The sequence below is a fragment of the Dendrobates tinctorius genome, unplaced genomic scaffold, assembly GCF_039654945.1.
Source record: "Dendrobates tinctorius isolate UK_male_01 unplaced genomic scaffold, ASM3965494v1 ptg000026l, whole genome shotgun sequence".
Lineage (NCBI taxonomy): Eukaryota > Metazoa > Chordata > Amphibia > Anura > Dendrobatidae > Dendrobates > Dendrobates tinctorius.
The window spans coordinates 3,478,521-3,766,878 of NW_027361694.1; the positions used below are offsets into that span (position 1 = coordinate 3,478,521).

General features: G+C 43.3%; 1 long non-coding RNA gene across 1 annotated transcript; it reads right to left on the reverse strand.

Moving 5' to 3' along the window:
• Positions 1–100,588: 100,588 nt before the first annotated feature.
• Positions 100,589–209,770, reverse strand: LOC141084641 (uncharacterized). The gene is made up of 4 exons (XR_012231067.1): positions 209,688–209,770; positions 209,498–209,579; positions 129,577–129,679; positions 100,589–101,336 (listed from the first exon to the last, which is right to left on the reverse strand). It is a non-coding gene; the product is annotated as an uncharacterized lncRNA (long non-coding RNA).
• Positions 209,771–288,358: the final 78,588 nt, after the last annotated feature.

Sequence of the window (288,358 nt, forward strand, 5' to 3'; positions counted from 1 at the left end):
GTAAGTAGGATGTGTGCTGGAAGCTGTTGGCTGCAGCTGGCACTGTGCACTATTACAGCAGCGGTACAGGCTTTAGCCACAGTCGCCGGATCCTGCCCCTGTGACCCGCTGCTCCACCGCTCCCCCTTTCTCGCCAGCCCTCTGGGACAATTGACTCGTGTATAAGCCGAGGGGACATTTTCAGCACAAAAAAATGCTGAAAAACATGGCTTATACATGAGTATATATGGTATATATTTAGTACCTTTGTTTATAAAAGTGTACTGTAGTTGGCTTTTATTAGAGGTAGTCCATTGTTACAAAATGCACACCCACAAAATTAGCAGTAAAAGGTTTAAACCATAAAAAAATACAAACCCTATGATTAGCTGCCTAATTACCATCCTTTTAGCACTGCTATTCTAGCAAAGATACCACACATCCACATGATCATTGTAGCCAGTCAAACATGCAAGCATCACTCCTGAGGCCAGTGATTGGCTTCAGTGGACAAGTGGATGTATGGTATGTTAGAGTGGAGTAAGATGATTCAAATAATCTTGGCCCAGCTGCTATTCTGTAGCCCATAGCCATTGTACCACAGCCCTGCAATCCCCTTTCTACTTGAAGGAAGCCTGAACACCTTTTCTTATTAATAGGGTCTGCAACGGCATTGTTCCAGTGCAACGTACTGTACATATGACATTGTGCCAGGCCTACTAATCAGAAAAGGTGCTGGGGAAGTAGGAGGAGGATCATAGACCTCTCGTGTGGCAACAATAGACTACCAATATGGTCACTGGACCAGGGTCTTGCAGATCTTTTTGTTCATCTCTATTTCGCATGATCACTGCAACAAAGTTAGCAATTATCAGCTAGGACCACTGTATTGGAGGTGTTCGTTCCAGAAGATAATTCACAAGTGCTTCGTAAGATATTTGCTTCATCCCTTTCTGTCTGAAAAAATGATGTCAAAGACAACTCCACTAAAGGGGTTTTCCATTACAGGAACAACCCTTTCTCAATCAATGCGCTTTCCCCACATAAAATAACACCTATGCTCATCACTGGTGGCAGCGTGGTTCCTGTGACCTTGACATCTGGTCTTCCAGGGGTCACATGACATTGTTATGTCATGTGAGCCCTGCAGCCAATCAGTGGCCTATTCCTTCTCACTCACTTTGGACTAAACGGAAGAAGTGAAGGCTCTGGGTTTCAGCTATGTCCAAAGTGAGAGGAAATAGTACACTGATTGGTTGCAGGGCTCAGGTGACATAACAATGTCACGCAACCCCTGGGAGACCAGGTGCCAACGTTACAGGAACAGCACTGCCATCAGAGGTGAGTAAAGTGTTATTATTTTATTTGGGTAAAACATATTAAGATGATTGAGAAGAGGTCATCCAGTTGTGGAAAACACCTTTAAATTAATGCTACACTTGCCAATACTCCCAAAATAAACAGGGGTGCCCTTGTAAAAGAGGAGATCTTGGTGCTTAGGGCAGCACTAACTATAAATACAGCCCTGAGTATATGATTGATATGCCTTAGAAAATATTTCCCATTCTTTTCAAATAAAAAATCACATATATTCATATATATATTTTATGGTAAAATCAAATGTCAAAACAGTATGTTCACAGAAAGCTGGAGAAAGAAACACATCTATTCTTGACCTTTTGACCTTTTTTTATCCTTGGTACTATGTGACAGATTTCAGATATAATATGTAATATATTGACATATAATTCACAATAATAGATTTGTGGCTTTCCTTATTTATGAGCATGAATTTGATTATGCAGGTTGTTTGCCTACATAATCAGTTTTCTTAAACTTATGCATTTGTGACTGGCTGGCAGCAATGCTTCATTTGTGATCCGATCATTCATGCTTATTAAACCTAAGTTATAATTTTGGATTATAAAGACAAAGGCCTTAATTAATGATGGGTGTACCCACAAACTGATAGCAGGTTGGAATTTCATGTGGTGACTTATTACTTCTCTGATGGCTTTATTCCATATAACTGTCATCATTGAATCTTTGATTATAGTATTTCTTAACAAGTCATTAAAGGTTTGGTAATGTTTATCTGGCTGGCTATCTTCTATAAATAATAAATTGTATACCAGATCTTAGCCAAAACATTAGTTTAAAAGTTCATGAAGAAAACTTTATACACTAATATACCTGCTTTGTCAATACCCATTATTGATCCCAGAAAACCCACACACCTGCAGCCAAAGCCATCCCAATGTGATGTCATTATTCATGATCAGGGCCAGTTTTCCATTTTACAGCACAATTGTTTTAACTTTTTCTCAAAGAACCCATTGACAAAGGTTTTTAGCATATGCAGGGCCATATTTATAACTAGTTACAGGACGGCACGTGCCTAGGGTGGCAGGGAGGAGGGGGCAGCACTTTATAGGTAATAGATCATTACAAAACATGCAAAAAGCCCCTATGGATGTCAGTGGGAATATGGTTGCAGAAGATTAGAGAAATAGGGAGCACTACTTAAGGGTATATAGAAAATAGAATCTAATACGTACAGGGGTGCTGCACAATGCACAGAGAGTAGCATGCAATGAAAAAGAGGAAAAGATCCATGCATATATAGGCACACACCCAAAAGTAGACATATATACATACAAATATGTGTGTAGATATATTGACATTTTATTAGTAGACAAAAAGACCACGATAAAATCATTTAAAAAAGACAAAACACATCACTATAAGTTCCATGGAACAATAATATGTCAAAATACAATACCACATAGAAAAAGATATATACATGTGGGAAAGCAGTCCATAGAAAATAGCAGTGTATGTAAACAGTCTCCTAATGCATGAGTATAATGCTGACCTGGGCATCTCCAGGGGGCTATGAGAAAAGGAACCCTGTATAAAGCGTCTACTTTTGGGTGTGCACCTATATATGCATGGATCTTTTTCATTGGGAATATGGTTGCTACTTTCCCTTTTCACAATAGGAGTGGTGGGCTTTCCATTTTCTTTTTCCCATGCACCGGTATGTATCATGCTGATGACATACAGATGTCATCAGTGCGTTATCAGTGTGACCGTGCGCGGCACTGATTTTGTCCTTGCTGTGAAAAAAAACTGACATGTCTGCAGATTTTCCACACAGATTCACTGTCCGTGTGAAAAACTTGATATGTACGCACCACTATTGAATACAATGAGTGTGTTTATGTCTGTATTTGCGGTCCTTAAAAAATGGACTGCATATATACATAAAAAATAGACGTGTGAAGGAGGCCTAAGACGCAAGTAGAAGGCCATATTGTAAAAAATTCCAAAATGCATGCAAGCTAAAGAAAGAATTTTAGATCCTAATGTTTGATTTTTCTGTTAACTTTCAGCTACCATGACACGCAGGTGAGGATGAAATAACACAGATGACAAATTCTAAATAATTTTATGTTTAAAAGGAAAAGCTGCAAAGAACATGTGTTCAGAATAAACATGTTCAGGCAGATGTTTGCTAACCTCATATCCACTGCACACCAGGGTATTTAGTACAGTTAGAGTTATTAAATCAATAGTAATAGTAAATGCAGAATCTCCAACTAGAGACACATTGTACCTCATAGTAAATTTAGTTTGATAAGATTTGCGTTTATTTATCGTCAATTTGACAAAAAATTTAAAAAATTGCAATTTTCACATTCTTATTTTTTGTGTCCATATAACAAATAGTTTTAACAAATTGGTTAATAAATAAAAATCCCATGTGTCTAGTTTACATCACTTTTGAAATGACCTTTTATTTTAAAAATATGTTAAATGTTTTGTACCAATGTTTCATTTTTTTTCAACAAAACATACACAATCTATTTTTTACAAACCTGTTTAACTTTGAAGTGACTTTGAGTGGCCTCTGTCAGAAATTTCCCAAAAGTGATACCATTAAGAATACTGCACCCCTTGAAGTATTCAAAACTGCATTCAGAAAGTTTCAGAAGCTGACATACCATCAGTGCAACCTGTGCAGCCGTGTAGGGGCCCAAGAATTAAGGGGTCTCATTTCCACCTACAAACCAGCACAAAAAGAGGTGCCATATAATGTGCTATTGAACTGCAAAGGGCCCACATACTGTTCTTATACAAGGGCTCACTTTTGTCTGTGTCCACCCCTGGGAACTTTGTTAATCCTTCAGTTGCTTAAAAATAATAAATGCCAAATGGACTGAAAAGTGAAAAATTTGAAAAATTAAATTTTTTATGACAAAATATTACCGCAATTTTTGTATTTTCACAAGCTGCAATTAGATAAAATGCACCCAAAAATTTGTTGGACAATTTCTACTAAAAGCATTGTTACCCCAAGTGCAATTGGAATTGACTGTTAGGATATAAGGTATGGCACAACAGGGAAGGAGTGCTATTTGACTTTTACTTTTTGAGCATGATTTTGGCAGAACTAGATTATAGATGTCGTGCTGTATTTGCATCAGGGGCAGACACTGACAGCTTGGGACCCCTGTGTAAGAACTGTGTCTGGGCCCCCTCCTTTCATGGCGGCGTAAAAGCTACATGTGTGTGTGTGTGTATATATATATATATATATTATATAGCCACACACACATACATGTATATATATTACATAGTCTCCTTTATTATGCATATTGCCGTCCCCTATTATACAGTACCCTCTCTTGTCATGTACAGTACCGTCCCTTACATATTGGATTATATAGAGCCCTGTTTTTTATTACATACTGTCCTGTCTTGTTAGCTGTATAATGCAGTGATGGCTGATAGAGCATGGGAAAGCTTCCTTTCTAATGGAGGAGCTCATGGACTGGTAGTTTGGTCACCTGCTCCTCGATCAGCAGTCATTTTATATCTAAAAAGTGAGGGGACTATGTAATAAAAGACGGTGCTGTGAATAACAAAATTAACATGAATACGCTATGTAAGAGACAGCACTATACATAACAGCAGAGGAAGCTATATAATAAGGGACGGCACCATATATAACTAGAGTGGATGGTACGTAATAAGGGACGGTGTTATGCATAATAAAAGAGGAAACTATGTAACTAAAGATGGTGTTATACAGAATTAGTGAGTACACTATATACTAAGGGACTGTGTTATACATAATAAGTATGTACACTATATACTAAGGGATTGTGTTAGACATAATAAGTGATAATAATGTCTTCCTCCACCTCCCCCTATTCCTAAGGCCATTATAAGTCCCCCTTCCTCCCATCCCAATCCCCCACACCCCTCATTGTCCTCTTCCCCTCGCATCCCATTATTGTCCTCTCCCCCACCCCATCATTGCCCCCTTCACCACCTCCATCATTTTCTTCTCCCCCACCACTATCTTTGCTTTCTCCCCCACCACCCCATCATTGCCCATTCCACCACCTCCATCATTTCCTCCTCCTCCACCACCCCCATTACTGCCCTTTCCACCACCACCATCATTGCATTCTCCCCCACCACATCATCATTTCTTTTTTCCCCACCACCCCATCATTGACCTCTCCATCACCCCCATCAGTGCCTTATCCCCATCATGGCCTTCTCCCATTACCCCAACATGGCATTCTCCTCATCACCCCATCATGGCCCTCTCCCCATCTTGGTCTTCTCCCCATCACCCCATCATGGCCTCCTCCCCATCACCCCATCATGGCCTCCTCCCCATCACCCCATCATGGCCTTCTCCCATAACCCCATCACTCCCATCATGGCTTTCTCCCCATCACCCCATCATGGCCTTCTCCCATCACCCCATCATGGCATTCTCCCCATCACCCCATCACGGCCTTCTCCCCATCATGGTCTTCTCCCCATCACCCCATCACAGCTTTCTCCCCATCACCCCATCATGGCCTTCTCCCAATCACCCCATCATAGCCTCCTCCCCATCAAGGCCTCCTCCCCATCACCCCATCATGGCCTTTTCCCATAACCCCATCATGGCCTTCTCCCCATCACTCCCATCATGGCCTTCTCCCCATCACTTCCATCATTGCATTCTCCATCACCCCATCATTAGCCCTCTCCCCATCACTCCCCTCTCCCCATCAACCCATCATGGCCTTCTCCATCACTCCCATCATTGCCTTCTCCCATCACCCCATCATGGCCTTCTCCCATCACCCCATCATGGCCTTTTCTCATCACCCCAGGGCCCAGGCATCATGGCCTTCTCTCCCCATCACTGCCTTCTCCTCATGCCCCCATCATTGACGGTTGACACCCTTCTCCTCCAGGGCCAAGCAGCTCACCTACACACACACAGACACACACAGACATACATACATACACACACACTGACTGACACATGCACATACTGACTGACACACCCACACCCAAACTCATACACACACACACATTCACTAACACACACAAATACTGACTGACACACACACTCTCACACACACTCACACAGACACCATGCCATCTCTCTCCGCTCTCACCTGTCTGCAGCATCGCCCGCGGCCACGCTTCCTCACTCTGCTACAGCAGCGGCTGCTGAATGATGATGCCATTCAGTGGCTTGCTCCTCTGTGTCAGAGACGGTGGGCAGGGAGCACGATGGATACTTGCAGCTCCGCTCCTGCAATTTTCTCTTGCAGGCAGCGGAGCTGCTTGGATCACTCCCTGCCCCTCGCTGCAAGACTCCTGTACATGAGGGCAATCTGGCCAGGGGCCCCCGGAGCCTCGGGCCCAGAGAAAATGGCCAGATTGCCCTCCTCATTACCCGCCCTGCAGGGGCCCCCTGGAGCCTCTGGGCCCCGGTGCATGCGCCGTGAGCGCTGCCCGGGAACTTACATCTGGTGATGATGTTAGGATATCGCACCTGCGAGGAGAGGAGGCCCCAGATCCTGCCCCGCAGTGTGTTATGATGTATTCACACTGCAGGGCTGGGAATCTGGCACCTTCTCAGTGAGGATCTCTGCGCCTGTCCCCATCTCCATCCGCCTCTTTCCGACGTATTATGGTGGTGCACGTCTTAGCCCTGCCCATCGATGCCCCTGTTACATTGTGGGGAGCCGATGGGTTGCCATGACAACCCAAGGACTGCAGGAGACCCTTGTGGTTGTCATTGCTGAACTACTATGAGCGCTGCCTGGTGGTTGGCACTCATAGTAGATGAGCACTTTTGTTACACATAACAGGGCTACATGTTACATTGCCCTGCTAGGTGTCACACAAGCTTTCAGAAGATCACAGACTATTGAAGTAAGTAAAAAGGTAAAAAAAAGCTTTTGAAAATATTTAAAAAATTAAAAAAATATAAAAGTTCAAATCACCCCCCTTTAGCCCCATTCAAACTAAAACAATTAAAAAAAATAAAAAAAATACATATATCTGGCATCACCACATTCAGAAAACCTGATCTATCAAGATATAAAAAGAATTAATCCGCTCGGTAAATGACATAACGAGGAAAAAAATTAAAATGACAGAATTACTTTTTTTTGTTGCTGCTACATGGCAAAAAAAATGCAATAACTGGTCATCTAAACATCAGCTCAGAGCACAAAAAATAAGTACTCACCCTGACCCAGTTCTCGAAAAATTGAGACACTACGGGTCTTGGAAAATGGCGACTAAAAAAGAACTATAAAAAAGAACCTATATTTGTTTGGTATCTACATGGAGAATCATACTGGCTGGTCAGTTTTAGCATTTAGTACACATGGTTAAAAAAAAAAAACTATTGTGGAATTGAACTTTTTATGCAATTTCACCGCACTTTGAATTTTTTTCACGTTTTTCAGTACACGATATGGTAAAATAGTTCAAAAGAAAAACTTGACCAGCAAAAAGCAAGCCATCATATGGCCATAATGACGAAAAAAAATATGGCTCTTGTAAGACGGGGAGCAAAATACGGAAACTCAAAATCGGAAACACTCCTGGCCTTTAAGGGGTTAATTCAGAATACTACATCGTGTCATTTGCTAGTTCTCTAAACCAAACAATCTCTAAACCCATAATATTAATTGAGGGCACAATGTTATTTTCTGCTATGCTTGTACTATTTCATTTTACTGTACATCTAGACATTCTCTTTTGCTAATACAACTGATCTCTTGGGAGCACTGGGAAGTAGCCAAAATTTATTGCTTCTCCCAGTTCTAGTCTTCCTCACCCAGTTCAAATCTCCCGCTCCCAGTTCTTATCTGTTATGGACTGGGTGAACTAAATCTCATCATAATTTTTTTTTCGGTCATAAATGCATATGTTTATTAAAACAAAGGAACGTTAAAAATTGACGACATCTAGTTTTCTCTTATTAGTGAAATAGCTAGAACTCATTTAATTATGAAAGCATCCATTCTGAATCGTCTCTCTCGTGATTGTATTTTTAAGACAATTGGATAAGGTTTCAGTGGAGAATGATTTTTTTTTTATTGAGGCAGGTTAGCGCTGCAGACATATGTTTAGTTACTCAAAGGTAAAAGACTCATTGAAGATTAATGTCTCAGGTAACCTTATGATTGCTAATGTGAATACCAGTGAGAGTGCGTCTGATCGCTGTCATTTAGAAGGTCCTGACCAGCTGACATGCTGCATCATGATGCTTAAGTGCTACATGAAACTTAACCTAAAGCAGACATTTATGTGGTTCTCATTTATCGGGCGGTTTTAGTAAAGATTATTTGTTGTTTTTATCTATTAAATATAATCCTCTTTGACAAAATTATGTCAGAAATTAAATTCTTGGCTGCCCGCAAAGCAGACTAGATGTTTTATTCTACTGAGTATCAGCAATACAAATAACAGTGAGTAAGACTGCGATGATTGAAACTACATATAATAATATGCCCAGAACTGAAACTACAATGCTGAGCCCTGCCGTAATGTTTTACAATCCTGTCTGAAACAGAGGGCAGAACAGGACAAGTGGGTGAGGTGTGAGAAAGCGTAGGACACATAGTGGAATTCAGACTACTGAAATTAGAGGCACACGCCCTAGGTAATACACCCATGATACTCATGACATATCTTTATCAGTCAGTTAACCAAGATCAGCTGTTTATACAGCGTGTGAGTATGTTTCCTGAATGACCTGTATGAAAATGGACTACCTATTTGCCTTTGTTGCTCATTCTTTCCTGCTGTCGTCACAGGTAGAGGTTGACACCTGCCATAACACAGGAATGATACCACACATTACCATTCACATTCTTCTCTAACCTGTTCTGCTGGTTACATAAACTGATTATTTCACAAATCCTTGAGTTTTCACTTTATTAATAATCTGGGTGTAAACATATACTGTAGTTCTTAACATGTGCATTCTCCATTTGTGTTATGGTCAAAGTTTTTGCACCTGAATTTTGGTGTTAAAAGTTTTGCAAAGTCGCACAATGTTGACTCAAGGCTACACTAAAATTTTGGCATTCTCATGTCATTTTCACCAATCTCCAACAAAGCTGGCAAAGTTGGGTGGGACCGCCGCCCACAGGGAATGAAGTACTATTTGTGGCAAGGAGCACACAGAGGCACATGCTTCTTGTCAAACATGGTCCTCTTAATGAATCAGGATCTTCACGCTCCACTCTGCCTCCTCATTAAGACCAACATGAAGATCACCTGTCTTGAAAAATGGGGCCAAAGTTTTTTTTTTTACATTTTATATCACACAGACAATATCCATTAAACGTGAATATTTATTGAGAATATGAACACGTTTAGCTGGTATTTGTTTCTCATTGTAACCAATGACCTATAAAGCATTTTGTTAATGAAAAACCAAGAATATTAATTCTAAAAGCTATTTAATGCTTAAAAAAATCTAGAAAAAAAACAGATGTTCACATTCTGCTAACCTTGCAAGCAGTTGTACAGAGGCCACATGTAATGAGGACTTATGATTGTCATGTACAAATTTATGCCAATTTCACATATCTGACCTTCACTCTAATGTCCAAACCGGCTGCAGGTTTCTGGCCACATTTGTCTTTGCGGGTGTTAATCTCAGGTCAGGGAACTAGTAGTCCATCCAAACAATCTGGTTCATAGTCGGCTTGTGAATATAGGATTTGTGAGACTGGCCTTGCTATTTAAAAGCTAGATGTAATAAGAAATTTGTTGGGACAGGGTCCAATAAAATATAAACAGTACTGCAGTATCATGTACTAGCAAAGCTGAACTACAACACTCAATATTACGTCTATAAAGTGCCATCCTGAAAAGTATTCTTTCCTACAAATAGGCTCCTTTTATTATATGTGCAAGAATAACTTTTTGGTTGCCATAGATCAGTATGGTTATAAGTACAATTTTATTTTTAATTTCAGCAAATTCTGAATTGCCTTAAGCCAGAACAATTAAAGTAAATGTTTACAATACATATTATTTAAATCAAGTTTTTATTAATACATTCTTTAAATGTATGGTAGCATTTAATAATTAGTTTTCAATTTTACAGTAGAAAAATAGGAGGTGCAGGCAGGAGATGATTGTGTAGGGTCAGGAAAATAGCGCTACTGAGTATACGACATGATGTATAGGGAGTAGAAATGTGTAGAAGACACAACTGACATGCAGGCAAGTCAATTAAATTGCAAATATTAGCATCTGCATCAACCATAGGTAAATGAAAGTTGGCACCGATACATGCCTGATTCATTCCGGCTTCTGCCCCTTACATTTGACAGAAACTGCACTCATCAAAATGACCAATGACCTTCTGACAGCAAAATGTAACTGTGACCACTCTGCTCATTCTTCTCGACCTCTCTGCAGCTTTCGACACTGTTGACCTACTCTCTATGCTCCAGTCAATAGGCATTAAGGACACTGCTCTCTCCTGGTTCTCTTCCTATCTTTCTGACCGCTCCGTCATTGTATCGTTCACTAGCACCACTTCATCTCCTCTTCCTCTCACTGCTGGGGTCACTCAGAGCTCAGTCCATGGCCCCCTTCTCTTCTCTCTCTGCAGGGCCCCAATTGGACAGACCATCAGTAGATTTGGCTTTCAGTACTATCTTTATGCTGATGAAACACAACTATACATATCATCCCCTGACCTTACCCCCACTGTACTACAGAATGCAAGTGACTGTCTGTCCGCTGTCTCCAACATGCCCTCCACTCTATATCTGAAACTCAACCTTTCCAAAACTGAACATCTTCTGCTCCTGCCATCTACTAACCGCCCTAAATCTGACATTTCCATCTCCGTGGGTGGCACCATAAAACACCCCTGCAGCAGGCACACTTTCTAGGTATTATGTTTGACACCAATCTTTCCTTCACTTCCCATATACAATCTTTTGCCTGCTCTTGCCACTTACACCTAAAGAACATCTCTGGAATCCGCCCTTTTCTCACCATGGAAACAACAAAAGCCCTCACTGTCTCCCTGATCCCCTCCTGCCTGGACTATTGTAGTGCTCTATTATTTGGCCTCCCCCTCACTTGACTTTCCCCTCTCCATTCCATCCTTAATGCAGCAACCAGGTATCCATCCACAGACAGCTGTAGGATCACGAAACAATCACCGACCTCAGGGAGACCAGTCAAAGAAAACACTGCAGCAGCCAGAAAAGGTGCTCAATCAGTGAAATCCTAGGTGCATTGCTCCCTGGGAAATACGAATATGCAAATAAAGTCCAGGGAGCCTCATTTAAGAGTCACAAACTCCCAGGGAGCAATGCACCTAGGATTTCACTGATTGAGCGCCTTTGAGCGCTTTTGCCGGCTGCCGCAGTGTTTTCTTTGACTGGTCTCCCTGAGGTTGGTGATTGTTTCGTTATGTTGGTCTACTAGGCATTGCTCCCACCTAGCCAGAATCCAACTCCACAGTGATGAGGGGCAACACCCCGAAACAGCTGTCTGTGGATGGATACCTGGCCTTGGTATTTCAATTGTCATATCTGTAAACTCGTAAAGAGCTGGATATAAACTTAAAAGGCCACTTAATATGGTGGTAATGGTGGTTTCCAAAAGGAGCCACTCCTTGGCTGGGTCCTTCCCTGGAGGAAGAGCTGGCTAGTCCCATGTTTGTGACTCTTAAATGAGGCTCCACGGACTTTATTTGCATATTGATATGCTAGTCAGCATGCCTGAGGGGACCACTGGTTCACTTTGTGCACCGCAATATGATGGCTGGTTGTCATCGCTAACATAATCATTGTCGTCATGTCATCTTCACTCTTGTCCCCTGCCTGTACCAATTCAATAACCCCTCCACATTAAACTTAATGCATGCCTTTTTCATTCTCCACATTCTACTGCATGTCACATGGATATTGAGTGTCTGTGCAAGGGCCCAATTCTGTGCAGTGTTCTACCAGAAAAAGTCACCCCAGATGCAGGCACCAAAAATTAGGTATCTTTGAGGCAGGTCACACTTGATTCTTTTGCAAATATCAGTACAATCAAGGTGATTTGGCATTGAGTGTAGTGAAATTGAACTTGTGGGAATTCATGGAGCCTGGTCACACAAAAGGATAACTACTTGTGAATGCAGACTAGTACCAGAAAGAAGTTCACAAGGAGAAGGACAGCTTGAGCTTTGCTTGTTTTATTGGTTAGTTTGCTTTTCAACACAAGCAGGTGAGTTAATTTCATCTGCTTATGGAGTGACATAGTAACATAGTAACATAGTTAGTAAGGCTGAAAAAAGACATTAGTCCATCCAGTTCAGCCTATAAAATTCTGTCAGATTAAATCCCCAGATCTACGTCCTTCTAAAGAACCTAACAATAACTGTAAGATACAATATTGTTACGCTTAAGGAAGACATCCAGGCCTTTCTTGAACCCTTCTACTGAGTTCGCCATCACCACCTCCTCAGGCAGGGAATTCCAGATTTTCACTGCCCTAACAGTAAAGAATCCTCTTCTATGTTGGTGAACAAACCTTTTCTCCTCCAGATGCAGAGAATGCCCCCTTGTGACCGTCACCTTCCTTGGTATAAACAGATCCTCGGAGAGATATTTGTATTGTCCCCTTATATACTTATACATGACTATTAGATCACCCCTCAGTCGTCTTTTTTCTAGACTAAATAATCCTAATTTTGCTAATCTCTCTGGGTATTGTAGTTCCCCCATCCCTGTTATTATTTTTGTTGCCCTCCTTTGTACCCGCTCTAGTTCCATTATATCCTTCCTGAGCACCGGTGCCCAAAACTGTACACAGTACTCCATGTGCGGTCTAACCAGAGATTTGCACAGAGGCAGTATAATGCTCTCATCATGATATTGATTCATTCTTCCCATGTGTATAACCTTACATTTATCATTGTTAAACTGCATCTGCCACCTTTCAGCCCAAGTTCCCAACTTATCCAGATCCACCTGTAGCAGAATACTATCTTCTCTTGTATTGACTGCTTTACATAGTTTTGTATCATCTGCAAATATTGATATTTTACTGTGCAAACCTTCTACCAGATCGTTATTAAGTATGTTGAAGAGAATAGGTCCCAACACCGACCCCTGCGGTACCCCACTAGTCACAGCGACCCAGTTAGAGAATAAACCATTTATAACCACCCTCTGCTTTCTATCACTAAGCCAGTTACTTACCCATTTACACACATTTTCCCCCAGACCCAGCATTCTCATTTTGTGTACCAATCTCTTGTGTGGCACGGTATCAAACGCTTTGGAAATATCAAGATATACCACATCCAATGACTCACCTTGGTCAAGTTTATAGCTTACCTCTTCATAAAATCTCATTAGATTGGTATGCCAGGAGTGATTCCTCATAAACCCATGCTGATATGGCGTTAAACAGTTATTCTCATTGAGATAATCCAGAATAACATCCCTCAGAAACCCTTCAAATATTTTACCAACAATAGAAGTTAGACTTACTGGCCTATAATTTCCAGGTTCACTTTTAGAGCCCTTTTTGAATTTTGGTACCACATTTGCTATGCGCCAGTCCTGTGGAACAGACCCCATTACTATAAAGTCTCTAAATATAAGAAATAATGGTTTGTCCATTACATTACTTAGTTCTCTTAGTACTCGTGGGTGTATGCCATCCGGACCCGGAGATTTATCTATTTTAATCTTATTTAGCCGGTTTTGCACCTCTTCTTGGGTTAGATTGGTGACCCTTAATATAGGGTTTTCTTTGTCTCTCGTCATTTCACCTAGCATTTCATTTTCCACCATGAATACCATGGAGAAGGTGTTTAATATATTCGCTTTTTCCTCATATTCTACAGCCATACTTTCCTCACAATTTTTTAACGGGCCTACACTTTCACTTTTGATTCTTTTACTATTGATATAGTTGAAGAACAGCTTGGGATTAGTTTTACTCTCCTTAGCAATGTGCTTCTCTGTTTCCTTTTTCGCAGCTTTAATTATTTTTTTAGATAAGGAATTTTTCTCCTTATAGTTTTTTAGAGCTTCAACGATACCATCCTGCTTTTGTAGTATAAATGCTTTCTTTTTACTGTTAATTGCCCCTCTTACTTTTTTGTTTAGCCACATTGGGTTTTTCCTATTTCTTGTCCTTTTATTCCCACAAGGTATAAACCGCTTACAGTGCCTATTAAGGATGTTCTTAAACATTTCCCATTTATTTATTTATTTTCTGTATTCTTATTTCTGAGGACATTGTCCCAGTCAACCAGATTAAGGGCATCTCTAAGCTGGTCAAACTTTGCCTTCCTAAAGTTCAGTGTTTTTTTGACTCCCTGACATGTCCCCCTAGCGAAAGACAAGTGAAACTGTACAATATTGTGGTCGCTATTTCCTAGATGCTCAACAACCTGCAGATTCAACATGAATGTGGTGTGAAGCCATCTAGAATGTAGATGGCTCATTTTCCAGTAGCACAGTCTGCACACTGCAATAAATTGGTCCTCTGCAGATGTGCAAAAGAATCCCTACACTCAAGATGCCCATGCATAAGAATTGCTACCACCAAGGCCAGCAACAGAGGTTTCAGGTGATGTTAAACCTCCTTTACCAATATCAATTATGATATCACCTACTCCTGGGCATATCTTTACCCAGAACATGCTTTGGCTGAATATTGGCTCTGCTATTTTGTGCCCACTTCATTATTCTCGGCACCCCCAATGGTTCTTAACTAGCATCAGAATGATCTGATATGGAAAATTACCTTAGCTGCTTGCCATACACTATGTTTTCAACTTGAAATTTTCCCTAGGTAAGAGTGCTTATATCACTGAGATGTGCATTTACCATCACAGTTGGAAGATCAGCAGCAAAGCTTGGCATTAAAATCACAAAATGGTATATACCATCTCCTCTGGCCCCATGTCATCAGAGAACATAGACTGACTATTCATCGCTTTTAATAAACTCAACCAGAAATTGTTCTGGTGAAGTATCACCCTTACCACTCATGGTGTTTTGGGTTGTGGACTGAGATAGAACAGAAACAGGTGTTGTTTAGGGAACGCAAATTCCACTATAAACAATATTCAGTATAATAGCAGCAGAAGAGGTCGACTAATCATAACACTGATTCAAGTTGATGGAGTCACTGTTTCATGCCAGATCATCCTGTTGGTTACTGAGAGGAGTGATGTAACAAATTAAAGCTGTGCTCTGAAATGCTATAATAAGTAAATATTGAGTATATGAAATTGAAACTGTATTACTGCTGTAGAAAACATGTTAAAAAATAAAGGTAAGTAGCGCACAACTGTAGGCTTTTAGCACAAGAGAGGCATCATTTTAGGATTAGGGGCCGAGCAAAGTGGTACGCCTTGTCGCTGGCTGTTGGGCTCATATGACTTGGCCAATTTATGAGCTATGTTTCTTCATTTTTAACATGTTTCCCACAGCAGTAATGCAGTTCCAAATTCATATATTCAATGTTTACATACTATAGCTTTTCAGAGTGCAACTTTAATTTGTTAGTTATATAGCATGGCTCGCTCAGCTTGCACTTAGTCACACTTGTCTTTTCTTCTGCTTGGAAGTGCCGGTCATTTATTGATATTTGATAGAAGTGATGTGACATATATTTCATAACACCCTCTACTTCCTCCTCATCAATTTGTTTGCAAGAGGCAAAGGAGGCCAAGTGTGACCTAAATTTTTTAATTATACTACCAAGAGAGCTGCTGACAGCAGGGCCAGTAACGCTGCTACTACTGGCGCAAACATTTATAGCCATGGTAGGGTTTTTTCTTTAAGGTACTACATACATTGCCAGTCTCACTTTTTTGCTAAACATACGTTTTTGATACAAGAATAATGTTTACATGACTTACAAAAAAATGTTATCACATTTATCTAACCCCCAAAATATGGAAGCAGCTAAAAATAATAGGTAGAGTGTACAAGATGGCCAAAAAGACTAACACAATCACCAGTTTCAGGTTGGCTCTAGTTTGATATCAGGATGGTGAGCGGACTTCAAACTATGTCCTACGAGGAATGGTTAAAGGATCTGGGAAAAAAGAAGGCTAAGAGGAGACTTAATAGCTGTCAACAAATATATGAAGAGATGTCACAGTTTAGAGGGATCATTTTTTTCTCATTTGCACATGGAAACATGAGAAGCAATGGAAAGAAACTGAAAGGGATATAGAATAGATTTTAGAAAAAAACATTTTGACAGTAAGGGTGACCAATTAGTGTAACAAACTGGCATGAGAGGTGGTGATTCCGCAAAATTAATGAGCATGCGTATTTTTCCGTGATGCGATTCCGCTGCGGGAAAATCTGCAGCAATAGCACAGCATTGCGAAATCCGATATGAATGGGAGGCTGCTTTTTTGCTCATCGGCTGCAAAACCGCGCTTTAAAAACCGCCGCGAAAAAAACGTGACGTGTGAACGCAGCCTAAATGTTCCAAAACAGATTTGTACTTTTATATATTTAAACTTAGTGTAATAACTTGTTTGCATATTTTTGCACAAAGCATGCTAATTCCCCCTGCCCAAACAGGATGACATTACAACATATGCAATGAGGTAGAAATACAGCATAAAAATGCTGCAACATCTCACAGTATAAGGATCTCTTTACATGTCTATTTTTTATGTCTGGTTGCAGTCCATTTTTTAACAGCAGCAAATATGGATACACACTCATTGTATTCAATGGTGGTGCACTTATGTCAGTTTTTCACACGGACTCGGTGTCCCTATGAAAAACATGCAGACATGTTCTTTTTTCACGCACTATGGATGAAATGCATGTTGTACACGTCACATCCTTGTATTATCAATGTGACATGTAGCAGTGACTGAGAAAAAGCACTACAGTTATCACTGTTCCCAGGGGTCAGAAGCTGAATTAAAGTCCTCATTGTCGCCTGGTCTGTCTGCGATCAGCAAGACCAGGTGACGTTAATTGGAGTTGGAGTCAGCACCCGCTGTGTGTCTGTATACTGTATTAAATAAATGACTTAAAAGAAAAACATGACGTGGGGTCACCCTTCACTTTCCTAACCAGCTGAGAGAAAGACGATAGCTGGGGGTTGATGATAATATTCTGTGAAGGAGCCAATAGCTATAAAGGTTCCCAGCATATTAAAGGGAATCTATCACCCCATTTTAGCCCTATCAGCTGCCGTTGGTGATAAAGTATGCCTGCGCAGGAGCCGAGGGAGAAATAAAGAAGAGGACGTCATCGCATGAAGATGGGAGGCACCGGACCGCGACACCCATCGGACCTGACCGGATGCCCGGGTGAGTATAATCTAACTCTTTTTTTCTTATCTTTCAGGTTACATCGGGGGCTGTAGATAAGTCCCTGATGACGGTGCCGGCAGCTGATAGGGCTAAAATAGGGTGACAGATTCCCTTTAATAACAGCTCACAGCTGTTTTATAAGCCTTTACTGGTTATAATAGGGGAGACCCCCAAGAAAAATGATGTGGAGTCTCCCCTATATTTACTAATCAGCAAATGCTAACCATACTGATGTGGGATGATATTAATACTGTAGGCTGGGATGGGGCCATGGATATTTATCCCCTCCCAGACTAAGAACACCAGCTCTCAAACACACCAAAAATGGTGCATCCAATAGATGCCTCAATTATGGTGCTTATCCTCCAATTTTCCTACTTGCCCTGGTGCGGTGGAAAGTGAGGTAAAAGTTGTGGGGTTGATGTCAGCTGTTTTATGTCCACTGAAATGAAGCCCAAGGGTTAGTAATGTAGAGGTGTCTTTAAAAGACCCCTATTACTAATACCATAGTGAAATTTAATGAAGACACAGAGTAAAGTCATTTAATTGAAAGAAACTCTCCCGGACCTACTTTTGCCCATTTATTCAACAAAAAATAAAAATAAAAAAGCAAAGTTACACTCACCTTTCCATGATAATCCATAATACACATCATTTTTCGGCGGATCCCCCATTAATAACCAGTAAAGGCTATGCAAACAGCAGTGAGCTGTTATAATACACTGGGTACTTTTATGGCTATTGGCCCATTCCCAGAATATTAACATCAGCCCCCAGCTGTTGGCTTTCCCTCAGCTGGTTAGGGAAGTGAAGGGGGACCCCAGGCCATTTTTTATTTCTATTTATTTAATGTACGATATACACACACAGCAGGTGCTTACTCCAACTCCCATCAGCATCACCTGGTCATGCTGATCGCAAGGAGACCAAGTGACAATGATGAGAGCTGCATTCAGTACCTGGCTCTTGGGAACAGCCCTAACTGTACTACTTGTCCCAGGCGCTAGTATGTGATACACTGATGCAGCACACAGACTGCACATTGATGCCACACGTATGTCACACGTAAGTTACACATGGGCACATGGACAGCACGATACTGGATTTTCCAGTACCGGTAATATCAGGATACCTGAAGGACGCCTAATTGTGGGGTGTACAGATACCAAATCAGAATATTAGAACAGCTATTCAAAACAGTAAAAGGGAGATAAACATTTTTAAAGTAAAAAAAATATTATCCCCAAACAACAAAACACAGCCTAGAATGCTATGCTGGTTATTAAGTACACACATGGAAAGGAACTTGCAGCAGCAGCCAGAAGTATTGTTGTGATGCGTATGTTTGTTAAATTGTATTAGTACAACAGTTGTGCAAAAAACAGCAACCTTTTTTGTTTTTTCTCATAGATACTTTTTTTTCCATTTTACTCCTTAAAAAAATTCTGTAATCCTTTAAAACCATGTTGTTATTTAGGTACACACACCCAAATTAACTTGCAGCAATAGCAAGCAGTTAGAGATGAGTGAACCTGAACTGAATATCTGGTGCTGAACTCGAAACACGGACTTCTACCAGAAGTCCATTTTAATGTTTGAAGTTTGAATGCAGAGAGAGAGAGAGTGATTTTGGGTCCCCATTGACTTTTGTGAGGTTCAGGTTTTGGGTTCAAGTTTGGTTAGAGTTCTGATACCCAAACAAAACTCGAACCTGACAAATGCAAACATCAAAGCATCTGCTCATCCCTACTAGCACCTCCCCTTGAGAAAGCAAAAGTGAAACACATGTCCAGGCAGTGTGGGGCGTTAGATCTCCATACACCATGGGTAAGTTGGATATTATATTATTTATTTTCAGCTTCTAGTGACATGAGTACATTTTTTACCATTTTCTTGGATTTAATTTATGTTCTTTCAACTTCTGACCTTTCTACTGTGAATTTGCAAAACCTACTTGGTTTGCAGCTTCTATTTACATGAGTACATCTATGGCCATTGTCTCTGATTTTCTCTTTTCACTTTCTGATCTCCTTACCATGAATCAGTAAGATGTATGTGTTTGAGTAGAGCTTCTATTGATTTATACTTGTCACATATTACCTATGTATTTACCAGTTGTACTTGGTAACATATGTTCCCATGGATGTCACTCTATATGTATGGGTCCCCTCTTCTCTTTGTTCCTCCCTTCACAGAAGAACTTTTATTCACTGTGACGTGATTTTTTTTTAGCATGTTTTTCAAATAAACTGGCTTTTATTCTATCTGGTGGTTTTTGGCTACTCCATTTTTTGTTTTTGTCTGCTAGCAGTTCCGGTATGCACTCTTATATCCTGCACTATATTCACTGAAGGGCAGAGTTTCTAGATGCAAGCAAAATATTCAGGATTGAGAGTCCTCAGTGGTTGATACCTTTTAATGGCTAACTGAAAAGATGGTAACACATTGCAAGCTTTCGAGACTACTCATGTCTCTTCATCAGGCTAACTAATACAAAATCTGAAGTCACATATTTATGCACAATACAGCCTAGAAAAAATGCAATAGATAAGACAAGTGACGTGAAGCAGAACTATCAATATGGGAGAGGGAGAAACATAAATATAAACATTGGACCAGTTCATAGATAAGGAGTCCGGATGTTTTATGGTCCTCTGATTGGGGTCTAGTTCTGTGTTGTGATGCCCCCACACGGTTTTAAAAGGAAATTCCTTAATTGATGTAAAAAGACATAAATCCATGCGACACATTCATTCCAGGACTGAGAGTGTCAAAGTTCGTCATAAATTTGTACTCCCAAACTTGTCTCTCTCTCTGAGAATTGAAGTTACCTTTCAATACCAGTAATTTCATATCCACGCTGCTGTGATCAGGGATACAGAAATGTTTTGCCACAGGTAGATCCATTCTTTTTTCTCTTATTGTGTGACGATGAGCATTCATCCTTGTTCTAAGCTTTTGCCCTGTCTCCCCCACATACAGACCCGCAATTGGACATTTAGTACAAATAATTAAGTACACCACATTAGATGTAATGCAGGTGAAAGTACCTAGGATCTTGTAGTCCTAATGTGAGTTGGGGATCTTTATCTTGTCCGTGGTCATTATAAATGGACAGGTTTTACATTTTTTCTGGTTGCAAGGAAAGGTTCCTGCAGCTGTTGGAGAGGACAGGGAGCTTCTGACAATGATGCTTCTTAAATTTGGGGGCTGCCTAAAACACAGCAGTGGGGGGTCTGGAAAAATGGATTTTAATCGGGCATCTTTTTGTAGTAAAGGTTGTAATTTCCGTGCAGCTCCCCTTAGCACCTCCAGATTTGGATTGTAGGTGACTACTAGAGGCACTCGGTTATTTTCTTCTTTAGCTTTGTAATTTAGCAGGTGATTCCTTGACAATCTGGTGGCTCTTGTAATTTGGTTTTCAATTGTTCTTGGATGGTAACCCTGATTCAAAAAGGTCTTTTTGAGGTGACCAAGGTGTTTATCTCTATCCATGGGGTTGGAACATATACGATTGTATCTGATGGCTTGGCTATAGATAATAGAGTTCTTTATGTGTTTTGGATGGAAACTGTCCCATTTAAGGTATGTTGGACGGTCGATTGGCTTCTGATACAGGGATGTCTCTATTTCATTGTTTTTTAGCTTAATGATGGTGTCCAAAAAATTAACATCAGTACTGGAGAAGTTGAGTGTTAAATTGATGGTGGGATGAAATTGATTAAACTGTTCGTGGAACATCTTTAGCTGTTGCTCAGACTCCGTCCAGATGATTAAAATATCATCAATGAAGCGGTAGTAGGCCAGGGGCCTGATAGGGCATGAGGACAAAAAGTCGCTTTCAAGCTTTGCCATGAAAAGATTTGTATACTGTGGAGCCATTTTACTTCCCATAGCTGTGCCAGTCTCCTGTAGATAGATCCTGTTGTCAAATTCAAAGTAATTGTGGGTGAGGATGAATTTTATAAGTTTCACCACAGCATCAGCATCAGTCCCTGTGTTTTCCATGAAGAATTTGCAGGCATTTAAACCATCTTGGTGTGGGATATTAGAGTACAAATATTCCACATCCATGATGGCCAGGATGGTTCCTTCTGGTAGAGGACCTATTGCTGCTAGTTTATTCAATAGGTCAGTTGTGTCCTGAATATAGCTGGATGTATCATTCACCAGTGGTTTAAGAATACCCTCTACCCATCCAGATACCTGCTCAGTGAGGGTGCCCACACATGAAATAATTGATCTTCCTGGATTTCCAGATTTGTGGATTTTGGGAAGCATGTAGAATGTCCCTATTCTTGGAGTCTCTGGTATCAGGTCATCGCCAGCTCTTAGATGCAAGCAGACCTTCAAGTTTGCCGCTCAAGAACAGTGAACTGTGGTGCCTGTTCTAGGCTGGAAGATGCAGTGTGGGGAAAACTGGTCTATGGGTAGAAAGCAGCAGGAGTGGCCAGAGAGATGAGTAGCTGGTAAAATATTAAAAAATAAATAAATAAATGTCACCTCAGCACTCATCTTTACAGCTACCCTTGCTGCTTCCTGAACACTGCATGATCCTCCACGCATCCATTGCACTGCATCTCTGGCTGCTTTTCATTCAAGGCTGGGACTTTCAGCCGCGAGAAGCCTCTGCAGTTCGCTGAGGATGCTACAGGGCCTTCTTATGGCTAGAAGTCCTTGCCTAGAATGAACATCTGCTTGCAGTGGGAAGCCACGGCCTAGATTCAATTTTGGGCTGGAGATGTGGCAAAATGGTGGCTCAAGGGACACAAATGAGAAAAGGGAGCAACAAGAAGTGCAAAGGTGAGTGGTGAGGTAAGTATGCTTTTTTCAGCTAGATTGCAGCCACCGAATGCTGGATTCCCCAGAATGCCTATTTTTATCAAATTCAAGTTAAATTCAATTCCACTTTAAAAAATTTGCCCATTTTTAATGTCTACCTTAAATTTCCACATGTTAAGGTTCCTACTATAGAGCTTATTTCAGAAGCTGTCATTCACAGCACAAAGTTGCAAAAAAGGTAAAACATCTGCAATTGGAAATTTGTGCTATACAGTGGGGAAAAAAGTATTTAGTCAGCCACCAAATGTGCAAGTTCTCCCACTTAAAAAGATGAGAGAGGCCTGTAATTGACATCATAGGTCGACTACAACTATGAGTCAAAATGAGAAAACAAATCCAGAAAATCACCTTGTCTGATTTGGCAAGATTTATTTGTGGTGGAAAAAAATAAGTATTTGGTCACCTAAAACCATGCAACATTTCTGGTTCTCACAGACCTGTAAGGCAAGCAGCTTGGTGTGATGAAATCAACTGTGGGAGCAATAATAAGAAAATGTAAGACATACAAGACCACTGATAATCTCCCTCGATCTAGGGCTCCACACAAAATCTCACCTCATGAGGTCAAAATAATCACAAGAACAGTGAGAAAGAATCCCAGAACCACAAGGGGGACCTAGTGAATGACCTGCATAGAGCTGGGACCACCATAACAAAGGCAACCATCAGTAACACACTATGCCACCAGGAACTCAGATCCTGCAGTGCCAGACATGCCCCCCTGCATAAGCCAGTACATGTCTGGGTCCATCTGAAGTTTGCTAGAGAGCATTTGGATTATCCAGAAGAGTATTGGGAAAATGTCATATGGTCTGATGAAACCAAAGTAGAACTGTTTGTTAGAAACAAAATTTGTCATGTTTGGAGGAGAAAGAATGCTTAGTTGCAGCCAAAAAAAATCATACCTACTGTGAAGCATGGGGGTGGCAACATCAAGCTTTTGGGCTATTTCTCTGCAAAGGGATCAGGACGACTGATCCGTGTACATAAAAGAATGAATGGGGCCATGTATCATGAGATTTTGAGTGCAAACCTCCTTTCATCAGCAAGGGCATTGAAGATGAAATGTGGATGGGCTTTCATAGAATCATAGAATCGTAGAGTTGGAAGGGACCTCCTGGGCCATCTGGTCCAACCCCCTGCTCAAAGCAGGATTCGCTAAATCATCCCAGTCAGATGTCTGTCCAGCCTCTGTTTGAAGACTTCCATCGAAGGAGAACTCACCACTTCTCGTGGCAGCCTGTTCCACTCATTGATCACTCTGTCAAAAAGTTTTTTCTAATATCTAATCTGTGTCTCCTCCCATTCAGTTTTATCCCATTGTTTCTAGTCTTTCCTTGTGCAAATGAGAATAAAGTTGATCCTTCTACAATGTGACAGCCCTTTAGATATTTGTAGACAGCTATTAAGTCTCCTCTCAGTCTTCTCTTTTGCAAACTAAACAATCCCAAATCCTGCAACCTTTCCTCATAACACAGGGTTTGCAGACCGGTCACCATTCTGGTTGCTCTTTTCTGAACTTGCTCCAGTTTGTTGATGTCTTTTTTAAAATGTGGTGCCCAAAACTGGACACAATATTCCAGATGAGGTCTGGCCAAAGAGGAGTAGAGGGAAATAATGACTTCACGTGATCTAGACTGTATGCTTCTGTTAATACATCCTAGAATTGCATTTGCCTTTTTTGCTGCTACATCACACTGTTGACTCATATTCAGTCTGTGATCTATTAGTATACCCAAGTCTTTTTCACATGTGCTGTTGCTTAGGCCTATTCCTCCCATTCTGTATATGCTTTTTTCATTTTTATTGCCCAGATGTAGTACTTTGCTTTTTTCCCTGTTAAAAACCATTCTGTTAGTTGCTGCCCACTTCTCCAGTTTATTTATATCTTTTTGAATCCTCGCTCTCTCTTCTCTTGTATTAGCTATCCCTCCTAGCTTTGTGTCATCAGCAAATTTAATCAGTTTACCCTCAATTCCTTCATCTAAATCGTTGATAAAGATGTTGAACAATGCAGGGCCCAGGACAGCATGATAATCATCCCAAGCACACCGTCAGGGTAATGAAGGAGTGGCTTCATAAGAAGCATATGAAGGTCCTGGAGTGGCCAACCTGTCTCCAGATCCCAACCTCATAGAAAACCTTTGGAGGGATTTAAAAGTCCGTGTTGCCTAGCGACAGGCCCAAAACATCACTGATCTAGAGTAGATCTGCATGGAGGAATGGGCCAACATGCCACCAACAGTGTGTTCCAACCTTGTGAAGACTTACAGAAAAATTTGACCTCTGTCATTGCCTTCAAAGGATATATAACAAAATATTGTGATGAACTTTTGTCAATGACCAAATACTTATTTTCCACCATAATTTGCAAAATAAATCTTGCCAAATCAGACAAGGTGATTTTCTGGATTTGTTTTCTCATTCTCATTTTGACTCTCATGGTTGTGGTCTACCTATGATGTCAATTACAGGCCTCTCTCATCTTTTAAGTGGGAGAATTTGCACAATTGGTGGCTGACAATAGTTTTTCCCAACTGTATGTGTAATTAATGGAAGCAAAACTTAAGTAAATTATTTAAGGATATTACTATTTTGCATTATATTAATATAATCTTTATGATTTCATATAGAATACGGATACATACTGTATACTTAAGGGTATGCCACTAGTGCTTTAAGGGTACGTTTTTCATTTAGATTGTGTTTTTCTATTTTATCCAATTGCTTTTGTCAGACTTCAATGCTTTAACCCTCATTTCTTACTTTGTTATTTACAGAGCTTTAATTAGTTGCTGAACATTTGAATGTTATCTAACTATATCTTTCATAAAATAGTTCAATATTACAGTAGATATGCAATGAAAATCACTTCTATTGCAAGATGTAATGATTTAGCCACTCAAAACACAAGCACCTGGATTGCATGTTTTTCTCCCTTCCATTTAGAGCTCCTAAATCCTATTTATGAATGTCTACTTGGAGAATTGTAAATTGAGAATTAAAACACAAGGTGAACAGGAAGTGGTGTCAGCAGCAATTCTTATTTTCACAGGAAATACTTGTTAGCTAAAATAATCTCCATAGTACAGTTTGTTTTTAAGGTCAGGGTACAAGATTATAAGGATGTAAAGATGGAGAACATTAAACACAAAGTGGAAGGCTAGATATTTTCATAGAAAAAGTTGACTTCCACAATGATTTAAGTATTTCTTATAATACCCATTTTATTGTTTACAGCTGAAAAAAAGATAAAATGATTAAGACAATGCAATACAATTTTTGTGTAATAATAAATGGCTCTAAAGAAGGAATTATATTAGTGCTTAGTAGCTTGGTAGGTGACCACACACGTAACTCACCAGCAGAAGGAATTTGTTAAATATATTTATAAGAATTTCTAAAAGGATTTTCATGTTAATCCAGTGGATTTTAGAACTGTCCCAGGGAAAATATATCCCTTATGCTTTATGCATAAAAAAATATTATGATTCTATCAAAACTCTGTAGGGAACTGGAATACAGCATTGATTGCCACTGAATGCTTTTATATAGGTGCATACTTCCCTGGATGCCATAGTATGTAACTATTCTTCACATAATATGACTCTCATGGCTTCACAGTAGGAGCCATGGAGACTTTTTGTACCTAAAGCTGGAGTCACACATAGCGACTCACCAGCGATCTCGACAACGATATCAACGTGTCAGGATCGCTGGTGAGTCGCTATGTGATCGCTGGTGAGCTGTCACACAGACAGCTTCACCAGCGATCAGCACAGCGACACCGAGCATGCGGCGTCGCTGTGTTCATTAGTTACCAGTGCGCTGATGCAGGGAGCTTGTAACTAACGTACACATCGGGTATCCAAGGGACGTGCATCCCTTAGATACCCAATGTGTACGTTAGTGACCAGCTTCCTACATCAGCGCGCTGGTAACTAACGTACACATTGGGTATCTAAGGCAGGGGTCCTCAACCACCGGTCGGCGGCCCAGCACCGGGTCTTTGCAGTGCCATTGCTGGTCCGCAGACACAAGGGGAGCCGGCGGCAGTGCCGCAGCTGATACTCACCTAGCGGTCCCTGTCAGCGCGGTGGCTTCATCCAGCGCTGAGCGGTCAAGTGTACCGCTCATTTAAGGTCATGAATATGGACGCCACTCATCTCCCACAGGCATGGCGTCCATATTCATAAACCTTAATGAGCGGTAGCACGTGACCGCTCCGCACAGGAGCTGAAGCGCCGCGAGATGCAGGGAGGGAAGTTCAGCGACGGGAAGGAAGGTCAGCGATGTGAGGGTAAGTATGATGGGGGAGGATGGGGGAGCCGAGAGGAGCCATATATACAAGGGAGGGAGAGTGGGAGCGGAGCCATATATACAAAGGAGGGAGAGTGGGAGCGGAGCAATATATACAAAGGAGGGAGAGTGGGAGTGGAGCCATATATACAAGGGAGGGAGAGTGGGAGCAGAGCCATATATATATAAGGGAGAGAGAGTGGGAGCGGAGCCGTATATATATATAAGGGACGGAGAGTGGGAGCGGAGCCATATATACAAGGGAGGGAGAGTGGGAGCAGAGCCATATATACGAGGGAGAGTGGGAGCGGAGCCGTATATATATATATAAGGGAGAGAGAGTGGGAGCGGAGCCGTATATATATAAGGGAGAGAGAGTGGGAGCGGAGCCGTATATATATAAGGGAGGGAGAGTGGGAGCGGAGCCATATATACAATGGAGGGAGAGTGGGAGCGGAGCCATATATACAGGGGAGGGAGAGTGGGAGCGGAGCAATATATACAAAGAAGGGAGAATGGGAGCGGAGCCATATATACGAGGGAGAGTGGGAGCAGAGCCATATATACAAGGGAGAGAGAGTGGGAGCGGAGCCGTATATATATAAGGGAGGGAGAGTGGGAGCAGATGTATGCATGGCATAGATGAAGGAATTGAGGGTAAACTGATTAAATTTGCTGATGACACAAAGCTAGGAGGGATAGCTTATACGAGAGAAGAGAGAGAGAGGATTCAAAAAGATTTAAATAAACTGGAGAAGTGGGCAGCAACTAACAGAATGGTTTTTAACAGGGAGAAATGCAAAGTACTACATCTGGGCAATAAAAATGAAAAAAGCATATATAGAATGGGAGGAATAGGCCTAAGCAACAGCACATGTGAAAAAGACTTGGGTATACTAATAGATCACAGACTGAATATGAGTCAACAGTGTGATGCAGCAGCAAAAAAGGCAAATGCAATTCTAGGATGTATTAACAGAAGCATACAGTCTAGATCACGTGAAGTCATTATTTCCCTCTACTCCTCTTTGGTCAGACCTCATCTGGAATATTGTGTCCAGTTTTGGGCACCACATTTTAAAAAAGACATCAACAAACTGGAGCAAGTTCAGAAAAGAGCAACCAGAATGGTGACCGGTCTGCAAACCCTGTCTTATGAGGAAAGGTTGCAGGATTTGGGAATGTTTAGTTTGCAAAAGAGAAGACTGAGAGGAGACTTAATAGCTGTCTACAAATATCTAAAGGGCTGTCACATTGTAGAAGGATCAACTTTATTCTCATTTGCACAAGGAAAGACTAGAAGCAATGGGATGAAACTGAATGGGAGGAGACACAGATTAGATATTAGAAAAAACTTTTTCACAGTTAGAGTGATCAATGAGTGGAACAGGCTGCCACGAGAAGTGGTGAGTTCTCCTTCAATGGAAGTCTTCAAACAGAGGCTGGACAGACATCTGACTGGGATGATTTAGCGAATCCTGCTTTGAGCAGGGGGTTGGACCAGATGGCCCAGGAGGTCCCTTCCAACTCTACGATTCTATGATTCTATGATTCTATGATTCTATGCAGGGGAGGGAGAGTGGGAGCGGAGCCATAAATACAAGGAAGGGAGAGTGGAAGCGGAGCCATATATAAGGGAGGGAGAGTGGGAGCAGAGCCATATATACAAGGGAGGGAGAGTGGGAGCAGAGCCATATATACAAGGGAGGGAGAGTGGGAGCGGAGCCATATATACAAGGGAGGGAGAGTGGGAGCAGAGCCATATATACAAGGGAGGGAGAGAGGAAGCAAAGCCATATATACAAGGGAGGGAGAGTGGGAGCGGAGCCATATATACAAGGGAGGGAGAGTGGAAGCAGAGCCATATATACAAGGGAGGGAGAGTGGGAGCGGAGCCATATATATAAGGGAGAGTGGGAGCGGAGCCGTATATATATATATATATATATAAGGGAGGGAGAGTGGGAGCGGAGCCATGTATAAAGAATGGGAGAGTGGGAAAAGAGCCATGTATACAGGATGGGAGTGTGGGAGCGGAGCCATGTATGCAAGGATGGGAGCAGAGCCATGTATACAAGGATGGGACAGGGGAGCCATGCATACAACAGGGGGGAGCCACACAGAGCTGGACAGGATGGGGGGGAACAACACATACATTTCCTGATGATTAGAAAATAATCAGCATGTACAGTACTCCAGTACAATTTTTCTTAAGTGCTCAATGCTCCATTTCCTTGTAGGTTCCAATCATCATTAGCAGTGACGGTCATCAGTAGAAGTAGCCCGTTGCTCCCACTGAAACAGAGAAACAAGCCAGGTACTCCCACTCATTCAAAACCTATGGTGAGTTGAATCACATTATAAATGTTATAATTAAATGATAAGTATGCACTGCTAAACTACAACTGCGTCCATAGCCCCTCCCTCTTATGACCAAAGCCCCGTCACACCTCCATCCCCGCCCTGCCGGGCCATGGAAGAATGGTCTTGCTTGAAGCTGGTCCCTGGTGCAAAAAAGGTTGGGGACCACTGATCTAAGGGATGATCTAAGGGAGAGTGGGAGCAGAGCCATATATACAAGGGAGGGAGAGTGGGAGCAGAGCCATATATACAAGGGAGGGAGAGTGGGAGCGGAGCCATAAATACAAGGGAGGGAGAGTGGGAGCAGAGCCATATATACAAGGGAGGGAGAGAGGAAGCAAAGCCATATATACAAGGGAGGGGGAGTGGGAGCGGAGCCATATATACAAGGGAGGGAGAGTGGAAGCAGAGCCATATATACAAGGGAGGGAGAGTGGGAGCGGAGCCATATATATAAGGGAGAGTGGGAGCGGAGCCGTATATATATATATAAGGGAGGGAGAGTGGGAGCGGAGCCATGTATACAGAATGGGAGAGTGGGAAAAGAGCCATGTATACAGGATGGGAGTGTGGGAGCGGAGCCATGTATGCAAGGATGGGAGCAGAGCCATGTATACAAGGATGGGACAGGGGAGCCATGCATACAACAGGGGGAGCCACACAGAGCTGGACAGGATGGGGGGGAACAACACATACATTTCCTGATGATTAGAAAATAATCAGCATGTACAGTACTCCAGTACAATTTTTCTTAAGTGCTCAATGCTCCATTTCCTTGTAGGTTCCAATCATCATTAGCAGTGACGGTCATCAGTAGAAGTAGCCCGGTGCTCCCACTGAAACAGAGAAACAAGCCAGGTACTCCCACTCATTCAAAACCTATGGTGAGTTGAGTCACATTATAAATGTTATAATTAAATGATAAGTATGCACTGCTAAACTACAACCGCGTCCATAGCCCCTCCCCCTTATGACCAAAGCCCCGTCACACCTCCATCCCCGCCCTGCCGGGCCATGGAAGAATGGTCTTGCTTGAAGCTGGTCCCTGGTGCAAAAAAGGTTGGGGACCACTGATCTAAGGGATGCACATCCCTTGGATACCTGATGTGTACGTTAGTTACAGCAGATCGCTGGTCTCCCACCTGTCACACGCAGCGATGCATGCTGGCCAGGGGGAGACTAGCGACAAAAGAAATGTCCAGCGGTTTCCTACAGCGATCAGCGATACCGGCAGGGGGGCCGGTCGCTGATCGCTGTCACACACAGCGATCTCGCTGGTGAGATCGCTGTTGTGTCACAAAACTTGTGACTCAGCAGCGATCTCGCTAGCGAGATCACTATGTGTGATGGGGCCCTTAGTACATCCTCTTGACACCACGCTGTCGTGTATGAAACATTTAACAGATTTTCCACAACCTAACTAACCATTGAAGATGAACAAAAGGTGTTGATGGGACAATATTCTTTCCCTCACTTCTTCTCCTTTTATTGACTGATAGCACACATTTAATGTGAGAGGGGGGTTACACAAACTTTGCTTTTTCCAAATAAATGTGAGTTTCTAGAAGTCATCTTATTCCATTATGATAAATATTGATTACCAAGATACCTATTACTACTAGATAAGAGGCAAATGCAGATATACGAGCATGTTTTGATTAGGAAGTTTTTGTTTTAAAATTCTCCAAATATAAAATCTACTTTGTCATTAAGAGGCTTGAACAATTACATTTCAGATTGCCTGCATCCTACTTTTTTGCAGATTTTTACACAGACTCCAGGACATTTGAAATAACCCACATGTAGAGTTTTTTTTTTTTATCTTTTACATGCTTCCCAGTTTGTCTTCTAAATAGAGAGTTTTTGTCTAGAGGCTTCTGAATGTCGGAAACAGAAATAATACACTCCAGGTTTTTTGCTTATTATTTCATCCAACGCCTTTAAATGGTATTTTTTTTGCCTGCTTCATATTAACAAAAGGTTAATATGCCTGTGGTGTGATTGGCAGTACAATAAGGACACGCAAAGTTGTATCTGGTTTTGTTATTATATACACATATCGCAATGTGATAAAAGTGCTAGAAATACTACAATGTTTAAGCCTTTCAATAGTTTAAAGCCCTCGTTACACACTGCGATATCGCTAGCAATATCGCTGTAATGTCACCGATTTTGTGACGTTGCAGCGATATTGCTAGCGATATCGCTGCATGTGATACTTAACTCTGACCGGCTCCCCCTGGTTATCGCTGATCACGCGAGAAGCTCCTGGACCATTCCTCGTCGGTCACTTCCTGCGGCGCTTCCTGTGGCACCGACGAGCGACGCGTGGAGCCGGGCGGAAGGACGTGGGATCGCCATGTCTGACAGGTAAGTAGCGATCCCCGTCCCCAGCGATGTCGCTGGTGAGATCTGCCTGTGTGGCAGCTCACTAGCGACCACCTAGCGATGCACCAGTGATCCTGACCGCGTCATATCGCTAGTCGGGATCGCTGGTGCATCGCTAGGTGTAACGGTACCCTAATTCTTTACAAAATGTTCTTATCCAGGTATATCTTTAGATGCAAATTATACTTTAGCATGTAAACTGTGTCTAACAGCACCAATTCAAATAGTTACATAATGAGAAAAACATTTGATAAGTAAAATTTATTTAATTGGAAGTGTAAATGAAGATGTCTAGCCCATGTGTAAGGTAAATTATTGTTGCATTCATGAGATAGCAACTCCACTGCCTTTACCACAGCTGCAGAGCCCTTGTCTTCTGTTCTTCCATCACTCCATTTTCCATTCTGACATTTAGGTTAATCTGAAAATTGTTACTGTCCTCATGTGGTTGCATTGGTGGGACTCGTGTCATAAAATCATAGGACTTAGATTGATCTGAGCACCAGATTAGCAGAAGACCAGCCTGGTGCAGGGCTACAATTTTGTTGCTTGTCTTTCAACAGCTCTTTGGTCTTCACCATAGTGGACTTTCGAATGTGACTGTTTAATGTTGTGGGCAGGTGTCTTTTATACTGATAACAAGTTCAAACAGGTGCCATTACTACAGGTAATGAGTGAAGGACAGAGGAGCCTCTTAAAGAAGAAGTTACAGGTCTGTGAGAGCCAAAAATTACATGTTTTCAGGTAACCAAATATTTATTTTCCACCATAATTTGCTAAATAAATCTTGTCAGACAAGGTGATTTTCTGGATTTGTTTTCTCATTTTGACTCTCATAGTTGTGGTCTACCTATGATTTCAATTACAGGCCTCTCTCATCTTTTTAAGTAGGAGAACTTGCACAATTGGTAGCTGAGTAAATACTTTTTTCCCCCACTGTAAATAAAACTTCTCCATTTGTACAAGGTCTCAGCGACGCAGCATGAGACATCAGACATTTGTGTCATTTCAACCACTATATATTTGAGGGGTAAAGCCCCCTTCACACAGAGCAAGATCGCTAGCGATATCGCTAAAGTGTCACCGATTTGTGACGCAATAGTATTATCGCTAGCGATCTCGCTACATGTGACACTTACCTCCGACCCGGCTCCTCGCTGGATATCGCTGATCGCGCGAGAATGTGATGGTCCATTTCTTGTTGTAGGCTTCCTGCTGGCGCCGATGAGCGACTCCATGGACGTGGGCGGAAGACATCACCCTCGCTGCGTGTGACAGGTAAGTGACGACCGCCAACCGCTGCTGCATCGCTGGTGAGATCTGCCTGTTTGGCAGCTCACTTGCGACCATTTAGCAATGCACCAGCGATCCTGACCAGATCGTATCGCTGTCAGGATTGCTGGTGCATCGCTAAATGTAGTGGGACCTTTAGTCCCAAAAAATGAAATTACTACCTATCTGTTAGACAAGGATTAAGTTGCTAACTGCTTGAGGAATGACTACTGAGACTACTAACAATCCTGAGAATGGGATTCTGGAAACCTGAGAACAGGACTTTACAGCGCTGCCTCAATTGGAGTGAATCTGTGCATGAATGAGCTGCACGCTTTTCATTTTCTTTGGAATTGTGGAGTACAACGCTTCACTATTTCTGTCGGTCTCATTGATTATGAAAGGAGTGGAATCTGCACATGCATGTGTCTACTCTATTCATGGGGGGACTGTAGGGTCCTATTTTCAGAGTTCTATATTCCCATACTTGAGATCCGTGGGGATATCAGTGGTCAGACTCCTAGCAATGAGACATTTATTTCTATATTCCTATTATTCCTATGTAGGAGATGACTTGATTTTCTTAGTAACAACCCTTTAAGTGAAATTTTGGCATATTAGCTAACTTTTAAAAAAGATCAAAGACACAAAAATATCAAAATGTAAAGCTTTTTGCATACTTTCAGTTATTGAAAACAGAATCCTTCTTTTCCTTTATAATTTTTCAATTAGAAGGAACCTGACATAGTGACAGCTAAAAGTAGCACAACTGCACCATCCTTGATTGACCAGCCCATGAAGACATATCATAATTTTGACTTAAAATTCAAGTAGAGTTAACAATATTTAATTACATCCCGACTGCTTAGTTCATAGACTTGATCATAAGAACAAGAAAAAAAAGCCCAAAAAGTAAATCCAAAATTTAATGACAAACGTAAACACTTCATGAATGTTACAAGTAGAATTCCAAACATGGTCATGAAAGACATAATAAAATATACTGCATCATAATAACTTTTATCTCAGCATAGGACCAGGGGTGAGCTGCTGCCTTCAGCCCTGTTATACACATGCTATACCTATATTACTTCGCTAAAGGAGATGTGTTTCTTTAAAAATAGGAAAAAAAGAACATTATACTAATTTATAGAATGCTCTGTTTTAGAGCAATTTCTGGGGATTTGATAGAGCTAAACTAAAGGTACTGTCACACTAAGCGATATCGCTAGCAATATCGCTATAACTTGTGACGTTATAGCGATATTGCTAGCAATATCGCTGTGTGTGATACTTACCTACAACCCGCTCCCCAGCTGGTTATTGCTGATCGTGCGAGAACATACAGGACTGTTTCTCGTCGTCAGCTTCCTGCAGCGCTTCCTGCTGTGACGACGAGCGACGCGTGGAGCCGGGCGGGAGGACGCAGGATCGCCTGGTGTGACAGGTAAATAGCAACCCCCGTCCCCAGCGATGTTGCAAGTGAGATCTGCCTGTGTGGCAGCTCACTAGCGACCAATTAGCGATGTACCAGTGATCCTGACCGCGTCATATCGCTGGTCGGGATCGCTGGTACATCGCTAAGTGTGACAGCACCTTTAGATGTAGAGATCTATCCTTATTAATGAATCTTTTGTAGTGTGGGATGAAAATTGCAATACTGAGGGGATGCCCACGCAAATGCTGAAAAAACATGCAAACTTCAAGCAGATATTGTCAATTGTAGGATTTGAACCCAGGAATATAACTCAGTGTGCTTTCAGGACAACCACACAGTTGTATGCCATATGCATAAGCCCGAGGTTATAAAGTTAATTTTGACAAGTTAAGCTAAGGATAAAAAAATCTGTTCATTTGTGCATTCAGGACAAAAGTATCATGGTAAAATAAAGTTAATACTAATAAAGAGATATAAATAATATATTATACAATTGAAAGAACTATTCTTTCAAAGTTGAATCAATTAAAGCTAAATTTGTGAGATATCTTGAGTTTCCTCTCATGGAATGCTCTCATCTAACTATTCCCTATTCACTATGGTTTTATCAATAGACGGCGAAGAATTTAGGGATTTTAAACTGATCCCTATTTCCTCCCCTGTTTTTCTTCCATATTTCTTTCCCTCATGTTTCATCAACGATGAGAAATGACCACATGGAAAGGACACATGGCTTAATGTTAAAGAAAGGAAATGAAAATGAGACTTTCCTCATTTTCAGATTAAGCTATACCGGGGAAGAATTTCCCATTGCCCCCTTCTTGGCTCTAAATCTTAAACTAATAGATTAGTATGAAATTCTAATAGGTCTGAGCACATTTTGCATAATTAGTTATTTGATAAAATCATAGTCCAGACAAGGAAATGTGGAGTGCCCTACTTCAGGAGATATTAATGGAACAGTTAATAATTTCTTTGAGATGCTTACCTTAAGACTAATTTTTTGAAAATTCTAAATATTGTAATGAATTATTGGGCTTGTGAAACTATGTGTGATCTGTGGAACTTATCTGACTGCCATTGTGGAGTCAGAAATAATTTTACTCTCATGAAGTAACATTGAGGCTTATCACCCTGGAACTTTTGTTTTGCCATCATAAGGGTCAAATAGCGACAGTAATAGATTGAACTGTGACTGTGTTTTTCAACTGTGACTGTGTTTTTCAAAATTCAAACCTCTAGCTTCTGTATTTTCTTAATACTGTTCTATCGCAGGTAAATGTTTTTATGTGTTAAATTATAAATGTAGCCTATAGGAGTTATTATTACTCTTTATCTTAAAGCATTACCTGTCCTTTAATATAAAATCTATAGAAAGGCATGGTCTTGCAGCCCTAATCACCCAGAAAAAGTTAAAAATGCTTTTGAAAAATTGTAGTCAGCTCACCTGTCCTACAGTATTCCCTATGTTCACTGCTCGCACGGAATGGGTTGAGCAGCCAGTCTTGAAGCAAACAAAGTGTAAATTGAATCCAGCGAGCAGTATTATCCACTTACAATATAGCTTTTTATGAGCCATTTAAAAAACAGGAACAAATAAATGCAATGGTGTTCCACAAAAAATGTAAAAATGTAGCACATGACAGCAGTATACACATAATGCAGTGTTATATCCAATGCATTTCAACTATTGTCTTACTCATGGTGTAAAGAAAAAACTATTAAGAGGTTTAAATACTCTACCACGTCGAGAATCTCAGCTGATTAATCAGGAAGACAACCTGCCGGCTAATTGAGAAACAGCTGCCTATAACACTGAAAAGACAAATGACATATCATGAAAAACACAAGGTTAAAAAGGCAATATAGTATACATATAAAAACTATCACAATCAACCATTTTTCTCCATTATGAAGAAAAAAACATATATAATGGTCTGGTTATTAATATTGTAATATCAGGTCTTGTCTATGGTTCAAACCATGCGGTATCTTCGTCTCCAATGTGAAGATCCAAAATGATTCTTGATTGAGTAGTTTTCTTTTATAACCTGCCCCCATGCATGGTCTGCACACCTTTTCAATACCACAAAAAACAAGACCCTTTGTATCACCTTTATGGACATTAGAACAATGCTTGGAAACAGCAGAGGAGGACAGAGCCTGGGGATTAGCAGCATCAGACAAATGTCTTCCATTTCTTACTTTCAAAGGACAAGTAGTACATCCTACATATTGTAAACTACAAATAGTGCATTTTTATAGGGTAAACCACAAATATGTCATTACAATTAATAAAGTCTCTAATAGCGAATGTCATAAAATTGACTCGGGACTGATATTTTTCAGTTTTCAAGACATGCTGACATGCCAGACAATGTCTAGCCAAACACCAGAAAAAACCCTTATAATTCCAACCAAGTTTTTTTTCCATTTTGAATGTGAATGGGATTGAGACCTAGTATACAGGCTAGGCATAATAAAGACCCCAATGTGGGTGCTTTTCTTGCCATGTATCCTATATCACTATTGACCTCCTGTTTTAACTCAATATGTTTACTTAATAACAGATTTATTTTTATAATATATATAATGTCATTAAATTGTGGACTATACTCTGTTGTAAATGTAATATTTGTTGAAGTTTTTTTCACAATTTTTATTTCTATTTTTATGCAAAAGTGTCTCTTGGTCAATGCCACCAATCCTTGCTTTTGCTTTAGTTAAAGTCCACTCAGAATATCCTTTCTCCCATAGTCTATCACATGGATTATTGCTCTCTCGCTGAAAAGTAATAGAATCTGACCAATTATGCTTGATTCTAGTCAATTCCCCAAATGGAATATTATATTTGACATGATGCAGATGACAAGAATTAACCTCTATTATACTATTGCTGGCTGTTGGTTTCCTGAATGGGGCAGTATGAACTTTGTCACTATCATTTTCCGCCATCAATTATACATCCAAAAAATTAATTATACTATTATCAAAACAAGTAAAAGATCTGGTAGGTCTGCACCACATAATTCAACGATTTTATAAAAACTGCAGAATGAAGTCCAGTAAATGACACTTCAGTGGAATGAGAGTGTCTGTCCCTACATCATGCTGCTTTCAGAAGAGGCAGCAAAAATCTGGTGACAGATCCACTTTAAGATTTCCCTTTGCTGGAACTATAGGGTCTGCGTCATTCCCTATTCTGCTGTCAATCACTAAACTCAGACTTGCACATAAAGCTGCCAGATTGCAAAGCTTGATTCATCACTCTACAGAACACATTTCGACTGCTTCAAAGTCCAATGGTGAGGTGTTTTACTCTCCTCCACCCAACTTTTGGCAGTGTTCTAAGGGATGTAAGACTTGAATAATGCTGCCAGCCATGGAAACCTATCACATAGAGCTTCTGATGCAGAGTTCCCTGCTGATGCTAATGCAAGAGGAGGTTTGGAACTGTGCAGTTATTGTTAGTAGAGAGCTGGTGACTTGTATGTGCTATATGCTTTAATGCTTGATAAGTTGACATGATCTGCCACTTTCTGAGTTTCTGGGGTCCCTAAGCTTTTCTACTTTTCAATACCACCCCTCAGATTTGGTTATGGAATATTTAGAAGGGAATAAATTACACATACTGACTTGCTACAACTGTGGTATCCTGTTACAGCACCATACTCGAATTCAGTAAGCTCTTTAGAACAACCAATTTTTTTCACAATTGTTAGTAAAGTCAGACTGAATGACTAGATGATGAATTTCATACATCTGTGGCAATGGTAGTGAACAAAAAAAATTGAACTTATTGGCTTAGACTTGTTCCAATACATCTGTCCTCATGGTGATTCTTCACTGCATGGCACTTATTGAAGTTGATATAATCAATTGTCAAAACCAGGATATTACTTAGGCATTCACTTATTTGAACAGACATATTTGACAATTTAAAAGGTGAGTGCAAATGATTCACTGTGCATGAGCCTAATGTGAGCATCAATTCTGATCAACATCTAATTGGACTCCAATCAATGTTCAGCAAGATTCAAAGAAAACCCAATTAAGTGTTTAGCTATGGAGAGCTGTTCTCACTATGGGAAACAAATCCAAACCCAGCTAATTTGACTGTCTTAGATTTATTTTTACTTACATATACTGTATAATGTACACATAGTTAGCAAAATCAGCATGACAGTGTAATATCTTTCCAAAGTAGAGAGACATGATATAAATTCACTTGGATATAAAAAATGAATGTGAAGTGCATTAATATTTTAAAGGTGAAACTCAATAAACAGTAAGGGTGAAAAAATCTATCTACTTAGAGAACTTTCGAAAGGACTGGAATTAGATTTCATTAATTACTCAAATAAGCTGATCTGGAGTCAAGTAGACTTAAGAACTATTTAAAAATTAATTTCTGGTTTTGTAAACCTTTGGATAAAGGAGCTGTAATAAGTTGTAGCGATATTTTAATTTAAGCAACCACAATTTACATCCAGAGACAAAAAGTAATTTTGTCAGTTTTTACTTAGCTTTCCAGGAATTGACACTTTGCTATTATTTTCTCAGCATGTTGTAATAGAAACAAAGACCAAAATCAGCATCAAGAGCAAGATCAAGACCAGTGTTGATCACATTGATCTTGGTGGTGTGATGGAGTGAGATGCTTGCCTCTGAGTGAAACAGGACTATATTAAAACTTGCGTGCACCTCTGTAAGCATCACCATAAATCTTACTCCTGTTCTGACTGTCAAGGACTGGGATAAGATTTGTGACATAAGGCATGTCATGGTTCATCAAACCTTGTCCTGCCCTGTTTTGCCAATGCCCTTACCATGTTGGTTGATTTGCCCAAAAGGGGGTCAAAAAATTGCAATAGTTGCAAAATTTGTGTTGCTTTGAAGGACTTTTCAAAGTTTTTCGTAGCATAATCACTTTGATGAATAGGAGCCATTGTGACGTATTTCTATCACATTAAGAGAAGCAATTTTAAAAGAGATCACTAATATGGCTACACTTCAGGTTATCAATTTTGTAAAGCTAGCACATACTGTAATGGGTTGTTTTTTTCATCTTTTTGCAGCCCTTGGAAACTTGGACAGCATCACAGAAAATGGCAAATTTAATGGCAGCTTTTTCATTATCGCTAAAAGCCTAGATAAAATAGGAAAGCATCACTGCACACTATGACACTATGGCCCCAGGTCATGAAGGCATTTATCTTGGTTTTCTAGAGTAAAACATCCTTCATTTGTCACAAAATGTTTTATGCAACTTGTAAATTTCACACGATTCACGGGCAGCTTTGTCACAATGAGTGGAGCATGGGCTGGATGGGGTGTGGCTAAGCCCGTCCATCTATTTCATTATAATTTATGGTGTAAATTTTGTTAGTAATGTGCTACATTCCCTGACTGGAGTACATTTTTAATATAAATGCACACCAATTAAAAGATATGCATAATTAATTATGTGGCATGTGCCTCATTATGAATTAAGCACATCATACTCCAGTGAGCCTCTTCATTAAGACTGGCATGTGCAAAGCTTGTCTTAATAAATTTAGCTCTATTTCTATAAAAATATGGTCTTCTTACCTGTCATTCCCTAATTGTTGCTGGGGACTGTTGTTCATTACTTCCTGGGGACAGTAATCATTTATGACATTTCTATTTTCATTGATTACTATCCATACACCTGCAATATTGAGCAAAAGCATGATAAACTGGCTGAAATTATAGCTTTATCAGTTTGGCCGAATAAGTGTCTATTAATTGTATTGCAATGGCTATAGCTAGGGGACATTGGCACAAAAATATTTTGTGTATTATGTTTGTAGTGTGGGGAGATAGCAAACTTGATGGTGTGCATACAACATTATACACCACTGTCTTGTGGTTATTGAGCTTTATTATAAGCTGTATTACTCAATCTTAACGTCAACTATCGTTTTACTGTCGCCTGTTTGTTCTTAATGGGAATCTGTCACCCTATTTTTCGCCTATCAGCTGCCGGCACCGCCATCAGGGGCATTCTGTAATGCTGTGGATAAGTCCCCAATGTAACCAGAAAGATAAGAAAAATGAGTCAGATTATACTCACCCAGGGGCGTTCCTGGTCCGATGGGTGTCGCTGTCCGGTCCAGTGCCTCCCTTCTTCTAACGGTGATGTCCTCTTCTTTCCTTCCTGTTGTGGCTCCTGCACAGGCCCTGTTGAGGCAGAGCAGAGTCTTGCAGTGCACAGGCACTAGGAAAGGTCCGGCGCTTGAGCACTTCAGTATTCTGCTCTGCCCTCAACGGGGTAGAGCAGTGCGCCTGCGCAGGAGCCACAACAGGCAGAAAAGAAGAAGATGTCACCATTAGAAGATGGGAGGCGCCGTATCGGACTGTAGGATAGGTCATAAGTATTCAGACCCTTTGCTCAGACACTCATATTTACTGTAAGTCACATGGTGTCCATTTCCATGTGGTCCTCCTTGAGATGGTTCTATTCCTTCAATGGAATCCAGTTGTGTTTAATTAAACTGATAGTACTTGATTTGTAAAGACACACACTTGTCTATGTAAGACCTCACAGCTCACAGTGCATGTCAGACCAAATGAGAATCATGAGGTTAAAGGAACTGGCCAAGGAGATCCTTGACAGAATTGTGGCAAGGCCCAGATCTGATCAAGGCTACAAAAGAATTTCTGCAGTACTGCAGGTTCCTGAGAGCACAGTGGCATCCATAATCCTTAATTGTAAGAAATTTGGGACCACCAAAATTCTTCCTAGACCTGGACGTCCAGCCAAACTGAGCAATCGTGGTAGAAGAGCCTAGGTGAGGGAGGTAAAGAAGAGCCCCTAAGATCACTGTGGCTGAGCTCCACAGATGCAGTAGGGAGATGGGAGAAAGTTCCACAAAGTCAACTATCATTGCAGCCCTCCACCAGTTGGGCCATTATGGCAGAGTGGCCTGATGGAAGCTTCTTCTCAGTGCCAGACATATGAAAACTCACAAAAAGTTTGCTAAAAAAGAAATGAAGGACTTCCAGACTATGAGAAATAAGATTCTCTGGTGTGATGAGATGAAGACAGAACTTTTTGGTGATAATTCTAAGCGGTATGTGCGGAGAAAACTAGGCACTGCTCATTAGCTGACCAATACAATCACAACAGTGAAATATGGTGGTGGCAGCATCATGCTATGGGGTTTTTTTTCAGCTGCAGGGACAGGATGACATGTTGCAATTGAAAGAATCACAAATTATTATTATTATTATTTTATTCATTTTTATAGTGTCATTTATTCCATGGCACTTTACATGTGAAAAAGTGGCATACATAGCCAAGTACAATAAATATGAGCAATACAAGGCACACACAAGTACAGAGGAAAAGAGAACCCTTCCTGTGAGGGCTCACAGTCTACAGGGAATGGGTGAGGATACACTTGGAGAGGGTAGAGCAGGTCGTGCGGCAGTTCATTAAACTGAAGATCACTGCAGGTTGTAGGCTTGTCAGAAGAGGTGGGTCTTCAGGTTCCTTTTGAAAGTTTCCATGGTAGGCGAAAGTCTTATGTGTTGGGGTAGAGAGAACACGGCCAAGTACAGAGATATCCTGGATAAAAACCTCTTCCAGATTGCTCTGGACCTCAGACTTGGCTGAAGACAAACAGCTAAAATAACAAAGGAGTGGTTTCAGAACAACTCGGAGACCATTCTTGACTGGCCCATCCAGAGCCCTGACCTAAACCCAATTGAGCATCTAAGTAGAGACCTGAAAATGGCTGTCGACCAGCATTCACCATCCAACCTGATAGAACTGGAGAGGATCTGCAAGGAAGAATGGCAGTGGATCCCCAAATCCAGATGTGAAAAACTTTTTGCATCATTCCCAAGAAGACTCATGGCTGTACAAGCTCAAAAGGGTGCTTCTAAATAATTCTTAGCAAAGGGTCTGAATACTTATAATCATGTGATATTTCAGCTTTTATTTTTTAATAAATTTGCAAAAATCTCTACATTTCTGTTTTTTCAGTCAAGATGAGGTGCAGTGTGTACATTAATGATAAAAAATGAACTTTTTTGAATTTACCAAATGACTGCGATGAAACAAAGAGTGAAAAATTGAAAAGGGTCTGAATACTTTCTGTACCTACTGTACGTCCCTGCTGGGGTGCAGAGTCAAGCATTATGAACCTGACATGGGGGCAGCACAGCTAAAGAATTATTATTCAAGTTCCACCAATGTTCCTCTGATGAGTTGTGAAATGAAGCTACTCTCAGGTGCCAGTTCCACAGAGGTCTTTCTGATACACTCAAGGACACTCTGCATCTGTATACTCCACCTTGCTCCTTGGGGGAGGCCATGACTTAGGCCATTCGCATGGATTGAAGAATTCAGAAGAGGCATGGTGAGTGAAAGAGAGTTTTGGTCATTCTTTCTGAGTCCATCTACTTACCTGAGGTGGAACCTATGTAGGCTGGAGCTGCCATACCTCAGGTCATTGAGAGCAGATGTCAGCGTGATCTCGGACTCTGAATCTATTATGGTCACTCTGGACATTTTCTTAAGTTCTGTGTGGTAAGACTGCAAGCAAAACAAGTCATACAAGCTGATGTGTGGTCTAAGTCTGGGTAATTGTAGAGGAGGTCACCCAGACTTCCAAGTAACCTTTCACTCCTCAGACAAAATACTGTTTAACATGAAGATAATTTATAAGAACCAAAGGTCATCTGCGTTGGCTTTCATTGATTGTGGGTCTGCTGCCAATTTCATTGATTCTGGACTGATTCAGAAATTAGACTAAGAAACAGTTAGTTTGGAAAGATACATTCAAATTTTTTCTATTGATAAGACACGATAACTCCAGAATCTTGTCCAGCTGGTAACGGTGGAAATCACATTAGAGTGGGAGCACTTCACTCTGAGTCCATCTCCTGCTATTTGTTGGACAATTTACCTGCTTTGTTGGTATTGGGGTTTCCATGTTTATGCATTCACAATACGGTCATTGATTGGTGTCAGAAGAATATTGTTAAATGGAACCCAAATTGTTATAAGAAATGTCTTAGTGTCTTTGGTCTTTACAAATTTGACCCACTAGTCTGGATTGTCTGTGGTGGGTACATGAAGGACTTTGGAGATGTGTTCTCGGAAAAAGAGGCAGAGATACTGCCCCCACATTAGCCTTATAAATTTGCAATTGATCTTGTCCTTATTGTAAAATCTAGGGTTATGTCTTTTGCAGGAGTTTCATGATTCCTTCTTGAGTGGGTTACTGCTATAGAGTGAGCAGGTTCTGGAAAGTGTTTTGTAAGAAATTTGGGATTGATTTGTCATTTTCCTCTGCTTATCACTCTGAAACCAATAGAAAGAGAGGGTGAATCAATTGTTGGAACAATGTTTAAGATGTTTTGATGCGACCCAGCAGGAGGACTGGTCTTTTTTTTTCCTCTTGCTGAGTTATCCTTTAACAGTTGGGTCAATTAGTCCACATGAACCTCACCATTTTTTGCAATTATGGTTTTCAACCACATTTTGGTGAGTTCTGGTTGTACTGGAGTAGAGGTGGTCATAAAAAAAACTTGGGGATGTCTGGAGAGAGGTTCAAAGGAATATTGGGGTGGCTCAACTTCATCAAAATTGAAACACCGATAGGAAATGTTAAGCGAGTCGTGTCTTCAAGTTAAAATAAGGTTTTGGTATCTTACAAAAATTTTAAGATGAAAATTCCATCTGTGAAGTTATGTCCTAAATTTATTGGCCTGTATGAGATTCTTAAGGTTGTCAATCTGATTGCCTTCAGACTAAAACTTCCCCAGTTTTTCTTTGTCCCTAATGTGTTCCACAGTTCCCTGTTAAAAAATGCCCTTTCTGCGTTGTCTGTCTCACCACTGCCTTCTCCAGTTCCTGTCAATGGATATTTAGAATATGAGGTGCAGAGGATCATGGATTCTCGATGGGTCCAGGATTTCCTACAGTACATAGTTCACTGGTGGGGATATGGACTTGAGGAGAGATCCTGGGTTGTCTTGGTCATTCTGTAAAGACCAATTATTTGGTCAGGGTCTTCCATATTAAGTTTCCAAAGATGCCTGGGGGTCAGGTGGCTAGGCCTTGAGTAGGGGGTACTGTCATGATTCCTCCCCTCAACATGTCATGGGAAGAGTGAATGACAGCTCAGTCATCCATTATGGTACAGAGGCGTGCTGAGCTGTCAGTGTGTTGATTGACAGCTCACTCATTTAATCAGGTGCAGGGATGTGCTGAGCTGCTGGTGTGTTGATCAAAAGCTCAGTCGTCCAATCAGAGATTGGGAGGTCCTGAGTTTCTTGCAGGTTCTCCCTGTTTCTAAATAAATCCTTGCTACTTAGCTGAGCTGTCAGCCCAGATCTCTGCCAATTGTTTCATTCGCTCTGTGGTGCTATTTGCCAGGTTCAGTGCTCTGTCTATTGATTTATTGCTGCCTGGCTTTGTTCCTGGTTATGACTATCCGCTTGCTCAACTAATTTGCTCTGATATGCTTTTCCCCTGGTATTCTGACTTTGGACCATGACCTGACTTTGCCTTTGCTATTTTGCCTATGACATGTTCTCTTGGTATCTGACCCCAAAACATTTGAGCATCCTGCCTAATGGCCATTTTTTCTTTTATTTATTTATTTGTTAAATTTTCAAGAGTCGGCTGGTGAATATGCTCAACAGCATCACCTGTTCTCACTGCTATCAGCGAGACCAGGCGTACGATGATGAGAATGGGACTCTCATCATCCGATGCCTGTGACTGGCAGTTACCTTGAAGCAAGGGAAGGGGTTACCTCATACCGTTAACGTGTACCCAGGTTCCACCGCCGGGTGCCCCAATTCTCACACCGTTAACATGCACCCGGCTTCCGTTGCCGTGTGCCCCCAATCTCATCGCCAAGTGATACAATGATACCGACTTCCATCGTCGGGTATCCCCAAAACTTTCCACCAGACCATCACCAAGACTAACCACACAAAAGGGGATCCATGCAATGCATGAATCTCCCCACTTCCAAATTTTAAACCAACTTCGAGGTCCCACCAACGCCATACCGAGAGCACCTCAAGTGCTTGAGACCCCACCTCCGGCTATGCTATGGCCCTTTGTAACCCTTCTTGCAGGCCCATAATCCACAAGTCCGTCCCCTCTACATTCAAGTGTACCTCGTCTGTCAACCAAAAATCCTTCTCCAAAAAGTCTAGATCTTTATGGCGTACTGCCACACCTCCATTGCACACAACAAATTTGGACACAGCTTTGTTTACCTTAATGCGGGCCTTATTATTGCTTTGAACTGACCGTGCCCCCTGCCAACATTTCCTGGGCACTATGTCAGACCACACTACTTTTATATTTGGGTAAGTAATGCTTAGCTGCCTTAGATCCTTTTTGATGTTGCTAGTCAGACCCCTTCCCGAGCGTTTTGTGAGATCTTTGCCCCCAACATGCAAAGCTAAGATATTCGGTGGCCCATGGAGGTAAACCACCCGCTGTAAACCGCCAGTCTGTCTGTCAACTCGTCGTGCTCCCCAATAAACGTAAGAATGTCCTATAATCCAGATTAGAGTTGGAACATGTCCTGTAATGAAACAAACATAAGTTAATGAACGTTTTTGTTGCTTGAAGGGTTGGCTCCTTCATATCCTTGAGGTCGTATGTAAGACCGGTATTGTTGTGACTCCCACCGACTAATTCTTTTTAGATTTTCCGGATTCAAACCTCCTACTGCCGCCTCCATTGCAGCTCCAATGTGAAAAGAATGGTCTGCATAAAAGCCCGGTTCAATGCCAGCCACCTCCAAACACTTCCTAAATACTGTGATGAACTGATACCTAGACAAGAATGACCAGTCTTCATGGGAGGTCATACATAGGATCGGTACCATTGTGACTCCCACCGGTCAATTACATTATGATTCCTGGACTTAAACATCCTCTCACTGCCTCCGTACAGCCCCAATTTGAAACGAATGAATTTTCTAATTGTGCGGCTCCATAACCGCTTTCATCAATCACTTTCGAAACACCTGATGAACTGATATTTTGACATGAAGGACCTATCCTCATGACATAACAGGGGTCCTCCGTGCCTGGGCCTGGAGGCCATGAAAATACCAAAACATAGCCACGGGCACCTAATAGAACCCTGCACCTTTCCCAACATAACCTTCTTTCCTTTTGCCCTTTGATCAGTCTTCGACTTTCCATTCCCAAATTCTAACCCTGTCTGTGTGGCTATAATATCTCCAGCTAGACTACCCATGGCTGTCTGACTAAAAATTTGTTGTCAAATCAGTTCTATTCCGAAGTCGGTGGGGGGTAGCAACAGAATGCATAACTGTATAATGCTTCATAGAAAAAACGAAAGTCCAGCTCAAGGAATAAAATCCAGAATTTTCTTTATTTATTTCATTAAAATACAAGCATGGCTGCTATAGTCATCATTGCGGTTTTTACCCTGACATGGGATAGCTGCACAAAGAGTGCCCAGGAGGTTCTGTATGTGTTTCGAGCGGTATACGCTCTTAGACTCAGAATAACCCCAAAGAGCTAACACAGCAGAATATCAAGAAAGTGCCCATGTGCAGATAATTAATCATTTAAAATAGACACAGAGAAAAAAAACAGGAATGTGTCCAAAAAGGACAAAAACACAAATATAAGTGAAATATACATAACATTAAATTAATATATTATGACAGCAATAAAACAACAAAAAATCTTTATATGAACATGATTAATAGTAAAGCATAAACTCTTTTCTCAAATTCATACCCATCAGTGTTCGTGTATCAAGAAGGTAAATCCAAAATGCCTCTCTGTCTCTTAGCAATTTTTCTCTATTTCCACCTCTGGATCTTTTTTTGATTTATTCTATAGCATAAATTTTAATAAAAGAAAGATCCCTATTGTGAATAGACACAAATGCTTCGATACATTATTATTTATTATTATGCATTTATATAGCGCCATTTATTCCATGGCGCTTTACATGTGAAAAAGGGAAACACAGACAAGTGTAATAAATACAAGAGTAATATAAAAGTGTAAGACAAGGGACAAGGGACACACATGTACATAAGGAGAGGGGACCCTGCCTGCGAGGGCTCACAGTCTACAGGGATGGGTGAGGATACAGTAGGAGATGGTATAGCAGGTCGTGAGGTGGTTTAGTAGACCAAGGATCATTGCAGGCTGTAGGCTTGTCGGAACAGGTGGGTCTTCACGTTCTTGAAGGTTTCCGTTGATGGTGAGAGTCTGATGTGTTGCGGTAGGGAGTTCCAGAGTATGGGGGAATCACGGGAGAAGTCTTGTATGCGGTTGTGGGAAGAAGAGATAAGGGGGGAGTAGAGAAGGAGATCTTGGGACGATCGAAGGTTGCGTGCGGGAAGGTACCTAGAGACCATGTCACAGATGTATGGAGGAGACAGGTTGTGGATGGCTTTGCATGTCATGGTTATGGTTTTGAATTGGATCCTCTGGGCAATAGGAAGCCAGTGAAGGGCCTGGCATAGGGGGGAGGCTGGGGAATAGCAGGGAGACAGGTGGATTAGTCGGGCAGCAGAGTGTAGGATGGACTGGAGCGGTGCTGCAGTGCTAGAGGGGAGGCCAGAGAGTAGGAGGTTGCAGTAGTCAAGGCGGGAGATGATAAGAGCATGAACTAGTGTTTTTGTGGTTTCGTGGTTGAAGAATGAGTGGATCCGGGAAATATTTTTGAGTTTGAGGCGGCAGGAGGAGGCAAGGGCTTGGATATGTGGTTTGAAAGAGAGCGCAGAGTCGAGGATCACCCCAAGACACCGGGCATGCGGGACTGGGGAAAGAGAGCAGCCGTTGACATTGATGGATAGGTCTGGTGGAGGGGTAGAGTGAGATGGGGGAAAGATGATGAATTCTGTTTTTCCATGTTCAGTTTGAGAAAGCGAGCAGAGAAGAAGGCTGAGGTAGCAGACAGACATTGCGGGATGTCAGTCAGTAAGGAGGTGAGGCCGGGTATATATATATATTATGGGTTGTGCGCTGAACAATATCATGCAGGTGCTCACGAATCCTATCCTTTAATCTACGAATGGTCGAACCCACATATTTTAAATTACAAAGTGTACATTCCACAATATAAACAGCAAAGTTTGAATTACAGTTCACAAAATTCTTAATTTTGTATTCTTTATTGTTTGAGGAATCAAAAAAGGATAACCAATTTTTATTTTTATTTTTATTTGTACTATATAAACTAGGAGACAAAAAATTCCCCAAAGTTGGTGCTCTCCTAGAGACAATCCTGATCCCATTTTTTTATAGCTTGTCCATAACATCATCATTACGGAGTAAATGTAAATTATTATTAATTATTTTACTGATTTCTTTAAAATATGGACTATAAGTAAGAACCAGTGTGGGACTATCGTTCTGTTGAGTTCTATTTTTATTATAACATTTTGGTTTAAGTAATGTTTCCCTTGTTTTATTTTTTACGATATTAGCTGCTCTATTTATTGTCCAATTTGGATAGCCACGTTTATTTAAACGACTTTTTATAGAAAAAGTTCACTATCAAAGGACGAAGTTTCACTACAGTTTCTCTTCGCTCTAATTAATTCACCCACAGGAATCACTTTGATTGTATGAGCGGGGTGAAAGAAGTGTGCATGCAAGATTGTATTGCCAGCAACCTTCTTTGCAATATGTGGAGGAAGAAATGCACTGTTGCGGTATACCAATTAAACGGAGATCTAAAAAACCAAATTGTAGACCTATCAAAACTGTGTGTGAATTTCAAATTAAATTGATTAACTTTAATGTAATCAATAAAAAGGGGAATAAGACAAACATCACCATTCCATATAATGAGCAGATCGTCTATGTATCTTATATACCATTCGATGTTTTCCAAAAAAGGATTATTTACATCAAAGATGAACAGCTCCTCCCACCATGCCATCACCAAGTTAGCGACCGAAGGGGAAAACTTAGCCCCCCGTCGACACACCACTATTCTGTAGATAGAATTTTTCATTAAATAGGAAGTAATTGCGGGACAACAAAAATTGTAACACCGCAGCAATGTAGTTCTGTAGTTCCATGCAATATGAACTATATTTGCATAGGTGATATCATACTGCTGACATTGCAATATTGTGAGGAATGCATGTGTATAGCGAAACTATGTCACATGTAAGCCATGTCCAATTAGTGTGCCAAGAAACATTGTGAAAAATACTAAGACATCTTTTGTATCTTTTGCAAACCCTGAAATACGATGCACTAAAGGCTGGAGAACCGAGTCCAACCACTGACCCAAACATTCATTCATTGAACCTATGCCTGCCACTATTGGGCGCATGGGAGGGGGAAATACATTCTTATGAGTTTTCGGTAGTGCATGCAGAATTGTAATGACAGGATTGTCAATCAAAAGATATTCTGACTATATTTTGGTAAAGAAACCTTGTTTAACCCCATCATCAATGATTAATTTACATTTGCTGAAAAAAGGAACGGTAGGATCTCCTTGTAAAACAGTGTAAATGGTATCCCTAAGGTACTGTCACACTTAGCGATGCACCAGCGATCCCGACCAGCGATATGGCGAGGTCAGGATCGCTGGTACATCGCTAAGTGGTTGCTAGTGAGCTGCCACACAGGCAGATATCACCAGCGACATCGCAGGGGTCGGGGGTCACTACTTACCTGTCAGACGAGGCGATTCTGACGTCCTCCCGCCCGCGTCCACGTGTCGCTCGTCTCCACAGCAGGAAGCCCAGCAGGAAGCTGACGATGAGAAACGGTCCAGGACATTCTTGCGCGATCAGCGATAACCAGCGGGAGAGCCGGTCGGAGGTAAGTATCAGACATAGCGATATCGCTAGCAGTATCGCTATAACGTCAAGAAAACCTGTGACATTATAGTGATATTGCTAGTCATATTGCTTAGTGTGACAGGCCCTTTAGAGATAATCACGTTCACTACTGTAAGATAATCACATGAATTCATAGTCACAACCGAGCCCCCTTTATCAGACATTTTAATTATGATATCAGTTAGATTTCAAATTTTTCAAAGCTTTTCTCTCAGCAAATGTAAGATTAAATCCAGCCAAATCATTGTCAGAACTATTTGATAGTTTTTTAATATCATTCTCAACACATTCCTGAAATTTTTCCATCTCATTAGTTCTAGCCTGTACTGGATATCGCAAAGAGGTTGCTGGCAATACAATCTTGCATGCACATTCCTTTCACCCTGCTCATGCAATCAAAGCGATTCCTGTGGGTGAATTAATTAAAGCGAAGAGAAACTGTAGTGAAACTTCGTCCTTTGATAGGGAATTTTTTTCTATAAAAAGTCATTTAAATAAACGTGGCTATCCAAATTGGACAATAAATAGAGCAGCTAATATCGTAAAAAATAAAACAAGGGAAACATTACTTAAACCAAAATGTTATACTAAAAATAGAACTCATCAGAATGGTAGTCCCACACTGGTTCTTACTTATAGTCCATATTTTAAAGAAATCAGTAAAATAATTAATAATAATTTACATTTTACTCCGTAATGACGATGTTATGGACAAGCTATTAAAAAATGGGATCAGGATTGTCTCTAGGAGAGCACCAACTTTGGGGAATTTTTTGTCTCCTAGTTAATATAGTAAAAATAAAAATAAAAATTGGTTATCCTTTTTTGATTCCTCAAACAATAAAGAATACAAAATTAAGAATTTTTTGAACTGTAATTCAAACTTTGTTGTTTATATTGTGGAATGTACACATTGTAATTTAAAATATGTGGGTTCGACCCTTCGTAGATTAAAGGATAGGATTCGTGAGCACCTGCATGATATTGTTCAGCCCACAACCCGTAATATATCCATTGTATCGAAGCATTTTGTATCTATTCACAATAGGGATCTTTCTTTTATTAAGATTTATGCTATAGAACAAATCAAAAAAAGATCCAGAGGTGGAAATAGAGAAAAATTACTTAGAGACAGAGAGGCATTTTGGATTTACCTTCTTGATACACGAACACCGATGGGTATGAATTTGAGAAAAGAGTTTATGCTTTACTATTAATCATGTTCATATAAAGATTTCTTGTTGTTTTATTGCTGTCGTAATATATTAATTTAATGTTATGTATATTTCACTTATATTTGTGTTTTTGTCCTTTTTGGACACATTCCTGTTTTTTTTTTTTTTTGTGTCTATTTTAAACTATTAATTATGTGCACCTGTGCACCTTCTTGATATTCTGCTGTGTTAGCTCTTTGGGGTTATTCTGAGTCTAAGAGCATATACTGCTCGAAACGCATACAGAACCTCCTGGGCACTCTCTGTGCTGCTATCCCATGTCAGGGTAAAAACCACAATGATGATTATAGCAGCCATGCTTGTATTTTAATGAAATAAATAAAGAAAATTCTCGATTTTATTCCTTGAGCTGGACTTTCCTTTTTTCTGTGAAGCATTTCAAGACGTCCTAGTGGAGACGTGTTCTTGCTCGGATCTTGCTGCAGCATCAATGAGGGGTGAGCTGAACTAAATCTCCTTTTTTCAATGTGCATAATTGTATAATGACATGCGTCATCCTTCAAAACTATTATGCTGCCTGTATTGTAGCCAGCTGACCAATTTCCAGGTTTTGGTTCTAGAAACACCAATTTGTAAAATAGTTGGGTCTAGAAACACCCATATGTACAATAGTTGGGCAGTAATAACACAGGTCAACGAAAAAAAATTTTTTTTCTGGTGTCCAAAATATTTTAATGAATTTGGGGTATTTTTGGGGTGCTGATTCTGAATATGTCATCAGTTTTGCCAGATTGGCTCAAGTTTTTGAGATTTTTGGTATCTTATTTATAGCACTTGTTGGTAAATGCGACGCATCATCTCATTAATTTCTTTGGATTAGTACTTGAACTGAGCAGTTCTCAATATAGTTTTGTGTTAATTAGTGTTCTAAAAGTTTGTTCATAGCTTGATTTTTGCACTAACTTTATGTTGTTGTCTGTTTTCCAGTGAAAAGCATGAACTCATCATGAAGAAGTTGTCTTAACGATCCAGACTCATTCTGTTACATTTGTGGTGAATATACACTGCCAAAACATAGAAGAAACATAACACACTTCGTAAAAAAAGTGTATTTTGCCTATTTTGGGGTTATGCTTGGGGACCAAGACAAGTTTTGGGCACCACACATAGTGTGCAAAGCATGTATCGAATTATTACGAAAATGGAGCAAAGGACAAAGAAAAAGCTTCAAATTTGGTGTTCCAATGGTGTGGAGAGAGCCAAAAAATCATCATGATGACTGTTATTTCTGTGCAGTGCAAGTGCAAGGATTCAATAAGCATAAGAAACGAAAATGGGAGTAACATGGAATCTGCAAGAAGGCCTGTCCCTCATTGTGAAGATGTGCCTGTACCTGTGTTTACCATAAATAACAGTCATCATGATGATTTTTTGGCTCTCTCCACACCATTGGAACACCAAATTTGAAGCTTTTTCTTTGTCCTTTGCTCCATTTTCGTAATAATTCGATACATGCTTTGCACACTATGTGTGGTGCCCAAAACTTGTCTTGGTCCCCAAGCATAACCCCAAAATAGGCAAAATACACTTTTTTTACGAAGTGTGTTATGTTTCTTCTATGTTTTGGCAGTGTATATTCACCACAAATGTAACAGAATGAGTCTGGATCGTTAAGACAACTTCTTCATGATGAGTTCATGCTTTTCACTGGAAAACAGACAACAACATAAAGTTAGTGCAAAAATCAAGCTATGAACAAACTTTTAGAACACTAATTAACACAAAACTATATTGAGAACTGCTCAGTTCAAGTACTAATCCAAAGAAATTAATGAGATGATGCGTCGCATTTACCAACAAGTGCTATAAATAAGATACCAAAAATCTCAAAAACTTGAGCCAATCTGGCAAAACTGATGACATATTCAGAATCAGCACCCCAAAAATACCCTAAATTCGATGAAATATCTTTGGCACCAAAAATGCTGTTGACCAGTGTAATTTTTAAATCTACCTACTACTATTCCTGGAAAAGTGCTGAGTATATATAGGGGAAGATATGATAAATATAGAATAATTAAAAGCTGTACCCAATGTAACATGAACCTCCTTCTAACCGACTATTAACTAACCTTCATAATGCCTTGACATAGTAATTGAAATAAACCTATGTTACTTGTATTTCATGTAATGCTGTACCCGCACTTGCTGGGTCCAGGTCATCGGGGCTAGGCATATCGCCATACCTTTTAATGTATTTATTTACATTACCCTTAGCTGCTCCCTGTTAATGAAAAGGAAACTGGGAAGAGGTATATTCCATTTTGTGTTAATGTACTTGATCACTTCTTTCTTTAGTTACTCCCCCTGACTGACGGTCCTCAGATTAGGTATAGTGCTCTTCAGGTCCAGATGTCCATGGCCGAAGAGTACAAATCCCCCCCTTGCTCCGTCCTTTTGTCCCTGGAACCCCCACCTCTGCCTATGTCATTTCCTCCCTCTAATCGTCCCATCCCCATTGGCTACCCTCAGTCAGCCTCCCCTATTCTCCCCCTCCCCTATACTTTTTCCCCCACTCCATCAATAGGTCACTTCCTCCCTTCCAGAGTCATGCCCTCCTCCCCCTATGTGTCGTGTCTGGCGGCTACTATACTAATGGCAAGGAACTTATAAAACAGCTACCAAAATTGCAAGTATGGTACTTTAAAAACAAAAACATGCCAAAAAAGGAATTGTCTGTGTATGCTGTGGCCAGCAAGGTGCACTTTTGAACCTTAATGTGTATCTGAGCAGTATATCTAAAGTCACTAAGGCAGAAGTCCCTGAAGTAGTTCACACAGACAGAAAATACAATCTAATGTTTACATCTGTGTCTTATCCATGAGCATGACTAGAAAATGATAAAAAGTTTATCCTACAAATTCACAAGATAAATTTGGAGCAAAGGATATCACTAAACATGTACCAGAAGATGTACAAGAGATAAATAAGTAGTGAAACACTACAGTGCATCACAGCTATCGTAAATGGTATATGTCTTCACCCTTCTTTTTTAAAAGATGAATGAAGCAAAACTTCTGAATTATATTTTATCACATCTTACTCACCAGTATTGAATGAAACAAGATGCTTGTGTAATCTGATTGCTACTTTTAGACTTTCACTCTTCTAAACTGTCAGCATCGTGATTGGGCAAATTTTCGCATTTGTGCTTTTGGTTTTTCCTCACCTTCTTCCAAGAATCATTTTTTTAAATAATTTTTTTCTACATACAGTAGTCATATGAGGGCTTATTTTTTGCAAGAGAAATTATAGTTTAAAATGGCACCATTTGCTTTATCACATAATGTAATAAAAAAAACAGGAAAAATGTAATTTTGCTATTTTTTTGGTTTCATTTTTACGTTGTTCATTGTGCAACAAAAATTGACTTGGTATGGTAACATGATTCCTCAGGTCAGTAAGATTACAATGATGCCAAACATTTATACTTTTTATATAATTTAACAGTTAAAATCATTCAAAGCCCTGAAAATTTTTTATTTTACCTTGGAGCAATGACTTGTTTTTTTTGCTTAACGATATAACAGTACCATTTTGGAGCATGTATGACATTGTTTATTGCATGTTTAGAGAGAGAGAGAGAGAAAGGTGCAGTGATCCCAAATATGCTTATTTATTTCTTTATTTTTGGATTGGAAGTGGGCTTGAATCAAACTTTTATTTTTTTTAAATATCGTAGCACCTTTTTTTAAAACTAATTTTGTTCATTCCTCTATGGGACTTGAACTCAGTTGTACTAAGTACAGTATGTACTATGCAATACTTACGATGATTTACAGTGGTAATCAACTGGTTAAACAGCAGCAATTAGAACTACTGGATTTATAGAAAGAGCTCAGCTGCTTCCGGAACATTGTAAAAACTTTGTGAATTAGTGAACTGAGGTTCTTTTGTTGCTTGTCAGATTGGGGCCTTGGAGGTGACGCTTGCGCTGACCAAGCAATTATTACATTTCCTACTGCATAAATGGTTAAGATGAAGAATATCTTTTAAAGATCATTTCAATTAGAATCTGAAAATTCACAAACATGTAAAAAATGTCCGAGTCCTATTCAAAACACAGATGATTTTTTTCTCATTCCACATCCATATACAATCTTTTTTTTACAGCAGCAATTATTAATAATTTACAGGCCAAGTTACAGTTTGTTGTGTTAAACAATTGCAATGTACTGGTAGAAACGGATGCTGTGCGATGGCGCTGAATAGAATTAATTTTTTTTTGCCCATCCAAAGACTTAAATGGGTCAGTCCCACCAGACACATATTGCGATTTTTTTTTAAATGACCATTCGTTCCATGAAAAAAATTACTCATTGAATAACATTCATCTGAGTGCTAAATGTGCTGTCTACTTTTATCATGAACAGCACTTGGACTGAAGATACAGTTGTGCGAAGTGGGCCTATACTGTATGTAATCACTTTGAGATATTCGAGATATTCTCTTATCTAATTTATTTTCTTTCAGAAGGTGTGTGCCCTCTCCTGACATGTCAGTTTTAATATTACCTATATACTTAATAGAAAAACTAGGCACCATTTTTACTTCTCTGTTTTGCGTTTTCCCTCTATTACTCCTTCTGCAAATGTATGTACACATTAAAAAATGGATGCTAGCAGGTGAGGGGTGTCAACTGTTAAGACTCTTTGCTAGTCGTCGGATTCCTGTCGCTGCACAGCAGGAATCCCGAGCCTTGCATTCAGCAGTCTCCCATTCCTCTCCGGCCACAGAGGAGGCTGCTCAGCAGACTTGTCGATCCAGGCGCTCTGCTCAGTCCAGCTCTGCAGGATTGGTTGCTGCTGCCACCTCTGGTCCAGCTATAGCAACACATGCTGGTCAGCAGCAAGCTACTCCAGTGACTAAGTCCTCCTTTCGGTCCACTGAGCATGCCCGTGGGATGATCCCTCATTTGAGATCGGAGGTCACATGCTCAGGTCCTTCACCAGCTTGGATTGGACCATCAGGAAGGTCAGGAAGGTCCCGGAAGGACGCCACTATAAAAGGTTTGCATGGCCGCCCGGCCATGCGCTAGTATAGACTGCATTACCAGACTATGAGGAGTGAGTGTTGTATGCATGTATGAATGACTCATTAAGAAACCCCTACCCTTGGTATGCATGTGTTATGCAGCCTAGCCTGTTAAGCACCCAGGCCTAGGTGTAAGTAGAGGCAGAGTCTGACACTGGCATCAGTGTCCACCTGTGGCTCTGTATGCCACAGTGCACGTGCTCGACACTACACCATAGTCAGCATCTATAGTGGCATCCGCAGGTGTGACGCCACACGCTCAGAAGGTCTAGAGGGACTCTGACCCCGTGTCCTTGGGGCAAAGTTCTGTGACCGCATTCTCTGCGCTCCATGGCCGGGCTCTGTGAGCTAAACAGGCTCCTGCATTTATGTTCTGCGGTAGTGCGGCTCTGTGAGGTAACAGAGTTCACCCTGTACACACCGGGTGACATTAACCCGCGTGTGTTCTTCCTTTATACCGCCATATAGCATCCGCCATTACCTAGCAGCAGTATACCACCACTGCACGTTGGACCCCGGGTTGCTATCACACTTTCTCATATTTTATATTTAGTGCGATCCGCATTCCTAACACTCTTATGGTAACACTAGCTGTTAAATTATTCTGGAGGAATTAAGGAGAAACAGCACAATGTATTTATTATGCATTGCTTATATCACACCATCATATTCTGCATCATTATACATACATTATCATTGCTGTTCCCAATGGGCCTCACAATCAGTATGTCTTTGGCATGTGGGAGCAAACCAGAGAACCCGGAGAAAACCAGCACATCACGGGGAGAACATACAAATTTTTTGCAGATGTTGACCTTGGTGGGTTTTGAACAGAGGATCCCAGCAGTGTAAGGCTACCACTGAGCCACCATGATGTCCAATAAAAGGTTCTAAGAAAATATGCCCCAGTATTATATTGAATAGGAAATTAAAGTATTCTTTAAAATAGAAATGTAAGGAGAGGAGAGAGATCCTCTAAAATTCTGTTCATCCATTTCTGAGTTACAGCTTTTTCTTTTGTCAAAATTTTCTACTTTAACAGGAATTGGCAGGCATTTCAGTGACAATTAGTTGCTTTTTTCCCAAACACTTAGAACACATTACTATTTGCTTACCACTATATCACTACATTGCTAGGAAGATAATAGCAATTTATAAGCCTAGCAAACACAGGTGACATTTACTTTTATCACTTTTGTAGAACAGAAAAAGTTATAAGCCAAAAAATGCCATTCTCTGTTTTGTGCTGTCACAGAAAACAAGGATCAGATCCAATAGATGTTACCTGTGCAATCTTATCTTTTTCCCAGAGATAATCAGTGCTAAAGGAATCTGGCAGCCATTTAACTTCCCGTATTTTGAAATAATAAGTCTATTTTGTCAAGTTGAACAGATATTTTGATGGGGGAACTTGAGTTGGCTAAGGCCTCTTTCACACTTCAGTTTTTTGCATCAGTTCAAATCCGCCAAAAAGTCAGACAAGCGGATCCGTTGTCAACTGATGGCACAGGATCCGTTTTCAGACGGATCCTGAAAATGAGGAAATTTAAAGGAATCGCTGGCTGGGAAGGAGAGAGAGAGAGAGAGAGAGAATTTTTTTTTTTCTTTTCATCCAGCACCCAGAAAGAATTTCGGGTTAAATGAGTGTCTGGAGGATCCGCCAGAGAAAAAAACGTTGTAAGCTCCGTTTTGAAATCTTTGAGGATGGTGACGGACAGCAACTTTTGGCGGATCCTCAAAAAAAACGGATGCAACAGACGGCAATCCGTCACAATCCGCCATTAATGGAAGTCAATGGGGGAAAAAAACGGATCCTCAAAAAAAAATTGAGGATCCGTTTTTTTCAAAACCTGGCGGATTGTGACTGATTGTAAAAAACTGAAGTGTGAAAGAGGCCTAAGTGATTGCTAGTTTGGCGGACATCTAATGCCAATGGCCGGCTTTACAATAAACTTCAAATTGATTAGAAAAAGAGACTATAGGATTATCTTCTTGTTAAAGGGGATGTCTCATACAGTTAATTCTTTTCCAGGTCAGATGAATTTTATAGAAGGATTTCCCTCCTTTTTGGATTTTCTCCTATGAGACAGAACAGTGAGTTGCTTATAAAGTCTTATCTGAGTATCCTACATAAGCCAGGTATTACATGATTAGCAATTCAATTACATAATGCAATGTAATGTCATATTACAAACGTCTGATCACTGCTATGACATACAAAAAGCTTGACCCATGATGATCAACAGATTTTCTATTTTTCAGGTTGGCTTCTACTTAAAAAGTTAATAGGTTGGATTCACTAAGACTGGCATAGTGCACGCCAGTCTTAATGAAGTGCTCACTGGAGTACACTTACCTTATTCATTAGACAGCACCGTTCACCACTTAATGAATTAGGTTCTTATGGTATCCAGCATGTCTCATTGCTAGAAATGCCTGGGGCTTCATTTGTCTTGTAAGTTACCCTGCTGTAGTGCCCATATTAGCATAGCTGGTTGGGACTGGCGTACAGATGCCAAAAGTCACATTATCTTTGCGCAATTGTTAAGGTGCAGAAAAACATTGCTACTTATTAATGTGTTTACGCTGGATTTCTGATGTAAGCACCTTGATGATTCTCGTCCAATGTGTTTATGACTCAGCCCATCTAAAAATTCAAAAATTAAAGCAAATATATTCGAGATGAGAGAGTATATTCACATGGGATTGATTTCTACTCATATTTTACAGAAACTTTGCATTTGTCAAAATGTGTTTATTTTAGTAATTTACTTTTGTATGGTTTCAGCAAAATGTCTTTTGATGGCAGACATTTTTCTAAAACGCAAAGAGGCAACAAAAGGTTAAAAAAAAAATCCTTACAGTCAACTTAGCACTCACCTTTCACAAGTTCATGATGTCACAATGTGATCTGTGACCTTGTTCACTCATGCACAGAACTGTCTCTGGCCTCATTACAGCTTACTGTGAGAGTCCAGGGAATTTGAGCGCTGGCAGCAGCAAACAGAAGATGTGAAGAGGACCAAATGATTGACAGTGGGGTGCGGAGAGGCCAGAGAGATGATCAGTAAGTTGAGTATTAAGTTTTTCTATTTTTTCCTTTTACACATTACATTTATTATACTCTGGAATATGGAAACCATGATAAGAGACATTAACCCTTCCCAATGCAGCCAATTTCCGGTTTTTATCATTTTAGCAGTAAAAAAAAAAATCAAAAGTTTGTAAAAAATTTGGGGTTTTGTCACCATTTTAGAAGACCTTTAATGTTTTCATTTTTTGGTTGATGGAGCTGTTTATGGGTGTAATTTTTGTGAAGCAAGAAAACATTTTAATCAATACAATTTTGGTGTAGATGTGACAATTTGATCGCTTATCACTTCATAATTTGTGCTTTGCATCGACGAAAAAAAACATAATTTTGCCATTCTTTATTTTTTTCTACTTATGTTGTTTACTGATTGGGTTAATTATTTTGATCTATTTATAGATTGGACTTTTCTGAATACGATACCACATATGTGTATTTTGCTATTATTATCTTTATTTTTAACTAGCTGAAGAGCTTGGCTTTGCTCGGGCATAGTAACTAACTGTGGTTAGTTATAACAAATTAGAATGATTATATCTATGTATATAAAACTGAGTGCATAGCCCCGCCCACTCCACATAGCCACACACTCTAAAATCCCACATCATCCCGTCAGCCAGAGCCACAGGACTGCTACCACTATTATCCCACATCATCCCGTCAGCCAGAGCCACCGGACTACTACCACTAATATCCCATATTATCCTATCAGAAAGAGCCACCGGACTACTACCCCTAATATTCCACATCATCCTGTCACCCACAGCCACTGGACTACTACCATTAATATCCCACATCATCCCATCAGAGCCACCGGACTACTACTCCTATTATCCCACATCATCCCAAGCCACCGGACTACTACTCCTATCATCCCACATCATCCTATCATCCAAAGCCACCGGACTACTACCCTGTTAGGCATCGGGTTCCTGCCACTGCACAGCAGGAATCCAGAGCCTTGCACCCAACTGTCTCCCATTCTTCTTCGGCCGCAGTGGAGCCTGCTCAGCAGACTCGTCAGTCCTGGCGATCTGCCCAGGCCAACTCCATGGGTTTGCTTGCTGCTGCCACCTCTGGCACAGCTATGACAATGCATGCTGCTTAGCAGCAAGATTCTCCAGGGACTAAGTCCTCATGTCGGGCCACAGAGCATGCCCGTGGAGTGATCTCCCATTGGAGATTGATGGTCACATGCTCAGGTCCTGCTCATGTTTGGATTGGCCCATGTGAGTAGCCAGGAAGGTCCCAGACGCCCGTGGCTATAAAAGGTTCGCATGGCCGCTCGCCCATGCGCTAGTATAGACTGTATTTACAGACTATGTGGAGTGAGTGATGTATGCACGTATGAATGTCTCTGGTGAATGACTCATTAAGAAACCCCTACCCTTGGTACACATGTGTTGTGCAGCCTAGCCTGCTAGCGCCCAGGCTTAGGCATAGGTAGGTCTGAGGTTGAGTCAGGCATCTGGCCTCTCCAGGGACTCAGCACGCCTCAGTGCACGTGCTTCATAGCCAGCGTCTATAGCGGCGCTCGCGGCAGTGATGCCATGCGTTCAGTGGGCCTAGAAGGACTCTAACCCCGTGTCCTTGGGGTAGAGTTCTGTGGCCGCACACTGTGCGCTCTTTTTGCCGAGCTCTGTGAGTTATCAGGCTCCGGCATCTACTTTCAGCGGTGGTGTGGCTCTGTGCAGTAACAGAGTTTGCCCTGTTCACATTGGGTGATGTAACCCATGTGTGACTGGTTTCACACCACTTAATTCTTCCGCCATTACTTAGCAACAGTGTACCACTTCTGCACGGTGGACCCCGGACTGTGAACGCACCTACTATTATTTTATAATTTGGTGCGTTCCGCCAGCCCTAACATACCCCTAATATCCCACATCATCTTGTCAGCCAGAGCCACCAGAATACTACCACTGATATCCCATATCATCCCATGAGCCAGAGCCACCGGACTACTACCCCTAATATCCCACATCATCACGTCAGAGCTGCCGGACTACTACTCCTAACATTCCACATCATCCCATCAGAGCCAGAGGACTAGTGTTAGGGACGGCGGAATGCACTAAATAATAAATAATAATAAGTGCGTTCACCGCCCGGGGTCCACCGTACAGAAGATGTTACACTGCTGCTATGTATTGGCCGACGCGCTATATGGCGGTATAACACACGCGGGTTGAACATCACCCAGGTGCACTGGATGATCTCTGTTCCTTCACAGAGTCATCGAGGTGTTAAACACAAAGGCTGAGCCTGTTGATGTCACAGGACTCAGAGGAATGCACGCACGGTATATGGTCACAGGACTTGGCCCAAGACACAGAGTCCACGTCCGTCTAGACCTACCGTGCGTTTGGTGATGCAACCATGGACACCAAGAGGAGCTGCAGACTGCAGCGTGACGACAGACACTGCCGCTATACGACAATGCCCGGTAGCCGGCGCACTGCCAGATGCTAGCACTGTGGAGGATGAGTATTGTGGCCTGTAGCTTGCCACTGACTGGCGCTGACTCTAACACTAGTTCCCTATACATACTCGTAATATCAGAGGGAGGGGAATCTTAATGAGTCATTTGCAAGTCCATACATCCTTCAACATTCACACAGTTAGCAACTAGAGTCTATACTAGTGCATGGTCGAGTGGCCATGTGAACCTTTCATAGCCGGGACCTTCCGGAAGCTTCCAGATCTCTGAGATGGACCAATCAGATCTGGAGAAGGACCGATGCAAGTGACTCCCAATTTCCAATGAGAGGTTGTCTCGTGAGCATGCTCAGTGGAGCGACGGAAGGACTTAGCCTCTGGAGTTACTTGCTGCTGATCAGCCTGCGCAGCTATTGCTGGTCCAGAGGTGGCAGCAACAGCCAGACCCACAGAGCTGGTCTGAGCAGAGCATTGGGAATGACAGGGCTGCTGAGCATGCTCCTCTGCGGTCGATGGAGCATGGGAGACTGCAGAATGTGAGGCTCTGGATCCCTGCTGTGCAGTTGCAGGAACCCGACGCCTAACATTAGTACCCCTAATATCCCACATCATCCTGTCAGATCCACATTGTCAGGTTGGTGCTGTTACACTTAATAAAATGTTACCTGGGTTGGAGAAATCCATCTTGTGTTTCTTTTTTTAATCTGTGTTTGAATTTTTAAGTTAATGAGGATGCTTCATGCCAGACAAAGAGAAGTTACTGATTCTGTGCTCCCACTGCAGTCTGTGTCAGAGGGTGGTCTGTGTCAGCACGGTAATGAATTGCATTATTTCCAGCTTAAAAGAGGGACAATAACACCATAGAAAAGAAAAGAATAATAGCCCTCAGTTACCATTACTGTCTACATAGCAACTAATCACAGCTCAGCTTTCATCTTTTAAACAGCTTTGGTGAAATGAAAGATGCTTAGTGATTAGTTGCTATAGGCAACACAGGCAGTGTACATGTTGTGGTCAAGAAGATGTGCCTATGAAATATATATATTAGATATGTATTATATATATACAAATATATATATATATATCAGATTAAATATTATATATATATTAGATATTTATTATACGGGGCTTTGCATGTGGAGTGAGTGTGGCTAGGTGGAGTGGGCGGTGCTATTTGGTATATATATATATATATATATATATATATATCAGATTAAATATTATATATATTAGATATTTATTATACGGGGCTTTGCATGTGGAGTGAGTGTGGCTAGTTGGAGTGGGGGTGGCTTGATACACATACACACATACATACACTCAGTTTAATATATAGATGGGGAAAACTAAGGTGATTTGAACTTTCCTAGAGTTTTTTTCACATTTTTTTAAAACTTTTTTTTTTAGCTTTACTGTGCTTGTTAGTCCCCTCATATGAATTACACCCGCTACCAACTTGCATGTCGATAAGGGGTTAAATTTGTGATCTAAAAATTTTTCTGCGAACTGAAGTTCTTTGGAAAATTCACACAAACAGGTGAATTTGAATTTTACCTGACCCACTCATTTCTAATGTTTACCATTTGACAATGCTTAAGAATGATAATTTGTACACACAATCTTATGGACAAATATTGACCTATGCAATGTGCCGTTTACAGTATTCTTTTCACCGTTGTAATGGAAGCTGCAATTATCTAATTTGCTTTCAACAACCTATGTGCAATGGTTTTTTTAAATTATTATTACCGGTCATGGTTTCCAAAAAATATCATGGTCTTACATGAATCAAATTACTGCAGTAAAGACAAACAAAATTTCTCAATAAGCATTTTAACCTTTTCCGAAACCACTTAAAAAATATTGCAGGATCTATTTTCTTGTCATAAACAAAGCAAATTTCTTAAATTTCTTCCCTTAAAAGTGTCATGTTTTAAGTATGCTTTATGAATTAGGTCTGCACGGCATATGTAAATACATTAATCCCCATAAGCAATTTCAGTTCCCTTTAACAGTGCACATCTCCTGTGTAGCATATTAAGTTAACGATTCACATAAAATTGACTGTACTTATGAGTTCTGAATACTTTTTATAGTTGATTTGGGAAAAAGTGCAATATTATGCTGTGTAGTATACTTAGCCAATAAAATTTTATACATTCAATAGATCTAGCAAGTTTACCATGTTAACTTATTTCTTCATAATGGCTGCTCTTCTGCCCCCTTAAGCTGTGAAAATGCAAATATGGTACATCTTTAAGTAGAAGCCATTTCAATTTTATTAGTACTTTTACACTGTAATGTGCCTTTTGAAAGGAAAGCTGCTCAAGGAAGACTGACAGATGTTTATATTTTTAATTATATTTTCGTCCTGAAGGAAGACAAAGGGAAGAAACAGGCCTTCGGTACTGTATATTTTTACAAGTGCATAAAACTTGACATGGAGACTTTTGTGACGTTCGCTTTGCTGCTGGGTGATGAAAACAACAAAATGTACCAGACATAGTAAGAAATAAAACTGTGCATACAATTTACATCTAAATGATAAATAAACAATCACAGAAAATTGAAGTAAAAATATAGTCAATTTTTTTTTTATATTCCTTATTTTCCTTGTGCAATCAACATAGCTTGTTTTCCAAAGGGCTTTTTCACAACATTTTAACCTATTTTAATCTGATAAATTACATAAACTGGGGTTGTTGAATTAAAAAGTATCTATCACCTGTTTTGGATTGTTAAGAAAACTTTGGCAGCCACAGATGATTTTACTAATTAATAATAATAATTAGAAACAAAGCTCAGAAGTATTCATAATGCAATTTTTTTTAATGGACACAACTTTTTAGCCCTAAAAGTTGGGTCTGAACTTAGGATTTAGGAGATCTGGTCATGCATAGCGGAATCAGATAACCATCAGCGGCCCCCTTAACTGGAAAAGCAAGAGATCTTGCCTATTGTGTCTCCATTCAATGTCAGCAAGCAGTTAATCCTGAATGCTATCTATGTGTTTTCAACTCTGCAAGCTTATATCTGGTAACCAGCTTTTCCAATCTCTGCTCTGAATCCACTCCTGTGTCTCCATTCAATGTCAGCAAGCAGTTAATCCTGAATGCTATCTATGTGTTTTCAACTCTGCAAGCTTATATCTGGTAACCAGCTTTTCCAATCTCTGCTCAGAATCCACTCCTGTGTCTCCATTCAATGTCAGCAAGCAGTTAATCCTGAATGCTATCTATGTGTTTTCAACTCTGCAAGCTTATATCTGGTATATAGTTATTTCAACTTACTCTGCTTGTCTCCTTATGTTGTGAGGTCAAGAAACTTTTCAAAGTGCTTTATGATCCATGTAGTGCTGGACATGTGTTTATTTGACCACAACATTTTATTGGGTCCTGGTGTCTCAATTTAGTGTGATTGATTAACGAGAAGAGAGAGCCCAAAAAAAAAAAAAAAAAAACTTAGCCGTAACCTCCTATATATTCAGACCTAGCTAGGGGGAGCATTTATGCAGGGGTGGCATTTATGCACATGTAATCGAAGTACATGTATCAAAGTACTTCTGGCAGTTATAACATGGCAGTTAGACAGGGCAGGAGACAGGTAAGACATTTATATACATCTACTCCCTGTACATTAGGAGTACAACAAATATATACCATATGCATTTGTGTCATTTATATCCTGGCCGCTACATTCACACACATCCACCGCCCTGGCATTAATTCTCCACACTCCATCCATATTGGCCCCTCACTCCTTTCCTCTCCTATGTATAGCACTCATGCTCTTTTCACATTGTTAAATTGCACAGATCCAGCCAGTCCCACCATTCAACACCAGAGACGCTCTCACAAATCACTTAACCATCTGCTCACTCTTTCTATCCTCCTTCTCCTAGTCGCAGGAGACATTGCTCCCAACCCTGGTCCCCCATGTTATAGTAAGTCAAACCCCCCCACTGCTACACTCAGAAACCCCTCTAATCTTATTAATATTCCCTGCATGCCATCTGTCTCTCTTAATTGTGCACTTTGGAATTCTCGCTCAGTGTGTAACAAACTCTCCTTCATTCATGACTTCTTCCTTTCTAATTCTCTTAACCTTCTGGCTCTTACTGAAACCTGGATCCAGCAGTCAGATACTACCGCTGCTGCTGCTCTTTCATACGGGGGGCTACACTTCTCTCATACCCCAAGATCAGACAATAGAGCTGGTGGAGGCGTTGGTCTGCTCCTATCACCAAAATGTACCTTTCAGGTTATCCCTCAAGTACCCTCACTTGTCTTCCCTTCTTTTGAGGTCCATGCCGTCAGACTCTACACCCCCTTCTCCATGCGAGTGGCGGTGGTATATCGTCCTCCCGGCCCCTCCCATCAGTTCCTGGATCATTTTGCCACTTGGCTTCCACATTTTCTCTCCTGTGACATCCCTACCCTCCTCATGGGAGATTTCAACATCCCCATTGCTCTTCCCCTCTCCCCATCTGCTACTCACCTTTTATCTCTAACCTCCTCATTTGGCCTTTCGCAGCTTACTAATTCTCCAACGCATGAAGACGGAAACTCCCTCGACTTGGTCTTCTCTCGGCTTTGCGCAGTGGATGATTTTGCAAACTCCCCTCTCCCGCTCTCTGACCACAATCTTCTTTCATTCTCTATAAAGAACTGCCAGGCTGCTCAGGTCACCCCCACTGTCCAGACTTATAGAAACACACAGGCCATTAACACCCAGAAACTTCTGAAGAACTTGCAGTCTTCATTGGCCCCTATCTCCTCCCTCTCATGTCCTGATTCTGCATTGAAGCATTACAATGAAACACTTCAAACTGCCCTGGATGAATTTGCACCCCCTATAAATAGAACACCACAACGCAGACGGCGACAACCCTGGCACACGGTGCAAACACGTTTCCTGCAGCGGTGCTCCAGGTGCGCCGAACGTCTGTGGAGAAAATCCAATCTACACGAAGATTTCATCCATTTTAAGTTTATGCTTAGAACATACAACACTGCCCTTCACCTCTCCAAACAAACCTATTTCAACACCCTCATCATCTCACTGTCCAATAACCCGAAACGTCTCTTTGACACTTTTCATTCTCTACTCAATCCAAGAGTACAGGCCCCAACCACTGAGCTCCGAGTTGACGATCTGGCCAATTACTTCAAAGAAAAAATTGACCAGATCCGACAGGAAATTATCTCCAAATCCCCTCATACCATGCACTGTCCTCCCTCCCCCACTGCATCTAACTCACTCTCTGATTTTGAACCAGTCACAGAAGAAGAAGTAAGCAGGCTCCTTGCATCTTCTCGCCCAACTACTTGCACCAGTGACCCATTTCCGTCACATCTCCTCCAGTCCCTTTCCCCTGCTGTCACCCCTCACCTAACTAAAATATTTAACCTCTCTCTCTCTTCTGGTATTTTTCCCTCCTCATTTAAGCATGCCATCATACATCCACTACTTAAAAAACCATCCCTCGACCAAAACTGTGCCGCTAACTATAGACCTGTCTCTAATCTTCCCTTCATCTCTAAACTCCTGGAACGCCTGGTCCACTCCCGTCTTATCCGCTATCTCTCAGAAAACTCTGTTCTCGACCCTCTCCAATCCGGTTTCCGCTCTTTACACTCCACTGAAACTGCCCTCACTAAAGTCTCTAATGATCTGCTAACAGCTAAATCAAATGGTCATTACTCCATGCTAATTCTCTTGGATCTCTCTGCAGCATTCGACACTGTGGATCATCAGCTCCTCCTCACTATGCTCCATTCCATTGGCCTCAAGGACACCGTTCTCTCCTGGTTCTCCTCCTATCTCTCCGACCGCTCCTTTACTGTTTCTTTTGCCGGTTCCTCCTCCTCTCACCTTCCCCTTACTGTTGGGGTTCCTCAAGGATCGGTTCTAGGCCCCCTCCTCTTCTCCTTGTACACTGCCCCTATTGGTCACACAATCAGTAGATTTGGTTTCCAGTACCATCTCTATGCTGATGACACCCAATTATACGCTTCTTCTCCTGACATCACGCCAGCCTTTCTAGAAAACACTGGCGATTGTCTAAACGCTGTGTCTAATATCATGTCCTCACTATATCTGAAACTGAACCTGTCAAAGACTGAACTCCTTGTGTTTCCTCCCGCTACTAATGTACCTACACCCGACATTGCCATTTCCGTCTGTGGTTCCACTATTACTCCCCAGCAACATGCCCGCTGTCTTGGGGTCATACTTGATTCCGAGCTTTCCTTTGCCCCCCACATTCGATCACTGGCTCGCTCTTGTCATCTGCACCTCAAAAACATTTCTAGAATTCGACCTTTTCTTACTTTTGACTCTGCAAAAACTCTTACTGTTTCTCTTATTCATTCTCGTCTCGACTATTGTAACTCTCTTCTAATCGGTCTCCCTCTTACAAAACTCTCCCCTCTCCAATCTGTCTTGAATGCTGCAGCCAGGATCATATTCCTCACCAATCGTTACACCGATGCCTCTACCTTGTGCCAGTCATTACACTGGCTACCCATCCACTCCAGAATTCAGTATAAACTTATTACCCTCACCCACAAAGCCCTCCATGGCTCAGCACCACCTTACATCTCCTCCCTTGTTTCAGTATACCACCCTACCCGCGCCCTCCGTTCTGCTGATGACCTGAGGTTAGTATCCTCAATAGTCAGAACCTCCCACTCCCGTCTCCAAGACTTTACACGTGCCACGCCATTTCTTTGGAATGCACTTCCCAGGTCAATACGATTAGTCCCCAATCCCCACAATTTTAAGCGTGTCCTGAAAACGCATTTATTCAGACTGGCCTATCGCCTCAACACATTAACCTAACCTATCCCTGTGTGGCAGAGCCAAAAATTTTACCATAACCAAGTTCCCAGCATCATGTTCCCACATGCTTTATGCATCCATTAGCCCTCTGTGTCTGTACTGTTACACACTTAACATTATGGCTGGTCCATACAATCAGGGCAACTGTTACCACCCACCTTTCGTGTCTCCCTCTTTCCTCATAGACTGTAAGCTTGCGAGCAGGGCCCTCATTCCTCTTGGTATTTGCTATAATCTACTGTATGCGATTATTCTTATGCTGTAATGTCTATTGTCTGTACAAATCCCCTCTGAAATGTAAAGTGCTGCGGAATATGTCGGCGCTATAAAAATAAAATTTATTATTATTATTATTATTATTATTATTATTCAAAGAGGATGTTTCATCAAATTTTTCACATTGAATTGGACACATGTAGGGAAGGTGACCTGACGGACGGACGGACTAGTCAGAGTGAAGAAAGATAGGTTTGCACAGTGTAGGTAGGAGACAGTGATTACAGTGGGGAAACAACTAGAAAAGTGTAGTGGACGTGCAGTACCTTGGGATGACCATTAGATGGCAGGGTGGAGTGTGAGCAAAGGACTTTACAGCAGCTTAGGGCTTTAGAAACCGTTGGTCATGGGGGGCGTGGTGACAGTTAGTGACAGTTTCAAGGAACCGGGGAAGTTATAAATTCTGAGGGAGGGTTCCAGAAGATTCCAGTCCCCAGGGGGAGCCCAGGTGACAGGAGGACCACGCCAGTCTGTGTTCCCTGAGGAGAATCCGACCAAGGGGACTGAGGAGAGGAAACGTCAGGGGGGTGGTCCTGACAGGAAAGGACCGCAGCAGAGACAAGGCTCTGGGTGGAAGACACCGTATGTGTTACGACGAAACTGACCAGTAAAGTGCTGATGGTGTACGGGCCTAAGGCGGCCACAGTAACCGAGCTGTCAGGATTGTCACAATGTGAGACGGGACGTACGTATAAATACGTCCCTAGTGTAACGTACGGTGTTGAAGCGGCCCTGGACACGGAGGGCAGAGAGAGAGATATCGCGGTGTACCGCGAGGACCGTCAGTCGGACGGTGAGCAATAAACTTGGACCTGTTGCACCCAGAATCTGCCTCATCGTGTCTCTGTTATCATCTCTGCGCGGTAAGAAGTGGGACCACCCCCTATCATCCCCCAGCTCGGCACCCCACCACCGACACTACATTTGGCGTAGTCGGCAGGATCGCCGCCGCTAATACGCTATCTTCTGCGGCAGGCCTGCAACTGAAGGACTGAGGAAAACTTGGACTGCTCTATTTCGGATTATAAACACCTGTGGACTAAAAATTACTGACCTGTGGATTACAAATTGGGACGCTGTGTCGGATCTGTGTTGCTTGCAGAGGATCCAAGGCAGTAGCTGATTCTGCCCAAGATGGCGGTATTACTTCAGCGCAGAGGAGAGGTCCGGGTGTTTGCAGTTGTTCAGAATGGACTGGGACCCCCTCCAACGTACCCCAAAAGGAAGCAATATATGCCCGGAGACCGACGTTTCCATATATTGGACCCTGGCAGATGGATGGAAAGGTCTGCCAACGCCCCACCCAGCAGGAGGAGTGGCACAGAAGAAAAACTTGGCTGTGGCTGTCTGACGCCATTCGAGTGCTGCCCAACGGACGGTATGAGATGCTGCGGGTGTCGGGGCATCGGCCGCCTAGAGTGGCAATGGCGGCGAGAGATGGAGCTGCATCAGAAGTCATCTTCAGATTTACGGGCAGGCAGCGGGATGCTGAGCCGGGGAGCGGAGCCTGAGGGGAGTCAGCGAGAACGGCTGCCACCAATACCAGCAGAGGACTTCTCAGCGGAGCCCCCGAGTCCGGAGGGAAGGCCCGCAGGACAGTGGAGCAAGGAACGGAGGCTGCGGGGGAAACTGCGTGATGATGAAACGGAGGCCGCAGCGCCGGGGAAGGTGAGAGTACCCCCGGCCCTACCAGTGCCTCCGCAAGCGGCCCCCACCATTCTGCTGCAGCACGCGGCCCCCTGCGCACCGGAAGGCCTAGTTACCACGGGCCCCGTGGTGTATGCAGAGCTGAGCGAGGTCCCCGCTCATGTCCCCGAACTACCCCGCCCGGAGTCACCAGTGCAGAGCTCACCCAAAGAAGATGCTGCTGCGCTTTCCCTGCTAATAGCAGCTGCATTGTTGAAATCGGCCGTTACTCCGACTCCGTTGGAAGTAGTGGATGCGGCCTGTCCTGAGGCCGCGGTTATGCCGCTGCTGGAGTCGGCTGCGACCGATTTAGCGGGCCCTGTGATTCCAGCCCCCGAGGACCCGGTTCTCCCCATTTGCCACCTGACCCCAGCGGCTGCTGGGCCGCAGAAATCTTCGGCCGTTTCTGTCTTGCGGTCTTTTTCAGCGGAGTCCCGCCCACCGGACTCCAGGGCCCGTGCTGTTCCCTCCGTGTGGGAAGCGGAGGTGATCAGGAAGAAAAAGGCCCGGGAGCAGGAAGTGTGGAACCTGCTCCACACTCAAGGAGAGGCCGTCATGGAAAAGAAGAGGACTTGAATGGACACCCTCAGTATCCCCGTGGAGCCCTCACCTCTGTCCATTGAGAGTGGTATAGACTGTCAGGAGTTCGATGCACCGTTGTGCAGATTATAAGGACAGTTGCATTTAGAAAAAAGTTTTGTTGTTGTTTAACTGATGCAACTATTTTCTCTCTCTCTCTCTTTCTTTCTTCTTTCTATGTTCTTTATATACGAAAATATGTTTACCTGACAGAACGGGGATATGGAAAGCGGAGGAGTGTCCAGGTCCAAGGAAGGGGGGAGGAGGAAAGAAGACATGCAATGTTATGTTGTTATATGTTGGTTTTAAAATGAGCAAAAGAAAACGGAAAAAAAAAAAATTATAAAAAAATGGGGTACTTGTGCTATTATAAAGTTGTATGATGTATAATATGCAAAGTAAAATGCAACAGGTCTGGGTAAGGGAAGGTCTGCGGGACCAAAGGAAAGTGTGAGATCTGGTAGGGATCTAAGAGTTGAGGAGGTCTGGGAGACCGGGACGCCGACCATGACATGTAATTGAAAGAAGGAAAATGAGTTGGAAGACGTGAGAAAGACAGCCATCCTAGGTCAGGTCCCCAACACCACGGACACCCCTGAAGAAGGAAAGGCGGGCGCCGGCAATGATCTGGTAGGTGAGTGGCCTCGATCATGGAGTACCGGATAGTGAAAGGTAACATTAGGGGAGAGTAGGGGAAAGATACACGCCGTATAGAGAATACGGGTGTACCTTGCCCAATTTGAAAGACGTTGTCATGTGGCGTGCGCGCTGGTGAGTAGCAGTAGGCTGCTCAGAGCATAGTGCTCCCAGTATAGTTCGGCCCCCGCAGATAGTGGGCTTGGCTCAACTTCTGGTCCGACAACAGAATGTAGGTGTAGATTCAGAACGACGAAGGCAGGGATGACGATTGTCGAGGACGACAATGGACAAAGGAAGGAGGAGTGTAGGGAAGGTGACCTGACGGACGGACGGACTAGTCAGAGTGAAGAAAGATAGGTTTGCACAGTGTAGGTAGGAGACAGTGATTACAGTGGGGAAACAACTAGAAAAGTGTAGTGGACGTGCAGTACCTTGGGATGACCATTAGATGGCAGGGTGGAGTGTGAGCAAAGGACTTTACAGCAGCTTAGGGCTTTAGAAACCGTTGGTCATGGGGGGCGTGGTGACAGTTAGTGACAGTTTCAAGGAACCGGGGAAGTTATAAATTCTGAGGGAGGGTTCCAGAAGATTCCAGTCCCCAGGGGGAGCCCAGGTGACAGGAGGACCACGCCAGTCTGTGTTCCCTGAGGAGAATCCGACCAAGGGGACTGAGGAGAGGAAACGTCAGGGGGGTGGTCCTGACAGGAAAGGACCGCAGCAGAGACAAGGCTCTGGGTGGAAGACACCGTATGTGTTACGACGAAACTGACCAGTAAAGTGCTGATGGTGTACGGGCCTAAGGCGGCCACAGTAACCGAGCTGTCAGGATTGTCACAATGTGAGACGGGACGTACGTATAAATACGTCCCTAGTGTAACGTACGGTGTTGAAGCGGCCCTGGACACGGAGGGCAGAGAGAGAGATATCGCGGTGTACCGCGAGGACCGTCAGTCGGACGGTGAGCAATAAACTTGGACCTGTTGCACCCAGAATCTGCCTCATCGTGTCTCTGTTATCATCTCTGCGCGGTAAGAAGTGGGACCACCCCCTATCATCCCCCAGCTCGGCACCCCACCACCGACACTACACACACTATGGTGTAGTGGCCAGAAATTGGAATAAAGCAATTACTTTTATAATTAAGCCTCTCCATTGCGGAGATATTAACAAACAATTGGCACATAATTAGCTGACCTTTTGTACTGCAAGTGAATGTTATCAGATTGGAAATCATACAGAGAGCAAAAGTACAAGCGATCTCGCCCCGTCACACACAGCGAGATCGCTAGCGAAATCGCTGATTTTGTGATGCCACAGCGATTTTGCTAGTGATCTCGCTGTGTGTGGCACGTATCAGCGACCGCCCCACCGGGTATCGCTGATCGTGCAGGATCTTCCTGAGTTGTTTTTTGATCGTTCGTCTCCCGCTGGCCAGCATGCATCGCTGCGTGTGGCAGCGGGAGAGCAATGATCAGAGACGCTGGGAGCTGGTATCCAACATAAACAGCGGGTAACTAAGAGCCGCGCGGCTCTTAGTTACCCGCTGTTTACCTTGGAAACCAGCGTGCATGCTGGTTTCCAGGCTAAACAGCAGGTATCTAAGAGCCGTGCAGCTCTTAGATACCCTCTGTTTACATTGGATACCAGCTTGCTCGTAGGTCCTGATCGCTGGTGGGTCTGTCTATATGACAGCTCACCAGCGATCAGCTAACTATGTACCAGCGATATCATCCATGTCGGATAGTTGGTGGCATCGCTGGGACATTGACCACTCAGGCTTAATACTTTAATACCACCGATATGAATTAAAATGGCTGCTACTAAGGGTCCTTATTCCCTCACTGCTGTTTTAAAATGGCGATCGGAAATATGGGTATAGCGCATCAGAAATTCTCTGAGGTTTCAGCTACAAGGTGTAGCTGAGACCCTGAATAACATGATCAGGGCCGGTGCTCCATACTCAAGTTTGCACTGGGTCGCTTGAGCACCTGCGATACTTGATGCATACCCAAGCACCCCAATTCAAACTCAAGTAGCACTTGCGCTCAACACTAATGACAACATGTACTGTCAGTGACCGGCTACTTCATCCTAAATGTGAGAGGGAGCGCAATCGAAAGTCCTTCCTTCCTGCTGCAGTTAGGCTGTATAACCAGCACTGTCCAAAACGGAGAATGACCCAAACAGAGAACTGATAGATCCAAAGTTGTGACCGTCCGGTTACATTTTTTTTTTTTTTCGTATATGTAGCCTACCTACTGTCAATGTAATGCCTTTATGCATCTGTACTTGTTCCTGCCTTGCTGCTGTAATGCTCTGAATTTCCCCATGGTGGGATGATTAAAGGATTATCTCTCTTATCTCTCTCTTATATCCAATATGACGACCTAATGTTATCAAATTCTGTGTAGTAACTTTCATTTTGGTTAAACATCCTCACCACACCTCTAAATAAAATTACTTGTGTAGTTTCCAAAATGCGGCCAATTGTGGAGAGTTTCCACTGTTTAGGCACATCATGGGCTCTCCAAACACGACATGGTGTCTGCTGTCGATTCCAGCCATTTTTGCGTTCAAAAAGTCAAACAGAGCTCCATCCCTTCTGATCCCTTTCGTGTGCCCAAATAGTAATTTTCCCCCACATATGGAGTATTACCACACTCAGGAGTTATTGCACAACAAATTTTGTGCTCCATTTTCTCCTGTTACCCTTGTGAAAGTAATTTTGTTTTAGGCTAAAGCTAATTTTTTGTGAAAAAAAGTAAAATGTTCTTTTTTTTCTTTCCACATTTCATTAATTCCTGTGAAAAACTTGACGGGTTAATGAACTTCTTGAATGTGGTTTTGAGTATTTTGAATGCAGTTTTTAGAATGTTGTAATTTTGGGGTATTTTCTGTCATACTGACCCCTCAAAGTCTCTTCAAATGTGATGTGGTCCTCAGATTTAGCCAAAAGGTTCACCTTCTAACAAGACAATGACCCTAAGCGCACAGCTTAAATAACAAAGGAGTGGCTTCAGAACAACTCTGTGACCATTCTTGCCTGGTCCAGTCAACGCCCTGACCTAAACCCAATTGAGCATCTCTGGAGAGACCTGAAAATGGCTGTCCACCAACGTTCACCATCCAGCCTGATGGAACTGGAGAGGATCTGCAAGGAAGAATGGCCGAAGATCCCCAAATCCAGGTGTGAAAAACTTGTTGCATCATTTCCAAGAAGACTCATGACTGTACTAGCTCAAATGGGTCCTTCTACTCAATACTGAGCAAAGGGTCTGAATACTTATGACCATGTGATATTTCAGTTTTTCTATTTTATTAAATTTGTAAACATTTCTACATTTCTGGTTTTTGTCAGTCGAGATGGGGTGCAGAGTGTACATTAATGAGAAAAAAAGAACTTCTTTGAATTTACCAAATGGTTGCAATGAAACAAAGAGTAAAAAATTTTAAGGGGTCAGAATACTTTCCATACTCACTGTTTACTTATTATTTAATAAACTACTATGCTTATCATAGTTATATGTCTTTGCTGCCTCCAAGGAAGGAATATAACGCACATGCTGTACTTAATCCATTCTTAATTCACTATCCATATTTGTTTCTAACTTCCAGTCTATGCCTTTCACAGTTTACTAACTCTCCTATATATGATGATAGTAATCCACTGGACCTGGTCTGCTTCAGAGATTGCTTAGTGAAATAGTGAAATATTGAACATCTCTTTTATCCAGTATCTTTCCCTCTTCCTTCAAACATGCCATCATAGCCATGTTCCTAAAAAAACATTGCTGTTCTGGTAACTGCAGACCTGTCTCTAACCTTTATTTCAGCTCTAAACTCCTGGAATGCTTGGTTTACTCTCGTCTAATTGACTGTATTTGAGATAACTCTTTTCTTGACCATTTACTATACAGTTTCTAGTCTTAGGGTACCATTACACCTAGCGATGCACCAGCGATCCCGACTAGCGATATGACGCGGTCAGGATCGCTGGTGCATCGCTAGGTGGTCACTAGTGAGCTGCCACACAGGCAGATCTCACCAGCGACATAGCAGGGGTCGGGGGTCACTGCTTACCTGTCAGACGCGGCGATCCTGCTTCCTCCCGCCCGCATCCACGCATCGCTCGTCGTCACAGCAGGAAGCGCCGCAGGAAGTGACCAACGAGGAATGATCCAGCAGCTTCTCGCGCGATCAGCAATAACCAGCGGGGGAGCCGGTCGGAGGTAAGTATCACATGCAGCGATATCGCTGGCAATATCGCTGCAACGTCACAAAATCGGTGACTTTACAGCGATATTGCTAGCGATATCGCAGTGTGTAACGGGGGCTTAAGCATTTTACAGAAACTGTCCTTAGTAAAGTCTCTAACAATCTACTAACAGCTAATGGACAATACTGCTCTCATCAGGCTCTCCTAGAATTTTCTGCAGCATTTGACATTGTGGATCACCAATTCCTCCTCACTATTCTCTGCTTTATCAATTTAAAGAATACTCCTTGTTCCTTGGTTCTCTTTCTAACTCACTGACCACTCATTCAGTGTATAATTTTACTAGTTCATATTCTCCTCCTCTTTTCCTTTCTGTTAGGGTTCCAAAGGGGTTCAGTCCTAGGCCCATTCTTCTTTTCAATATACATCGACACTTTTGGACAAACCACGACTTGATTTGGCTTTCAGTACTATCTCTGTGCTGATAACACCCAATTATACACATCTTCTAATATTACCCATGCATTACTAAAAAAAATTCCAGTGACTGTCTGTCTGCTCTTTAACATTATGTCACCCCTAAATCTAAAACTGAGTCTTTCCAAAACTGAACTCCTTGTGTTGTCTTCCTCTACTAGCCTACCTCAAAAGGATATGACAGTTTCTATGGATGGCTCCACCATAACTCCCTAACAGCACTCTCACTGCCTTACAATTATATCAGATCTTTCCTTTACTCCCTACATCCAATCATTTGCTCACTCATGTCAACTCCACTTCAAAAAAATCACAAAATTTAAGCTTATCTCACCTTAGACTGCAATAACTCTTAGGGCCCCGTCACACATAGCGACGCACCAGCGATCCCGACAATGATATGACCTTGTCAAGATCGCTGGTGTGTCGCTACATGATCGCTAGTGAGCTGCCAAACAGGCAGCTTCTCCAGTGATCAGTACCAGCGACACATGAGTAACAAGCGACGCATGTCGCTTAGTTACCCACTGTGTACCTTAGTTACCAGCACGCTGGTGCAGGGAGCTGGTAACCAAGGTACACATCAGGTTTCGAAGTGGCGCGCGGCACTTAGAAACTCGATGTGTACCTTGGTTACCAGCTCCCTGCACCAGTGCACTGGTAACTAAGGTACACATCAGGCTCCTAAGTGCTGCACGCCGCTTAGAAGCCCGATGTTTACCTTAGTTACGAGCGCCAGCTCGTTGATCACTGGTCTCCCGCCTGCCACACGCAGCAATGTGTGCTGGCCAGCGGGAGACCAACGATCAAAAAAAGTCCTGGCCATTCCAGGACGATAAGCGATACCCCACAGGGGGGCCGGTCACTGGTAAGTGTCACACACAGCGATCTCGCTCGTGAGATCGCTGTTGCGTCACAAAACTTGTGACTCAGCAGCGATCTCGCTAGCGAGTTCGCTGTGTGTGACAGGGTTTTACTCTTGATTTTATTTATTCTTGACTGGACTATTGCATCACTCTACTAATCAGTATCCCTCTTACTAAACTCTCCATTCTTCAATCTATCCTAAACACAGCAGCCAGGGTCATATTTCTGTCCATCTGCTGCACTAAGACTCTACCCTCTGCTAGTCACTGCACTGATTACTCACCCACTACAAATGGCAATATAAACTTATCATTCTCCCCACAATGCTTTCCCCAGTTCTGCACCACTATACCTCCCTCATCCCTGTTTGCCACCCTATCTGCTTTCTCCTTTCCACTGACCTAAGACTGACATCCTCTATAAGCGGTACCTCCCACTCACATCTACAAATCTTCTCTTGTGGTGTGCCAGTTCTCTGGAATGCACTACCCCAGACAATTGGGTTAATTCCCAGTATCCATAGTTTTAAGTGTGTACTAAAAACATTTTTTCGCTGGTCTAACTCCTGCTATAACTATTCCCCGTTCTCCTTTCCTAACTTTCCTTCAGAATCATCTGGTTTTTTTCACCCTCCATACATTCATTAGCACACAGTATCTGTAATTTTACAGATACTAACTGATAACTGGTTCATGCAGATTTATGTAAATACCCCTATTTATTATATTGATGACTGGGCCATACATGACAAGCACTTTTTTATCTTTTGTGTCACCTCTATTTCTTCATATACTTTCCTCCCCTTAGTATTTGTTGAATCATATGTTACTCATATGTGCAAAACTGTAAAGTGCTGCGGAATATGTTAGCGCTATATAAAAATAAAGATTATTTATTATTTACTTTGTAATATCTTACAATGCTTGTGCATGTATCCTCTGAATTGTAAAGTGCTGCAAAATATGCTGGCATGATAGAAATAAAAAATAATAATATTTTTATCTGTTAAGATGGCTCTTGCTACCATGGAACCTAACACTTTTTTAACTTGAAACATTTTACTCTGAATTATTGGCTCTGTCATGGAAATCTTATTAATTAAAAAAAGCTTAAATATTTATATGTAGCAGAATAATGCCTCCAAACATACAGCCAATGTTATTAAGAACTATTTTCAGAGAAAAGAAAATTAAGTAGTCCTGAAAGTTAAGTTATGTCCCCACAGAGCCTTGATTTCAATATCATCAAGTCTGTGTGGGATGACATGAAGAGTAATAAGGATTTGTGCAAGCCTATATCCAAAGAAGATCTGAAGTTAGTTTTCCAAGATGTTTGGATCAACCCCCTGCTGAAATCTCGCAAAAAACTATTTAAGTGTACCTAGAAGAACTGATGCTTGATGCTGTTTTAAAGAAAAAAGCATGGTCACAGCAAATATTGAATTGTTTCAGATTTCTCTTTTCTTAATTTACTCTGCATCTCATTATCTGATAAAACAAAACATTAACACTTCTATTTTTAAAAAATGTACATTGCAGCACTGTTTAAATATTTGCCTAAAACTATTGCACAGCACTATGTATATATAGTAAATATATATAGTGTGCATAAGCAATATATTTATATAGGACTCTTTGTCATCCTTTCCTCTTGATGACATTGGTTGTATGCTTCGGGTCGTTGTCCTGCTGCATTACAAATTTGGAGCCTGTCAGATGCCACTCTGATGGTATTGTATAATGGGTAAGTATCTGCCTGTATTTCTCAGCATTGATATTTTCCAAATCCCCAACTCTATTTGGTGAAACGTTGTCCTAAACTAACAAGGGGCTTCACTGCTGACTGCATATATTCATGATTTTACAGTCCTTCAGCCCTTGAGCAAGCAAAATGCCTTTTCACAGCCATATATTTCACATTTTCACTCATTAGTCTGGCAGTATCTGCTGCCGTTTTTCTGAATACCTATTATTTTATGTTTACCCTAGTTGAGTCATTTGGCCTTGTTTCCATGGTGAAGGTATATCACTTTGGCCACAATTCCTTTATCAAGACCACTTCTGGCCAGAATTCAGTGAACATTATTTGGATGTTGCTTGGTACCACCAGCTTATTCCAGTTTTGTGTTGATGGCACTGCTGGATATTGTCTGATTTCAAAGAGAAGTGAGCATAATGTTTCTTTCATTTGCTGCATTAAGTTTCATTGACTGAACATGTCAACATTTCTCAACACTGCCCATTTCCTGGTACTTTATTCAAAGAGCTTGAACAGCACATCCTTAAACCCCTGTCTGCTTTAGAATGTTTGCCTGGGAGAGACTTCACTGACCCAGGATAAATGCCATTAGGGTCCCGTTACACTAAGCGATGCACCAGCGATCACGACAACGATATGACCCGGTCAGGATCGCTGGTGCATCGCTAAGTGGTCGCTAGTGAGCTGCCAAACAGGCAGATCTCACCAGCGACATAGCAGCGGTCGGTGGTCGCTACTTACCTGTCAGACGCGGCGATGAAGACGTCCTCCCACCCACGTCCACGTGTCGCTCGTCGCCACAGCAGGAAGCCCAGCAGGAAGCAGACGATGAGAAATGGCCCAGGACGTTCTCGCGCGATTAGCGAAAACCAGCGGGGGAGCCGGTCGGAGGTAAGTATCACATGTAGCGATATCGCTAACAATATCGCTGCTGCGTCACAAAACCAGTGACGGTATAGCGATATTGCTAGCGATATCGCTGTGTGTAATGGGCCCTTTAGTCTTATTGCTTTACCCAGCCTTGGTGCATGACATGAGATATGAACAGTGTCAAACTGAGGCTTCCTTGGGCCTACCAGAGAAAATCTTTCTTGGGGCCCACTATGTAGCTGCATAGAAATAAATACATGACCACTAATTGTGTGGTAAAACACGCTAATATCAGGGTACAATATAAAATCATAGAATCACAGAATGGTAGAGTTGTAAGGGACCTTCTGGGTCATCTGGTCCAACCCCCTGCTCAAAGTAGGAATCACTAAATCATCCCAGACAGATGTCTATACAGCCTCTGATTGAAGACTTCAATGGAAGGAGAACTCACCACCTCTCGTGGCATCCTGCTCCACTCATTGATCACCCTAGCTGTCAAAAAGTTTTTTCTAATATCTAGTCTGTGTCTACTCCCATTCAGTTTCATCCCATTGCTTCTATTCTTTCCTTGTGCAAATGAGAATTAAGGTGATCCTTCCACAATGTGACAGCCCTTGAGATATTTGTAGACAGCTATTAAGACTCCTCTCAGTCTTATTTTTTTCAAGCTAAACATTCCCAAATCCTGTAACCATTCCTCATAGGACATGGTTTGCAGACTGGTCACCATTCTGGTCGCTCTTCTCTGAACTTGCTCCAGTTTGTTGATGTCTTTTTAAAAATGTGCTGCCCAAAACTGGACACAGTATTCCAGATGAGGTCTGACCAAAGAGGAGTAGAGGGCAATAATGACTTCATGTGATCTAGACTGTATGCTTCTATTAATACATCCCAGAATTGCATTTGCCTTTTATGATGCTGCATCACACTGTTGGCTCAGGTAGTACAAATCTTAGTTATGTAGCAGGGGTTGGGGTAGCCACCTCATAGAATATAAAGGACCCCCTCATAAAATATAATGCAACCCTCATATAGTATAATGCAGCCCCCTCATTGAATATAATATAGTTCCCCTCAAGGAATATAATGTAGTCCCCTCATAGGCTATAATTCTGCCCCCTCAGAGTATAATGCAACCCCCTCATAAGGTATAATGTAGCTTCCTCATATAGTATAATGCAGTCCCCCCACAGAATATAATGTAGCCCTCTCATAGGGTATAATGCAACCCCCTCAACAGAATATAATGCAGTGCCCCTCATAGGGTTATAATGCAGCACCCTCAAAGGGTATAATGCATCCCCCCTCATAAGGTGTAATGCAGCCCCCCTCATAGGGTATAATGCAGCCTTCCCCCACAGAATATAATGCAGCCCCACCCAGAATATAATGTAGACCCTCATAGAGTATAATGCAGCTGCACATGGAATATAATGAAGCCACCTTCCCTTAGAACATAATCTAGCCCCACAAGTCCTACAGTCTTATGGCCACCAAGATTCACTCACTGATATATATATATATATATATATATATATATATATATATATATATATACAGTATATATAAACAAACACAATACTCACCTCTCCTCCTCATTCCCACACTGATTCTGGCTCTGCTCCAGTATCAGAATCTGCACTGCCATCTGCCCGACACATAGCGGGTACGCAATGAAGTGATGTCATCATGCACCTGCTCTGTCAGAGGCAGATGGGAATGATGGGAGAGGGGTGTTATCTGATGCTCTCTCCTCCATTATTGCTTTCAACAGTATTGGCTGGCATTTGGCTCCCCTATCTAACGGGCCCCATAGCAGCTGTGTGGGCTGGGGGCCCTGGTCTGCCGGCCCTGATAGCGGGCAGTGTTAGCTGCAGGCTTCTGCTAACACTGCCCGCTAATAAAGTGAAATGAATATTCACTCCTCTCCATGCCCATGGGGGCGTGGGGAAGAGTGAATATTAATTTCTCTTTTGCAGTGGGCACAGGCTTTAGCCGCATCAGCTGGCATCTACCTCCTATCACCTGCTGCTGCTCTGCTGGGACTGGGCTGGCCCCTCACTCCCGGGGCCCCATAGCAGCTGCATGGTGTGCTGCTATTAGTGACACACAATAGGCTGGGGGCCCCTGGAACAGCTGAGGCCCTAGGAAGCTGGCGGCCCTGTATGCCAGCAGTTGTCAGTGCCTGGGCTCACTGGAGAATCCTCTGGTTTTAAGCCTCCTACACAGCTGTTTCTGTTTCAGTTAATGACTGCTTTAAATAGTAAACTGATTATCTTTATTACCTGTTTACTATTGTTTGGTATAACTTGTCACTTATAAACCTTACTATAATTCTACAATATCTCTGATTTTATGGAAGTGTACCTGGAAGAATTGAAGCTTTCATGTTGTTTTGAAGTCAAAGTGTAGTCACGCAAAATATTGATTTGAATTATAGTTCACTTTTGTTCAATCACTTTGTATTTTGCTAATTGATAAAAATAAATTATGTTTATGTAAAACGTATTACTTTGCAAAATAGTGTCTACATGATTGGGGCCTCCTGATTCTTCTACTTAGCGCAGGTTTCATGAGAGAGGTCTGATATACTGTATTTTATCATGGACAATTCTATTTTCCCAGGGTAGTTTTGGGATTTTCCCTTTCCTCACTGAAATACACAAATACACTTATTGGTAGAGTTGGGCGCATCATTCTTAAATTCAAATTTGCCTGCTTTGCTAAGTTTTCCTCCAAAAATAGATTTGTGATGAATACATTTTGTGTGAATTATAACGTTGAAAATCTTCTTATTACCAGGAAAATACGTGTCTCTTAGGACTAATGTATATTGAACCCTTCTGAGAACTTTAAAGGCGTTGTCCACTACTAAGAGAAACCCTTTTTAATCTAAATGTTTGGCTTTGCTAAAACAAAAAAGGCTATACTCACCTCACATGCCATTGCCGTCCGGTGTAGGTACTCGTGGTCCGTGGGTTCTCATTCAGTTGTTATGACACATGAGCCTGGCACCCAATCAGTGAAGGTGTCACTGTCTCCACCTTCATTCAAATTGAACAGCTAGATGAAGTGAGGGCTCTGCTGGTCTCTGACTTCCTCTTAATGTTTAATTTGTTCAAAGTTGATGACAGTAACAGCAGCACTGCTTGTGTGCCAGGATCACATCTCACAACAACCACTCGAGAGCCCTGGGACCGTGAGTGCCGACACTGTTGAAACAGCGCAGGCATGGAAGGTGAGTATAGGCTTTTTTATTTTATCCGAGCCAAACATGTAGCTCAAGAAGGTGTTGTCCTAGTAGTGAACAACTCTTTTAACACAAGTATGACTTTTTATTATACAGGGACACCACTTGCCTATGTATCCCTTGAATCTTTGGATTATTATTCACAGACTGAAGGTACACTCATATGTATAATAAGCTTCAGCACTGCAACAGTAAAGGCCCCGTTACATTTAGCGATGCACCAGCGATCCCGGCAATGATACGACCCGGTCAGGGTCGCTGGTGCATCGCTAAATGGTCACTAGTGAGCTGCCTAACAGGCAGATCTCACTAGCGATGCAGCAGCGGTCGGCACTCAATACTTATCTGTCAGACGCGGCGATGAAGACTTCTTCTGCCCGCGTCCATGGCTCGCTCGTCGGCACCAGCAGGAAGCCGAAGACGGGAAAACGGCCCAGGACGATCTCGCGCGATCACCGATAACCAGCGGGGGAGCCGATCGGAGGTGTGTCACATGTAGCGATATTGCTAGTGATATCGCTGCTGCGTCACAAAATCGGTGACGGTTTATCGATATCGCTAGCGATATCGCTATGTGTAAAAGGCCCTTAAACTACAATGAGATAGGACATTTTGTTGTCCCTCTGTGTAATGATATTTGAACCTCTATCCAAGCACTGTCACAGCCTAAAATGGCACTTGGCGGGTTTTCAGCTTTTATAATACCAGTGCTAACTCTCTTCATTGTCTGTACTAGACCATGTAGGGCATTATTTGAAAGCCCGCCTGGCTATGCCTGATGTCATTAGCCCACCCTGTGACTCTTCATCTGTGTGCAAAATGGTGTCAGATTTTTTTTGGTGATCCTCAGGTATCAAATTGCAAATTGTTCGAATTTATAGGAACCTGTGAATTTCAGGAAATTTGAATCAAATTAGACATTTCATGGATAAATCTGCTCCTTTACTAGTAAATTTGTGAATTAATAAAATGATATATTAAACAAAATTCAAAGGTCAGCATAAAACATCTAACCACCACTTTGTGATTGTGTCCTAGTTTCAGCAATAGTATGTGTAAAACCAGTCAATGTGTTAACAGATGAACCAAGGTGAGGCTCATCCTGTCTTCTCCACCCTATAATTAAGATAAAAAATGATGTGCTATTTACATTTATTAACATTAAAATGAAAATGCAATGTTCTGAAACTTACTGGGATGTCTGTATTAGGCTTCTCTAAAGAATGAATGGAACTAAAAATGCTGACACTCTTATGACATAGACACATTGAGAAAAACACAGGAACACTGATAAAACTTTGTCTGCTTCAAAGTGAGAGATTATTCAGTTCTGATGATGACCCCTCTTCAGACTGAAGAGAGACAACTGCTAATCAATGAGTGGATTGTGAATGCAATAGAAGCAGGAAAAGATAACTACAGTTTATTGTCAGCACACAGAGGTGATAAATAAGTTGAGCTTTTTATAACACTAACCAATTTGGGTATGTGCATAATGAAGAGCTGTTTTGTTATAGCCTCTGTAGAAGTTTAATGGAAAGCACTGAATCAAGCAATCAGTAGATTTGGTTTCCAGTACCATCTCTATGCTGATGACACTCAATTATACACTTCTTCTCCTGATATCACGCCTGCCTTTTTGGAAAACACCTGTGATTGTCTTAGGGTACCGTTACACTTAAAGATGCACCAGCGATCCCGACAACGATACGACCTTGTCAGGATCGCTGGTGCATCACTACATGATCGCTGGTGAGCTGCCAAGCAGTCAGCTTCACAAGCGATCAGCCCCAGCGAGGACGCTGGTATCTAAGGTGAATATCGGGTTACTAAGCGGCGTGCGTCACTTAGTTACACAATGTGTACCTTAGAAATCTGCGTGCTCGTGCCGGGAGCTGCGAGCACGCAAGTTTCTAAGGTGCACATCGAGTAACTAAGTGACGCGCACAGCTTAGCAACCTGATATTTACCTTAGATACAAGCTCCCAGAGCCTGCTTAGAGCACTGGGAGCCTCGCTGATCGTTGGCTCCCGCTGCCACACACAGCGATGCGCGCTGACCAGCGGGAGAACAACGATCAAAAAATGGCCCAGGACGATCCTGAACAATCAGTGATACCCAGCGGGGGGGCCGGTTGCTGATCCCGTCACACACAGCGATCTCGCTGGCGAGATCGCTGTGGCGTCACAAAGTCAACGATCTCACTAGTGAGATCGCTGTGTGTGACGGGGCCTTTACTGCTGTCTCTAACATCATGTCCTCCCTCTATCTGAAACTGAACCGGTCAAAAACTGAACTCCTCATGTTTCCTCCCTCTACTAACCTACAAATATCCGACATTGCCATTTCCGTGTGTGGTTCCACCATTACTCCCCAGCAACATGCCCGCTGTCATGGGGTCATACTTGATTCCAAGCTTTCATTCACCACCCATATCTGATCACTGGCTCGCTCTTGTTATCTGCACCTCAAAAACATTTCTAGAATTCGACCCTTTCTTACTTTTGACTCTGCAAAAACTCTTACTGTTTCTTTTATTCATTCTCATCTGGACTATTGTAACTCTCTACTAATCGGTCTCCCTCTTACCAAACTCTCCCCTCTCCAATCCATCCTGAATGCTGTAGCAAGGATCATATTCCTCACCAATCGCTATACTGATGCCTCTACCTTGTGCCAGTCCTTACACTGGCTACCCATCTACTCCAGAATTCAGTATAAACTTATTACTCTCACCCACAAAGCACTCCATGGCTCAGCACCATCCTACATCTCCTCTCTCGTCTCAGCCTACCACCCTATCCATGCCCTCTGTTCTGCTAATGACCTGAGGTCAACATCCTCATTAATCAGAACCTCCCACTCCCGTCTCCAAGACTTTTCACATGCCACGCTGATTCTTTGGAATGCACTACCCAGGCTAATACGATTAATCCCCAATCCCCACAGTTTTAAGCGTGCCTTAAAAAAAAAATTGTTCAGGCTGGCCTATCGCCTCAACGCACTAACCTAAATATTCCTGTGTGGCTCATTTCAAAATTTTTTACCATATACTGGTTCCTCGCATCATGTTCTCACATGCTTTTTACATTTAATAGCCCTCTGTGTCTGTACTGTTGCATATTTAGACTGTTAACTGGTTCATGCAGCAACAGGAACACCCGATTCTTACACTAGGGATGGTCCAAACACTAAAAACAATAAAAGCAATTGTTACCATCCACCTTTCGTGTCTCCCCTTTTCCCTTATAGATTGTAGGCTTGCGAGCAGGGCCCTCATTCCTATTGGTATCTGTTTTGATCCATGTGTTTATTGGTATGCTGTAATGTCTATTGTCTGTAGAAGTCCCCTCTATAATGTAAAGTGCTGCGGAATATGTTGGCGCTATAGAAATAAAATTATTATTATTATTATCTTACACAGATCGTTGCGCCACTCTGTTGGCTGTAGGAACTTGAGTGCATTTTCACTGCACAATTATCATGATCCGATGAGCATTCACATAATTATATTTGTGTAGTCTAAACAGGTGGATGATCACCTAAAATGATCGTTCATTGGGTGAAATGCTCTTTTGGTTAGAAAGATAATTGTTTCTCAGCAGCACATCATCCTGCATAAATAGGTCCTTTCTTGCTGCGAATAATTGCAGCCTTTGCGCACTTGACAATCTATCACAAGTTGTTCATAGTGAAAAACTTTCAGCAAAAACATCACAAATTCTATTAATTGTGGATTTCACAATGCTATTCAAATGAGAAGATACAAATCCTAGTAAAAAAAAGCAAAATTAATGTTCATGTCATTAAAATAATTATTCTTAACATAAACATTGCCCTCAATGTAGCCCATGTTAGCCCACCTATTCTCAGCAGCACAAAGTGAGCCTTTAGTTAGCTCTTTTCCACCAGTTAATGGTACTTAAATACATAATGTTGCTATAGTAAGTTATACATCTTCAGCAACTATTCACACAAGGTAGGTTTCAACATTAGAGAGTATAGGTACTGTCAAAATGGAGTACACCTTGCCACGGTGAGACAGCTTTATGCTTTTTTTCATCAAAAACAGTGTTTACTAAATATCCTTTGTTAATTTTTTAATGCACTTGCTTTTTAACTTACTTATTTTCATTAGGGTATATGCACACATTGTATTTTCTTTCGTTTTGCTTGTTTCTATGGCCAGTGTGAACATGCCTTTACATCATGTATATTATTCAAGTCATACTCCGGCTCAGTTTTATGCTGTTTTTTTTTTGTTTGTTTTTTTTTTTTTTATTTTCCGCAAGTTGTACATACATGAAGCAAATAGCAAAAACTAAAAATATGACATTTAGCATTTATATATTCCAGCAATTGTATGTATTCTTAGTTCCCCTTCTCAAAGGAATATAATCATGCTGAAAGCAGTTTAAAAAGATAGAAGCTGTTTTCAAAAACCTCATCATTTCATAATTCTTTCAGCAAATGTTCAGCTTCTATTTATTTTCCAATTGCAGTAGGCTGGTGAATAATACATGGCACCTGTCCTATATCTAAAGAACATATCTCCCTGAAGGCGAAAGTTAGTGAGCTGCAGTGGTGTATGCGAAAACAGATATGAGCACATTTTTTAACAAGTATGGCCCAGCTTATACATATACCATGATTTCATGTAAATTAGCATTCTCTGTATGCACAATATATCGGTTGACTTACTATTAGATCACACAATAGTATGGCCAACATTTCACATAAGTAGTTATCTAGAGAACAAAATTACTTTTTAAAAGGAACCCAGCCTGGCAGGTAACTAATGAAGACATGAGTTCAACAAATTGATTCAATAGTACTCACCTGTTATCACTGGGGAAGCTAAAATCGTCCTTAAAAGCATTGTCCAACAAACAATGTACATTTAATCAATAAATCTTGGAATACAAATAAGTTCCACAACTGGATGTGTTAAAAATGTTAATAGTCCATCTTTTAAATGTGCCCCTGCTTTGCACTGGCAATGGCTGTTTCTGGCCATCCAAGGACATAGTCTGATCATGCCACATCTCCTGGCTAGGGGTGGACATAAAAGAGAGTATGCAGACAGGACAGCATGGAATCACAGCTGATTCTTTCTGTGAGTTAAAGCATAAACATTAAATACTGAGACACATGGAGTCAAATTTTTTATTTCATCATACAACATATTTTTTAGACATAGGCAATAATAAGTATCAGTGCAAAGACAAAATACTGTAGATTAATAATTATGGACTTGGGTTTTAAGGGTCTAGAGTCAACACTCAAAATAGTGTCAAAATAGGGAGAAGTATTGTTCCTGGGTATATTTGATACAAGTCTATCCGAAATTGTAAGTATGTAAGTATTCTTTTAAGGGGTCAAGTAACCTGCAGAATAGAACTAGTGCCAAAACTATCAATAATTATAGTGAGATTCTCATTTCTGCAAATGTATGTATAATTACTGTATTATTAGTCCTGAGTCACACAGGGATCTATATGGGTAAGAATAACGCCTAGACTGATTAGTCTCTAAATGTGTCCTTTAAGGTGATTGTTTTAATACTTACATTTGCAGAATGGAGAATGTTTTAACTCACAGAAATAATCTGCTTCAATCTCTTGCTGTCCTGTCTGTATACTCTTTTGTGTCCACTTCTGGACAGGAGCTGTAGTAAAGCCCCTGTCTCACATAGCGAGATTGCTGTTGCATCACCGATTTTGTGGTGCAACAGCGATCTCGCCTGCGATCTGGCTACATGTGACACATAGCGGCGATTGGGCCCCTGCTGCGATGTCACTGATCGTGCTTGAATGTCCTGGGCCATTTTTTGATCGCTGGTGTCCCGCTGGCCAGCATGCATCGCTGTGCTTGACAGGGACAACGATGAATGACCTCAATACTACAGGTCTGAGAGACAGGGTCCCAACGACTGTCGTATCATTCCGTATCGTCCTGCTTCGCTGGTGAGATCTGACTGTTTAACATCTCACCAGCGACCACGTAACGACGCACCAGCGATCCCTACAAGGTCGCATCGTTGTTGGGATCGCTGGTGCGTCGCCAAGTGTTTAGACAATGTTCCTTCATGATCACACACAGCCATTACACAGTTCATAGCAGGGGTACATTTATAAAGATTAACTCAGCACAGGAACATTTTTTAACACATGAAATTGTGGAACATACTTTTATTCCAGTATCTATTAATTAAACTTGTCTTTGTGTTTGGGACAATCCATTTAAGGAACACATAAACATTCAATAGCTATTTCTCTTAGCCCCTCATACACATGAAAGCAGAGCTGAGAGTTTGCATGTTGTCTATGAAAGAGCTGCTGTCAGACTTCTCTAGTGGTGGCTTTTCTCAAAGGAAGACAAAAGTATTGGCCAGTAAAATTCACCAGGCCAGATCCATTCATCACTGCAACATCATCTTTCAGAATTTGAAAGGCCCATGTACATTATAATGTAGGCCGATCCTTCTGATAGTGGCAGGTTTGGCCAACTTTAGTCTAAGATGTATGGGGCCTTATATAATTAAATTAGATATCCCAATGATGTAGTTCATGAACAACATGAACAAATTTTGCATAACATTGCAGCTTTTTATCAAGATAGCCCCAAGACCCAAGATTATGCTGTATGCCCCTTTAGAACATTGTGAGACAATTCTGTTAAATGCAAAAATAAGCCAGATATTACCCATAATTAAACAATTGGTCACGTGTCATAAAATATAAAACATATGTCTTAACATAGATCCCTAGAGAGGACTTATCTAATTGTACTAACATGATTTATTAGTATAAAATAAGAAATAGAAGTCTTCTTTTCATATCCAAAACCCTAGCAAACAAACAAACACCCATTTGGAAGTTATTTTTGTTTGAAACAAATGGTAATTATGCTGAGAGAATATGTTTTGAAAGGTTCATTCATCAACCTAATAGCTAAAGTAGGGAAACAGAAATCACAACAAGAATGGTGACAATGAAAATATATATATTTCTTGCAAGACACCACTAGGTACCATTCTTTCCATCTGCATGTGTCAGCTAATTAGTTATTTTATACAAAACAACAATGAAGTGAGGGGAACTCACAGGGACAAACAAGTTTCCAGCTGTTTGTCTTTCATTCTGTAAATTGGCTGTGATGATGTATGGATGACAAACAAAGCAACATGATTTATATTGCACGTTTTCTGACATGGGATGTTGATTGACACTTGATGGCTGGTGCAGAATTTCAAAGCTAAATATGTCCAAAAAACAGGAGGACAAGCACTTATGCCTTCAAGATTCTTTAGAAAGTTGCTTTTTTTATTATGAACGAAACCAATACAAATGATATTCTAACTATAATAAACTATTTAATTGGAGAAAGGTTGAACGTGATGGACCTTGGTAACCAGTTATATGTAACTATATAGTTAAAAAATTGTCACCAACTCCGCTTGAAACCTCTTGAGCTGCCTTGAGGTCCATTTTCGCTGCAAGATTATTGTGTACAAGTTTCGAGCAATACTCCTTTCATAATAATCTTGTAGTCTAAACAGGCGGCTAATCAACTCATGAACAAGTTCAATCATTGGGTGAAATGCTGCACAAAAGATCAGTTTTCTCAGCAGCATCTTTGCCTGTGTAAACATGATTCATACTACCTCGATCAATTACAGCTACGGATAGAAGTTCGGGTTCAGGTACCCTACCCCAGCTTTATTACAAAGTTCAGTTCTGGTACTGGAACTTTTCTAGAACTTGAACAAGAACCCAAAACGCATTGCAAACAATGAAGATCTGAACTTTTGAACAGGAAATTGTTCTCTCTCTCTTTGTCTCTGCAAACATTGCAATGGACTTCCGAAAAAAGTCCGTGAGACACTAAATGTACGTACGAACCCTGAACATATGAGTTCAGATTTGCTCATCTCTGGATACAGCCCATGTGCACTGAATAATCTTATGCAGATTGTCCAGTGACAATCTAAAGCTGAATGCACCTCTATAAACAGGTAGTTAATTGACCACCAATCATCAAACAAGCAGCAGATATTTGGTCATGTAGTGTCCCAGATTGGCACTTGTAAATGAACCAAAAGACAATAAATATCAAATTGATGACAAAAATCAACGTGTTTAGATAACCTATTTTCTGTTAATCTAATCAGATTTGTAGGTGTCTTTTGTCATTTTTCAGGTAGGATTTAAAACAAACAATAGATTACAGAAGCTGTTGGCCTGCACACAGTTGCTCTATGGTTCAGCATTGTAATGCCTTTGTAATACACTCTTCTTGTATTAATTTTTCTCTTTTAGATTTCATATGTAGAGGTGATAACTATTATTGCTTTTTTCTGTGGATATATATTTTTTTGCAAATGGATGCCAATAAATGCAATATACTTATAAGGAAATAAAACAAAATAAAAAACTTCATTCTGCAATATTTTTGTAAGGTAATAAAACCTAATTACAAAATACTAATACAGTCTAAGTACAAAAAGATACCAATTGCACATAAATTCCAGGAAAATTCTTAAAAATGTTACACATTTTTCCACTCTCCATAATAACATTTGATTTTTGCTTAATATTTGAGAAGTAGGATGCGCTTGTAAAGATTCTTGTAATTATCTTTAATATGTAGGTCACCCTAAATGCTAGTTAAATCACAAGAGCTTAGTGCAACTCTATGAGAGCCAGATCGAAGCTCTCATAGAGATGTATTGAAAAGTGACCTCCAGAGCGCTCTATGAAACTCTGGAGCTGCACGTTGGTCAATTTTTGATGAAGACAAATAGGAGTGAAGCTAAAAAAGAATGAAGGTGGCATGGGGAAATACATTTAAGGCATCACTCCAGTGATGTAATTAAAAAACCTGCTGGAGTGGTGCTTTAATGATTCATTATCATATTCCAATGTGTCTGTAAAATATCTGTATACATTTTTGAAATGTAGCCTAGATAAAAAACAAGTTGTCAACTACGTATGTACAAGAGATGTCGCTACTGTGAGCCAGGTGTAACACTTTGGAACATGGCGACCTAGTCCTGCACAAATGACATCCACATAGAAATTAGATTTTTGTCAAAATCTGATCAACCAAAAGAAACCACACTTAAGCCCCCGACCCTGGACCATTCCTCGTTGGCCACTTCCTGCTGGGCTTCCTGTGGCGCCAACGAGCGAGGCGTGGAGGCGGGCAGGAGGACGTCAGGATCGCCTCGTCTGACAGGTAAGTAGCGACCCCCGACCCCTGCTATGTCGCTGGTGAGATCTGTCTGTGTGGCAGCTCACTAGTGACCACTTAGCGATGCACCAGCGTTCCATATCGTTGTCGAGATCGCTTGTGCATCGCTAAGTGCAACGGTACCCTTATTTTAAATTTTAGCCCCTATACCCTCAAGGGTGGTTTGCATTTTAACAACCAGGCTAATTTTCACAATTCTGACCACTGTCCCTTTATGAGGTAAAAACTCTAGAACACTTCCATGGATCCTAGTGATCTGACCTTGTTTTCTCATGACATATTGTACTTCATGATAGTAGTAAAATTTCTTTGATATTACTTGCGTTTACTTGTGGAAAAAAATGGAAGTTTGGTGAAAACTTTGAAAATTTAGCAATTTTCCAGCTTTGAATTTTTATGCCGTTAAAACAGAGAAATATGTCACACAAAGTAGTTAAAAAATAACATTTCCCACATGTCTATTTTTTTGAGGGATTTATATGATAGAAAATGTCCAAAAGTGACACCATTCTAAAAATTGTACCCCTGAAGGTGCTCAAAACCACATTCAAGAAGTTTATTAACCCTTCAGGTGCTTCACAGGAATTTTTGGAATGTTTAAAAAAATGAACATTTTATTTTAACTTTTTTCACAAAAAATATATTTCAGACCCAATTTTTTTTATTTTACCAAGGGCAACAGGAGAAACTGGAACCCAATAGTTGTTGTACAATTTGTCCTGAGAACACTGATACCCCATATATGCAGCTAAACCACTGTTTGTGTGCATGGCAGAGCTCGGAATGGACAGAGCGCCGTTTGACTTTTCAATGCAAAATTGTCTGGAATTGAGATTGGATGCTATGTCGCGTTTGGGGAGCCCCTGATGTGCCTAAACAGTGAAAACTCCCAACAAATGACACCATTTTGGAAACTAGACCCCCCAAGGGACTCATCTAGATGTGTGGTGAGCACTTTGAGCCCCCAAGAGCTTCACAGAAGTTTATAATGTAGAGCTGTAAAAATAAAAAATCTTTTTCATAAAATTATCTTTTCGCCCACAATTTTTTTTCCCAATGGTAACAGAAGAACTTGGGTCCCAAAAGTTGTTGTGCAATTTGCTCTGAGTATGCTGATACCCCATATGTACTGTTTGGGTGCATGGCAGAGCTCGGAAGGGAATGAGCACCGTTTGACTTTTTCAATGCAGAATTGGCTGGAATTGAGATCAGACGCATGTCGCATTTGGAGAGCCGCTGAGGTGCCTAAACAGTGGAAACCCCCAATTCTAACTCCAGCCCTAACCTCAACACATCCCTTACCCTAATCCCTACCCTAACCATAACCCTAACCACAAACCTAACCTTAACACACCCCTATCCCTAATCCCAACCCTAACCCTAATCCCAACCCTAATCCTAATCCCAATCCTAGCCCTAATTCCAACCCTAACCGTAATCCCAACCCTAACCTTAACTTTAGCCCCAACCCTAAACCTAACTTTAACCCCAACCCAAGTTTAGCCCCAACTCTATCCCTAACTTAAGCCCCAACCCTAAGCCTAAACCCAGCCCCTACCCTAACCCTAACTACAATGGGAAAATGAAAATAAATGCATTTTTTTATTTTCTTACTTTTCCCTAACTAAGGGGGTGACAAAGGAGGGTTTCATTTACTATGTATAGCGAGTTTTTATAGCGGGTTTTTATATTTGGCAGCTGTCACACACTAAAAGATGCTTTTTATTGCAAAAAATAGTTTTTGCATCACCACATTTTGAAAGCTATAATTTTTCCATATTTTGGCCCACAGAGTCATGTGAGGTTTTGTTTTTTGCGGGTCGAGATGACATTTTTATTGGTACCATTTTCGGGCACATGACATTTTTTGATCAATTTTTGTGAGGCAGAATGAGCAAAAACCAGCAATTCATGATTTTCTTTTCTGGGGGGGCTGTTATGATTGAGTCACCGTAGGAGGCAAAAACAGAAATACTAGCTAAGTCCAGAAAACCAGAGAAGTTGGCAGCTATCGGATTGCAGACCCCTGAACCTATCAACACAACTAGCATTAGCCGTGGGGGGTTCCTATGATGCCCTAGACTAACACAGACAGAAAGATAGACTTAGCAAAGACGGGGCCCAATCTAGCTAGATAGAAAAGGACAGGAAGGCTGCTGTCTGCAATCCGTGAAAAACCCTATGAAAATAAGAGCCAACAGACTGACAGTGAAAAAGGCCCTGAAGACGCTAGGCTTCAAAAAAGCTATGTCAGTACTCAGGAATATTCTGAAGACAGAGCTACAGGCAAAAGGAGATTCAGCTCACCCCAGCAGGGAATGGCAGAATCCAGAAAAGCAAGGAAAACAAAAACAAAACACTAATGCAAACAGGCAAAGCAGAAAAACTTAGCTTAGAGGAGCAGGAATCAGACTGGTGTCCTAGAAGTCCACAGAGAAATCACCCGCAGGGCAGAAGGGCGTCGGCAGCCTTATATCCAGTCCGTGACTCCACTCAGCCAGTCATCCTCATCAGGTTCAGGTGCCTGATAATCAAGCTCATTACCTTCCTTCACCAGAATAGGGAGTTCACCAGACCTCAGTGACGAAGGGGAAAATGAACTCACAACAGGGGGCATTTACACCATTCCGCATGTGGTAAAATTGATAAAGCAGTTTTATTATTTGGGTCAGTATGATTACAGCAATACTTCATTTATATTTTTTATGTTTTGGCACTTTTATACAATAAAAACTATTTTATATAAAAAATAATTATTTTTGCATCTCTTTATTCTGAGAGCTATAACTTTTTTTAATTTTTCACCGATGATGCTGCATGAGGGCTTGCTGTTTGCGTGACAAGATGACGTTTTCAGCGGTGTTAGGTTTATTTATATCCTCTGTTTTCATCGCTTGTTATTCCACTTTTTGTTAGGCGTTATTATGATAAAGCATTGTTTTTTGGCTTTTTTAATGGTTTTTGACTAAAGGGGTTAACTAGTGGTACAGTTTTATAGGTTGGGTCGTTACAGATGCAGGGATATCAAATATATGTACGTTTATTGTTTAGATTTTTTTAAATTCAAAAATGTATTTATTGCTGGAGTAAATATTGATTTTTTTTATTATTTTTTATTATTTTTTTAAATATTTTTACAATTATTTTAGTTTTCTTTTTTTATTTCATTCTTACTTTTACACCTTGTCCCACTATGGGAAACTCATCTTGTGTAGGCTAATCGCTTCTATAGACTACAGATCTGCAGGCTATAGAAGTTGTCAGCGCTGCATGCATTTTACACTGACTTGTCAGACTTCCTGACATGCACTGCACATGACAGGAAGTCTCTCAGGCCTGGAGATCTGGATGTCATCATGACATCGGGTCTCCATGGCAGCGATCGGGATACCGTGTCACACCGCGGGGTCTCTGCATGCTCACGGAACGCTGCGATCACATTTGATCACAGTGTTCTGGGGGTTAAAGTGCCGGGGGCAGTCCGTGACCACTCCTGGTACTTAGTGCCGGGTGTCAGCTGAGAGAATCAGCTGACTCCCGGCCGCGATCAGCCACGCTCCCGCCGTGAGCATGGCTTATCGCCATGATGTACTATCCCGTCCACGGAAATTAAGTCCCAGGGGACATGGATGGGATAGTACATCATCTGGCTGAAAAGGGTTTAAGACCATTATTAGCATAACTTATAAAACATGAATCTTGGAATAATCGTTGGAAGCTTATTTAAGATTTTTAACACTTACATTTTCTGATTTATAGAACATATTTCCGTCACTAAAGCAACCACAAAAGCTTTATATTTGTCACATTAATCATATCATCTGTTTATCTTTATAGCATTTTTTGGTATTGGATTCATGGTCTCCCCATTACTAATCAGTAATGTTAGTTGCTTAAACCTTTATTCTTTGTTCATACCATTGGATTGCTAGCTACATAGAGAGGATTTGACATAAAAATTTTAAAGGCATTTAGTATCATAGAAACTTATACTATATATTGCTTTTTTGATCAGGGAACAAGGAGATATGATTACACCTGAGTCATTACCTTTCAGAAGTATGGCATTCCTTTTACTGCTATTATTAGAGTTTATGGAGGTTGCACGCTGTGGGTGTTACTTTGTGATATGCTTATTCATGCTGGTGATGATAAAGTGTGTGACAAAACGCGAAAAAATGTGACAGTAGACAAATGTGGGATCTTCTCTGCTTAAATTACTTTGAAGTAAGATCTTCAGATCACACATGCACTTTACAGATTTTGCTTGGCTCTACTATAACAACAGTTTCACCTGGTGACGTTACTGCTGTTTGGGAAGGATTGGGTAACATGTCTGCTGACTCACATGGTGCTGTGGAAGATAGTTTTTATGTGACTTGGAAAGGCACCTGTGAGGAAACATTTCTCTTGAACTCTTTTAGGTTCTTTTTATCTGTCATAACACAATAACCCCACCCTGAGTTGAAAGAAAACCTCATTAACAGACCAAAGGCCATTTCTGGTGATCCCATGGGGAGCCTGATGAAAAAAGGATCTGCAGCACTAATTTATGTTTTAACAAACTTTTTTTTTCCCCAAAGTATCAACGAGTAGCAGTGAATTGAAATGATGGTATCTAGGCTTGCCACATGCTCTCAGGCACTGCAGGGAACCTCAGCCCAAAACACTGCTGTCAGGAGCAAAGCTGTGAAAACAAACCTTTTCCAGTTTAGTTGCGTGTACTGCTGCACAGGTCATGCCATGTCTCATAATTTATTCTCTACACTGCTCTTCTAAAACATTGAAGATTTCTTTTAGTATCTTTTCGATTTCCTCCAGCACAGAGACATGATTTCCTCTCAGTATTAGCATTTTCATTTACATTAATTTACACTAATACACTATTACAATATCACTTAAAACGTCCCATAAAACAAATCTAAATCTCATACCTTTTTATAAAGATCATCAGATGTTAATTGCAATATGCAAAGTTTACCTTGATGGGTTGGAACCAATGAGACATCATCACATAATTGCAGTAATAGGAGTACATACACTGCTCAAAAAATAAAGGGAACATTTAAACAACAGAATATAACTCCAAGTAAATAAAACTTCTGTGAAATCAAACTGTCCATTTAGGACAATTGATTTCACATGCTGTTGTGCAAATGGAATAGACAACAGATGGAAATTATTGGCAATTATCAAGACACCCTCAATAAAGGAGTGGTTCTGCAGGAGAGGACCACAGACCATACCTCAGTACCAATGCTTGCTTACTGATGTTTTAGTCACTTTTGAATGTTGTTTGTGCTTTCACACTCGTGGTAGCATGAGATGGACTCTACAACCCACACAAGTGGCTCAGGTAGTGCAGCTCATCCAGGATGGCACATCAATGTGAGCTGTGGCAAGAAGGTATGCTGTGTCTGTGAGCGTAGTGTCCAGAGGCTGGAGGCGCTACCAGGAGACAGGCCAGCACACAAGGAGATATGGAGGGGGCCATAGGAGGGCAACAACCCAGCAGCAGGACTGCTACCTCTGCCTTTGTGCAAGGAAGAACAGGAGGAGCACTGCCAGAGCTCTGCAAAATGACTTCCAGCAGGCCACAAATGTGCATGTGTCTGCACAAATGGTTAGAAACCGACTACACATGTAAAGATATGATAAAAATAATTTCTACATCTTCTCCATTGCCAGCATCGGCAGTAATCAGACTGCACTCAGATGATATCCGAGTGCAGTTTGATGTTTCACATTCACCCTTAGACTTGTATGGGTGAGCGCGATTGGATACTCGGTTGCAATGATAGTATACTGCAATTATTTTCTCATGTTGAATTGCCATGAAAAAATAATCGCTGATCTGCACTGCCCCATAGTATATTATTGGTTCAAGTACTGTGCAATAAAACATCATGTAGCCCTCGGCAGTGTTAGACACTTGTGTGAGCGAGATCTATCCATAAAAATTAGATGCCACTTTGATGGACAGTTTGGCTTCCGATTTTTTTTCTCACAATGTACTGATTTCAGAGTTAAATCACAGCATGCTGCAATTATTTTCTCACACCCTATACAGCTGACAAAAAAAAATAAAAATTCAGATCTTCACTGCTTCATTGAATAACATTGGTCCAAGTGCTATCCTTTTTTCTGTCAGATTGCCCTCCTCTGAGTTATAGGCTCCTGTGATTGAGCCCTAAGAAGTAGCCAGAAATCTCAAAAATGCCTTACCAGAGTGATAAAGAGCAATTTTAACCACTTAGATAGCAAATAGGTGGTTGCGATTGGCCACTGGGCTTTTGGCTGTTTTGTAGAGGTTAGGCCACAATCAGAAGTTCAATTATTTTACATTGATATTTGTAAGCTAAAATCAGGATTGGAAGAGTTAGGCTGAGTTCATACGTGACGTTCTTTTCGCGTTTCCGCGGCGGTTTTAACCGCGCGATTTTGCAGCGAAAACGCGAAAAATAAGCATCCCATGCAATCCTATGGGATTCCGCAATGCTGTGCTAATGCTGCGGTTTTTACCGCGGCGGAATCGCTTCGCGGTAAAAACCGCAGCATGCTCATTAATTTTGCGGAATTGCGGCGATCCCGCACCCATAGGAATGCATTGTTCCGCTTACTTCCCGCATGTGGAAAGTAAGCAGAACATTTGCGGATGGTACCCACGGTCCGGAGGAGAGGAGACTGTCCTCTGGGCTTTGGGTACCATATCCCTGTAAAAAATAGAATTTAAAATAAAAAATATTGTTATTCTTACCTTCCGACGTCCCGCGCTGCCTTCCCGCTTCTCTCCACGCTCTCGTTCCCAGTAATCCTTTGCGAAAATGCCCGCGATGGCGTCCGTTCTCGTGGGATCGCGAAGTCTCGCGGTCATTCACGCGACATCATCGCGAATGACCGCGAGACATCGCGATCCCGCGAGAACAGACGTCATCGCGGGCATTTTCGCAAAGGATTACTGGGAACGGCTGCGCAGGACGTCGGAAGGTAAGAATAACATCATTTTTTATTTTTTTTTGCATTTTATCTTTTACTACTGATGCTGCATAGGCGGCCTCAGTAGTAAAAAGTTGGTCACACTTGTCAAACACTATGTTTGTCGAGTGTGACCAACCTGTCAATCAGTTCTCCAAGCGATGCTACAGATCGCTTGGAAAATGCTAGCATTTTGCAAGCTAATTGCGCTTGCAAATCGCTAGTTTTTCCGCAGGAAAATCGCGGGAATTTAAAATGCGATTTTCCCGCAGAATGGAATTCCGGAATTCTCACGGTAATTTCCGCGAGAGTTCCGGTAAGTGTGAACTTAGCCTTAGAGGAAAAGTGTAGTAGAAACAAGTCACTGAACATGTGAATGTGGCTTTGGGGTCCTGGGTTCAAAACCCACCAAGTACGACATCTGTAAGGAGTTTGTATGTTCTCTCTGTGTTTGTGTGGGTTTCCTCTAGGCACTCCGGTTTCCTCCCACACTCCAAAGACACACTGATAGGGAATTTAGATTGTGAGCCTCATTAGGGACGATAATGTGTATGTAAAGCACTGCAGAATAAGGTAGTGCTATGTAAGCAAAGCATAATAAATAAATCTATTATTATTACTTAATCCAATTTCCCCCTGGCACAATTTTTTCAGGGATCTAGGGAAAACCTCTTAAGGCACATTGATATTTATTCTTATATGTAAACCTCCACCGGCAGCTTACACAGCAAAAATAATATACTGAATGTACAAAATTTTGGCTGGTTTCCTCCTGCGCAGAAGCAATAAAACTTCAGGTCTTCTATAGGTTTCCTATGGCTTAAGATTCCCACAGTATATTTAAGAAAACAATGTAACTGAAAGCATTAAATTGGCAGAACAGAAACATGAACAAAATCCAATTCCCATCACCGCGCTGAATTGTTTAATCAGAATAAGTAAGTCAAATGCGCAGTTAAATGAAAGTTGTTTTAATAAAGGGGAAGGCTCAAAGCACCAGCGCTGAGATATGACTGCGCTACGTGACCATAAATTGAAAATTTTGACCCGAAGATTTTGTCAATGTGTTGTAATTGCTAAACAGAGACAGGGATTCATTTCAAAGTAATTAACAGCACCCAGAGGGACAGGAATAGTGATGACAGGTAATAAATGGTTTAATATTTCACTTAAATGGCCCATCCGTACACCAGTGGATGTTCATTATACTAATGTCAATTCATGTTTCCTTTCACAACCTGACAATTCATTATCACAATCTTTTACCAATAGCTATAGTCAATACAGAGGAGGATTTTACCCTTTTTTACTACTATTATGGGGTGTCTTGATTTTATGATTGGGTTGCTGGTATTTTTACAAATGATGTGACGTTTCTCAGAACGAGTTGATCAGCCCGTATTATGTAGATTTCTGATGATCGTCGTATTATTCCTCAGCCAGCATTGCAGGCTTTTTAGTAGTCTCATTGCTAAGCATTATTCTATTCAATTCTGTGGGATTTTTTTCTTTTATTTCCACCAGTGTATCCGTATTGTTTCCTGAGAGCGCACAAGGCGAACTGACAATAGAAAGGGATCATTTTAGGGCTGATCATATGTGTGTGGCGTCTTTTATGTTCCTGAATGACTCCTGATGTGAGGAATTATTCAGCTGCTCCCAGGGATCTTGACTCTACTGAAAGTGCTGTGAAGTGTATTGCGAGGTTTGGTGGCAGGCAGCTCATCGTATTGATCCTAGAAAGCAGAGCAAACAAAAGTATTGTGTTGAATACATTTCTGAATGCTACAGAGGCTTTTTTTTTTAAAACACATGTGAAATGCCAATAGCTGATACAGGATAATGCAGCAATTTAATGAAAAGTTGATCCTTTAAATACCACCACAATTTGTAACAAAGTCAGTGACTCACAAGGAAAGTAGAATATTTCACAAGTTTATACCTGAAATGACACTGGTTTTATTCAGAGGCTTAGAATTTAATGAAACAATATATTTATACTGTGGCAGAAGTGGCTCCAGTATATTGTATTCAATGTAAAGCTTTAAATAAACCTCTCAGTCAACTGAATGTAAAGGGCCTGTCACACTAAATGATATCGCTAGCAATATCGCTATAACATCACTGGTTTTCGTGACGTTATAGCGATATTGCTAGCGATATCGCTATGTCTGATACTTGCCTCTGACCGCTCCCCCGCTGGTTATCGCTGATCGCGTGAGAACATCCTGGACTGTTTCTCGTCATCAGCTTCCTGCTGGGCTTCCTGTGGCGCTGACGAGCGATGCGTGGACGCGGGCGGGAGGACGTCAGGATCACCTCGTCTGACAGGTAAGTAACGACCCCCGACCCCTGCGATTTTGCTGGTGAGATCTGCCTGTGTGGCAGCTCACTAGCGACCACTTAGCGATGCACCAGCGATCCTGACTGCGCCATATCACTGGTCGGGATCGCTGGTGCATCGCTAAGTGTGACAGTACCTTTATTGATACGTTGTAGACATCAAATTTTTATCCAAATTCTTTCCCATTTAATTGTGATAATACTCCAGTCATTTAGCAGGTTTGCCCATAAGTAGGGATTGGTGGATCAATACGTCTATGGCTGCTGGATAGGAGGCTTGTGATGCAACAGCGATCTCACCAGCGAGATCGCTGTGTGTGACACTTACCAGCGACCGGCCCCCCTGCTGGGTATCGCTGATCATCCTGGAATGGCCAGGACATTTTTTTGATCGCTGGTCTCCCACTGGCCAACACGCGTCACAGCGTGTGACAGGCGGGAGACCAGCGATCAGCGAGCTGGCGCTGGTAACTAAGGTAAACATCGGGTTTCTAAGTGGCGCGCAGCGCTTAGAAACCCGATGTGTACCTTAGTTACCAGTGCGCTGGTGCATGGAACTGGTAACCAAGGTACACATCGGGTTTCTAAGTGCTGCATGCAGCTTTGAAGCCCGATGTGTACCTTGGTTACCAGCTCCCTGCACCAGAGAGCTGGTAACTAAGGTACACAGTGGGTAACTAAGTGATGTGCGTCGCTTGTTACCCACGTGTCGCTGGTGCTGATCGCTGGTGAAGCTGCCTGTTTGGCAGCTCACCAGCCATCATGTAGTGACACACCAGTGATCCTGACAAGGTCATATCGTTGTTGGAATCGCTGGTGCATCGCTATGTGTGACAGGGCCCTAAATCACAGCATCCCACAAAAACGGCACGACAGAAACAACAGTCGCCACATAGTACTACAAAAGATGAATTGATCTAAGAAACTCATCTTCCATGTGTTCTCAGGGAAAAAACTGAAAACAAAATAGGCTAAATCCTTTCTGTAATCTCCAGCTCATTTAAAAACACGTGAGACAAATGGATGTAGTTCTAGTATAAAGAAAAAATATTGAGGCTACAGGCCATACAATATACCATAACCGGGGAACAAACAACTGGGTTGCACATCCAAATATTTTAATCTAGTTTAAGCAACCAACATTTTCAAAACTGACCATGAGGTTTTTAGTAAACTTTTTTTTATCATAGTGTACAAGCCTAGTTAAAGGTGTAGAACTGCCTAGTGACCTCTAGTGCTTTGACACTGTGCCAGTAGAAAAAGCGACCCAAGTGCCCCACGGCAAAGGCAAAGCCCTAACAGCTCTGGGTCACTCCAACCCAAAGATCAGCTGTGGCCTGCTGTTAGGATTGGTGGAATGCACCAATAAGAAATTGTAATAAGGTGCATTCGCAACCCAGGGTTCACCGTGCGGTGATGGAGAAACCACAGCTAGCAAAATGGCAGGGCAAGACTGTGAGAAAACCCTTAAAGCACACTGAGTTAAATGTCACTCAGTGTCCACAGAGCGCAAAGTAACAAGCTCTGTTACACCACAGAGCGGTACTATGAAGCAAAGCAAAAAGGACTATACCATTAGACTGCACAAGCATATAGAAAAACACTAATTGGGGTCCCTATAACTTAACCTCCGGGGAAGACTAAGCTGGTGGTTGACCCTGCTCTGACACACGGTGTTCTTTAGCACGCACACCTACGGACGCTCGGTGCAGATGCTAAGTTCAAGTGGGAGTTCCCACCCTACACTGCCTGTCTAGACAAACACTCGCAGTGCTATTAGCGGCACATATCCACAGTGCACACAGGGTGGTAAAGTAGCCACTAACACACCAAACACATATGATACTAGTGCACAGGCGTGTGCTCCAGATGACATTTTATACAAACAGTTCAAGTCCAGAGAGACAGGACCTTGCCTGTGGACCAAACAGAAGCTGCAACATAACTAGAGCAGGTGATGTCCGAGCACCAATGAGAAGCCACCACATTCCAGACATGCTCAGTATGATGAAATCTGGACTTGGGCTCCAGAGTACAATGCTGCATGTGTAAAGCAGTAGTCACCATAGGCTTGGCTGGAGAGCCAGCAGCAACTACACATGCAGCATGAGCCAGGGAAAGGCGCTGGAACCAAAGTCTATGCTGAGCAGTCATCTCAACGGCCAAGCCTGAATGGGAGATCACAGCTCCAGGTAAGGCTTGAGTTCCATCCCATGCAATGAGATAATCCCGACGCATATCACCTGCTGACCTCAATTTTGCTAAACCTTGAAGAGAGAGGAAGAGATTTAAAATAAAAAAATGCCCCTCACCTCTCCAGCCACATCTGCTGCTCGTTATCCACCATGTGGTCCTCGGTGTCTCTTCTTCTTCTCTTCTTCATTATGCAATGCAACCCTGAGCCCCTTCATGCTATGCAAGGATGTACAGTTGCAATGTTGTGATGTCACGATTTGCACCAAGACCTTACGACAAAAATGCTGTGCTTGGACGTCCCTGTGTGTGCTTAACATAAGACTTTGACATCAATTGAGGAATCCAATTACATACATACATAGCTACAGTGGGTATGGAAAGTATTCAGACCCCTTTAAATTTTTCTCTCTTTGTTTCAAAGCAGCCATTTCGTAAATTCAAAAAAGTTCATTTTTTTTCTCATTAACGTACACTCTGCACTCCATCTTGACTAAAAAAACAGAAAGGTAGAAATTTTTGCAAATTTATTAACAAAGAAAAACTGAAATATCACATGGTCATAAGTAGTGTTGAGCAGTCCGATACTGCAAATATCGGGTATCGTCCGATATTCGCTGTATCGGAATTCCAATACCGAGTACCGATATTTTTTCAATATCGGATACCGGAATCGGAGTCCCCATAATGCAATGAGCCACTGTTGTGGCTGTGATTGGCTGCTGAAATGATGTCATCATGATGCGCGGTCTGTGCTGACAGCTGGGGGTCTGTACGGGCCTGCCGGGGGCCTGTGCCGGCTGCTAGGGGTCTGTACGGGCCTGCCGGGGGCATGTGCCGGCTGCTGGGGTCTGTACGGGCCAGCCGGGGGCTTGTGCCGGGGGTCTGTAGGTGCCTGCCGGGGGCTTGTGCCGGCTGCCGGGGGTCTGTACGGGCCTGCCGGGGGCTTGTGCCGGCTGCCGGGGGTCTGTTCGGGCCTGGCGGGGGCTTGTGCCGGCTGCTGGGGGTCTGTACGGGCCTGCCAGGGGCTTGTGCCAGCTGCCGGGGGTCTGTACGGGCCTGCTGGGGGCCTGTGCCGGCTGCCGGGGGTCTGTACGGGCCTGCCGGGGGCTTGTGCCGGCTGCCGGGGGTCTGTACGGGCCTGCCGGGGGCTTGTGCCGGCTGCCGGGGGTCTGTGCGGGCCTGCTGGGGGTCTTGTGTGTGTGCAGGCATCGTCTGATGTGACGTTGGTGGACAAACATTTTCAGGTCTCTCCAGAGATGCTCAATTGGGTTTAGATCAGGGTTCTGGCTGAGCCAGTCAATAATGGTCACAGATTTGTTGCGAAGCCACTCCTTTGTTATTTTAGCTGTGTGCTTAGGGTCATTGTCTTGTTTGAAGGTGAACCTTTGGCCAAGTCTGAGGTTCAGGACACTCTGGAAGAGGTTTTCATCCAGAATATCTCTGTACATGGCCGCATTCATGTTTCCTTCAATGACAACCAGTCCTCCTGTCCCTGCAGCTGAAAAACACCCCCAGAGCATGATGCTGACACCATCATGTTTCAGTGTTGGGAATGTATTGGGCAGGTGATGAGCAGTGCCTGGTTTTCTCCACACATACCGCTTAGAATTATCACCAAAAAGGTCTATCTTCATCTCATCAGACCAGAGAATCTTATTTCTCATAGCCTGGGAGTCCTTCATGTGCTTTTAATCAAATTCTATGCTGGCTTTCATATGTCTTGCACTGAGGAGAGGCTTTCATCAGGCCACTCTGCCACAATGGCCTGACTGGTGGAGGGCTGCAGTGATAGTTGTCTTTGTGGAACATTCTCCCATTTCCCTACTGCATCTCTTGAGCTCAGCCATGGTGATCATGAGGTTCTTCTTTACCTCTCTCACCAAGGTTCTTCTCCCATGATTTCTCAGTTTGGCTGGATGGCCAGGTCCAGGAAGACTTCTGGTGATCCCAGCCTTCTTCCATTTAAGGATCATGGAGGCCACTGTGCTCTCAGGAACCTTGAGTACTGCAGAAATACTTTTGTAACCTTGGCCAGATTTGTGCCTTGCCACAATTCTGTCAAGGAGCTCCTTGGCCAGCTCCTTTCACCTCATGATTTTCATTTTGTTTAACATGCCCTGTGAGCTGTGAAGTCTTATTTGGACAGGTGTGTGCTTTTACAAATCAAGTCCTATCAGTTTAATTAAACACAGCTTGACTCCAATGAATGAGTAGAACCATCTCAAAGAGGATCACAAGGAAATGGACTGCATGTATTCTACTGTATCCTCACCCATCCCTGTAGACTGTGAGCCCTCGCGGGCAGGGTCCCCTCTCCTTATGTACTTGTGTGTCCCTTGTCTTACACATGTTTATTATACTTGTCTATATTTCCCCTTTTCACATGTAAAGCGCCATGGAATAAATGGCGCTATATAAGTGCATAATAATAATAATGTGACTAAAATCTGAGTGTCTGAGCAAAGGGTCTGAATACATATGACCAAGTGATATTTTGGTTTTTCTTAATAAATTTGCAAAAATTTCTACATTTCCATTTTTTTCTGTCAAGATGTCGTGTAAAGGGTACATTAATGAGAAAAAAAAATAACTTTTTTGAATTTACCAAATGGCTGCAATGAAACAAAGAGTGAAACATTTAAAGGGGTCTGAATACTTTCCATACCCACTGTACATAGATTGAAAAAAGATAAACCTTTCTCTACTAATTATACATTTTGTCACTAAATTATCTATAACCCCCAATGTTAAGTGTACTGAGGAAATGATCCATTCCTTTTTAAAAGCTGTCATGGTGTCTGCCATTAATACCTCTTGTGATTGGGCATTTCACAGTCTTAAGGGGGTTTTACACATAGCAATATTGCTACATGTGATAATTACCTCCGACCGGCTCCCCCACTGGTTATCGCTGATCATGCGAGAACGTCCTGGGCCATATCTCGTCGGCCGCTTCCTGCTGGGCTTCCTGCTGGTGCCGACGAGCGACGAGTGGACGCGGTTAGAGGACGTCATCATCGCCGCGTCTGACAGGTAAGTAATGACTGCTGCTGCGTCGCTGGTGAGATCTGCCTGTTTGGCAGCTCACTAGTGACCATTTAGCGATGCACCAGCTAAATGTAACGGGGCCCTTACTGTTTTATCTGTAAATAATTCTTTCCTATTTCTTAATTCCCTGAGAATAAATTGGCTACAAATATAATTTTGAGGCAAGATACCTTTTGTAAGATTTGCTTATCTCTACATCACCTCTTCTAATTTTTAGCCCATTAACAATATCATGTGTGTATCACACCATAACAATGACATTATCCTGGGGCTACAAATCATGAGAGGCACCCGGAATTCCAGCAAGTGGGAATTCAATTTCAACAGGCAACCATCTGGTGGCCATGAAATCTCTAGGGGGTATACTTTTATCTTGAGGTTAAAAAATAACAAGTGTTATGGTACTGTCACACTTAGCGATGTACCAGCGATCCCGACCAGCGATATGATGCGGTCAGGATCGCTTGTACATCGCTAAGTGGTCGCTAGTGAGCTGCCACACAGGCAGATCTCACCAGCGACATCGCTCGGGACGGGGGTCGCTACTTACCTGTCACACCAGGCGATCCTGCGTCCTCCCGCCCGGCTCCACGCGTCGCTTGTCTCTCCAAAGGAAGCGCCGCAGGAAGCTGAAGACGAGAAACAGTCCAGGACGTTCTCGTGCGATCAGCGATAAGCAGCGGGGGAGCAGGTCGTAGGTAAGTATCAGACACAGCGATATCGCTAGCAATATCGCTATAACGTCACTAGTTATAGCGATATTGCTAGCGATATCGCTTAGTGTGACAGTACCTTAATATAGTTATTGAATTATCTGTTATATAAATCTTAACGTTATATTAATCTTTGATAGCTTAATATTATAGTATCATTTTAATCTGTCAAATGATTTTCAGTTGTGATATCTTGATTTTAAATAAAAAAAAATAACGTAATGTCTTTGAGTTGGGTTGCTTAAATTCTGCAATGTTCATCACCCATGGAGACAAATTATTTTTAAGTAATATTATGTATTTGTGCATCACAAGATTACCAGAGGATTAAGAAACATGGTTCAACAAATGGGCAACAGTTACCAATCAATAAATACTAACAAAAGGTGAATTTTCAATGGAGGCTCTAAGTTTTTTTTTTTACTTCTAATGATGCAAACTACAGCCATTATTACTAAATGTATATTCTATTCTAAATCAGATAATCTGTTTAAGTATAACTATTAATAATTACCCACCAGAGACAAAAGGAATAAGCCTGTGTTTTCAGAAGGATTTATTTGACTGCAGCATTAAAGAACAAAGGTGAGTTTATCATTCGCAAAGATGACAAAGCTCCGCGTATCTCATGTGTCTGAGACAAATGTTTATCGATGCTAGAACAACTCTGTTACACAGCTTGAGCTAAAGTTAATAAAACAAGGATCAAGTATTTTATAACAAGTCTGTTTTATGAAGATGTTTATTTACTTGTCTTGTCATATAGCAATATATTCAAAGCACATTTAAGAGATCTGAGCAAAACCATTCAAAGTATGTATCACAGGGGTTATAATGATTTCTGTAGTTGTGAAACTATTTTTCAAATTTCTAATACAGTAAGCTGCAGATAAGCTTCAGTCTCCAATAACTTCTGAAGAAGAGGTGTATTATAATACAGTTCTAGTTATAAAAGGGGCTTCATCTCCAGCCAAAAGTTTATACATAAATCGGGGACCCTTGTGCATCAATCTTAGTTGGGCAGAAAGAAGTTAGGGAACTTTCTTGGGATTTGTCCTCATTCTCATATTGATTTTTTTTAATTACATATTCCATTTAAATAGCACATCATGGCACTTCATGATTTTTGTCTAGTGCAACTGGTTGTGTACAGAGTAAGTGAGCTCCATTCTACAGTAGATACAGCTGTGGGAATGGTGTAGTACGTCAATTTGTTTTCTTCAAGAACTTGTATGTTTTCTCTGAAACCCTACAGCATTTTAGAGTAAGATATGGCTGTTTGTAATGAGGAAATGAACTTTGAAATGAGTTTTGCTTCATGATGCTTGTGGTTCTTGAGTTTAAATCTCCTGACAAGTTCCCAGAAAACATGACACCGGAAGATGCAGAAGTAAAGTGAATGGCCTGATTATCAAGGTAGATATTTGAATTTAAATGCTGCCATAAACTTTAGATTTCTATTGGGTAATGGTAGATAGGTGATGAGTTTTAATTGTGGGGCAACCGCAGTGAAGCTGGTAAAAGGCATGCAATAACTGTTGGTCCAATCTTCCCCTGGCAGACAGCTATTCTCGACTCTTCCATAGATATGAGCGCTTGGCCTATCATTGATATGTTTTCAACAAGGAAAGAGAAAAAGCTACTGCTGCATTCCTATAGAGTTTTTTACCCCTGAAAGCAAGAAAATCATCCAATGAAATTTCAACATTCAGATCTTTCTTTCCCCCAACATCATCTGTTAAGATGGAGTTGAGATAATACATTCACATCAAAAGGTCTTCCTCTCCTTCCAAAATCAGAAGGTTCATATATTTTTCAACTAATTCATATGGGGGGCACAATTGTGTAACTTGAGACTTGTGTGTCCTGGTACAAAATCTCCAACAGGGACCCAACTATCAAAGGTCTTTAATACAACTAAACTTCTCATATGGGTCAAAGGGAACTTTTGGGCCCCCTTAGGTGTCATGGCCTGTGTGGGAATGCAACCCCTATACCAAATATAGTTACCCCTTATCATGCACTGTGGAGGCTCTAAATGATCTACAGTTGACTAAGTAATTGGGTTCACTTTCAGCTACATCTATCACTATTAAGTTACCGTTACACCTAGCGACTCACCAGCAATCCCGACCAGCGATATGATGCAGTCAGGATCGCTGGTGAATCGCTAGATGGTCGCTAGTGAGCTGCCACTCAGGCAGATCTCACTAGCTACATCGCTGTGGACAGGGATCGCTACTTACCTGTCAGACGCGGCGATCCTGCGTCCTCCCTCCCGGCTCCACGCGTCGCTCGTCTTCACAGCAGGAAGCGCCGCAGGAAGTGGCCGACGAGGAATGGTCCAGCAGCTTCTCGCACGATCAGCGATGAGCAGCGGGGGAGCCGGTCGGAGGCAAGTATCAGACACAGCGATATCGCTAGCAATATCGCTGCAACGTCACAAAATCGGTGACTTTACAGCGATATTGCTAGCGATATCGCAGTGTGTAATGGGGGCTTTAGTCAAAAACTAAAAGGGTTTATCCAGAATGAAAAAAATGGCAGGTTTCTTCAAAATACAAGGCCACTCTTGTTTAGGTTGCATATGTAATTGCAGCTAGGCACCATTCACTTAATTCACCTGTTGGTGTCATGCTGGTTGTTTTTGCAAGAAAGCAGCTGTTTTCTTTTTATCCTGGACAACCCATTTAAGGTTTTCTTAATATGTAAACCATGTTACTAAACCATTACATTAATGAGAAGATGACTTTTGTTGCTGTTTTGTTTTAATGGGAATATGTCATCAGAATGGGTTTTTTTTCAACGATTGAAATAATGTAAAGTATTAATATTCCATTTTTTTACAATTTAAAACATTTTTAATAGTATAAAATATGAAAAATTATTTTACGTTCTGATATTTTAAATTTTGAAACACTAGGGGTAGTAGCTGCTACCATTTGTTATAAAAACCTACTGTAATGCTATATTGAATTATGACTATAAACTACAGAAAAGAGAGCATAAATACCAGTTTGAAATATAAAATAAATCTTTATTTTTGAAGTATTAAAAATATATATTTTTTTAAAAAATACACATCTTTAAGCCAAAAAAGCCTTTTTATAGTACTATTTATGGGTATATGTTATTGGCAAACAATCTTTAGTGTGTGGGAGGGTGAGTTTTATATTTATTTGTTATTATTATTTTATTATTGTTATTGTGATTTTATTTTATATTTTTTATTCTAATATTTCTGTTTTATTTAGTTTTTTCATTTAGTGTCATTACTGTGGATCCTTTCTATGATGATCCAGGACGTGTCTTTTCATTTCATGATGAATTTTGAAGAGTACAGCAGAATTATTATCTATAATTAAAATAGACATTTTGGAGAATTGATTTTCTTATTCTCAATTGGAGAGTCTTATTTTTGAATGTAAACATTGTCTAATTTATTCTTATTTACTCTAATGCACTATTATTATATTACCATATTTTCATTACTGTTTTTATTGGCATGCACTTTTTATAATCAGTTTGTTTACTTTTATACACTTGTCCACTCACCGCATTATTCATAATGAGCACTTTGCACTCCTATGATCCAGGTACGCCTGCGCTGCATTCCTTATGTCAACGCTTCTGTGAGCTGACCATTTGAACGTCTGTGCATGAGCTGTCACCTAGTGATGCGCCTGGGTTTGGGTTCCACCTGGACCTCAAGTGGAAGCTGTCACATTAGACACATTAGGTTTATGTAGCGCATGTGTCGGTTAACTGGTGCCTTCTGGCTCATTCTTCATTAAACAGTGCTTTTATAATCATTTGTACTTGCATCCTTGCGATTCTATTGGTCTACTGGCATTATAAAACAGGTGTTCCCCCCCCCCTCCCCAACGTGCGCCTCCTGATGAAGTGAAGCCACGAAAGGTGTGTTGGGGCGATGGGAGTACCTGTACTGAGCTATAGCTAGTAAGTTTTTTCACATATTTGATATTGCTCCATACCTATGAATGTTTATTATAATTATATTTTAATTTGATTTAGCTCCTCACATGGTAGCATCCAAAAAAAAATCTTTTTTTCCTGCTGTTTCAGTGCACGGCTGTTGCACTTTTTTTTTGCATCTTTTTGCACAGTTAGTGATTGAATTCACCTTTTTATATTATTTACTTTTTTTGTCCCAGCACCTTTTTATATTCATATTTTTATTACGTTAATTGCATTATTTGCACTTTAATGTATTATTATTATGAGCGGATATATTGCACACTTATGCACTTTATTGGACGGCAATAATGAATTAATTTATTGATATGCTTCTGTATTGTAATAACATTCATTTATGAAGCTATTGTCCTTAAATTTGAATATTTTAAGCTTACTGTATGTATTTTTAAAGAGCCATCATTTACGGTCTCCCTAGATTGTTTTTTATAGCCTCTGTTTTTTGGCTTAAAATTGTGTATTCTTTAAAAAAAAATATTTCTAATACTTCAAAAATAAAGATTTATTTTATATTTCAAATTGGTATTTATGCTCTCTTTTCTGTAGTTTAGAATTGTATTCTTGAGCTTGTTACCTGTATATTGTGGGAATTTTTGGTTTAATACTTGAATTATGACTGTAGTAAATTTGGGTGTGATCTGCTCGCATATGTGTGAGTCACTTCTCGCCTTCTGGACATTTGATTGATTGATGTGATTCAAATAAAAGTTATGCAATGCCATTTGAATGTTTCTTTTTATACCCTGGGGTCTCCCAATAGCATAATAAATGAAGTATGTAAAAAAAATAAAACTCAGCTCACTGCTTACTTATCTGGCCCTCTCTGCAGTACATTATTCGGTCCTCTGTGCCTCTTCTTTTTACCTTGTCTGAACCATGCATTCTCTTTTTCTGCTTCACTCCAGCCCTCACTTAGTGCCATGTTGTCACTCAGTAATATCACAACATCATGACATGCATCACCTATGTGTACCGCAACAGCACATTTTGCAAGGACATCAGAAACCTAGTCATGCCAGGAATTATGGCCTAAAGTGAAGAGGCCAAAGAGGATGAGCATGACAGGGTAAGGGTAAAAGAAGAGGAACAATAATTGGACGGTTATGATGTAACATGTGAACGGTTAGAGGAGTATTGTTATTATTATTGTTATTATTGCTTTTTTAACCACTTGCCTGGCCCTTAACGGTACCATATTTTTCATTTTGCGCAGATAATTATTCATAATTTGCTTTTCACAAATATGGAGAATATGAACTTTTGGTAAAATTCAAAGACAATTTAATTTATGTCAGATAAATTTGATTAGCTCCAGTGTCCTCTACTTCATAACTGTCCATTTACTGTCTATAGAAGTTGCAGTGGTTGCACAAGCTCGGTAATGTTCACCGTTCTCTGGATCAGTGGAGGACACATCAAATGGATTCTTGGCTGTTGTATATCTGCTGCATTATGTATACCAGTGTTCCCCAACTCCAGTCCTCAAGAGCCACCAACAGGTCATGTTTTCTAGATTTCCCTTAAAATTGCACAGGTGAGATCTGCTCACCTGCACAGGGAATAATTCCACCACCTGGGCGATACTAAGGAAATCCTTAAAACTTCATCTGTTGGTGGCTCTTGAGGACTGGAGTTGGGGAACACTTATCTATACTGTGCCTAGGGGCCAAATATTGTATTTGTTGTCTATTTTTGTTTTTATTGTTTTAATCAATATTCAGATCCTACTTTTTGAAATTTCAGATCTTTTTGACCCAATAATTCTGAATACTGTTCTTGAGTATTTAGTAATTCTGAGCTCTCACTTCCACGTAAGAAATTACAAAATTATTTTGTTTGTTCCCGCTGCTGGTAAATTTGTGTATGGAAAGCTTTAAGCATGGAATAATAAACTAAATCATCATTTTCCATCTAGTTAGATAACTCATAAAGCATCCTTACTTTCTTTTTTAAAGTCTAGACATTATTGAGAGATGGTCCACTTTAAGCAACATTTATAATTTTCAATAGGTCAATCACATTTAGCAGGACATTCTATAATACATTATAATTGCTGCTTTCTTGTACAAAATGCTCATTTCAGCTAATATGCTTCAAGTGACTTTGAAAGCATAACTGCCTGCAATTTTAAATATAATGTCCATTTGTAAGAGACTTTGACATGCAAAGAATGGCTAAATCTTAATGCTGTACTGAAGTGGATAATTTCCAGACAGTAGAAAACTATATAACATTATAATTTTCATCTCATCATCTGCTGTGTACTTTGGAATACTAGCCGATCTGTAGTTCCTCACAGTGGCCACTGTACAGTTGACAGAGCTGTGATATTCAGCCCCACAACTGCTAACACAGCACTGAGAATAGCTGATTCTTGAGGTGCCAGTTGTACTTCTACTAATCTGAATTTTAAGAAAAAGAAAAGGAGAAACTCTTTATTATATACTTTACTTTCCATGTTTGAAAATGTAAATTTTCATGATTTAGTGTTCTCTTTATAATCTTTAATATATTTCTTGTTCTATGTCAAAACAGTGTTCCTTTGCTATTTCCACTTTTTAGCAAGGCGTTATAGACTTTTTTTTGGCAGTCCGAGATCGTGCTTTCTTCTCCCAGGTGCTTTGAAAAATGTGACAGTGTCACATAAAAAAGCAGTGAACAAAGATGCAGTCTATCGCAGCCCACTCTGAACGTAGGCAGGCCCCATTAAACTATCCCCTATCCCTGCAAGTCAGAAGGCCACAGTGAGAGACTTGGACAAACAACTCAATTTTGCTGGAGGTCAGCGAATGTCCAAATCGTTCTCCCAGAATCCATTCGGGCTGCCGCCCAAGTGAAAGGAGGAACCAATGTAGACTGACTCCTCTCTCAAAGGATGGCAAGTCTCTTCTCACTTGACCATTTAGGAGGGAACCCATAAGGTAACTGCATCCAGAGAAGTCCTTGATGCAGGATACCAGAGCAAAAAAACCAAGACACTCAGTGAAAAAAAAAAAATATAATATTGGTGAGTGTTATCTGTATAAAACTGAAGGACTCCGAGCTGGGATTTAAATATTCCCCCATGCTTGCCAGAAAGCCCAGATTAAAGGCCTGTGCTCAAAATAAGTGTGAAAGAGAAATGCCATATAACTCAGTTGGTTCCCCACACTCAGTCAGTTTAGGTGCCCCAGGTACACTCTTGGGCACTGTGCACCTTGGACTTTCAAACGTACCCTACCTAACGGCTTTGATCTAGGGGAACCAGATATTTCACTGGAAGACTATATACGCCACCTGACATAATGACTAGTGGATCAAACCTAGTGTGCATTATGTATCAATCTACTAGCGCAGTCCAAGCCAGGCCAAAGTCACTTTTTCAATAGATATTACATTTGAGCTCAGCCTAAAGGCACTATAGACTAGTAGTATGCATTATGTCACCATATATAAATTTATACCATACAATGCATATTTGTTTTTTAACAATGCGAGTCTATGAGTAGAGATTTAATCAATGCACAGAGAACAGATTTTGAGTTAATTTCTGGAAATTTGTAGGTCTCTACAAATTCAAGCAGTTTGTAATTTGATTTGCATGGATCGGGCAAAAAAATGGTCTGCCACCATTTTACACAATACTGAAAGGTTGTAAAACAAATTAATAGTCCGCCAATATATCAACCGTACATCTCACAACCATATTGAAATACAATCCTGCTCATTGTTATTGATGCCCAAAAAGTTTCAGGACATAATGTGGAATATCTCCTGAAACGAATGAGTCAAGTGAATCAGTTTTTTGTTTAGTGCACTCGTAAAATTAAATACAAAAGAGCAAATAATAAACAATAATTTAAAACAAGAAACAATGGGAGAGAAAAATAGAAAAACCTAAAGCTTGCTGTAACATTGGTATTGGCACCCTTTATATTAAATTAGAATGGAACACATTTTAACTCGCCTGTGGTAAATCATAAATGAGAATCACCTGTGATTAATTGTGATTCAGTGTATTAAAAAGGCACACGGTAGGCTCTGTTCCATTGCCAAATAGTGAAGACAAAGTAGCTGTCTGAAGAAATTAGAGCTGCTATTATTGGCAAGCACAAGACATCCAAAGGGTATAAGGCCATCTTAAAAGACTTTATCACAGTTTTAAAAGTGTGCAATGTTGTTAAGACTAGAGTTGAGCGACTTTTGTTTTTTTAGGGTCGAGTTTCGTTTCGTGAAACCCGACTTTTCCAAAAGTCGGGTCGAGCAAGATCGGCCGATTATAGGGAAAAGTCGGGGTCGTCCCGAAACACGAAACCCAATGTAAGTCAATGGGGAATAAAAGTCGGCAGTGAGAGGAGGACAGGAAACACACCTACAGTGCCCATTTGAATGCCAAAAGCATCAATTCTTCTTACTTAAGCTTGTCAACCTTAATTAACTTCATAATACAAGTTAGGCTCTGAAAAATGGGGGTTATTTGGCTAAAGTTGTGGGGGGGTAGGGCTGGCTCCAGGTTTTCATGTGCCCTGGGCGAAAGAGCGCCCCTTTAACACATACCACAACTCATCATGCTCCGATACGGCAGAGAAATAGCGGTATAGTACAATGAAAAATACTTCACTTTTTACATCTCATGACGAGGCCCATCTATTTCTCCATACAGAATCATTGGTCCCATATAATGTTTGAAACAGTATATGATGAGCTCCACATAATGGGCCCAAATAATGCTCCAAACATAATGGGCCCCATTTCTAATGCTCTAGTGTATAATGGGCCCTGTAAATGCTGCTCCAGTGTCTGATGTCCACCTTTGGAATGTTCCAGTGTATGGTGGGCCCCATCTATCATTCTCCAGAGTAGAGTGCTCCCCAAAAATTGCTGTCCCAACATTGAAAACAATCAAATAAGTCTCCTCCCTAGGGAATCCCTGTACTAGTCTGGACTCCTCGTCGTCCCCATCTTCCATCTCACTGCACAGTATTTCAACCTTGCAAGTGCTGTGATCCTGAGCAAGCAGGGGGGGCCCACTCGTTGGCGACGGCACTGGAACAGGGCCCCTGATAGTACGGTGGTGTGTCTGATGGCGGGTGGGCCAAACCTGCACTTTCATCTGCAGCTTCCTCTTTGTCACCGTGTAAGATGGAACTGTATATGGGAAGGGTAACCTGAGTTTCATCAGGGTCAGATTCAGGCCATGTAGCGTGCGAGGGGAATGTAGTGGTCTGGGTCAATGTACCAGCAGATTCATCGAGCAGTAGCTGGGCATCAGTGCACTTGTGTCGTCCCCAGGAGTACAGTCGCCACAGTGGCATTACCTTCCTCCTAGGGAGTGTGATGTCATGCTTGGGAGCAACGAAGGATCTCTCTAGCAGGTTAACTGATTGGGCGGCGTTATTCCCACGAGTCATGACCCTCCAAACAGCGTTCATGAAGGCAAAGTGTTTGTTTTAAGTGGGCAGTATGGTTGCAAAGCTGAACCTTAAAGGAATGTCCAGAAGGGCACCACCAGGAGTGGAGCCTATGGTTAAATTCGACTCCACCTGGGAAACCTCAACCATGCCATCTACAGAAAAGATGCACACATTGCAAGCTTAATTCCGTTAACGAACGAGACTCCGTCATGCCCCGCGGTCCGAGTCCGGCTTACTAGAGGGACACGTGAGGCTCTGGCACATGAGATTGGCCAATAACTGGTGTGTCATGCCCTTACATGTCCTTGGCTGCATGTGCGCTACACTGAAAAGGCCAGCGTTTGTCGCTTATAGGTGCAGATAACCCGCTGAACAACGTTAGTGATGGGGATCACTGATTACAATTATTACCCGCGAACGATGATTTCCCAGTAAGTGCAGGTCAACCGCAGTTCCGGAATTAGGCCTAACCGTCATTCCTGAAAAAATGAAAAACTTACGTGTGCAAACCACAGGTGCTGTAGCTTGCTTAACAGCTCGCCAGCCGTTCTCACGCCCAGTATGGATTACACGTGATTGCACAAAGGTGAGAAAGGGTACTGTATCCCCGGATAACATGTATGGATAGCGTACACATTCAAAATATATGTCTATACATCAGGAGGCAGGCTCAGACGGTGTTAGGCCCAGTATGGCTTGCACGTGATTGCACAAAGGTGAGAAAGGGTACTGTATCCCCGGATAACATGTATGGATAGCGTACACATTCAAAATATATGTCTATACATCAGGAGGCAGACTCAGACGGTGTCAGACACAGTATGGATTTGAATAGACTACACAGCAGAGGAGCAGGGAGAGGTAAAGATTGCAAATGCTGGGGCCCTGCCCAAGCAAGGGGGGCCCACTCTTGGGCGTCGGTACTGGCACTGGGCCCCTCATAGTACAGCGGTGTGTCTGACGGCGGGTGTGCACCACCACCGTCAGAGACACTTGATTGCACTATGAGGGACCCTGTGCCAGTGCCCGCGCCCAAGAGTCGGCCTACCCACCTGTCCAGGGCAACGGCACTCGCACGGTGTCGTGCGCTAGGTGGTGACCCCGGCCATGGGGGGAAGGCAGCACAGTTAGGGAGTTTTAGAAAGTGGCATATGTTGATGTTGGACATTCAGCTGATGCAAAAGGCGAAATAGGTCAAGTCCCAGGAAGAGGTGGACCAAAGCAAGCCATTTTTCTATCACCCTATGTGTCATCAGGGGAAGGTGGGACAAAATCCTTGGAAACCCATGCATGGTTCATTTTAATGAAGGTTAGATCATCCACATTTTGGGTTGACAGACGGGTCCTTTTTTCTGTCAGGATTGATCCAGGTGCACTGAAGACTCTTTCCGATAGCACACTTGCAGCTGGGCAAGCGAGCTCCTGTAAGGCATATTGTGCCAATTCAGGCCAGGTGTCCAGTTTAGCGGCCCAATAGTCAAAGGGGAATGACCTGTGTGGGAGAACATCGATATGGGAGGAAAATTAGTTTGTAACCATAGTTGACAACTGCTGTCTCCTGTCACTTTCCATCGATGCAGTATTACCAGTTGTGTGAGCGGTACTTGAAAAATCAGTCACAACATTGTCATGAAACCCCTGTCTCCAATGCCACTTCTGCTGTGTGCACCATGAACACCTCTGCCAAGCTGCCCCCGGCCCGTACGGCTCGTGTGAGAACCATCACCGCTGCTGTGTGCTGGGAATGCCTCAAGCAACCGATTTACCAGAGTTGCTTGTTTATTAGCCAATATTAGGTCAAGGTTCTCCTGTGGCATGATGTTTTGTAATTTGCCTTTATAGCGTGGATCCAGGATGCTGGCCAACCAGTAGTCGTCATCGTTCATCATTTTGGCAATGCAGGGGTCCCTTTTTAGGATCTGCAAGGCATAATCTGACATGTGGGCCAATGTTTCCGGTGTCAATGATGCACTGCGAGTGCTGGTTAGAGGAGCACTTTCTGGCAAATCCACATCCCTCCAGTCACGCACAAACCCTGTACCAGACCTTGCCACGCCAACATTTTCACTTGCCCCACGAGATGCATCATCCTCCCCTAAGTAATCATCCCCATCATCATCCTCCTCCTCCTCTTCTTCCTCCACCTCGTCCAGGAGGGGTCCCTGAGCAGACAATGGTTGAATGTCATCAAGGATTCCCTCCTCGTCAACATTGGCTGCAGACGCCTGCTCCTTAAGGTGCGTCAAAGTTTGCATGAGCAGACGCATAATTCGGATGCTCATGCTTAGGATGGCGTCGTCTGCGCTTACCAGCCGTGTGCATTCCTCAAAACACTGAAGGACTTTACAGAGGTCTTTCAGCTTCGACCACTGCACACCTGTCAACTCAATGTCTGCTCTCAAAGTGCCTGGCCGTGTATCCTCCCACAAATGCATTATGGCCTGCCTCTGCTCGCACAGCCGCTCCACCATGTGCAGGGTGGAGTTCCACCTTGTTGCAATGTCAATAATGAGGTGGTGGTTGGGAAGGTGGAGCAATCGCTGCAGCTTCTGCATACGAACGGAGTGTACAGGCGACCGGCGGATGTGCGTGCACAGTCTTCGCACCTTCTGGAGCAGGGCTGTTAACTCCGGATAATTTTTGAGGAAGCACTGCACCACCAGGTTCAAGGTGTGAGCCAAGCAAGGTATGTGGCTGAGTTTTGAAAGGCCTATGGCTGCCACAAAATTACGGCCGTTATCACTAACTACCTTGCCTGCCTCAAGATGTACACTGCCCAGTCATGACTCAGTTTGTCGCTTCACGTACTCGACCAGCACCTCGGCGGTGTGTCTGTCGCCCAAACACATCATCTGCAACACAGCCTGCTGACGCTTTCCACTAGCTGCTCGATAGGGGGACACCTCGTGTGCAACAGTGGCAGCTGCAGATGGAGTGCTCATATGACTGCGCTCTGTGGACGAGCTTTCGCTTCTGGAGGAGGAGGAGGAGGGTCGAACGCCTACAGCCAACTGTTTCCTATACCGTGGGCTAGGCAGCACTGTCCCACCACCGCTGTCCCCTGTGGAGCCTGCATCCACCACATTAACCTAGTGCGCAGTGATGGACATGTAACGGCCCTGGCCATGCTGACTGGACCATGCATCAGTTGTGAGGTGCACCTTTCCACTCACTGACTGCTTGAGTGCATGGACAATGCGGTCTTTTACATGATGGTGGAGGGCTGGGATGGCTTTGCGAGAGAAGAAGTGGCGACTGGGTAGGTCATAGCGTGGTACTGCATAGGCCATGAGTTCACGGAAAGCTGCGCTTTCCACCAACCGATAGGGCATTATCTCAAACGAGATTAGTTTGGCAATGTGGGCGTTCAAACCCAGTATACGCGGATGAGAGACTGAGTACTTTCTTGACCTACTCATAGTGTCTGGGAGGGTGAGCTGGACTTGAGAGCTGCATATGGTGGAAGTAGCGGTGGACAGGGCGGACTGAGAGAGGGTTGATGATGGTGATGGAGTTGGTGTTCTTTCTGATGGCCTAGATTCAGTATTTCGTTGATATAACAGTGGGATTCCCTGACTGCTGTGGCCTTGCAACGACACCTCAACATTTGCTGCTGTTCTAACCGGTGGGCTTACAGTGGGGGAAACAATGTAGCGTTGCTGACTACCTTCTTTGTGATCAGTTGCACTTGTGGCACTTGAGGTTTGGTGTTGTGTCCACGCTTGCAAGTGCATGGTGGTTAAATGTCTAAGCATGCAACTGGTATTCAAATTTTTCAGATTTTTCCCTCGGCTAAAGGTCTTTGCGCACTTCTTACAGATAACCTTGGCCTGATCATGAGGATTTTGTTCAAAAAAGTGCCACACTGCACTCTTCCTACTTTGGCAGACATTTTGCGGCCTAGCACGCTGTGATCTTTTGACCCTCTGGACAAGCTGTCCAGCAACTCTTTTGATTTTTGGAACCTGTCTTTGGAGTGCTCCGGGCCTGCCAGATAACAGCTGTTGTGATGTCGATGTCTGCTGTGGATGCTCCTCATCTGAGCTATTGGAAGCAGCACCCTCTTCCCCCAATGGATGCCAATCTGGGTCAACAACTGGGTCATCCATCACCTCCTCTTCAATGTCATGTGCACCTTCCTCTGTGTCACCGTGTATGGTGGTATAGTGTGCGGGAAGGGACACCTGAGTCTCATCAGGGTCAGAATCTGGCTCTGTACACTGTGAGGACAATGTAGTGCTCTGAGTGAATGTACCAGCAGAATCATTTATCAGCGGGTGTGCATCAGTGCACTCCATGTCAGATTCATCTTGGCCTGGGTAATTCACCATTTCACTTGATAATCCAGGCATGGTATGTGAAAACAGCTCCATGGAGTAATCAGTAGTATGGCCTGCGTCATCCTTCAATCTTGGTTGGGGTGAAGGACACAAGGAAAGGTGTGGTTCATGAACATGAGCCTCCAATGACGACTCAGTGCTTTTACTTTTTACAACTTCAGAAGAGGAGGCGATAGAGCTGGAGGCTGAGTCAGCAATGTAAGACAAAACTTTTTCCTGATGCTCTGGCTTTAAAAGCGGTTTGCCAACTCCTAGAAAACTAAGCCTTCGAAGCCTTATGGAGACAGACGATGATGCAGGCTCAACACCTCCTGCATTCGGTCCTATTTTGCTCTTGCCACTACCATCAGATCCACCACTAACACCATCATTACCAGCTGCCAACCCCCGCCCAATTCCACGGCCTCTTCCACCAGCCTTCCTCATTTTTGGTAGAAATGTAGACAAAATCCAACAAACTATATAGTAATGTAAAACAAGGTACAAGGTGTCTATAGGACAGGGGAGATTTTGAATTTCTGCACACACTTGTGGACACTGGACACTTATGGATTGTGTGAGGCCCACTGAATATCAGAGCGCTATGTCACAGGCTCGATGGCACAGGTGTGAAAAAAGTGACTACATGATAAGGGAGATTTTGAATTTCTGCACACACTAGTGGACACTGGACACTTTTGGATTGTGTGAGGCCCACTAAATATCACAGCGCTATGTCACAGGCTCGATGGCACAGGTGTGAAAAAAGTGACTACAGGATCACAGAGATTTAGAATTTCTGCACACACTTGTGGACACTGGACACTTATGGATTGTGTGAGGCCCACTGAATATCACAGCGCTATGTCACAGGCTCGATGGCACAGGTGTGAAAAAAGTGACTACAGGATAAGGGAGATTTTGAATTTCTGCACACAGTAGTGGACACTGGACACTTTTGGATTGTGTGAGGCCCACTGAATATCAGCGCTATGTCACAGGCAGAAATTGGCTAGTGTATCACAAACTACAAGGTGTATGTAGAATTGGGCAGAATAGGAATCTCCCTAGAGTGTAGGTCTGTAAGAACGGAACAAGTCCTCCACTTATCCTTCCACAGTGACACACAGATAGCTTCACTGTGGCCGTGATAACAGCCGTTACACGGTACTGAGAGGAGCGTGCACGTACACGGCTGTTCGGTGTACGTAAAATTGTCAAATTGTAAAATTATGTTTTTTAAGTATACGGACTGACACACGCTGTCTCTCTATAGTTTTGAATGTGATCAAACAGCAAATATATTTAACTGTTTGAAAGCTAGACAAAACTAGTAGGTGCAGGTCTGTAAGAACGGAACATGTCCTCGACTTATTGTCACAGAGTGACACACAGATAGCTTCACTGTGGCTGTGATAACAGCCGTTACACGGTACTGTGTGAGGAGCGTACACCGCTGTATGGTGTGAAAAAATGCACGCTCAGTACCTCAGCAGGACAAAAAAAAAAATTGGGATTGCTTTTAAAAAAGCAGTTTGCAGAGCAGTGGGTAAACAGCAATGCAGCTGTCAGGAAGCCTTAGAAGGCAGCCTAACAACCAACACCGCTGATCCACCACAATATAGCCTCCCCTTGCACTGCACACACAGTGACTGGTGCGTTGTACAGGCAAAATCGCTAGCAGCAGAAGCAGTTTTTTTTCTTCTTCCCTGCCTAACGCTCTCCCTACAGAATCAGCAGCAGCAACCTCTCCCTATGCTAAGATCGGCAGAAGTAAGATGGCGGTCGGCGTGCATGCCCTTTTATAACCCCTGTGACGCCTACCAAAGCAAACCAATCACTTGCATGCCCTTCTGAAAGATGGTGGTGACCCCTGCCTATGTCATCACGTTGCCCACAGTGTCCTTGGATCCTGATTGGCTGAAAAAGAGCGCAAAACAAACTTTTGAAACGCGACTTTGGCGCGTAAGTCGCCGACCTCATGGCCGACCTCATCCTAGGGTCGGGTTTCGTTTCATGAAACCCGACTTTGCCAAAAGTCGGCGACTTTTGAAATTTTTCGACCCATTTCGCTCAACTCTAGTTAAGACGTTTACCAAGCATATAACCATCAAGAACCTTTTTTTGACATGGGCGAAAGAGGAAAATTGACAAGAGATGTCTTTGAAGGTTAGTCTCTAGTGCACTGTCTGTAAAGCATACTGAAATTTATTCAGTAACAGCAACTGGTATGCATGGCCATCTCATCCCTATCCTGGTAGGCATGTCCCCCTTATCCCTAGTCTGGTAGGCATGGTCCCCTTCATCCTTATCCTGGTAGACATGGTTCCCCTCATCCCTATCCTGGCATGCATGGCCCCATCCTTATCTTGGTATTATTGGCCCCTATTCCTATCCTGGTATGCAGGGCCCCCATCTCCGTCCTGGTATGCATGGCCCCATCCTTATCCTCGTATAATTGGACACCATCCCCATCCTGGTAAGCATGGCCCCGTCAGAAAAAAACATTAAAATGCATAAATCATTCTACTTACCTTTCTGAGCTCCCTCACCGTGTCTTACTCCTATGCCAGCAGCTGCTTTATGCATGTAATCATGGCAGGAACGTCATGCGCTTCTTACAAGTCGAGGACAGCTGCTAAAATACTCACTGCTTTCCATGTTGGGTTTATGTGCGTGGAGAGCAATGAGTGTTCACTGCTCTTTAATAGTGAGCACAGTGTTAGCCGCAGCCGCCAGCTTCGTGCAGGTGGTTTTCATATGTCCCTGCAACTAAGGGAATGAATTTTCACTGGATTCCACGCCTATGAGATTGGAGAGAAGTGAATATTCATTGTCTTAAGTAAACGGAGCCATGCAAAATCCCAGCAGCTGCAGGAAGCCAGCGGCTATTAAGCAGAAATGAATATTCACTGACCTCCACGCCCATGGGCATGGAATGCAGTGAATATTCATTTTTCTTTAGCAGTGGGCACAGGAGTTAGCTGTAGCCGCCGGCTCCTGCCTCCTGTGACCCCCTGCTTTGCCTTTGCCGCTCCCCCATCTCCCCACCACAGCCAGAGCAGGTATATCCAGACTATAAGATGCACTCCACATTTTCCTCCAGATTTCTGGAGGAAAAAAGTGCGTCATATAGTCTGAAAAATGCAGTAGTCATGCCAGAATTCTGATGTACACACCTAAATTGGGCAGCACGGTGGCTCAGTGGACAGCACGGAAGCGCTGGAGTACTGGGTTCGAATCCCACCAAGGACAACATCTGCAAGGAGTTTATATGTTCTCCCCGTGTTTGCGTGGGTTTCCTCCGGGCACTCCGGTTTCCTCCCACATTCCAAAGACATACTGGTAGGGAATTTAGATTGTGAGCCCCATCGGGGACAGTGATGATAATGTGTGCAAACTGTAAAGTGCTGCAGAATATGTTAGCGCTATATAAAAATAAATATTATTATTAATTAGGCACAATATTTTTGTGCAACTAGGAAGATGCACAAAATTACTAATACTTTTAGAATTCTCAATCCCAGCCACCTATAAAAATAAAGGTGTAACATGGGTGCCATGGGGCAAGGCTATGACAGCCAATCAAAATCATGAAAAGTTACATTTTTTAAGTGATGTAAATTACTCCAATCCCTCCCTGACTGGCGTATATTTGTGGTAGTGGCACAACAGTTAAGAGATGCAACTAATTCATTAAGTGGTGTATCATATTCCCATGACTTGTTCATTAAGACTTGCGTGTGCTACTCCAGTTTGAATAAGTCTTATAATGTGGTATTCTTATAACACTAGAACTACTGCTATTTCTTTTTCCTATAATTTCTAACATTTTAACAAATGAGTTCTGAATTTTTGTGACTTTTATTTATTCATGGTAGTGTATATTTTAGGACAAAAATGAATTGTAACTTTTTCATGGGCCCGGATTTTACAATTCATACCTATAAGTACTGAAGGGGTCAATTTGACCCCATACATAAAAGTAGTAGTAGGCAAGTCACCTAATATTACAGAGTACAGAAAATCACCGTGCTTCTCCCTAGTTGTAGAGTGTAATTGTATCTTTGCATATCAGGGATGATTCAGCATTTTGTTTTGTCTCATCTTGTCTGAACATGTTTGATCCATGTCTCTTGTAGCGATATCTGTCTGCATTTCAGTAGCAAGCATTACAGTTGAAGCTACAACTCTGCATGTTTGTACAGTGTCGTTTTATTATTTCTGTGATCTTACAAGTCACTTTTTGCGACGTATATTTGAAGCATGAGTAAGCAGAGGTGTCTGACAAGTGATGAAATTTTGAAAGGTCTTCAGAATTTATCTGAAAATGAGTCAGAAGAAGTGGCCCATCTTCCGCAATGTCTGAACCACAAACAAAAGGACAAGAAATCCGCAAGCGTCGAAAATGTGGAGTTGGAAGATGCAACGAAAACAAAACAACTAAAACTTGCACAAGCCGTAACAAACCAGTTTGTGGAAAGTGCACTGGGAATGTGGAAGAAAGTACTGTTTGAGTTAACTGTTGGACACCACATGCTATGACCATGTAAAAGGAAAATGCGTGCTGTACTTGATCTTAACACTGTTCCTACTAAGTTAAAATAAATGTTCTTTAATTTGTTGGCAACAAAAAAGTTATTTTTACTCCAGAGTCAGTACTTTTGAATTGGGGTCAAAATGACCCCTAATGGTAGTTATAGGTATTATGAAACATGCGGTAGTTCAAGTGATAAAGGTTCCATTATATACATTATGCAGGAGGCTGAGACTTTACAATTGTCATTTTAGCTCTGAGCAGATGGGAACTAAGATCATTTGATTGAACTATTTAATTAGTTTGCAAAGGTTGACTATATACTTGGTAATCAATAACTAAAGTATGTGTCCAAACTTGAGAAACCAGTCTGGCAAGACTGATACCTTCTGCTATTTATACCAAAATGTAGCACTTTGTAGAGAACACAGAAGCTTCAGATCATTTCTTAAAATGATGTCAAATATTTTGGTTTCTGAATACACATCATAATACCTGGCATCTTCCAATAGACAATTTAATCCTTTCTTGGGAATTTATGTTCAAGGTTCATTAAGAGATATGACAGTTTAAAGGAAACCTGTCACCTCATTTTTCGCATATAAGCTGCGGCTTCTGCCATTAGGGGCTTATCTTTAGCTTTCTGTAATGCTGTAGATAAGCCACCGATGTAACCTGAAAGATAAGAAAAGCAAGTTAGATTATACACACCCAGGGGTGGTCCGGTCTGATGGGTGTCACATATCCGGGTCTGGTGCATCTTAATGCAATGACATCCTCTTCTTTGCTTCTGTTGCGCTCCTGCGCAGGCGTAATTCTCTGCACTGTTGAGGGCAGAGCAAAGTACTGCAGTGTGCAGATGCCGAGAAAGGTCAGAGAGGCCCGGCACTGCGCACTTCAGTACTTTACAGTGCCCTCAACAGGGCAAATCAGTACACCTGCGCAGTAGCCACGCCAGGAAGCAAGGAAGAGGACGTCATCGCATGAAGATGGGAGGCACTGGACCCGCAACACCCATCTGAACGGACCTCCCCTGGGTGAGTATAATCTAACTTGTTTTTCTTATCTTTCAGGTTACATCAGGGGCTTATCTACAGCATTACAGAATGCAGATAAGCCCCGAAAGGCAGTGGCCAAAGCTTATATGCGAAAAATGAGGTGACAGGTTCCCTTTAATGAAAGAATATAAATACAATGGTTTATGTAGGTCAATTAGCTAATATGAGAAGAAGTTCACCATGTCTTGTAAAGTTATATAGATTTATATGCTATGATCTAACATACAATATATTGCTTTGCAGAATATGTTAGTGCAGCTATCATTGTCAATAAAAAAATTATTGATTTGGGTCATTGGCGTGATATACCTATACTAGTGGTTAATAAACTAAAGTAAATTTTTAGTAATATAGTTTGATTACCGTGCAGTTTTTACATTATTTTAAGCTAGGATATATTCTGTAATAATGACTAATTTTAGCTCTTACAAAAGATTCTCCACTGTCTGAGCTTGTTCATGGTCGCCAACATGTTTACAAAAGATAGATAAATAGATATATAGATAGACAGATAGATAGATATGGGATAGATAGATAGATAGACAGATAGATATATAGATAGATAGATAGATATGGGATAGATAGATAGACAGATAGATATGGGATAGATGGATAGATAGATAGATATGGGATAGATGGATAGATAGATAGACAGATAGTTAGATATGGGATAGATGGATAGATAGATAGATAGATAGATATGGGATAGATAGACAGATAGTTAGATATGGGATAGATGGATAGATAGATAGATAGATATGGGATAGATAGATAGACAGATAGATATGGGATAGATGGATAGATAGATAGATAGATAGATAGATAAATAGATAGATATGGGATAGATAGATAGACAGATAGGTAGATATGGGATAGATAGATAGATAGATATGGGATAGATAGATAGATAGATAGATAGATAGACAGATAGGTAGATATGGGATAGATAGATAGATATGGGATAGATAGATAGATAGACAGATAGGTAGATATGGGATAGATAGATCAGTATATAGCAGTAAAATTATAATTAGATCAATACCATTTCTAGGTACTACTAAAAAATTGTAGTATTTATATTATTTTTTAATATTATTACTAGTATTTTATACTTTGTGCGCTATGTGAAGGTCAGGAAAAATGCTTTTAAAACTGTATTTGTTTGGTCTTTCTTGAATTATTCATAATTTGATGCATGCACACAGGAGACTTTCCATGGCCCACTTGTGTCCTATTTCAACAATAATGTATTCAGTAAATGTTGCTGACAATTCAACTGATAAGATTTCACAGACAGAACAAATAAAATATGGAAAAAAATTGCAACCAAGTTATTCAAAATAGCTAAATTGTCCCTCAGTATTGATAATAATTCTGCAAAGCTAGACATAAGATAATCCGTGCAGCTGATGGGGCACATAGGAACACTTCCATTTAACAGTGTCTACAATAAAACTGTACTGTACACTTTCACATAGTATGCAATATGTTTTAGAGCGTTCAGTAACATCACATTCTTATCAAATTTAGGTGTGTCCACATATTTGATCTGTGCCAACATAGTGGGTAAACTTGTTTTTGAATGTAGGTTAACAGCTTTGTTTTAATTCCTTTAAAGATCTGCTATCTAATAGGCAATATATAGCATCATGGAAAGGCTGACCAAAACTTAGGGGTACTTCACACTAAGCGAGATCGCTGATGGGTCACCGATTTTGTGACGCATTAGCGATCTCGCCAGCGATCTCTCAGTGTGTGGCACGCATCAGAGACCGCCCCCCCACCGGGTATCACTGATCGTGCAGGAATGACCTGGGCCATTTTTTCATCGTTAGTCTCCCGCTGTCCAACACACATCTCTGCGTGTGGCAGCAGGAGACCAATGATCAGTGAGCTCCCAGCGCTGTAAGCTGATGCTGGGAGCTGGTATCCAAGGTAAATAGCGGGTAACTAAGTGCTGCACGTGCTAAGTTACCCTCTGTTTACCCTGGATACCAGCTCCCAGCATAGGCATGCTGGTATCCAGGGTACACAGCGGGTAACTAAGCCATGCGCGCGCTTAGTTACCTGCTATTTACCTTGGATACAAGCATCCTCGCTGGTCCTGATCGCTGGTGAGTCTGCCTGTTTGAGAGCTCACCAGCGATCATGTAGCGACGCACCAGCGATCCTGACCAGGTTGTATCGTTGTCGGGATCGCTGGTGCATCGTTTAGTGTAGTCCCAATAGATCAAGGCTGTGTGCCCATGACGAGGTTTGGATGAGTTTTTGATGCTGCATATTTTTGCTACATATTACAGTTCCAACAAATTGGATGGGATGTAAAGAAATTTCCTGCCCTCTGTGCCTTTATTTTATACAATGGAAACTGACCTGTGAGTCGTGTTTCAAGTGCACAACATGTCAATTTCTCTTCTGGGTACCGTGATCTTTCTTTGCGGATCTTCCTCATAGACTTGCATTAGATGTGGAAAATCTGCAGATAAAAAACACACATGTGGAAACGCATCAAAAACACTGCACCTAAGTATATCAATAAAGTTTTGTCAAAGCCAAACACCAGAAAGTATCAAAAACAAAGTAGCTTTATGTAAAGCATGACATACTAAAAAGAGACACAAAATGTCAGCGCAATAAAAAACGCATGTAAAAAATGCACACAAAGATGCAATGAAAAAACGCTAGCAACCTAATTTAAATAACAGGTGCAAAAATGGTGCCGAAATTCTGCAACATCAAAAACTCACCAAAAGCTCATAGTGGGAACATAGCCCAAGTGCAAAAAAAAGCATTGATCGATACACCTAAGGCCGGTTTCACATTAGCGCTTTTTCAGCGCACGCACGGCCGGGGGTAGCTCCGCCCCCGAGCCGGCTCTCTGCCCGGCGTGCCCGCCCCTTGCTTGTAGCGCCGCCTACTAGCGGACAGCGGCGCCTGCGATCGGCGCACCCTATCTTTAGCATAGGGTGCGCAGATCGTGCGCAGGCCGTGCGCTAGTTGCGCTTTGACCTGCGCTGCGCACTTTTGACGGTGCGCCGTGTGCGCCAAAATCCGAAAAGTTTGATTTTGGCGCGCACGGCGCACCGTCAAAAGTGCGCAGCGCAGGTCAAAGCGCAACTAGCGCACGGCCTGCGCACGATCTGCGCACCCTATGCTAAAGATAGGGTGCGCCGATCGCAGGCGCCGCTGTCCGCTAGTAGGCGGCGCTACAAGCAAGGGGCGGGCACGCCGGGCAGAGAGCCGGCTCGGGGGCGGAGCTACCCCCGGCCGTGCGTGCGCTGAAAAAGCGCTAATGTGAAACCGGCCTAATACATAAAAATTATAATATGTTAGTAAATCAGACGTTCTAATAGCAAAGAGAGATTGCTTTGGAGAAATGGGAGTCGGGCTCTCCCAAGGAGGCTGGCTGTATATGGAGTCTTATTGACAATGGTCATGGGGAAAACATCTGCAAATGAGAATAAAATAAAAACCAGCTAGTGTCACCCACAGGAGGTTGTTACTTAAAGGCGGGGGCGGACACTGACACCTTGGGGACCCTGAAAGAAATGTGTTTGGACCCCTCTCTCTCCCCATTACGATACATATGATGAGGGCAATATGGCAATGGGACACTCGGAGCCTCAGGCTACGATCAAGAGACCAGATTTCCTTCATTATTACTGCCCTACAAGCAGGGGCGTACATAGCAATACAGGGCCCCATAGCAAAAGATCTATTTGGACCTCCACATAACTCTATATGTATACTTATAATTTTTCTCTGCGATGGATATCTAATATATAAAGCTCAAAGTGTGTATGTATGTATGTATGTATGTGGGTATGTATGTGTGTATGTGTGTATGTATGTATGTATGTATGTATGTGTGTATGTGTTTATGTCCGAGATAGGCATCCACACCGTCGCAGCTACAGCCGCAAAATTTGGCCCAGTCACACGTCTGGACCCAAAGAGCGTCCTAAGCTATGGTGTGAGGCGAAATTTTAACCCCGCGCGTTCCAATTCACCAAATAATTTTGCCCCTATCTACATACTGGGGGAAAAAGTGTGTGAGCATCAAGCCCTGCCCCTCATTATGATGTCATAATGCCCCTATTTGCATAATGGGGAAGCAGTGTGTGCGCATCAAGACCCGCCCCTCATTAAGATGTCACAATGGTTGCCATGGCGACGCTGATGTCATCATAGGTTGCAAGCCCTGCCGCCGCTCATTATGATGTCATAATGGTTGACTATGGGATCAAGGATGTGTGATTGGTATATGGGCACTGGACTATGGGATGGCAGATATGTATGATGGGTATATGGTCACGGGACTATGGGATGGAGGATATTTATGATGGGTATATGGGCATGGGACTATGAGATAAAGGATGTGTGATGGGTATATGGGCACGGGACTATGGGATGGCGGATATGCATGATGGGTATATGGGCACGGGACTATGGGATGGAGGATATGTATGACGGGTATATGGGCATGGGAGTATGGGATGGAGGATATGTATGAAGGGTATATGGGCACGGGACTATGGGATGGAGGATATGTATGATGGGTATATGGGCATGGGACTATGGGATGGAGGATATGTATGATGGGTACATGGGCATGGGACTTTGAGATGAAGGACGTGTGATGGGTATATGGGCACTCAACTATGGGATGGAGGATATGTATGACGGGTATATGGACACAGGACTATGGGATGGCGGATATGGATGATGGGTATATGGGCACAGGACTATGGGATGGAGGATATGTATGATGGGTATATGGGCATGGGATTATGAGATGAAGGACGTGTGATGGGTATATGTGCACTCGACTATGGAATGACGGATATGTATGATGGGTATATGGGCACGGGACTATGGGATGGAGGATATGTATGATGGGTATATGGGCATGGAACTATGGGATGGAGGATATGTATGATGGGTATATGGGCATGGGCCTATAGGATGGAGGATGCGTGATGGGTATATGGGCACTGGACTATGGGATGGAGGATATGTATGATGGGTATATGGGCACAGGTCTATGGGATCGTAGCTATGTATGATGGGTATATGGGCACGGGACTATGGGATGGAGGATAATTATAATTTGTTATAACTAACCACAGTTAGTTACTATGCCCAGGCAGCGCCGGGCACTTCAGCTAGTATATATATATATCCATTAGGAATTAGTTCTGCTTGTTCCAGTGCAGTCATACTTTCAGTCATGTACCTATTAGCATGTCAGCTGTGTCAGTGAATATAGAACTGTAAGACGTGGCTGACACTCTAGTGGGTAAGTGACTGCAAGTGTACAAAGTGCATCCTTGTGTTTATGAGAGCCCAACCAAGTATATATTATATTACATGTCTGGTATATATAACATCTGGTATCTTACTATATTCATTGTCTATGAAACTGAAGGAAATAGCCGAGTGCATTACTCAGCAGCTCTATAGATAATGAATAGAGCAGAGGCTGAGCATGCACAACTCTGTTCCATCCAGGGCAAGACTGCAGACCCCTGTTCTCAGAATCTCTGGGTGGTCACAGTGATCAGCAAGTTATCCACTTTCCAACGGATCACACATATGCCATAAAACTGTAAATACACACTTACAAATGTAAGGGAAAGGAACTAGTTAGGCATGTCTTCTCCGTGATGGGTCTGGAACCGTTGGGGCTGTCACCTAAGTCACAAGGGGAAACGCTTAAAGCGTGAGACCACTCCCTGTACTCGAGTGAAGGGGGTGTGGCCAAGCTGAGTGACGGTTTCAAACAGTTTGGGCAGGAACATTGAACGCATGAGAGACCTGTGAGGTAAAATAAGCTGAGAGGCGACTGGGCAGAGTAGAGGAGAGCTTGGGACAGCATAGCGCTTTGACAGGAGACTACTGACTGAGTACCCCTGAGAAACCGCTGCCCTCGCTGAGACCACTGACACAGCTGACAACTCTGCCACAGCCGCCCCCGCCGACAGCACTGACCGTGAGAGACAAGGTCTGTGAACTGGAATTAGGCATGGGTCGAGACAACACAGCGAACCAGGCTGCCCGTTGTAAACTGTATTTGAGCAGTGCTGCAAGTCTCCATAGTGTTGGGACACTCACCGCTGAGGTAAAAGACGTTTCCCTCCTCATTTCTCCTTCTTCTGGACCCAAGACATGTATCAGGATCCCGAGGACTCGCCCTCATCGTCAGGACCATGAGAGGACACCGCCATCATCAGGATATATTATACCAGCTTTCTCAGGACTGTGTCAGACCTCCACTGCGATGCATCCTAAGCGGCTCCAGTCACGGTCAGGAGTTTAACCGTGACTGACACCTGAGGGTAGTATTTAATTGTAATGTCTGTCTTACTTATTGTTATGTCTTATGTTATCCCCAATAGTGATTCGCTGTATTAGAGAATAATATCCCTCCGTTTTCTCCCTGCGTGGAGTTTTCTGTTGTAAAATAAACCCATATCACCCTTGGTCTGTGTACGGTCTGTTACTGCATCTTACGTGCCTGCAGTCTCATCACACATACACACACACACACATATACCGTACATATACATATACCATATGTACATATATCGTATATACACTCATATTTGCTTTAGATACATACATAGATATACACAAACAGCTCTGGCAAAAATTAAGAGACCACTTTCACATGTTCAGTTTGTCTGATTTTTCTCTTTATAGGTATATTTTTGAGTAAAATGTAAATTGTTCTTTTAGTCTATAAACTTCTGACAACATGTCTTTGAATTTCCAAGTGATACATTTTTTATTTTTTTCTGACATAAAATTATCAAAATTAAAAAAAACCCCAGTGCTTTCAGATGTCAAATAATGCAAAGAAAACAAGTTCATAATCAACTAGAAACAACAATACTAATGTTTAAACTCAGAAAGAGTTGTGAAATCAATATTTTATGGAATTACCATGATTTTTAAAAACAGCTTTCATGCGTCTTGGCATGCTTTCCACCAGTCTTTCACACTACTTCTGTCTCAAAAATTTAAGCAATTCTTCTTTGTTTGATGGCTTGTGACTATCCATCATCCTCTTGATTACATTCCAGATATTCCACATATACGGTACATACATGCACACCTATACCATACATATATACACACACACATACAGTGGGGAAAAAAAGTATTTAGTCAGTCAGCAATAGTGCAAGTTCCACCACTTAAAAAGATGAGAGGCGTCTGTAATTTACATCATAGGTAGACCTCAACTATGGGAGACAAACTGAGAAAAAAAAATCCAGAAAATCACATTGTCTGTTTTTTTTTCATTTTATTTGCATATTATGGTGGAAAATAAGTATTTGGTCAGAAACAAGCAATCAAGATTTCTGGCTCTCACAGACCTGTAACTTCTTCTTTAAGAGTCTCCTCTTTCCTCCACTCATTACCTGTAGTAATGGCACCTGTTTAAACTTGTTATCAGTATAAAAAGACACCTGTGCACACCCTCAAACAGTCTGACTCCAAACTCCACTATGGTGGAAGACCAAAGAGCTGTCAAAGGACACCAGAAACAAAATTGTAGCCCTGCACCAGGCTGGGAAGACTGAATCTGCAATAGCCAACCAGCTTGGAGTGAAGAAATCAACTGTGGGAGCAATAATTAGAAAATGGAAGACATACAAGACCACTGATAATCTCCCTCGATCTGGTGCTCCACGCAAAATCCCACCCCGTGGGGTCAGAATGATAACAAGAACGGTGAGCAAAAATCCCAGAACCACGCGGGGGGACCTAGTGAATGAACTGCAGAGAGCTGGGAACAATGTAACAAGGCCTACCATAAGTAACACACTACGCCACCATGGACTCAGATCCTGCAGTGCCAGACGTGTCCCACTGCTTAAGCCTGTACATGTCCGGGCCCGTCTGAAGTTTGCTAGAGAGCATTTGGATGATCCAGAGGAGTTTTGGGAGAATGTCCTATGGTCTGATGAAACCAAACTGGAACTGTTTGGTAGAAACACAACTTGTCGTGTTTGGAGGAAAAATAATACTGAGTTGCATCCATCAAACACCATACCTACTGTAAAGCATGGTGGTGGAAACATCATGCTTTGGGGCTGTTTCTCTGCAAAGGGGCCAGGATGACTGATCCGGGTACATGAAAGAATGAATGGGGCCATGTATCGTGAGATTTTGAGTGCAAACCTCCTTCCATCAGCAAGGGCATTGAAGATGAAACGTGGCTGGGTCTTTCAACATGACAATGATCCAAAGCATACCGCCAGGGCAACGATGGAGTGGCTTCGTAAGAAGCTTTTCAAGGTCCTGGAGTGGCCTAGCCAGTCTCCAGATCTCAACCCTATAGAAAACCTTTGGAGGGAGTTGAAAGTCCGTGTTGCCAAGCGAAAAGCCAAAAACATCACTGCTCTAGAGGAGATCTGCATGGAGGAATGGGCCAACATACCAACAACAGTGTGTGGCAACCTTGTGAAGACTTACAGAAAACGTATGACCTCTGTCATTGCCAACAAAGGATATATCACAAACTATTGAGATGAAATTTTGTTTCTGACCAAATACTTATTTTCCACCATAATATGCAAATAAAATGAAAAAAAAACAGACAATGTGATTTTCTGGATTTTTTTTTCTCAGTTTGTCTCCCATAGTTGAGGTCTACCTATGATGTAAATTACAGACGCCTCTCATCTTTTTAAGTGGTGGAACTTGCACTATTGCTGACTGACTAAATACTTTTTTTCCCCACTGTATATACAAACACACACATACTAGTCTATGACATCGGCAACGTAGTTCAGAGATCAGCTGGAGATGGCTGCAGAACCCGCTGTGGGTGATGGGGACACAGATCAGAGAGGATTTCAGCTCCATGCTGCTGCTGTCATACTCTCCCATACATTGAGCCCTCCTTCCCCACCTCTTCACTGGGAGATGCTGCAGCCTGCTGGGAATGAAACAATGGGGAGAGCAGAAGACAAAACCTAAGTCCTGTTCTATCTCCACAGTTGTTTCCTGTGTGCTGTGCCGCTGTCGACCCAGACTACATGTGAATACTCAGCATTGGGACGCGCCATGCAGGGGGACAAAGACATCAGTTAGGGAGAGCTCTCATCAATCTGGTGTGGAAAGCATTCATTGGACAGCGTCTCTCTCCCTGCGTGACATGACCCCTTTTTGAATTCCTGCATTCTGCGCAGCGCTCTCTCCCCAGCTCTCGGTATTTGCATGATTTTAGAAAATAGTGAGAGGGGCCTGAACGGTGCTGCATGACACTGGGCCCCTCTCACTCCTGTCCTTAATCTTGACTGAGTGACCCCATAGTGGTTACATGGTCTGCTGCTATTGACAGTACACCCCTGCCCGGTGAAGTTGCACAGGCTGCTCTGGCAGTATGTCCGCCACTGCTTATAGGATAGCAACTACCACTAGTGAGATAGTGTTCTTTTAAAAAGAAAAAAAGAAGTTTAATACTGACATTTGGTATAGAGATATTAGCATTTATCTGTTTCTTTACGGGGGTCCATTTTGGAAGTGATGTTAGAGGGATTTTCTTACTTAAGACAATGTCTAAGAAACTGATCACCAGCTTTTATTTTATTTGAATGCTTCAGTATTAATATTGTTACCATTTTACTATTAGTTCCTGTCACTGCCATGGTCCTAAAATATCTATTGCTCAGCGATCAAAAAATGTCATGTGCCCAAAAATGGTACCAATAAAAATGTCAACTTGTCCTGCAAAAAACAAGACCTCGCATTACTCTGTGGGCCAAAATATGGAAAAATTATAGCTCTCAAAATGTGGTGATGCAAAAACTATTTTTTGCAATAAAAAGCATGTTTTAGTGTGTGGCAGCTGCCAAACATAAAAACCTGCTTTAAAAAGCCATAAAAACCCACTATAAATAGTAAACCAAACCCCCCTTTGTCATCTCCTTAGTTAGGGAAAAAAATAAAATAAATAAATGTATTTATTTCAATTTTCCCATTAGGGTTAGGGTTAGGATTAGGGCTAAAGTTAGGGTTAGGGTTGGCGCTAAAGTTAGGGTTGGGGCTAAAGTTAGGATTAGGATTGGTGCTAAAGTTAGGGTTAGGGTTGGGGCTAAAGTAAGAGTTAGGGTTGGGGCTAAAGTTTGGGTTAGGGTTGGGGCTAAAGTTAGGGTTAGGGTTGGGGCTAAACTTAGGGTTAGGGTTAGAGTTGGAATTAGGGTTAATGTTGGGATTAGGGTTAGGAGTGTGTTAGGGTTAGGATTGGAGATAGAATGGGGGGTTTACACTGTTTAGGCATATCAGGGGCTCTCCAAAAGCGACATGGCATCTGATCTTAATTTAAGCCAATTCTGCGTTGAAAAAGTCAAACGGTGCTCCTTCCCTTCCGAGCTCTGCCATGCACCCAAACAGTGGTTTACCCTCACATATGGCGTACATACAAAACAGTGTAAGAAATCCAAAATGATGGTGTTAGGCGTTGGATTCCTGCGACTGCACAACAGGAATCCAGAGCCGTACATCCAGCGGTCTCCCATTCCCCTCCGACTACTCAGGGTCCTGCTCAGCAATCCCGGCGATCCAGGCATCCTGCCCAGACTTGCTCTGTGAGCCTGGATGTTGCTGCCACCTCTGGAGCAGCAATGGTAGCGCAACCTGCTCTGCAGGGAACCGCTCCAGAGGCTAAGTCCTCTCGCCATGCTGCTGGCCATGCCCGCAAGATGACCTCTCAGTGGAGAGCAGGGGTCACATGCTCAGGTCCTGTGTCGGATCTGATTGGTCCTTCCCAGAGTACTGGAAGGTCCCAGAAGCACATGGCTATAAAAAGCCTGCATGGCGGCTTGGCCATGCGCTAGTGTAGACTATTATGCTGTGTGTGTAAGGTGATGGATGCATGTGTCTGGTGACTGACTTATTTGAAACCCCCTTCCCTTTGATAATACGAATGGTGACAGAGTGTTGGTTATAGTCAGCTCCAGTTAGTGGCAAGCTAAGCACCACTGTGCTTACCGCACTGTACACTAGCGTCCGACGGTGTTCGGCTTTCTGGTGCCGTCATCTAGTGGCTATTGTTTCCGGCTCGCTGCAGTAGCAGCATTGATTGGCGTTCGCGGCTGCGACGCCACACGCCAGCTGGTCCTGTGGAATTAACAGGCCCAGCGCTCATTCCTAATTTATATTAGGGCATCTCTGTGGCTTAACAGAGTCGACCTTCACTCCTCGGGTGACGTTAACCCGAGTGCAGCACTTCGCCAGCTAGCAAATCTGCCATTGTCCAGAAGCGGTCTTGTCACCTACCGCACGGTGGACCCCGGGCGGCGAACGGACCTCCTATTATTTATATTTGGTGTGTTCCGCCGTCCCTAACATTACACTAGCGCCAGGGTCTGGCTGGTAATGGCAGACGTGCAGCAACTGTAGCGCTACATTTGGCAGCTGGAGAGCAGGTTGGCGGCTATTGAGAGCGCCAACTCAGCTGCGAATGCTGCGCTAGCTGCTGCTCAGACAGTCGCTGAGGCTGTCTAACGTGTGCCCGCATGTTTGCCCACGCCGACAATTTCTCGCCTCCCACTCCCCGACAAGTTTTCGGGTGACAGCGCCACCTGTAGGGGATTCGTGAGCCAGTGCTCTATTCAGCTTGAGTTACTGGCTGCACGGTTCCCTACAGAGTAGGCTAAGGTGGGCTTTATTGTCTCACTGTTGTCTGGCAAGGCATTATAGTGGGCTGCGCCATTGTGAGAACGTGATGATCCCGTGGTTCAGGGTGCTGCTCGGTTCCTCGCGGCCCTGAAGCAGGTCTTTTTGGAACACGGATCACGCACGATACCTCACTCCTATTATTATCCATAACACAGGGGTCGCTCTCGGTTAGCCATTATGCCATCCGGTTCCGGACATTGGCTTCCGAATTAGAGTGGCCACACAAAGCATTAGTTGGTTGGAGTGGGTTAGCTGAGAACGTCAAAGATGCTCTAGCTACCAGAGAGGTTCCCACAAGTCTGGAGGAACTGATTGCCGTCTCCACTTGCATTGACCTCCGGTTTACGGAGCGCGGGCTGGAACATGCACAATCCAGACTTAGGGTTAATTTGGCTCCCTGTTATGAGTTCATTTTCTCCTTCACCTCTGATGTCTGATGAACTCCCTCTGCTCGTGAAAGGAGGTAGTGAAATTGATCTGGATGGGAAGAACCTGTCATCTGAACAGGTGGAGTGTGATTGGACATCCGGAATTTCTGAGTGGATTTAAGGCAGCCGACGCCCTGCTGGGTTGCTGGTGATCCTTTCTGCTCTGAGCTCTGGCATCCAGCTTAGTTCCTGTCTACTAAAAGCTAAGTTTTTTCTCTGCTATTTTTCCATGAGATTTTGTCTGTTTACTTAGTGTTTGTGTTCAGCCTGCCCTGGTTGGGACGGTCCGAACTCCATTTTTGTCTCTGATCAGTTGATCTCTTTGCTCTGTCTTCAGAATATACCTGAGTGCTGATATAGTGATTTTGAAGTCTAGTGACTTCAGGGCCTTTTCTATCAGACGTGTTGGACATTATTTTTGGCAGGGTTTTTTGCGTGATTGCAGCCAGCATCTTTTCTGTCCTTTCCTATCTAGTTAGTTGGGCCCCATCATTTGCTCAGCCTGTCTTTCTGTCTGTGTTTGTGTTTTCATCTGTTTTTCACCGACAATACATGTTGGGGGCTGTCTATTGCTTTGGGGTCTGCTCTGGGGCAGTTTAGATTTCCCCTTTCTTTCTTTAGGCTTATTTATCTCTCCGGCTGTGACGAGGGGTCTAGGGCACCGTAGGAACCCCCCATGGCTACTGTTAGTTGTGGTGAATAGGATCAGGGGTCTGCAATCCGCTAGCTACAAACCTCTCCGGTTTTCTGGACTTAGCTTGTGTTTTTGTTTTTTCCTCCTCCGGTGACTCATTCATAACAGCTCCCACCTTCACCGAGCCGCTAAGAGATCCCACACAGGAGCTCTCATCCTCCGAACCTATGGAGGTGTCTCGCACCGGCCCCAAGCCACGTCCGATGCGAAGCTCCGTACATTGCTATCAATGGCGACAAGTTTGGTCATTCGGCTAGCACGTGTCCACAGCGCTCAAAAAAATGACCACGTCCAGTGGCCGTAGGTGGTGGTCAGTCCAATATGCAACCCTTTTCCCCTAAACTGGTATTCCGGGGCACTTTAGATAGTAGGGCGTCCACCTGGGAGGCAGAGGTTACCGTGGATTCCGGGGCCGAAGGGAACTTTATGTCCTCGACCTTCGCCCAGAAACATGCTATTCCACTGGTGTTACTGCCCCAACCTCTGACCATTAGGGTGGTTAACGGTGCACCTTTACCATCTCAGGTGACCCACCAGGCAGCTCCACTCGGGCTCTCTATCTCACCCTCTCATCGTGAGGTCCTGTCCCTGCTCATTTTGCCTGATGGCATCGACCAGGTGCTTTTCGGGGTTCCCTGGCTCTGTTGCCACTCCCCTCATATTGATTGGGCTTCGGGGAGTATACTGGGTGGGAGCAAGGACTGTGAGGGAAGGTGCCTGGGGGGCAGTGTTCAGGTAGCTTCCACTGAAGTGCCTGCGGATCTTTCCGCGCTTCCGAAGCCCTACCACCAGTACGCGGACGTCTTCTCTAAGAAGTCTGCGGAGACGCTCCCGCCACACCGTCCTTATGATTGCCCGATAGATCTCTTGCCAGGCACAGAACCTCCTAGAGGCTGTGTATATCCGCTATCACTCCCTGAGAGAGAGGCTATGCCTCAATATATCCGGGAGAACCTGGCTAGAGGTTTTATCAGAAAATTGGTGTCGCCGGCTGGTGCAGGGTTCTTCTTCATACAGAAGAAGAACAGAGAGTTACGTCCCTGCATTGACTACAGAGGTCTCAACGCTATCACGGTCAAAAACAAATACCCTCTCCCATTGATCTCTGAGTTATTTGACAGGTTGCAAGGGGCCCGGATCTTTATAAAATTGGATCTACGGGGGGCGTACAACCTGATCCGCATTCGCGAAGGAGATGAGTGGAAGACAGCTTTTAATACTAGGGATGGCCATTACGAACACCTGGTCATGCCCTTTGGCCTTTGTAATGCGCCTGCTGTCTTCCAGGATTTTGTTAACGACGTCTTCCGCGACATGCTCTCTACCTCGGTGGTGGTCTATCTGGATGACATACTCATCTACTCGCCAGATTTGACCACCCACGGAGAGACGTCTGCAGGGTCTTCGACCGTCTGCTGGCGAGCTGTCTCTTTGCCAAGCTGGAGAAGTGCCAGTTTGAGCAGGAGTCCTTGCCGTTCCTTGGCTATATCATCTCGGCCCAGGGGTTGGCTATGGATCCTGCCAAACTGCAGGCGGTGATGGATTGGCAGGAACCCCACTCAAAGCAGTGCAGCCCTTTTTAGGGTTCATGAATTATTGCTGCCAGTTTATACCACACTTTTCCACACTGGTGGCTCCTTTGGTTGCTCTCACTAAAAAAGGAGCTAACCCCAATGCTTCATCTGAACAGGTCTCCAAGGCCTTCACGTCTATAAAATCTCATTTTGCTGGCGCTCCCATCTTACATTGTCCCGATGTAGATAAGCCATTTATTCTGGAGGTTGATGCCTCTTCCGTCGGTGCAGGAGCAGTCCTTTTCCAGAAGGATGCTCAAGGTCAGAAGCATCCCTGCTTCTTCTTCTCAAAGACCTTCTCACCGGCGGAGAAGAATTACTCCATCGGTGACAGGGAGTTGCTAGCCATGAAGTTGGCCTTTTCCCAGTGGAGACATCTCCCTTCCAGGTATATACGGACCATAAAAATCTGGTCTATTTACAGACGGCCCAGCGCTTGAACGCTCGTCAGGCTAGGTGGTCGCTCTTCTTTTCCCGCTTCCGCTTTACCCTGCATTATCTCTCAGGGGAAAAGAACGTCCGTGCGGATGCTCTCTCACGCTCGGTGGCTTCTGCGGAAGAAGGAGAGGCTGAGACTCGGCTAATTCTCCTGCCGGAGAGTTTTACGACCGTGGCTCCAGTTGCTCTCGAGTCAGTGCCACCGGGCAAGACCTTGGTGCCTCCCCAGCTACGGCCGGAGGTTCTCACTTGGGCACATGCCTCCAGGGTAGGTGGTCACTTTGGCAATAAGCGGACCACTGAACTCCTGGCAAGGTCATATTGGTGGCCGCATAAGGCTCGAGATGTTAATGAATACGTACAAGCATGCGTCTCGTGTGCACGGAACAGACCCTCTAGACAGAGGCTGGTGGGGCTTTTGTATCCTCTGCCAGTGGCGGATAGACCTTGGGAGATGGTTGGCATGGACTTCGTGGTTGGCCTGCCCAAGTCTGGCAGCAGTACGGTCATCTGGGTGGTCACCGACCATTTTTCCAAAATGGTGCATCTGGTGTCACTAGCACGGTTGCCTTCCGCTCGTGGTCTTGCCACTCTGTTCGTAAAGCACGTATTCCGTTTATATGGCAAGCCGGACAAAATCGTTAGTGATCGAGGTCCCCAGTTCGCGTCTCAGTTTTGGAGGGAGCTCTGCAGTCTACTCAGCATCGAGCTAAACCTGTCCTCCGCATACCATCTCGAGACGAACGGCATGGTTGAGAGAGCCAACCAAACCTTGGTCACGTACCTGCGGCATTTTGTCTCTGCCAGGCAGGATGACTGGGCATTCGTGTTGAGCAATACCACGGATCGGATTGTATCGGCCGATATCAAAAAAGTCCCGGAAGTCCTATTCAAGTCAATAGAACAGAAATATCGGAATTAAAAACAACCCTTTCTTTCCTTGTAGGTTAATTCTACATGAAGAAAAACAACTAATAATAATGTAGAATGTATTGTGGGAGGTGTAGGAGACATTAAAGCCATAGAGGTTTAGCCCAATCAAATGGAATAGCAGGAATTAAATTTTTTTTTTAAGGACGTTCGGAGTTACAAAGATATTGACTATGTTAACCTCTTTTATATTTTGTCAGATATGTATGTTTCACTACTTCCTGCTCTTCACCTTCTGTTCTACTTCTCCCACACTTTCTCCTTCATCATCCTCAGCAGCAGCATCTTTTTCATCAACTTCTTCTTCACCTTATTCATCTTCTTCTTCTTCGCCTTCTTCCTATTATCCTTTTTTTTACATTCTTCATATTCTTCTTATTCAACTATTATTCTTCTTCATATTCTACTTCTTCATCTTCTTCCTATTCTTCTTCTTCATCATATTCTTATTTGTGACAGGCATTCCTGTAGTTGTTATCTATAAAAGTTTGAACATTACACCTTCCGTTCTGCCTGTCACAAAAGATTTACAACAGGATTTGTCCGCGTTCAGTTTGGCCTGCAGCAGGCATTTTCCAGGGGCACCACGAGGAGGAACGGACTCACCCCCATACACTGCTTAGTCTTCTTCTGCTTATTATTTAGATAATATAATTTGCTCTGATTTTTAGTCTTATGCTAAATGTTCTTCTGCTTTTGGTTTTTCAGCTTCTTGGTCTTCTGTCTCTTGTTGTTCTGCATCTTGGTGGTTGTCTTCATGTTCTTGTCCTCTTGGTCATCTTCTTCAGGGTCATCTTTTTGGTCTTCTTCGGTGTAGTCTTCAGGGTCGTCGTCTTCAGGGTCGTCGTCAGGGAGATCCAGAGTGAGAACCAAAAACCATTTCCACAAGCTCGAACTTGGAAAAGTAGCAGAAGGTACAAGAAGGCTGAGGAACTGCTGAGTACCAGCTGATGGTGTTGGAACCCGGAGGGGCAGCATAAGGAACAAGAGCCAATGGAAAAACTGTGGACCATCTGACGGTGCTGGAACACGGTTACTAAGCAGGAGGTACCTGTGCTACAAAGCACTACCAAGGACCAGCAGACATTGCTAGAACTTGGATACCGAGAAGGAGGCACCTAGGCCCAAGGCACTGACGAGAACCAGCTGATGGTGCTGGAACCCGGATGGGTAGCAGAAGCTGCAAGAGCAAATGGAACTAGCGAGTACCAGCTGACGGTGCTGGAACCCAGAGGGGCAGCAGAAGGAACAAGAGCCAATGGTACAACCGTGGACAGCTGACGGTGCTGGAACATGGTTACTAAGCAGGAGGTACCTGTGCTACAAAGCACTACCGAGGACCAGCAGACATTGCTGGAACTCGGATACCGAGAAGGAGGCACCTAGGCCAAAGGCACTGCCGAGAACCAGCTGAAGGTGCTGGAACCTGGATGGGTAGCAGAAGCTGCAAGAGCAAATGGAACTAGTGAGGACCAGCTGAGGGTGCTGGAACCCGGAGGGGCAGCAGAAGGAACAAGAGACAATGGCACAACCATGGACCAGCTGACGGTGCTGGAACATGGTTACTAAGCAGGAGGTACCTGTGCTACAAAGCACTACCAAGGACCAGCAGACGTTGCTGGAACTCGGATACCGAGAAGGAGGCACCTAGGCCAAAGGCACTGCTGAGAACCAGCTGACGCTGCTGGAACCAAGATGGGTAGCAGAATGTACCCATAATAAACAAAGTTGCAAGGCCGCGAGCAGGCCGCAGTTACCGAAACCCACAGTCCAACAGGGGGTGCTTGTCCTATTGGCACTACGGAACCAGCCTTTATTACCAGAACCCGCAGCCCACATAGGAAGCACCTAAACTGCAGGCACCATAGACTCAGCTAACCCCACCGCAACATGACAGGACAATGTATTGGTGGCAAAGTGACGTTGACAATCCCCGGAAACAGCAGGCATGCTGGAACCAGGCTGGGCAGGAGGAAGTACCCATGCCAAAGACACTTCTGAGCAGCAACTGGCGATGTTGGAGCCCAGGGTCAATCATGCAGCAGGCTGAGGCCTACTTGGAGCAAGTAGTAAATAAGATGTAGTGTGATTTTGGAGGCAGCAGGAGACTTTGTCGTCCACACAGCAGGGGAGCAGCTGGCGTTACTGAACCCCACTAACACTGGAGCATGTGTTTTTCTCTGTGCAGATGGCACTTCTGAGCAACAACTGGCTGTGTTGAAGCCGAGGATCAATCATGGAGCAGGCTGAGGCCTACTTGAAGCAAGTTTTATATCGGTTGTACGGTACTACTAATTGTAACCATGCTCCACTTAGGCCTCTGGCTCCACTGTCTCTAGCATTTCCCTTGGCCTCCAACCCCGCCAGTTGCTGCTCAGAAGTGGCATCTGCACAATCCACACTTGTTCCTGTGTTACTGGGGCCCATTCATGTCAGTTGATCCCCTGATGTGTGTCCGGCAATGTCTCCTGCTCTGTCCACATTCCCACTACTATTAGTGCCGTCTTCATAGAGAAAAACACACTAGCTCCTGTGTTAGTGGGGTTCAGTAACGTCAGCTGTTCCCCTGCTGTGTGGACGGCAATGACTCCTGCTGCCTCCACATTCAAAAAACAGCAGGCCTCAGCCTGCTCCATGCTTGATCCTGGGCTCCAACAATGCCAGTAGGTGTTCAGAAGTGCCATCTTCACAGAAAAAGACACACTAGCTTCTGTGTTAGTGGGGTTCAGTAACGTCAGCTGTTCCCCTGCTGTGTGGACGGCAATGTCTCCTGCTGCCTCCACATTCAAAAAACATCAGGCCTCAGCCTGCTCCATGATTGATCCTGGGCTTCAACACAGCCAGTTGTTGCTTGGAAGTGCAAGGTCTCCTGCTCTGTCCACATTCCCACTACTAGTAATGGGAATGTGGACAGAGCAGGAGACATTGCCGGACACACATCAGGGGATCAACTGACGTGACTGAGCCCCAGTAACACAGGAACAAGTGTGGATTGTGCAGACGCCACTTCAGAGCAGCAACTGGCGTGGTTGGAGGCCAGGGGAAATGCTGGAGACAGTGGAGCCAGAGGCCTAAGTGGAGCACAGTTAAAAATCAGTAGTAGATTGTGGAGGGAGCAGGAGATTTTGCCGTCAACACAGCAGGGGAGCAGCTGGTGTTACTGAACCCCACTAGCACAGGAGCTAGTGTTTTTCTCTGTGCAGATGGCACTTCTGAGTGACAACTGGCTGTGTTGAGGCCCAGGGATTACAGTTCAGGTGGTAGAAACATGAACACAACAGGAGACCTGGATACTGTTGGCAACCAATTATTTATTCTGGAAGAGGACTGACAAATTCTGGCGAGATCCAGGCCTTGCTTATTTTCAGAAAAGTAAGCAGGTCAACATTATCGGAGGATAGTCGCATGCGACGGTCTGTTAGTACACCACCTGCGGCACTAAAGACGCGTTCCAATAATACACTGGTAGCAGGGCAAGCCAGCACCTCCAATGGATACTGGCTAAGCTCTGGCCATGTATCCAGCTTAGAGACCGAAAACTTGAAGGGGGAAGAGCCATCTGGGAGCTCACTGACAGGGCAAGACATGTAGTCTGTCACCATCTAGCGGAAACGCTGCCTCCTGCTGACTGGAGCCATCTGTAATGATGTAGACATTTGTGGCGGACACACAAAATTTTGCCACATTTGGGCCATACTGGTCTTGCCTTGTGCTGAGGCGCTGCCTCTGCTCCCTCTTTGTGCAGAGCTTCCTCCACTGCCTCGATGCACAGAGCTGCTTTGTAAAGCACTAGCAGCACTGCTGTCGGGTGGAATGGAGAACATGATGGACTGCACCAGTGTGTCTTGGTACTGCCGCATTTTATGCTCCCGGTTCAACGGTGGTATGAGGCTTTGTAAGTTGTCCCGGTAGCGAGGATCTAGGAGGGTGTACACCCAATAATCAGTCATGTTGAGAATGTAGGCGATGCGGCGGTCGTTTCTCAGGCACTGCAGCATGAAATCAACCATGTGCTGCAGACTCCCAACTGCCAAAGAAACGCTGTCCCCTACTTGAGTCGTCTTCTCTGCCTGCTCTGCATCACCCCACCCTCGCTATATATACTGACTAGAGCATTGTGTTCCTTCCTCCTCTGGAGAGATGTCTTCCTCCTCCATTGACTCCTTCTCATCCTCCTCACAAAGTGTCCCCTGTCTAGGCCTTTGTGAGGAATCACGTAGCACAGACTGTCCAGAAGCAGATGGCATTTGTGACTCCTCATCCTCCACCTCTTCCAAAACCTCCTCCCTTAGTGCTTGCAGTGTTTTTTGAAGCAGGCAGATAAGGGGGACAGTCATGCTCACTAGTGCATCATCTGCACTGGCCATCCGCGTGGAATCATCGAAGGCACGCAAAACGAGGCAGATGTCCTTCATAGAGGCCCACTCAGTGGTGCTGAAGTGTGACCGGCGCACAGTGCGACTTGTTTGCGCCTGATGCAGCTGGTACTCCATGACTGCTGCCTGCTGCCCCACACAACCGCTCCAACATATGTAACATTGAATTCCACCTGGTGGGTAGGTCACATATGATGCGATGTTCGGGAAGGCGTAATCGGCGCTGCAGAGCAGCAAGGCGCGATCTTGCCGTGCTGGAACGCCGCAAGTGATCGCACTCTATGCGGACCTTGTGCAACAGTTCATCAAGATCCGGATAGTCCCTCAGAAAGCTCTGCACGACCAAGTTCAGCACATGTGCCAGACATGGGATGTGAGTGAGGTTGCCTAGGCCCAGAGCTGCCACCAGATTTCGGCCATTGTCACACACTACCAAGCATGGCAGGAGATTCGCTGGCACAAACCACACGTCGCTCTCGTTCTTGGTGGCATTCCAGAGCTCCTGCGCTGTGTGGCTTCGATTCCCCAAAGAAATTAATTTGAGTACGGCCTGTTGACGTTTGGCCATGGCTGTGCTCATATCGGTAGTAACAGGCTCCTGCAGCGCTGTTTCTGAGGAACTAGAGTAGGAGGAGTCAATGTGTAGAGACTGGATTCCTGCAATCCGTGGAGCTGGCAGAACACGTACAGCGCCACTCTCCAGATCTGTATCCAGCTCCACAACATTGACCCAATGGGCAGTGAGGGAAAGGTATCGTCCCTGTCCATGGTTACTGGTCCACGCATCGGTGGTCAGGTGGACCTTGCTACTGACGGCGTTTAGTAGCGCATGTTTTATTTTTCCCTCCACATGCTTTTGCAGGGCAGGGACGGCTTGCCTGCTGAAATAAAAGCGGCTGGGCACAGTGTATTGTGGGACTGCCAATGCCATGAAGTTCCGGAAGGTGTCAGTCTCCACCAGCCTGAATGAGAGCATTTCAAGGGCCAGTAGTTTGGCAATGCCAGCATTCAGAGCCTGTGCTCGGGGATGGTTTGCTGAGTATGGCCGCCTTTTATCCTATGCCTGTGCTACTGATGGCTGTAGAGTGGCCTGGGAGTGTGAGGATGACTGGGAACGTGGTGCTGTGGGTGGAATGTCACTGGGTCTCCGGACAACAGTGCCAGAGGTTCTTCCTTGGCGATTCTGTGAGGAAGCCGAACCAGCTGTGTGTGAGCTGGAGGAAGAGGACCCAACACGAGCTGAAGAGGTGGTAGGTGGTGCTGTACGTTGGCCTACGTCTTCAGTGTGTCTGTGTAACTCCACCTCCTGCTTGGTTCGCACATGTTTCCACATATTTGTGGTATTGAGGTTGCTGACATTTTTCCCTCTTTTGACTTTCTGACGACACAGCTTGCATTTGACAAAGCAAATGTCATCTGCAACTGTGTCAAAAAAGGACCACGCACTGCAAGTCTTGGGAGCGGCCGTTTTGGCTTTTGGAAGAGGAATGCTCCCAACGGGTGCTGAAGTGGAGGCTACAGGCAACCAAGTCTGCCCCCTCCCTCTCCCTCCTGTTTTGGCCATTCGGGGAATCTCTTCCTCAGAGCTGCTCCCACCACCTTCCTGTTCCTCACGCCATGATGGGTCAAGGACCTCATCATCTACACTCCCCTCTTCAAACACCTGCTTCTCCTGGGTTGTCTCGCCAGCACCGTACGCAACAGAATATGGCACCTGAGTCTCGTCATCATCTGATGCGTACTGAGGTGTGCTGACCATAGGCACTGGCCCACCCACCTCTTCAGATTCAGAGGGACAAAGAAGTTGTGCATCACTGCATACTCCCTCTTCTTCACATTCTTGAATGCTGCTTGGCTGGCACCCTCTTTCCAAGCCAACAGATTCCGAGAACAGAAGTAGAGACTGTGATGGCTCCTGTCCAGGGCTCTCTGACTGCCTGGGCACATTGGCAGGTGGTGAAGAGACAGATGGTTGCTCTTCAGTGCTCTGGTCCAGAGAGGATGTGGAAGACATTGAAGTCGATGTGCTAGCTGCCATCCATCCGACAACGGCTTCAATTTGTTCCTCCCACAGCAGTGGGGCACGGCGAGGTCCTACAAAGCTGCGCATAAAGGACTGTTGCCTGCTAAAACTGGGGGATGCTGACTCACTGGTGCCCGCAGCAGGCACAGAATCCCCACGTCCTCTCCCTGCAGAATCCCCACGTCCTCTCCCTGCTGAAACTCCACGCCCACGCCCACGTGCCTTAAGGTACTGTCACACTAAGCACACTTGTGACGTTATAGCGATATCGCTAGCGATATCGCTGTGTGTGATACTTACCTACAACCCACTCCCCTGCTGCTTATCGCTGATCACGCGAGAACGTCCTGGACTGTTTCTCATCGTCAGCTTCTTGCGGCGCTTCCTGCTGTGACGACGAGCTACGCGTGGAGCCGGGCGGGAGGACGCAGGATCGCCTGGTGTGACAGGTAAGTAGCAACCCCCGTCCCCAGCGATGTCGCTGTTGAGATCTGTCTGTGTGGCAGCTCACTAGCGACCACTTAGTGATGTACCAGCGATCCTGACCGTGTCATATCGCTGGTCGGGATCGCCGGTACATCGCTAAGTGTGACAGTACCTTTACTCCCTGCCTTCTTCATCTTGGTAGACTGATAAAGATAGGCAGAAAAGTACAAAAGAAGAGCGACCAGAATGGTGACCGGTCTGCAAACCCTGTCTTATGAGGAAAGGTTGCAGGATTTGGGAATGTTTAGTTTGCAAAAGAGAAGACTGAGAGGAGACTTAATAGCTGTCTACAAATATCTAAAGGGCTGTCACATTGTAGAAGGATCAACTTTATTCTCATTTGCACAAGGAAAGACTAGAAGCAATGGGATGAAACTGAATGGGAGGAGACACAGATTAGATATTAGAAAAAACTTTTTGACAGTTAGAGTGATCAATGAGTGGAACAGGCTGCCATGAGAAGTGGTGAGTTCTCCTTCAATGGAAGTCTTCAAACAGAGGCTGGACAGACATCTGACTGGGATGATTTAGCGAATCCTGCTTTGAGCAGGGGGTTGGACCAGATGGCCCAGGAGGTCCCTTCCAACTCTACGATTCTATGATTCTATGATTCTATGATTCTACAAAGGGGGGCTTAGTGTGCTTATTCCTGAACAGCTGGTAACAGGTATAAGAAACACTAATTTTATGAAGTGTGTGTGTGGACTACACTTTAATAGGAGCTAATGTGGCCTACACAACTGTCAGATGTAATGTTTGGTGAACTTTATTTTGTTTTTGTTTGTTTTTTAAATTAAAAGGATGTGACCAAAGATTTGAAAGCGATAGTATCACAAACTTTTTGGAGCTATTACAATACAGGAAGGTAACCTACAATGCAAAAGATGAAGCTCCAAAAAATAGGGTAATACTTATCTGGCTGCAGCTGAAGGGCACAAGCCAGAAAAAAGGCTCCTCTATCTACTCCCATATATTGTGTGCAACCAACCAATGTAGATGGATATGAATGGATGCACACTAATAGGAGAATAAAAAATGAGCTGCAATAAAAGAAAAATATGTGTGAGGCAGTGACGCATGCTGAGCAGCCTACAAGCAGACGTGCCTGCAGGATACACTACAGCGTGAGCTGCACTCACACAGAGACCTCTCAGACAGCCGTGAACAGTGCAGATAAATGGGCACTAGCACTGAAAGGCTGCAGAAAGGCTCCGCTCTCTACTCCTATAGTGGTTGCAACCAACGTATATGGATACGGATGGATGCAATTGCACACTAATAGGAGAATGAAAAATTTGCAGCAATAAAAGAAAAATATGTATGAGGCAGTGACACGCTGAGCGGCCTACTAGCAGATGTGCCTGCAGGACACACTACACAGCGTGAGCTGCACTCACAGACCTTAGCCACATTAAGGATAAGAAACCCATAAACACTAATATATACTGTTAAGTAAAGGGTTTAAGGAAAATATGGACAATCGCAAACAACATAAACATAAACACAGAAAAGACAAGCGATCAAAAAAAGTCCAAAAGACTAAATTAATTCAAAGGGTAAAACATTGAATCTTTATTGTGGCATGACCAAGGTATAGGGAAGGTGAAAACAAGTCAAACATGACCATGGTAGCACAAGGGCGACAAAGTGGGGCATACATTGGGCTTGTGGACAGTGGAGGGGAAAACAAGTTGCTTAAACATAGTTATGTTGGTAACATTGAAAATATAGCACCCATCCCCAAAATACACATATTACAAATACCACCCAACAGGATATACTAATATAAAGACACTAGATCAAAGTATACACATCTTTACCTGTTGGAATGGTAGATGAAGGTCCACCCAAGTATGACCCCCCCCAACGCACGTTTCGGCAACTGGCCTTTCTCAAGGCCAGTTGCCGAAACGTGCGTTGGGGGGGTCATACTTGGGTGGACCTTAATCTACCATTCCAACAGGTAAAGATGTGTATACTTTGATCTAGTGTCTTTATATTAGTATATCCTGTTGGGTGGTATTTGTAATATGTGTATTTTGGGGATGGGTGCTATATTTTCAATGTTACCAACATAACTATGTTTAAGCAACTTGTTTTCCCCTCCACTGTCCACAAGCCCAATGTATGCCCCACTTTGTCGCCCTTGTGCTACCATGGTCATGTTTGACTTGTTTTCACTCACAGACCTTGCAGACAGCTGTGAACACTGCTGCAAGGCAAAAGAAAGCTACACTTATTGAGAATGTAGCCTGGGTAAAGCACAATATGATTTTGAAAATCGCTATCACTAACTGTCCCACAGAGTCTTGAACAGCAGCCTGTCCATAACTGAATTCACAGCAGAGTGAACCAGAAATGGCGGCGGCTTTTATAGTGCATCATGACATCATTTCAGCAGCCAATCACAGCCATGCCATTAGTTAGCATGCCAACATGCCTAACAGGATGTGCCCACACTTCTGAGGATTGTCATTGGCTGAATCAAATCAAACTGGCTCATAGCATTATGGGAACTTCCGATTCCGGTATTCGATACGTTAAAAGTATCGGAACTCAGTATCGGAATTCCGATACAGTGAATATCGGCCGATACCCGATACTTGCGGCATCTAAATGCTCAACACTACTGGGCATCCTTGCTACCATGGGCTGAGTTTGCACTGAATAATGCAGTGGCCGATTCCACTGGTCAGACGCCCTTTCTTTTAAACTACGGACAACATCCACGCATCCCTGTCCCGATGCCCGTGTCCTCCGCTGACTCCAGGGTGGCAGACTGGGCAGTGGAGGCTCGCGACATTTGGGATCGCATTCAGGATGCTATCCAGGCCTCTAAAGAAAGGAAAAGGGCGTCCGCCGACACACATCGGCGACCCGCTCCAAGCTTCTCCCCCGGCGACATGGTCTTGCTCTCTTCTCAAAATATCAAGCTGCGAGTCGAGTCCCCCAAGTTCGCGCCACAATACATTGGACCTTTTAAGGTTCTCGAGCATATCAGCTCGGTGGTCTACCGCCTAGCTCTTCAGCCACACTTAGCCATTTCGGACGTTTTCCATGTGTCCCTCGTCAAACCAGTTCATATGGCCCGGTTCTCCGAGTCATCTGCTGGGTCATCAGATTTGTCGTCTGACGAGTTCGAGGTTAACGCCATTGTGGGACGCAAGATTGTCCGTGGCAAAAAATTTTATTTGGTGGATTGGAAGGGTCATGGACCGGAGGCTCTGACCTGGGAGCCGGTGGAGAATATCCATGCTCCACTCCTGATTGTGGACTTTGAGCGCAGCGAGGCTCAGAGGGGGGCCCTAGGAGGGGGGTAATGTTAGGCGTCGGATTCCTGGGACTGCACAACAGGAATCCAGAGCCGTACATCCAGCGACCATCTATTCCCCTCCAACCGCTCAGGGTCCTGCTCAGCAATCCCGGCAATCCAGGCGTCCTGCCCAGACTCGCTCTGTGAGCCTGGATGTTGCTGCCACCTCTGGTGCAGCAATGGTAGCGCAATCTGCTCTGCAGGGAACCGCTCCAGAGGCTAAGTCCTCTCGTCGTGCTGCTGGGCATGCCCGCAAGATGACCTCTCAGTGGAGAGCAGGGGTCACATGCTCAGGTCCTGCGTCGGATCTGATTGGTCCTTCCTAGAGTACTGGAAGGTCCCGGAAGCGCATGGCTATAAAAAGCCCGCATGGCGGCTTGGCCATGCGCTAGTGTAGACTATTATGCTGTGTATGTAAGGTGATGGATGCATGTGTCTGGTGACTGACTTATTTGAAACCCCCTTCCCTCTGATAATACGAATGGTGACAGAGTGCTGGTTATAGTCAGCTCCAGTTAGTGGCAAACTAAGCGCCACTGTGCTTCCCGCACTGTACACTAGCGTCCAACGGTGTCCGGCTTTCCGACGCCGTCGTCTAGTGGCTATTGTTACCGCCGCGCTGCAGTAGCAGCATTGATTGGCGTTCACGGCTGCGACGCCACACGCCAGCTGATCCTGTGGAGTTAACAGGCCCAGCGCTCATTCCTAAGTTATATTAGGGCATCTTTGTGGCTTAACAGAGTCCGCCTTCACTCTTCGGGTGACATCAACCCGAGTGCAGCACTTCGCCAGCTAGCGAGTCTGCCATTGTCAAGCAGCGGTCTTGTCACCTACCACACGGTGGACCCCGGGCGGCGAACGCAACTCCTATTATTTATATTTGGTGCGTTCCGCCATCCCTAACAGATGGAACAATCTCTTTATAAATTATGTATATAGTTGGGACATAAACATAGTTTTTTTTAATAAAAAACCTTTATTATTGATAGGTAGTACATAGCAAAAAAACACACCATCATAATGAATAGGAAATACATAGATAAATAAATTAAAATAGGCCCAGAAATAAGTCATATCTCGCATATATTATATTATGATGGTGTGTTTTTAACTTGTACGGTGCTATGTACTACCTATCAATAGAGTTGAGCGAAACGGGTTGAAAAAATTCAAAAGTCGCCGACTTTTGGCAAAGTCGGGTTTCATGAAACGAAACCCGACCCTAGGATGAGGTCGGCCACGAGGTCGGCGACTTACGCGCCAAAGTCGCGTTTCAAAAGTTTGTTTTGCGCTCTTTTTCAGCCAATCAGGATCCACGGACACTGTGGGCAACGTGATGACATAGGCACGGGTCACCACCATCTTTCAGAAGGGCATGCAAGTGATTGGCTTGCTTTGGTGGTCGTCACAGGGGGTATAAAAGGGCGTGCACGCCGACCGCCATCTTACTTCTGCCGATCTTAGTATAGGGAGAGGTTGCTGCTGATTCTGTAGGGAGAGCGTTAGGCAGGGAAGAAGACAAAAAAACTGCTTCTGCTGCTAGCGATTTGGCCTGCACAACACACAAGTCACTGTGTGTGCAGTGCAAGGGGAGGCTATATTATGGTGTATCAGTGGTGTTGGTTGTTGGGCTGCCTTCTAAGGCTTCCTGACACGCTGGCATTGCTGTTTACCCACTGCTCCGCAAACTGCTTTTTTAAAAGCAATCCAATCTCCCTTATCCTCTCGTCACTTTGGTCACAGGCAGCTGTGCCATCGAGCGTGTCACATAGCGCTCAGATATCAGTGGGCCGCGCACAATCCACAAGTGTCCAGTGTCCAAAAGTGTACGCAGAGATTCAAAATCTCCATTATCCTCTCGTCACTTTGGTCACAGGCAGCTGTGCCATCGAGCGTGTCACATAGCGCTCAGATATCAGTGGGCCGCACACAATCCACAAGTGTCCAGTGTCCAAAAGTGTACGCAGAGATTCAAAATCTCCATTATCCTCTCGTCACTTTGGTCACAGGCAGCTGTGCCATCGAGCGTGTCACATAGCGCTCAGATATCAGTGGGCCACACACAATCCACAAGTGTCCACTGTCCACAAGTGTACGCAGAGATTCAAAATCTCCATTACCATCTCGTCACTTTGGTCACAGGCAGCTGTGCCATCGAGCGTGTCACATAGCGCTCAGATATCAGTGGGCCGCACACAATCCACAAGTGTCCACTGTCCACAAGTGTACGCAGAGATTCAAAATCTCCATTATCCTCTCGTCACTTTGGTCACAGGCAGCTGTGCCATCGAGCGTGTCACATAGCGCTCAGATATCAGTGGGCCGCACACAATCCACAAGTGTCCAGTGTCCAAAAGTGTACGCAGAGATTCAAAATCTCCATTATCCTCTCGTCACTTTGGTCACAGGCAGCTGTGCCATCGAGCGTGTCACATAGCGCTCAGATATCAGTGGGCCGCACACAATCCACAAGTGTCCAGTGTCCAAAAGTGTACGCAGAGATTCAAAATCTCCATTATCCTCTCGTCACTTTGGTCACAGGCAGCTGTGCCATCGAGCGTGTCACATAGCGCTCAGATATCAGTGGGCCGCACACAATCCACAAGTGTCCACTGTCCACAAGTGTACGCAGAGATTCAAAATCTCCATTACCATCTCGTCACTTTGGTCACAGGCAGCTGTGCCATCGAGCGTGTCACATAGCGCTCAGATATCAGTGGGCCGCACACAATCCACAAGTGTCCACTGTCCACAAGTGTACGCAGAGATTCAAAATCTCCATTATCCTCTCGTCACTTTGGTCACAGGCAGCTGTGCCATCGAGCGTGTCACATAGCGCTCAGATATCAGTGGGCCGCACACAATCCACAAGTGTCCACTGTCCATAAGTGTATGCAGAGATTCAAAATCTCCATTATCCTCTCGTCACTTTGGTCACAGGCAGCTGTGCCATCGAGCGTGTCACATAGCGCTCAGATATCAGTGGGCCGCACACAATCCACAAGTGTCCAGTGTCCAAAAGTGTACGCAGAGATTCAAAATCTCCATTATCCTCTCGTCACTTTGGTCACAGGCAGCTGTGCCATCGAGCGTGTCACATAGCGCTCAGATATCAGTGGGCCGCACACAATCCACAAGTGTCCAGTGTCCAAAAGTGTACGCAGAGATTCAAAATCTCCATCATCCTCTCGTCACTTTGGTCACAGGCAGCTGTGCCATCGAGCGTGTCACATAGCGCTCAGATATCAGTGGGCCGCACACAATCCACAAGTGTCCAGTGTCCAAAAGTGTACGCAGAGATTCAAAATCTCCATTATCCTCTCGTCACTTTGGTCACAGGCAGCTGTGCCATTGAGCGTGTCACATAGCGCTCAGATATCAGTGGGCCGCACACAATCCACAAGTGTCCACTGTCCACAAGTGTACGCAGAGATTCAAAATCTCCATTATCCTCTCGTCACTTTGGTCACAGGCAGCTGTGCCATCGAGCGTGTCACATAGCGCTCAGATATCAGTGGGCCGCACACATTCCACAAGTGTCCACTGTCCACAAGTGTACGCAGAGATTCAAAATCTCCATTATCCTCTCATCACTTTGGTCACAGGCAGCTGTGCCATCGAGCGTGTCACATAGCGCTCAGATATCAGTGGGCCGCACACAATCCACAAGTGTCCACTGTCCACAAGTGTACGCAGAGATTCAAAATCTCCATTATCCTCTCTTCACTTTGGTCACAGGCAGCTGTGCCATCGAGCGTGTCACATAGCGCTCAGATATCAGTGGGCCGCACACAATCCACCAGTGTCCACTGTCCACAAGTGTACGCAGAGATTCAATATCTCCATTATCCTCTCGTCACTTTGGTCACAGGCAGCTGTGCCATCGAGCGTGTCACATAGCGCTCAGATATCAGTGGGCCGCACACAATCCACAAGTTTCCACTGTCCACAAGTGTACGCAGAGATTCAAAATCTCCATTATCCTCTCGTCACTTTGGTCACAGGCAGCTGTGCCATCGAGCGTGTCACATAGCGCTCAGATATCAGTGGGCCGCACACAATCCACAAGTGTCCACTGTCCACAAGTGTGTGCAGAAATTCTAAAACTCCCCTGTCCTATAGACACCTTGTACCTTGTTTTACATTACTATATAGTTTGTTGGATTTTGTCTACATTTCTACCAAAAATGAGGAAGGCTGGTGGAAGAGGCCGTGGAATTGGGTGGGGGTTGGCAGCTGGTAATGATGGTGTTGGTGGTGGATCTGATGGTAGTGGCAAGAGCAAAATAGGACCAAATGCAGGAGGTGCTGACCCTGCGTCATCGTCTGTCTACATAAGGCCTCGAACGCTTAGTTTTCTAGGAGTTGGCAAACCGCTTTTAAAGGCAGAGCATCAGGAAAAAGTTTTGTCTTACATTGCTGACTCAGCCTCCAGCTCTATCGCCTCCTCTTCTTCAGTTGTAAAAAGTAAAAGCACTGAGTCGTCATTGGAGGCTCATGTTCATGAACCACACCTTTCCTTGTGTCCTTCACCCCAACCAAGATTGAAGGATGACGCAGGCCATACTACTGATTACTCCATGGAGCTGTTTTCACATACCATGCCTGGATTATCAAGTCAAATGGTGAATTACCCAGGCCAAGATGAATCTGACATGGAGTGCACTGATGCACAGCCGCTGATGGATGATTCTGCTGGTACATTCACTCAGAGCACTACATTGTCCTCGCAGTGTACAGAGCCAGATTTTGACCCTGATGAGACTCAGGTGCCCCTTCCCGCACACTATACCACCATACACGGTGACACAGAGAAAGGTGCACATGACATAGAAGAGGAGGTGATGGATGACCCAGTTGTTGACCCAGATTGGCATCCATTGGGGGAAGAGGGTGCTGCTTCCAATAGCTCAGATGAGGAGCATCCACAGCAGACATAGACATCAAAACAGCTGTTATCTGGCAGGCCCGGAGCACTCCAAAGACAGGTTCCAAACATCAAAAGAGTTGCTGGACAGCTTGTCCAGAGGGTCAAAAGATCACAGCGTGCTAGGCCGCAAAATGTCTGCCAAAGTAGGAAGAGTGCAGTGTGGCAGTTTTTTGAACAAAATCCTCATGATCAGGCCAAGGTTATCTGTAAGAAGTGCGCAAAGACCTTTAGCCGAGGGAAAAATCTGAAAAATTTGAATACCAGTTGCATGCTTAGACATTTAACCAGCATGCACTTGCAAGCCTGGACACAACACCAAACCTCAAGTGCCACATGTGCAACTGATCACAACGAAGGTAGTCAGCAACGCTACATTGTTTCCCCCACTGTAAGCACACCGGTTAGCACAGCAGCAAATGTTGAGGTGTCGTTGCAAGGCCACAGCAGTCAGGGAATCCCACTGTTATATCAACGAAAGACTGATTCTAGGCCATCAGAAAGAACACCAACTCCATCACCATCATCAACCCTCTCTCAGTCCGCCCTGTCCACCGCTACTTCCACCATATGCAGCTCTCAAGTCCAGCTCACCCTCCCAGACACTATGAGTAGGTCAAGAAAGTACTCAGTCTCTCATCCGCGTACACTGGGTTTGAACGCCCACATTGCCAAACTAATCTCGTTTGAGATGATGCCCTTTCGGTTGGTGGAAAGCACAGCTTTCCGCGAACTCATGGCCTATGAAGTACCACGCTATGACCTACCCAGTCGCCACTTCTTCTCTCGCAAAGCCATCCCAGCCCTCCACCATCATGTGAAAGACCGCATTGTCCATGCACTCAAGCAGTCAGTGAGTGGAAAGGTGCACCTCACAACTGATGCATGGTCCAGTCAGCATGGCCGGGGCCGTTACGTGTCCATCACTGCGCACTGGGTTAATGTGGTGGATGCAGGGTCCACAGGGGACAGCGGTGGTGGGACAGTGCTGCCTAGCCCACGGTCTAGGAAACAGTTGGCTGTAGGCGTTCGACCCTCCTCCTCCTCCTCCTCCTCCAGAAGCGACAGCTCGTCCACAGAGCGCAGTCGTACGAGCACTCCATCTGCAGCTGCCACTGTTGCACACGATGTGTCCCCCTATCGAGCAGCTAGTGGAAAGCGTCAGCAGGCTGTGTTGCAGATGATGTGTTTGGGCGACAGAAACACCGCCGAGGTGCTGGCCGAGTACTTGAAGCGACAAACTGAGTCATGGCTGGGCAGTGTACATCTTGAGGCAGGCAAGGTAGTTAGTGATAACGGCCGTAATTTTGTGGCAGCCATAGCCCTTTCAAAACTCAGCCACATACCTTGCTTGGCTCACACCTTGAACCTGGTGGTGCAGTGCTTCCTCAAAAATTATCCGGAGTTAACAGCTCTGCTCCAGAAGGTGCGAAGACTGTGCGCGCACATCCGCCGGTCACCTGTACACTCCGTTCGTATGCAGAAGCTGCAGCGATTGCTCCACCTTCCCAACCACCGCCTCATTATCGACATTGCAACAAGGTGGAACTCCACCCTGCACATGGTGGAGCGGCTGTGCGAGCAGAGGCAGGCCATAATGCATTTGTGGGAGGATACACGGCCAGGCACTTTGAGAGCAGACATGGAGTTGACTGGCGTGCAGTGGTCGAAGCTGAAAGACCTTTGTAAAGTCCTTCAGTGTTTTGAGGAATGCACACGGCTGGTAAGCGCAGACGACGCCATCCTAAGCATGAGCATCCCACTTATGCGTGTGCTCATGCAAACTTTGACGCACCTTAAGGAGCAGGCGTCTGCAGCCAATGTTGATGAGGAGGAAGAGGAGGAGGGAATCCTTGATGACATTCAGCTATTGTCTGCTCAGGGACCTCTCCTGGACGAGGTGGAGGAAGAAGAGGAGGAGGAGGAGGAGGATGATGGGGATGATTACTTAGGGGAGGAGGATGCATCTCGTGGGGCAAGTGAAAATGTTGGCGTGGCAAGGTCTGGTACAGGGTTTGTGCGTGACTGGAGGGATGTGGATTTGCCAGAAAGTGCTCCTCCACCCAGCACTCGCAGTGCATCATTGACACCGGGAACATTGGCCCACATGTCAGATTATGCCTTGCGGATCCTAAAAAGGGACCCCCGCATTGCCAAAATGATGAACGATGACGACTACTGGTTGGCCAGCATCCTGGATCCACGCTATAAAGGCAAATTACAAAACATCATGCCACAGGAGAACCTTGACCTAATATTGGCTAATAAACAAGCAACTCTGGTAAATCGGTTGCTTGAGGCATTCCCAGCACACAGCAGCGGTGATGGTTCTCACACGAGCCGTACGGGCCTGGGGCAGCTTGGCAGAGGTGTTCGTGGTGCACACAGCAGAAGTGGCATTGGAGACAGGGGTTTCATGACAATGTTGTGGACTGATTTTTCAAATACCGCTCACACAACTGGTAATACTGCATCGATGGAAAGTGACAGGAGACAGCAGTTGTCAACTATGGTTACAAACTACTTTTCCTCCCATATCGATGTTCTCCCACACAGGTCATTCCCCTTTGACTATTGGGCCGCTAAACTGGACACCTGGCCTGAATTGGCACAATATGCCTTACAGGAGCTCGCTTGCCCAGCTGCAAGTGTGCTATCGGAAAGAGTCTTCAGTGCAGCTGGATCAATCCTGACAGAAAAAAGGACCCGTCTGTCAACCCAAAATGTGGATGATCTAACCTTCATTAAAATGAACCACGCATGGGTTTGCAAGGATTTTGTCCCACCTTCCCCTGATGACACATAGGGTGACAGAAAAATTGGTCCACCTCTTCCTGGTACTTCACCTATTTCGCCTTTTGCATCAGTTGAATGTCCAACATCAACATATGCCACTTTCTAAAACTCCCTAACTGTGCTGCCTCCCCCCCCATGGCCGGGGTCACCACCTAGCGCACGACACCGTGCAAGTGCCGTTGCCCTGGACAGGTGGGTAGGCCGACTCTTGGGCGCGGGCACTGGCACAGGGTCCCTCATAGTGCAATCAAGTGTCTCTGATGGTGGTGGTGCACACCCGCCGTCAGACACACCGCTGTACTATGAGGGGCCCAGTGCCAGTACCGACGCCCACGAGTGGGCCCCCCTTGCTTGGCCAGGGCCCCAGCATTTGCAATCTTTACCTCTCCCTGCTCCTCCGCTGTGTAATCTGGGCCGTCAAATCCATACTGTGCCTGACACCGTCTGAGCCTGCCTCCTGATGTATAGACATATATTTTGAATGTGTACGCTATCCATACATGTTATCCGGGGATACGTTACCCCTTCTAAACTTTGTGCAATGACGTGCAATCCATACTGGGCCTAACACCGTCTGAGCCTGCCTCATGCTGTATAGACATATATTTTGAATGTGTACGCTATCCATACATGTTATCCGGGGATACGGTACCCCTTCAAACCTTTGTGCAATGACGTGCAATCCATACTGGGCCTAACACCGTCTGAGCCTGCCTCATGCTGTATAGACATATATTTTGAATGTGTACGCTATCCATACATGTTATCCGGGGATACGGTACCCTTTCTAACCTTTGTGCAATGACGTGCAATCCATACTGGGCCTAACACCGTCTCAGCCTGCCTCATGCTGTATAGACATATATTTTGAATGTGTACGCTATCCATACATGTTATCCGGGGATACGGTACCCCTTCTAACCTTTGTGCAATGACGTGCAATCCATACTGGGCCTAACACCGTCTGAGCCTGCCTCATGCTGTATAGACATATATTTTGAATGTGTACGCTATCCATACATGTTATCCAGGGATACGGTACCCTTTCTAACCTTTGTGCAATGACGTGCAATCCATACTGGGCCTAACACCGTCTGAGCCTGCCTCATGCTGTATAGACATATATTTTGAATGTGTACGCTATCCATACATGTTATCCGGGGATACGGTACCCCTTCTAACCTTTGTGCAATGACGTGCAATCCATACTGGGCCTAACACCGTCTGAGCCTGCCTCATGCTGTATAGACATATATTTTGAATGTGTACGCTATCCATACATGTTATCCAGGGATACGGTACCCTTTCTAACCTTTGTGCAATGACGTGCAATCCATACTGGGCCTAACACCGTCTGAGCCTGCCTCATGCTGTATAGACATATATTTTGAATGTGTACGCTATCCATACATGTTATCCGGGGATACGGTACCCCTTCTAACCTTTGTGCAATGACGTGCAATCCATACTGGGCCTAACACCGTCTGAGCCTGCCTCATGCTGTATAGACATATATTTTGAATGTGTACGCTATCCATACATGTTATCCGGGGATACGGTACCCCTTCTAACCTTTGTGCAATGACGTGCAATCCATACTGGGCCTAACACCGTCTGAGCCTGCCTCATGATGTATAGACATATATTTTGAATGTGTACGCTATCCATACATGTTATCCAGGGATACGGTACCCTTTCTAACCTTTGTGCAATGACGTGCAATCCATACTGGGCCTAACACCGTCTGAGCCTGCCTCATGCTGTATAGACATATATTTTGAATGTGTACGCTATCCATACATGTTATCCGGGGATACGGTACCCCTTCTAACCTTTGTGCAATGACGTGCAATCCATACTGGGCCTAACACCGTCTGAGCCTGCCTCATGCTGTATAGACATATATTTTGAATGTGTACGCTATCCATACATGTTATCCGGGGATACGGTACCCCTTCTAACCTTTGTGCAATGACGTGCAATCCATACTGGGCCTAACACCGTCTGAGCCTGCCTCATGCTGTATAGACATATATTTTGAATGTGTACGCTATCCATACATGTTATCCGTTGATACGGTACCCCTTCTAACCTTTGTGCAATGACGTGCAATCCATACTGGGCCTAACACCGTCTGAGCCTGCCTCATGCTGTATAGACATATATTTTGAATGTGTACGCTATCCATACATGTTATCCGGGGATACGGTACCCCTTCTAACCTTTGTGCAATGACGTGCAATCCATACTGGGCCTAACACCGTCTGAGCCTGCCTCATGCTGTATAGACATATATTTTGAATGTGTACGCTATCCATACATGTTATCCAGGGATACGGTACCCTTTCTAACCTTTGTGCAATCACGTGCAATCCATACTGGGCGTGAGAACGGCTGGCGAGCTGTTAAGCAAGCTACAGCACCTGTCCAGACAAGTACAGGGATACCCTAGTGAGGAGACTTATTTGATTGTTTTCTATGTTGGGACAGCAATTTTTGGGGAGCACTATACTCTGGAGAATGATAGATGGGGCCCACCATACACTGGAACATTCCAAAGGTGGACATCAGACACTGGAGCAGCATTTACAGGGCCCATTATACACTAGAGCATTAGAAATGGGGCCCATTATGTTTGGAGCATTATTTGGGCCCATAAGACAGTGGAGCTTCATCCATGGGGACCAACATATACTGTAGCATTATGTGGAGCTCATCATATACTGTTTCAAACATTATATGGGACCAATGATTTTGTATGGAGAAATAGATGGGCCTCGTCATGAGATGTAAAAAGTGAGGTATTTTTCATTGTACTATACCGCTATTTCTCTGCCGTATCGGAGCATGATGAGTTGTGGTATGTGTTAAAGGGGCGCTCTTTCGCCCAGGGCACATGAAAACCTGCAGCCAGCCCTCCCCCCCACAAATTTAGCCAAATAACCCCCATTTTTCAGTGCGTAACTTGTATTATGAAGTTAATTAAGGTTGACAAGCTTAAGTAAGAAGAATTGATGCTTTTGGCATTCAAATGGGCACTGTAGGTGTGTTTCCTGTCCTCCTCTCACTGCCGACTTTTATTCCCCATTGACTTACATTGGGTTTCGTGTTTCGGGACGACCCCGACTTTTCCCTATAATCGGACGATCTTGCTCGACCCGACTTTTGGAAAAGTCGGGTTTCACGAAACGAAACGCGACCCTAAAAAAGCAAAAGTCGCTCAACTCTACCTATCAATAATAAAGGTTTTTTGTAAAAAAAACTATGTTTATGTCCCAACTATATACATAATTTATAAAGAGATTGTTCCATCATTTCGGATTTCTTACACTGTTTTGTGTCATCACCGAATGGTCTGCCATTCAAATTTCATGGGGTTATTTAATTTTGATAAAGGGTATTAATAATTTTATGATTTTTATAGCTGATATTTTACCTAGTATTCTTACTATCCGTAGTGTTTTATTAATATAGCGTACATATCAGCATACTCAGGACAAATTGCACAACAACTTTTGGGTCCAATTTCTCCTGTTACCCTTGGGAAAATAAAAAATTCAGGGCGAAAAGAACATTTTTATGAATAAAATATGATTTTTTATTTTTACGGCTCAATGTTATAAACTTCTGTGAAGCACTTGAAGGTTTAAAGTGCTCACCACACATCCAGATAAGTTACTTAGGGGGTTTACTTTCAAAAATGGTGTCAGTTGTGGGAGTTTCCACTGTTTAGGCACATCAGGGGCTATCCAAACTCGACATGGTATCCGATCTCAATTCCAGCCAATGTTGCACTGAAAAGTCAAACGACACTCCTTCCCTTCCGAGCTCTACCATGCACCCAAACAGTGGTTTACCGGCATATATGGGGTATCAGCGTACTCAGGAAAAATTGTACAACAACTTTTGGGGACCAATTTCTCCTGTTACCCTTGGTAAAATAAAACAAATTGGATCTGAGGTAATTTTTTTGTGAAAAAAGATAAATATTCAGTTTTTTAAACATTCAAAAAATTCCTGTGAAGCACCTGAAGAATTAATGTGGTTCATCTTGAATGTGGGTTTGAACACCTTCAGGTGTGCAGTTTTTAGAATGGTGTCACTTTTGGGTATTTTCTATCATATAGACTGCTCAAAGTAACTTCAAATGTGATGTGGTCCATAAAAAAATGGTGTTTTAAAAATGTGAAATCGCTGTTTAACTTTTAACCCTTTAACTTTCTAACAAAAAAAATTTTGGTTCCAAAATTGTGCTGATGTAAAGTAAACATGTGGGAATTATTACTTATTAAGTATTTTATGTGACATGACTGTGATTTAAGGGCATGAAAATTCAAAGTTGGAAAACTGCAAATTATCAAACTTTTTGCCAAATTTCCATTGTTTTTACAAATAAACGCAAGTCATATCAAGGAAATTTTACCATTATTATGAAATACAATATGTCACGAGAAAACAGTGTCAGAATCACCGGGATCCATAGAAGCGTTCCAGAGTTATAACCTCATAAAGGGACAGTGGTCAGAATTGTAAAAATTAGCCTGGATATTAACATGCCAACAACCCTTGGGGGTAAAGGGGTTAAAAATAATAATAATAATAATAATAATAATAATAATAATAATAATAATAATAATAATAATAATAATAATAAAAATGGACGTATTTGGTATCGAGGCATTCAGAAATATCCACTCCGTAAAAATATAACAACAATCAGTAAACAGCATAATGAGAAAAAAATCAAAATGCCAGAATTACATTTTTTTGGTTGCTGCAACATTGCAAAAAAATGCAATAACAGGCGATCAAAGCATCAAATCTAACCCAAAATGGTATCAGTAAAAACATTAGCTCAGTCTGCAAAAATAAGCCCTTAATTAGCCCCAAATCCTAAAAAAAAGTGACTCTATGCGTCTTGGAAAATAGCATATTTTTTTATTTCTTAGAAACTTTGGATTTTTTTCCCCACTTAAATAAAAAAGAACCTATACATGTTTATTATCAACAAATGCAAACTGACCTGAAGAATCATAATGTCAGGTCAGTTTTAGCTTTTAGTGATCACGGTAAAAAGAAAAGTAAAAAACAATTGTGAAAATGCACATTTTTGCAATTTCATCACACAATTGTTTTCCCATTTTCCAGTACTGTACACTAAATGGTAAAATGATTAGAATCATACAAAATTACAACTTGTCTAGCAAACAACAAGCCCTCCTATGGCCATATTGGTGGAAAACTTATGGCTCTGGGAAGAAGGGAAGCAAAATGCAAAAGCAGAAAATCACAGGGTCAAAAAGGGGTTAAGAGTTGAACCAATTTTATAGTTTATAGAGGGATAACAATTGGTATGTGGAAATTTGGATTGCTTTTTATCTATACACTACATCTATTTGGTCATAAAGTGCAAAGTTTCAAAGGGATTTTCACTTTTAGAAAAGTGGTGCCCACACTTTTGCTGACACATAAATTAACAAAACCACATATTACCACTTCCCTCAGGTCCAGTACTGGCTCTCCACAGCTTCTCCATGTTATGGCGACAGTGGTGATTTTAATGTTAGGCGTTGGGTTCCTGGCACTGTACAGCAGGAATTCCGAGCCTTGCATGCAGCAGTCTCCCATTCCTCTCCGGCCACAGAGGAGGCTGCTCAGCAGACTCATCGAACCCGGCGCTCTGCTCAGACCAGCTCTGTGGGTTTGGTTGCTGCTGCCACCTCTGGTCCAGCTATAGCAATGCATGCTGGTCAGCAGCGAGCTACTCCAGGGACTAAGTCCTCCTTTCGGTCCACTAAGCATGCCCATGGGACGATCTCTCATTGAAGATTGGAGGTCACGTGCTCAGGTCCTTCTCCAGCTTGGATTGGACCATTAAGATAAGATAAGATAATCCTTTAATCGTCCCACCATGGGGAAATTCAGAGCATTACAGCAGCAAGGCAGGAACAAGTACAGATACAGATGCATAAAGGCATTACATTGACAGTAGGTAGGTACATATATGAAAAAAATAAATAAATAAATGTAACCGGACTGTCACAACTTTGGATCTATCAGTTCTCTGTTTGGGTCGTTCTCCGTTTTGGACAGTGCTGGTTATACAGCCTAACTGCAGCAGGAAGGAAGGACTTTCGATAGCGCTCCCTCTCACATTTAGGATGAAGTAGCCGGTCACTGACAGTACTGCACATCTTTGTCACGGTCTCATGCATGGGATGGCAATCATTCTGCACCATGTAGTTCACCTTGGCCAGTATCCTCCTGTCACCTATTTCCTAAACTGGGTCAAGGGGGCATCCCAGGACAGAGCTGGCCCTTCTAATCAGTTTGTCCAGCCTATTCCTGTCCCTGGTTGATATGCCACTACCCCAGCACGCCACACCAAAGAAGATGACTGATGCCACAACAGAGTTGAAGAAGGATGCAAGGAGTGCCCATCTAACACCGAAGGCTCTCAGCCTTCTAAGCAGATAAAGCCTGCTTTGGCCCTTCCTGTACACTGCATCCAAGTGATGGGCCCAGTCAAGCTTATTATTGAGGATCACACCAAGGTACTTATAGGTGTCGACTATCTCAATGTCATTTCCCTGAATGTTCACCACTACTTGTGGATTTTTTCCCTTGCGAAAGTCCACCACCAATTCCTTGGTCTTCCCGGAATTAATCCTAAGGTGGTTCCTCTGACACCACTCTACAAATGCTTGGTTAGTATCTCTGTACGCTCTTTCATCTCCTCCTGTGATGAGGCCTACTATTGCAGAGTCAGCAGAATACTTCTGCAAGTAGCAGCTAGATGAGTTGCACCTAAAATCCGCAGTGTACAGTGTGAAGAGAAAAGGGGCAAGAACTGTACCTTGAGGTGCCCCTGTATTGCAGATCACTGTGTCTGACACACTGTCCCGAACCTTTACAAACTGAGGTCGGTTCGTGAGGTAGTTAAGGATCCAGGTGGAGAGTTGGAGGTCCACACCAACAAGGCCCAGCTTGTCTCTCAGTAGACCTGCCTGTATGGTGTTAAAAGCACTAAAGAAATCGAAGAACATTATTCTCACAGTGTTCCCAGGTTTCTCCAGGTGAGAGAGAGTCCTATCTAGAAGGTGGATAATGGCATCATCCACACCAATGCCCGGCCTGTAGGCAAACTGGAGAGGGTCCATATCCGAGCTCACTAGAGGATGGAGACGTGTGATAGCCAATCTCTCTAGTACCTTCATCAGGAGTGATGTCAATGCTACAGGTCTATAGTCATTAAGGTCTTTCGGATAAGGTTTCTTCAGAACTGGTACCACACACGATAATTTCCACAGTTTTGGTACTATACCCATTCTCAGGCTCATATTGAACAGATATGTAATGATCTCACTCAGCTGGTGCCCGCAGGTTTTGATTAGCCTTGCACTGATGCCGTCAGGACCTGCAGCCTTCAAAACTTTGATCTTATTCAGTTCTTTTGCAACCTGGGTACTTGTGAAGAACAGACCCTGGCTCAGTTGACAAGTTGCAGCAGGGGGTGAGGTTATTGTAGCAGAGAGGTGTGAATGGTATGCAGGGGCAGGAGCAGCCAGTGTGTGATTAAATCTGTTAAAGAATAGATTAAGTTCATTAAGCCCCTCTTTATCTACAACCATCTTGGAGACAGTCTGTCTATGCCCAGATATAGACTTTATACCCTCTCAGACTTCATGGATCCTTTTCTGTGACAATTTCAGTTCAATCCTTCTCTTTTAATTAGCCTTTCCCTGCCTGATTAGATACTTCAGATCCTTCTGAACCTCTCTCAGCCTGCCCTTGTCACCTGATCTGAAGGCCAACTTCTCTTTGAGAAGTGCCTTTATTCCGGGGCTGATCCATGGTTTGTTGTTAGAGAAGCACCTCACTACTTTTGTGGGTACCGTGTTGTCTACACAGAAATTAATGTAGTCCGTTATACAGTGTGTGAGACCTTCCATGTCATCACCATAGAAATCTTGCAGCACTTCCCAAGTGGTTGTTTCAAAGCAGTCTCTCAGAGTATCATCACTCTCCTCAGTCCATATCCTCACTGTGCGAGAGACAGCAGGTTCTCTCTGTACAAGTGGCTTGTAAACGGGTTGGAGGTGTACTAGGTTGTGATCCGATCTTCCAAGGGGCGGTAGGGCTGGTGAGGCACATGCCCCTCTCACATTGGCAAAGAACAAGTCCAATGTTTTGTTGTCCCTAGTGAGGCAGGTAACATACTGTGTGCAACTGGGTAGTATGGATGCTGGAGACACATGATTGAAGTCTCCCGAAACCAGAAGGAGTGCTTGGGGGTGAAGGGACCGCATCATGCTCACTGTGGATTGTAGGGCCTCAGTGGCGGCATCAGCTTTCGCAGAAGGGGGGACATATGCAGCTATCATGATTACATGCGATAGTTCCCTCGGTAAATAAAAAGGTCTCATGCCCACAGCTAATAGCTCAATGTCCTTACAGCATGTTTGCTCTTTGACCACGATGTGCCTAGAGTCACACCATCTATCATTCACAAATATCGCCAGCCCTCCGCCTTTCCTCTTACCGCTCTCCCTTGTCCTGTCCGCGCGAATGAGTTTAAAGCCATCCAACGAGACAACAGTGTCCGGAGTACTTTCGGTGAGCCAGGTCTCTGTAAACAGCAACATGCTGCTCTCCCTTAATTCCCGATGATGTCTGGTCAGCGCCGACAGTTCATCCATCTTATTCCCGAGTGATCTCACATTGCCCATAATGACGGAGGGAAGAGCAGGTCTATAGCGCCTTCTTCTAGCTTTCCTGAGGGCTCCAGCTCTGCAACCTCTTCTCTTAGTCCTCCTTATTTCTGGTGGAATGTCCTTTGGTCTATTAGCAGCATGCTGCCTTGCTGTGTCCCTAAGCAGCAGTATAGCTTCTCTGGAGTAGACAATAGGGTCTTGTTCAGTTCCTGGATTTCCCAACACAATAGATCCAAGTAAAAACAAGGTAAAAAGTCCATCAAAGGTCCAGGTCCTCTTATGGTTTTCCATACTGCAATGTCCCTTTGGAGTAACAATAAAAAAAAAGAGAAAGGAAAAATAGAAAATGAAAAAAGGAGAGCAAAGAAGGAGCTACTGTAACAGGCTGCCACTCCAGCGGCGCCAGGAAGTGTAATTGTGAAGGTCACTAGGTCATTAGGTCATTAGGAAGGTCAGGAAGGTCCCGGAAGGACGCAGCTATAAAAGGTTTGCATGGCTGCTCGGCCATGTGCTAATATAAAGAAAGATTATGACCATGTGGAGTGAGTGATGTATGCATGTATGAATGTCTCTGGTGAATGAGTCATTGGAAACCCCTACCCTTGGTACGCATGTGTTGTGTAACCTAGCCTGCTAGTGCACAGTCTGAGGGTCCAGGTAGAGGTAGAGTCAGAGACTGGCATCAACATCCACCAGTGGCTTTGTCTGTATGCCACGGTGCACATAGTCTGCACTCCTCTGTGGTCAGTGTTCATTAGAGACATCTGCAGGTGCGACGCCACATGCTCAGTAGGTTTAGAGGGACTGAGACCTCGTGTCCTTGTGGTTCAATTCTGTGACCACATACTGAGCGCTCTCTTGCCGAGTGCTGTGAGTTTAACAGGCTCCGGCATTTATGTTCAGCGGTAGTGCGGCTCAAGTTGTAACAGAGTTCGCTTCTGTTCACACTGGGTGACGTTAACCCACATGTGACCTTTTGTATACCGCTTTATACTTTCGCCATTACTAAGCAGCAGTTTACCACCCCTGCATGGTGGACCCCGGGCTGCAAATGCAACTTACTATTATTTTATTATTTGGTGCGTTCTGCCAGCCCTAATATTATATTAGCGCCAGGGTCTGGCTAGTAACGGCGGATGACCAGCAACTGCTGCAGCACATCCAGCAGCTGGGGGGCAGGTTGGCAGTTCTCGAGCGTTCAGCCTCAGCTGCGGATGTTACTGTGGTCGCTGTTCAGGCAGCCACGGAGGCTATCTCCCGTGTGACCACTGCCATCCCTGCTCCGACTTTGTCCCCCCTCCCTCTGCCCAAGAAGTTCTCTGGTGATAGTGCCTCATGTAGGGGTTTCGTCAGCCAGTGCGCTATATAGCTAGAGCTGCTGGCAGCACGATTCCCCTCAGAGCGGGCTAAAGTGGGATTTATCATCTCCCTCCTGTCGGGCAGGGCTCTGGAGTGGGCCACTCCGCTATGGGAGCGCGGTGACCTCGTGCTACATAGTGCCTCTCAGTTCCTGGTCACTCTGAAGCAAGTCTTTTTGAGACCTCGGGATACACATGACACTGTGCTCCAGCTCCTGGCTTTAAAGGGGTTGTCCGGGCTTTTCACATAATCTCAGTACATATCTGGGCTGCAAAATTCTGACAATAAGTAATTTATGTTCTGTCACTAGTTTGCACAGTTTTCTAGATATTCTGAACAGAACGTCCAAGGGGGGGTGTTATGGCATTGAAATGAGAACTGGTCGTAACCTCTTATTCTACTCCAAACATGCCCTCTATAGCAACAACCCCACCCTCCATAGCTACAGGCCCTCCCCGTCCACATGAAGCAGCCCTCATCACACAGTAACAAATTCTTCCCATCCAGCAGCCTCAGTGCAGAGAGCTGCTCCTGCACCAGACACACGCTGAACAGTGATCTATGCTGAGCCTCTGCTGTGTGAATGAGACAGCTCTGTGTCACTGATGTCTTCACACAGCAGCAGATTTGATGAGGTATGTGCGAAGCTCCACCAAACTCCGAGCAAGCTCCAGTGACCAGCACCACCCACTGCCCACTCATTGGCTGGCAGTAAACTGCACCAGCACACATCTTTATCATCATTCCAGCATTGGAAAGAACACAGCAGTGATCCTGTATTTGTGAAAGCAGCACAATACATACATACTGTACATACACCCCCCAACACTTCCCACTGTTACAGCTGCTGATTGGACAGGCTGCTCCCATCAGTATTTGTGTCATTAGAGACACAGTGCTCACACATACACTGCACCAAATCTGCTGCTGTGTGAAGACATCAGTGACACAGAGCTGTCTCATTCACACAGCAGAGACTCAGCATAGATCACTGTTCAGTGTGTGTCTGGGGGAGGAGCAGCTCTCTGCACTGAGGCTGCTGGAGGGGAAGAATTTGTTACTGTGTGATGAGGGCTGCTTCATGTGGACAGGGAGGGCCTGTAGCTATGGAGGGTGGGGTTGTTGCTATAGAGGGCATGCTTGGAGTAGAGTAGGAGGCTATGACTAGTTCTCATTTCAATGCCATAACACACCCCACCTTGGACGTTCTGTTCAGAATATCTAGAAAACCGTGCAAACTAGTGACAGAAAGTAAATTACTTATTGTCATAATTAGAGTTGAGCGAAACGGGTCGAAAAATTTCAAAAGTCGCCGACTTTTGGCAAAGTCGGGTTTCATGAAACGAAACCTGACCCTAGGATGAGGTCGGCCACGAGGTCGGCGACTTAAGCGCCAAAGTTGCGTTTCAAAAGTTTGTTTTGCACTCTTTTTCAGCCAATCAGGATCCACGGACACTGTGGGCAACGTGATGACATAGGCAGGGGTCACCACCATCTTTCAGAAGGGCATGCAAGTGATTGGCTTGCTTTGGTGGGCATCACAGGGGGTATAAAAGGGCATGCACGCCGACCGCCATGTTACTCATGCTGATGAATAGGGAGAGCTGCTGCTGCTGCTGCTGATTCTGTAGGGAGAGCGTTAGGCAGGGTAGAAGACACCAAAAACTGCTTCTGCTGCTAGCGATTTTGCCTGTACAACACACCAGTCACTGTGTGTGCAGTGCAAGTGGAGGCTATATTTTGCTGGATCAGCGGTGTTGGTTGTTAGGCTTCCTTCTAAGGCTTCCTGACGGCTGCATTGCTGTTTACCCACTGCTCTGCAAACTGCTTTTTTAAAAGCAATCCCAATTTTTTTTTTGTCCTGGTGAGGTACTGAGCGTGCATTTTTTCACACCATACAGCGGTGCACACTCCTCACACAGTACCGTGTAACGGCTGTTATCACAGCCACAGTGAAGCTATCTGTGTGTCACTCTGTAAGAATAAGTCGAGGACATGTTCCGTTCTTACAGACCTGCACCTTCTAGTTTTGTCTAGCTTTCAAACAGTTAAATATATTTGCTGTTTGATCACATTCAAAACTATAGAGAGACAGCGTGTGTCAGTCCGTATACTTAAAAAGCACGGAGCTTGACAATTTTACGTACACCGGACAGCTGTGTACGTGCACGCTCCTCTCTCAGTACCGTGTAACGGCTGTTATCACGGCAACAGTGAAGCTATCTGTGTGTCACTCTGTAAGAATAAGTCGAGGACATGTTCCGTTCTTACAGACTGGAAACCTTCTAGTTTTGTCTAGTTTCAAACAGTTAAATATATTTGCTGTTTGATCACATTCAAAACTATAGAGAGACAGCGTGTGTCAGTCCGTATAGTTAAAAAACACGGAGTTTGACAATTTTACGTACACTGGACAGCCGTGTACGTGCACGCTCCTCTCTCAGTACCGTGTAACGGCTGTTATCACGACCACAGTGAAGCTATCTGTGTGTCGCTCTGTATGGATAAGTCGAGGACTTGTTCCGTTCTTACAGACCTACACTCTAGGGAGATTCCTATTCTGCCCAATTCTATATACACCTTGTAGTTTGTCATACACTAGCCAATTTCTGCCTGTGACATAGCGCTGTGATATTCACTGGGCCTCACACAATCCAAAAGTGTCCAGTGTCCACAAGTGTGTGCAGAAATTCAAAATCTCTGTTATTCTCTAGTGACATTTTTCACACCTGCGACATTGAGCCTGTGACATAGCACTGTGATATTCAGTAGGCCTCACACAATCCAAGTGTCCAGTGTCCACAAGTGTGTGCAGAAATTCAAAATCTCCGTTATCCTCTAGTGACATTTTTCACGCCTGCGACATCAAGCCTGTGACATAGCGCTGTGATATTCAGTGGGCCTCACACAATCCAAAAGTGTCCAGTGTCCACAAGTGTGTGCAGAAATTCAAAATCTCCATTATCCTCTAGTGACATTTTTCACACCTGCGGCATCGAGCCAGTGACATAGCGCTGTGATATTCAGTGGGCCTCACACAATCCAAAAGTGTCCAGTGTCCACAAGTGTGTGCAGAAATTCAAAATCTCCGTTATCCTCTAGTGACATTTTTTATACCTGCGACATCGAGCCTGGGACATAGTGCTGTGATATTCAGTGGGCCTCACACAATCCAAAAGTGTCCAGTGTCCACAAGTGTGTGCAGAAATTCAAAATCTCCGTTATCCTCTAGTGACATTTTTCACACCTGCGACATCGAGCCTGTGACATAGCGCTGTGATATTCAGTGGGCCTCACACAATCCAAAAGTGTCCAGTGTCCACAAGTGTGTGCAGAAATTCAAAATCTCCATTATCCTCTAGTGACGTTTTTCACACCTGCGGCATCGAGCCAGTGACATAGCGCTGTGATATTCAGTGGGCCTCACACAATCCAAAAGTGTCCAGTGTCCACAAGTGTGTGCAGAAATTCAAAATCTCCGTTATACTCTGGTGACATTTTTCACACCTGCGACATCGAGCCTGTGACATAGCGCTGTGATATTCAGTGGGCCTCACACAATCCAAAAGTGTCCAGTGTCCACAAGTTTGTGCAGAAATTCAAAATCTCCGTTATCCTCTAGTGACATTTTCCACACCTGCGACATCGAGCCAGTGACATAGCGCTGTGATATTCAGTGGGCCTCACACAATCCAAAAGTGTCCAGTGTCCACAAGTGTGTGCAGAAATTCAAAATCTCCCCTGTCCTATAGACACCTTGTACCTTGTTTTACATTACTATATAGTCTGTTGGATTTTGTCTACATTTCTACCAAAAATGAGGAAGGCTGGTGGAAGAGGCCGTGGAATTGGGTGGGGGTTGGCAGCTGGTAATGATGGTGTTGGTGGTGGATCTGATGGTAGTGGCAAAAGCAAAATAGGACCGAATGCAGGAGGTGTTGAGCCTGCGTCATCGTCTGGCTCCACAAGGCCTCGAATGCTTAGCTTTCTAGGAGTTGGAAAACCGCTTTTAAAGCCAGAGCTTCAAGTAAAAGTTTTGTCTTACATTGCTGACTCAGCCTCCAGCTCTATCGCCTCCTCTTCTGAAGTTGTAAAAAATAAAAGCACTGAGTCGTCATTGGAGGCTCATGTTCATGAACCACACCTTTCCTTGTGTCCTTCACCCCAACCAAGATTGAAGGATGACGCAGGCCATACTACTGATTACTCCATGGTGCTGTTTTCACATACCATGCCTGGATTATCAAGTGAAATGGTGAATTACCCAGGCCAAGATGAATCTGACATGGAGTGCACTGATGCACAGCCACTGATAGATGATTCTGCTGGTACATTCACTCAGAACATTACATTGTCCTCGCAGTGTACAGAGCTAGATTCTGGCCCTGATGAGACTCAGGTGCCCCTTCCCGCACACTATACCACCATACACGGTGACACAGAGGAAGGTGCACATGACATTGAAGAGGAGGTGATGGATGACCCAGTTGTTGACCCAGATTGGCATCCATTGGGGGAAGAGGGTGCTGCTTCCAATAGCTCAGATGAGGAGGAGGAGCATCCACAGAAGACATCGACATCGCAACAGCTGTTATCTGGCAGGCCCGGAGCACTCCAAAGACAGGTTCCAAAAATCAAAAGAGTTGCTGGACAGCTTGTCCAGAGGGTCAAAATATCACAGCGTGCTAGGCCGCAAAATGTCTGCCAAAGTAGGAAGAGTGCAGTGTGGCACTTTTTTGAACAAAATCCTCATGATCAGGCCAAGGTTATCTGTAAGAAGTGCGCAAAGACCTTTAGCCGAGGGAAAAATCTGAAAAATTTGAATACCAGTTGCATGCTTAGACATTTCCCTGTCCACCGCTACTTCCACCATATGCAGCTCTCAAGTCCAGCTCACCCTCCCAGACACTATGAGTAGGTCAAGAAAGTACTGTCTCTCATCCGCGTACACTGGGTTTGAACGCCCACATTGCCAAACTAATCTCGTTAGAGATGATGCCCTATCGGTTGGTGGAAAGCGCAGCTTTCCACGAACTCATGGCCTATGCAGTACCACGCTATGACCTACCCAGTCGCCACTTCTTCTCTCGCAAAGCCATCCCAGCCCTCCACCATTATGTGAAAGACCGCATTGTCCATGCACTCAAGCAGTCAGTGAGTGGAAAGGTGCACCTCACAACTGATGCATGGTCCAGTCGGCATGGCCAGGGCCGTTACGTGTCCATCACTGCGCACTGGGTTAATGTGGTGGATGCAGGGTCCACAGGGGACAGCGATGGTGGGACAGTGCTGCCTAGCCCACGGTATAGGAAACAGTTGGCTGTAGGCGTTCGACCCTCCTCCTCCTCCAGAAGCGACAGCTCGTCCACAGAGCGCAGTCGTACGAGCACTCCATCTGCAGCTGCCACTGTTGCACACGAGGTGTCCCCCTATCAAGCAGCCAGTGGAAAGCATCAGCAGGCTGTGTTGCAGATGATGTGTTTGGGGGACAGACACACCGCCGAGGTGCTGGCCGAGTACTTGAAGCGACAAACTGAGTCATGGCTGGGCAGTGTACATCTTGAGGCAGGCAAGGTAGTTAGTGATAACGGCCGTAGTTTTGTGGCAGCCATAGCCCTTTCAAAACTCAGCCACATACCTTGCTTGGCTCACACCTTGAACCTGGTGGTGCAGTGCTTCCTCAATAATTATCCGGAGTTAACAGCCCTGCTCCAGAAGGTGTGAAGACTGTGCGCGCACATCCGCCGGTCGCCTGTACACTCCATTCGTATGCAGAAGCTGCAGCGATTGCTCCACCTTCCCAACCACCGCTTCATTATCGACATTGCAACAAGGTGGAACTCCACCCTGCACATGGTGGAGCAGCTGTGCGAGCAGAGGCAGGCCATAATGCATTTGTGGGAGGATACACGGCCAGGCACTTTGAGAGCAGACATGGAGTTGACATGTGTGCAGTGGTCTAAGCTGAAAGACTTCTGTAAAGTCCTTCAGTGTTTTGAGGAATGCACACGGCTGGTAAGCGCAGACGACGCCATCCTAAGCATGAGCATCCCACTTATGCGTCTGCTCATGCAAACTTTGACGCACCTTAAGGAGCAGGCGTCTGCAGCCAATGTTGACGAGGAGGAAGGGAATCCTTGATGACATTCAGCCATTTTCTGCTCAGGGACCTCTCCTGGACGAGGTGGAGGAAGAAGAGGAGGAGGATGATGATGGGGATGATTACTTAGGGGAGGAGGATGCATCTCGTGGGGCAAGTGAAAATGTTGGCGTGGCAAGGTCTGGTACAGGGTTTGTGCGTGACTGGAGGGATGTGGATTTGCCAGAAAGTGCTCCTCCACCCAGCACTCGCAGTGCATCATTGACACCTGGAACATTGGCCCACATGTCAGATTATGCCTTGCAGATCCTAAAAAGGGACCCACGCATTGCCAAAATGATGAACGATGACGACTACTGGTTGGCCAGCATCCTGGATCCACGCTATAAAGGCAAATTACAAAGCATCATGCCACAGGAGAACCTTGACCTAATATTGGCTACTAAACAAGCAACTCTGGTTAACCGGTTGGTTGAGGCATTCCCAGCACACAGCAGCGGTGATGGGTTTCACACGAGCCGTATGGGCCGGGGGCAGCTTGGCAGAGGTGTTCGTGGTGCACACAGCAGAAGTGGCGTTGGAGACATGGGTTTCATGACTGTTGTGGACTGATTTTTCACGGACCGCTCACACAACTGTTAATACAGCATCGATGGAAAGTGACAGGAGTCAGCAGTTGTCAACTATGGTTAACAGCTACTTTTTCTCCCATATCGATGTTCTCCTGCACAGGTCATTCCCCTTTGACTATTGGGCCGCTAAACTGGACACCTGGCCTGAATTGGCACAATATGCCTTACAGGATCTCGCTTGCCCAGCTGCAAGTGTGCTATCGGAAAGAGTCTTCAGTGCAGCTGGATCAATCCTGACAGAAAAAAGGACCCGTCTGTCATCCCAAAATGTGGATGATCTAACCTTCATTAAAATGAACCATGCGTGGGTTTCCAAGGATTTTGTCCCACCTTCCCTTGATGACACATAGGTTGCCAGAAAAATGGCTTGCTTTGGTCCTCCTCCTATTCCGCGAACTTGACCTATTTCGCCTTTTGCAGCAGCTGAATGACCCACATCTGCATATGCCACTTTGTAAATCTACCTAAGGGGCGGTCCCCCCATGGCCGGGGTCACCACCTAGCGCACAAAACCGTGCGAGTGCCGTTGCCCTGGACAGGTGGGTAGGCCGACTCTTGGGCGCGGGCACTTGCATAGGGTCCCTCATAGTGCAATCAAGTGTCTCTGACAGTGGTGGTGCACACCTGCCGTCAGACACACCGCCATACTATGAGGGGCCCAGTGCCAGTACCGACGGCCCACGAGTGTGCCCCCCTTGCTTGGGCAGGGCCCCAGCATTTGCCATGTTTACCTCTCCCTGCTCCTCCGCTGTGTAGTCTGGGCTGTCAATTCCTTCACTGGGACTGCCACTACAAATTGATTGAACTGAAAGATGATGGTTAAGATGTAGCTATGCCCTGTCCTGCTGGCCGGGCTCTAGCTCCAGATGATCAGTGGCTTCCATTTCTTATGGACGTCGACTCACAATTACATGCAGTGGTGGTTTATCATCAGCTTTCACAGTTTTCCTACTCACAAACGTGTGACATTCCGGCGCACATTTCAAAATGTGCCCTCTCATGCCAATCAAATAGAATCGCCTACGGCCTGTGGCTTCTGTCTTTTGCACTCCAAAGTTACGTGACAGATCATGATAGCCAGTGAGCACCATGTTTACATCGCTCCCTGTGATAAAAATTGGATTGAGATGAGTAACAGTGATGGAATCAACGGAAGTGCGATACAGCAAGACTTTATTCACAAAAAAATGTTTTCACTGTCTCAACACACAAATTGATTGAGGGTCAGCATCGCCTATGAGAATTGTGACGGAAGTTTTTCCCGTGAATAATAATTCCTAGATTTCTGCAATCAATAGCCTTTATGTCACTAATTGTATGCATCTCATTTCCTATTGCGGAGAGGCTGGACTGTATTACTGAGACTGAAATATATATGAAGATTTAAAAATAACACCAAAAGTATATAGTTGTGTACGCCTCAAATGCATGTCCTTTTTTCCACTTTTTAGATTGCTGTGTAATCCATACTGAGAACACGGAGATTTTACATGTTTAAACTATGCTATATATACCTGCTATCCAGTGATAAAGTACCCTTTCTCAACTTTGTACAATCTGGTCAAATCCATACTGGGCCTGAGAACATCTGAGTCTGCCTCCTGATCTATAGACATATATTTTTAATGTGTAAACTAGGCTACATATATACGTGTTATCCGGTGAAACTGTACCCTTTATCAACTTTCTACAATGTTGTTGAATCCATACTGGGCCTGAGAACGGCTGCCGAGCTGTTAAGCAAGCTACAGCACCTGTGGTTTGGACACGTAATTTTTTCAGGAATGACGGTTAGGCCTAACTACGGAATTGCGGTTGACCTGAACTTACTGGGAAATCATCGTTCGCGGGGAATAATCTGAATCCCAGATCCCCGTCACTAACGGAGTTCAGCAGGTTATCTGCACCTGTAAGCGACAAAAGCTGGTCCTTTCAGTGTAGCGTGCATGCAGCCCCGGACATGTACTGGAATGCTAGACCTGTTATTGCTTGATCTCACGTGCCACAGCCTCGCGTATCCCTCTAGTAAGCTTGACGCGTACCGCGGGGCCATGCCGGAGTCTCGGTCGTTAACGGAATAAAGCTGAGAAATCGCTAGCACAACTACAAACGGACATACCACACCACACACAGAATCGACAAATCTTGCAATCTGTCCATCTTTTCTGTAGCTTGTATGGTAGTGGTTTCCCGGGTGCAGTCCAATTAAGCCACAGGCTCCACTCCTGGTGGTGCCCTTTTGGACATTCCTTTAAGGTTCAGCTTTGCAATCATACTGCCCCCGGAAACCAAAAACTTTGCCTTCAGGGACACTGTTTGGAGGTTCATGGGAATAACGCCGCCCGATCAGCAGTCGGCATATGGGTCGCCCTCCCAGGGCTGTGGGGTACTCGGTACCGGGACAGTGTCAGTGGGATGTGTCACAGCAGCGGTGACCCGGACGGTGGCCCTGGGCGCCCATGTAAATGGTGTGGTATAATGGTAAAGAGTTTATATAGATAGTTTGACGCCACCTGTGGTGTTCGGCAATATAGATGTTAGGACGACGCTGCATGCAGATCCTATGGGACTGATGGTGTTGTGCAGCAAAGATGGTGAAGCTCCCCACAGGTGGAGCTGGAGTCCCAGGGAAGTGTAGATGTAGTGATGGGGGAAAGGCACAGGCGGTGTAGGTGCTGGTACCCAGATGTAGCGGTGCTGGAATAACTGTTGGACACCAGAGCGTGCAGTTCCAAAGCTTTACTCACAGTCTGCAGGTTACACAGATGCCTGCCTCGGTGCTGTGTCCTCCGGGTCAGGACCTCTGCCATCCTCCGGGACCAGAATGGAAAGCTCCCTTCCAACACTCCGCCAACATGTACCTTCCTGAACGTCTCCTTTCTAGCTCTTGTGGGGGAAGCACTCACTGGACCGTGGTTCACTGAAACGCCTCCTGTCTAATAGATGTTCCTCAGACTTTACTTGTATGGCAGACAGCTGTAGCCTTTTCCTTCTGCCTCGCACACGTCGATATTGGGGCCTCCGAGCCTTAGTTGGGTACAGAGCATTTATAGCTGCTACTTCCCCCGGTTTCTGCTGCAGGAACGTCAGTGTCCCTACAAACTCGGAGACCGGAATCCGGACCATGCGCTCCAGCTAGGAGTAAGCCTTAACTCTGCTCATCCTCCAGCTCCCCTTCTCACGTCCACACATTTCCCCTTCCCTGCACAGAGTGCCCTAACTTACCTCCTCCCGACCACAGAGAGCAGCTACTCAGCAGTCAGGTTCAGAGGTCTCCCTGCTGGCCTGGAGTGGGAAATGTGTTGTGTGTTGGTTTCACTGCTAGAGAGATCCTTTGTTGCTCCCAAGCTTGACAAACACTCCCTAGGAGGAAGGCAATGCCACAGTGGCGACCGTACTCTTGGGGACGCCACAAGTGCACTGAGGCCCAGCCACTGCTGGATGATGCTGCTGGTACATTGACCCAGACCACTACATTCCCCTCGCACTCTACACAGCCAGAATCTGACCCAGAGGAAACTCAGGTTCCCCTTCCCGCATACTATACCACCTTACACGGTGACAAAGAGGAAGGTGCAGATGAAAGTGCAGGTTCCTTGAGCAGGTGGGGGGGCATACTCATGGGCGATGGCACTGGCACAGGGCACTGCATAGTACGCAAAAGTGTCTCTGCCGGTGGGAGGGCATAAACAGCCAAGTGCAGTGAGATGGAAGATGGGGACGACAAGGAATTCAGAGTAGTGCAGGGATTCCCTAGCAAGGAGACTTATGTAATTGTTTTCAATGTTGGGACAGCAATTTTTGGGGAGCACTATACTCTGGTGAATGATATATGGGGTCCACCATACACTGGAGCATTCCAAAGGTGGACATCAGACACTGGAGCAGCATTTACAGGGCCCATTATACACTAGAGCAGTAGAAATGGGGCCCATTATGTATGGACCATTATTTGGGCCCATAAGACAGTGGAGCTTCATCCATTGGGACCAACATATACTGTAGCATTATGTGGAGCTCATCATATACAGTTTGAAACATTATATGGGAATAAAGATTCCGTATGGAGAAATATATGGGCCTCATTACTCTGTATAGCGCACTAAGCGCTGGCCATAATACTGTATGGAGTTATATACTGTCCGTTTTTGGAGGTATTGGAGAATTTAAAATGGATATCAGTCATGAGATGTAAGAAGTGAAGTATTTTTCATTGTACTATACTGCTATTTCTCTGCCGTATCGGAGCATCATGAGTTGTGGTATGTGTTAAAGGGACGCTCTTTGGCCCTGGGCCCACAAAAACCTGGAGCCAGCCCTCCCCCCCACAACTGTAGCCAAATAACCCCCATTTTTCAGTGCGTAACTAGTATTATGAAGTTAATTAAGGTTGAATAGCTTCAGTAACAAGAATTTATGCTTTTGGCTTTCAAATGGGCACTGTTGGTGTGTTTCCTGTCCTCCTCTCACTGCCGACTTTAATTCTCCATTGACTTACATTGGGTTTCGTGTTTCGGGACGACCCCGACTTTTCCCTATAGTCGGCCAATTTTGCTCGACCTGACTTTTGGAAAAGTCGGGTTTCATGAAACGAAACTCGACCCTAAAAAACCAAAAGTCGCTCAACACTAGTCATAATTCTGCAGCCCAGATATGTACTGAGATTATGTGAAAAGCCCGGACAACTCCTTTAACACAGGGTTCGTCCTTGGTCAGCCAATATGCCATCCACTTCCGGACTCTGGTCTCAGAGCTGGAGTGGCCTAATAAGGTCCTCATTCCCATCTTCTGGAGAGGCCTGGCTGATCATGTCAAGGATGCCCTGGCCACTAGGGAGGTTCCCGCAATGCTAGAGGAGATCATTACCATCTCCACCCGCATTAATCTTTGTTTTACTGAGCGAGGGTTGGAGCGGGCCCAGTCTAGCCAGAGGTTTAGATTGGTACCAACCTTCACTAAACCTCTGGAACTCCCCGATCAGCTGTCTGAGCTCCCAAAACCCATGGAGGTGTCTCGCATGGGTTCCAAGCCACGGTCCGCGTGAGCATCCCTAGTCTGTTCCCTCTGTTGGCAGCATGGTCACCATGCCAACAGGTACCCACAGCAGTCTGGACGCTCGCGTCTAGCGGCTGTCAGAAGGGGTCTATTAGACACAGCGACATTTTCATCCAAGTTGACCTTTAAGGGGACACTTGAGTTCGGCTCTTCCACTCTGGAGGTGCAGGTTTGTGTGGATTCTTGGGCAGAGGGCAATTTTATGTCCTCCGCCTTCTCTCAACAGCATGCAATCCCCTTGGTCTTGCTACCTCAGCCTGTCACTATAAGAGTGGTGAATGGAGCAACACTACCCTCCCAGTTTATCCACCAGACTGCTCCACTGAGTCTTTCCCTGTCTCCATCCCATCAGGAGACATTATTCCTCCTTGTTATGCCCAAGGGCATTGATCAGGTCCTCTTAGGGGATCCCTGGTTGCATTTCCACTCTCCTCATATAGAGTGGTCCTTGGGAAAAATTCTCAGTTGTAGAAAGTCCTGTCAGGGTAGTTGCCAGAGGGACTGCGTACAGGTCACTACCACAGAGGTTCCCTCAGATCTTTCCTCGCTCCCAAAGCACTATCAACAGTATGCTGACGTTTTCTCCAAGAAAGCAGCGGAAAGTCTTCCACCGCACCATCCCTATGACTGTCCTGTTGACCTCTTGCCCGGTGCTGAGCCTCCTCGGGGTCGTGTCTATCCCCTATCTCTCCTGGAGACCAAGGCCATGTCTCAATTCATCAGGGAGAATCTGGCAAAGGGATTCATTAGGAAGTCAGTGTCACCAGCAGGGGTGGGATTCTTCTTTGTCCTAAAGAAGAATGGAGAATTACGTCCCTGCATTGATTACAGGGGTCTTAACGCCATCACCGTTAAGAATAAGTATCCTCTACCCCTGATATCAGAACTGTTTGATAGATTACGAGGAGAGAGGGATTTTTCCAAGATGGATCTGCGGGGGGCCTATAACCTGATACGCATCCGAGAGGGGCACGAGTGGAAGATGGCCTTTAACACCAGGGATGGCCATTACGAGTATCTCGTCATGGCCTTTGGGCTCTGTAATGCTCCTGCCGTCTTCCAGGATTTTGTGAATGATATCTTTCGAGATATGCTCTCTACCTCGGTGGTTGTCTATCTGGATGGTATTCTTATCTTCTCTCCAGATATCGACTCCCACTGGAAAGAGGTTTGCAAGGTCTTCGACCGTTTACGGGCAAATTCCCTCTACGCCAAGTTGGAGAAGTGCCTGTTTGAGCAGGAGTCCTTGCCTTTCCTGGGCTATATCATCTCTGCCCAGGGTTTGGCTATAGATCCTGCCAAACTGCAGGCGGTAATGGACTGGCAGGAACCCCACTCTCTCAAAGCGGTGCAGCGCATTTTGGGGCTCATAAACTACTATTACCAGTTCATTCCCCACTTCTTCACCTTGGTACCTCCCTTGGTTGCCCTCACCAAAAAGGGAGCTAACCCCAAGTTATGGTCGGAACAGGTCTCCAAGGCCTTTTCCTCTATCAAGTCCCACTTTGCTAGCGCTCCCATTCTACATCGTCCCGACGTAGATAAACCTTTCATCGTGGAGGCAGATGCCTCTTCCATCAATGCTGGAGTGGTCCTCTTCCAGAAGGACGCTCAGGGTTGGATGCACCCCTGCCACTTCTTCTCTAAAACGTTTTCAATGGTGGAGAGGAACTACTCCATCGGGGACAGGGAGTTGCTAGCGATGAAATTGACCTTCTCGGAGTGGAGACATCTCCTGAAGGGTGCTCGATACCCTTTTCAGGTCTTCACTGACCATAAAAACTTGGTCTATCTCCAAACCGCCCAGCGGTTAAATTCTCACCAAGCCCAATGGTCTCTCTTCTTCTCCCGGTTCCACTTCACCCTACATTTCCTTTCCAGTGAGAAGAATGTCTGGGCCGATGTGCTCTCTCGCTCCGTGGTGTCAGCGGAGGAGGAGGAGCCTCGGTTAATTGTACCATCTGAGAGCCTGAGAACAGTGGCTCTGGTCGCCCTTGAGTCTGTACCCCCGGGCAAGACTTTTGTCCCTGCTCGTTTGCATCCAGAGGTCCTCTCTTGGGCTCACGTGTCCAGGGTGGGTGGACACTTTGGTACTAAGCGGACAGTTGAGCTTTTGGCGAGGACATACTGGTGGCCGCATATGACCCATGACGTCAGAGACTATATTCAGGCGTGCGTCTCCTGTGCCTAGAATAAATCTTCCTGGCAATGATCTGCTGGGTTACTTCACCCCTTACAGGTGGCGGACAGGCCCTGGGAGATGGTTGGCATGGAATTTGTGGTGGGTCTACCCAAGTCCAGTGGCAGCACAGTTATTTGGGTCATCACTGAACATTTTTCTAAAATGGTGCACTTGGTGCCTCTCTCGGCTACCTCCCGCACGGGGCCTAGCAGTGTTGTTCATTAAACATGTTTTCCATTTACACAGCATGCCAGACAAGATTGTCAGTGACCAGGGTCCTCAGTTTGCGTCATGGTTCTGGAGAGAGCTCTGTCACTTGCTCAGTATTGAGCTGCATCTCTCCTCGGCCTATCATCCTGAGATGAACGGGTTGGTAGATAGGGCCAACCAGACCCTGGTCACATATCTCCGACATTTTGTCTCTGCCAGGCAGGATGACTAGGCATCCTTGTTGCCGTGGACAGAATTCGCCTTGAACAACACTGTGGCCAATTCCACCTGCCAGACCCCATTCCTCCTTAACTACGGCCAACATCCTCGTGTCCCTGTGCCCATGCCCGAGTCATCCACCGACTCTAGGGTGGCAGACTGGGTGTTGGAGGCACATGATATTTGGGACCACACCCAGGATGCTATTCGGGCCTCTGAGGAGAGAATGAGGGTCTCCGTGGACGCACACCGGCATCCTGCTCCAACCTTCTCCCCTGGCGACTTAGTGTGGCTCTCCGCCTGTAGCATCAGGCTGCGAATCGTGTCCACTAAGTTCGCTCCTCGCTACATTGGTCCCTATAAGGTCCTCGAGCAGATAAACTCTGTGGTCTATCGGCTGGCCCTTCACCACACTTGGCTATCTTTGACACCTTTCACGTATCCTTTCTTAAGCCGGCCCACATGTCCCAGTTCTCTGAGTTATCTGCTGGAACATCAGACCTGTCATCAGACGAGTTTGAGGTTAATGCCATCTTGGGATGCATGGTGGTATGTGGAAAAAAGTTTTATTTGGTGGACTGGAAGGGTCATGGTCCAGAAGCTCAGACCTGGGAGCCAGTATTGAACATTCGCACTCCGCTTCTCGTTGTGGCATTTGAGCGTAGCGAGGCTCATAGGGGAGGGGACCCTAGGAGTGGGGAAATATTAGGCTTCAGGTTCCTGTCGCTGCACAGCAGGAATCCCGAGCCTTGCATTCGGCAGTCTCCCATTCCTCTCCGGCTGCAGAGGACGCTGCTCAGCAGACTCGTCGATCCCGGCGCTCTGCTCAGACCAGCTCTGTGGGTTTGGTTGCTGCTGCCACCTCTGGTCAAGCTATAGCAACGCAGGCTTGTCAGCAGTGAGCTACTCCAGGGACTAAGTCCTCTGTTGTGAACTCATTTTCTGGTTTACCTCTGGCGTCTGGTGAGGGTGGTGGAGCTGGCTGTGTTGACAGAGGAGTCGTGAGTTCTCCATCCGGGCTCCCTCTGGTGGTGACAGCAGGTAATGAAGCTGATCTAAATGGCAGAGACCTGCCACCTGAGGAGGAGGACTGTGATTGGACATCAGCAGTCTCTGACTGGATTTAAGACAGCCGACTCCCTAATTTTGTGCAGGTGGTTTTTTCCTGCCCTGAGGTTCTGGTTTCCAGTTCTGTTCCTGCCTTCTCAAGCTAAGTGTGCTCTGCCATTTTTTCACATGAGATTTGGTCTGGTTTACTCAGTTTTTGTGGTCAGCCAGCCCCTGCTGGGGCTGTGCTGAATTTCCATTCTTATGTCTCTGTTTATGCCAGTTTGCTTTTTGTCCCTGATCAGATTGGACTCTTTTTGCTCTGTCTTCAGAATATACCAGAGTGCTGATATAGGGAATTGAAGTCTAGTGACTTCAGGGTTTTTGTTATCAGAAAGTGTTGGACATTTTTTGGCAGGGTTTTGTGCGTGATTGCAGACAGCATCTTTCCTTTCTTGTCCTTTCTAGGTAGTGTGGGCCCCATCATTTGCTCAGCCTATTTTTCTATCTGTGTTTGTGTTTTCATCTTGTCTCACCGACAATACATGTTTGGGGGCTGTCTATTGCTTTGGGGTCTGCTCTGGGGCAGTTTAGATTTCCCCTTTTCTTGCTTTAGGCTTATTTAGTTCTCCGGCTGTGACGAGGCGTCTAGGATCATCGTAGGTACACTCCACGGCTACTGCTAGTTGTGTGGATAGGATCAGGGGTCTGCAATCCGCTTAGTTACCAACCTCTCTGGTTTTCTGGGGCTTAGCTTGTTTTTGTTTTTCCTCCTCGGTGACTCAATCATAACAGAATCACCAGCCATACCGCAGATTCTAGGGTACTCAAAAGCAGGAAAAAAATTGTAAAAAAAAAAAAAAGTGTCAGAAATTTTTTTTTTATATGTATTTTTTCCTCTTTTTCTCTGGGGCCGTAGGAGGATTTTTTACTTAATGGAGATTAAGCAATTGTCTGATCGTGTGGAGAAGCTCGCTGCTGAAGTGAGGGGAATTTCCGCCTATCTTGCTCAATCACATGCTGTTGAACCAAAAATCCCTACTCCTGATGTGTTTTCTGGAGATCGGTCTAAATTTTTGAATTTTAAGAATAATTGTAAATTATTTCTTGCCTTGAAGCCTAACTCATCGGGGAGCTCTGCGCAGCAGGTTAAAATTGTCATCTCCTTGCTGCGCGGCGATCCCCAGGATTGGGCGTTTTCTTTGACACCTGAAAAAAATCCTATTCTGACTAATGTGGATGCATTTTTTCAAGCCTTGGGGTTGTTGTATGATGAGCTTAATGCTATTGATCAAGCTGAGAAAGCCCTATTGGCATTGAACCAGGGTCAGGATCCTGCAGAGTTATACTGTCAAAAATTCTGAAAGTGGGCGGTCCTTACTACATGGAATGATGGTGTCTTGGCAGCTCTCTTTCGCAAGGGTTTATCAGAAACCGTAAAATATATTATGGTGGGATTTCCTGTTCCCTCTGGTCTTGACGATTCTATGTTATTAGCCATTCAAGTTGATCGGCGTTTACGTGAACGTAAAACTACACGAGAGGTGTTGCCACCTTTTCAACAAATGTCTGAACCTATGCAATGTGATAGAGTTTTGTCTAGTGTGCAACGTCAGGAGTATAGAAGGCGCAATAAGCTGTGTTTTTTCTGTGGAAATGCCTCTCATATTATTTCTGTCTGCCCTAAACGAGAGAAACGTTTTGCACAGACATTTGCTGTGGGTGGTGTACAACCTAAGTTTCTTTTGGCAATTACTCTGATCTGCTCCTTATCCACATTTTCCGCCAAGGCTTTTGTGGATTCAGGAGCTGCCTTGAATCTAATGGATTTGGATTTTGCTAAATGTTGTGGTTTTCCCATGATACCTCTGTGGATGCCTATTCCTTTGAGAGGTATTGATGCTACTCCTTTGGCGGAGAATAAACCTCAGTTTTGGACCCAGGTGATAATGCGAGTCGCCCCAGACCACCAAGAAAAATGTAGATTTTTGGTACTGCATAATTTGCATGATACTATTGTTCTGGTTTTCCCCTGGTTGCAAATCCATAATCCAGTTTTGGATTGGAAATCTGTGTCTGTGGTGAGTTGGGGCTGTCAGTGTGTTCTTGGTGACACTCCTGTTTTCTCCACCTCTCCCCAGTCTCATGATGTTCTTGTCTATTTGGCTGATTTTTAAGATGTATTTAGTGAGAGTAAGTCTGCGTCCCTGCCTCCTCATAGGAGTTATGACTGTGCAATTGAGTTGAGGCCTTGGTGTAAATTTCCCAAGAGTCGGCTTTTCAACTTATCTGTACCTGAACACGAGGCTATGCGATCTTATATTAAGGAGTCATTGGAGAAGGGTCATATTAGATCATCTTCTTCACCCTTAGGTGCTGTTTTTTTTTTCGTGGCTAAGAAAGATGGTTCATTAAGGCCTTGTATTGACTATCGTTCCCTTAACAAGATTATGGTTAAATATCAGTATCCGTTACCCCTGATTTCTGATTTATGTTCGGACTGTGTTCCGGATTTTGAGGGAGAACTCCCTGTATGTTAAGAGATCGAAATGCCTTTTTGGTGTACAGAGGATTTCATTTTTGGGATTTATTTTGTCTCCGTCAACTAATGAAATGGACCCGGCCAAGGTACAGGCCATTTATGATTGGGTTCAGCCCACTTCTTTGAAGGCTCTCCAGAAGTTTTTGGGTTTTGCTAATTTTTATCGTAAATTTATAGCTAATTTTTCTGGTATTGCCAAACCACTTACTGATCTGAGCAAGAAGGGCGCTGATGTGCTGAATTGGTCTCCAGAGGCTGTTTTGGCATTTCAGGAGCTGAAGCGGAGGTTCACTTCTGCTCCAGTTTTACGGCAACCTGATGTCTCACTTCCATTTCAGGTAGAGGTACATGCTTCGGAGATTGGTGCAGGAGCTGTTTTTTCCCAAAAAGATCCAGTGACTTCCAAAATGAATCCCTGTGCCTTCTTTTCCCGAAATTTCTCCCCATCTGAACGCAACTATGATGTGGGGAATCGAGAATTGTTGGTCATGAAGTTGGCATTCGAGGAGTGGAGACATTGGTTGGAGTGAGCTATACATCAAGTTGTGGTCCTCACTGACCACAAGAATTTGATTTACCTGGAGTCGGCCAAACGCTTGAATACTAGACAGGCTAGGTGGGCCTTGTTTTTCACACGTTTTGATTTTGTGGTCTCCTTTCTTCCGGGCACTAAGAATGTTAAAGCAGACGCCCTTTCTAGGAGTTTCTTTGCTGATTCTCCTATTGTGACCAAGCCTACTACCATTCTAGGTGAGGGGGTAGTTCTTTCTGCCATCTCACCCGATTTGAGACGTGCCCTGGAAGAATTTCAGGACAAACCTGAGCGTTGTCCTATGGGAAAATTGTATGTTCCTGACCAGTGGAGGAAGAGAGTGATGGCTGAAGTTCATTGCTCCGTGTTGGCTGGTCATCCAGGTATTTTTGGTACCAGAGATTTGGTGAGTCGGTCTTTTTGGTGGCCCGCCTTATCTCATGATGTCAGGAATTTTGTGCAGTCTTGTGGGACTTGTTCCTGGTCAAAACCCTGTTCTCGTTCTAGTGGGTTGTTGATGCCCTTGCCGGTGCCCAAGAGGCCATGGACCCATATCTCAATGGATTTTATTTCTGATCTTCCTGTCTCTCAGAGAATGACTGTTATCTGAGTGATTTGTGATAGATTTTCTAAGATGGTCCATCTTGTACCACTCCCAAAGCTGCCATCTTCCTCAGAGTTGGTGCCCTTGTTTTTACAACAGGTGGTTTGGTTGCATGGGATTCCTGAGAACATTGTGTCGGACAGAGGAGTCCAGTTTGTCTCCATATTTTGGAAAGCCTTTTGTTCCAAGCTGGGAATTCAGTTATTCTTCTCCTCTGCGTTTCACCCACAGACCAATGGGCATACTAAGAGAACAAACCAGACTTTGGAGTCCTATTTGAGATGTTTTATATCTGCTGATCAGGATGATTGGGTCTCATTTTTGCCCTTGGCCGAATTCGCCCTGAATAATAGAGCTAGTTCTGCCACATTGACGTCGCTCTTTTTCTGTAACTTTGGGTTTCATTCTCGATTTTCTTCAGGGCAGGTGGAGTTTTCAGCCTGCCCAGGTATTGACACTGTGGTAGAGAATGCAGCAGAATTGGGACCAAGTGGTGGATAAGTTGTCCCTCTCTCAAGAAAAGGCCCAGCGGTTTTCCAACCGGCATAGGACCATTGGTCCCCGGTTTAAAGTGGGTGATATTGTTTGGTTGTCGTCAAAATATCTCTCTATGAAGGTTGCGTCTCCAAAGTTCAAACCAAGATTTATTGGGCCTTATAGGATTTTGGAGATTCTTAACCCGGTTTCTTTTCAATTGGCTCTTCCAGTTACGTTTAAGATCCATAACGTGTTTCATAAGTCTCTGTTGAAGAGGTTTGTTGAGCCAGTGGTTCCTATGGCGGCACCTCCTGACCCTGTGTTAGTTGAAGGTAATGTGGAATATGAGGTAGAGAAAACACTGGATTCTCGTCTGGCTAGACGGAGACTCAAGTATTTGGTCAAGTGGTAGAGTTATGGCCAGGAGGACAATTCTTGGGTCTCTGCCTCTGACATTCATGCCGATAGATTGGTTTGTGCTTTTCACCGTGCCCATCCTGATCGGCCTGGTGGCGTGGATGAGGGTTCGGTGATCCCTCCTCAAGGGGGGGTACTGTTGTGAACTCATTTTCTTGTCAGCAGCGAGTTACTCCAGGGACTAAGTCCTGTGTTGTGAACTCATTTTCTGGTTTACCTCTGGCGTCTGGTGAGGGTGGTGGAGCTGGCTGTGTTGACAAAGGAGTCGTGAGTTCTCCATCCGGGCTCCCTCTGGTGGTGACAGCAGGTAATGAAGCTGATCTAAATTGCAGAGACCTGCCACCTGAGGAGGACTGTGATTGGACATCAGCAGTCTCTGACTGGATTTAAGACAGCCGACTCCCTAATTTTGTGCTGGTGATTTTTTCCTGCCCTGAGGTTCTGGTTTCCAGTTCTGTTCCTGCCTTCTCAAGCTAAGTGTCCTCTGCCATTTTTTCACATGAGATTTGGTCTGGTTTACTCAATTTTTGTGGTCAGCCAGCCCCTGCTGGGGCTGTGCTGAATTTCCATTCTTATGTCTCTGTTTATGCCAGTTTGCTTTTTGTCCCTGATCAGATTGGACTCTTTTTGCTCTGTCTTCAGAATATACCAGAGTGCTGATATAGGGAATTGAAGTCTAGCGACTTCAGGGTTTTTGTTATCAGAAAGTGTTGGACATTTTTTGGCAGGGTTTTGTGCATGATTGCAGACAGCATCTTTCCTTTCTTGTCCTTTCTAGTTAGTGTGGGCCCCATCGTTTGCTCAGCCTATTTTTCTATCTGTGTTTGTGTTTTCATCTTGTCTCACCGACAATACATGTTTGGGGGCTGTCTATTGCTTTGGGGTCTGCTCTGGGGCAGTTTAGATTTCCCCTTTTCTTGCTTTAGGCTTATTTAGTTCTCCGGTTGTGACGAGGCGTCTAGGATCATCGTAGGTACGCTCCACGGCTACTGCTAGTTGTGTGGATAGGATCAGGGGTCTGCAATCCGCTTAGTTACCAACCTCTCTGGTTTTCTGGGGCTTAGCTTGTTTTTGTTTTTCCTCCTCGGTGACTTATTCATAACAGTCCTCCTTTTGGTCAACTGAGCATGCCCATGGGATGATCTCTCATTGGAGATTGGAGGTCACGTGCTCAGGTCCATCTCCAGCTCGGATTGGACCATCAGGAAGGTCCTGGAAGGACGCTGCTATAAAAGATTTGCATGGCCGCTCAGCCATGCGCTAATATAGAGAAAGATTAAGACCATGTGGAGTGAGTGTTGTATGCATGTATGAATGTCTCTGGTGAATGAGAAATTGGAAACCTGTATCCTTGGTATGCAAGTGTTGTGAAACCTAGCCTGCTAGTGCCCAGGCTGAGATCTAGGTAGAGGTAGAGTCAGAGACTGGCATCAACATCCACCAGTGGCTTTGTCTGTACGCCACGGTGCACATAGTCTGCACTCCTCTGTGGTCAGTGTTCATTAGAGGCGTTCGCAGGTGCTACGCCGCACACTCAGTAGGTCTTGAGGGACTGAGACGTCGTGTCCTTGGGGATGAGTTCTGTGACCACATACTGAGCGCTCTCTTGCCGAGTGCTGTGAGTTTAACAGGCTCCAGCATTTATGTTCAGCGGTAGTGCAGCTCTGTGTCATAACAGTGTTCGCTTCTGTTCACCCTAGGTGACGTTAACCCAAGTGTGACCTTTTGTATACCACTTTATACTACCGCCATTACTAAGCAGCAGTTTACCACCCATGCACGGTGGACCCCGGGCTGCAGGGCCACCATCAGGGCATTACTACCCTGACTGGCATATGGGGCCCGGGGGACAGAGGGAGCCTGCATCGAGCCCGGTCTCCTCTGCTCTCATCGGGCCCCTACCGGCAAGTAAACCGTTACCGGGCCCTCGGCTCTGCGGCAGCAGAAATGCTATTGATAATGCAGGCCCACCGGCCGGCACGTCAATAGTTAACAGCTGGAGACTGGGGCAGAATGCTGGGTGCTGGGGCAGTATGCTGGAGACAGGGGCAGTATGCTGGAGACTGGGGCAGAATGCTGGAGACTGGGGCAGAATGCTGGATATGGGGCAGAATGCTGGAGACTGGGGCAGAATGCTGGACATGGGGCAGAGTGCTGGATACAGGGGCAGAGTGTTGGAGACTGGGGCAGAGTGCTGGAGACTGGGGCAGAATGCTGGACATGGGGCAGAATGCTGGACTGGGGCACAATGCTGGAGACTGGGGCAGAATGCTGGGTGCTGGGGCAGAATGCTGGAGACTGAGGCAGAATGCTGGACTGGGGCAGTATGTTAGAGACTGGGGCAGTATGCTGGAGACTGGAGTAGTATGCTGGAGACTGGGGCAGAATGCTGGAGACTGGGGCAGAATGCTGGACATGGGGCAGAATGCTGGACACAGGGGCAGAATGCTGGACACTGGGGCAGAATGCTGGACATGGGGCAGAGTGCTGGAGACTGGGGCAGAGTGCTGGAGACTGGGGCAGAATGCTGGACATGGGGCAGAATGCTGGAGACTGGGGCACAATGCTGGAGACTGGGGCAGAGTGCTGGATACAGGGGAAGAGTGCTGGAGACTGGGGCAGAGTGCTGGAGACTGGGGCAGTGATGCTGGACATGGGTTAAAATGCTGGACATGGGGCAGCATGCTGGACATGGGGCAGAATGCTGGAGACTGGGGCAAAATGCTGGAGACTGGGGCAGAATGCTGGAGACTGGGGCAGAATGCTGGACATGGGGCAGTGATGCTGGACATGGGGCAGTGATGCTGGACATGGGGTAGTGATGCTGGACATGGGGCAGAATGCTGGGTGCTGGGGCAGAATGCTGTGTGCTGGGGCAGAATGCTGGGTGCTGGGGCAGAATGCTAGATGCTGGGGGCAGAATGCGAGACAAGGGGCATGATTGGAGACACTGGTCAAAATGGAGATACGGGGCTGGATTGGAGACAGATGGGGCAGGGTTGGAGATAGATCACACAGGATCATGGGGCAGGATGGATATGATGGAGATCATATGGGGAAAATGGATACTCATGAGGGTGGGATGGGAGAACATATGGCTAAAGCCAGGAATGAGACACACGGGGGTCAGGATGGGGGATATTAGTACCATAGGGGCTAATTAAGGGATATTATTACTGCAGTGATGTATTTAATTTTTTGAGTATACTTTTTTAAATGGGGTGTTGGTCCTGTTACTGTGCAGAGCGACACTATGTCGCCTTTTTTTCTTCATGTGGTGTAATGTAGAAGTTGGGAAAAAATAAGTAATGTGTCCTGCAAGCAGAGCTCTAGATAACTGTGTTATTTCCTGCAGAGACGAGCCCTGGCTGGAAAACGTGATGGCGATCTGTGCTGGAGGAAAGATGAAAAGAAAGGATGAAGGACTTCACCTAGAGACATCACTGGTGAGTTAGTGTGTTACCTATACACTGACACTATACATTGTATACTATATACAGAGGTCCTGTGTATAATGTCTCCAGTGATCACTGTGTTACCTGTACATTATATATAGAGCTCCTGTGTATAATGTCATTGATCAATATATTACCTGTACACAGACACTGCATACTAAATACAGATCTCCTGTGTATATTGCCACTTATGGTGATAGTATTATGTTTTTTTATTAATGATCAGTATTGTAGTATTCAGTCACCATGTGGTGGTAATATGTGGTCTGGGCATGGTACGGTGGTATTTGTCCCTTGTATGTGCTATTATTTGGTCACTTTGTGGTGGAAATATGTGGTATGATCATGGCGTGGCGGTATTTGTTCCTTGTATGCAGTATTATAGGTCACTATGTGGTGGTAATATGTGGTCTGGACATGGTGTAGCGGTATTTGTTCCTTGTATGTGATATTATTGGTCATTTTAAAAACTGAAAAATAAAAATATACCTAAAGTGTATTGCATATTTTAACAAATATTTAATAGGTTAGAGTAGAGCCCGGTCAAAAGTGTCTACCCTGTTATGGTGGCGGCTTAAAAACAATCCTTTGTCCAAAGCAAAAGCTGCCGGCTATATGTGTGATCTGTTGATGGGAACTGTTAATGTGTGATAAGTGAGAAATGGAGTTTTTCCAAGAGAGAGCAGGACTGGGTGGATCCTGGGCGGAGACTCAAGGGGGCCCCGAAAATTTTGCCAGTATGGGGCCCCGAAATTCCTAGTGGCAGCCCTGCCGGGCTGCGAACGCACCTTAGTATTATTTTATTATTTGGTGCGTTCCACCAGCTCTAACAGTTATGACTATGATTATTATAAGCATCAGCTCTGTGGCCAATCACAGATCTCAGCTCGGAGGGTACAAGTTTTTCTTTCATAGATATCGACAAAAGTTTATGGACCACTTTTCCAAAAGTTGAAAACTCCACATAATAAAAATCATTTTTTAATACATTTCAAATTTAGTGTGAATCAAATCTATATGCAAAACATTATAGAACTTCTTGTAACAGTATACATTATAATTAGAGATGAGCAGATCGATCCTTGATAAATTGAGTTAGAGTTGAAATATCTGTAATTTGTGGTTTCATGTGAATTTGAATATTTTGAGATTTTTTTCGTTGTTGGCAGAAAAAAATACCCTGCATCATTTCCCACACCACTGAAGCATCAAAGAGGCCAGTGTCTTTTTGCTTGACCATGCTGGATTCCCCATAAGGCCCTGCATCTTAAGGACCCATTACAATTAACGATGCACCAGCGATCCCGACAACGATACGACCTGGTCAGGATCGCTGGTGCATCAATAAATTGACGCTAGTGAGCTGCCAAACAGGTAGATCTCACCAGCGACGCAGCAGTGATACAGCGATCCGTCCGCTGTCGCTTTTACCTGTCACACCACAGCGATGATGCCGACTTTCACCTGCAACCATGCATCCTGCGTCTCCAATGACATCGCTCGTCAGCGCCGAACACAGCGAAGCACGCAGGCCAGTGGGATGCCAACGATCAGAAAATGGTCTAGGCCATTCAAGCGTGATCAGCGATATCCAGCGGGGGGCCGGTCGCAGGTACGTGTCACACAAAATGAGATCGCTAGCGATATCGCTGCTGCGTCACAAAATCAGTGACAATTTAGCGATATCGCTAGTGACCTCGCTATGTGTGAAAGGCCCTTTACACCTTGTACAATGGTGTTCAGTATCTGGGTCATCACAGATTATCAGTTGCCAGTGGAGCTCAGTTTATACGGCATTTTCATTTTCCATCACTAGATTCACTTGGTATGTCTTTCTCTTCTGTAGAGTGTAAGGGCCCCATCACACATAGTGACGCACCAGCGATCCCGACAAGGATATGACCTTGTCAGGATCGCTGGCGTGTTGCTACATGATCGCTGGTGAGCTGCCAAACAGGTCACTTAGTTACCCACTGTGTACCTTAGTTACCAGCACGCTGGTGCAGGGAGCTGGAAACCAAGGTACACATCGGGTTTCTAAGTGGCGTGCGGCACTTAGAAACCCGATGTGTACCTTGGTTAGCAGCTCCCTGCACCAGCGCGCTGGTAACTAAGGTACACATCGGGTTTATAAGCGCTGCGCGCTGAATGCTGGTCTCCCGCCTGCCACACACAGCCAGGAGTGCTGGCCAGCAGGAGACAAGCGATAAAAAAAATGTCCTGGCCATTCCAGGACGATCAGCGATACCCGGCAGGGGGGCCAGTCGCTGATAAGTGTCACACACAGCGATCTCGCTTGTGAGATCGCTGTTGCGTCACAAAACTTGTGAAAGGGGCTTAAGCTCTAAGGGCCCCATCACACATAGCGACTCACCAGCGATCCCGACAATGATATCAACTTGTGAGGATCGCTGGCGAGTCGCTACATGATCGCTGGTGAGCTGTCAGACAGACAGCTTCACCAGCGATCAGCACCAGCGACGCCCAGCGCGCGGCATCGCTGTGTACTGAGATACCAGCGCGCTGATGCAGGAGCTGGTAACTAAGGTACACATCGGTTTTCTAAGGGACGTGCAACACTTAGAAACCCGATGTGTACCTTAGTTACCCGCTCCCTGCAACAGCGCGCTGGTAACTAAGGTACACATCGGGTTTCTAAGCTCAGCGCCGTGCTTAGAAACCCTGCGTTTACCTTAGTTACCAGCTGATCACTGGTCTCCCGCCTGTCACACACAGCGATGCGTGCTGGCCAGCGGGAGACCAGCGACATAAAAAATTTCCAGGGCTTTCTTACAGCGATACAGTGATCAGCGATACCGGCAGGGGGGCCGGTCGCTGATCGCTGTCACACACAGCGATCTCGCTGGTGAGATCGCTGTTGCATCACAAAAATTGTGACTCAGCAGCGATCTCGCTAGCGAGATCGCTACGTGTGACGGGGCCCTTATAGTCAGCAGGGAATTCTCTCTTTATCTCTTCTTTAGTGTGAAAGCTTTTATGGTTGAGAGGTTCTCTATCTTTTTCTCTTCTTTAGTTTGAAAGCATTATGGTTGTGGGGTTCACTTTCTCACCTGTAAAGTGTAGCTCTTAGGCTGAGTTCACACGTGGCGTTTTTTTCGCGTTTCCGCGGCGGTTTTAACCGCGCGATTTTGCCGCGAAAATGCGAAAAATAAGCATCCCATGCATTCCTATGGGATTCCGCAATGCTGTGCTAATGCTGCGGTTTTTACCACGGCAGAATCGCTTCGCGGTAAAAACCGCAGCATGCTCATTAATTTGCGGAATCGCGGCGATCCCGCACCCATAGGAATGCATTGTTCCGCTTACTTCCCGCATGTGGCTGTGCCCACCATGCGGAAAGTAAGTAGAACAATTGCGGATGGTACCCACGGTCCGGAGGAGAGGAGACTGTCCCTGTAAAAAATAGAATTAAAAATAAAAAATATTGTTATTCTCACCCTCCGACGTCCTGCGCAGCCTTCTCGCTTCTCTCCACGCTCCGGTCCCAGTAATCCTTTGCGAAAATGCTCGCGATGACGTCCGTTCTCGCGGGATCGCGAAGTCTCGCGGTCATTCGCGCGACGTCACCGCGAATTACCGCGAGACGTCGCGATCCCGCAAGAACTGACGTCATCGCGGGCATTTTCGCAAAGGATTACTGGGAACGGCTGTGCGGGACGTTGGAGGGTGAGAATAACCCCATTTTTTATTTTTTTTTTACATTCTATCTTTTACTACTGATGCCGCATAGGCGGCCTCAGTAGTAAAAAGTTGGTCACACTTGTCAAACACTATGTTTGACGAGTGTGACTAACCTGTCAATCAGTTCTCCAAGCGATGCTCCAGATCGCTTGGAAAACGCTAGCATTTTGCAAGCTAATTACGCTTGCAAAATGCTAGTTTTTCCGCGGGAAAATCGCGGGAATTTAAAATGCGATTTTCCCGCGGACTGGAATTCCGGAATTCTCGCGGTAATTTCCGCGAGAGTTCCGGTACGTGTGCACTTAGCCTTATGGTCAGGTCAGCAGAGTTCTCGCTGGCCTGTAATGTATAAGCTATTTTGGTCAGGTTCTCTCTCTCCCTTTTTACCCTCTCTCTCAAGAATATTTTTGGAGCATTTATACACTTTCCAGTTTTAATATTCGGGCAAATGTATTTACCACAAATAAAATTTTTGGTTAGAATTCAACGAAGACAGTAAATTTAATTTTCTCAAGATCCACTCAAGTATAGTTATTATAATTATCATTATTATATTATTACTAGCTGAAGAGTCCGGCGTTGCCTGGGCATAGCAATCAACTGTGGATAGTTATAACAAATTATAATGATTATATTGCACATTAAAACCATGCATTTAATCCTATCCTGTGTGATACTGACTGCTGAGCCGTGTATCTAATCCTATCCTGTGTGATACTGTCTTCTGAGCCGTGTATCTATTCCTATCCTGTGTGATACTGACTGCTGAGCCATGTATCTAATCCTATCCTGTGTGATACTGCCTGCTGAGCCATGTGTCTAATCCTCTCCTGTGTGATACTGTGTGCTGAGCTGTGTATCTATTCCTATCCTGTATGATACTGACTGCTGAGCAGTGTATCTAATCCTATCCTGTGTGATACTGACTGCTGAGCTGTGTATCTAATCCTCTTCTGTGTGATACTGACTGCTGAGCTGTGTATCTAATCCTATCCTGTGTGATACTGGGCTGCAGTCTGTGTCAGAGGGTGGTCTGTGTTGGCACGGTAATAAATTGTGTTATTTCCAGCTTTACAGAAGGATGATAACACCATAGAAATGATAAGAATAATAGGCCTCAGTTACCACAACTGTCTACAAAGAAAACTGTTGCTGATAGCAACCAATCACAGCTCATTTTTCATCTTTTAAACAGCTCTGGGACAGCGTGGCGCGTTTTTAGTGGCGACTTTTGTGTTTCGACATTTATGTGGCGAGGTTGGTGTATGTGTGGTGAAATGTGTGCTGAGGGTGGTATATGTGTTGAAGCACGTGGTAGTGTGTGGCGCATTTTGTCTGTGTTCATATCCCCGTGTGTGGTGAGTATCCCATGTCAGGGCCCCACCTTATCAACTGTGCGGTATATACCCTTTGGTGCCATCGCTCTCATTCTTTAAGTCCCCCTTGTTCACATCTGGCAGCTGTCAATTTGCCTCCAACACTTTTCCTTTCACTTTTTCCCCATTATGCAGATAGGGACAAAATTGTTTGGTGAATTGGAACGCGCAGGGTTAAAATTTCACCTCACAACATAGCCTATGACGCTCTCGGGGTCCAAATGTGTGACTGTGCCACATTTTGTGGCTGTAGCTGCAACGGTGCAGATGCCAATCCTGGACATACACACACACATTGAGCTTTATATATTAGATATTAATAATAATAAACATCTTACAATTATCTGTTACATTGTTCTTATTTTTCTTTCCCTTTTGACTGAATACCTGTTTCTCTAAAGGTTCTAGGAGAATACTATTGAATAAGAGTACATTATTTTCAACTGTAAATTATTGTTATTTTTATCAGAAAGGGGACCAATACTTTACAGGTTGTGACAGATCATAATTACCCATGAAGTATTTGCATGGACAATACTATATTTCCCTGACATATCTAATATTGTACAGCACTGCTGGTGACCAGGTTTCAATTTATACCGTTTTATTGATGCACTGTGCGATGATCCAGGATTTTACCTGGATTTATTAGGTCATAAATGGATATTAAGAATTCCCTCAGTAATGGACTACATTGTCCTCATTCAAGATTATGATACTTTTCTACTCAGGATCTTTCATTTCTTCACATGATAAAAAATAGTTTTATATTTTAATGATCTATATTCAAAACTAAATCTATGCTCACATGCAAAATGAGATTGATTTACCTGTGGGCATAAAATATGTCATGCCTTAAACCTTGTAATAAAATATTAATAATATAGAAGAAGAGAAGGATTTAAGAGTTCTGATTTCTGACAGCTTCAAAATAAGATTAAAGATTAGCCTGGCAGCAGGAAAAACAAGTGGGATGTTTGGCTGTATAACTAAATGTGTATCCAGGAGAGATATTGTGAGCCCGCTATATAGCGCTCTAGTGAGATCATAGCTAGAACAGTCTTAGAAAGCTCAGAAAAAGAGGTTGGTAAAATAAAATGAGTCCGTAGACAGGCTATGAAATAATGCAGTCTCAAGCACAGAACTCAACAGAAAAGAATTAAAGAGGATATCAGATTTCACAGTGAAAAGCAGCAGACAATAATAAATACTGAAAACCTTCTAGGTTTGATGAGCTCAAGATACTTATTTCAACCAGTTTGAGACTTGTCCATTTACCCTTGGTCCTGACTAGGCACATTTTTGGGTTTCATCATGCATGCAGTTCAAAAAGCTGTAGCATCTTTTCTCATTTAGATAGTTGAGAAATGTTTGCGGCATTTTATGTGATCTCAGGGCTTAATTTTTACGTCACTGTCACATTATCTCTTTTTTTCTTTGGGAAAATATAAAAAATATGTGTCTATTTTCCCATTTGGATTAATTTTATGACCCAAAAGGACTACTAAATTACATTTAAAAATTGATTCCACATTCTGTAAAACTTTTTTTTTCATATATTGGACTATTAACCCCTTCATGACCCAGGCTATTTTGACCTTAATGACCTGGCCATTTTTTGCAATTCTGACCAGTGTCCCTTTATGAGGTAATAACTCAGGAACGCATCCTAGCGATTCTGAGATTGTTTTTTTGTGACCTATTGGGCTTAATGTTAGTGGTAAATTTAGGTCGATAATTTTTGCGCTTATTTGTGAAAAAACTGAAATTTTGCAGTTTTCAAATTTTGAATTTTTATTCTGTTAAACCAGAGAAGTATATGACACAAAATTGTTACTAAATAACATTTCTCACATGTCTACTTTACATCAACACAATTTTGGAAACAAATTTTTTGTTGTTAGGAAGTTATAAGGGTTAAAAGTTGACCAGCGATTTCTCATTTTTACAACAAAATTTACAAAACCATTTTTTTAGGGACCACCTTACATTTGAAGTCACTTTGAGGGGTCTATATGGCAGAAAATACCCCAAAGTGACACCATTCTAAAATCTTCACCCCTCAAGCTACTCAAAACTACATTCTAGAAGATTATTAACCCTTCAGGTGCTTCACAGGAACTAAAGCAACGTGGAAGGAAAAATGGACATTTTAATTTTTCCAACAAAAATTTTCTTTTAGCATCAATTTTTTCATTTTCACGTGGGTAACAGGATAAAATGGATCATAAAATTTGTTTCGCAATTTCTCCTGAGTACAACAATACCTCATATGTGGTTATAAACCACTGTTTGGGCGCGCGGCAGGGCTCAGAAGGGAAGGAGCGCCATTTGACTTTTTGAATGGAAAATATGCTGGAATATTTAGCGGTTGCCATGTCGCGTTTGGAGAGCCCCTGTGCGCCTAAACATTGGAGCTCCCCCACAAGTGATCCCATTTTGGAAACTAGACCCCCCAAGGAACTTATCTAGATGCATAATGAGCAATTTGAACCCCCAGGTGCTTCACAAATTGATCCGTAAAAAAAGTACTTTTTTTCACAAACATTTTCCTTTAACCTCAGTTTTTTCATTTTCACATGGGCAACAGGATAAAATGGATCATAAACTTTGTTGCTCAATTTCTTCTGAGTACACCGATACCTCATATGTGGTCATAAACCACTGTTTGTGCGCACGGCAGGACTCAGAAGGGAAGGATCACCATTTGACTTTTTGAATGGAAAATATGCTGGAATATTTAGCGGTTGCCATGTCGGTTTTGGATAGCCCCTGTGTGCCTAAATATTGGAGCTCCCCAACAAATGACCCCATTTTGGATACTAGACCCTTCAGGGAACTTATCTAGAAGCATAATGAGCAATTTTAACCCCCAGGTGCTTCACTAATTGATCCGTAAAAAAAAAGTACTTTTTTTTTCACAAAAAAGTTCTTTTAGCCTCAGTCTTTTCATTTTCACAAGGGCAACAGGATAAAATGGATCCTAAAATTTGTTGGGCAATTTCTCCTGAGTACACTGATACCTCATATGTAGTCATAAATCACTGTTTGAGCGAACGGCAGGGCCCAGAAGTGAAGGAGCGCCATTTGACTTTTTGAATGGAAAATTAGCTCCAATCGTTAGCGGACACCATGTCGTGCTTGGAGAGACCCTGTGTACCTAAACATTGGAGCTCCCCCACAAGTGACCCCATTTTGGAAACTAGACCCCCTAAGGAGCTTATCTAGATGTGTGGTGAGCACTCTGAACCCCCAAGTGCTTCACAGAAGATTATAACGCAGAACCGTGAAAATAAAAAATATTTTTTATTCCCTTATATATGATATTTAGCCCACTATTTTTTATTTTCACAAGGGTAATAAGATAAATTGGACCCCAAAAGTTGTTGTCCAGTTTGTCCTGAGTACGCTGGTACCCCACATGTGGGGTGGACAACTGTTTGGGCACATGTTGGGGCTCGGAAGGGAAGTAGTGATGTTTTGAAATGTCGACTTGATGGAATGGTCTGCGGGCGTCATGTTACATTTGCAGAGCCCCTGATGTACCTAAACAGTGGAAACCCCCCACAAATGACCCCATTTTGGAAACTAGAACCCCTAAGGAGCTTATCTAGATGTGTGGTGAGCACTCTGAACCCCCAAGTGCTTCACAGAAGTTTATAACGCAGAACCGTGAAAATAAAAAATATTTTTTTCCCTCAAAAAATTATTCTTAGCCCGCTATTTTTTATTTTCACAAGGGTAATAAGATAAATTGGACCCCAAAAGTTGTTGTCCAGTTTGTCCTGAGTACGCTGGTACCCCATATGTGGGGTGGACAACTGTTTGGGCACACTTTGGGGCTCGGAAGGGAAGTAGTGACGTTTTGAAATGTCGACTTGATGGAATGGTCTGCGGGTGTCATGTTATGTTTGCAGAGCCCCTGATGTACCTAAACAGTGGAAACCCCCCACAAGTGACCCCATTTTGGAAACTAGACCACCCAAGGAACTAATCTAGATGTGTGGTGAGCACGTTGAACCCCCAAGTGCTTCACAGAAGTGTATAACGCAGAACCGTGAAAATAAAAAATATTTTTTTCCCTCAAAAAATGAATTTTAGCCCACTATTTTTTATTTTCACAAGGGTAACAGGATAAATTGGACCCCAAAAGTTGTTGTCCAGTTTTTCCTGAGTACACTGGTAACCCATATGTGGGGGCGCGACCACTGTTTGGGCATACATTGGGGCTTGGAAGGGAACTAGTGACGTTTTAAAATGTCGACTTGATGGAATGGTCTACAGGCATCATGTTATGTTTGCAGAGCCCCTGATGTACCTAAACAGTGGAAACCCCCCAGAAGTGACCCCATTTTGGAAACTAGACCACCCAAGGAACTAATCTAGATGTGTGGTGAGCACGTTGAACCCCCAAGTGCTTCTCAGAAGTGTATAACGCAGAACCGTGAAAATAAAAAATATTTTTTTCCCTCATAAAATGAATTTTAGCCCACTATTTTTTATTTTCACAAGGGTAACAGGATAAATTGGACCCCAAAAGTTGTTGTCCAGTTTTTCCTGAGTACACTGGTAACCCATATGTGGGGGCGTGACCACTGTTTGGGCATACATTGGGGCTTGGAAGGGAAGTAGTGACGTTTTGAAATGTCGACTTGATGGAATGGTCTACAGGCATCATGTTATGTTTGCAGAGCCCCTGATGTACCTAAACAGTGGAAACCCCCCAGAAGTGACCCCATTTTGGAAACTAGACCACCCAAGGAACTAATCTAGATGTGTGGTGAGCACGTTGAACCCCTAAGTGCTTCTCAGAAGTGTATAACGCAGAACCGTGAAAATAAAAAATATTTTTTTCCCTCAAAAAATGAATTTTAGCCCACTATTTTTTATTTTCACAAGGGTAACAGGATAAATTGGACCCCAAAAGTTGTTGTCCAATTTTTCCTGAGTACACTGGTACCCCATATGTGGGGGAGCGACCACTGTTTGGGCATACATTGGGGCTTGGAAGGGAAGTAGTGATGTTTTGAAATGTCGACTTGATGGAATGGTCTACAGGCATCATGTTATGTTTGCAGAGCCCCTGATGTACCTAAACAGTGGAAACCCCCCAGAAGTGACCCCATTTTGGAAACTAGACCACCCAAGGAACTAATCTAGATGTGTGGTGAGCACGTTGAACCCCCAAGTGCTTCTCAGAAGTGTATAACGCAGAACCGTGAAAATAAAAAATATTTTTTTCCCTCAAAAAATGAATTTTAGCCCACTATTTTTTATTTTCACAAGGGTAACAGGATAAATTGGACCCCAAAAGTTGTTGTCCAGTTTTTCCTGAGTACACTGGTAACCCATATGTGGGGGCGCGACCACTGTTTGGGCATACATTGGGGCTTGGAAGGGAAGTAGTGACGTTTTGAAATGTCGACTTGATGGAATGGTCTACAGGCATCATGTTATGTTTGCAGAGCCCCTGATGTACCTAAACAGTGGAAACCCCCCAGAAGTGACCCCATTTTGGAAACTAGACCACCCAAGGAACTAATCTAGATGTGTGGTGAGCACGTTGAACCCCCCAAGTGCTTCTCAGAAGTGTATAACGCAGAACAGTGAAAATAAAAAATATTTTTTTCCCTCAAAAAATGAATTTTAGCCCACTATTTTTTATTTTCACAAGGGTAACAGGATAAATTGGACCCCAAAAGTTGTTGTCCAGTTTTTCCTGAGTACACTGGTAACCCATATGTGGGGGCACGACCACTGTTTGGGCATACATTGGGGCTTGGAAGGGAAGTAGTGACGTTTTGAAATGTCGACTTGATGGAATGGTCTACAGGCATCATGTTATGTTTGCAGAGCCCCTGATATACCTAAACAGTGGAAACCCCCCAGAAGTGACCCCATTTTGGAAACTAGACCACCCAAGGAACTAATCTAGATGTGTGGTGAGCACGTTGAACCCCCAAGTGCTTCTCAGAAGTGTATAACGCAGAACCGTGAAAATAAAAAATATTTTTTTCCCTCAAAAAATGAATTTTAGCCTACTATTTTTTATTTTCACAAGGGTAACAGGATAAATTGGACCCCAAAAGTTGTTGTCCAGTTTTTCCTGAGTACACTGGTACCCCATATGTGGGGGCGCGACCACTGTTTGGGCATACATTGGGGCTTGGAAGGGAAGTAGTGACGTTTTGAAATGTCGACTTGATGGAATGGTCTACAGGCATCATGTTATGTTTGCAGAGCCCCTGATGTACCTAAACAGTGGAAACCCCCCAGAAGTGACCTCATTTTGGAAACTAGACCACCCAAGGAACTAATCTAGATGTGTGGTGAGCACGTTGAACCCCCAAGTGCTTCTCAGAAGTGTATAACGCAGAACCGTGAAAATAAAAAATATTTTTTTCCCTCAAAAAATGAATTTTAGCCCACTATTTTTTATTTTCACAAGGGTAACAGGATAAATTGGACCCCAAAAGTTGTTGTCCAGTTTTTCCTGAGTACACTGGTACCCCATATGTGGGGGCGTGACCACTGTTTGGGCATACATTGGGGCTTGGAAGGGAAGTAGTGACGTTTTGAAATGTCGACTTGATGGAATGGTCTACAGGCAACATGTTATGTTTGCAGAGCCCCTGATGTACCTAAACAGTGGAAACCCCCCAGAAGTGACCCCATTTTGGAAACTAGACCACCCAAGGAACTAATCTAGATGTGTGGTGAGCACGTTGAACCCCCAAGTGCTTCTCAGAAGTGTATAATGCAGAACCGTGAAAATAAAAAATATTTTTTTCCCTCAAAAAATGAATTTTAGCCCACTATTTTTTATTTTCACAAGGGTAACAGGATAAATTGGACCCCAAAAGTTGTTGTCCAGTTTTTCCTGAGTACACTGGTACCCCATATGTGGGGGCGCGACCACTGTTTGGGCACACGTTGGGGCTTGGAAGGGAAGTAGTGACATTTTGAAATGTCGACTTGATGGCATGGTCTACAGGCATCATGTTATGTTTGCAGAGCCCCTGATGTACCTAAACAGTGGAATCCCCCCAGAAGTGACCCCATTTTGGAAACTAGACCACCCAAGGAACTAATCTAGATGTGTGGTGAGCATGTTGAACCCCAAAGTCCTTCACAGAAGTTTATAACGCAGAGCCGTGAAAATAAAAAATAATTTTTTCTCCACAAAAATTATTTATTTATCCCCCAATTTTTAATTTTCCTAACAGTAACAGGAGAATTTAGACCCCCAAAGTTGTTGTGCAATTTTTCTTTAGTACACTGATACACCATATGTGGGGGTAAACCAATGTTTGGGCACACGTCGGGGCTCGGAATGGAGGCAGCGCTGTTCGACTTTTTGAACGCAAAATTGGCTGGAATAAATGGTGGCGCCATATCATGTTTGGAGACCCCCTGATATGCCTAAACAGTGGAAACTCCTCAATTCTAACTCCAATCCTAACCCCAACACACCCCTAACCCTAATCTCAACCCTAATCATAACCCTAACCACAACCCTAACCCTAATCCCAACTCTAACCCTAATCACAAACCTAACCCTAATCCCAACCCCAACCCACCCCTAACCCTAGCCCTAACCCTAGCCCTAACCATAGCCCTAGCCCTAGCCCTAACCATAACCCTAACCCTAGCCCTAACCCTAGCCCTAGCCCTAACCCTAGCCCTATTTCTAACCCTAACCCTATTTCTAACCCTAATTGAGAAATACAAATATTTTACTATTTGTCCCAATGGGGGGGTGATAAGGGGGCGGTGATTTACTTTTTTTATTTTGATCACTGTGAGGTTTATCACAGTGATCAAAATAAAATAAAATTAATCTGCCACCGGGAAATGCCGGCGGGCGCACTGCGCATGCGCCCGCCATTTTCCAAGATGGCGGTGCCCATGGACCAGGACGGCGGGACACTGGGACGGCCAGGGGGAGTTAGTGAGTATCGTGGGGGGATCGGAAGGTGGGGGGAGCGGAGGTAAGGGGGAGAGGGGCAGATTGTAAGAGCGGCGGCCGATCGCGCGGCCGATCGGCACCGTCAGTCGGCGGCAGGGGGGATAATTTAGTGTCTCCAGCCATGTCTGATGCTATCTCAGCATCGACCATGGCTGGATTGTAATAGTTCATCAAATTTCATTGATGAACTATTACTATCGCTCTGATTGGCTGTTTCACTTTCATCAGCCAATCAGAGCAATTGTAGCCACGGGGGGGGGCTAAGCCACCCCTCTTTTGGTGAAGCACAAAGGGTCCTGTCACTGCGGGTCGGGTGGCCTTTCCGTGACCCCGGTCACCCGACCCGCAGGGGGCTTTAAACTCATGACATAGCGTATGCGTCATGGGTCGGATTGGCACCGACTTTCATGACGCATATGCTGTGTCACAGGTTGGGAAGGGGTTAACAGAGATTTGAATTGACAGTAGCATTTTTATTCATCTATTCATTTATTTTTTATTTTACCTGTTTTTATTTATTAGTTTTATGTTTTATGCTTTTTTTTTATGTTTTTATGTTTTATGTAGCGAGCATGCTCTACCAGCTCCCCATTCATTTCTTTAGATTCACATAATCTCCTTTTGTCCAAATTAAGTGAAAAGAGGAGGGGTCAAGCATGCACATAGATATGCACATAGATTCTTCATTTATGCAGGGATTTTTCCCTTTTCAGAACCAGTGGTTTTCCCAGTGATTAGTTTTGCATTCATCTCTCATCCTGAACATGCGATAAATGTAATTATAGGCAAACCCCCTCAAATTTGTTTTAGCAATTTGAGCAACAGTAGCTTGCCACCATGATCAGGCCAGATGGTCAATTCTTTGCATCCCATATGCATTAATGAGCCTTGGGCTTCCATGACCCTTTGCTGTTTCATCAATTTACCTTCATTAGACCATTTTCAGTAGATCTTACACTTTGGAAAATCCACTGCATACTGGGAACACCCCAAAAAGACCTTCTGTTTTGTCAATACATTGACTGTTCACTTGTACATTCTACCTGTTAATTGCCAAACCTGTCTCAAGTTAGTACATTTTATTCACTTCAAATTTGTATAACATGTACAAATAGCGTAAAGTGTGGAGTAAATGTCTAGCATGTTATGTCTATTGATACATCGTTCAGAATGTTTACATTCTATCTCACGGGTACAACTCAGATGACATCAACATGGTCAAATATGAGAAAACTGGTCATGTGAATGAGGCCTAACCATATATATTTTTTACTATGGAAATATTGAATAGCTGAAGCTGAAGTATTCAAAGAAAATAAATATTATCTCCATTTCCATTTCAAGCTTTTCAAATAAGGTAAACACAGTTTACTTCAACCATTCCACATGTCCAACAACAACAATTCCCTTCTGCAAACCTATGCAGCTGAATAAACATAGACAGTTATGTGTGTTGACACCCACATATTCAGCGTTTGTTAACTTCCGAATTTAGGATGAGTTTTGATATATATCACAGAGTATAAATAAAGCTATCTCCAACTGCACTGAACTACTGAACTGGGGAATTTTGCTGGCATAAGTAATCATATCCAAAAAAAGGAAGTGATAGCTGAGATAAAAGCTCATACAGAAAGCTCAAATGCTTCCCATAGTTTGTACAGAATACTTTTCTTACTTCAGCTGTCAAATATTCATACAGTTTTATTAGTTTAGAAGGCAAGAAAATTTGCTAAAAACGAAAAGAATGGCTACATTTATTTATCTGTATAACGAAGGTGTTTAGTAAAGTGTAATTGACAGCCAGAAGAACAAATAGAAACAACAAAAGCTGGAGAAAAAAATCACACAAGCAAAGCCTTCTAAAGTGTAAGGGTACCGTCACACTTAGCGATGCACCAGCGATCCCAACAACGATATGACCCAGACAGGATCGCTGGTGCATCGCTAAGTGGTCGCTAGTGAGCTGCCAAACAGGCAGATCTCACCAATGACATCGCAGGGGTCGGGGGTCGCTACGTACCTGTCAGACGCGGCGATGAAGACATCCTTCCTCCCGCGTCCACGCGTCGCTCGTTGCCACAGCAGGAAGCCCAGCTTGTTATCTGTAATTGGAAACATCTGGTGTTTATATGCAGAATCTGAAAAAAGTGTATAAGTTATGCTGGTCCTACTTATTTGATACCCCATTAGGTGTGAAAAATATTCCTTACCATAGAGATAGATGCTTAGCTAAGCATGCATTTGTTGAGTTAGCAAAAGCAATCCAAAAAATATGCATGAAACTCTGATTCATAGGATTGCCCCATACTGTAAAGTTTCTTGGAAGCTTGAGCCATGTCATTAGTACTGAGCTTTTTCAATCAGTATAAGGCAATTTTCCAAATGTGTTTTGAATGCAAATTGTTTTCTCAGTAAGAAGGCAGAGTTGTTGCTTTTCTGGATAATGATTTTACCTGAGTACCATAGTATCATTACTTAATAATATTGTTTGGACCAAACAATATTCGTATCTGTAAAAAAGTCATCTGAAAACATATTACATGAGAATCATTTGTTTGAATGTATGCCTAACATAGATGTTTACACTGAAGGATATATGTGAGGAGCTGGCCAAGGACGTTTTTCAGCATGGAGCACTGGTACCTGGACCTTATAGTTGCATTTATTAAAGATTTTCTTGTTTGTCAGTTTAAGCCCCCGTTACACATAACAATGTCCCAGTGATCCCACCAACGATCCGACATGATGGGATCGCTGGGACATCATTAGGCTGGTCACTGGTGAGCTGTCACATAGACAGCCCCAGAGATCAGGACCAGCGACGCTGGACGCTGGTTTCTAATGTAAACGTCAGGTATCCAGGAGCCGCAGCTCCTGGATACCCGCTGTTTACCTTGGAAACCGGCGTACACACTGGTTTCCAAGGTAAACATCGGGTATCTAAGAGCCGCGCGACTCCTAGATACCCGCTGTTTACCTTGGAAACCAGCGTGTACCCATTGTTTACATTAGAAACCAGCGTCCAGCGTCGCTGATCGCTGGTCTCTCGCTGCCACACGCAGCGATGTGCTGGCCAGCGAGAGACCAGCGATCGAAAAACGGCCCTGGCCGATGCTGCACGATCAGCGATAACTGGCAGGGGGGGCGGTCGCTGATCCCCATCACACACAGCGATCTCGCTAGCGAGATCGCTGTTTGTGACAGGGCCTTTAAGGTGCACAAACCTCTCCTGGAAAGTGTTCATCTTCACAAATAAATATTTATTTTTAGTGACAGTAAGTAGAGGAAGACAAGCAAGCTGGATCTCATGTATACATTAGGCCTACATTAGCATTTCAGTCCTTCATCTGGTGGGGACATGTGTGTCTTTATTCCTCTCTTCAGGGGGCATCCCTAATATACAACCTTGCTGACAGGCTGGAGACTGGATTTTGGAACTTTCTTCAGTAAATAATTAAAAAAGAGAGTGTGAACACTTCTGCCCTTCCAGGGGATTGATCCCAGGACAGGGAGGACAATAAAGGTACTGTTATATTTAGCGATGCACCAGCGATCCCCACAACGATACGATCTAGTCAGGATCGCTTGTGCATCGCTAAATGGTCGCTAGTTAGCTGCCAAACAGGCAGATCTCACCAGCGACGTAACAGTGCTCGGCAGTCATTACTTACCTGTCAGACGGCAGCTCTGATGACGACTTCCTCCCGCGTCCATGAGTCGCTTGTCGGCGCCAGCAGGAAGCTGACGGCGAGAAATGGACCAGGACATGATCAGCGATATCCAGCGGGGGGCCAGTCGGAGGTAAGTGTCATATGTAGCAATATGGCTAGGGATATTGCTGTTGCGTCACAAAATCGGTGACGCTTTAGTGAAATCGCTAGCAATCTCGCTATGTGTGAAGGGGGCTTAAGCCACATGTTTAGTGAGAGAGTTGGTGTGGTGACATTGATGGGTAAGGATCTGTTGCTAGAAATTGGAGATTGGTTGATGGCTGGAGCTTGATACATGTGCTACAGTCATGATATCTGTCATCTTGATTTGAGGAAATATCTAAGGACTGCTGCTGCTGGCTGGAGCTTCCTACATGTGCTACGGTAGTAGCATCTATCAACTGTAGGAGCGTGGACTGTGACTACAGACTATTCTGGCTGGAGATACAAAAGCTGGGGGCCTACCAAAAGTTGGAAGACAGTGAGTATCGCCTGGAAAGGGGAAAAGGAACTTCTGACCCCAGTTTGGGAACTTTTGTACTGGAGTTAATGTATTTTGGCCATCTACTCAGGGTTGTAAGACCATACACATAAGGAAAAAAATAGTTGCATCTTTAACTTGTCTAAGTGATTATTACAACCCACAGCTCCAAATCTTCACAAATGTACTTATTGAACATTTTGTAGAGGAAATTTTTTTCCCACTGTTGCAATGTTAAAGTGTGTTAATAATTATAAAATTGTTAGATTAGATCGAAATTCACATATGGAAATTATATAGATGATAATTACCTCTTTTTTATTACCTTTCTTTAAAAAAATAGGATTTTGAGCAGCTACAAATAGCTATTTATAATATGATAGGAGGTTGTTATAGTAAAAGTCACTAAGCATAAATTGAAATACAGGCAACAAAAGTGTACAATTTATTTTACTCATGATTTTCTAATTTCATAGTACTTTGACCAAACTGTATTACAAAGATTTCAGACTCTATAATTATCCATTTAAGCTTCACATCATTATTTTATGGTGCTCATTTTCAATTTTTTTCATTTTGGGCTACCTTTTTCCATTCCAAACTTGCCTTCATAGGAGAATACAGGATTTACTTACTCTATTTGTGCCACTTTGGTCTAATTAGCTGTCTAAACTTCTACTTTTCCTTTACTCATTTCCTGTTCAGCTGTGTATCTCATCTACAATGAAAGTTGTAAATGTTTAAACCCTACTCAAAATGCAGAATACTTTTTTAAAAAAAATTAGTGTAAGCTCTATATTTATTAAATGCGTACAATAGCATTAATATAGAATCATCTACCTATTTATAGAGTGGGTATGTGCACATTTGACATTTTTTTATAGTTTTGGTTTTAAGGAAAAAGAGATGAAAGATATATGGTATATTTTCTTGAAAAATATTAAAAACTCCCAAAAATATATTTTCCTGATAATTTTGCTATTGGCCAGCAATTGAATTCATAATTGGTTTCTATAAATCATATATTAAAATCAAAACCTTTATATTTGAAGAAGTGAAATTGGCTCAAAATCCAGCTTTGCTCCCTTCTGTTCTATGAGTAGTTTCATTTGACCTGTCTGAATTTATAAACAAGCTCCATAATTTACCCTTTTGTACTATAGCAATAAAATATTGTACGAAACAGGAGCTGTAGAAAATATGGTCTCAGTCATTAAGTGGAAAGTAGTTCACCCAAAATATAGGTGAGCCATTTGAAATGCCGCTGCAACAAGTCTTTAAAATGCTTGCCAAGATACACAGTCAGTTATGATCAGGCTAGGCAACTATGAACTGTTATGACAATCAAAAACATTTTATGCAGTCAGGCATTTCTTTCACAAATGACAGCCAAGCCCATAATTAATTATGGGTGACATTCCAGGTACATTGCCCAGGAAATTGTCCAAGGCAAATATTACATTGTCTAGGAATTTTCTTTGCTGTGCCCTTATTGATATGTCACATTTAAAACAGTGTTACTATAATTTTTACTGGGTTCTCTGTCATTGTGAAAGTTTGCCCCTTACTGTGTTTCCTTCATCATGCAGCTCCACGCCAGATGTGACACAGTGAGTCATATTGGTCTGGTATTCCATTACACCAGCCTAATAATTGGCAAGTGGCAACCAATAATTGCTGTGACAGAAAAGGAAGTATGAAAGATGATTGCGTTCTGTAAGTAGTAATAACTATGATAGCATGGAAACATTCCAAATGAGGGCTGCTATTAAATGTATGTTATAATGCTAATAATAATATGACAAGGAGAAAACAGGAGCAAAAACAATGTCCTTAATGAAGAGTAAAATCTCCATTTTTATTAATATATGAAGTTACAAATAGAGTCACACAAATATAAATAATTAATTTGTTGCCACGTAATGCGCGTCGGGGCTCCTCACATTATCCGACCCCTCTTCTCCTCCCTCTGTTACTGGTAAGCTCTGCTGGTGTTTAAATGTTTTTGTGATGCTTTACTTATGGGTTATATTCTTATAGGTTCCCATTGAGGAATTCTTATTATTATAGTGACTGTTTGACATTGCTTTCCAGCATCTTCCTTTGGACATTCTGCCTCCCTTTCTTCACTTGACTTATACCTTATATGAGGTTTTTTCTACTGGGGGGGCTTTTTTTGAGGGTTTTGGGGGTCATTTTTTTGCATTGCACTGGCACTTTATTTATTTATATTTGTGTGACTTTATTTGTAGCTTTATATATTAATAAAAATGGACTTTTTTACTCCTCATTAAGGGCATTGTTTTTGCTCCTATTTTCTCCTTGTTGTCACATGTTTATTGGAGCTGATGCTCTTTGCCCAGGACTATGATATTATTTCATGTTATTCTCCCGGGTTCCATTAATTTGTATATGGGATTCCGTTGGTTGCTAATAATAATAGTAGTAGAAATAATAATATTGATAATAATATGTTTATATGTAGGGTTACTTCACTGGACATAGCAGGTTGGTTGTTAAAAAACTGCATGAAAACTACAAATACAGGTTGCTGCTATTTAGTGTGCAAGACAGGGAAGTTATGTGGTTTAGTACTGTAAGTTGTCAGATGGGCAGGATTTTGTTTAATCTTTGTTTTGGATTTTACCACCTGTATGTATGTTGCCTTTAATAATTATATGTTGTTATAAAAATTATAAAAGCTGGGAACAAACCAAGATTTGGACTCTGTAGCCTGTCTGTATCTCTCACTTTCTAAACAGTGGACTGTACCTCCATTAGTTACAAAAATTATATATAAATATCTATATTTCAAAATATATAAGTACAGTATATGTATATCCAATGCTGTGTCTTGTGCCTTATCATTTTGGTCCAGATGGTTTTTATTCTAATATTTGTTATGGTTATTTGTTAAGAAAGACTTCATTTAAAAAGCAAAGCAATTCTTTGTAATACGGTCTTTGCAGCACCATTTTTCTATATGATCTATTCATGTCTACAAACATGTATATATGCAATATATATATGTATATATAATGTATATAAATATATATATGTGTATGCATTATGTATATATATTGAGATATACATAGCAAACAGGCAATCCTTGTATGTGTTGAGGATGTTTAAGAGCCATGAGACATGTAGCAGCAGGGCCCCCAATCATTTTATTCAAGCACACCGAAGACACCCGGTTATCACACGAGCATGCTAGGACAACAACTATTCCAAGCGTGTTCGCTCTTCACTAATTATTACCCTCACTATAAACCACTTTTAAAGGCCACATCTAGAAAATGAGATCCATTTTCGAGCTACCCATTTTACAAAGGGTATTCAAAATTAGAATCATATTAAAAGCAGGTAAGTTTATTATTAAAATTGGATTCTCCTATGATGAGAGGATGGGCTCGTTTAGCTTAGAAAAAAGACACTTCGGAAGTGATCTCATTTATATGTATAAACACATGTGTGGTCAATACAAAAAACTGGCATTGTTTTACATTGTAACAAACCAGAATCAATTACTTTGTTTTCTTTGATGATGGTTATTTTTAGAATACATTGCAACAATTTAAAAATACATGAGGGTGTGCTTGTATATAAAAGCAGCTTTGCCATAAATGTCAGGAAAAAGGTTCTGTGGAAGTCAGGAATTTAGTTATGTAAAAAGTGAGAAAAAAATGGACATTTATTGCATTTGAAATAGTGAAAAACTGTTGGTACTTAATGGAAATGAAGAGTGACTCAATCTTAACTACATTGGAAAATAAACTTTAACAAACTGGTAATAGTTGCCAGCATGACTCCGTACAATTCACACTCTGTGGTTGTAGAACAGCTCTTTCTGAGTGATTCTGTTTAGCAAGGGTGTAGGTTCATGTCTCAGCTATGTTTGTATAATCATTAGTAATTATTCTGCACCCTAGTTGTTTATTCTTTATATAATAGAGCACTTCAACTACCCATTACCTTGGCCCATGGAAATAAACTCAACCCTTCCTTGAGCATCATACCGTAATACTGAAAAAGCAAAGTTAACAGTTTCTTTGTAATAGTAAGACCAACGCCTTGTGATATACTCGTGTTTAGGACATGACAAGACATCAATCATCACCATGATTATCAATGATTTGGCAATGTCATAGAATTAAATTTATGGCTTGCTTATGGTTCTGGCTCAGCGGTCCCAAGTATATATGGCATCCACTCGTGCTTCTCTTCGGGAGATAAGTTGAAATAAAGTAAATATTGTTTAGTAGAATATGAAGTGAGAATGTTTCAAAATTCAATTACCAAGATGATTTTCAGAAAGCAAAAGTAGTTCTACAAAGTTAAAGAAATATTTTTATATATTATGCTATTTATTACAAATTTATTGTATTTTTTAATTAAGAAAAATGTATAAAGAATGTATAACAGTTTAAGGCAGTTACAAATTTGTTTCAGTGATACCCTACAGTCTTGTAAAACAAAACAAATGGAAAAAGGTGCATGATAAAGGGTTTTTCAATTTAAGAAAAGTTTCCCCAAATTCTTTTATATTTGTAAAATAGGAAGCTGTGCTTTGGCTGTGGTGATGTCATGTCATCAGGAACTCATCTTTGCTGCACATATGCCACTGTTGTTCTTCTTAAAAAGGAGAAAACGGAGTAACGGATCCAAAATATATGCAAAAGTATAAATTTTATTAGTACTCACATCAAGTGCTGACAAGTATACAAGTTGACTAAAATAGGGGGGATAAGCCCCAATGATACAACAATCAGGACAGACAAGGACAGGGTAAATAAAATGATACCAGTGCTCGAAATCTACATGGCACAACGTTCAGTCAGCCCATGGGCATTGCACATAACAGACATATGTCTAATGGTAAAAGATAGTCAAATATGGCATACTCAATTAAATGTGTATTGTACATAGTTGTACATGTCTAGAGCGCCAAAAAAAAACAAAAAACCATCCAGAGGGGTCAATGTGCAAGTCCAATGGACACTGAACATAAATGAATCAATGACATGTGACAGGATTCTTAAATAGTTAATAACATATGTATCAGCATATCAAAACTGCGCAATTGTGCCAGAGAGAACCCGGGAGACGACTCGCCCAGCGGTCCAAATGACCGAAGTGTGGAAACAAGTAAAGGCAGGCTGCTTACCGGGGAGCAGAGGAGGTGAAGGCCCATGCAACGACCCCCGACGTACGTTTCGCGCCCACCACAGGCGCTTTATCAAGTAACAGCAGCATCTAGATCAGTGGTTCCCTAACTCCAGTCCTCCTCGCGGACCTCAACAGATTATGTTTTCAGGATTTCCTTAGTATTTCACAGGTGATGGAAGTATCATCAAGGCATCAGGAATTCTCTCACATGTGTAACACTATGGAAATCCTGAAAACATGACCTGATGGGGTCCGTGAGGACTGGACTTTGGGATCCACTGATCTAGATGGTTAACAGAAGAAGGGATTCCCTCTTTAATCCCATCAGAAAAATGGTGAGATCATCATGTGGTGCAGATTTTTGCTATGACCAAGGTCTAGCAGGCAATGTGTCAGTGAAAAACTGGCAGAACTGATTCATTGCATTTAATAAGCATTGAAGCGTATTACATCAGAAAAATGTTTAAATCATATAATGGGGCTAAATAAAAAAATTGTTGCATTATTTAACCCATACAGAGAACACAATAAAAAAAATATAAATAAACAACCCACCAAAAATGTTTCTGTTTCATCAGACTGTAAAATAAAAAGTGAAATATAAAGTAATAAAAAAATATATTTCATAAAAGATATACTTTAAAATGAAAAAACTTACAGCTCTTAAAACATGTGCAGAAACTATTTTTAACAGTGTACAAAAGTGGAAAGATAGAAAACTATATAAATCTAGCATCACAGTAATCGTATGAACTCAAAAATTATAATTGCTTCATCACGTAGAGTGAGCGATGTAAGCAAGAGAAAATAAAATGATTGCTGAACTGGTGTTTATTTGTTCATTCTGCTTCACAAAAATCAGAATAAGGCTAGGTTAACTTTCATTATTTCTAAACTGGGCACCTTTCACTGGAAAATAATGATCAGATGAAACCCCCAATGGCAATATTTAGTATAAATAGCCAGGCGGAGTAACTTTGGACTCCATCTGGCCACTTTTCAGTTGATACCTATCTTTATAGGGATGCTCACAAATGTGGTTGACCATGGTTTTGTGCATGCCTAAAAAACTTCCCCTTTCTGAACCTAATGGTCCCGTCACACACAGTGATCTCGGTAGCGAGATCGCTGATTTTGTGACACATCTGCGATCTCGCCAGCGAGATCGCTGTGCGAGATCGGTTATTGCTGATTGTGCTCGAGCGGCCTGGGACATTTTTCGATCACTGGTCTCCCGCTGCCCAGCATGCATCGCTGCGTGTGGCAGCGAGAGACCAGCGATCAGCGACGCTGGACGCTGGTTTCTAATATAAACGTCGGGTATCCAGGAGCCGCGGCTCCTGGATACCCGCTGTTTACCTTGGAAACCGGCGTACACACTGGTTTCCAAGGTAAACAGCGGGTATCCAGGAGTCACGCGGCTCCTAGATTCTCGATGTTTCCCACCAACGATCCGACATGATGGGATTGCTGGGACATCGCTAGGCTGTTCGCTGGTGAGCTGTCACATAGACAGCTCCAGTGATCAGGACCAGCGACGCTGGACGATGTTTTCTAATGTAAACACCGGGTATCCAGGAGCCGCGGCTCCTGTATACCCGCTGTTTACCTTGGAAACCGGCGTACATGCGGGTTTCCAAGGAAAATAACGGGTATCTAAGAGCCGCGGGACTCCTGGATACCCGCTGTTTACCTTGGAAACCAGTGTGTACGCCGGTTTCCAAGGTAAACAGCGGGTATCCAGGAGCCGCGGCTCCTGGATACCCGATGTTTATATTAGAAACCAGCGTCCAGCGACGCTGGTCCGGATCGCTGGGGCTGTCTATGTGACAGCTCACCAGCGATCAGCCTAACGATGTCCCAGCGATCCCATCCATGTCGGATCGTTGGTGGGATCGCTGGGACATCGTTATGTGTGATGGGGGCTTTACACTATGCCAAACTTGCAGTTAGTGTTCATATGTATAGCATTGCTATAACAGGATCTCTTAATTTACTATTGTGTGCATCTCCAGAAGCACAATGTGCTCACTATGTAATGTGCACTAAAATAGAAGAATTGCTATTTTCACACTGCAACATCCACTGTGTGCCTATTTGCTAGGATGTCTAATTAAAAAAAAATTGGTTAACTTTGGGTGCTTTCTGCTGTTACATCAAAATGTACACTTCCAAAATAAATTGGCACTCCATCTGAGCCTTTCAATATGCCCAAATTATAGTTAGCATCCACTTACATGTCACTGCTGCAGTAGGATGAATCCTCTTAACAAAATGTTTGGTGCGTGCCTCCAGGATTACAATCTTCACACAATGCATCAGGCACTAAAATGTCATATTTGCAATTTTCACTCTGCAACATCTACTGCTTTTCTCTTGAAAACAGTAATGAGGTCAAAAGAGTCATTACTTCCATAGGTGAATTTACTAAGGAATGTAGTTTAGAAAATGGAATCACCTTTGGTAAGATTTCTGCTTTTGTGGGACCTTATGGGTTTCAAATGGTGTCCACAGACTATTTCAACAAAATCTACTTTGCAAAAACTTAAAGGTGCTCCTTCCCCTCCAAGCCCTACCATGTGCCCAAATAGTAATATGTGATCCCAAATGGGGTATTGCTACATTCAGTAGAAATTGCCTTACAAATTGTTATGTTGAGTTTTTTTATAACCCCTTGTAAAAATGAAACATTTAAAATCGAACAACCTTTTAGTTGAAAAAACATTTCCACTTTCATGGTGCAGTGGTTGAATGTTTGAAAGGTTGTACTTGATGGGTCTGGGTCTTTTTTCAACCTATTTCACTATTTAAATAATGTTATAAAATTCTGTGAAATACCTGTGGGTTACAATTGCTCATAATATCACTGTATGAATTCCTTCAATGGTGTATATTCTAAAATGGCATGTGAAATCAATTACAGACACATTTGTGCTCCAAAAATTAAAGAACAAATCTTTTTTTAGCATTGCCATCAGCCAAAACAGTTGATCTTAACTAGTGATGAGCGAATATGTTTGGAAAGCGATTGCCAAACATAAATTAGGCACAAATATGGCAAATTCGAATTTGTGATCGGTAACACAAGCATTTTTCTTAAAATTGGAAAAAGTCGGTAACATTCAGTAAAAGATAGAATAAAAGCTAGTAATTCATGTGCCGCATTCAGTAAAATCACAGCGCGACAGGATCGGATAGAATAGATATATATACACATAGAATAGATTGATATATACAGTAGATGTCAGTGACACACACATATACATATGTATATATATATATATATTATATAGATAGAAGAAAAGCCGGCAGATCAGCAGCCGCAGTAGTGTGAAATTACAGCAGGAGCCGATAGGATAGAAGAGATGGATTACATATAGTAAATACATATAGAATAGGTAGATATACAGATGTCTGTGACAAATACAATTAATACAGTGACCGATAAGAGGAAGAGGACTAGAACTCTAGTAGAGGAAGAGGACTTCCTCTCTGAAGAGACTATTTGCAGCTTACTGTACGTGTTTTTAATTGATAAAAGATTATTTTTCTGGAAAAAAAATGGCGTGGGTTCCCACATAATTTTCGTAACTAGCAGAGGGAAAGCCAACAGCTGGTGGCTGATGTTAATAACCTGGGAAAGGGGTTAATACCCATGGGGCTTCCCAGGTTATAAATATCAGCTCACAGCTGTTTACTTAACCTTTTTTGGCTATTAAAATGGGGGACCCTAAAAAAATTACATAGCACCCCCTATAATTAACAACCAGCAAAGGTTATGCAAATATCTGTGGGCTGATATTAATAGCTAAAGTAGGGGCCATGGATACTGCCCCCCAGGCTAAATCATGAGCTCTCCGTCACCCCAGAAAAAGCGCATCTCTAAGATGCGCCAATTCTGGCACTTAACCTCACTCTTCCCACTTGATCTGCAGCGATGGCAAGTGGGGTGATAATTGGGGAAGTTGAAATCACCTTTGCATTGTCAGGTGACATCAAGCCCGAGGTTAGTAATGGAGATGCGTCAATAAGACCCCTCCATTGCTAACCCCATAGTCACATTGTAAGAAAGCAAAGACATCAAGAAAAAGTCCTTTAATTGAAAGAAAGACAGACTCCTTTAATGATTTTAATTAACCTTACTTATATCCTCACCCAATTGCACCAAAAGCCCTCATTCTCCTGTACTAAACCAAAAATAATAAAACAATGGTATACCATACCTCTCCATCATTCTGTCCCATGCCATAATCCATGTTTGGGGAGAAATAGTTTTCAACCTGGACGGTGCCAAGATGCCACTGTCCATGCTGAGAACCACTGGTGACTGAACTGCTGGGAGTGCAACCTCAGTCACTAGCGGTGACGTCACTGAGGCTGTGTTCCCAGCTTGGCTAAACTGCAGTGACCTCGGTGAGATCACCGCTAGCACCATGAGAAAGTCAAATGGTTTAGAGGCAAGTTCACCAGGAGTGCAATGTGCGACTTTCTCACGGTGCAAGTGGGGATCTCACCAAGGTCACTGCAGGTCAGCCCAGCTGGGAACGCAGCCTCAGTGACATTACCACTAGTCACTGAGGATGAGCTCGCAGAAGTTCAGTCAACAGTGGTTCTCAGCCTGGACGGTCGCATCTTGGCACCGTCCAGGTTGAAAACTATTTCTCCCCTAGACATGGATTACGATGTGGGACAGAACAACGGAGAGGTATGGTATATTGTTTTTTTTATTTAAATTTTTTTTACAGGAGATCGAGGGCTTCGGTGGAATTAGGCAAGGTTGTAAGTATGGTGTAATTAAGATTATTAAAGGAGTCTGTAATTCTTTCAATTAATGGACTTTATTGTTGTGTGTGTTTTTGTACAATGTGACTATGGGGCTAGTAATTGGGGCGTCTTATTGATGCCTCTCCATTGCTAACCTTGGGGCTTGATGTCACCTGACAATACAAAGGTGACATCGACCTCCCCAACTTTCACCCTACTTGCCACCTCTACACGGCAAGTAGGAAAAGCCGGGCAAAGTGCAAGAATTGCCGCATCTAACAGACGGGTCTTTTTGGGGCAGCTGCAGGTTGCCATTCTTAGGCTGGGGGTCAATATCCATGGCCCCTTACTAGCCTGAGAAAACCAGCCACCAGCTGTCTGCTTTAGCAAGGATAAGTGTCAAAAATAGTGTGGACCCCACAACATTTTTTATATTGCCCTCAGTCTAAAAATAGCAGCCAATTCTGGCACTTTGACCAGCTCTTCCCACTTGCCCTCTAGCGGTGGCAAGTGGAGTTCATATTTGTGGAGTTGATGTCACTTTTGTATTGTCAGGTGACATCAAGCCCTGAGATTAGTAATGGAGAGGCATCAATATGATGACCCATTACTAACACCATAGTCACATTGCATAAAAACACACACACCAAGAATAAAGTGCTTTAAATGAAAAAATGACACAGACTCCTTTAATAATCTAAATTAAACCATACTTACGACATCGCCTAATTCCACCAAAGCCCTCGTTCTCCTGAAATAAAACTAAAATAAAAAACAGCAATATACAATACTTGTCTGTTGTCCTGTCCCACGCCATAATCCATGTCTGAGAGATTAATAGTTTTCAACTTGGATGGTGCCAAGATGCGACCTGTCTAGGCTGAGAACCACTGGTGAATGAGCAGCTGCAAGCACAGCCTCAGTGACTAGCGGTGACGTCATTGAGGTTACCTCCGGTCACTGAGACTGCATTCCCAGCAGGTCTGAACTGCCATGACCTCAGCACCATGGGAAAAAAATCAGTAATGAGGTCACCACAGTTCAAGCTCAGTGACTTCACCACAGATCACAGTGAAAAATTGGCACCGCACAGGTTGAAAACTATTAATCCCCCAGACATGGATTACAGCGTGGGAGAGCATGACAGATAGGTATGTATATTGTTGCTTTTTGTTTTAATTTTATTACAGGAGAGCGAGGGCTTTGGTGGAATTAGGCATTTGGTGAGTATAGCTGTTATTTTAAAATAAAAATGGAAAACTATGTTGTCTTGTTTCTAATAAAGGACTTTATTCTTGCTGTGTCTTTATGTACCATACAAGTATAGAATTAGCAACGGATAAGTGTCTTATAGACGCCTCTCCATTACTAATCCATGGGCTTGATGTCACCTGACAATACAAAGGTGACATCAACTCCACAATATGAACCCCACTTGCCACTGCTACAGGGCAAGTGGGAAGAGCCTGGCAAAGTGCCAGAATTGTCGCATATAATAGATATGCTTTTTCGGGGTAGTTGCGGGCTGCTATTTTTAGGCTGGACAAGCCAATATCCATGACCCCTTAACAGCCTGAGAATACCAGCTCCCAGCTGTCTGATTTAGCAAGGCTGGTTGTCAAAAATGGGGGACCCCATGCCTTTTTTTAATTGTTTATTTAAATAATTAAAAAAACAGAGTGGGGAACCCTCTATTCTTGATAACTAGCCTTGCTAATGCTGACAGCTGGGGTTGCAGCCCCTCAGCTGTGAGTTTTGCCTGGCTGGATATCAAAAATAAAGGGGAACCCATGCAGGTTTCTTTAATTATTTATTTACAGCACAGGAGTGGCTGATGAATACTCCCATATGCTGCTCCTACTTTCGCTGTTATTAGCAGCAGCAAGTGTTAGCTGATGGAAGCTGTAGTCCCATCAACTGATACCAGTGACAGGAGATAAACTGTATACCTCTGATCACAGCTGAGCACTGTGGCTGTCAGTTGACAGTGTGGGAACCTGCAGCTCTGACTGGCGGGGAAGATTTCACGCCTGATCAGAAGCGGTGTTTACCGCGCTGTCATGCATATGACAGCATGTCAAACACTGTATTGGCAAATGAATGGGCTTCTGGTCTGCTCTGCTGGACCCCATGCTGTTTTTTCATTTATTTACAGTGCAGAAACGGCTGATGAATACTTCTATCAGCCGCTCATGCTCTCACTGTAATTAGCGGCAGCAGATGTCAGATAATGGGAGCTGTAGACTCATCAGCTGACACCAGTGACCGGAGGTAAACTTTTTACCGCCGATCACAGCTGAGCACTCATTCTATCTTCTGAGAGTGCAGGAACCACCGCTCTCTGACCGACGGGGATTATTTCACCGCCAATCAGAAGCACTATTCCGGTGTTTCCCATGTTGTCACGCAGCTTAGGAAATACAGACTTTTGTGCTGTGTATGTTCAGCTATATTCGGTGATTTAATCAATGATTAAATTGGTGAATATTGCAAGTTCGGCGATCGTGAGCCATACTGAATTATTATCATCTGTAATCTCAGCCACCCTCTACTAGTGTATCCTCACCCATCCCCTGTAGATTGTGAACCCTTGCGGGCAGGGTCCTCTCTCCTTCTGTACTTGTGTGTGCCTTGTTTTGCTCATGTTTATTGTACTTGTCTATATTTGCCCCTTTTCACATGTAAAGCACCATGGAATAAATGGTGCTATAAAAATGTATAATAATAATATGTAGTATCATTACATTGGAGAGAAATTGCATGCAATCTTTAAGGTCCAATTTCTCTTTTTGGTCCATGTAGAAATAAAAAAAAATGGGGTTAAAGCACCATATTAATGGAAAAAAGGTAATTTTTAATCTTCAGGAGTATGCAAATGTGACTTGGTACCCAAAATCTATCAAAAAAGCACTTATTTCCTTATGAGCCCTGCTGTGCCCAAATATAAATTTTAGGATATATACTTTCTTACTACCTTTTGTGAAAAAGAAAAAACGGGCTAATGCAACATTTTAGTGAAAAAAATATTTTTTTTTTTATTCCATTCATTCCAGTTGAGCTAATTCCCATAAAGTACCTGACAGGTTAACAAACTTACCAAAAGAGCTTTCAAATAACTTAAAATGTGCATTTTTAAAAATAGGATCACTTTGTGGAGAATTTCCAATATGTAGGCTCCTCAAATCACTTCAAATCTTAATAGGTCGCAGAGAAAATAGGTTTGCTATAGCCCTTCTAAAGGTTTAGTCCTAAAAGGACTAGAGAAGGTAGAATTTTTTTAAATTCAAATTTTCCAGCAAATCAATTTGCTTTAAATCTCAAGTACTGATATACCTTTACTTGACCAGAAAAGAGGTATAACAGTTTGATGTCTCATTGAACTGTATTGAACACTTTCAAGCACTATAATGCAAACACTGCCTTTGAAATGTCAAAGTTCCCTCACTATAGAAAAGGATGATATCTGCTAGTAACTAAAATAGAAAAACGGCAAAACACACTTGAACTTTCTTGAATGCTTCATTTATAAAAATTCAGTTTTCATTTCCAGTATATAGAATACTTTTCCTGAACAATGAAATAAATAATTTCTAATCACCATATTCACCATAATGTACTTGGTTCACTAGTTTTGGTGTAGCAGATAAGGGTCTGTTGTTTTCTTTGTATGAAGTGGTAGTGACAAACAGCCTATTTAACATCACACAATACAGACAAACTTTCATACTTTTAAAAGTAAAAAAAAGCCCAAATGGTATCCCCCTTATATCTTCTGTCCTATTAAATTTGGATGGTACTGTCTGTGGTTAACTTGATATCCAGACCATGGGAAACACAGAGACAGGTTTTGATTCCTTGTGTCGTTATCCTTTCCAATCATGTGATTTAGTAATAAAAAGTTACATTAGTAGATGAAGAACCTGCATTGAAGAATTTTGATGTCGCAGCTGAAGAACTGGCTATAAAAGCAACATAAACAAAATAATTAGCCATTATTATTATAAATTCTGTTGACCAGAAACCCTTAAAGAAGTGATGCTTTCTTAGCATATCTCACCCAGTCTGGGCCCCACTCTTTGCTTCTACTTATCTGCCCTCATACACCAGCAATGGAAGTAATGCCCTGATGATGCACCTGTCTATACATTGCATTTGTTGTCTTTACAAGGAAATTATATATAGTTTTGTCATAACAGCTTGTCTATTTTAGCATAACGAGGTTGTGCACTATTTTTTCATTGATAACCTATTTTTAGGATAGGTTATCAATATCTGGTCGATCAGGAACTGACACGCGGATGGCCGTCTTCTGATTGCAGCAGAGGATTGGTACTACACATTCGCCACATATTCCAATCAATAAGATGCAGTTGTGAAGTACTCTACAACGAACACTATCAAAAGGTGGCCAGCTCTCCAATTGAGTATCTACGGCCAGTGGCAGCCATCGCCAGCATCTATAGCAGTTGATCATCGAGGGCACCAGGTGTCAGATCATGGCTGATGAGACATTGATAACCTATGCAAGAAAAAGAAGATTCCAGCAAGGAAGTGGTAGAAAAGATAAAATATAAAATACACAATTTGTTAGGAATTTAAAGAAAAAAAACAAATGCCAAAAAAAATCCATCAGCATTTGGCACACAACCAACCATCGAATTTCCGCTTAGGAAGCCTTACTCATAGTAACCATGAGTAATGCTTCCTAAGCTGAAACTTGTTTGTTGGTTGTGTGCCGCTGTAACAATTTCTAATAAATCATGGATTTTATTATATACCTTTCCTACCACTGCCTCGCTGCAACCTTTTTGATAACACACAAGCAGAGATAAAATGAGTTCAAGAAACGCCCAAAAAGGAGAAAAGTTTATGATAATTACATAAACAAACATAATTACACACAAAATCCTATCTTGTGCAAAAAGTATAAATATTTTATTAAGCAATTACATATTTTAAAATATCAGAAAATACAAAATATGAGTCAGTATATGGTGGAAGACTACATGACCAGACCACCCAGTGATAATGATATGATCGGAGGAATAATAGCTTTCAGGAATGGGTTAAGGAAAAAGATTTTCCCCCGGTTACTACGGTAATTAGGCACACAGTCTAAGACTACTCCTCTGTGCATATACATAAAGTGCCCTATCAAAGGAAAATTGCTATGTGCAAAGTTGCAAGGCTCCGTGGTCATCCAAATATCCACACATTATGATCCTGAGTTCCTATCATTCAGCCATCAGTACATATCACAAAAAGATTTTCTTACCCATAGTGGTAAACCAGGGGTCCAGCCAATGCCCCCATTTTGATAATCTTGGTTGAGGAGAAGATGGAAAATTAAGGCTAAGTGCACACGTGTGACCTGCATTTTTCCTGTGGATTTCTTCCTTTTTATTGCAGTTTTCTTGCGGTTTTTGTGCGGTTTTCATCTGCACAGCGTTTTTTTTTCAATTGATTTACATGCTACTGTACATCACAATGTGGATATGCAGTGGTCTGCACGGTAAAATCCGCTGTGGATCCGCTGGAAATCTGCATCGTGTGCACATAGCCTAAATGTCTCCAGATGTCATCTGAGTGCAATCTGATGTTTCCCATGCACTCAATGATTTGCATGGCAGAGTGCATTCTGAAAATTGGATCAAAGTTGGGCAAGACAGATTCTTTAAAAAATCGGACATGTGCACGGCGCCATAGACTAATGTTGGTACAAGTGTGAGTCAATGTTTTTTCATATCACACACAGACAGCAAATATGCTCATCTGCACCATCCCTAACAAAAAGCAATTTTATTCTCTAATAAATTGATTCAACAACATGTCTTGATGAGGTGGCATGCTGGAATCAGACAGTTCTCTTTCATGAATAGGTTTATACCTCTTCATGAATCAGGAGTGTCTGATGAGTGGCTTGTTCCTTCTTGTGCTGCACCAGAAATCTCACTCCAGTCAGTTACTGGAGTGAGATTTTTGGACTAGGGAACATCACAGCTTGTCATGAATTAGACTAGCAGTGGAATCGCTTTCTTGCTGCTCCCCTCTTCTTCCCCAGTTCTGCCCATTTTGTCAGAGCTTGGAGAAATTAGCATGAAAACAGCAAAATTTAGGTGCAACTCTGAGTTGCTCCTACATTTTTCAACACCAGAATCGGGTCAAATATGTTTATTTTATGAGGTTGCCATACAACTACCAGAGAATTGCAGCATGTTGCATTAAATTGAATAGAGCCACACTGGATCATGCAGCTAAGACCATTCCTCTGCAGACAAAAAGCAGTGATTTATTAGAAAGGATGTTAGCTACAGATGTTGTACCCCAGTGATCATTATTAATTATTATTATAATTATTATTATTTATTTATATATCACCATTGATTCCATGGTGCTGTACATGAGAAGGGGTTACATACAAATTACACATATCACATACAGTAAACAAACTTACAATGACAGACTGATACAGAGGGGAGAGGACCCTGCCCTTTCAGGCTTACATGCTACAGGATGGTGGGGAAGGAGACAGTAGATTGATGGGTTGCAGCAGTTCCAGTATTGGTTGAGGTGATATCTCCGGTACTGGTGAGGAGGCAGCAGGGTCATTGCAGGATGTAGGCTTTATTGAAGAGGTGGGTTTTAAGGTTCCATCTGAAGGATCCAAATGTGGTTGATAGTCGGACATGTCGGGACAAAGAATTCCAGGGGATGGGGGCTATTCGGGAAAAGTCTTGGAGGTGGTTGGGTGAGGAACGAATAAGTGTGGAGGAGAGAAGGAGGTCTTGGGATGACTGGAGATTACGTGAGGGAAGGTATTGGGAGATTAGCTCAGAGACATATGGAGGAGACAGGTTATAGATGGACTTGTAGGTCAGTGTTAGTAATTTGAACTGGATATGCTGAGGGAAAGGAAGCCAGTGAAGAATTTGCAGAGGGGAGAAGTGGAGGAGTAGCGAGGAGAGAGATGAATTAGTTGGGCAGCAGAGTTAAGGATGGACTGGAGAGGTGCGAGGGTGTTAGCAGGGAGACCACAGAAAAGGATGTTGCAGTAGTCGAGGCGGGAGATGATGAGGGCGTGCACAAGCATTTTAGTAGATTGAGGGTTGAGGAAAGGACAGATTCTGGAGGAGACAGGAGGTAGAAAGAGCTTGGATGTGCGATTTGAAGGACAGGGCAGAGTCAAGGGTTACTCCGAGGCAGCGGACTTCCTGTACAGGGGAAAGAGTGATGTAATTTATTGTGATAGATAGGTAAGGAAGATCTGTGAGATGGAGGAAAGATGATGAGTTCAGATTTGTCCACATTGGGCTTGAGGAAGTGAGAGGAGAAGGAGGATATGGCTGATAGACACTCCGGGATTCTGGGCAGCAGATAGGTGACGTCTGAGCCAGAGAGGTAGATCTGAGTGTCATCAGCATAAAGGTGGTACTGAAATCCATGGGACTTTATGAGTTGATCCAGGCCAAGGGTATAAATTGAGAAGAGTAGGGGTCCTAGAACAGAGCCTTGGGGGACTCCAACATGGAGAGGGTGGGATGACGAGATAGTGTGGGAGTAAGAGACGCTGAATGTGTGGTTTGAAAGGTGTGAGGAGATCCAGGATAGGGTGAGGTCTTTGATGCCAAAGGAGGAGAGGATCTGTAGTAGGAGGCAGTGGTCAACTGTTTGCTTTGGCTGTAAGTAGGTCGTTAGTAATTTTGGTCAGGGCTGTCTCAGTGGATTAATAATAATAATAATAATAATAATAATAATAATAATAATAATAATAATAATAAATTTAGCACAAATTGTAATACTCAACTGTGAGCTAGAAAAAAAATAGTAAGCTATGTCATAGTCTGACTTTAGGTAACAAGTTCCCGGAGAAATATTCCTTGTCTTATTCTGTAGAGGAATATGGTTTATTAATTACCCTTTTCCCTCAAAGTATTCCCTTGCAAATTATAAAACTGTGGGCAATTTTTCTAGCCCTCAATTTTAGATGTTTTAATTCAGTTTAAAAATAGGCATTGTGATGGCAATATTGACAATGTAAGCTTATTAAAAGGCAGTTTAATTGATTGTGTTCATTGAAGGTGACTGCTAAAACAATTTCCAATAATCATTGTTAAGCTGATTCAGGTGATAGTTTTATTAACCATAAGCCTCCAACAAAGTGAGTTGGAAAATGAGTCATTGTTGGGCACCAAGCCTTTTTCCTAGCAGCAGTTGTATTTGCAGTAAATTAGTCTTTACTGGGGCACAGCCATGCAAATATTACTTAGTAGACTAGAAGCAAAAAAAATGTTGATTTATGATCAGGACTTTTCCAGGTTGCCTGATATGTGATAGCTTATCTTGCTATCTTATCATGCCCTGACCTTGCATGGACACTACTTTATATTTACTTCACATCAGATGGTTAAGGGCTTTAATTGTTGAGATTGTTATTTGGGCAGATGTTGCCCTAGGGTTCAGAAGCTCTGGAAAAGACACTGATAAGAGTTTTTGTCAAAACACTTTATGGCAGCTTTGGACTGTAAATTAGTCATCACATTTGTAGAAACCTGCTGAGCTGTGCTTCATTGAGATACAAAATGCACAAGAAACCAGGAAGAATAAAAGCTGGGAGAAAACAAAACAAAAAAGGAAAAAAAAACTACAATGAGTGTCCTTTCCTATAATGTAGCAAATATCACAAGTTTATATATGTATAGACCTACCGAATATATTTGAGTTGCTATTCTTGATTATGTTTTTTACGCTTATAGCTACTTGAACCACATGCTCCAGGCTTGTACTTCTTTTCCTGATGATCTAATGCATAATGCAGTAAAAAAGAATTCTTAGTTCCCAAGCAGAGGAACAGAAGCTGCCTTTACGACTCATCTCTTATAGATCAAAGAGAGACAGACTTTATCTTGTAATGCTAGAGTCCCCAAGCCTTCTATTCAATTTACTCTTGATTATCTGCATTTACTCTATATTTTATTCATGCATTTTTTTTACATACAAGTGTGCATGACGAATTGGCAGTATCTCAATGAAGGAAATATTTTCTGTCTCATAACATTGCCATCTGAGCCATTCAGAATATCCTCTAGATTATTGAAATAAGTGCTGAAGTGTGTACCTTGTGTGATTTCTCCTGCATTTCAACATTTATTTGCATTAATTTATAGCCATTTAAAAAAGGTGATATTGTATGTCCTTTTATTCTATATTAAAATATTCTACAAATGACATTTGCATGCAGGGTTTTGCTGATTTTCTTACTCACTCCAAAAAAAAACTGTAGTTCCAAAAAAGTTCGGATGCTGCTTTAAATGTACAATAATATTATATATAATAATATACAATAATTTGGAAATCTCTTATTCACAACAGAACATAATACACATATTAATCACATAGCATATCAAGTTAAAAGTTAGACTGACATGTTTCCATTTCATTTGACAAAAAATATTAATTTTGAAATTGATAGTGGCAACATATAAATATAATAATATAATCATTTTTGTTTCTATGGCTGCAACATATGCCACAGCATTTTACAATTTAGAGGGTTTTCGAATTAACAAGACATTACAGTGTAGCACATAGTTTAACACATGCCAAGAGGAGTGAAGGCCCTGCTCACAAGCTTATAATCTATGAGAAAATAGGGATAAAACAACTTATAAAAATAAAGTGCTTGTTATGTAGGGTCCAGCCACCAGTCTAATAAATAGCATGAGTGCTCAGCTGTGATCGGAGGTATAAAGTTTACCTCCAGTCACAGGTGTCAGCTGATGGAAATACAGCTCCTATCATCCGACACCTGCTGCCACTAATAACAGTTGGAGCAGGAGCGGCTGATGGGAGTATTCATTAGCTGGCTCCTGCGTTGCAAATAAAGAATTAAAAGAAAAACCTTCTTGTGTGCCCCTGTTTTTTTGATAATCAGCCAGTCAAAAATCACAGCTGGTGGCTGTAACCCTCAGCTGTCAGCTTCAGCAAGGTTGGTTGTCAAGAATAGAGAGGTCCCCACACCGTATTTTTAATTATTTAAATAAATCATTTTAAAAAACAGTGTAGGGTCCCCCCATTTTTGACAACCAGCCTTGCTAAAGCAGATAGTTGGGGCTGGTATTCTCAGGCTGGTAAGGGGCCATGAATATTGCCCCCTCAACCTAAAAATAGCAGCCCGCAGCTGCCCAGAAAAGGCACATCTATTAGATGTGCCAATTCTGTCACTTTGCCCAGCTCTTCCCATTTGCCCAGTAGCAGTGGCAAGAAGGGTTCATATTTGTGGGGTAAATGTCACCTTTGTGTTGTCTGGTGACATCAAGCCCACGGATTACTAATGGGGAAGCGTCTGTAAGACACCTATCCATTACTAATCCTATACTTGTACTGAAAATAAAGACACAGCCAGAATAAAGTTATTTAATAGAAATATGACTAAACACAGTATTCCATTTTATCTAAAAATAACACAAAGCAACTAAAAGAGGACTAAAAATCCTCCAAAAATTTGAAAAACAGCAGAAAAAAGGCAGCAATGTTTACCTGCCCAGGCCTCCAGACAAATGCCCTCTCAGGATGCAGCACACCCATGAAGTTAAGACGGCAGTAACAAAGGTGCAAAAATACTGATGGAACAACCACTCATGGCCAACCAATCCATGGAGGGGGTGGTTGCTTACTATGTTATTGCACATTAAAGACTTGTATGTGGCACTGTTCACACAATGGTAATGCACAGCATCCAGGTTAACGGCCTAGTAGTGATGCCCACACTATTAGATCAGGTGGGCTGCCCAGTGCTATACAAATGCATACCATGCTGCCAAACACCACAGTTTACAAGACCAAATGGGCCGAGCTGCACCCTGAAAAATAAAATGCAGAAAAATACATATAAAATTATGTGAGGTGTTAGTCAATATTTTGGCCAATATATGCAAGCTCGCAACCCGCATCAAGGGTCCTCACACTTGCGAGTCCTATCACTAAACAAAGCAACTAAAAGAGAGCTAAAAATCCTCCAAAAATTTGAAAAATTGCACTCTCATAATGCAACAGACAAATGAAGCTCAGATCCTGAGAGCTCATTTGTCTGGAGGCTTGGGCAGGTAAACACCAATTCCTTCTTTCTGCCTTCTGTCTGCTGTTTTTTAAAATAACACAGTTATACTCACCTAATGCCTAATTCCACCAAAGACATTGTTCTCCTGTAATAAAACTAAAATAAAAAAATATCCTTCACCTATCCTTCTTTCTGTCCCACACCGTAATCCATGTCTGAGGGATTAATAGTTTTCAATCGGGACAGTGCCAAGATGCGACCGTTCAGGCTGAGAACCATTGGTGAATGAGTTGCTGCAAGCGCAGCCTCCATGACTGGCAGTGACATCATCAATGTTATCTCCTGTCACTGAGGATGCATTCCCTGCCAGGCTGAACTACTGTTACCTTGGTGAGATCCCTGTTAGCACGGTGGGAAAAAATCACTGAGTTCACCGCAGTTCAAGCTCAGTGACTTTACAGCAGATCACTGTAAGAATTTCTCACCATTTAAGTCACTGAGCTTGAACTGCAGTGACCTCATCACTGACATTTTCCCACAGTGCTGCGGTCACAGCAGTTCAGCCCTGCTGGGATGGCAGCCTCAGTGACCAGAGGTAACCTCGATGACATCACCGCTGGTCACTGATGCTGCATTCCCAGCAACTCAGGCAACAGTGGTACTAAGCATGGACGGTTGCATTTTGGCACAGTCCAGGTTAAAAACTGTTTATCTCCCAGACATGGTTTACGGCATGGGACATAATGACCGACAGGGGAGGGATATTTTTGTTTAATTATTTTAGTTTTATTACAGGAGAACAAAGGTTTTGGTGGAATTAGGCATTAGGTGAGCATAGCTGTGTTCATTATTTTTGAATAATAACGGAAAACTGTGTTTAGTCTTACTTCTAATAAAGGACTTTATTCTGGCTGTGTCTATATTTACAACACCACTACAGGATTAGTAATGGATAAGCGTCTCCTAGACACCTCTCCATTACTAAGCCTTGTGTTGATGCCATCTGACAATAAAAAGGTGATATCAACCCCACAAATATGAACCCCACTTGCGACCGCTACTGGACAAGTGGGAAGAGACAGAAAAAGAGCTGTGGGATGCTATTTTTAGGCTGGGGGCTAATATCCATGGCACCTTACCAGCCTGAGAATACCAACCCCCAGCTCTCTGCTTTAGCAAGGCTGGTTGTCAAAAATGGGGGGGACCTCACACCATTTTTAAAATTATTTATTTAAATAACTAAAAAATATAGCGTGGAAACCCCTCTATTCTTCAGTCTTGCTGAAGCTGACAGCTGAGGGTTGCAGCCCCTAGCTGTGAGTTTTGCCTGGCTGGTTATCAAAAATCCAGGGGAATCCACACAGATTTTTATTTTAAATTATTAATTTAAAGCGCAGGAGCAGATGATGAAGGCTGGTGTCACACTACGGGCGAGTAGAGTACGGGCGAGTGCTATGCGAGAAAACCTTGCATAGCACTCGTCTCAGTGTTAATCTATGGGGCAGCTCACATAACCATTTATTTTCACGGGCATATTCAATGTGCATGTAAAATCGCAGCATGCTGCGATTGTCACCGAGACTCGGCCGAGACTTGCTAATGCAAGCCTATGGGTGCGAGAAAAAAAATCGCACAGCACTCGGACCATGCGAGTGCTGTCCAATTTTTACTCACCAATGTCCTTTGAAAAGCTGGCAATTCATGTGCTATGTGCAGTAAAATCACACTGACAGGTTAGATTAGAATAGAGAGAATAGGTATATAGTAGAGTTGAGCGACTTTGGTCGGATCGGGTTTCATGAAACAAAATTTGTTTCAGATGAAACTGGTCCGACTAGGGCAAAAAAAGTCGGAGTTTCGTCCGAAACCCGACCCCAATGCAAGTCAATGGGGAATAAAAGTCGGCATTGAGTGGATGAATGTCATCCGCTCAATGCCGACTTTTATTCCCCATTGACTTGCATTGGGGTCGGGTTTCGGACGAAACTCCGACTTTTTTTGCCCTAGTCGGACCAGTTTCATCTGAAACAAATTTTGTTTCATGAAACCCGATCCGACCAAAGTTGCTCAACTCTAGTATATACACATAGAATATATATATATATATATATATACATGTCAGTGACACATACATATATTTATATATGTATTTATATTGCTTAGAGAGATACAAGAAAAACTGGCAATTCATTTGCCGTGTACTGTAAAATCATTGCAGGAGCCGACAGGATAGAAGAGATGGATTACATACAGTAAATTTAAATAGAATAGTTTGATATACAGATGTCTGTGACAAATACAATTAGTGCAGTGTGTGTGCAGCTTACTGTACATGTATTTAATTAATAAAAGATTATTTTTTGGAAAAAAATGGCATGGGTTCCTGCATTATTTTTGCAGCCAACAGAGGCAAAGCCGACGGCTGATGTTTGTAGCCTGGGAAGGGGGTAACACCCATGGAGCTTCCCAGGCTATTACTATCAGCTCACATCTGTATAATTATCCTTTACTGGCTATTAAAATGGCGGTCCCCCAAAAAATTGACATGGGGTCCCCTTATGATTAATAATCAGCAAAGGCTATGCAGACATCTGTGGGCTGATATTAATAGCTTAGGAAGGGGCCATGGATATTGGCGTGCCCAGGCTCAAGACATCCATTCTCAGCCACCCCAGAAAAGGTGCATCTCTATGATGTACCAATTCTGGCTCTTAACCTCACTCTTCTCACTTGCCCTGTAGCGGTGTCAAGTGGGGTGATAGTTGGGGGGTTGATATCACCTTTGTATTGTCAGTGAGGCTAAGTGGCAGAATTGGCACATCTTAGAGATGCGCCTTTCCTGGGGTGGCTTAGAACTGATGTTTTTGACATGGGGGCCAGTGTCCATGACCCCTTCCTAGGCTATTAATATCATCCCGTAAATGTCTGCATAGCCTTTGCTGGTTATTAGTTATAGGGGGACCACACGTCATTTTTTTGGGGTCCCCATTTTAATATCCAATAAAGGCTAATTATACAGTTGTGAACAGATATTAATAGCCTGGGAAGCTCTATGGATATTACCCCCTTCCCAGGCTCTAAATATCACCCCCAGCTTTCGTCTTTCCCTCTGTTGGTTGTGAAAATTACATAGGATCCCACGCCATTTCTTTTCAGAAAAATAATCATTTAATGAATAAATACATGTACATTAAGCTGCTCACACACTGTTCTATATATATTTATCACAGACATATGTATATCTACCTTTTCTTTTTGTATTTACTGTGTTTAATCCATCTCTTCTACCCTGTTGGCTCCTGCAGTGATTTTACAGTACGCGGCAGATGAATTGCCGGCTTTTCTTCTATATATCTATGTATGTAATATATATACATACATATGCATATATGTGTGTCACTGACATATCTATAATAATAAATGCCCTAACCAGCTTCCGGTTGTAACAACTTCCGTCCAGTTGTAACCGGTGACGTCACCACACACACACGCACATATTAACCCTCAACACACCACACCGCCTCAACACACACTCCTCTCACCTTTCACCTCCACTCATGTCCACTCACTCTTTCACTCCACATACGTTCCTTTCTCTCACTCCGTTTCTCATACTCACACCGTCATCGTCGCTGCCCCGACATCTTCCTCCGCCGCCGCGATCCAGGATCCAGACGTTCTCCAGGCCGCCGACATGTTCTTGCGGGACGCCATCTTGGATGTCGTGAAATCCCGCGAGATTCAAGATGGCTTCGCCGCAACAATATGTCGCTGGCGTGGACGACATCGGGATCCAAAAAGATGGCGTCGGCGAAATCTCGCGAGATTACGCCGACGCCATTTTGGATCCCGATGTCGCCCATGCCAGCGACATGTTGTTGCGGCGACGCCATCTTGAATATCGCGGGACTTCACGACATCCAAGATGGCGTCCCGCAAGAATATGTCGCTGGCGTGGGCGACATCGGGATCCAAAATGGCGTCGGTGTAATCTCGCGAGATTTCGCCGACGCCATCTTTTTGGATCCCGATGTCGTCCACGCCAGCGACATGTTGCTGCGGCGACGCTATCTTGAATATCGCGGGATTTCACGAAATCCAAGATGGCGTCCCGCAAGAACATGTCGGCGGCCTGGAGAACGTCTGGATCCTGGATCGCGGCGGCGGAGGAAGATGTCGGGGCAGCGACGATGACGGTGTGAGTATGAGAAACGGAGTGAGAGAAAGGAACGTATGTGGAGTGAAAGAGTGAGTGGACATGAGTGGAGGTGAAAGGTGAGAGGAGTGTGTGTTGAGGCGGTGTGGTGTGTTGAGGGTTAACATGGCAAGAGGCGTTAACGACGTCCGCCGACGCCATCTTGCATTCGTGAAATTGCGTCATTTACCTCACGCCGACTTGCTGTGCGAACGCTTGGCATTGCCTGTACCACCATAACTACTGCTGCCTTGGTCCTATGCTTGTTTACTGCCGGTGTCTAATTACAAGGCCAATTTGCCTCTACCGCCATAACTACTGCTGCCTTGCTCCTCTGCCGGTGTCTAATTACAGGGCTAATTTGCCTCTACCGCCATAACTACTGCTGCCTTGCTCCTCTGCCGGTGTCTAATTACAGGGCTAATTTGCCTCTACCGCCATAACTACTGCTGCCTTGCTCCTCTGCCGGTGTCTAATTACAGGGCTAATTTGCCTCTACCGCCATAACTACTGCTGCCTTGCTCCTCTGCCGGTGTCTAATTACAGGGCCAATTTGCCTCTACCGCCATAACTACTGCTTCCTTGCTCCTCTGCCGGTGTCTAATTTACAGGGCCAATTTGCCTCTACCGCCATAACTACTGCTGCCTTGCTCCTCTGCCGGTGTCTAATTACAGGATCAATTTGCCTCTACCGCCATAACTACTGCTGCATTGCTCCTCTGCTGGTGTCTAATTACAGGGCCAATTTGCCAATACCGCCATAACTACTGCTGCCTTGCTCCTCTGCCGGTGTCTAATTACAGGGCCAATTTGCCTCTACCACCATAAGTACTGCTGCCTTGCTCCTCTGACTGTTCACTGCCTGTGTCTAATTACAGGGCCAATTTGCCTCTACCGCCATAACTACTGCTGCCTTGCTCCTCTGCCGGTGTCTAATTACAGGGCCAATTTGCCTCTACCGCCATAACTGCTGCTGCCTTGCTCCTCTGCCGGTGTCTAATTACAGGGCCAATTTGCCACTACCACTTCATAACTACTGCTGGGCAATTACAGGGTCAATTAGTATCTGTTTACTCTACAATACTCCAGGACGCCTTCTTCACTGCCAGATAACTGCCAAATAGACTCCTTTACCTGTGCCAACATGAGTCATAACAAAAAGTATGCCAATGCCAGTGAAAGGAAAGCAGCTTTAGCACTACGACAAAAACAACGCCGTACTAATGAGACTCCTGAGGAAAAACACCATCGCCTTGAGAAGATTAAGGCTTATAAACGCCATCGCCTCACACACGAATCCCCTAACTCTAAATCCATAAGATTGGCTGAAGAAGCCTCTGCACGCCGTCACCGCCGACAACAGACGGCCTCTTCCTCATCATTATTATTAGACTCACAACAGGATGCTTCCACATCAGCATGTGGAACAATTTACTGCTACACTTCATCCCATATGCCGTTCACTGACATAACTAATCAGCAATCTGTTTCTGCCCTATCAATACCACCATTCAATACCGATGCACAGTATGCCAATGCCAGTGAAAGGAAAGCAGCTTTAGCACTACGACAAAAACAACGCCGTGCTAATGAGACTCCTGAGGAAAAACAGCATCGACTTGACAAGATTAAGGCTTATAAACACCATCGTCTCACACACGAATCCCCTAACTCTAAATCTATTACATTGGCTGAAGAAGCCTCTACACGCCATCACCGCCAACAACAGACGGCTTCTTCCTCATCATCTATAATAATAAATGCCCTAACCAGCTTCCGGTTGTAACAACTTCCGTCCAGTTGTAACCGGTGACGTCACCACACACACACGCACGTTAACCCTCAACACACCACACCGCCTCAACACACACTCCTCTCACCTTTCACCTCCACTCACGTCCTCTCACTCTTTCACTCCACATACGTTCCTTTCTCTCACTCCGTTTCTCATACTCACACCGTCATCGTCGCTGCCCCGACATCTTCCTCCGCCGCCGCGATCCTGGATCCAGACGTTCTCAAGGCCGCCGACATGTTCTTGCGGCGACGCCATCTTGGATTTCGTGAAATCCCGCGAGATTCAAGATGGTGTCGCCGCAAGAACATGTCGCTGGCGTGGACGACTCGGGATCCAAAAAGATGGCGTCGGCGAAATCTCGCGAGATTACGCCAACGCCATTTTGGATCCCGATGTCGTCCACGCCGGCGACATGTTCTTGCGGCGACGCCATTTTGGATCGGCGAAATCCCGTGATAGTCAAGATGGCATCGCCGCAAGAACATGTCGCCGGCGAGGACGACGTCGGGATCCAAAATGGCGTCGGCGAAAACTCGCGAGATTTCGCCGACGCCATTTTGGATCCCGACGTCGTCCACGCCGGCGACATGTTCTTCCGGCGACGCTATCTTGACTATCGCGGGATTTCATGATACTCAAGATGGCGTCGCCGCAAGAACATGTCGCCGGCGTGGACAACGTCTGGATCCAGGATGGCGCCGGCGGAAGAAGATGTCGGGGATCGTGGAGCAGCGGCGATGACGGCGTGAGTATGAGAGACGGAGTGAGAGAAGGGGTCGTATGTGGAGTGAAAGAGTGAGTGGAGATGGTGAAAGGTGAGAGGAGTGTGTGTTGAGGAGTGTGTGTGTTGAGGGTTAACATGGCAAGAGGTGTGATGCTATCGCATCCTCCCAATGCGATAGCATCGGGCCATAATCTAGTATATATATATATGTCGACACTGTGGATCATCAGCTCCTCCTCACTATGCTCCGTTCCATTGGCCTCAAGGACACCGTTCTCTCCTGGTTCTCCTCCTATCTTTCTGACCGCTCCTTTACTGTATCTTTTGCTGGCTCCTCCTCCTCTCATCTTCCCCTTATTGTTGGAGTTCCTCAAGGATCAGTCCTAGGCCCCCTCCTCTTCTCTTTGTATACTGCCCCTATTGGTCAAACAATCAGTAGATTTGGTTTCCAGTACCATCTCTATGCTGACGACACCCAATTTTACGCTTCTTCTCCTGACATCATGCCAGCCTTTCTAGAAAACACCGGCGATTGTCTAAATGCTGTGTCTAACATCATGTCCTCACTATATCTGAAACTGAACCTGTCAAAGACTGAACTCCTTGTGTTTCCTCCCGCTACTAATGTACCTATACCCGACATTGCCATTTCCGTGTGTGGTTCCACTATTACTCCCCAGCAACATGCCCGCTGTCTTGGGGTCATACTTGACTCTGAGCTTTCCTTTGTCGCCCACATCCGATCATTAGCTCGCTCTTGTTATCTGCACCTCAAAAACATTTCTAGAATTTGATAGAAATTCTATAGAAATAAAATGTATTATTATTATTATTATTATTATTATTATAATTATTATGTGAAGCAGGATTGTTATTATGGGAGAGGGATAAATATAAATATTGGAACAGTTCATAGATTAGAAGTGTGAAAGTTTTATTGCCTTCTGTTTGGATTGCTGGTGAGATTGGGAATCACTGGAAACCCCTTGCCTGGGAGGCAGTCCTGAAGCCACAGTGGACAATGTAATCATTGCAGAGACTCGAATGCTGACCTGTTCTCAGAGTTGCCATGGCATACACAGGTGGTGGAGCATGAAATGTTGACAGATATGCATGTAAGGGTGAACCTCAAGCCTTATAGAAATCCCGAAGCGCATCAGGAGGTAATATTAAATGAGGTGAAGAAAATACTAGACATCGGGGTGATAGAGGAGTCAGAAAGTGGATGGTCTAGTCCCATCATCCTCGTGCCAAAGCTCGATGATGGCTGGCGGTTTTGTAATGACTACCGCAGGCTAAATGAGGTCTCCAGGTGTGATGCGTATCCGATGCCCCGCATGGACGAACTCATTCAGAGACTTGGAATCGTGAGGTACATTACAACCCTTGATCTGACTAAAGGCTGCTGGTAGATCCCCATGTCCCAGAGTGCCAAAGAGAAGATGGCCTTCTTGATGACTGATGGGTGTTTCTAATACACCAGAATGCCCTTTGGACTGCAGGCAGCCCCAGCAACCTTCCAGAGGGCTATGTATTGTATCCTAACTCCACATAAGAAGTATGCTGCTGCCTATCTAGATGAAATTGTAATCAACTACCAAAGGTGCAGGCAATCAACAAATAATTAAGCCTGAGGCAATTTAAAAGTGGCCACAACAGCTTTACAAGAAGCAAGTGAGGGCGATTCTTGGAATTGTGCATAATTACTGGCGGTTTGTCCCAAGTTTCTCCATAATTGCTGCACCATTGATAAATCTAATTAAAGGGCACAAAATCAATGATAATCAAACGGTCTGCTGAGACTGAGATGACTTTCGAGGAACTCAAGCAGACTGTATGTAAACATCCGGTTCTTGTCGCACCAGACTTCAGCAAATAATTTGTGGTCAGGACAGATGCGTAAGAAGTCGGCTTGGGAGCCATGCTGTCTGAAGAAATAAATGGGGAAGAACATCCCATCCTGTATCTGAGCCAGAAGCTCTCTTAATGCTAGAGAAACTATGCCATCATGGAGAAGTGCTTAGCTATAAAATATGGACCATAGATACACTAAAACATTACCTATTAGGCCGTAGGTTTAAGCTAGTGTCAGACCATGCCCCTCTGAGATGGTTGAGGGAAAAGAAGGGAAAAAATGCCCAGGCGACTAGTTGTTTCTTAGTAGTGATGAACAAATTTGTCTGAAAAATTATCACCAAACATAAATTTGGCATGACTATGGCACATTCCGATTCATGATCGGAAATAAGAGGAAAATATTATAAAATTGTGAAAAATCGGTAACATTTGGTAAAAAGTGCGGGAAAATATTTGCCTTGCCACAAAAGTATTTTCAGCACTTTGGCTATGATAAGGATGGTGTATCATGAGTGTGGGGCATGGGGTTTGCAACGCTCAGAGTCATGGGGTGCTTGTAAACAGTACTTTTTTTTCTAACTTTATGTGTGCACATTGTGGCTAGCCAATCAGGGAGCAGGAAACATCCACAATGTCCTGACTCAATGGCTTGTGTCATTGGCTGCTGAAATCACATATCCTTCTCCATATGAAGAGCTGACATCCATCTTGTTTTAGCAACATTTTGACCCTGTGAAAGTGCAGAAAGGCTGCTCCTGACACTGGCATTGTTAGCAGCTAGATTTTAGCTAGTAAGCTAAGCGGTTGTTTTTTTACTCATATAGATAAGCTTGATAGTGTCTTGTGTGGCTGTGAAATCGACCTTCCAGCAATATTTCAATACTCAAATAAACAGACAAAGACAGCAGGGCACATGTCATACAAGTGTGTATTGCACTGCTTCTATTGTGCTCCATGCACGAGTATATCATTCTAAATCTTATTTTTTACACTAGCTAAATGTGAAACAACATGCCTTATCCCACATTGTCATTTAGTGCTGTGGTGACATTGCTCTGCGATTTGAGCTGTTTTGCATGAAGAAAAATTTTTGGAGGCAGTTCCTACCGTGATTCAATATGCGATATCTCACCTTGCTATTTATTGGCGGTGAAATTTCGTAGTTTGCAGAGCTCATGCGTTTTAAAAAAATCTGTTGCTAAACATGATACAAGCCACTGTATCCCATGTTATAATTTTGTGTTGGTGATATAAAGCTGTCTGCAGACCTCAAGCACATTCAAATTTTTTTTTTCTTTCTGCTGGTAAATGTAATACAGCCTGCCGTATTCTGCATTGTAATTTTGTGGCGGTGATATGAAGCTGGCTGCAGACCTCACGCACATTGAAAAAACATTTTTTTTTATGTTGGTAAACATGATACAGCCTGCCGTATTCCACTTTGTAATTTTGTGGCAGTGATATAAAGCTGTCTGAAGACCTCACTCATACTAAAAAAATTAAAAATTTTGTTGGTAAACGTGATACAGCTAGCCGTAGTCCAAGTTGTAATTTAGTGGTGATGCTATGAAACTGGCTGCAGACTTCACGCACATTTAAAAGAATTTTTTTTTTTCTAATGGTAAACGTGATACAGCCAGCCATATTCCATGTTGTAATTTTGTGGCAGTGATATGAAGCTGTCTGCAGACCTAATGCACATTAAAAAAAATTGTAATTTTTTCTGTTGCAAATCGTGAACACTTCTGATTAGGTGTTTATCTGCTGGGTTGGGTTTAGTGGAAGAGCTGTTGGTCCCTATTATACTATTTCTATTGGGGTACAATTAATTTCACTTTGTTGGTGTCTGCCGCTAATTTTTGTAAATGTGAACACTCCTGGTTGGTTGCCAATCTTCTGGGTTGGGTGTAGTGGAAGACCCTTTGGTCCCTGTTATACTATTTCTACTATGGAAAAATTGATGTCGCTTTGTTGATGTCTGCTACTAATTTTTGGAAATGTGAACAGTCCTGTTTGGGTGTCCATCTGCTGGGTTGGATATAGTGGAAGACCTATCAGTCCCTATTATACTATTTCTACTGTGGTAAAATTGATGTCATTTTGTTTGCTATCTGCCAATAAATTTTTGTAAATGTGTAGACTCCTGGCTGAGCCTTCGTCATGTGTGTTGCCTATAGAAGTAGGACTCCGATACCATCAGTCCTCCACTCTCTTTGAGTCAACTACTCGTGTTGCTATCCTTACATTTATCTGACAATAGTAATGTACTAAACTGATATGTGTTCCATCTGAGTGTGGCTGAGCATCAATTTCTTTTTGTATCACTTATATGGCACCAATATTTCAACATTTGCTTTTCAGACATATACAGACATATTTTAGGGCCCAGTTACATTTAGCGATGCACCAGCGATCCCGACAACGATACGACCCGGTCAGGATTGATGGTGCATCACTAAATGGTCGCTAGTGAGCTGCCAAACAGGCAGATCTCACCAGCGATGCAGCGACGCAGCAGCGGTCATTACTTACCTGTCAGACGCGGCAATGATGAAGTCCTCCGCCCGTGTCCACGCATTGCTTGTCGGCACCAGCAGGAAGCCCAGCAAGAAGCCGCCGACAAGAAATGTCCCAGGACGTTCTCGCGCGATCAGCGATAGCCAGCGGGGGAGCCGGCCGGAGGTAAATGTCACATGTAGCGATATTGCTAGCAATATCGCTGCTGCGTCACAAAATCGGTGACGCTTTAGTGATATTGCTAGCGATATCGCTATGTGTGAAGCCCCCTTTACACTGTCTCCATTGGAACTCACAATCTAAATTTACTATCTGTATGTCTTTGGAGTGTGGGTAGAAAAACCATTACTCGGAGGAGTCCCTCATAAACACGGATAGAACTCTTTGCCATAATCATTAACATAAGCAGAAATAAACACTTGAAATAGATCACTGTTTGTAATGACTCTATGTAATAGAGGGGTTTCATTTTTTGTATTGAAGAAGTGAAATAAATTAACTTTTTGATGATATACTAATTTTGTGAGAAGCACCTCTATATACCTAATTTCTACTTCTCTGAACTTAATTTGCCATCAAACTCAACCATACCAAAAAAACTCATGCAGCCTATATCTACCCCCCATTTCCTCAAGATGTTTGGACCATCATTGTAAATAACCACCTGTACTTCTTGGCACTAGAGTTGAGCGACTTTGGTCGGATCGGGTTTCATGAAACAAAATTTGTTTCAGATGAAACTGGTCCGACTAGGGCAAAAAAAAGTCGGAGTTTCGTCCGAAACCTGACCCCAATGCAAGTCAATGGGAAATAAAAGTCGGCATTGAGCGGATGACATTCATCAAAATTGTTTCGCCTGAAGGGCAGTCTTTACTTTTCCATTCATGCTGGTTTATTCTGTCTACATAATAAACCAACTGAAGATTTAAAGAGACAGTGTTCCTGTTTTCTACCTCTGTGTACTGCTGAGTGAGTTGAACTACCACAGCACTTTAAAATGAATTGCAAATAATCCATTATGAAGTGTTCTAGAAACAGAGCACGTGTTGATAAAGATTCTGCTTACTGAAGCTTATAAAATGATTTCTGGTGCCTTACTTGTAAGCATATGTCTAGGAACTACCAATGACCAATCCCTTGGAAGCTTTCCTTGCTCCTATTTTGTAAGTTTCATTATTCAGCAATGAACAGCCTTTGCGTTTATATAGTGTAGTTCTTTTCATAAAGTTAAGGGTCTATTCACAGGCTCTGAATGCCAGAAATAACAATCACTTTAAATTAGACCTCAGTGCAATGAAGTTGAATTTCATGCTGTCTTTTGAATTCTTACTGAACAAAGTAATGATTATTTTTCTCCCTATTCAGTACTGACACTTGCTACATATTCTTGTCTTAATAATCAACCTTTATATTTCATGGAATGTAAAATATATGTTTGAAAATATTCTCCAGAGTTTTTAAACTGTTCGTAGGTTGTGACTAAATAGATCCAAGGAATTACAGTATTAATTAAAGACAACTTTTTCACATGATTCAAGGTCTTTCATTCTTGAACTATTTGGAAAAGCTGATTTACATAAGAATGCTTCCTCACTGCTGTTCTTGCATAATGTCACAATAACTCTGCTAACGAAGGAACAACCAGTGAGAAAAACCTACAGCAAACAGTTGCATTGCTGAGCTAACCCTGGTTCTGCAATTTGCACCATAATTGAGTTTGCAGCGTTAGTTCTGCTCTGCACATTTTAACATTGAAGTAAGTGGGGCAGGTGTCATCACATTTACTGATATTTGCCAGGCACCAGAATGGTATATGTGCTTGATATCTGATCACACTCATGGCAGGTATCAGTACATGGGATATCACCTGCACCACTTTGCAATGCAGAAGTGAACGGTGTTGGACTAACCACTATAGAATGATGATGATGATGATTATTGTAAGCTTGCGAACAGGGCCCTCACTCCTCTTACTGTCTGTTAAATAATGTGTTTACTCTGTTATATCTTTATTATCTACACAAGTCCCTTCTGTAATGTAAAGTGCTGCGTAATATGTTGACACTAAAATATCATTATGATAAAAATGATTAATATAATTCATTTACTCCTAGTTTCCATATACCTTATTCAATATTTAGTGCCGTAATTTGACAATTTCCTGACAATAAACTGCAGATATTTAAGTATTATTCATTTTGTATAAGTTGGTATTTAGATATTTGCTAATTTAAAAAAAATAAAAACTTTTAGATATCTGCAGTGCCACAATTTAACTGCAGATGGCACAATGACATCTGCAAGCATTAAACAAAAAGATAAAAAAAAATCTATGAAACGTCTAACAGATGTAGAATCTACCACACCAAAAAGGCAATTCCTTACACAAGGAGTAATAGGAGAGAATGGACTACAAATTACATGTAATTTCTCCCAAATACAGCAATACCCCATATGTGGTCAGAAACTACTGTTTGGGTAGAGCTATGTGAGGGCTTGATTTTGGGGATAAGTTCAACTTTTATTCATTCCATTTTGGAGTACATACAGTTTTTGATTGCTTTCTATTCCAGTTTTTAAGAGACAATAAAATTAACAAAATAAAAGCAAATCATCAATTCATGAATTGTTTTTATTCAATGTTTTTACAGCTGTGAATGTGCATTAAAAGTAATGAGACAATTTAATTTTTCGAGTCAGTATGATCACAGAAATACTACATTCATATAGTTTCTTATGTTTTCCTACTTTTGCACACTAAAAATAATTCATAAAATATATTTGCGCGACCAGATTTTGAGAGCTGTAACGTTTTTTATTTTTGTGCTGAAAGAATGAGGACATGTTTTTTGTGGAACAAGATAACATTTCCAATAATACCATTGTTCTTTAGCCTGCTTTTTGTGCGGCGATATGATGAAAAAAATTGTTTTGTTATGCTTTTATTTTTTTTTACAGTATTCACAGTACAATTTGCTGTAAACAATGTGACAATCTTATAGTTCAGGTCACTCCTGATGTGTCTTTTCTAGATATGTGTACTTTTTTTGTTCAATTTTGAATATACACAACAAATGCATTTCTACTTTTTTTTAAACTGTGTGGCTGGAACAGTTTGCAGGTTGAACACTGACCTAATTCACAGCAAAACTCAAGTAATGTAATTCATTAAACTATTCAATGTTGAAATAACAGGATGCCTCTTCAATCCTATTTTAGATAATAGACCACCATACCAGACAGACCCGGAGATGATTATATGGCCCCCGGTTTCCATGACAACTGCTGCCAACCCGCAATCTCGTTAGGTGAGAGGTATCCCCTCTCTACCTCACAACTACTGACTGGAAGCTAGAAGGTTTCTTGAGACTGATGCAAATATTGATTTTCACATAGTTTCATGAGCATTTCATAAGTTTTAATCTCTCTTTTCCCCTCATCTATACAATGAAGCCATACAACACATAGAGCAAGTACGGGAGATGTTTGTGGGTGTCTTTCGGCAGTGGCACTATCAGAAGCCACAAGTTATAGAAATATGACAGGTCAGGCATGGATACATCTGGCAGTCTAAGGCTAGCAAAGGCAGCTCCAGCTGCAATACAGTATTGGTCAGTAGGCTGCCAGAGATGTGTGACTGCGGTGACTGGTCAGTGGCAGCAGCTGATTATAAACAGTAGATGGCAGTACTACAGTATAGAAGACATGATGGGCAATGAGGAAATACCTTACAGAGCATACACCATTGGCAATAGTTGCAGCAGAACTAGTTATAACGATGGCATAGAGTTTATCTTGTATAGCCAAAGTAATAATGGACATCAGCCATTGATGAAATAGCGCTAATGCATTAAATATCTTCATTGTAATGCTTTCAATTCTTGAGTTGTATACCTGGTTTACGTGGATATGACATAGTAACGTAGTTAGCAAGACTGAAAAAAGACATTTGTCCATCCAGTTCAGCCTATATTCCTTCTAAAGAACCTAATAACTGTAAGACACAATATTGTTACTCTCCAGGAAGACATCCAGGTCTCTCTTGAACCCCTCAACTGAGTTTGCCATCACCACCTCCTCAGGCAAGGAATTCCAGATTCTCACTGCCCTAACAGTAAAGAATCCTCTTCTATGTTGGTGGAAAAACCTTCTCTCCCCCAGACCCAGAGAATGCCCCCTTGTGACCATCATCTTCCTTGGTATAAACAGATCCTCGGAGAGACATTTGTATTGTCCCCTTATATACTTATACATGGTTATTAGATCGCCCCTCAGTCGTCTTTTTTCTAGACTAAGTAATCCTAATTTTGCTAATCTCTCTAGGTATTGTAGTTTCCCCATCCCCTTTATTAATTTTGTTGCCCTTCTTTGTACTCGCTCTTGTTCCAATATATCCTTCCTGAGCACCTGTGTCCAAAACTGTACACAGTACTTCATGTGCGGTCTAACCAGAGATTTGTACAGAGGCAGTATAATGCTCTCATCATGTGTATCCAGACCTCTTTTAATGCACCCCATGATCCTGTTTGCCTTGGCAGCCGCTGCCTGGCACTGGCTGCTCCAGGTAAGTTTATCATTAACTAGGATCCCCAAGTCCTTCTCCATGTCAGATTTACCCAGTGGTTTCCCGTTCAGTGTGTAATAGTGATATTGATTACATCTTCCCATGTTTATAACCTTACATTTATCATTGTTAAACCACATCTGCCACCTTTTGGCTCCAGTTTCCAACTTATCCTGATCCATCTGTAGCAGAATACTATCTTCTCTTGTATTGACTGCTTTGCATAGTTTTGTATCATCTGCAAATATCGATATTTTACTGAGTAAACCTACTACCAGATCGTTAATAAATATGTTGAAGAGAATAGGTCCCAACACCGACCCCTGCGGTACCCCACTGGTCATAGTGACCCACTTAGAGAATATAACATTTATCACCACCCTCTGCTTTCTATCACTAAGCTAGTTACTTACAAAGCCACCATCTTGGATATCCTCTCTGACAGTACACAAGATGCTGGACATGACAATACGTCCATTGCAAACTGGGACAGTTTTTGCAACTGATTCAATTTTCAGGCCCATAAGTCCATGAAATCGATGCACATGGTATCTGCCTAACAAAGGACACAATGTAACCATAACTGGACCTGGCTGCTGGTGCATCTGTTTTCTGAAGTATGTCAGTGAATTCAATTGCAGAAGATACATCAGCTCTATCATGTCAAATATAATGTAGCTGTTATTGCTGTTCAGCTATTTGTTATTGCCCTAATGCTGGTAGAAACATCAGAGCATAAGGTTTGCAGGGAGGAGAGAGGAGTCTCCTGGTCAATCTTGCAGCAGTTGTCTGTTCAGTGAAAGATTTACATAGTAACATAGTTATTAAGGTTGAAGGGAGACTTTAAGTCCATCTAGTTCAACCCATATCCTATCCTAACTTGCCCTAACATGTTGATCCAGAGGAAGGCAAAAAAAACCCATGTGGCAACAGTAAGCTTCACATTGGGGAAAAAAATTCCTTCCCGACTCCACATACGGCAATCAGACTAGCTCCCTGGATCAACGCAATATTAAGGAGACTAGTGTATATACCCTGTAATATTATACTTTTCAAGAAAGGCATCCAGTCCCTTCTTAAATTTTAGTAGTGAATCACTCATTATCACATCATATGGCAGAGAGTTCCATAGTCTCACTGCTCTTACAGTAAAGAATCCGCGTCTGTGAGTATGCTTAAACCTTCTTTCCTCCAGACGTAGAGGATGCCCCCTTGTCCCCGTCACAGGTCTAAGAGTAAAAAGATCATTAGAAAGGTCTTTGTATTGTCCCCACATATATTTATACATTGTAATAGGATCACCCCTAAGCCTTCGATTCTCCAAACTAAATAACCCCATGTGTAATAACCTGTCTTGGTATTGCAGACTCCCTAGTTCCCTAATAACCTTGGTCGCTCTTCTCTGCACCCGCTCCAGTTCAGCTATGTCTTTCTTATACACCGGAGACCAGAACTGTACACAGTATTCTAAGTGTGGTCGCACTAGTGACTTATATAGAGGTAAAATTATGTTCTCCTCATGAGCATCTATGCCTCTTTTAATGCATCCCATTATTTTATTTGCCTTTGCAGCAGCTGCTTGACTCTGGCCACTAAATGTGAGTTTGTCGTCCACCCATACACCCAGGTCTTTTTCAGTGACTGTTTTGCCCAGTGTTTTACAATTAAGCACGTAATTATACAACTTGTTCGTTCTACCCAAGTGCATGACCTTACATTTATCCCCATTAAAGCTCATTTGCCATTTATCAGCCCAAGCTTCTAGTTTACATAAATCCTCCTGTAATATAAAATTGTCCTCCTCTGTATTAATTACCCTGCAGAGTTTAGTGTCATCTGCCAATATTGAAATTCTACTCTCTATGCCCCCTACAAGGTCATTAATAAATATGTTAAAAAGAAGCGGGCCCAAAACTGACCCCTGTGGTACCCCACTGCTAACCGTGACCCAGTCCGAGTGTGCTCCATTAATAACCACCCTTTGTTTCCTATCCCTGAGCCAGCTCTTAACCCACCTACACATATTTTCCCTATCCCCATTGTTCTCATTTTATGTATCAACCTTTTGTGTGGCACCGTATCAAAAGCTTTTGAAAAGTCCATGTACACCACGTCCACTGCATTCCCTTGGTCCAGTCCGGAACTTACCTCTTCATAAAAGCTTATCAGATTAGTCTGACAGGAACGGTCTCTTGTAAACCCATGTTGATATTGGGTCATAAGGTTATTCTTCTCCAGATACTCCAGTATAGTATCTCTTAGAAAACCCTCCAGGATTTTACCCACAGTTGAGGTTAAACTTACTGGCCTATAATTTCCAAGTTCAGTTTTTGTCCCCTTTTTGAATATTGTATTTTGTATTTATTTAATGCCTCATCACTACCTACTTGCTTTAATTCTCTAAATGCTTTATTTTTATCTCTTATTGCGCCCCTTACAGCTCTATTTAGCCATAGTGGTTTCCTCCTATTTCTCGCATGTTTATTCCCATACGGTATATATTGTGCACAGGTCCTATTCAGGATGCTAATAAACGTCTTCCATTTTCTTTGTGTATTTTTATGTCTCAGGATATCGTCCCAGTTAATTACACCAAGATCATCTCTCATCCGTTGGAAATTTGCCTTCCTGAAGTTTAGTGTCCTTGTAACCCCTCTACTACACATCTTATTAAAGGATACATGAAAACTTATTAATTTGTGATCACTATTACCCAAGTGACCCTCAACCCTTACATTTGATATGCGGTCTGGCCTGTTGGTTAATATTAGGTCTAGCAGTGCCCCCCCTCTTGTTGGGTCCTGAACCAGTTGTGAAAGGTAATTGTCTCTCATCGTTGTCAGAAACCCATTACCCTTGCTGGAACTGCAGGTTTCGGTTCCCCAATGTATTTCAGGGTAGTTGAAGTCCCCCATAATAATGACTTCTCCTTTAGTCACTGCTTCATCTATTTGCTTTATGAGGATATTCTCTGTAGCTTCCATTATTTTTGGAGATTTATAACAAACCCCTATCAGTAATTTATTATTTTTCCCCCCTCCCCTTATCTCTACCCACAGGGACTCTACATTTTCATTAGATTCATATATATTATCACGAAGGATGGGTTTTAAGGATGATTTTACAAATAAACACACGCCTCCCCCTCGCTTATTTGTACGGTCATTTCTGAACAGACTATAGCCCTGTAAATTAACAGCCCAGTCATGGCTCTCATCCAGCCATGTCTCAGATATCCCCACCATGTCATAATTATGTTCCAACAACATTAGCTCCAATTCCTCCATTTTGTTGGCGAGACTTCTGGCATTAGTATACATGCACTTTATGTATCTCTCTGTACCTCTGTTCTTTCTTAAATTATTAACTGTTCTAACCCCACCCCCATGCCACCTCCACCCCCAATGTCATTATTTGTGCCCAGGTCTCTATCTGCACTGTCTTCCCCTCCTATAAAAGGAATACCCTCCCCCCCGTCCCTAGTTTAAACACTCCTCCAACCTTCTAGCCATTTTCTCCCCCAGCACAGCTGCACCCTCCCCATTGAGGTGCAGCCCGTCCCTAGCGTAGAACCTGTAGCCAACTGAGAAGTCAGCCCAGTTCTGCAGGAACCCAAACCCCTCCTTCCTACACCAATTCCTGAGCCACTTATTAACCTCCCTAATCTCCCATTGCCTCTCTGGCGTGGCACATGGTACAGGAAGTATTTCCGAAAATACCACCTTGGAGGTCCTTGCTTTAAGCTTACAGCCTAATTCCCTGAAATCATCTTTAAGGACCTTCCACCTACCTCTAACTTTGTCATTTGTGCCAATGTGCACCATGACCGCTGGATCCTCTCCAGCCCCTCCCAGTAATCTGTCAACCCGATCAGCGATGTGTCGGACTCGAGCGCCAGGTAGGCAGCACACCATTCGACGATCCCTGTCTTTGTGACAGATTGCCCTATCTGTTCCCCTAATAATTGAGTCTCCCTTACAAAGCAGGCAAGATAGCTTGTCTTGGTAATAAGCCAGTTTGGATTCCCTTTTAAAAACTCGAAAAAAAATTGTTTTTACATCAAGTTTTTGAAAGCATGGTTATCCAATAGTCACCTCTTACCTTGATGCCTTTCATCCCATAAGCATTAAAACATATAGGTTGCCATACTTGCCAGCATGACCAAGGGCCCCAATGATTCACTTTCCTCACCCTGTTGCAATGGTTGGTTTCCACGGCCAGCATTAGCAGCATCCATTTTTACTCTGATTGTCAGCCTCATCCTCTGCTAGAGTTAAATCATTGACCCCTTCCACATTCACCTACTGTTATTCCTCTTCCTCCTCCGTCACATACTTCTGCATGTAACATGGACTTTGAGGAACTGCAACAGAGGGCAGTGATGAAAATATACAAGTTGTTCTACTTCCTCTAGCTCCTATTGCATTCTGTATGTGTTTTTCTTGGATAAATGTGAGGAAGATTATTGATTCCACAGTTGTCACTACTCACACATTTTTTCATTTCTTCAAAGGGCTTCAGTAGGTGACATATGTCCCTCATCAGCTGGAAATGTCAAATATCAAAGTAATCCATACTCCAATTTGGTGTCTGCATAATATCTGTCACTGCTTTAAACCCTTAATGTCCAACGTCATTGGACGCCACCCCCTGTTTGGAGCGGGACTCACCTGCCCCAGATCCCAAAAAATGGAGATGTTATGGGTCTTGGAAAATGGCAACTTTTTTTTCACAAAGTTTGGATTTTTTTTACCACTTAGATAAAAGAAAACCTAGACATGTTTGCTGTCTGTGAACTCGTAATGACCTGGAGAATCATAATGGCAGGTCAGTTTTAGCATTTATTGAACCTAGTAAAAAAGCCAAACAAAAAACAAGTGTGGGATTGCGCTTTTTTGCAATTTCACCGCACTTAGAATTTTTTTCCTGTTTTCTGTTACACGACACGATAAAACCAATGATGTCATTCGAAAGTACAACTTGTCCCACAAAAAACAAGCCTTCACATGGCCATTTTGACTGGGAAGAAGGGGAGCAAAAAATGAAAATGCAAAATCAAAAATACCCCTGGTTGTTAAGGGGTTAAACTGCTCATACAGATGCTCAAACATATGCAGCATCAAATTCTATTGGATTGCGATGTCAGTAGCACTAGAAGACTGTACTGCTTAGGGTACCGTTACACCTAGCGATGCACCAGCGATCCCGACCAGCGATATGACGTGGTCAGGATCGCTGGTGCATCGCTAGGTGGTCGCTAGTGAGCTGCCACACAGGCAGATCTCACCAGCGACATCGCTGGGGACCGGGATCGCTACTTACCTGTCAGACGCGGCGATCCTGCGTCCTCCCGCCCGGCTCCACGTGTTGCTCGTCGGCGCCACAGGAAGCGCCGCAGGAAGTGGCCGATGAGGAATGGTCCAGGAGCTTCTTGCGCGATCAGCGATAACCAGCGGGGGAGCGGGTCGGAGGTAAGTATCACATGCAGCGATATCGCTAGCAATATCACTGCAACGTCACAAAATCGGTGACTTTACAGCGATATTGCTAGCGATATCGCAGTGTGTAACGGGGGCTTTAGACACAGCCAGAGGAGTATGCTAGCCAGTGGTTGAAATGAGACACTTTCCTGTCCATAATGACCAACTTATTCAAGCAGGTACGTTTCTTAAACATGTCACAATTAAATTCAGAATGTCTGTTATATAGGGAGCATGAGTTACTTTGCCAGATTGTAAGAGTGCAAGAATGTTCCATTTATTATCAATCATGACAATTTCTAGCTGCTGTCAACTGGCAGTCAGCACACCTGCAATTTTTTCACTTAATGACTTTTGTCCCCCATGTTTTTAAGTTGTAAACTGCTTGGCAGAGCTTTACCTTGCATGAACAACATGTATGAGGTCTGTGTGTCTAATAAACAAGGAGCATTATGTTTGTTGAGAATGAAGTCACATTTGTTGAGAAGGATCTGGAAGACATGTAAGAGAAGAAAATTATTCATGTGGAATAAACAATGTGCCCTATATCTGTTGAGGATGGGGTCACATTTGTTGAGAAGGATCTGGATGAGGTGTAAGAGAAGAAAAATAATCATCCTCTGCCAGAGGAAGCAGACATTATTCACAGTTGTAAAGGTTCCCTATCTGATCTGGTTGTGAAGCTGCATCGTTGTTGTTCAAAATGCACACCGGTTGGGCCATGAAACTCATATATTGACCCAGTCAATACTTACTGCTCCACATTTTTTCAGTGAAGTTCATTTTGAAATTCAAAGATGAGTAACATCCTATGAGATTCACAACCAACAGCACCTTGGTCAAGAGAGAGTTTAGTTGGCACACATGCAGATAACTGGGAGTGTGCACCAGTTCCTCAGCACAAAATCATGGATGGCTATTTGCCAATGCAACACAGAAGGAGGAGATGGTTACCAGGAGTAGAAGACACAGTAGTGGTAGAAGATGATGATGGTGATAATGACACCAATCCTTTACTACTTGAGGGTGTTGCATGACTGACAGACAAACACAAAGCAGAAGTTAAAAAATACTGAGTTAATATAGTGAAAACCTCAGACCTTTAGGTGTATTGCAGTTATTTCTGTTAACTGATTACAGTCCATAGCATAGAAACAAGGCACACTAAAATATTTTCTCCATAGCTTTATAGTAGAAAATGCCTTGTATTAATAAACACCTTCATATTAAATTTATTTAAATCTCTGTGAATAACGTATCAAGACTACACTATGGGCTTATCCAAGATTTCACACTGCAGTCAGATCCTCGTTGCTGGCTGTCCATGTGCATTCATCTGCTACAATGGACTGAATAGAGGAGCAGAGACACTGACTTGCCCTGTCATGCCTTGGGATTCAATCTGGCAGTCTTTTGGTTGTCTGCTGGCATTTCTATCCACTGAGCTACTAGAGATTCTGTCACTGTCTGGGTTCTGATTACCCTTGGTCCTTCATCCATTCCTTTCTTACAGCAGGTGTTTTCCATTTACTTTGGCCTATCCTATCACTCTGTAGGGCATTCTGTTAAATCTCACTGCTTCCTCTTTTCTCTGTTGTTGATAGGTTACAGCTACCTAGTTTGGTTGTGAAGGAATAGTCCTTATATTTTGTAGTTTGTTGGTGTTTACCCTAGGAGTTATCTGCATGGTTTTGGTTGTGTGTATATTTCCTTTTCCCCTCCCATTTGGTTGGTTGCTCCTATTGTCCCTTTCTTTTCCACTTTGATGTTTCATGAAAGCTTTTGAGTGATTTCAGTTTCCTTTCATTCCCATGTCTTTATGGTTTGAGCTATCCATTTCACGAATGTCCCATAGATTGGTGGGGGAAGGAATAGTTCAGTGTGCATTCAGGAGCATAGTAACGTCAGAGACCCAGGCCTCTCTACCTTCAAGTGTACCCCCGGGACAGGGAAAGGTAGGATCCCAGCTGCAGGGACAGTTTGAGTCCGTCTCTCCCTTACTTCAGACAGACACATCGTGATACACACCAGTGGCAGAGTGGTGATTAGAACTAATTTAATATTAAAGTGTTTGTTAACACAAGGAATTTTCTACTATACACTATTCTACTAAACACTGTAGATACTTGCACTTATGATTTTTCACCACTCTGAGCCTCTGAGTCTCCTCTACTAACAGCACCTTTGACATCATCTGCTCCAGAACTGACCACAGAACAAGCAGATTTCACTCCAGTGTATCTGTTAGCCGCATGCTGCCCGCGCTGTGTATCATTGATGTTGTCAGATACTACATCATCCTGCTGTGACTATAATGAATAATGTGACATGTATTCCATAATGCCCTCAGATTCCCCCAACTAATACACTTTCCAGATGCAAATGGATTTGTTATTACTAATGTCAGGACAGTTGATGCCAGCAGTGCTAATGTTGCTGCTGCTATTGGCTCCACATTATTTTATCATGGTATGGATTTTCTATTTATTCTCACATTACCTCAACCATTGTCGGTACCACTTGTTAATTTTCACATACAAGTTGGACAGCATAATACTTTTGCTGTCTACAAAAAAATAACACCCTGGAAGAATATGCAATAACCAACAAATGCTAGGTAATGTACATGTAAGGATGTGGAGGGTCCCATCATTTGCGCCCTCCCCTTCTCTGTGTGGCCTCCCTGTACACCTTATTTAACCCCTTCACCCCCAAGAGTGGTTTGCACATTCATGACCGGGCCAATTTTTACAATTCTGACCACTGTACCTTTATGAGGTCATAACTCTGGAACGCTTTCATGGATCCTGGTGATTCTGACATTGTTTTCTCGTGACATATTGTACTTCATGATAGTGGTAAAATTTCATTCAAATAACTTGCGTTTATTTGTGAGAAAAATGGAAATTTGGCGAAAATTTTGAAAATTTTGCAATTTTCCAACTTTGAATTTTTATGCCCTTAAATCACAGAGATACGGCACACAAAAAACTTGATAACTAACATTTCCCACATGTTTACTTTACATCAGCACAATTTTGGAACCAAAATTTTTTTTTGTTAGGAAGTTATAAGGGTTAAAAGTTGACCAGCGATTTCTCATTTTTACAACACCATTTTATTTTTAGGACCACATCACATTTGAAGCCACTTTGAGGGGTCTATATGATAGAAAATACCCAAAAGTGACACCATTCTAAAAACTGCACTCCTTAAGGTGCTCAAAACCACATTCAAGAAGTTTATTAACCCTTCAGGTGCGTCACAGGAATTTTTTTGAATATTTAAAAAAAATGAACATCTTTTTTTCATAAAAAAATACTTCAGGTTCAATTTTTTTTATTTTATCAAGGGTAACAGGAGAAATTGGACTGCAAAAGTTATTGTGCAATTTGTCCTGAGTACGCTGATACCTGTTATGTGGGGGGAACGACTGTTTCGGCGCATGGCAGAGCTCAGAATGGAAGGAGCGCCGTTTGACTTTTTCAATGCAAAATTGGCTGGAATTCAGATTGGATGCCATGTCACGTTTGGAGAGTCCCTGATGTACCTAATCAGTGGAAACCCCCTACAAGTGACCCCATTTTGGAAACTAGACCCCCCAAGGAACTTATCTAGATATGTGGTGAGAACTTTGAACCCACAAGGGCTTTACAGAAGTCTATAACGTACAGCGGTACAATTAAAAAATCATATTTTTTCCACAAAAATGATCTTTTCACCCCAATTTTTATTTTCCCAAGGGTAACAGGACCCTAAAAGTTATTGTGCAATTTGTCCTGAGTACTCTGACACCCCACATGTGGGGGTAAACCACTATTTGGGAGCATGGCAGAGCTCGGAAAGGGAAGCAGCGCCATTTGACGTTTTTGATTGGAATTGAGATCGGACACCATGTCGCGATTGGAAAACCCCTGATGTACCAAAACAGTGGAAACCCCCCACAAATGACACCATTTTGGAAACTAGACCCCATAAGGAACTTATCTAGATGTGTGGTGAGCACTTTGAACCCCCAAGGGCTTCACAGAAGTTTATAATGCCCGGGCATGAAAATTAAAAAAATCGTATTTTTTCCACAAACATGATCAATTAGTCCCCAATTTTTTCATTTTCCCAAGGGTAACAGGAGAAATTGGACCCCAAAAGTTGTTGTCCAATTTGTCCTGAGTACGCTGACACCCCATATGTGGGAGAAAACTACTGTATGGACACATGTCGGGGCTCGGATGGGAAGCAGTGACGTTTTGGAATGCAGGCTTTGATGGAATGGTCTGCGGGTGTCATGTGTGTTTGGAGAGCCCCTGATGTACCTAAACCATTGAAACTCCCCACAAGTGACCCCATTTTGGACACTAGAACTTATCTAGATGTGTGGTGAGCACTTTGAACCCCCAAGTGCTTCACAGAAGTTTATAACACTCGGACGTGAAAATAAAAAAATCATTTTTTTCCACAAAAATTATATTTTTGCCCCCAATTTTTTATTTTCCTAAGGGTAACAGGAGAAATTGGACCCCAAAAATGTTTTTGCAATTTGTCCTGAGTAGGCTGATACCCTACATGTGGGGGTAAAACACTGTTTGAGCGCATGGCAGAGCTTGGAAGGGAAGGAGCACCATTTGACTTTTTCAACTCAGAATTGGCTGGAATTGAGATCAGACGTCATGTTGCATTTGGAGAGCCCCTGATGTGCCCAAACAGTGGAAACCCCCAATTCTAACTCCAACCCGAACCCCAACACACCCCTAACCCTAATCTCAGCCCTAACCCTAACCCTAGCCCTAACCCTAACCCTAGCCCTAACCCTACCCTAACCCTAACCCTAACCCTAACCCTAATGGAAAAATGGAAATAAATACATTTTTTTATTTTATTATTTTTCCCTAACTAAGGGGGTGATAACGGGGGGTTTGATTTACTATTTATGGCGGTTTTTATGTTTGGCAGCTGTCGCACGCTAAAAGACGCTTTTTATTGTAAAAATAGTTTTTGCATCACCACATATTGAGAGCTATAATTTTTCCGTATTTTGACACACCGAGTCATGTGAGGTCTTATTTTTTGCGGGACGAGTTGATGTTTTTATTGTTACCATTTTCAGGCACGTGACATTTTTTGATCACTTTTTATTCCGATTTTTGGGACGCAGAATGAACAAAAACCAGCGTTTCATGAATTTCTTTTGGGGGGGTGCATTTACACCGTTCTGCGTGCGGTAAAATTGATAAAGCGGTTTTATTCTTCGGGTCAGTACGGTAACAGCGATACCTCATTTAGGTCGTTTTTTTATGTTTTGTCGGTTTTATGCAATGAAAACTATTTTGTATAAAAAATAATTATTTTTGCATCGCTTTATTCTGCGAGCTATAACTTTTTTATTTTTTTGCTGATGATGCTGTTTTGCAGCTCGTTTTTTGCGGGACAAGATGACGTTTTCAGCGGTACCATGGATATTTATATGCGTCTTTTTGATCGCACGTTATTACACTTTTTGTTTGGCGGTATGATAATAAATCATTATTTTTTGCTTTGTTTTTTATTTTTATTTTTTAAGGGGTTCGCTAAAGGGGTTAACTAATGGGACAGTTTTATAGGGTGGGTTGTTACGGACGCGGCGATACCTAATATGTGTACTTTTATTGTTTTGTTTTTTTTATTTCCAAAAAATGGATTTATTGGGGGAATATTTTTTTTTTCTAATTTATTTGGCAATTTTTTTTTAATTATTTTAACACTTTTTTTTATTTTTTTTAACTTTATTAAATAGTCCCAGGTGGGACATCACTGTCCTGTGACAGATCGCTGATCTGTCACATCACAGATCACTGTGACAGATCAGCGATCTGTCACAGGCAGTGCAGAGGGCTTCCTCATGCCTGCGCTTTGCAGGCACTGAGGAAGCCAGCTTCCTGCAGGCCCCCGAAGGCCCCCGTCGCCATCTTGGATTCGGGGGCCTGCAGGAAAGGAGCCCCCCACAGCAGCGCTGCACATTGCGCTGCCGTGGGGGGCTCAGGGAAGCACGGAGGGAGCCCCCTCCCTGCCGATGCTTCCCTTTAACCCCCGGTACACCGCGATCATGTTTGATCGCGGTGTGCAAGGGGTTAATGTGTCGGGGGCGGTCCGTGACCGCCCCTGACACATTGTGCCGGGTGTCAGCTGTGATAATCAGCTGACACCCGGCCGCGATTAGCGGCGCTCACCACGTGGGGTTAAACATGTTCTTAATGTATGTGCTGTATTTGTTATGCAGTGTATAATGTCATTTGTGTTTTATGCTGTGAAGTGTATGCAATGTGTGTACCGCCATATGTTGCACCTGTTTACTATGTATTCAAAGGTATTGTGATGTTCCCCTTTAATGACTGTACATAGTTAGGGACAGAACTAGTTAATTAAGGGTGCTGGACTTGCAGCCTCGAAGGAAGAGGAAGCTGCTGCTTCCCAGTCAGTGAGCATGGGTACGTAAACCAGGGCAGATGTGTATTACAGAAGGGGCATTGCCAGACTACCGGATGGGAGAGATCTGTTGCCCTAGACTAAAGACTTCTACAGACTAAAGGACTACAACACAGGCCCTCAGGACTTTGAAAGGGCCTTCCCTGAAGGGCCCCCAGGCGCTCGGATTCCAGCAATTGGACTACTCCGAACTTCAGCTGCTACAGCCGTTGTGGGTACGACTGCAGCAAGTGTCAGGGAGAGAGCATGAATCCAGTGTTGAAATTGTCTTTTATCCATCCTTGATCATTGCTCAATAAAAGTTATTTTTCCCTTTTGGAGTACAGCTGGATTCCCAGACACTTAATTGCCTGGAAAGCTGTGACGAGAGGAAAAGAAAGTAACCTGTGGGAAAAAGCGGTGTCAGTCTCATCTATCTATGTACAAGGGACTTGGGGAGCTGGCTGACCATTTGCTCAGTGGATTCTGTCTATGTGCTGTGCCTTTAAATAACTCGGCCATAACTACCTCCCGGTTGCCCTTGTTCCACTTAGCTTAGTCGGCAGGATGGACCCTCGCAGCACAAAGACTGATGGATGGAATATGTGAGACTTGTGATTTCGCCATGAGAGAATTAAAGATGGCGGCCGACCGTGATTTTGAAGTGTCCTCCATTGAAGGATTAGAGATGGCAGATGACCGGGACAGTGAATGTGATGTGCTGACTGAGCTGGAAGAGATGGAGCTGTCGGCTGACAATGATCCTGAGATTTGCGACTTTGAAATTGGGACTTGTGATGTGTTGCCTGCCATGACAGGATTGTGGATGGAGGATGTTGTGGACTCATAAATGGCACTGACCGTTGCCGAAAAGATGGTGGCTGTTGGTGCAAAAAGTAAAGACAAGGTTACTTGTCGTGGGCGTCACCCGGAAAACTTGATGCCAGAAGAAAGAAGGTTGCACCCCATTGTGACAAAAGCCTGACCGAAATGGGTGCGGGTGAAGACAGAGCTCCCGCCCCTGTGACCAAGCCTAGAGAAATGGGTGTAGCAGCAAGGAATGACTCCACCCATGAATGGGTGAAACTTGAAAAGATGGACTGCCTGTCAGAAGATGAGATGCCATTATCGGCTGGCATGGAGAGGCACAGCATGTCCTACTGTGGCGAAATCGGCCACCAGGATTGGAGACGATCCAAGGTAACCTGTGGGGAAAAGCGGTGTTGGTCTCATCTATCTATGTACAAGGGACTAGGGGAGCTTGCTGACTGTTTGCTCAGTGGGCTCTGTCTATATTCTGTGCCTTTAACCCTTTTACCCCAATGACAGGGCCAATTTTTACAATTCTGACCACTGTCCCTTTATGAGGTAATAACTCTGGAATGCTTCCATGGATCCCGGTGATTCTTACATTATTTTCTCGTGACATATTGTGCTTCATGTTAGTGGTAAAATTTCATTAATATAACTTGCGTTTGTTTGTGAAAAAAAACCCGGAAATTTGGCAAAAATTTTGAACATTTTGCAACTTTGAATTTTTATGCCCTTAAATCACAGCGATATGGCACACAAAAAACTTAATAAGTAACATTTCCCCCATGTTTACTTTACATTAGCACAATTTTGGAACCACATTTTTTGTTAGGAAGTTATAAGGGTTAAAAATTGACCAATGATTTCTCATTTTTACAACACCATTTTTTTTAGGGACCACGTCACATTTGAAGTAACTTTGAGGGGTCTATATGATAGAAAATACCCCAAAGTGATACCATTCTAAAAATTGCACCCCTGACAGTACTCAAAACCACATTCAAGAAGTTTATTAACCCTTCAGGTGCTTCACAGGAATTTTTTGAATGTTTAAAAAAAATGAACATTTAACTTTTTTTCACAAAAAAACATTACTTCAGGTTCAATTTTTTTATTTTACCAAGGGTAACAGGAGAAATTGGACTGCAAAAGTTATTGTGCAATTTGTCCTGAGTACGCTGATACATTATATGGGGGGGAACCACTGTTTGGGCGCATGGCAGAGCTCGGAAGGGAAGGAGCACCTTTTGACTTTTTCACTGCAAAATTGGCTGGAATTCAGATTGGACGCCATGCCACGTTTGGAGAGCCCCTGATGTGCCGAAACAGTGGAAACCCCCCACAAGTGACCCCATTTTGGAAACTAGACCCTCCAAGGAACTTATCTAGATATGTGGTGGGCACTTTGAACCCTCAAGGGCTTCACAGAAGTTTATAACGTACAGCCGTACAATTAAAAAAATCATATTTTTTCCTCAAAAATGATCTTTTCACCTCTAATTTTTATTTTCCCAAGAGTAACAGGCCCCCAAAAGTTATTGTGCAATTTGTCCTGAGTACGCTGATACCCCACATATGGGGGTAAACCACTATTTGTGCACATGGCAGAGCTCGGAAGGGAAGCAGCGCCATTTAACTTTTTTGGCTGGAATTGAGATAGGACGCCATGTCGCGTTTGGAAAGTCCCTGATGTGCCAAAACAGTGGAAATCCCCCAAATCTAACTCCAAACCTAACCCTAACCCTAGCCCTAACCCTAGCTCTACTAAGGGGGTGATAACGGGGGGGTTGATTTACTATTTATAGCGGGTTTTTATTTTTGGCAGCTGTCATACGCTAAAAGACGCTTTTTATTGTAAAAATAGTTTATGCATCACCACATTTTGAGAGCTATAATTTTTCCATATTTTGACCCACAGAGTCATGTGAGGTCTTATTTTTTGCGGGACGAGTTGATGTTTTTATTGGTACTATTTTCGGGCACGTGACTTTTTTTATCACTTTTTATTCCGATTTTTGGGACGCAGAATGAACAAAAACCAGCGTTTCATGAATTTCTTTTGGGGGGTGCGTTTACACCGTTCCGCGTGTGGTAAAATTGATAAAGCGGTTTTATTTTTCGGGTCAGTATTGTTACAGCATTACCTCATTTATGTCATTTTTTTATGTTTTGGCGGTTTTATGCAATGAAAACAATTTCTATATAAAAAAAGAATTATTTTTGCATCGCTTTATTCTGCGAGCTATAACTTTTTTAATTTTTTACTGATGATTCTGTATTGTGGCTCGTTTTTTGTGGGACAAGATGCCGTTTTCAGCGGTACCATGGATATTTATATGCATCTTTTTGATCGTGCGTTATTGCACTTTTTGTTCGGCGGTGTGATAATAAATCATTATTTTTTGCTTCGTTTTTTATTTTTATTTTTTAAGGGGTTCACTAAAGGAGTTAACTAATGGGACAGTTTTATACGGTGGGTCAATACTGACGTGGCGATACCAAATATGTGTACTTTTATTGTTTTTTTGCTTTTTTATTTTCAAAAAATGAATTTATTAGGGAATATATATATTTTGTTAAGTATTTTTACACTTTTTTTTATTATAATGTCCCATGGGGGACATCACTGTCCTGTGACAGATCCCTGTGACAGATCAGCGATCTGTCACAGGCACTGCTGCAGGCTTCCTCATGCCTGCGCTCTGCGGGCAGTGAGGAAGCCAGCTCCATGCAGGCCCCCGAAGGTCCCCGTCGCCATATTGGATCCGGAGACCTGCAGGGAAGGTGACCCCCGCAGCAGAGCTGCACATAGTGCTGCTGTGGGGGTCACAGGGAAGCACGGAGGGAGCTCCCTCCCTGCCGATGCTTCCTTTAATCCCCGGTACACCGCGATCATGTTTGATCGCGGTGTGCAAGGGGTTAACGTGTCGGGGGCGGTCCTTGACCGCCCCTGACACATTGTTCCGGGTGTCAGCTGTGATAATAATAATAATAATAAATTTTATTTCTATAGCGCCGACATATTCCGCAGCACTTTACATTTCGGAGGGGATTTGTATAGACAATAGACATTACAGCATAACAATAATCACATAGATTATAACAAATACCAAGAGGAATGAGGGCCCTGCTCGCAAGCTTACAATCTATGAGGAAAAAAAAGGGAGACACGAAAGGTTGCCCTGATTGTATGGACCAGCCATAATGTTAAGTGTGTATCAGTACAGACACAGAGGGCTAATGGATGCATAAAGCATGTGGGAACATGATGCGGGGAACCTGGTTATGGTAAAACTTTTGGCTGTGCAACACATGGATAGATTAGGTTAATGCATTTTTAGGGCACGCTTAAAATTGTGGGGATTGGGGACAAAGAATTGGCGCAGCATGTGTAAAGTCTTGGAGATGGGAGTGGGAGGTTCTGATCATTGAGGATGCTAACCTCGGGTCATCAGCCGAATGGAGGGCGTGGGTAGGGTGGTATACTGAAACAAGGGAGGAGATGTAGGGTGGTGCTGAGCCATGGAGGGCTTTGTGGGTGAGGGTAATAAGTTTATACTGAATTCTGGAGTGGATGGGTAGCCAGGGTAATGACTGGCACAATCAGCTGACACCCGGCCGCGATGAGCTGCGCTCCCCCCGTGAGCACCGCTGATCGCATTAGACGTACTATTCTGTCCTTGGGACTTAGGTCCCAGGTCACATGGATGGAATAGTACGTCCAATGTAGGAAAGGGGTTAAAGCAGATTATTTCTCCCTGCCCAAAAAGTACCAGACCACAACTCATGCCAGGGAATGGAAACACATAATCAAATGCAAATCAGTTTTAAATTGGGATCTTAAAAATGTATGTAAACAGTAAAGCTTGTTTATAATATTTTCATTATGTATATATATACAGTACAGACCAAAAGTTTGGATACACCTTCTCATTCAAAGAGTTTTCTTTATTTTCATGACTATGAAAATTGTAGATTCACTCTGAAGGCATCAAAACTATGAATTAACATGTGGAATTATATAATTAACAAAAAAGTGTGAAACAACTGAAACTACTGTATGTCTTATATTCTAGGTTCTTCAAAGTAGCCATCTTTTGCTCTGATTACTGCTTTGCACACTCTTGGCATTCTCTTGATGAGCTTCAAATTTGGCATAGTTGTTTTCATTGCCTTTTACAAATTGTCCCAATTTATTTAGTTTTCGCACAACTTCCTTACATGTAGAAACACAATATTACGGCTGACTATTGCCAGCAGAGAAGATCCTTTTGATTTGAGTACTAGAGTTGAGCGAATATCTTCGGTTCCCCGCTTATTCGGCAAGTTATAGCGCTGGCTGAATATGCTACAGCGGGAACCCGGCATCCTAGATCGTGCCGGCTGAACAGTTGATCCTGGATCTTTGCTGGAATTTTGGTTTTATAAGGCGCCAAATGTTTTCAAGTAGTGAGAGATGTAGACTATGAGGAAGCCAGTTCCAAGCCTGAACTCTACTGAGAACCTGTTGAAATGGTTGGTTTCCAGGACCAGCATTAACATTCTTCTGATATGTGCTCTGTTGTGAATAAAATATGGCTATAAAAAAATCCAAATCATTGCATTCTTGCTTTATTTACATTTTATAAACAGTCCTTACTTTTATTAGATTGGGGTTGTATATATTTAAATTTCTTTAGCTTATGTTTGCCCTACCTTAACAAAATTTAGGAGTACCTGTAAATGTCAGGAAGTTCAAGTTGATTCTTTGTGGATTGATCCATTCATATTTTGTCTATATGTGTCTTCAATTAGCAAACTTAAACAAATGTGTGAAAACCTACACAGAAAAATGTCTAAATTTAGTGTACTTACACTAGTTTAGTGCTAGTCTCATTCTGTGAATAATAATCCAAATAGATGGGTGTTCTACCTTCATTGTAACTCACTGTAACTCTAAATTTTTCACATACTGCAAAAAATGAAGACATTTTAGCAGCCCTCTGTCCTAATTTTGCTAGTAAAACAAAGTAATAAAACCTAGGCTTGTGTGTCAGAGAATGTGTACTTCTTGATTGGTGATATAGGCAAGCAATATTTTTTAACCCCTTAACCCTCAGCCCATGTTAGGAATCTGGGTTCTATGATGCCTATGCGGGAATCCAGATTCTCACATTTGTCTCCAGAGGCTAAGTCCTTTTTTCCAGCTTCTGAGCATGCCCACGGGACGAGCTCCCATTGGAGTTCAGGAGTCAGGTGCTCAGGTACTGCTCCTGATTCCATTGGTTTAGCTCAGGGCTCTGGAGATTTCCCGCAGGTCCCGTACACTATAAAAAAGTGCGCATGGCCGTTATGCCATGCGCTAGTATTTTCATACTGCTGCTGTGTGTATGGTGACGGATGCTTGGATTGGTGACTGACTCATTAAGAAACCCCTTCCCTCTGATAATACGTCTGTGTGTGTGAGTGGTTTTCAGTCAGTACCTGCGCTAGCGCCAGCACGCACAAGCTCCATCTTTCCAGCAGTTTAGTGTCCTTCATCGCGCTTGCAATATTTGCGGTTGCAGCTTGTCCAGGCGTGCGCAGTTGCGACGCGAGCACACGTGTACACGGTAAGTCCGCTCGGTTGTAGTGATCTTATTTAACTACTCCGGTTTCCGGCTACCGCACGTGTGCCGCTGAGATCCTGTGCTGTTATCAGGCTCAGCGATACTATTTTGGCATTATTTTCCCTGCAGCTCGGTGTCCCTTAACAGAGCTTGCCTTATTGCTTCTGGGTGTGTTAGAATCCTGTGCATATTTGTGCTCTGCCTCTCTCAGCAGTGGTTTTACCATCCACCGCACGGTGGACCCCGAGTGGCGAAGGCACTTTAATTATTTTTTTTTTTAGTGCCTTCCGACACTCCTAACAGCCCATTTTCTGTTTTTGCTTTTTCATTTTTTGCTCCATTTTTTCCCAGAGCTATAACTTTTTTATTTTTCTGTCAAAATGGCCATGTTAGGCATTGTTTTTTGCTGGACAAGTTTTGCTTTTGAATGACATGATTGGGTTTAATATATTGTGTACTAGTAAAAGGAGAAAAAAATCCAAGTGCGGTGGAATTGCAAAAAAAGTGCAATTCCACACTTGTTTTCTGAGTTTTTTCTTTACCATATTCACTAAATACTAAAACTGACTTGCCATTATGATTGTCCTTGTCATTACGAGTTCATAAACATCAAACAAGTCTACGTTCTTTTTTATTTAAGTGGTGAAAAAAATCCAAACTTTGGTAAAAAAAATGGTGCCATTTTCCAAGACCCTTAGCATCTCAATTTTTTGTGATTTGGGTGAGGGCTTATTTTTTGCGCACCGAGCTGATGTTTTTATTGATACCATTTTGGTGTATAGGTGATCTTTTAATAGCCCATTATTGCATTTTATTGCAATTTAGTAGCGAGCAAAAAAAATGTGTGTGGAAAGATGTGGGCTTAGCAGAGGCACCCACATTAATGGGATGGATTCCAACTTGGGCATACTATTATTCCTAACATCGGAAAGACATTAAAGGCAAAAGACAAGTTGCCATAAACAGGACAATAAACATTACTGTATGCCTATTATTTATTGTGATAGTCCAAAATTAGACTTATAAATGCCACCCAAATACAACAGTTGGTTACCAGCAGCCTCTATCCAGTGCCCAATAGCCAAATAAGTGGAGGTCACTTGGACATTTAAGTGAATGTCAAGGCTTGGGGTTCAACTCAACAGTCACTTTATGTTATTTTAACATTCAACATTAGCAGGTGATAAAGGCCTCATCTCCCTTATTGAGGATTTGAAAGGGAGCAAAACTTAGTTATCCCTGACTACTGTGTCTCCAGACAAGAATGCAAGAAGGCATAGCTGAAGCACAGTGTTAGGGTTGGTGGAACGCACTAAATAAAATATAACAATAAAGTGTTTTCGAAACCCATGGTCCACTGTGCAGAAATGGAAAACTGCAGCTAATTTGAACAATGGCGAACTAAAGGCAGTGAAGCAGCAATCAAACAAAGTGTTAACCATCACACAAGGTGAACAGAAAACAAGTTCCAAGCTCTGTTTCTCCACAGAGCGATGACGTACAGCAAAGCACTGAGTGCAATACCCTGCTAACTGTCACAGGGATACAGCAAATATGACGCTAAGGTGAGGTCTCTATTGCTCCCCCCAGGTTAGTCTAGGCTGGTGGCTGTACTCGTTCTGACACACAGTTGTGCAGCCTCATGTGCGACTTAGGACACCTTGTGTAGATGCTGAGCCAAGCGGGGATCCCATCATACACTGCCTGCCTAGAAACACAATTACCGCTATAAGAGCGGCCCACACAAATGTGCTCACAGGGTGGTAGCGTATCCACACAAAATCACCAATGGAAATGATACTAGCGCACCAGTGTGCACGTCTGAGAACCGTTTATATGTTAGGCTCATGACCAGACAGACAGAATCTTGCCTGTGGACCAATCTGAAGCTGCCTCATCACAAGAGCAGCTGACATCCGAGCACCAATGTGAAGGTGCCACATCATGCACATGCTCAGTAGGGTGAAATCTGGACTTAGGTGACAGCAGCAACTAGAGTTGAGCGAAACGGGTCGAAAAAATTCAAAAGTCGCCGACTTTTGGCAAAGTCGGGTTTCATGAAATGAAACCCGACCCTAGGATGAGGTCGGCCACGAGGTCGGCGACTTACGCGCCAAAGTCGCGTTTCAAAAGTTTGTTTTGCACTCTTTTTCAGCCAATCAGGATCCACGGACACTGTGGGCAACGTGATGACCTAGGCACGGGTCACCACCATCTTTCAGAAGGGCATGCAAGTGATTGGCTTGCTTTGGTGGGCGTCACAGGGGGTATAAAAGGGCGTGCACGCCGACCGCCATCTTACTTCTGCCGATCTTAGTATAGGGAGAGGTTGCTGCTGATTCTGTAGGGAGAGCGTTAGGCAGGGAAGAAGACAAAAAAACTGCTTCTGCTGCTAGCGATTTGGCCTGCACAACACACAAGTCACTGTGTATGCAGTGCAAGGGGAGGCTATATTGTGGTGTATCAGTGGTGTTGGTTGTTGGGCTGCCTTTTAAGGCTTCCTGACACGCTGGCATTGCTGTTTACCCACTGCTCCGCAAACTGCTTTTTTAAAAGCAATCCAATCTCCCTTATCCTCTAGTCACTTTTGTCACAGCTGTGCCATCGAGCCTGTCACATAGCGCTCAGATATCAGTGGGCCTCACACAATCCACAAGTGTCCACTGTCCAAAAGTGTGCGCAGAGATTCAAAATCTCCATTATCCTCTCGTCACTTTGGTCACAGGCAGCTGTGCCATCGAGCGTGTCACATAGCGCTCAGATATCAGTGGGCCTCACACAATCCACAAGTGTCCAGTGTCCAAAAGTGTGCGCAGAGATTCAAAATCTCCATTATCCTCTCGTCACTTTGGTCACAGGCAGCTGTGCCATCGAGCCTGTCACATAGCGCTCAGATATCAGTGGGCCTCACACAATCCACAAGTGTCCAGTGTCCAAAAGTGTGCGCAGAGATTCAAAATCTCCATTATCCTCTCGTCACTTTGGTCACAGGCAGCTGTGCCATCGAGCCTGTCACATAGCGCTCAGATATCAGTGGGCCTCACACAATCCACAAGTGTCCAGTGTCCAAAAGTGTGCGCAGAGATTCAAAATCTCCATTATCCTCTCGTCACTTTGGTCACAGGCAGCTGTGCCATCGAGCCTGTCACATAGCGCTCAGATATCAGTGGGCCTCACACAATCCACAAGTGTCCAGTGTCCAAAAGTGTGCGCAGAGATTCAAAATCTCCATTATCCTCTCGTCACTTTGGTCACAGGCAGCTGTGCCATCGAGCCTGTCACATAGCGCTCAGATATCAGTGGGCCTCACACAATCCACAAGTGTCCAGTGTCCAAAAGTGTGCGCAGAGATTCAAAATCTCCATTATCCTCTCGTCACTTTGGTCACAGGCAGCTGTGCCATCGAGCCTGTCACATAGCGCTCAGATATCAGTGGGCCTCACACAATCCACAAGTGTCCAGTGTCCAAAAGTGTGCGCAGAGATTCAAAATCTCCATTATCCTCTCGTCACTTTGGTCACAGGCAGCTGTGCCATCGAGCGTGTCACATAGCGCTCAGATATCAGTGGGCCTCACACAATCCACAAGTGTCCAGTGTCCAAAAGTGTGCGCAGAGATTCAAAATCTCCATTATCCTCTCGTCACTTTGGTCACAGGCAGCTGTGCCATCGAGCGTGTCACATAGCGCTCAGATATCAGTGGGCCTCACACAATCCACAAGTGTCCAGTGTCCAAAAGTGTGCGCAGAGATTCAAAATCTCCATTATCCTCTCGTCACTTTGGTCACAGGCAGCTGTGCCATCGAGTGTGTCACATAGCGCTCAGATATCAGTGTGCCTCACACAATCCACAAGTGTCCAGTGTCCAAAAGTGTGCGCAGAGATTCAAAATCTCCATTATCCTCTCGTCACTTTGGTCACAGGCAGCTGTGCCATCGAGCCTGTCACATAGCGCTCAGATATCAGTGGGCCTCACACAATCCACAAGTGTCCAGTGTCCAAAAGTGTGCGCAGAGATTCAAAATCTCCATTATCCTCTCGTCACTTTGGTCACAGGCAGCTGTGCCATCGAGCCTGTCACATAGCGCTCAGATATCAGTGGGCCTCACACAATCCACAAGTGTCTAGTGTCCAAAAGTGTGCGCAGAGATTCAAAATCTCCATTATCCTCTCGTCACTTTGGTCACAGGCAGCTGTGCCATCGAGCGTGTCACATAGCGCTCAGATATCATTGGGCCTCACACAATACACAAGTGTCCAGTGTCCAAAAGTGTGCGCAGAGATTCAAAATCTCCATTATCCTCTCGTCACTTTGGTCACAGGCAGCTGTGCCATCGAGCGTGTCACATAGCGCTCAGATATCAGTGGGCCTCACACAATCCACAAGTGTCCACTGTCCAAAAGTGTGCGCAGAGATTCAAAATCTCCATTATCCTCTCGTCACTTTGGTCACAGGCAGCTGTGCCATCGAGCGTGTCACATAGCGCTCAGATATCAGTGGGCCTCACACAATCCACAAGTGTCCAGTGTCCAAAAGTGTGCGCAGAGATTCAAAATCTCCATTATCCTCTCGTCACTTTGGTCACAGGCAGCTGTGCCATCGAGCGTGTCACATAGCGCTCAGATATCAGTGGGCCTCACACAATCCACAAGTGTCCAGTGTCCAAAAGTGTGCGCAGAGATTCAAAATCTCCATTATCCTCTCGTCACTTTGGTCACAGGCAGCTGTGCCATCGAGCGTGTCACATAGCGCTCAGATATCAGTGGGCTTCACACAATCCACAAGTGTCCAGTGTCCAAAAGTGTGCGCAGAGATTCAAAATCTCCATTATCCTCTCGTCACTTTGGTCACAGGCAGCTGTGCCATCGAGCCTGTCACATAGCGCTCAGATATCAGTGGGCCTCACACAATCCACAAGTGTCCAGTGTCCAAAAGTGTGCGCAGAGATTCAAAATCTCCATTATCCTCTCGTCACTTTGGTCACAGGCAGCTGTGCCATCGAGCCTGTCACATAGCGCTCAGATATCAGTGGGCCTCACATAATCCACAAGTGTCCAGTGTCCAAAAGTGTGCGCAGAGATTCAAAATCTCCATTATCCTCTCGTCACTTTGGTCACAGGCAGCTGTGCCATCGAGCCTGTCACATAGCGCTCAGATATCAGTGGGCCTCACACAATTAACAAGTGTCCAGTGTCCAAAAGTGTGCGCAGAGATTCAAAATCTCCATTATCCTCTCGTCACTTTGGTCACAGGCAGCTGTGCCATCGAGCCTGTCACATAGCGCTCAGATATCAGTGGGCCTCACACAATCCAAAAGTGTCCACTGTCCACAAGTGTGTGCAGAAATTCTAAATCTCCCCTGTCCTATAGACACCTTGTACCTTGTTTTACATTACTATATAGTTTGTTGGATTTTGTCTACATTTCTACCAAAAATGAGGAAGGCTGGTGGAAGAGGCCGTGGAATTGGGCGTGGGTTGACAGCTGGTAATGATGGTGTTGGTGGTGGATCTGATGGTAGTGGCAAGAGCAAAATAGGACCGAATGCAGGAGGTGCTGACCCTGCTTCATCGTCTGGCTACATAAGGCCTCGAACGCTTAGTTTTCTAGGAGTTGGCAAACCGCTTTTAAAGGCAGAGCATCAGCAAAAAGTTTTGTCTTACATTGCTGACTCAGCCTCCAGCTCTATCGCCTCCTCTTCTTCAGTTGTAAAAAGTAAAAGCACTGAGTCGTCATTGGAGGCTCATGTTCATGAACCACACCTTTCCTTGTGTCCTTCACCCCAACCAAGATTGAAGGATGACGCAGGCCATACTACTGATTACTCCATGGAGCTGTTTTCACATACCATGCCTGGATTATCAAGTGAAATGGTGAATTACCCAGGCCAAGATGAATCTGACATGGAGTGCACTGATGCACAGCCGCTGATGGATGATTCTGCTGGTACATTCACTCAGAGCACTACATTGTCCACGCAGTGTACAGAGCCAGATTTTGACCCTGATGAGACTCAGGTGCCCCTTCCCGCACACTATACCACCATACACGGTGACACAGAGAAAGGTGCACATGACATAGAAGAGGAGGTGATGGATGACCCAGTTGTTGACCCAGATTGGCATCCATTGGGGGAAGAGGGTGCTGCTTCCAATAGCTCAGATGAGGAGCATCCACAGCAGACATCGACATCGCAACAGCTGTTATCTGGCAGGCCCGGAGCACTCCAAAGACAGGTTCCAAACATCAAAAGAGTTGCTGGACAGCTTGTCCAGAGGGTCACAAGATCACAATGTGCTAGGCCGCAAAATGTCTGCCAAAGTAGGAAGAGTGCAGTGTGGCACTTTTTTGAACAAAATCCTCATGATCAGGCCAAGGTTATCTGTAAGAAGTGCGCAAAGACCTTTAGCCGAGGGAAAAATCTGAAAAATTTGAATACCAGTTGCATGCTTAGACATTTAACCAGCATGCACTTGCAAGCGTGGACACAACACCAAACCTCAAGTGCCACATGTGCAACTGATCACAACGAAGGTAGTCAGCAACGCTACATTGTTTCCCCCACTGTAAGCCCACCGGTTAGCACAGCAGCAAATGTTGAGGTGTCGTTGCAAGACCACAGCAGTCAGGGAATCCCACTGTTATATCAACGAAAGACTGATTCTAGGCCATCAGGAAGAACACCAACTCCATCACCATCATCAACCCTCTCTCAGTTCGCCCTGTCCACCGCTACTTCCACCATATGCAGCTCTCAAGTCCAGCTCACCCTCCCAGACACTATGAGTAGGTCAAGAAAGTTCTCAGTCTCTCATCCGCGTACACTGGGTTTGAACGCCCACATTGCCAAACTAATCTCGTTTGAGATGATGCCCTTTCGGTTGGTGGAAAGCACAGCTTTCCGCGAACTCATGGCCTATGCAGTACCACGCTATGACCTACCCAGTCGCCACTTCTTCTCTCGCAAAGCCATCCCAGCCCTCCACCATCATGTGAAAGACCGCATTGTCCATGCACTCAAGCAGTCAGTGAGCGGAAAGGTGCACCTCACAACTGATGCATGGTCCAGTCGGCATGGCCAGGGCCGTTACGTGTCCATCACTGCGCACTGGGTTAATGTGGTGGATGCAGGGTCCACAGGGGACAGCGATGGTGGGACAGTGCTGCCTAGCCCACGGTATAGGAAACAGTTGGCTGTAGGCGTTCCACCCTCCTCCTCCTCCTCCTCCTCCAGAAGCGAAAGCTCGTCCACAGAGCGCAGTCGTACGAGCACTCCATCTGCAGCTGCCACTGTTGCACACGATGTGTCCCCCTATCGAGCAGCTAGTGGAAAGCGTCAGCAGGCTGTGTTGCAGATGATGTGTTTGGGCGACAGACACACCGCCGAGGTGCTGGCCGAGTACTTGAAGCGACAAACTGAGTCATGGCTGGGCAGTGTACATCTTGAGGCAGGCAAGGTAGTTAGTGATAACGGCCGTAATTTTGTGGCAGCCATAGCCCTTTCAAAACTCAGCCACATACCTTGCTTGGCTCACACCTTGAACCTGGTGGTGCAGTGCTTCCTCAAAAATTATCCGGAGTTAACAGCCCTGCTCCAGAAGGTGCGAAGACTGTGCGCGCACATCCACCGGTCGCCTGTACACTCCGTTCGTATGCAGAAGCTGCAGCGATTGCTCCACCTTCCCAACCACCGCCTCATTATCGACATTGCAACAAGGTGGAACTCCACCCTGCACATGGTGGAGCGGCTGTGCGAGCAGAGGCAGGCCATAATGCATTTGTGGGAGGATACACGGCCAGGCACTTTGAGAGCAGACAGGAAGTTGACAGGCGTGCAGTGGTCGAAGCTGAAAGACCTTTGTAAAGTCCTTCAGTGTTTTGAGGAATGCACACGGCTGGTAAGCGCAGACGACGCCATCCTAAGCATGAGCATCCCACTTATGCGTCTGCTCATGCAAACTTTGACGCACCTTAAGGAGCAGGCGTCTGCAGCCAATGTTGATGAGGAGGAAGAGGAGGAGGGAATCCTTGATGACATTCAGCCATTGTCTGCTCAGGGACCTCTCCTGGACGAGGTGGAGGAAGAAGAGGAGGAGGAGGAGGATGATGGGGATGATTACTTAGGGGAGGAGGATGCATCTCGTGGGGCAAGTGAAAATGTTGGCGTGGCAAGGTCTGGTACAGGGTTTGTGCGTGACTGGAGGGATGTGGATTTGCCAGAAAGTGCTCCTCCACCCAGCACTCGCAGTGCATCATTGACACCGGGAACATTGGCCCACATGTCAGATTATGCCTTGCGGATCCTAAAAAGGGACCCCCGCATTGCCAAAATGATGAACGATGACGACTACTGGTTGGCCAGCATCCTGGATCCACGCTATAAAGGCAAATTACAAAACATCATGCCACAGGAGAACCTTGACCTAATATTGGCTAATAAACAAGCAACTCTGGTAAATCGGTTGCTTGAGGCATTCCCAGCACACAGCAGCAGTGATGGTTCTCACACGAGCCGTACGGGCCGGGGGCAGCTTGGCAGAGGTGTTCATGGTGCACACAGCAGAAGTGGCGTTGGAGACAGGGGTTTCATGACAATGTTGTGGACTGATTTTTCAAATACCGATCACACAACTGGTAATACTGCATCGATGGAAAGTGACAGGAGACAGCAGTTGTCAACTATGGTTACAAACTACTTTTCCTCCCATATCGATGTTCTCCCACACAGGTCATTCCCCTTTGACTATTGGGCCGCTAAACTGGACACCTGGCCTGAATTGGCCCAATATGCCTTACAGGAGCTCGCTTGCCCAGCTGCAAGTGTGCTATCGGAAAGAGTCTTCAGTGCAGTTGGATCAATCCTGACAGAAAAAAGGACCCGTCTGTCAACCCAAAATGTGGATGATCTAACCTTCATTAAAATGAACCACGCATGGGTTTCCAAGGATTTTGTCCCACCTTCCCCTGATGACACATAGGGTGACAGAAAAATGGCTTGCTTTGGTCCACCTCTTCCTGGTACTTCACCTATTTCGCCTTTTGCATCAGCTGAATGTCCAACATCAACATATGCCACTTTCTAAAACTCCCTAACTGTGCTGCCTCCCCCCCCATGGCCGGGGTCACCACCTAGCACACGACTCCGTGCGAGTGCCGTTGCCCTGGACAGGTGGGTAGGCCGACTCTTGGGCGCGGGCACTGGCACAGGGTCCCTCATTGTGAAATCAAGTGTCTCTGACGGTGGTGGTGCACACCCGCCGTCAGACACACCGCTGTACTATGAGGGGCCCAGTGCCAGTACCGACGCCCACGAGTGGGCCCCCCTTGCTTGGGCAGGGCCCCAGCATTTGCAATCTTTACCTCTCCCTGCTCCTCCGCTGTGTAATCTGGGCCGTCAAATCCATACTGTGCCTGACACCGTCTGAGCCTGCCTCCTGAGACATATATTTTGAATGTGTACGCTATCCATACATGTTATCCGGGGATACGGTACCCTTTCTAACCTTTGTGCAATCACGTGCAATCCATACTGGGCCTAACACCGTCTGAGCCTGCCTCCTGAGACATATATTTTGAATGTGTACGCTATCCATACATGTTATCCGTGGATACGGTACCCTTTCTAACCTTTGTGCAATCACGTGCGATCCATACTGGGCCTAACACCGTCTGAGCCTGCCTCCTGAGACATATATTTTGAATGTGTACGCTATCCATACATGTTATCCAGGGATACGGTACCCTTTCTAACCTTTGTGCAATCACGTGCAATCCATACTGGGCCTAACACCGTCTGAGCCTGCCTCATGCTGTATAGACATATATTTTGAATGTGTACGCTATCCATACATGTTATCCAGGGATACGGTACCCTTTCTAACCTTTATGCAATCACGTGCAATCCATACTGGGCCTAACACCGTCTGAGCCTGCCTCATGCTGTATAGACATATGTTTTGAATGTGTACGCTATCCATACATGTTATCCAGGGATACGGTACCCTTTCTAACCTTTGTGCAATCACGTGCGATCCATACTGGGCCTAACACCATAGAATCATAGAATCATAGAATCATAGAATCGTAGAGTTGGAAGGGACCTCCTGGGCCATCTGGTCCAACCCCCTGCTCAAAGCAGGATTCGCTAAATCATCCCAGTCAGATGTCTGTCCAGCCTCTGTTTGAAGACTTCCATTGAAGGAGAACTCACCACTTCTCGTGGCAGCCTGTTCCACTCATTGATCACTCTAACTGTTAAAAAGTTTTTTCTAATATCTAATCTGTGTCTCCTCCCATTCAGTTTCATCCCATTGCTTCTAGTCTTTCCTTGTGCAAATGAGAATAAAGTTGATCCTTCTACAATGTGACAGCCCTTTAGATATTTGTAGACAGCTATTAAGTCTCCTCTCAGTCTTCTCTTTTGCAAACTAAACATTCCCAAATCCTGCAACCTTTCCTCATAAGACAGGGTTTGCAGACCGGTCACCATTCTGGTCGCTCTTTTCTGAACTTGCTCCAGTTTGTTGATGTCTTTTTTAAAATGTGGTGCCCAAAACTGGACACAATATTCCAGATGAGGTCTGACCAAAGAGGAGTAGAGGGAAATAATGACTTCACGTGATCTAGACTGTATGCTTCTGTTAATACATCCTAGAATTGCATTTGCCTTTTTTGCTGCTGCATCACACTGTTGACTCATATTCAGTCTGTGATCTATTAGTATACCCAAGTCTTTTTCACATGTGCTGTCACTTAGCCCTATTCCTCCCATTCTATATATGCTTTTTCCATTTTTATTGCCCAGATGTAGTACTTTGCATTTCTCCCTGTTAAAAACCATTCTGTTAGTTGCTGCCCACTTCTCCAGTTTATTTAAATCTTTTTGAATCCTCTCTCTCTCTTCTCTAGTATTAGCTATCCCTCCTAGCTTTGTGTCATCAGCAAATTTAATCAGTTTACCCTCAATTCCTTCATCTAAATCGTTGATAAAGATGTTGAACAATACAGGGCCCAGGACAGAGCCCTGTGGTACCCCACTTGAGACATTCTTCCAACTGGATGTGCAGCCATTTACGACCACTCTTTGGGTCCGATCACTAAGCCAGTTATGAATCCACCTAACAGTTGCCTTGTCCATTCCATACTTAATCATTTTTTCAATAAGGATTGTATGAGAGACTTTGTCAAATGCTTTGCTGAAGTCAAGATATACTATATCTACAGCATTTCCTTGATCCACCCAATCAGTGATACCGTCATAGAAGGAAATTAAGTTAGTCTGACATGACTTATCAGTTACAAACCCATGCTGACTCTGTTTAATCACTTCATTCTTATCCTGGTATTGACATACATGTTGTTTAATAATTTGTTCAAAGATCTTTCCTGGTATAGAAGTCAGACTCACCGGCCTATAGTTGCCTGGGTCCACCTTCTTCCCCTTTTTGAAGATAGGAACAACATTTGCTCTTCTCCAGTCTTCTGGCACTTCTCCTGTTCTCCAAGAATTTTCAAAGATTATAGAGAGGGGTTCAAAAATTTCTTCTGCTATCTCCTTCAGTACTCTGGGGTGTAATTCATCTGGACCTGGAGACTTGAATTCATTTAGGCTAGCTAAGTGTTTCCTCACTATCTTTCTGTTTATAGATATCCTGGATTCTTCTATTCCCTTAATAGGACAGTGAATAACAGTTGATGTTACATTTCGTTTCTGAGAGAAAACAGATGCAAAATAGGAATTTAAAAGTTCAGCCTTCTCAACATCCTGTCTTACCATTTCATCATTTTCATCCTGTAAAAATCCTATAGCATCTTTGACTTTTCTTTTACTTTTGACATATCCCCAAAATCCTTTATTATTGCTTTTGACATCTCTTGCAAGCCTCAATTCATTTTCAGCTTTAGCTAATCTGATTTGTGCCCTGCAGGTTCTGCAGACAGCATTATATTCTTCTTTAGATATGCCTCCCTCTTTCCATTTTATAAACATTTTTTTCTTCCTTTTTAGCATGTGCTTAAGTTCTGTGTTCATCCATCCTGGTTTCCTTAACTGCTTCCTATTCTTCCCTCTTTTCGGAATTGTTAACAACTGTGCTTTGAGAATTTCATTTTTCAAGATTTCCCATCCTTCCTGGACATTTTTGTCTTTAAGGATATCCAGCCATTGGATCCCTCCAATTCTCTTTCTGAATCCCTTAAAATCTGCCTTTCTGAAATCTAACCTTGACGTCTGAGTCTTCACAGGTCTTCCGCCTCTAGTTATCCAAAATTCTAAAATAGCATGGTCGCTACCTCCTAGGGTCCCAGCCACTTTTACCTCCTCAACCATTTCCTCCCTGTTTATAAGGATTAGATCCAAGGTAGCAGTTCCCCTTGTTTTCTCCCTTACCTTTTGGAAGATAAAGTTGTCAGCAAGAGAGAATAAGAATTTCCTTGACCTGTTAGTTTTGCCTGAGAGAGATTCCCAACAAATGTCTGGATAGTTGAAATCTCCCATGACAACTATGTCATATTTTTTGGAGAACTTGGCCATTTGATGCATAAAGAGTTCATCCATAGCTTCAGCTTGCACAGGCGGCCTGTAGTAAATGCCTACAATGGTGTCCTTTCCATTGTTCTGTCCTTGTATTCTTACCCAAACAGTTTCCACAGAACTCCCAGTCTCTGAAGCTTCAATCTCTGTGCAGATATACGCGTTTCTAACATACAATGCGACACCCCCTCCTCGTTTATCAAGTCTGTTTCTTGCAAATAAGTTGTATCCTTCTAGTCTTGTATTCCAATCATGTGTATTGTCCCACCAAGTTTCAGTGATTCCAATGACATCATATTACATCACCGTCTGAGCCTGCCTCCTGAGACATATATTTTGAATGTGTACGCTATCCATACATGTTATCCAGGGATACGGTACCCTTTCTAACCTTTGTGCAATCACGTGCAATCCATACTGGGCCTAACACCGTCTGAGCCTGCCTCATGCTGTATAGACATATATTTTGAATGTGTACGCTATCCATACATGTTATCCGGGGATACGGTACCCTTTCTAACCTTTGTGCAATCACGTGCAATCCATACTGGGCCTAACACCGTCTGAGCCTGCCTCCTGAGACATATATTTTGAATGTGTACGCTATCCATACATGTTATCTGGGGATACGGTACCCTTTCTAACCTTTGTGCAATCACGTGCAATCCATACTGGGCCTAACACCGTCTGAGCCTGCCTCCTGAGACATATATTTTGAATGTGTATGCTATCCATACATGTTATCCAGGGATACGGTACCCTTTCTAACCTTTGTGCAATCACGTGCAATCCATACTGGGCGTGAGAACGGCTGGCGAGCTGTTAAGCAAGCTACAGCACCTGTCCAGACAAGTACAGGGATTCCCTAGCGAGGAGACTTATTTGATTGTTTTCAATGTTGGGACAGCAATTTTTGGGAGCACTATACTCTGGAGAATGATAGATGGGGCCCACCATACACTGGAACATTCCAAAGGTGGACATCAGACACTGGAGCAGCATTTACAGGGCCCATTATACACTAGAGCATTAGAAATGGGGCCCATTATGTTTGGAGCATTATTTGGGCCCATAAGACAGTGGAGCTTCATCCATGGGGACCAACATATACTGTAGCATTATGTGGAGCTCATCATATACTGTTTCAAACATTATATGGGACCAATGATTCTGTATGGAGAAATAGATGGGCCTCGTCATGAGATGTAAAAAGTGAGGTATTTTTCATTGTACTATACCGCTATTTATCTGCCGTATCGGAGCATGATGAGTTGTGGTATGTGTTAAAGGGGCGCTCTTTCGCCCAGGGCACATGAAAACCTGCAGCCAGCCCTCCCCCCCCACAACTTTAGCCAAATAACCCCCATTTTTCAGTGCATAACTTGTATTATGAAGTTAATTAAGGTTGACAAGCTTAAGTAAGAAGAATTGATGCTTTTGGCATTCAAATGGGCACTGTAGGTGTGTTTCCTGTCCTCTTCTCACTGCCGACTTTTATTCCCCATTGACTTACATTGGGTTTCATGTTTCGGGACGACCCCGACTTTTCCCTATAATCGGACGATCTTGCTCGACCCGACTTTTGGAAAAGTCGGGTTTCACGAAACGAAACGCGACCCTAAAAAACCAAAAGTCGCTCAACTCTAGCAGCAACTACACATGCAGCACAAGGCTGAGCAAAGTGCTGGGTCCGGAGTCTGTGCTGAGCAGTCATCCCAGCAGCTGAGCCTGAATGGGAGACCTCAGCACCAAACAAGACCTGAGATAATCCTGTGTATAAATTAGATTTACCTGTATCAGATTTGCTCTAAAGTGCATTTATTTATTACATAACTCTTGTATTTGTCATCATAAAGACAATATATATACAAAATAAATTACAAATTAGCAACAAATACGTGACACTACTCAATAGTAATTTTATTGTGCCACTTCAGTGAAAGGAAAGGTCTCATGCTGTTTAAAAAATAAAAATAGCATCTACTTCTTTCAGAATTTGTTAGCAAATGCTATATACACGCAGAACTAAGTAATATGTATTTTATTTTTTTTACTTAACTTTTTTGAGCCTACTTAGCCATTATAACTACTAGATTAGGTTAAATCAATAGAGCTAATATTACTGATAGTATTGTATTATTTTACTACTAAATATATTTCAAAAAACTATATACCCTTTGATCACAATTGTCAGATAATGTGCATTTTTGATGATTAACTTTATTATTGAACAACTACAGTGTTGTCGGTCAATCCAAAAGGTCAGTAAACCTGAATATTTAAGAAAGTAAAGTGATATTAGGTCTTTCTTAGGAAATTATCTACATGTGCATAGTTATTTGGCAGCTATTAGTGTGCAGAAGTATCATGCAACTAAATGAAAACATAAATCTGTTAAAGTGAGAGTAATAGATGAGGAATTCCAAAGGTACAAATATACATTTTTGACATTTAAAAAAAATATCAGTGACCAAGTGATTTAAGAAGCGTCCATAAGTTCTTAATATTGTTTAGGTCAGGTGAGGAAGGGAGCCATGTCATTTTTCTTTCACCTTTAATGCACCAGCGATCCCGACAGCGATACGACCCGGTCAGCATCGCTGGTGCATCGCTAAATGGTCGCTAGTGAGCTGCCAAACAGGCAGATCTCACCAGCGACGTAGCAGCGGTCGGCGGTCGTTACTTTCCTGTCAGACGGCAGCTCTGGTGACGACTTCCTCCCGGGTCCATAGAGTCGCTCGTCGGTGCCAGCAGGAAGCAGACGACGAGAAATGGACCAGGACGATCTTGCGCGATCAGCGATATCCAGCGGGGAGCCAGGTCACAGGCACGTGTCACATGTAGCGAGATCTCTAGCAATATCGCTTTGGCGTCACAAAATCAGTGACGCTTTAGTGATATCGCTAGCGTTCTCGCTATGTGTGAAGGGGGCTTAAGTCTTTTACTTGCTAGCTGAACAGTGGAGGCTTTGATACATGCATTGTGCTGCCTGCATAAAATTTATGGTTTTCTTGAAAGATGCTGAATTTTTCTTGTACCGCTGGTCAAAGAAAGTGTCATCTAAAAATTGCCAGTAGGTTTAGGAGTTGATATTGAGTCCATTTTCACCCTCAAAAAGTTCCAACTACGTTTTCTTTAATGATACTGGTTTATAGCAGTACCACACCTCCACCTTGCGGGTGTTTGGGTTAAGCAGTGGTTCTGTGCCCATTACTGATCCAGCTGAGGGCCAATCCATCTGGTTCGTCAATAGTCACTCTCATCTCATTAACTCTAAAAACTTTTGAAAAATCTGTCCAGATATTTCTTCATCCAGTCCAAAAGTTTCAAATTACATGTCTTGTTCAGTGCTGGTTGGTTTTCAGCTTTTGGTATCTTTGTCAGGACTTTGAACACTGAAATACCTTGAAGTCGGGCACTGCAGGGAAGTTGCAGTTCTTGAATATGACTGATTTGGAGGATAATGCATTCTTAATAGCTTCACTTTTGATTCTACTCAATTCTTTGGCAGTTAATGTGCATTCATTTTGCCTCAACATATTTTTTGACGCCCTGTTGACTATATGCAGCAAAACTTTTGATGGTTCTGTGATCATACCCCCGTATATTAGTACATTCAAGAGTGCTGCATCATTCTGTAAGACTTTAAAAAAATTGACATTTCATAGTTATTTAAATCTACCTTTTGGCCCTTTTGATGGAAGAAATCAGTTATCTAATAATTCTTCACACTTATGCAATGAGTATTGACATCTCTAAGCCACATTATCCCTAAATATACAAATAGACATCACCTACATTCTTCAAACCAATAATCTTTCACCTTAAATATTATTTGAAGTTGGAAAATATGCATAAGAATGATGGTGTGATAAAAATACTCACTTGTGCACACAGTGTTATATGAAGTTTTACTTGCTATACAAAATGTATTGAAGTTGTCTGTAAAGCTGAGGTGGGGAGAACGGAGAAACAAACTAAGTTAATGTACATTTTAATGTTCTACAGAGACCTGATATTTCCCTGGGCATCAAGTTTACCCAGCAATTCTAAAGCTGGTTTTCTTCTTCTTTATTGACAAGTGGTTGCTCTTATTGAATGTGATAGTTTAAAATAAGGACTTGAGTGGTTAATAAAACATGCTGCTACATTTACAACAAAGAAAATATAAAGCTCACATATTACCCAATCACATTTTCCATTTTACATGTCAATTTCATTTCAATGTCAGAACTACTTTAGAAAATTACTTAGAATACACATTGGACTTAGCGGGACAGGTTACATTAAAAAAGTGTTTTTCACAGAAACTTTTCACCATTTTTGACAAGAGACATACAGAAAACTCCATCCAGAGAAATGATTATTTGGCATCATGCCTCAATATCATTAGAGCTATTGCACTGAAGTAACTAAAAAAAGTAAAAAAAATATTTTCATGAGTCACTGCCTATTGTACAATTGTATGTACATTTTCTTATAAGAAAATAGAAAAATAATATCCTTCTGGAATAGAAAACACAATTGTTAAAAGGTTGGCCTACTCTGGGGACAATTTTTTTTCTTAACCCCTTCCTGACTTTCGCCATTCTAGTACTGCTCTGCAGGAGGTGCATTCCCGCAAGCAGCAGTACTATTACGGTGCACCAATCGTACGGACTCAGGCTGAGCACCGTGACGATTGGGTGCGGGTGTCAGTAGTATGTGACAGCTGACACTCTGCAGCAATGCCCATGTTTGGTGCTAGCACCGATCATGGGCAATTAACTCCTCTGATGACACTGTCAGTAGTGACAGCGGTGTAGAAAAGTATTGCTCAGGCAGGGGGCTCCCTGCTCTCTTACATCAGGCCAGCGTGATGCAAACGCATTGGCCTAATGGTCTCCATAGACACCCCTGACACCAAGATGGCCACAGGATTTTTTATTGGGTGTCTGTGTTTTCTTTACAACTTGACTATGGGGTTAGTAATAGGGGAGTCTTATTGACGCCTCTCCATTACTAACCTCGGGGCTTGATATCACCTTAAAAGTGACATCAACCCCCCAACTATGGCCCCATATGCCACCACTACAGAGCAGTGGGATGAGCAAGGCTATGTGCCAGAATTGGCACATTTTAGAGATTCACATTTTCTGGGGCAGCTGAGAGCTGATGTTTTTAGCTGTTGGCTCACTATCCATGGTCCCTTCTGTGGCTATTAACATCAGACCTCAGTTGTCTGCATAGCTATTGCTGGCTATAAATTATTGGGGGACCCCACACCATTTTTTTCTGTGAAATAATCATTTATTAGTTAAATACATGTCCAGAATTTAGCACACACTATACTAATTGTATTTGTCACTGATATGTATTTATATTTATATATACTGTATGTATATTCTATGTGTATATATCTATTTTATTATAACCTGTCAGTGTGATTTTACCATAGCTGCATACGAAATGCCAGCTTTTCAAAGGACTCATGGTGCAAGTGCTGTGCAATTTTTTTCTCACACCCATTGACTTGCATTGTCGCACTCCTTCTGAGGAAGAGATTCTCGAAACGTGTGTCAAGGGGTATGTTGCAGCAGTCTGGATAATAATGGAATTATGTGCACTCTTTAGCCTGCACATTTTCTGTATTTATATTTATTGCTATGCAATTTCTATCATGTTTATTTAGTGACTGGCTATGATGTGCAAAGAAATTTATTCATATATTTTTTAGACTCCTAACTGATCTGATTTTTTATTATATCATGCTTTATCAATTTGCTATGCATTGTTTGTGGAGTCTTTTGTTCAGACAGTATCAACCCAGTTCTGTCCTTTGAGCCCTAAGTCACTTGTATTTTGTAAATCTCCCCGGTCTATTTAAAGCACTTTACTGTTATTTATCACTTAGGGATTTCATTGCAAATTATTATATACTTACCTTTATTGTTGGATAGAATTCATCCTTCTGCTCGATGTTTGCTTGTTTTTTCTGTGTGTTGTCATCCCTTTTAAATTTTTCGACATGGTTCAATAAAATTTACGTTTCATATGAATTTATTGCATTATTTTAGGTATAGATTGGCTTTTTCTGAATGTGGTGATACCAAATATGTGTATTTTTAAAATCTTTTTTACATTGTTTCATTTTTATTGGTTCACAGGGGGAGAATTGAACATTTTTTTCATATTTTTAAAAAACATTTTTTCTTACTTTTTACTGTATTCGATAGTCCTCTTACAAGAACTTGAAACCACGATTATCAGATTGCTTGTGCTGTACATAATAGTGCATCAGCACTGCTATGCATAGCTAACATTAAATCATAATCTCCTGTGAAAGCCAGATAAATGCAGAACCCTGATTATCATGGTAATCCATCAGCACCTGATGATCTCATCACCGAAACATCAATTGGCATGTGGAATCGTGCGCCTACCTGCCGGCGCATGTTAAATGCTGATATCAGAGATTGACTGATGTATTTAACATGTTAACGGCGGTGTGAAATACTTCAGCCATCATTTTATGGGAAAGATGTGGGTTCAGTGTGAGCCTGCAACCAAGTACCAGTACATCATATGTTGGTAAGGAAATTAATATACCATCAATCACCTGACAAATGAGCAAAACAAATTGATAGTTCTGATTGCATAGAATGTTGGTCTGCCTGTCTAAACAGGCCATTATTGATTTGCATGTCTGGACCTTGAAGATTAATTTATGCCTTGATTTTTTAATGCCAGTTTTGTCCTGTGTCAACTAAAACAATGACCATAATCAGAACCCATGCTGCAGTCCATCAATGGTTATAAAATTTACTGACTCCACCTTTATTCCCCAAAAATCCTTTTGAATTTCTCCAGCACTGTATTTTAATTCTGCCGGTCAGATCCAAAAGGAGTTGTTTTTACAGTCTCCATCCCATGTCCGGGCTTCTCTATCGCTCCTACTGGCTGCTGATAGCCGTCCTCCTGTAATTGATGTGCCTTCTGCGTTATCCTCATAGCTGGGCAAAATCTTGTGCCTGCGCAAAGAAATCGCCGGCTCTTGTCTGTGCACTATGCTATGCCCTATTGCGGGCAGAGCCTAAACTATAATGGAGCATGCAGACTTACGTTTTCAGCAGTGCATAATGCGTGGGAGTAACCTGGTGATTTCTCCGCGCTGGTGTGAGATTTCGCCCTGCTATGTAGATGACATAGAAATTGTCATCCACATCAATTATAGCAGGAAGGTGGCTATCAACAATCAGGAAGAGGGATAGAAACCAAGAAGAGGGATGGTGACCTCATAAAAAAGGAAAGATGGGTGAGTATAATTTTTTTTTGTATGTGTGCAGTTTCCTAGGGGTGAGGGGGACCATGCATACCAGGAAAGGGGGGTGACGGGATCATGCATACCAGGATAGGGGGGTGAGGGGGACCATGCATAACAGAAAAGGGGGTGAGGGTAACCATGCATACGAGGAAAGGGGGTGACGGGACCATGCATACCAGGATAGGGGGTGAGAGGATCATGCATACCAGGATAGGGGGTCGAGGGGACCATGCATACCAGGATGGGGGGTGAGGGGGACCATGCATACCAAGATAGGGGGGTGAGGGGGACCATGCATACCAGGAAAGGGGGGTAAGGGGGACCATGCATACCAGGATAGGGCGGTGAGAGGAACATGCATACCAGAATAGGGGGACAAGGGGACCATGCATAACAGGAAAGGGGGGTGAGGGGGACCATGCATACCAGGATAGGGGAGTGAGAGGATCATGTATACCAGGATAGGGGGGCAAGGGGACCATGCATACCAGGATGGGGGTGAGGGGGACCATGCATAACAGGAAAGGGGGGTGATTGTAACCATGCATACTAGGAAAGGGGGGTGATGGGACCATGCATACCAGGAAAGGGGGGTGAGGGTAACCATGCCTACTAGGAAAGGGGGGTGATGGGACCATGCACACCAGGAAAGGGGAGTGAGGGGGACCATGCATACCAGGAAGGGGGAGTGAGGGGGACCATACATACCAGCAAAAGGGGGTGAGTGGACCATGCATACCATGAAAGGGGGTGAGGGTGACCATACATACCAGCAAAAGGGGGTTGAGGGGAACCATTCATACCAGGAAAGGGGGGTGAGGGGACCATGCATACTAGGAAAGGGAGGTGAGGGTAACCATTCATACCAGGAAAGGAGGGTGAGGGGGACCATGCATACCAGGAAAGGGGGTGAGGGGACCATGCTTACCAGGAAAGAGGGGTGAGAGGACCATGCATACCAGGATTGGGGGGGTGAGAGGACCTGGCATTCCAGGATTGGAGGGTGAGGGGGACCATACATATCAGGACTGGGGGGTGAGGGGACCATGCATTCCCAGATAGGGGGGTGAGGGGACCATGCATACCAGAATAGGGCGGTGAGGAGTACCATGCATATCAGGATTGGGGGGTGAGAGGACCATACATATCAGGATTGGGGGGTGCATTATTGCATTATTATTAAATCTTCATAAATATACTACATACATATTCTAGAATACCTGATGAGCTAGAATCGGGCCACCATCTAGTATATACAGATATCTAAATATATGTGTATAAATAGTGAATGTGGTCAAAAAGGACCTACATAAAGTATATACATATATATAAATATATATATATATATATATATACACACACACATGTGAGTAAGCAAATATCTCTAAAAAAAAAAAAAATAATTAATGAATATAAAGTGCAATAGTGCAGTTAAGGAGGACCAAAAAAACGGACCTGCTGAAGAATATATGGACAGATATAATAACTGGCAGCAAAGTTTACAGATGAAATACAGTGACTCAGCAGTTTAAAACAACATATATATTCGCCATAAGAGTAATTATGTCAAACAGTGTATATATATTGGAAACCAACCTGGCTAAAGAGTGGACAGAGACATTGATCCATAGTTGACACTCATACAAAAGAGTTTTTTGTATGAAAGCATGCAGTTCATACTCCATAATAATTTACCTTTCAAGATACCCTATACCATCAGATATTTGGGACTGCGATGGGCTCAAAGGTGGTCCCAACTTATGCAAATTTGTTCATTGCTATCTTTGAGTCCATCTTCATATACAGTAGTATACATGCACCCAACATCATCATTTACAAATGTTACATGAATGATTTATTCTTTATTTATGATAATTCAAATGATGATGTGG